The 288,358-nt window shown below is 44.8% G+C and overlaps 1 protein-coding gene across 1 annotated transcript; it reads left to right on the forward strand.

The window, feature by feature from the left end:
• Positions 1–8,448: 8,448 nt before the first annotated feature.
• NWD2 (NACHT and WD repeat domain containing 2) lies at positions 8,449–227,839 on the forward strand. Its single transcript, XM_088442013.1, has 8 exons — positions 8,449–8,475; positions 8,560–8,722; positions 121,698–121,786; positions 137,119–137,235; positions 198,862–199,065; positions 212,738–212,882; positions 216,170–216,759; positions 223,872–227,839. Exons 1-8 carry the CDS (start codon positions 8,449–8,451, stop codon positions 227,802–227,804), a joined length of 5,268 nt encoding a protein of 1,755 aa, XP_088298139.1. The 3' UTR covers positions 227,805–227,839.
• The last annotated feature ends 60,519 nt before the right edge of the window (positions 227,840–288,358 follow it).

A 288,358-nucleotide genomic window follows, 5' to 3' on the forward strand; every position in this document is an offset into this window, starting at 1 on the left:
GAATGTTCGGTTTTGAGTACTGACTTTCATGTTGTGTTTTGGGGCAATTTTATTTGATTGTTTGAAAATGACAAACATTTACAGTATAAACTAATGGAAAATGCAGCGTTTTCTGTATGAAGGCAAAACTGGAATTTATCACAAATGTGGAACAACAAGGTTACTGCATGTCTGACAAAAGAGAGAAGAACAATGTTAATTTATTTTAAATATTTTCTTTGATATAAACAGAGCAAAGATCCTTCCCAAGTATTGTCCATTTTGGCTTTAATAAATAACTATTTATTGTAGTTTATGAAAAGTTCTTATGCTAAACAATATGAAATCAACAATAATTTCAATATCCATCCTTCATCCTAATGCTATGTTACTGCCTATATCTGTAAAATAAGAAAATGTATTCTGTTAGTAATATATTGTACTAGCTATTGTGCCAGGATTTATTTGGTTGTTATGGTATGGTTCTGTTTCTCTCATCTCACTTGCCTCTAGTCCACACTAAGGGGTTAATTCAAATCGTGGGTCAAAAAATTGTGCATATTGCAAGTAATTTTTATGAAGCTCAGTTCTGCGATTTACGCAATTCATTTTCAAATAGCCACACACCATAGGCATTGCAGCAATGTCACATATTATTTCTAAAGTGTGCAACCTGCGTGAAGTGCATGAAGACATGGGGAAATCATCCTGAACCCCCAAAAAGTGTTATATAAGATAGCAGAACAGTATAGACGGCTGTTAGTGGTCATTAGCAAAGTATTGGAGTTTTTCTTAAAAAAGATGTCAAATTGATTTTTTACATTTTTTGTAATGATGGAAAAAGTATAGCCAGCATGTGTATTTCAGAAAATACAAGTCATTATAGCACATAAAATATATCTAATGGTAAGTTTTTAAAAAGTTTTAAAGAAACCCCTGCAACTCTCATATCGACATTCAAAAAACACTTCCCACCAACACCACACCTCTACATACATGTGCCATATCACTTAACCCAGGGGGGCTCAACATGCTGTCCTCCAGCTGACACCCCTGTCCTTTTTGGGAAAATCATCTGAAAAAATGACATGGCCAGATTTTGCTGTTGAAACGGCTACAGGTTCATTATCATTCCTTGGGAAGGGTGCACCAATTTACCTTAAAAGGACTTTTCCCATTTTTTCACCTACTCAGGGTCATGACCCAAAGTAGGGTGCTATTATCATGTAGAGTTAGGGACCTCCGACACAGAGACGCCTTACCGTGGCCCAGATGGTTTAACCATATCTTTGCAAACATATGCAACAAAGATCTCTGGATTTCTATTATCATGTGGGGCCAAATGTTATAGGGTGAGAGTTTAGAGTTTAGCAGTAAACTCTCACATGTTTTAAACTCAGCCAATGTAATAGAGTCTGAGAACATGCAAACTCAAAAAACTCTCACAATTTAAACTCTTATCCAGATGTCTTCCCATTTTGAAGATAAAATTAGACCTATGTGAGCGTTTACTGCTAAACTCTCACATTTTCTAAACTCTCACTCTATTACATGTGGCCCTACTAGTGAGGAACTCAGAAAAGTCAAGTACAAGTGTTATATATGTCACAAAATAGGCCATAGCCATTTAAATGTAAGCAAAAGAATGTTATTGCTAAGAAGAATAAGAAGGGCAACGGCAAAGGTGAGTCAGCTTTGAGTGTCACAGATAGCCGCAGTAAAGATTGTCGGTATATCAATTCAGGTGCTACCAGAAATTTCAGCTGCAATGAAGAGTGGTTCACAACAATAGCCATGTGTGATCCCATAAAAATCAAATAAATTGTCACTACCCAGCTGAAAATAGGGACTAAAACAAAAGTCACAGAAATCTAAGATGTGCTTTACTGTATGTACCAGAGATGGGAACAAGTTTCATAACCATCAGTGTCCTGGAGCAAAAAGGTCACAGAGTTAATTTCGCAAAAGGAAAGTGCATTGTTCGGAACAGAAAGAGCAATGCACGTCCAAAATAGGCAAAGAGACTGTATGAATCGAGTTTCACAAGTGTAGAAGACACCAACAGCATTGAGAGTACCAGCAGTCATGAGTTTGTAAAGAAAGAGAATGCTGACATGGTCCGCACAGTCTGTGAGAGAGGTCTTGCTGATATTCCTACAAAGAAATATGGACTAGAATCACTTGAACGATTATTTTCTTGCTTGATTAACCCCCAATTTTTGACAGGTGAAAGTAAATGTTTGTGTAACATGGAGATGCTTGCAGTGAGGGGGGTTCGTGTTGAAGATTGGAAAACACTGCGCAGTCTCCATATTGGTTCCTTTAGGGAGGCTTCAATACCTAACCAACTACCGCTAGTATTGTGCACTTCTACCAATATACAGTCTCCAGCTGGTGGTCTGTATGCTCTGTTCCATGCTGAGAGTCGGCTACATAGAAATCTGTGAGTACGGCTGTACATCCAGTTTACTGCTGAATAAACCACTTCCCTGGGCTGATCACTGACTCCAGTACTGGGCTGAGTACTGACTTCAGGGGATCTGCTGGTGTGTGCATTACTCTACCATACCACTGCCAATAGTGCACACAGATCCCAATAATCTACATACACTACTGTTCAAAAGTTTGGGGTCACTTAGAAATGTCCTTATTTTTTAAAGAAAAGCAGTTTTTTTCAATGAAGATAACATTAAATTAATCAGAGATACACACTATACATTGTTAATGTGGTAAATGACTATACTAGCTGCAAACGTCTGTTTTTTAAAGGAATATCTACATACAGTAGGTGTATAGAGGCCCATTTACAGCAACCATCACTCCAGTGTTCTAGTGGTACAATGTGTTTGCTAAGCGTGTTAGAAGACTAATGGATTATTAGAAAACCCTTGAAAACCCTTGTGCAATTATGTTAGCACAGCTGAAACGGGTTTGCTCATTAGAGAAGCTTTAAAACTGGCCTTCCTTTGAGCTAGTTGAGTATCTGGAGAATCACATTTGTGGGTTTGATTATACTCTCCAAATGCCCAGAAAAAGAGAACTTTCATGTGAATCTCGACAGTCTATTCTTGTTCTTAGAAATGAAGGCTATTCCATTTGAGAAATTGCCAAGAAACTGAACATTTCCTACAACGGTGTGTACTACTCCCTTCAGAGAACAGCACAAACAGGCTCTAACCAGAGTAGAAAGAGAAGTGGGAGCCCCGGTGCACAACTGTGCAAGAAGACAAGTACATTAGAGCCTCTAGTTTGAGAAATAGATACCTCACAAGTCCTCAACTGGCAGCTTCATTAAATGGTACCCGCAAAACGCCATTGTCAACGTCTACAGTGATGAGGCGACTCTAGAATGCTGGCCTTCTAGGCAGAGTGGCAAAGAAAAAGTCATATATGAGACTGGCCAATAAAAGGAAAAGATTAATATGGGCAAAAGAACACAGACATTGGACAGAGGAAGATTGGAAAAAAATGTCATGAACAGACGAATCAAAGTTTGAGGTGTTTGGATCACACAGAAGAACATTTGTGAGATGCAGAACAAGTGAAAAGATGCTGGAAGAGTGCCTGATGCCATCTGTCAAGCATGGTGGAGGTAATGTGATGGTCTGGGGCTGCTCTGCTGCTGCTGGTAAAGTGGGAGATTTGTACAAGGTAAAAGGGATTTCGAATAAGGAAGGCTATCACTTCATTTTACAATGCCATGCCATACTCTGTGGACAGCGCTTGATTGGAGCCAATTTCCTCCTCCAACAGGACAATGACCCAAAGCACACCTTTAAATTATGCAAGAACTATTTAGGGAAGAAGCAGGCAGCTGGTATTCTGTCTGTAATGTAGTGGCCAGCGCAGTCACCAGATCTCAACCCCATTGAGCTGTTGTGGGAGCAGCTTAACCGTATGGTACGCAATAAGTGCCCATCAAGCCAATCCAACTTGTGGGAGCTGCTTCAGGAAGCGTGGGGTGAAATTTCTTCAGATTACCTAAACAAATTAACAGCTAGAATGCCAAAGGCCTGCAATGCTGGAATTGCTGAAAAAGGAGCATTCTTTGACGAAAGCAAAGTTTGAAGGACAAAATTATTATTTCAAATAAAAATCATTATTTCTAACCTTGCCAATGTCTTGACTATATGTTCTATTCATTTTGCAACTCATTTGATAAATAAAAGTCAGTTTTCATGTAAAACACAAAATTGTCTGGGTGATCCCAAACTTTTGAACGGTAGTGTACTTGAAAAAAAAATAAATTAACAGTTGTTATGTACAATGTAAGAACTGTATTTCACAAATAATAGAAACATATTCTTTTTTTTCTCCTATGCTATGGGGATTTACCAAAAATGCAAATTCCACTCGTTCTGATTATTAGCACAGTCAGTTTTACCTTGTTAAGCGACAAAAGATATTGACATTCCTCTTCCTGCGCAATAAATACATCCGAGAAATGGCAAAATGAAGGCCTGTTTTATAACTAATGTCCCTGCCCCGAGGGATTAATTGGCATCAAACTGAGTCTTTGATTCATCTGCATTCACTTCAGCCAAGCCACTCCAATTCAATCAATTCTGCTCCATTTGATAATTAAACCTTAACTCAGAGACAGTCATTTGGAGAATAGTGCGTTGGCATTTACCCAGAAAAATCAAGTGACATCTTGTAATATGTCCAAGAGGGAAAAAACAATAATAATAATAATAATAATAATAATAATAATAATATGTGATTTCAATTAAAATCTTCCCTTCCTACCAGCAGTGTCGGATTCATGACATACTACTATGGTGTAACACTTCTCTGCATCTGTGGAACAGCAGTGTGATGTCACTTACTGACAGAATTCTGTTTTGGCTTGGAAAACTGTAATTAACGTGTAAAATTCTGCTTGCAGTCTGCTGAGAGAAATGTTACAATGAAAATATTGATCTGTGATAAAAAAAATGGTTTATGGCTGCATCATGGGAACGGCCTCACTTGTGTTATGATTACCGAGATAAGCAAGCGTCAGCAAGATTCTACTGAGGCAGGCAGTCTGCGGAGGCAATGGGGAAGATGCACAAATCCTTGGAGAGTGATAAAGTGGAGAGAGATACAGGACCCACCAATCAGCTCCTAACTGTCATTTTTCAAACACAGCCTGTAAACTGACAGTTAGGAGCTGATTGGTTGGTACTTTATCACTCTCCACTTTATCACTCTTCAAAGCTTATTGCATCTCCCCCAATATGGGCTATCTCCATTATTTAACTGCCAAAGTCACTCCTGTGGAGTTTAATAAATGATGGACTTTAAAAATTCTTATTGTTTTTTTTTGTCCTCTATTGTCTGGGGGTGTATAAGCATTGCCCTAAATCAGTAATTGAGACCATTCAAGCTGCTGTCGTGGCTGACTTGATTTACAGTATGACAGTGTGCTGCAGGGAGTCCAATGCTGAAGTCAGACTTGTAATCCAGCCAGCACAGCCTAACAGGAGGGAATGAGCAGCGTGCACTGGCTTCCCAACCCCAGCCATTTAAACTGAACACAGGGGCTGAGTTTATACCAGTATATACCAGTTTATAACAGTGTTCCAATCTGGATCGGACCCGGAATTTAGCCGGCGCCGACCCAGGACATTCACGAGTTGGCACCGTTCACACCGGAGTCGGGTCTGCATAGATCCGTCTTTTCCGGCATTGAAGTGGACGCTTGGAGATGATGTCATCTCCAAGCGCCACTGAAGACGGACCAATTGGCCGGCATGCGGCGCACTCTAGGTCATCGTGACCCAGAGTGCAGCATTCACACTGCAGGGTTTTACGGGTTACTCCCATGTTAAACCCTGCAAGTTACCAGGTTTGGATTGCCGGGTCACTCGACCCGGCGATCCAACCCTCTCCCCTTTTACACCAAGGAGATAGCCGGGTTAACCCTGCAATAACCCGGATTTTAGCTCCAGTGTAAAAGGGGTATTAGTGTTGGGAGCAAAGCAAAAAATAGGAGTAAATTTGTACCTTGGCAAAACCACGAAGCACTGCAGGTGGGGCAGATTTAATGTGCAGAGAGATTGGGAAGGGTGGGTCTTAGCTGGAATCTAAATTGCAGTGTAAAAATAAAGCTGTCTAGCATTTGTAGGCTACATGCAAAAGCAGTTGGTATTTACCCTGCATGCACAATAAAATAAATATATGTATTTGCACTCCTTGCGGTGCAGCATGATTTGTCCAGATGCATACTTTAGCTGGGTACACACCACAATGATGCAACCCAGTGAGGCAATAAAGCAGTGTAACAATACATTGCGAGTGCGGTGCACACTGCATAATCCAGCATATGATAGCACAATTTATCATTACATGGTGCATGTAACAGCAATGCATCATTCATTGATTGGTCCCATCTGCCGTGCAGAGCAGCAGATGTGAAGATGCGATGAATGACCGTCGTGATCGGCGGATTGGGAGTACACACTATGCGATGTGTGCGATTTATCGTTCTGATCAGCGTCGGAACGATATATCATACGATACGTCGTATAGTGTGTACCCAGCTTCAGAGCTGTAACTAGACTTTTTGGTGCCCTGTGCCAGAGAGAGAATTTCCCCCCTCACCCCCCCCAATTTTTAAACAGGGACATAGGATTCTGCACCTGAAAAAGGGCCATGGCCTCATGGGGAAGGGGCAGGGAATAGATAGGGGAGGCCAGAAGATGCTGGGGATAAAGGAAGAGGAAGCTACATGTGAGAATGATAATAAAAAGGAAAATTGACAGGCCCAAACAGTGCCCCCTGCCCTGCAGTGCCCTGTGCCATGGCACTGGTCGCACTACCCTAGTTACGGCCCTGCCCAGCTTGACTCCTAAATTTTTTGTTTGCTCCCAAATCTGAATCAGCCTTGTAAGCTTTAGAGATTTTCACTATCTTCCCAAATCCCCAGAATTAATAATAGCAACACCTCACATGTAGCTTGGGCTGTTGCTTTGAATTATCTTCTTACAGTCCATTTCCTGCCCATCCTAAGCAGCTCTCTCTGGGAGGTTTATATATAATGCACAGACTGTAAAGGTCCATAGCTCACATTAATGTCGCCTCTCGCTGAGACCACAGACACTCTCCCCCCCCCCCCCCCCCCTTGGCAGTAAAATAAAAAGAAAGTGTTTTGTCTACAGGGTGCAACCTTTTAACCTGATCTTTATACTAGCCTTATCCTTGAATCCTTTAAATGAAACAGAAAAGAGATTTACGGATTATAATTATAAAATAGCACTGCCAAGCACCCAGGCAGCTAATGAATTTTTTATTTGGGCCACTCTCACTAGGATGCCCCGACGCATACTGGGCAGAAGAACAGCATAGAGTAAGTACAATTATGTATTTATGCATTGAATCATTAGGAAGCAGAAGCATTATACACGATGGATAATGGATTGACCTTGCATATTTTAAGAGCACACTAGAAATTGCACTTGGCAATATTATGGCATTTACAGAAACACAGTACCAGTTTATGTTGTGCCAGGTCTGTACAATATGCTGGACCCATTAAACACACTGGGGCTGATGATGAGTTTGGAGTAAAGAAAAATAAAAAAAAAAGGATAACTTTGCCCCTGGACAAACCATGTTGCAATGCAAAGGGTGCAAATACAGTTTGTTTGTTTTTTTGGGGGGGGGTTTACATGTACTGTAGGGTAAACACTGGGCACATTTGCATTTGTAACCCCCAAATACTGGACAGATTTATTTGTACACTGCAATATAGATTGGAGCTAGGACACACCCCTCCCAAATCTCTGCACATCTTATATCTGCCCCACCTGCTATACAATATGGTTTTGCCCAAGTGCACAGTTACTAATTTTATTATAAATTATAATGATGCTGGCGATACAAATAGCAGCATTATATAGGAATAGCTTATTAATATGTCGCAGATATTTGGAATATAACGCCATCACCATGAAATTTGCGTGCAGCCTTATGTTACTGTGAACACATGCATGAAATATTGGATGAATAAATAAACTAGGCTTACATTAGAATACACTGTATCCATATCAGTAACAATTAGTGCAAGTATGTTCTTCTTGCTGATGCCGCATAGTGCGCTCTGTGCTGTCCCTCTCCAGCCCCCATGGGTTAAACTTTGCCCCACGTTCTGTGCCTTGCCCAGTTTGAATCGTCCCGCGGTGGCAGCAAGTGGTCCCCCCTCCCTGCCTTGTAGCTGGGCAGGGGGAGAGGAGGGAGGTCTGGCAGAGAGGAGGGCAGGGAGTGAGGAAGATTCTCCCCAGTCACATCCTCCCTAGCAGCAACATTAGCTGCCGATCCTGCCTGCCAGAGAACCAGACGAGCTCCTCTCTACTGCTGCTGCCGCTGCTGCTGCTGGCACATACTTGGGGCACCTACAGTTTGATGCTACCCTCACCCCTGCGCTCTCAGTGCCACCTCTGCTGGTGATACTGGACTTGTCACTGCATTAGTGCCATAGTTCCTATGGATGGTATCTGCATGCATTTAGAGGTGGGTGCCAGTGGGCAGGAAGTGGCAAAGCACTGAACTCCAGCCCTTCAACCCTTCCCCTTAGTATGCCTCTCTGATCCAGAGGGCACAGGTGACATGTGGCCGTCTGGAGCAAGCAGCAGACTACCATGCTCCCGGGACTCCGCTGTCAGGAGGGCAGCCTTCTCTGGGAACCTCTCTGCCCTGCCACCCCACTTTGTGCCAACTGGGAAGAGTGTCCGGGTCTTCATCAGCGCCAATCCTGAAGGTAAGGAGCATGGATTGTGCTTGCTAGGGGTTAAATGCACTGATAAATTATAGATGACACTTAAAAGTGAGACTTCAGCTACTGTTGAGCCTCTGGAAGTACAAACCATCCATCAATGTGCAGTGAAAACATCTTTTCTATGCAGTCACTCACAATGCTATACATACAGTCAGCTTATGCAAGCCTCATCCCCCAGCTCTGGTCCTCTGATGCATACAGTAAATAATGTACAGTTTGCTCTGCATCCTATCCAACAAGCATCCTTCACTGGCAAATCTGGGGCACCTACTTTATTTTTTGCTGTCTGCACTGAGTGTGCTGTGAACATATGTCAGTCATTTACTATGCAGGTGCAGTAACCTGTCTCCGGGATTCACACTTCCTCAGTGTTTGACATCTCAGCAACACAGCTCCCTGCACCCCTTGCACAAAAATACATTAGAGGATGTGTAGACTGGATGAGGCATGAAGCTGATATGTGATGGATCTTTGGGAACACATGCATTCATCACAGGCTCAATGAGGCGTATTCCCTTACTATAAATACACTTTATGATCAGGATATGCTCAGATTAACTCTATGCTGCTATCCCCTTGCTATTAACAAAACCATTATATTAGTATTACAGTTATTTTATGTCTTAGTATATTATAAAAGCTTCATTTTCTGTAGTACTGTACATTTAAATGGAATGGACTATGTTTATGGGCTTCTGATGTGCATTGGTCTGGTAGACATAAATGATGTGTTGCACTTTAATAAACTAGTTTTACTATGTTTAATTAAAGTGGTAGAAGAATCAAGTGTTTCATTTTTTATTTTTTTATTATTAAGTAATGACATTCTATCTGCCAGGGATGTGTCAGGCTATTGATTGTCACTGCATAGCAGTAAGTTTTTAGGTGCTTTCACCGGTGACATCATTGTCTACAAAAAGCCTTGACATCACTGTCATATGAACCACGAATGTATGCGCCTTTCACTGCCCTGATACTAGGTTGTCATCCAGGGTGCAAGAATTGTTTGCACTATTGAATAGTGACTGACAAGATCTCATATGCTCATTGTTTGGGGGCTTATCTTTGACCTTGCTTTTATAGGAAGTGCCTAGAATTTCTCCAAGGCTCCTGTATGAAATCTGCACTCTCCCCCCATGTAACAGGATCCCTACATTATGGCTCACACTATTGCACTGAGATCCTGCTTGTGTTTTGCAGCCTACACTTGTAAGCAAAAAAAAACTGGGAGCAGCTAAAAGTATCATCAGGATGTCATGTAATATTTGCTGAGAAATCATTTTCTGCAACCTGATGTAATAGGCTGTTCAGTATCAGGCTTTCATGGTTAAGCTTACGCATTATTAATGAACAGGTCTGGGCTTTATTGTGTACCCACAGCATTGTTACTGTTGGGTCATTGCAGGAAATACAATATTTATATAGAAAGTAGCAGATTCTACGGTAATGTAAAGAGGAACACTAGCCAAACACACTCTGATTTTTGTACACTCTCTTTTATTTCATTTTTTTCTTCTTCGCTTTTTGATGAGGTATAGACACCTAAATATTAAAGTTCACCGATAGCATAAAGATTTCCGACAATGCACTTGTATCCATTTTGATACTTGTAGTGCCTCAGGTTTGCGTTGTATACGTTGCCCCAGTCTAAGTGTTAAACCTGTCATAAATAAATTCTTATTCCCCCCTTTATAAATTAATTAATTGACACATTATTCATTAAATAATTAGTTCATTCATAACACAATATTGCCCTTTATTACTGAGTGTCTCACTGAAAAATAGAGATGAGCGGTTCGGTTTTGGCTCAGATTTTCCCGCCAAGTTCGGATCTCAGAATGAGGCAATATGCCATCTCTCATGGACATCTCGGCACAGAGCTCGGTGGGAAAAACTGGGCCAAAACCGAACCACTGTGCTCTACTAAAAAATAGTTATTATAATTGCTTGTTCCTGTTGTGTAGTCAGATAACACATACAGTATGCGGGTGAGATACATGTGTAAAAATTCTGCCTTTTTGTTCCTGACAGGAATGCATTTATAGCAAATTGTAGGCGCTTCAGGAGTTTTCAAACCACCACATATCACAAACAGTTTACGTTTTCAGACTCCCAACCGCATAGTAAATTCATGAGTTTGGTTCTGAAAACCGTATGGTTAATGTGCTCTGCGGGGTACCCAGCATTTATTTCCCTACAAAAGGATTTGATTTATTTAGCATTACTCAGGTGCATTACTTAAATTGAAGCACTAGAGATTGGCTTTTGTCCATCCATTCCATTTTTTTTGCTAGTAATGTTATGGTAAAAGCAAAGCATGCAGCCTCAAACAATTCGAATAGTATGTTGCAAGTATTGGCAGAACCTATGCATGTGGATATAGGTGTGTGATGGAGGTCAGTCCGCATGATGATTAACCAGGTTGTGGTTTGTTAAGCAGGTAGAACAGGTTGCTGAATAACACAATAATACCCCTTTCAGATATACAACCCGGGAAATTTCCTACTCAGACCCGGGAATTTCTCCTGTGCAAATTCCCGGGTATTTGGTCGAGAACCCCCCTTTCACACTACAGTGTCTACCCGGGAAATTCCCAGGTAGACCCCTTTCAGACAAGAGCAGGGTTTTTCTGCTTACCTGCCTCTTCCCTGCCGTCTGCTCCTCCTAGCCTATCCCCTCTCTGGCTGATGATGATGATGTCATCATTCAGCAGCCAAAAGCGGGCCAATCGTAATGCAGTTTTTTTTTTTTTATTATAATTTTTTTAACATTTATTTTAATTCCCTGGTGGTCCAGTGGGAGTGCGGGCGGGCCGCTGTGGCACAGCTGGCCGGTGCTGGGGGTGGTGAGCAGCAGCGCTGAGCGTCCTATAGGACACTCTGCGCTGTCAGCTCAAAGCAGCAGCGCTGAGCGTCCTATAGGACGCTCTGCGCTGTCAGCTCAAAGCAGCAGCGCTGAGCGTCCTATCGGGCGCTCTGCGCTGTCAGCTACATGCAAAAGCTGCTTGGTGCTGTCCGGGAGTAGTAAATTCCAGGGTAGCACCATTCAGACAGAAGCAGGGTAATTTCCCGGGACTTAAGTCCCGGGAAAAACCCTGGTCGATTGCAGGGGCGGCTGCTCGGGAAAGTGTTCCCGGGTAGGTACCTTTCACACAGACATGAGACCCGGGAATTTTGGCCGAGGCAGGCCAAAATCCCGGGAATCTCAGTATGTCTGAAAGGGGTATTAGTGGTAGTGGTACAGTGACACAGTAGCAGGGTTGGACTGTCCCACAGGGCAATTCCCCGGTGGGCCCCACTGCATGAGGGCCCCACCAAATCTTCTAGGGGTGGAGCAGGATCATAGATGAACTTGGGTGCTTGATTTGTTTCTATGGAAACCACACAAGAATTAGCCCTCCTGCCAATCAAAGTGGGTGGTTCTGACATACTCTTGTCCCCTCCTTTATAAAGGGGCCCTGTTCTTTGCATGTCCTCTCTATTGGTTGGTCAAGTCCCTCAGTTGTGTCTGGCCACACCCCTCAGCTGGCTGGCCACACACCTTAAGCTTGGACCCCTACCACTGCATTCCCTGGTGGGCCCTTCATGGCCCAGTCCTGCACAGTAGTACTTGCTAGTTCTCTAGGGTAATTCAACCTCTTCACACAAGAGGGGCACACAGGGGCACTTCCTTTCACAATGGAGAATGGAGCTGAAGACGCGCGGAGAAGTCGTGCTTGCGCAGTAGCACATCTAGCTGGCTGGGTCAGAGGTCGCAGTGATGCTGCTATGGCAGTACGATGTCCTGACGGTTCAGAGTGCTCTCCTTCAGCAGCATGCATATATTGGGTTTCAACCACAAGCCACCCTTTTAGAAATAAACTATCTTTTGTACAATAAGATCTTTTTATTTTATTAGCTCGAAAATGGAAACTCAAATAGGTGTGTCAAAGGTCCTCTGTAAAGCACTGCATATGTAGGTGCTATATACTGTAAATGAAGGTTTAGAAATAATACAAAGTCAAGTAGCCTAGTTATTTTATTATTATTTAAAGGAGGTAAAGTCATTTACAATCTGCAGGACATATACTGTAGTACCATCATATTCCGAGTATCCGCCTAGATACCTGACTGGAATGCAGAGGTTTTTGGAGCAGAATGGCTCCATTTTCAGAGGAACAGGAATGGGCTCAGGACACTGGGGAGAGGGGTGTTGAATAGAGGGAGAACAGAGCAGTCGCAGCAATGCGCCTCATTTTGCAGAGAAGTGCAGGAATGAGACCAGTTAGCAGAGTAAGATTATTGTAATGAGATAAAGGTATGTGGATGGTACATTTTTGATGGCATTCATTGCCACCCACAGCCAATTCCCCTCCATAAGTTGTGTACCAGCTAAGAGCTGGCGTAGCATGAGTCTTGTCCTATTCTTTATATGTCACACAAAAAAACTCCAAATTCACCATTTTATTAAAATAAAATAAAAAATATAAATGTCTTGGTTATTTGTAGCTAAGGAAAATGCCTATATTTCTTTCTTCGTTAGTGATCCATCATTGTACAGATTTACAAAAAAAATCCTAAAAACAAAAATGCTAAATAGTCAACTGTAGTATTCCCTGGGACTCCCCCTTCTGCTGCAGCCAATCTCAGGCATGCTTATATTCGTGTGGCGAAGGGGAATCCTGGGAAAAAGCGACAGAATCAAATTTGTGTTTATCATTCGTACAGTCCAGGTGGGTCTTTTATTAATGGGATTTTTCTCGGGTTTGGGGATTGTTTTAAAGCAAAACCAACCTAGTTTTGCCTTAAAACAAAGTGCTGCATTAAATTTGGCAGCTATATCACCAACATCACACCGATTTCAGGAAATAGTAACTTTTTTATGCACTCTGACCGTGAAATGCGTCACAAGAGCCCTTTAAGTGAGGATTGCATCCTTTTTTTTATTATTTCAATCATCCTTACCGACTTTTCTTTTCTGTTCCACGGGAGATGCCTGGAGAGCAGACACAGCTGGCCACTTTGGGAGGCCGGTTCCTATGTAATTAGGCCCCACCCCTGTCAGGGCACACTGCCGCGAATCGTGGGAGCACGAGGAGGGGGTTGGACTAAATGATGTGTTTTCACATCATTTAGCAAAGCCCCCTCCATACGGAGCCGCGATTCACACCATTTATGCCGCGATTCACGGCAATTATCTCCCCATCCTGTCGACTTCACTAGGAAGTCGGCGGGATGCAGGAGATCCAGATACTCTTTTGGGGGTGCCGGGGGCTCTCCGAAAATTCGGGAGCCTCCTGCCACTTCCAGGAGAGTAGGTAAGTATGATTTATTTTTATAAGTGTTATTTAAATTGTCTATGTCATTTATAGGTTGTTGCTATATATGTTTTATTGATTCAGAAATGTTTTTACTTTATAGTCATTATTATACATTTTTACTAGAAGGTTATTTATTGGCAAATATTATTCATATTTATAAGAATGCAGAGATTAATACTCTCTACCTGTTGTAACCTGTTTGCTTTGCAACTTACACTGAACACCCCAGTTGCTGTATAAAGTGATACTACATCATACTTACCTACTCTCCACAAATGGTCAGGAACCTCCTGAAAATTGAATGGCGCCTGTCATTAGACCTATGCCGGGAGCCCGACACCCGGCTTACAGATCGAAGATAAGCCGGGCTCGGACAGCCGCGCCGGGGGGGTTAGGTTAGTTGCTCCCGGGGGGGGAGTTAGATTAAGCACCACCCCGGGAGGTTAGGGTTAGGCTTGGGGAAAGGGGGTTTACAGTTAGGCACCCCAGGAAGGAGGTTAGGGTTAGGCACCCCTCAGGGTGACTTAGGTTTAGGCTGCGGGGAAGGGGGGCTTGGTTTAGGCACTTAGAGCGGGGTTAGAGTTAGGCACTTGGGGGGGAGGTTAGGGTTAGGCACCCCTAAAGGAGGGTTAGAGGGTAAAAAAAGTTTAGTTAATACTTACCTTTTCTAGCTTCGGGATTTTCACCCCTGTCGGGCTTCCGCTGTCGGGATTTGATCCATACGACCGGCGATAAATCATACTGATTCCTTCGGGTTGTCAGACGAATTGTCAGATTGAGATACATGTATGGCCGATCTGACGATGCGATCGATGACCAAACATTAGTGCGCCTGGTTGTTAGTAGTATGTACACATTGGCCGATCGGACGACATATCCGCCTGATCGGACTATATATCGTCTACATATCGGCGTCTAATGTGTACTCAGCTTTAAGAAGACTTGATACATCATCCCCACATGAGTGATAGTGCCTGATAGGATGCTGTTACTGATCAGCGGATAGATCAAAGCTCCATCCCCTTGTGCTCTTGTATCCGGTCACCAGGCCAGCCTGAGAGGAGAAGAGTCAGTTCATGTGTGCGCAGTGGAGCTTTCAGTTTCCCTTTAAAAAAAGAAAATGCTTAAACAGATGAGGAAAAAAACAAATATATATATTATTGAAATAACAAATTTTTCATTTATCTTTCTCTGTTATCACCAGCAGTGACCCTTAATGCATAATCCCACCTACATGGAAAGATAGGGATTTTCCCATCTAAAACATGAAGCCCATAGTGCAGTGGTTCGCAAACTGTGCGCTGCGGCACCCAAAGGTGCCGTGGCGCTGTCACCAGGATGCCGCGGGCCGGAGGTAAGCTGCTGCCAGTTTATTCTGTAATCTGCATCGTGTCTGGAGCCGGAGTGGAGGCGGGACGGCGGTTAGGCGCTGTCACGGGGGGGGGCGCAGTCGAAGTGAAGCTGTCATCACTACTGGAGCCGGAGGCATGAGGGGGCAGTGCGGGAGGCGGTGGTCAGATGTGATTGCACAGGAGCAGGCAGTGGGCTGGTCTGCCTGTTTTGACACTGCGGCTAAATGATCTGAGGAGGAAACAGCTATGAGTGTCACTGGTAGTATACTAAGTATAAAGAGGGGATGGGGAGAACAGATATGAGTGTCACTGGCACTGTATACTAACTAGGGGTGAGCGGGTTCGGATTTCTGAAATCCGAACCCCCCCGAGCCCCCCCGATCCGAGTCCGATCCGAGTCAGGCTCGACTTTTCCCGCCTGACTCGGATTCTGAAATCGAGGCAAAACGTCATCTTCCCGCCTTCCGAGTCTCGCGGGTTTTGGATCCTATATAAGGTACCCACGTCGGCGCCATTTTCTCACTCGGCTGTGGACAGTGAAGAGGGAGGGTGGGAGTTAGGGCTGTGTAGTGTAGTGTAGTGTAGTGCTGCTGTTGTCCACTACTTCAAAGTCCATAGGGGCTGGCTGTGTTGTGCTGTGCTGCTGTTGTTAATAGGGGCTGTGTCCACTACTTCAAAGTCCATAGGGGCTGGCTGGACTGTGTTGTGCAGTCAGTTCTCCATAGGGGCTGTGTCCACTCCAAAGTCCTGTGCAGTGTCCCAGTCCTAAAGAGGTGCTGTAGTGTTGTCCAGGGGGTGCTCTGTCCATCAGGGGTGCTCCCCCCAAGTGCTAAAAAAATAATATATTTTCTGTGTTTGTGAATTGTGTGCGCAGTAGCCGCACGTGCATCAACAAAGTAGTGCCAAGCGTGCGCCTGTGTCATAAGTAAAGGGCCGGCTGGCTTGACCGTTAAAGGGTGCTGTAACCCCCGAAAGTACACTCCAGTCCAAACCAAAAAAAAATTATTTTCTGTGTTTGTGAATTGTGTGCGCAGTAGCCGCACGTGCATCAACAAAGTAGTGCCAAGCGTGCGCCTGTGTCATAAGTAAAGGGCCGGCTGGCTTGACCGTTAAGGGTGCTGTAACCCCCGAAAGTACACTCCAGTCCAAACCAAAAAAAAAATTATTTTCTGTGTTTGTGAATTGTGTGCGCAGTAGCCGCACGTGCATCAACAAAGTAGTGCCAAGCGTGCGCCTGTGTCATAAGTAAAGGGCCGGCTGGCTTGACCGTTAAGGGTGCTGTAACCCCCGAAAGTACACTCCAGTCCAAACCAAAAAAAAAATTATTTTCTGTGTTTGTGAATTGTGTGCGCAGTAGCCGCACGTGCATCAACAAAGTAGTGCCAAGCGTGCGCCTGTATCATAAGTAAAGGGCCGGCTGGCTTGACCGTTAAGGGTGCTGTAACCCCCGAAAGTACACTCCAGTCCAAACCAAAAAAAAAATTATTTTCTGTGTTTGTGAATTGTGTGCGCAGTAGCCGCACGTGCATCAACAAAGTAGTGCCAAGCGTGCGCCTGTGTCATAAGTAAAGGGCCGGCTGGCTTGACCGTTAAAGGGTGCTGTAACCCCCGAAAGTACACTCCAGTCCAAACCAAAAAAAAAATTATTTTCTGTGTTTGTGAATTGTGTGCGCAGTAGCCGCACGTGCATCAACAAAGTAGTGCCAAGCGTGCGCCTGTGTCATAAGTAAAGGGCCGGCTGGCTTGACCGTTAAAGGGTGCTGTAACCCCCAAAGTACACTCCAGTCCAAACCGAAAAAAAATTATTTTCTGTGTTTGTGAATTGTGTGCGCAGTAGCCGCACGTGCATCAACAAAGTAGTGCCAAGTGTGCGCCTGTGTCATAAGTAAAGGGCCGGCTGGCTTGACCGTTAAAGGGTGCTGTAACCCCCGAAAGTACACTCCAGTCCAAACCAAAAAAAAAATTATTTTCTGTGTTTGTGAATTGTGTGCGCAGTAGCCGCACGTGCATCAACAAAGTAGTGCCAAGCGTGCGCCTGTGTCATAAGTAAAGGGCCGGCTGGCTTGACCGTTAAAGGGTTCTGTAACCCCCAAAGTACACTCCAAACCAAAAAAATATATATTTTCTGTGTTTGTGACTTGTGTGCACTGTGGCTGCACGTGCATCAACAAAGGAGCAGCGCCAAGCGTGCGCCTGTGTCCCATAAGTAAAGAGCCGGCTGGCTCATTTCTTAAAGGGTGGTGTAACCCACAAAGTGCACTACTCTCCAGCAAAAATAAAAAAATATTTTCTGTGTTTGTGTGCGCTTTAGCCGCACGTATATATATCAATATAACATAAATGGAGGACCAAACTTTCTCTGATAAAAATAAAATAGGGAAAGATCAAGAACCACTTCCTCCTAGTGCTGTTGCTGCTGCTGGGAGTTGTTCATCATCCCAGAGAGGAAGTAGGAACATCACTACTTTTACTAAAAAATTGACCCTCCAACAGTCCCTAGCGATGAGGATGAAGTACGACAGCAGTCATCCTGAAGCAAAACGTATAACTGAGGCCTTGACTGCTATGTTGGTGTTAGACGTGCGTCCGGTATCCGACATTAGTGCAGTGGGATTTAGACAATTGATGGAGGTAGTGTGTCCTCGGTTCCAAATCCCATCTAGATTCCACCTGCATCCTCAAAGCAGCAGCGACAAGCGTGCGTCTGTCTGTTAAAGGGTGGTGACACCCTCAAAGTGTGCTACACAAACAATCAAAATATTGTTCTTTTTTTTTCTGTCTTTGTGAATTGTGTGGGCTGTAGCCGCACCTGCATCCTTAAAGCAGCAGCGACAAGCGTGCGTCTGTCTGTTAAAGGGTGGTGACACCCTCAAAGTGTGCTACACAAACAATTAAAATATTGTTCTTTTTTCTGTCTTTGTGAATTGTGTGGGCTGTAGCCGCACTTGCATCCTCAAAGCAGCAGCGACAAGCGTGCGTCTGTCTGTTAAAGGGTGGTGTAACCCTCAAAGTGTGCTCCACAAACAATAAAAATATTCTTTTTTTTTTTCTGTCTTTGTGAATTGTGTGGGCTGTAGCCGCACTTGAATCCTCAAAGCAGCAGCGACAAGCGTGCGTCTGTCTGTTAAAGGATTACATCGGTGACAGCATCCAAGTAGGCATGTCAGACAGTCCGTACCTGTACTGGCAGGAAAAAGAAGCAATTTGGAGGTCCCTGTACAAACTGGCTCTATTTTACCTGAGTTGCCCCCCCTCCAGTGTGTACTCCGAAAGAGTGTTTAGTGCAGCCGGGAACCTTGTCAGCGAAAGGCGTAGGAGGTTGCTTCCACAAAATGTGGAGAAGATGATGTTCATAAAATGAATTATCAACTCTTCCAGGGAGACCAGCCTCCAGAACGTACAGAGGGACCTGTGGTTCCAGCAGGGACGAATTAATACTCTGTGAGGATGAGGATGTACACACTGAAGAGGGTGAGGAATCGGTGGATGAGGAGGATGAGGATGACATCTTGCCTCCGTAGAGCCAGTTTGTGCAGGGACAGATAAATTGCCAGCTTGTTTTGTGGGGGCCCAAACGAACCAATCATTTCAGCCACAGTTGTGTGGCAGACCCTGGCGCTGAAATGATTGGTTTGTTAAAGTGTGCATGTCCTGTTTATACAACATAAGGGTGGGTGGGAGGGCCCAAGGACAATTCCATCTTGCACCTCTTTTTTTTCTTTGCATTATGTACAGTTTGGGGCCTAGTTTTTCAATGCCATCCTGTCTGCCACTGCAGTTTCACGCCTAGATGGGTCACGTGTTTGTGCCGCCCACTTGTGTCGCTTAGCATAGTCATCCAGCTACCTCGGTGCAACCTTTTGGACATAAAAACACTATTGTGAGGTGTGAGGTATTCAGAATAGACTGGAAATGAGTGGAAATTAAGGTTATTGAGGTTAATAATAGCATAGGAGCAGAAAAACCTACAAATTCTGTGATTTTAGCTGTTTTTATGCTTTTTTTAAAAAAAATACAGATCCAAAACACAAAACCCAGAACACGCAAGGGTGGTTTTGGCAAAACCAATCCAGATCCAAAACACGAAGAAAGATCCAGATCCAAAACCAAAACACAAAACACGAAAAGTGGCCTGTGCACACCCCTAATACTAACTATAGGGAGGGGGGTTGGAAACAGCTATCAGTGGCACTGGCTGTATACTAACTACTTGGGTCAAAAAGGTACTGCTCGGTAAGTAATTTGGCTTAGGGGTGCCTTGAAAAAATGAAGGAGACCCTAAGGGTGCCTTGAACTGAAAAAGTTTGGGAACCGCTGTCATAGTGACTAGCTGAGTTGTATTGGCAGAGAGAACAGGGGATGTCTGTTATGTTATCTCACTGTCAGTGAATCAAAGAGAACCAGGGAAGGGGGGTTGTCTTTGTCAGTATAGATCTGTCAGTGTTTTCTTACTGTGTTTCCAATGTGCTGTGTAAACTGGCAAACAGTATTATTGTATGGGCTACACAAAAATGTATATTACATGTACTGTATATGTTCAGTCTCAAGATGTGTCCTGCACTAAAACAGTAACATTTGTGCCAGATGTAACAACTGTGTGTACTTACACCAGGGTTGCCTACCCTCCCGATTTGACGGGAGCCTCCCGATAATCGGGTGCAGCTCCCGCCCCCCCAGAAAGGCAGGCAAGCCTCCCGGCGGCCGCCGATCCCCCCGACATCCCCCGCAATTTACTCTTAACCCCCGCTGCGAGGGCAGCCAGTGACGCTATTCGCGTCATTTTGGCCCTGCCCCCTGCCTCACAATGCCTGTATTATCGGGGCCTAAATGATGCGATCGCATGACCCCGCCCCCGTGACACCTACAAACGTCAGGCACCTGTCCGGACACATCCCCTTTTTCGGCCACGCCACCCGCTGCCCTGCAGATCTGGCTGCTCCCTCCCGGAATGAGCAGCCAGAAAGTCGGCAACTATGATTTACTCCCCGACAGGGGCGTATTAAGAGATGAGGGGGCCTGCTTTTCAATCTCCGTTCAGGGCTTCCTCCTCTCTACCCTGCAGCGCAGCAGACTCTGAGCACTAGTAGACTCTAGCGCTTTGCTAGAGTCTACTGGGTGGCAGCCATTTTCTTGGTAATTTTCCTACTGTGCATGCGCAAAACACCGGGAAAATGGCCGCCATGAGGCAGGACTCCGGAAAGGTAAGATTTGAAGAAATTGGTGCAGGGTGTGCGGTGTGGACCCTCCTGGACCCAGGGGCCCATGTGCACCTGCAACTACACCCATTATAGTTATGCCAGTTCTCCCCGATAGTTTAGAGATATGGGTTCAATTTAATGAGCAGCGAGGCACCTCATCTGGCCCCCCTTGCAGACTAATCTCGCCCTGAACTTGTGGATTTTTGTACGCAGCTCTGTGGGACTGTGAACAAAAATCTGTGAGTTCAGAGGACTACACACTAGATGATATTTTCCTCGATTCACCCGATTTTGACGCATCGAAATGACAAATTGTGTAAAATATGTCCAAATCGTGAGTGTCCATTCACGATCACGATGCCAATGCGCATACCCGCTGGTCGTACATCGCATCTTCAGATCTTGCCTGCTGCAGGATATGCTGGCCATACACTAGCGCGATTTTGTGACAATTGCACGATTTTAGACGCCTCTTACGATGCATTGTGTGCAAATCGTGCAGTACTTAGGTAGGAATACGATCCAATGCGCACTTCCGCCATTCTCATATATCGTATCTTATGATCAGACGTGCAGCCCATATTATCCGTCGTAATCGTATGCAGATCGTGCCGTGTATTTACGCATGCTATGCATCGTGCATCCGACCGTCCGAGCGGCGTCATTTGAGTGACATTTTCCTGTATACACCAAAGCTCCATTTACAGCGGCATTGTAAGCAGATAGGAGCAGCAGACACGATTGTGTCTAAAATGGCTGCCGTTTTTTTATATCCCCCAGGAAGCCTAGCCCTCTATTTAAATTAAGGCCAAATCTATAAGATGATCGCATGTTTTTAGTGAGGCACACGATCGATCGTATCATGACCCGTCGTATAAGGGCGAATGATCGTACGTGAGATCGTATGTACATCGTGTGTCAAAAAAAAAACAAATCGTGCGGCCGGGACTACCAGGGAGCTGCTGGTGAGTTCAAGGGAAATCGTATGCTGAATCGTATCTTATGCTGGTCGTACTAGTGTATGGTCAGCTTAAGATTTGCCAACCTCATACACGATTTGGTGCAATAGATAGATTTTAGTCAGATTGGACACTTTTTAGCACCATATCGTGTCCTGGAGTGTCGGGGAGCTGCTGGGGAGAGTTCAAGGGAAATTATGATATCGCATTGTGAGCACATTGTCTAGTGTGTAAGCACCTTAGGTGCAGCATACAGACATGCTACACTGCAAGGGGACGGATGATTAATTGAATAGATTGATTCCATAGTGTAGGGAAAGCACAGAAATGTGGCGTGAGTATGTTAGCAGCAAATACTAATGTCTCATTACCCTATTTGTACAAAATATTGTAATCTAATAAATAATATTGTGATGAAGTGTCATATACACAAGAGGGAATAATGCCTTGAGCTCTTAATGAATGCAAAAGTAATTAAAGACAAATTAAAGACAAATTAAAAATGCAAGTTAAATCAAAATTTTATGTTGATAAATTAAGTCTTTTGTTTAACACTTTAAATCTTGGGACTTTGGGCCTGATTCAGAGCCGGGCGCTCTGAACGAGCGCCCGCTCTGAATCAGGGCATTTTTTGTTTTTTTTTGGAGTGTCCTCCTGGACGCTCGCATAGCTGTGGGTTACCACCCACAGCTTATGCGAGCGTCCATGATGATGGTCGCGATGGTCAAGACCATCGCGACCATCGGGCTTGCGACGAGACCCTGTGGTAGGGTCTCGGTCACCGCAAGCCCTGGAGTGATTTTGGTTCTATCAGAGCCAAAATCACTCCCACTGACATAACTAGTGATGTCAGTGGGGCCGGAGCCAGATGGTAGACGTTCCCATGGGAACGCCTCCATCTGGCAGCCACGCCCCTGGCACGCCCACCAAAGGGGGCGTGCTGTCACTCAACATCGACAACACGCCCCCTTTGGTGCGAGACCCGGAGCGACAGCTTGGCTGCCGCTATCTGGGTCTCGCGCATGCGCACGACGGAGCTCTCTCCGTTGTGCGCATGCGCACTAGTGCACCATCGACCCCCATGCGAGCGCTCGCGAGCAGGACTGAATCAGGCCCTTTATTCCTGCAGTAGTCTAAATTATTATTCCTTGCTGCACAGGGAATATTTCAGTCACTCACAGAAGTCCCTATAAATATATATTGTAGCTCTCCTCCCCATCCAATAATCCAGTTCATGCCAGGTGGTTCCCTAGGCATTAGATGTCTGTGCTTGGGATGTACTTGCTGTGAAGGCTGTGTGCAGTATCTGTCTGGAGATATTGGATACTCTGTGGTCTTGGCAGTTATGGACTTTTGGATCTGGTCGCATGCTAGATATCAGATAAGCCTTTGATCAAGTTTTTAAAATCCATGTGCAATACTATGAGCTTTATATTTGGTGCCTGACTGATATGGGGCACTATTAGCGCTCACTTGTGTATTTAGGTCAATATATATTTGGAGTGTTCTAAAACTTTTGACTGGTAGTGGGTACAGTATGCCATTAGCATGTCAACAATAGACAGTCATATTGTCGACACCAGAATGGCGAATTTTACCATGTTGACATCTTCACTATACCGACACACTCAAAATGTCAACATATGACATGTCTACATAGTCATAATTTTGACAATACAAATGTTACAGTAAGGGTTAAGGTTGTTAATAGGTGTTGATATTGTGAACATGTCGACTGTATGTAAAAATTGACATATCGCAAAAAAAATAGGGATGCCATGATTCAGAGCGAGTGCACAAAAATAGCGTGCGCCTCTGAATCAGGCCCACAGCTTGTTCAGTAACTTTTGACTATATCTAATCCTTGTGGGAACACTTTAAGGATATTTGACAAATGCATTCTCAATCAATCTGAGTGTGGATCTGCAGGTATTGTACATTACACATTCAAGTCACCATACTTCCCAACTTTCTTTAAGCAGAGATCATGGCCTTGTGGCAAGGGGCGTAATGACGGTTTTCAGACAAAACCGTGTGCTTCCTCAGACAGCGGACTTGCAAAAATATGCTAATAACTCAGCCGCCGTCTTGTGCACAGAGACACCCACCTCCGGCGTCTTATGTACAAAAGTGGAAACTTTGACAGTACATTGGGCCTGATTCAGAGATGGGTGCAATAGTGATATTAATGTAGATCGAGTGATTGTTTGCCATTGCGCTTGCGTGTAAAAGCTGCACTGTGCATGTGCAGCGACTGGGTTGAGATTAGTTATTGCAATCTCTTTAGTAGCATAAGAGCCCACTGAGTGTCAGAAGATCTGCAGAGTTTGTGGCTGGTCAGACTTGCCGTATATCAAGCAAGGCTGCCCGCTGTACATCGGTGGTACCAATGTTTACACGGTTGTATGTTGTTGTACGGATATGAGAAGGCAGCAGTGGGCATCCCTATGCCCAGTTGTGCTTTGGAAGTCATTAGCATATTTTAGCAACTGTGATCCGTGAGAGTATGCAGTTGCGTTTGCATTAACATCCTGTGAGCAAAACAGAAAAAGTTTTTCTGTTTTGTATACATTTATGGCATTAATATTGCCACGCTTGCGGTACCATGTATGATATGGGTAAAACTGAGTGCGGGCTTATTTCTTTTATGTTTTGTTTAAAAATTTTGCCTTGTGCTATCATGGCAGCTTTCAATGAATGTTGCAAAGACATCAACTGACAATGGTGCAATCTCTTCCTATGAACATTCCGGAATAGAAGGCTGCTACTTGATATAATTTTGAACACCCCCAATTTGATGGGATGTCAGTGAGTGGATCGTACCTGCTGGTGACTGTACCGCTAGTTGGATCAAGGCCACACCTCCTCTAGACTTCTCCTACCATGGCAGAGTGACAGAACCCAGCACAGAAACCAGACCAATATAAAGAATTGGGGAGTTCTGAATTAACATCAGAACATGCAATATTGTCGAAATGCAAAACGTACACATACAGGATATCACACTATTAAGCTTCGGTTCACTTTATACATACTGTGTATACATATAGTATGAATATCAACCTGCTCACTCTATCAGGTGGTTATAGTGAATATTACAAGTTAGTTATATAGTTGGCAGAATCTCTAACGGTTCAACTATGAAATCAGTAGAGAGCACAATGTCCCTGGGAGTACTCAGAATTCACTGTACAGCCTTTCGTTGGTGCACAAACTTTATATACTACTGGTATCCACAATGGCGTCACTGTCTCTGCCTGTGGGGTCACTGTACAGTTCTGTGTTATACACTACTGCTGTATAGCCTGCTGTAGGCTTCTCTCACTGTACAGCAGTATGCTGGCTGTCCTGAGATCGCAGACTTCTATGTGCTGGCTGATCTCAGTCTTTACTGAGGTGCTTCTCTCACTGTACAGCAGTATGCTTCTCACGTGACATGTGCTGTAATGCTTGGGGTAACTGTGCAGATGCCAGCAAATGTCTTTGCAGCATGTATACTCTTTCCTCTCTCTTGGGCTGCAGCAGCTTTAATAGATCTGTGTCCTGTCAGCTTCTCTTGTCCTACTGCCTTACATGGAAGGGGTCTCCTCCTCACCACTACCCCGATCAGCTGCTGATCTTTGCTCTCTGAGTCCTCAGTCACAGCATTCTCCAGCACACACCACGGCTCCGGGGTCCTAGAGTCCCTACTCACTCCAGAACATTCCCCAGCACAGGGCAGCACATAAAAGTCCACATAAATGAGATTCTTATGGGGTATCACAATATAGCCGTGATGCTAACTAAAACTGAGGGCAGAATATGCCAGATGTGGCTTAAACCACAAGGTTGGAGGCCAGGGCTGGTGCTAGTTGTCTTGGCACCTAGCGCCGTCCCATGCTCCCCCAGCTCCTTCCCTCACTGCTCCCTCCCCAGAGCATAAAATAATAACAGATGCAGGTGGGTGGTGGGCGGGGATCTTCTGCAGCCGGACCCCGGCACTCCTGTGCGGCCGCACGCCCTGCTGGAAGCTGGCCCTGGTGCCAATCACATGGTTTGCAATACTATGGTAGGGTTAAGGGTGTATTAGGTGATATTGGTTAGTGCAGTGTTACATAGGCCCAGATCTCTTTGGTTGGTGAAGAGCCAATACACAAACAGCCAATCAGAAGCAGCTATCTAGTGCTGGTTACATCATCATTGGGATGTATCTTTATACCAGACCTTCGGTACCATCAAAAGATAAAACATCTCTTTAAATACACCTAAATCTTCTTAGGTTACATTTCAATGGGATGTCCTACATTTGCTTTTCCCCATTCTTACTCTCCAGGAGCCAAGCCTAAAATACACTGAAATGTAAAGATGGATGATTGCAGACAAGTGAAGAGGTGGCTGTCCCTGGGTTTTATTGTAAGACCACCTTATAACAGCACTTGTTGTATCCCCGTAAAACAAATGCTGCAAGAGTTTTACATTAGAGAGCTAACTTGTTTCACTTCATTATGGATACTATGAAAGCATAAGGAAAACAAGTTTAGCATTGCAGTGGAAACATCTACTGCAAGCTGGCATTGTATATACAATTAATAAAAGACCTTCCATTTGCATCAGTTGGGATTTAAATTGAAATCTAACAGTGCAGTTGGATTAATGTATAGTAGGAGCAGATGTGAAAGATTTAATGTGAAGGTATAAAAAAGGCTGGGGCAATGAAATTCGGAACACACTATTAATAATGCATGAAGACTGAAAGAAAATAAACCTTTTGGCAGTTAAACACACATTTTCTTATTGAAAACGTGACTAGTAATGCTGGGTACATACTTGAGATACCCAGCAGCTGACCGACCGTTGTGTTGACTGAGCGGCTAATTTGGTAAGCTATACACTCTTACCAATCAGCTGCTTGATTTGTCTGACCAGATATCACAACTAAGCCCGCCGAGTTGTGATGTCAGCGTCAGTGGTGGGTTGCCCGTACGCTTAGGCAGATGTACAGACATATCTGCATAACATATCGGCATCGGCTGTGCTGTGAATGTCATGGTTTACAGACATATCGGGTATACAAAACAGCCAATGCACTAACGATTGATCATTTGTCGTCCAAATGAACGATATATCAGCAACTGTATGCCTAGCTTAACATGTACATCCGGAAAAGATATATGACTTTGGCTCTCCATCACTGAATTATACCTATTGTCCTGAATATATCTCCTTACTGGCACTATCAGTTCCCTGATGCAAGGAGAAGGGTGATTGTTTCAATCTGAAGTGGTGACCCCCTGACAGTTATAGCCTGATGGCAGGTAGGAAATGCTAGGGGCTGGGTAGATAGCGCCAGGCTTGTAGAACTTCCAGGTATTTGGCAGTAACATTGTATATTGGGCATATTGCACATAGTATAGACACAGTAGTCCATGCAACTTATTGAGCGCCCTGTAGCACTGGAATCCTTGTCACAGAGGAAAAAATATAGCTAAAGGTACAAGCTTGATGTGACTTCAGAAAAACGTTTCCAAGCATATTGTATGGTTCGACAAACAATAAACATAAAATGACTGTACATATAAATAAAAATAATGTGCCAGTTTTCCACTAATGCTATCAGTAGTCTGCCATATTGGATACCTATTGTATAATGACTTTTGAAGGAGCCGATACTGATACTGGTGACTTATGGTGGTGAGCAGACGGGCAAAATCAAATTTTTACTCTGGAGCCCAGACATATCTAGTTAACATCTAGGGGCCGAATTTATCAAATAATATTTGCAGGATATTCCCTAAAAACAGGGGATGCCCGCAAATTATAAATATCCCCCGAATGTACTATGGAGGGATCGCAGCAGACATCTCCGATATCTGCTGCTGTCTCTCTTTTTCTGACAGCAGCCGCAGCCCCCATAGGTTTCTTTGGAGGCTGCAAATCTGTCAGATTGACTTCGTATTCTGGAGGTTGACCCCGATAGAATAATGCCATCTCCAAATGGCGTTATCCTTTAGTAGCCTATGGGCTACTGATTCACCCTCCAGTGATGCATGCGGTGGCCAACAGGGCAAGAGAATTTTATTAAATTTGCGTGAAAAATATTTCCCTTTAATAAGCATTTTTCATGATCTTACTATATTACAGTTGCGCCTTACAGAATGGTGATACAGTGGTTAGCACTGTCACCTCACAGTGCTGGAATCATGGGTACATTTCAACCAGGGACCTATCCATACTTACTGAAGTAATAGTAGTAGTATATAGTGGTCACCAGTGTTATCTATAGTATATGGGGGTAACTAATGCTGCTTGTATTATATGGTGGTCACTAATGCTATCTGTATTATATGGCAGCCACTAATGCTGTCTGTAGTATATGGAAGTCACTAATGCTGTCTGTAGATTATGGCAGTTACTAATGCTGTCTGTAGTATATGGGGGTCACTAATGCTGTGTGTAGTATATGGCAGTCACTAATGCTGTGTGTAGTATATGGCGGTCACTAATGCTGGCTGTAGTATACGGCGATCACTAATGCTATGTGTAGTATATGACTACTATCCACTGGGACCCGGGGGGGGGCTCGTTATGAAATCGGTATGAAATACTGCTGGCCGGTTCGATTCCCGGCAGCGCCTGGCCGACAAAAGCAGAGTTCCCGGCAGTGGAAGCCCGACAGCGCTGGAAATCCCGATTGTCGCTAAGATAAGTATAAACTAACCTAACCCCCTAACCCTCCTTAGGGGTGCCTAACCCTAACCTCCCCCCCAAGTGCCTAACCCTAATCCCCCCTCAAGTGCCTAACCCTAATCCCCCCTCAAGTGCCTAACCCTAACCCCCCCTTCCCCGCTGTCTAAACCTAAGTCCCCCGGGGGGGTGCCTAACCCTAAGTCCCCCCCAGGGGTGCCTAACCCTAACCCTTCCTCCCCCTAGCCTAACCCTAACCCTCCCGGGGGGTACCTGACCCTAAGTCCCCCCCGGGTGCCCTAAACCTAACCCCCCCTGCGGCTGTCCGCTCGCAGCGCCCGGCATCCCTTCGATCGGGATGCCGGGCACCGGTCTCCGGGCGTCGGGGAAATGACAGGCGTCTAGATATAGACGCCGGTCATTTATCCCACGCCGGGATAAAGCAGTCGGCTTCCGATTGTATACCCTCGTTATGAATCCTGGCCCCAAACTTTACTCTGCACAACAAAGCATATATGTGCATGCTTGTATATATTTATATATATTTATATATAATATATGAAGATATTTATTTATTTTTCAGTAAATAAATCACACAACTAGACATCATTGTAGTTTCCTTTTCTGTATTTAAATATGTACTGTAAGCATGTGGAAAATGAATAAATGTCAGGCAGAAAACAAATTATGTATAGTGTGAAGGATTAGTCTATAAAACATCCAGCTTGTATCTTTGTCCCATTTAGTTAATACAGTACAGTATGTTGCAGATGATGAAAACCTGTCAATTCCTTGACATTTTTACAACCTTGTGTGTGCTGGAGTGAAAAGGGCAGCTGCATATACTGTATATTGAATGTCGTGCATTTCAATTTTACTTCTCTATTGAATTGTTTGTTTCCATCCTTAATTGTGTTTTCTTTAAAAGTAAATGATTTTCTTAAGGCTTTTCTAAATATAGTTGGACTTTGTAAATCAAAAGGTATCTGGCATTGATAGCAATGCATTCCAGAGCTTGGTCCATACGGGAAATGCAGCCATTTTAGCCTTAGTACATCCGCCTTTCAAGTTAACTTCTTTGATTGCACTGGACCCCGAACCCCAAAGTGATTCCGTACCGGGACTTTGGTCAACTTGGAACCCCAAAGTGATTCCGTACTCTGTTCAACTCGAAGCTGTGCTTGGAGAGCATGACCGATTGCGGCTGCTGACTGCTAAGCACGAGGAGTGCTGGGACCTTTTAGACGTCACGCCTCCGGCAGTCTGGGGTTCTTATGTCGAACAGAGAGACAGCACAGAGCACTGACCGCCAGAAGCCTGAAGGTAAGTAGTGGGGTTTGGGAGAGGGTTAAGGTTAGGCACTAAGGGAGGGTTAGGTTTAGGCTGCGGGGAGGGAGGGTTAGGTTTAGGCACTAGGAGGGGAGGATAGGTTTAGGCTGTGGGGAGGGAGGGTTAGGGGTAGGGTTAGGTTAGGCTTACTTACCTGGATGTGTCGGGATTGTCACCTGGTCGGGATGCTGGCGTCACGATTCTAACCGCCATGATCCCGAGCTCCAGCATCCCATACCCATCTCCTCCTAACACCACCCCCTTAGCCTTGCACCCTGAGCAGAGAATTGTCCCTTATAATGTGAGCATGCCCTCACTATATTCGGTCTACGATTGCCGCTCCCATCTCCCTCCCCGTCCAGATGTACAGAGACGCAAGTCAGCAATCCAAGTATACACTTTTGGTGGGCATATGCAGTACGGACATGTGCATCTTTCACATGAAAAACAAATATATATATATATACGTCCGTTTCTGAATGAGCCTTATTGTTCTCAATGCATTAAGCAGATAGTACGTAAGATGCACTGTGCAGCTGTGTAAATGGCCTGGTTCCCCTCCCTCCCCCACAGGTAAGCAAGACAGACAGATGGGCTTAGTGGAAGATGGCGAGACATATGTCAAGGGCAGTGGTCAAACCAGATGTGACCTTCATCTACTCTATGTATTTATAGCATTCACATCTCACAAACAAGTTATCTATGTGACTATATTTTCTTCTGTTTACTTTGGATGCTGTTGGGAAAGTTACATCCTATAAATATTTTTGCCAGCTTAACAGAGAATACATTTTAAGGTTATTTCATTGGGAGTGATCCATAGACAAAATGTTCATTTAACCAAACTATATGTAACTGTTTTATATCTTGAGCTGGAGTAATTACTTGTTACTCAACAATAAGTTGGGAATTACGGTTATCCCAAAGCTGTCCGACCTGCCAGATCTCTTCTGTGATTAGCCCTCAGACAAATTGGAAGATAATTAGCTGTCATCACATATCCTTCTGGAATGAGTAAGAGGCGTTCCTTATGTCTGGTAGAGGGATTTCTGCCGCAGATTCGTGCAATGCATAAATTAGGTTACAGTCTTGGTTCTTGTCCAGCCCCTACCTGTTGCTCATTTCTCATGAGCCCAAAAGTCAAACTAACAGTGCAGGCCGCACATATCACATTTCTTGGAAAACAAAGTCACATAGGAATAATGAATGTTGGTGACAGATAAAAGACCAATTGCAAGTGTTCATTCATTTGATCATACTCTATTAGCACCATCCATAGATGGCGATACCAGAACAAGCATTATGGCAATATATACGGTATGTACAGCCACAATACTTGTTATACTTGCATCCCCATCGGCGGTGACTCTTATAAGTCTGCAGGGGATGCCGCAGGCAATAGCAGTGCCCCCTTGATATATAAGGACTTAAGGAGGAGCCTTTTCACCTGCGAAAACTCCCAGTTTGACAGGCCATAAGGCGAACACCAGTGACTTTCATTTCCCCAGCGATTTCATTTTTCCTCTGTGCAGCCGCCCGGTACACACTTGGGGGGTTGAGGGGTGGTGAATTTACATTTCCCCATTGTCTGCTCCTCTCTTCGTAGGGTTCTACTCTTCTGACCAATCAGCAGTGATCAGCAGCACAGCAGACACTGGGGGAGGGTGCAGGGATGCTTATAGTAGCCTCTGTAAGATTATCTTCCGACAGCCGTCCACTATGCGTTATTGGCAGGTTGCATCATTTGCGACTGTCAGTTAACGGCAGGCAAGTGGCTAATGTACAGTATATCTATGCTCATTGCATTACGTAAGCTGCCTGTACATGCTTCCTGCATAAATTTAAATGTAATGTTTCTTGGCCCTGTAAGGACACCATGAGCAGTAGATGGAAACATGACAAAGAAAATGTAGGTTGCATGGTAATAGATGTTACAATGGTGGAATGGAAGAATGTTTGGGGAAGAGAAAATTACATTTATAGCAATGCTGTCTATTTTATGGTGGCTAATTTGCTGTATTGTTAATTTGCCCTAAAACCTGTTACAAATTAATTACTGTAATAACATATGTTTATGATGAGCAGAAGTGGATAATTTTAATTAGGATAACGATCACTTAGCTTCTTTTTCTCCATTTACGTGTGGCTATGACATATTTGGATCTAAAGACATAAAGCCCATTTCTCCAGAGAAAACACCCGTGTTCACCAGAGATATTCCTATCCACTAAAGCCTCCCATTTGGTGATAGATTTCCCCAGGTCTCTCGGTGGTAAAGGCAAGTCTATGTTAGAAGGATCATGGCGATACATGTACCATTGTAGTCCTATTATTGCTAACTCAGGATAATTAGAGGAAAAAATGCTGTATTATTTAAATAAAGCATGTTTTCCTCTTTTGAATATTTTATAATACTTCTTCTAGTATTTCTCCCTGTTATTTATTTTTATAGAAAGTGGAGCCAGAAGCCCAAGACCATGTTTCCTGTCCACTGCACGTGTGACTTTGGGTCTATTCATCATCATTTCATTTCTACAAAAGCAGGTGAAAAATTAACATTTTAACCTCTGAAATTGTAGAAATGAAGTTATCGGGCCATTCATCAAAAATGTAATGCAGGAGATATCACAGATTACCTTTCTCTCCCAGAATGGCCCACTGTCCCCATACACTAGTATCACAGATATCTCCTGCTTACTTTCCTTTCCCAGAATGGCCCGCTGTCCTCATACACTAGTATCACAGATATCTCCTGGTCACCATTCTCTCCCGGCATGGCCCGCTGTCCCCATACACTAGTATCACTGATATCTCCTGCTTACCTTTCTCTCCCAGAATGGCCCGCTGTCCCCATACACTAGTTTCACAGATATCTCCTGCTTACTATTCTCTCCCGGAATGGCCCGCTGTCCTCATACACTAGTATCACAGATATCTCCTGCTTACCTTTCTCTCCCGGACTGACCCGCTGTCCTCATACACTAGTATCACAGATATCTCCTGCTTATCTTTCTCTCCCGGAATGACCCGCTGTCCTCATACACTAGTATCACAGATATCTCCTACTTACCTTTCTCTCCCGGAATGACCCGCTGTCCTCATACACTAGTATCACAGATATCTCCTGCTTGCCTTTCTCTCCCGGAATGGACCGCTGTCCTCATACACTACTATCACAGATATCTCCTGCTTATCTTTCTCTCCCGGACTGACCCACTGTCCTCATACACTAGTATCACAGATATCTCCTACTTATCTTTCTCTCCCGAAATGACCCGCTGTCCTCATACACTAGTATCACAGATATCTCCTACTTACCTTTCTCTCCCGGAATGACCCGCTGTCCTCATACACTAGTATCACAGATATCTCCTGCTTACCTTTCTCTCCAGGAATGGCCTGCTGTCGGAGGCGTATCTATAATGGGTGCACCCATAATATTGCTTACCTCTCCAGAGTCCCACGTCGCTGCGGGCGTCCGGCTCTGTAAAACGACTGGAAAATGGCCGCGGTGGCACACTCACAATACTGCCATAGTATGCCCATAAAACGGACCATCTCCTTGTGTGCACTGCCACCTCCCTGTCACCACCCAGGAGCAACTGAATTGCGATCAAATGTGACTACAATTGTAGTGAGGATTTATTCACAAGTGATTGACAGACAGAGGTCGTTTTGTGGGAGGTACCGGAGTGGCAGCAAAAGCATGGGTGCGTCGTGGCTAGGGCCACCCGGCTGTGGCCGCACACTTCTCCAGTGAAATGGGTGGCACAGGCGGCTGATGAAACAATTCATCATTATGGCTCTCCACTCACTGCTCCTCAATGCCAGTAATCTCTGCATTGCATAGTGGGGGTGAGGGATCTACGAGGACATGTCCACTGCACGTGTGACTTTGGGTCTATTCATCATCATTTCATTTCTACAAAAGCAGGTGAAAAATTAACATTTTAACCTCTGAAATTGTAGAAATGAAGTTATCGGGCCATTCATCAAAAATGTAATGCAGGAGATATCACAGATTACCTTTCTCTCCCAGAATGGCCCACTGTCCCCATACACTAGTATCACAGATATCTCCTGCTTACCTTCCTCTCGCAGAATGGCCCACTGTCCCCATACACTAGTATCACAGATATCTCCTGCTTACCTTCCTTTCCCAGAATGGCCCGCTGTCCTCATACACTAGTATCACAGATATCTCCTGGTCACCATTCTCTCCCGGCATGGCCCGCTGTCCCCATACACTAGTATCACTGATATCTCCTGCTTACCTTTCTCTCCCAGAATGGCCCGCTGTCCCCATACACTAGTTTCACAGATATCTCCTGCTTACTATTCTCTCCCGGAATGGCCCGCTGTCCTCATACACTAGTATCACAGATATCTCCTGCTTATCTTTCTCTCCCGGACTGACCCGCTGTCCTCATACACTAGTATCACAGATATCTCCTGCTTATCTTTCTCTCCCGGAATGACCCGCTGTCCTCATACACTAGTATCACAGATATCTCCTACTTACCTTTCTCTCCCGGAATGACCCGCTGTCCTCATACACTAGTATCACAGATATCTCCTGCTTGCCTTTCTCTCCCGGAATGGACCGCTGTCCTCATACACTACTATCACAGATATCTCCTGCTTATCTTTCTCTCCCGGACTGACCCGCTGTCCTCATACACTAGTATCACAGATATCTCCTGCTTATCTTTCTCTCCCGAAATGACCCGCTGTCCTCATACACTAGTATCACAGATATCTCCTACTTACCTTTCTCTCCCGGAATGACCCGCTGTCCTCATACACTAGTATCACAGATATCTCCTGCTTACCTTTCTCTCCAGGAATGGCCCGCTGTCGGAGGCGTATCTATAATGGGTGCACCCATAATATTGCTTACCTCTCCAGAGTCCCACGTCGCTGCGGGCGTCCGGCTCTGTAAAACGACTGGAAAATGGCCGTGGTGGCACACTCACAATACTGCCATAGTATGCCCATAAAACGGACCATCTCCTTGTGTGCACTGCCACCTCCCTGTCACCACCCAGGAGCAACTGAATTGCGATCAAATGTGACTACAATTGTAGTGAGGATTTATTCACAAGTGATTGACAGACAGAGGTCGTTTTGTGGGAGGTACCGGAGTGGCAGCAAAAGCATGGGTGCGTCGTGGCTAGGGCCACCCGGCTGTGGCCGCCCACTTCTCCAGTGAAATGGGTGGCACAGGCGGCTGATGAAACAATTCATCATTATGGCTCTCCGCTCACTGCTCCTCAATGCCAGTAATCTCTGCATAGTGGGGGTGGGGGATCTACGAGGACATGTTCGCGTCATCAGGTCCCCAGATCCGCCCTCCTCAGCCGAGCCCTGCCCACCTTCACCCCAGACCCGCCCAGTTGCACTGAGCCCCGCCCCCGCAATGTCAGCCTGGCTGCCTCCTCCCGCCAAAAGGTCGGCAAGTATGTTTCTTGGTTCAATACATTTTCAGCTGCAGAAAATAAATATTCTAATAGGCACAGACAAATTTTATCAATGAAATTAGCCTTAATGGAATGAAGATATGGAGAGAGCACATCATCCCATTACTGAGTATATGGATCATAAAAAATCTCCAGAATCTTCAGTCTTTAAGAGAAGCTTATACCATCAGTAGCCCATTTTATTTTACTTACCACCCAGATTCCAAAAATGTGAGAGCTCAGAACCCTCTCATGATATTTCGACCCAATGGACCAAAAAAATAAAGAAACATACACAAGGAGCATCACGTTTCATTAATCCTTCCAACACTTTGGCCACTACTAAACTTTCTCCCAGAAAATAATTTGCAGGGACCTCTACCCTAGGCTCCTAAATTCAAATGTTCATGTCACCCTGGAATTAAGAAGAGGCTGCAAATGCTCACCACAACTTTTATGCTGCAGCCAATTAACCCCCCAATATGTTTTTTGAAGTTTGGGAGGAAACCGGAGGAATCATGGGGAGAACATATAAACTCCACAGCGATAAGACCCTGGTCAGGGATTGAATGCATGACCACGTCAGTGCTGAACACTTTACCACAGCACAGCTCGGTCTGTCCAGCTATCTACTCTTTCTGTCTATTTCTATGAGATAAGGGGGCTTTTATAATATAGCCTGCAAGTTGAAGACATACAGTAAGTGCAATTCCAGCAAGTTGTTTTTTTTTAAAGTGGTTTTGCCTGTTAGATCATTGCCAGTTTACAAATATTGGCTAACTTGTGGAATTACGCCCCTGCCTGCAACTCGCTGGTTATTATAGACGCACTACTGTATATCTAATTTTTTTTTTAGTCTATCTCGTACTTATCTATTTGTAGTATGAAAAAATATATAATTTGACATGGTAGTTTACAGTCCTATTAAATATTCAGCGGTCTCTAATTACAATAAAGCTCTATGAGGGATGGCACAGAAACTGGATACAACAGTAGTAATCAGCACTACAAACAAAAAAATACATTCCTAAAATGACCTTTAAATAACATTTCTTCTACAATATTATTGTTCTATATTTAGGTGAATATGAAAGAAACAAGCAGAGAAAAGTTGATTGCTGATTAGTCAGAATAGCACAGGATTTGACACGCTATATAATTTTCAGTGGTACTGAATCCGCAGGTGATGAATGTAACTGTTCCCAGAACTGTTTGACCTATATTTATACTTATCAAGCATTAAGAATAATTATGTTTAGCTTTAAATATAGCAATGTGATAAGGATATCCCTAGTTTTACCTTTGAGTGCCTAAATGTGCAAATTATTTGTTTAGCATGCCATAATGGAAAGCATTACACAAATGATGGAAGCGGGGTAAAGGGAGGAATGGTTGGTTGAGCACCTAGTTCATGGGGAGAGATAAAGGGCCTAATTCAGAGATGTGCGCTAATGCATACACAGCTGCTATGCTAAAATATGCTAATGCTGTAGCCATCTGGAAATGTATTGAGATGCCCACCGGTGGCTTCGCAGATCAACACAGCCGCCATCGTAGATCATTCGAAAGTCGGCCACCTGAGTAGCCCTATGGTCATGCAGAATGGCCTCCTGAACTTAGACATCAGAACCACTTTATCTGCATACCGGATCGCAGACGAAGGCTACCACACCGCCCAAAAACGTTTCTTTGCCGCCACTTCCCGTTACCGCAAATGGTCCCTGATTTTCAATCACTTTGTAAAGTAATCCTCACAGCGAGCAGCATTGCAAAGGTACTTTGGTGCATGCACAGTGCGACTGTGACACATTCACAGTCGAACGATCATGCATAAATATGGGAATAGCGTACATCTCTGAATCAGGCCTAGACTACATCAGATCTTGGTTGGGCAGGTGGTAAGTAGAATAGGGTAGATGGTAAGTAGGAACTTATCAGAAAAGAAACCTTACCTTAATGAAAATGTTAAATGTTAAATTTTTATAAGAATGTTACTAGTCACCAAAGAGCATTACCATAGCTAGAGGTCCCGGTGCCCCATGCAAACTTGAGTAACTAAAATTTCTATTCAGCTGCATGGAGACATCATAGCATCATGCAAACTACACTTCTCTGCCTCAACATTATGGCGGTTCTGAGCCTAGAGCCAGGAGTTTGGATCATAAGGCAAGGCTAGAATCATTTGTGAAGAGCCTTTCCCAGCTGGGTGGAAAACCCCCCTCTCCACCGGCACACCTGGCGAGTGCCATTCTAGTAGTTATGGCCCTGCCAAAGAGTTATGTGACCATGGTGAATCTTATAGTCAGAGCACTCTAGAGCTGGGTACACATTAGATGATGTGTACCCAGCTGATCTATTGTGCATGACAGACCCGGCAGGAGTGCCTGCATCGTCAAGTGCATTCACACTTGCCGATGCTGGCAGCGACAGAGCGACGGCAGCGGAGTAGCGGGGGCCATGCTGCATTCAGCAGCATGGCATTGCTAGCTATATCCTCAGATCTTTCTGCATGTACAAAAGAACTAACGATGCGACGGATGACCCAAGGGAGTACGTGTCGGCATCATGCGAACACTCTGGTCAATATGAACGATTTGTAATTCCGATGCTGTGGAATCGGCCAGGTCACTCAAGATATCATCTAGTGTGTAGGGGCCTTAACATATAAGAGCAGATTTAATTAAGAGAGAGCTGAAACAAGCGAGAAATTACCTGGCTGAAAATGCCGCAATGTATTAGTTTGCAAGGTTCTCCCCTATAATGAAATAACTGCTGATTGGAAAATCATGATAAAATTAACCACAAGACTGACAACACCTGTATCATCCATTTACTGTGAGAGCACACCCTTTTCCAGTAGGCCACTGTCCACATCCAGTTTTACTTGCAGGAATGGATAGGGTTGACCACTGATGGCTCTTCCATTGATGGTCGACCGTTGATGGTTTTAAACCATTAGTTAGAAATGTATTTATGGACAAATGAAAGGGCTGTATATGCAATAAATACATTTTAATGTCTAGACACCCTGATGAGCCTGTGAAGCCTCTGAAGCGCTTGTTGGTCTATAGCCCAAGTCATGCTCAGATATGTGGAAATGCCACAAAGAGCTGGACCTTAGTGTGCAGAGTTTCAGGAGAAGCCAGGTGCCTAGTAAAGGCAATTATATTTTTGTTTTACAAATCTATTTCTTTCATGTAGATTCTGCAGCAGAGCTTGGAGTCAGAGAGGGCCACACTGGGGTCTGCATAGTGGAAGGGCCCCCAGGAAAACCACTAGATTTTCCTAGCTACGTATTGATGTAACGCATCTTAAAAAGTCTGATTCATGGCGTGTGTAATTATCGGAGGCCTCGCTATGTGCTCTCCCTCGCAGCCTGGGTGGACTTGTTTGTTGTCAGTAACGCAGTGTACGCTTTGATCGACTGATGCTTTGCAGTAATGAACAAAGTTAAACATTTATATCTTAATGGAGGCTGCTCTTACTACCTGCTTCCATAAATAATACAGAGGCCGAGGCTGCTTTTAGAGCAGACAGGAACGCGACTGTGAGGGATGGCTGTGCTAATACCTGCTCTGATCTGTTGCTTTATACAGTATTTAGAAATAAAGAAGGCGACTTGTATATAATAAAAGTGGCTAAAGCAATATGCTATGACCCTGCTTCCTGGTGAAGTGAAAAACTGATGGCTCGCCTGCACCTAGCATGGGGTAGAAGTGTAAGTGCCGATGATAGTGATGACTACTGCTCTCGCAAATGGAGGAGTGGGACGTCTGATGGCATAGTTGCGTACAAATCACAATAAGGGCATCCCATTGGCATTCTGTTCACTGCAGGCGTCCGGAATTGCACTAGCATTACGTGTGACTCGGTATTAGACCCTAAAGGTGTACTAGGTGAGGAGAAAAAATCTGAGGACGTCCACTGTGCATCAAAGTGCAAACCCCTACCGCTTATTCTTCTATTTATGGTTACACCAAATAATGATAGAGTGGGGATATACAGCAGGGATTTCTGCACACACAATGCAAACACGTATACGCAAATAAATCATCATTACTTTTACTCTAAATTACATGTACCATAATTTATCTAGCATCATAACATCTAACATACATATCACACTTTCTAGATACTCCATACAGTACAGTTCTAATACCTATCTCACAAAACTAAATAACTTTATTACTGTTTTTTATACTGCAGTATAAATCATTTTTACACTTTACAAAGTGTCTCAAGGGGGATAAGTCCCAAATTATGAGCCCGGTGGTACACTGAGTTGGTTCCACCCTTTAGTTTGGCAGTATTCCAAGGATTATGTTTAGCTATGGCACTCAACAATAGCTGATGTAGACTTTCAATGAAGTTAAATGTGATGATGAAGCTCATCCAAAGGGATTATGCAGCTCCTTGTTTAATAGCTACACTGTTGCTAATCACTCCGGCCTGTATTTTATAACTCCCTTATTGATGCTGTTGCTCTCCCTGGCAGTTGCTTGGGACTGTGCTGTCAGTGTTATTTATGGGAGCAGAGCTGTGAGAAGTAGGGCTGGCAATATCAATGATGGTTGATGACAGTGTGTGCAGGGGTTTACTAAGCTCACCGCTCCTGCATGCCTGGAGTCTCTGCTTCGGATCTGTAGTGAAGGCTCAGTTGCTGACAGGCACCAAAGGTTCTCCCCTGATGGTTGATGGACATCTCTCCCTCATTCTTGTCACCGCCTTTCAACAAAAATGGTGGTAGGAGGAGTACGGTAGAAAGTTGCCCAGTCCCGACCTGCTCTCTTCCAATGTTGTGAGCTGTACTATATGCAAAATGAAACTCTTATCGATGTAACATATCTGTGTATCCTCTACCGAAAGACATTCCTTCCCTTAGCTGGGGTATCAACCCAAGTAAATCCATAAAATCACCTCAGCTGCTCTGCCCTCCCGTTATACTTCACCCCCCAACCCCCCCACCCCAGTCCCCAATGTTATTATATATAAAATATGAAACAATAGAGAGATACTCGGCTCAGGTAACATTAAAAAATAAAAAAATAGCGTAGTGCTGTCAATTAATGAAAAGTGCTTTGAAATGCTTAAATATGTGTGCGTACCCAAAAAAGTAAAACACTTGTGCTTACCAAGCACCACACATATGTACACATGTGATGCAATAGATGTAGTAAATTATTATAGGGCCTTCACAATTCCCTCAGAAACAGCATTCTACCACACTGTGTAAGGTTATATCAGCGTATATATATATACCAATTCTTCTAATTCTACATATCCCTGAATCAGCCAATCCCACTCCAACCAAAAGAGAAATGAAATAACCGAAGTACCAAACAGCAACATACAATGCACATACATTAAAACAGCAAAAGCAGAGATTATAAGGTCAAAACTGGTCCTGGTAGTATCCACATGCAGGGCTAAGGGGCCCATTTATTAAGGATCGCATTTTGCAATGCGATCAGGGCATGCAGTATCGCCCATGATCGCATTGCAAAATGCGATCATACCAGCCGAATGTATGACCCGGCACATGCACGGAGATGGGCTCCGAAAAGAGCACGTCCCTGTGATGTGGCCGGAGTGCATCCCGGGCTGCTGCGCATGCGCATTCCGGGCTGCTGCGCATGCGCAGTCCCGCGGACTGCACATGAGCGGCGCTCATTGCCGGCGGAGGGATCTGGAAGATCCCTCCGCCGGCTCAAATGCGGTAAGTGCCCAAAGGACACAGCGGCTAACGCTATCTGCAGATGGCGTTAGCTGCTGGGGTCATTATCGGGAATGCGAAGCATTCCCGATATTGATACATTTGGCAGCATCGCATCCCCCATAGAAACCTATAGAAACCTATGGGGGAGGCGGCTGCCGGCGGCAATGGAGGGATCTCCGATACCTGCTGCGGTCCCTCCTTCATACATTCGGGGGATACTAAGTATTTGAGGTGAACCCCCGAAAACAGGTGTTTTCGGGGAATTTACCTCAAATTATCTTTGATAAATGGGCCCCTGTATGTAATAGCTTGCGATCTTCAACCGCTGCGGAGTTATATGCAAGTCTTCCCGTATTTTTTTTAAAGTGGCAATCATTTTAAAAGCTAAACAAGCCTGGTTTTCGCCTTTAATATGATTGCCACTTTAAAAAATACGAGGAGACTTGCATAAATCCCTGCAGCAGCTGAAGATCACAAGCTATTACATTTACCCCGTATTAAACTAGAACAATGAGAGGGTCCACACTGGAGCAACCACGAATCGTCTCCAGACGCATCAGATCAGAGAAGCTGGCAGTGGGCATCTTATCACTTAAGACGTTGCCTGTGGCTTTTTGCATTTTGTAGCACAGCAGCTGCATACAAAAGCGCAGCAGCTATGCTACAGCGTCCATTTCTGAATCGTACCTATAACTGCTCTATTTTCCTCCCACCTGAGGTGCAGTTCAGTATGTGCTTGGTGCACAAGTCATGTACTTCCCTATTAAACGACATCAGCTAATATATGTTTTAAGTATAGGTTTAAATGAAAGTTTAAAATGAATGCTAATGATAATTTGGTGCCCGTTCTTGCAGCTACACTATTGCCTGCCCACCTCCAGGGCAGCTTGTGCGCTCACCCAAATGAACTAGATCCTTTGGAAGCATGCATCTGGATTCCACAAGCTGTTCTGTTGGCAAAGAAATGTGACATCTCTGAGTCGCCAGTCAGGAGGGATGGCGTAACGCAGTGCAGCTGCTCTCAGACTCTACTTTTAATAGCGAGAGAAAGTTGGAGAGGGATACAATGCAAGAGGGAGGGAAATGAGAGAGGAAAATAAAGAGTGAAAAAGGATACAAGAGGGCGAGAGACAGAGATAGAGGGGGAGATGTACTAAGCCTTGGAGGGAGATAAAGTGGAGAGAGATAATGGGGGTTGTCACGACACCGTGCCCAGTCTGCGCTCAGATACACCAACCTGACATAGCTGGGTGGTTGTGACGTGGGTTTTACCTAAGCTGCCACCACAAAGAGTATTGAAATAGCGCTCTTATGTTCGCCAGACACTTGAATTTCACTTAAACTCACAGTTATACACAAATATAGCATGGGCCTCTCCAGGCACGTGAATTCATTAGAGCACAGAGGTAACGCTGATAAAGTTTTAGTATTTATCGAGAAATATCTCCAGGGTTAAATTACAAGAAAAATAGTTAAATAAACAATACATACATACAATTGCACAGGGTAATTTAAAGTAAAAGAAAATGTATAAAGAATCAGAATCCTGCTGAGATCTTAGAGAATCTGGGTGGAGAGAGACCACCAGGAAACATGAGGATGATGCACCCTTAGCTGGCAGCTACTCCCTGAGAGTGAACAACTAGCAGTGTGGACTGCTGAGCATTATAGTTCTATGACCTGCTCATCCCCCAGCAGCCCCCACCCCTTTCAGGCTCAAAAATACTGGTCTTTGTTCTCCCCAGGGTCTGTGTAGATGCAAATTAGCACAACTACCAGACCTGGCACTCATAACTCCCTGGACCTTGAAGGTATTTTATGATAGGAAGACTGCTAGCATGAGGTGTTACAAATGACCCTTCTAGCAGCCAGTGTGACTGCGTACTGGACTTGCATCATTGCCCCTCCCCCCCTAGGGTGAGAGCAAACATTACAGTCAGGAAGCTTTGGCTCCAAAGGCCAGGTGTCACTTGGCCATTTGCTCTAATTAGTTTATGCAATCCAATTTTGACATACCGTATCCATTCATGGCAAGCAGCCATTCCTGAAATATATACTTTAGGGAATTATGATAATACATACACTTTATACAGAGCACACAGACTACGTAAAGTCATGACATGGGGCTTTGAAGAATTGCTGTAACCCCTGGCAATGGTCACAGAGGTAGATGTACTAAGCCTTGGAGAGTGATAAAGTGGTGATTGATAAAGTACCAACCAATCAGCTCCTGTCACCTTACAGGCTGCATTTGAAAAATGACAGAAGCTGATTGGTTGGTACTTTTTTCTCTCTCTCCACTTTATTTCTCTCCAAGGCCTTAGTACAACTCGCCCAAAGAAAGAGAGAGAGAAAGAGGAGAGAGAGGGGAAAGAAAATGTGGGTGAGAGTGTAAGAAAGAAAGAGGGAGAACCAACGAGAGAAAAAGAGAATCTCACTTTACACAATATATTGAGAATTTCTGAGACTTACGTAAAGTAATTAGGCCTATGCATTACATTCTCTAATTACTATTGATATGCATTAACCTGAGCTCATTAAAGTATATTACAAAAGTAATAATAATGTTTTAGCTCTTTCACTGTACTGTGTGATTCTTCTTACCTGAGATAAAACTTCTCGTCTTATAATAATCTAACTACAGAAGAAGATTAGGGAATTCAGAAGAGGCTGCAAGATAAGAAGAGAAACATGAAAAAAACACAGTCACAACTGAGATAAAGGAATCAACCTAGATTTAAAGAAAATAAAAAATTCCATCGGACAAGCTGGGCCGTGGGCTTGGTGACCTCACAGGACTGTGGCTTTAAGAAAGGTATTATTTTTAGGAAAGAGGGTGCTCCTCCATCAGAGTCATTTATTTCTGGGCCCGCAGTGTTCCCAAGTCCCTTCACCCGTACCTGGGAATTCAGGACCGCAGTCAGTATCTTAGATAGGGCATTTTCACGTCTTTATTGCTAGAGATGGCATCACCACACAGCATTCTGGATAAAGTATTTGTGGCCTATCTAGTACACTCACTTCGATCTTTGAGCCTGAATCAGAGCCGCTCGCAAGCGGCCGCTCGTTCGCTCCGAGCGATGTTCGCACATCTGCGCATGCGTATGGGTCGTAATGCGCATGCGCCAACCAGTCATTGCGGTTGGAAATCGAGCGCTCACAAAATAGCGAGTGCCTGCTAATTTGAGTGACAGGATGAGGCGTTTGTGGGTGGTAACAGGGGAAAGTGCTTGAAAACGGGGAGTGGAGATCCGAACGCAGGCGTGCCAAACAGTCAAAACAGGCGTTTTAAGGGTGTGCATAATTAACAAAGCAGCATCATCGGCCACGTCACTTGGTTGTTTCTTAGCCTGAACTGTTCGCATGATTGCGGTAGGAAAAATCCTACCACAAGCACTGCGAGCAGTTCAGATGCCTTTCGATGTTCTCGATTAATCAAATAAATAGCGGAGATGACGTAGGATGCGAGCGGCCAGGGGGCGTCTTTACAAAATAGCGAGTGCATGTTTCGTTCACTCGCTCAGACTTAGAGGGGTACTCAATATGAAAAGTTAACTTCCCTGGCGAAGTTAACGTTTCATATCGGAGTTTTTTTCTGCGTAAAGGTATGGTGCGCGCTCCCGCTTATCCCCGTATTCAAAATAAAATTAACGAAAACGGGAAACTCCGAAGTTGGATTTGCATAAAGTTACGAATTTTTCCTTAAAATAATTGTAAGACCCCCCTAAAGTTGTAAAAACATGGGGGATCACTATGGGTACCCCCGTTTTAGCCTTTAATTGAAAGTCGGGGATTTAAATAGCCGCAGCAGGTGATTTTTTCCCGACAATGAAGAAGTGATGCAGAAGAGCACTTAGGTTATTTTTTTCATTTTTTTAAGTGGTCCCATCAAATTTGGGGTACATGAAAATGGGTACTAGCATATTTTTAGTCAGTTTTTAAAAATTCTCCATTTGTGCACCTGCCACTATAATTCTATTCTAGAAAACACCTGCCGTATACTTGCAGAATAGCCCTGAACCTATTTCCCTATTGTTTAATATTTTTTTTCCATTTTTTTTTTGCACCCCAATTTTGAAATTAATTTCTTGGGGTGTCCCTATTTTTTTTTTAACCTTTTTTGACAGTTCTTTTTTAAATGTCAATCTCAGGGGTGCAGGCTATTTTTTTTAAGCCTGCACCCCTAAACCCCAATTCTACACTTTTTTTCGACACCTATTCAATGGTGAAAAGTTATCCCCGTTTTTTATCAAAGACTTTTCAAAACTGCGATAAGTCTTTGAAATTGAATACGGTGTAAAACTAAAACCAGTGATATTAACGCAAAAAAGTAAAAAAGTGCGATATTAACGCAAAAAACGATGTTATCGCACCCATATTGAATACCCCTAATAGAGGCGTCAACAGACCGCAAAGAGCGAGCGCTCAATTTAAATAGCCGGCCCCTTTTTCTGAACGAGCGATCGCAAATAGCGTCCGGCTCTGAATCAGGCCCTCTGTTCCTGCAGGCCAAAACACCAGGCAGACAGTGACCCCAGGGCAGATTGGTGAAATCAGGAATATAACATGCCAGTGCATTCTTCAAAGCAAACATTCAGGGGAAAGGAAGGCAGCCATCTTCCCAAGTCATGCAAGAGGAATCTCTAGCCCTGCCACAGCAATTTCCTGTGTCCCACTGGAGAGGGAGTGGCCACAGCAAGTTGGGGGCGTGGCTGTATTCTAGGAATGTACTGTATTAGGTGCTAACCTTTAACTTGGCTTCTGCAATCCACCGGCCAGAGAGGGAGCGGAGCCACATGACATGCACACAGACTTCAACCTCTGCTCCTTCTTGATTAATGGTTATAGGGAATGGTACATGCCCTCCCATGGTAGTGAAGCACATTTTGTAAAAGTTTTTTTCCTCTAGTGCCAAATGCAGATTTGTCTCATAGGTAACTAGAAATATGTATGAGACTGATGTTAAAAAAAGTGCCTGTTTTTTGTAAGGCATCATAAATGCCTGCTAGGCTGGGTACACACTACACAATGTATCCACCCAGTGACGGCACAATGCAGTGGACAATGGTGCTATGTGTCATTCCATGCTGCATTTAGCTGCATGGCCTTGGTCATCGCTTCATCCCATCTGCTGTGTAGCACAGCAGGTGGGGCGATGAGATGAACGACCAATGGGCCCTCGCGATCAGGCATACACACTATATGATCCACCCAATATATCGTCTGCATCAGAACGATATATCGTACGAGGGATCGAATACTGTGTACCCAGATTAAAACTATTGCAATCATTGCCAGGGATGGTCTGTGCCTGGTAATGTATGTGGGACAGTCCCATAAAGGCTGCATTTTTAGCTGGTGGTATGTAGATATTACTAAGGGGCATATTTATAAAAAAAAATATTTGTGGAATATCACCCAAAAACAGCTGAATGTACGTGCAGGAGACCGCATTAGAGTCATTTTTAATTGCAAAAGCAGTCACATAGGTTTCTACGGGGCCTGCTAGAGTGTCATATTTACCAAGCTCTCAAATGGCGTTAGCCAATGTAGCCTAAGCGCTACATTATGCAAATGTTTCCTATGGATCCCTCCCTGGTATTCTCTGCTTGCACACGCGTGGCTTGAAGACCGCGCATGCACAGTTGGGTCCCCAACCCAGAAGTATAGGAATCGCTGGAACGATCACTTTACTCTCCTGATGATAAATATGCCCCAATAAAACAAACAAGTGTACAATAGTAAACAATACCTTTCAATGCTGAATACTCAGATTATGATATACACTTTTTTAACAGGTGTGCAGACATGCCCCCAAGTGAAATAAAATAAAATAAATATGAATAAATATCAAAAAAGTATAAAAGCAAAAGAGATAGCAGAGAAATTAAGACAAGAAAGAGTCTTGTTTATTATGCTCTTTTGTAAAGATTTTGACTGCAATATTTTCCAAAGTAACAGGGTAAGAAAGTTATATCTATTCATGCTGACATGGGCTATTAATAAATTATAATAGGGAGACTGCTTATCATATAAAGCAGGTAGAGCCTTGTTGAAAAAGAATAAAAACTAGATACTTGCCCTGTCAGTAATACACAAGTAATTAGTACAACAGCTACTGTATCCTTTTTGCTAAATGGACATTTGGTGACAGTTCTCTAAGATGCTTCCTGCTGTACTTTATCTGTCTACCTAATTCTTTCTCTGGACAGCTGAAAATACTGCTAAGTGTATAAATGACCTGTTTTGCCTATACGCCAACACATATAAGTCTACAGTTACCAGTCTCAGCAATTTCTTCACAAAGTCTTTATCAAAGTATTTAAATAACTAGCATTATTAAAAAAATAAATGGCAGTTCATTAAATGAGTCTTGGCGTGGAGTTCCCCAAACAAGCTATACATAAATCCATGATCTGATGGATCGGGCCATATAGTTCCATTGGCAGCATCGGAAGCTAAGCTCAATAATCACAATATTTTTTTGTTTTTATTTCTAATAAAACTGTGCACTAAAGGGTCACTAAACATACACAACATTCAGAACATGCTTCCTGGCAGTTATCTAGAATTAACTCTGTAGAAAATCTCTCTTAAGGTGCCTATCCTCTAGATGATTAAAATGAGCGATTGAACGATAATGATATCGATATAGTATAATCATTCGATAATCAATTGCAGATTGTTTAAAAAATTGGTCTTTTAGACAGCTATCATCGTACAAACATGCTAGTTAACCTGCCGATAACGTCAGGTTCAGCATGTTTTCAGATGATTGATTGTGCCTACACTGAACGACTGCTCGTTCAGTGTAGGCACATCACAGATTGACAAACGACTGCACAATTACAATGTCGTAATCGTGCAGTCTTTTGCCTGTCTTCCAGTCGATAGGCACCTTTAGCCACATAATTAGCATTCCCGCTAGGCTGTTTTAGCAGGGCGCAGCGCCCTGCCCTCGGTTTGGAGGGCAAAAAGTGCCCTGCCCTTACAGCATGCGGGTGCTGTCTTCACCTGCGGGTCGCAGTGTCCTGCGGGTGGGGAAATGTGCGGTGACCTGGTCACCGCCGGAGAATAGACGCCGGGCGCATGCGCTTGGGGGCTGCCCGGCATGTCCGTAGGTGCCGGGCTCACCCCCAAGAGTGATGAAAAGGTGACGCGTCTTATAGACACGCCCCCTTTTCAATAGCCACGCCCCCTTTTCGGAGGTGCCCTCTCTAGCTCCGGCGACCTGCCTGCCACCGGAGCTAGAGTGAACACTACATAATTGCACCAGTTTGAACTCAGCTACAATGTAAATGTAAAAAGGTAAGGTATGTTATGCTAACATATGCAATGTCGACATTCATTATGTCGAAATCATAATATCAACATGGTCAGAATGTCAATATTTAACATGTAAAATGGTGAAAACCCAATCGCGCTAGTGACCAAAGGATAACAAAAGTATACAAATGGAGAAAACGTAGAAAACAATGCAGAGATATTTTACCTTCCCTTAGTTCTTGCAAAGCTGGATGGTGGGTCTTACACTCTTTTCTTAGTGGAACATCATTCAAACCATGTAAAATATAAAGTATATACAGACCATAGTGTAATATGTAAACACTGAATTTATTCTTATAAAACACCTCTAAAAAAATAGTAGATTCTCGATGTATAACAATAACAGTTAAATTCAGGGTACAACTGGTTATGAATAAGAAAATTACCGGAAGTCCCTAGAACAAAGGCCCGTTGATAAATAGGATGGAGGTCTCTGGAGACCTCTTACAGGCAGCTTCAACAAGGGACTAATCGCTGGACAATATCTCCAAAAGTCTCAACGCGTTTTGAGAGGTAACACTCTCTTCTTCAAGGTAGTAGTCTGACCCTAATTGCAGTCTAACCCTAATTGCAGCATAACGCTAAGCCTAATTGCTGTGTATCCCTAACTCTAATTGCAGCCTAACCCTAACTGCAGCGTAACGCTAATCCTAATTGCTGCGTACCCTAACCCTAATCGCAGCCTAACCTTAATTACAGCATAACGTGAAGCCTAATTGCTGCGTATCCCTAACCCTAATTGCAGCCTAACCCGAATTGCAGCCTAAACCTAACCCTGATTTCACGTGTTGACATTCTGACTGTCAGCATTCATAATGTCGATATTTTGAACATGTCAACATTTTCAATGGTGACATACCGACCATGGGCCGCATTTAATTAGTTTTGCACCCGCTATACTTTTTCGCCTGCCGGACTGCTCTCCTGCATCGCTTGTTTTAGGTGCGGAAACTTATTGTGTGTGTCCCCGTGATTCGCCCTTGTCAATTAAAAAAGCGTGAAAACGCAACCTGGAGATACTTAAACAGGGGGAAAGTGCTCACAAAAATGGGAAGATCAGCCTGACGCCCCCCAAAAGATGCACCAACATTGGAGATCAATATAGATGTCCCAGATTAGCCCTACTGAAGCTATTTGGGGTTACTTAAGTGCTGTCAATTGCTTCAAATTAGCGTCTTTGCACAAGTGGTGAAGAATAGCATTTTGCATATTTTTTTGTGTGAAAATAAGTAGTCCTGTCAAATTTGGGGTGCTTGAAAATGGGTACAAGCATACTGAAAAGTTGCTAAATTGTTGTTTTAAAATATGTAACCTTCAGCAAGCACCTACAATCCAAAAAATAACTTCCCATACTTGCAGATCCCCAAAAAGTCTATTTCGCTGGTTTTTATGTTTGTACCCCAACTTTGAACTTTTTCACTCCCATTTTCTAATTCATTTTTTGGGGTGTTCCTCACTTTTTTTTAGGGATTTTTTGACGCAGTTATGGTTTGGGGGAATGTCCCAAGGGTGCACAGTGGTTTTCCGCACCTTTGCACCCCAAATCCGCAATTCGGCACTTTTTTCCGCTCAGGCAAAACTTTTCTGCCTATTACATTGCATTGACTTTCCGCGTACTAGAAAAGTCTTTGCAATTGAATACAGCGATATGTTTCCGCCTGGCGAAATGACATCATCCACGATACTTTTTTGCGGATTCCGACTTTTTGCTTCTAATTGAATACGGCCCCATGTCGACATAATGTTGTCGATATTTTGAATGTTAACATTATTATAAAGGGCGATGTGCTAACTACATCACAATGTACTGTAAATACTTTCCAAAATATCTGTCAGCATATTGGAGATTTTAGATATGTATATGTTATTGATAATTGTAGTGTTTTTTGTTATTTTATTGTTTTCTAAAACATGATATAGACAAATACATGCTGAAGAAAGCAGATGTCTGGCTCGCTTATCTTGTTCAGAAGGATTGATAAGCTGATCTCATGGGCAATGCAATGTACACCTATTATGTAAGCATATACTGTAAATATTGTTCTGCGTCACCGATGTCTCTACGTTATAACTATACCACACTACCAGCAGCTACAATGAAATGCCAGCCGCCAATGTCTGCTTTAATATTGGAGGCAGATAATGCTGTTACAGTTGTGTCCTCACTTACTGGTTGTCCGTACGCCATAAGGCGCGAGATTCCCGGTGTGACTGAGACGCTCAAAGGTATACTGTATTTTTATTACTGTATTTTGCATCTTAATTGCATCACAGACATAGCAAAAAGCTTCTCACAGGGTACTAGAGAGACTGGGCTGCGATCTTCACAACATGAAGCACCACCGAACTTGGCGTTAGGAAAAGCAGCGTGCGCTCACATCACAGCCTTTGCAAACTCAGTCGCACACAGATGTACCAAATTGATCAGTGTATGCTAGCAATGTGGTTTTTGGAGCTCTTATGCATTTTAATTATGCAAATAAAATGTATAATTCAGCAAAAAAGGACGCTCGGCGCAACCGAGTTGCATGGGACCTGCCATGTCCAGCAGGGCTATTTGATGCAACTGAGGCAACATATAAGAAAGGACACATCTGTACCAAGTGGCATCAGTAGGGGGTTGCGCACTGCACCGGGTATCACCTTCCGAGGGTATGACACCGAAATGCCAGGTGCTGCTCTGTTGTGTTATTGTGCAGTGCCCGGCACCCTGTCACTGAGGAGGAGCAGGCAGTGTGGGGAGAGTGACTGGGGGCAGCCCTGCATCTCCATGAGGGGTGGGCACAAAAACAGAGTGATGAAACAGAGGGGGGTACCGAGGCCATGCCCCCTTGTCCATGAGTCTGTGCCTCCTTTTGAATGCACATTGGGGAGGTGTGCGCAGGGGTCTATTGGCCTCACTGGGTGTCACCGACCCCAGTGACACCACCAGTGTCAGAATGGAGTATAAACGGCCCACCAGGGAATGCAGTGGTAGGAGCCCAAGCTTAAGGGGTATGGCTGTTAATCAGAGGGGATGTGGCCAACCACAAAAGAGGGACTTAACCAACAATTAGACATGATAAACAAAGAACAGGACCCCTTCTAAAGGAGGGAGAAGGATTGTGTCAGGACCACTCACTTTGATTTTCAGGAGCTAATCTTGATGTTGATTCCAACAAACAAACTGTAACCCTGGTTAAGGGTTAAGAGAAATATAGTATTTATAAACATACATATTCTGAGGAAAAACATGCTTAATTTATTCATTCTTTAAGAAATAGCTTTTAGTAAATGATATGTATGTACAATTTATGAGAAAAAAAGCATATATGTTTATGTATTCATATGACAGTTTATGTGGTACTATTTTCTCTGTGGTAGGAATGTGCCCAAGTGTGTGGGATGCACATGCACGCGAGAAGAAGGGGCGGAGTGATATGGCTGGGAGTGATTGGGTTCCTGCCAGGGAAAAAAGGGCAGGCACAGAGACAGGTATAAAAAGGTGCTGCCAGCAGACTGACGGTGTGGAGATTACCTTCAATGATCACCCCCCTGTGTCCTGAGCAGCAGCCAGGCTGTCAGGCACAGGGAGGAGGAGTTGGAAAGAGAACAGGGAAGCTGTCACAACAGGAGCTGTGAAGCTGGAGAACCTGAACAGCAGCACTCACTCTGCCAGAGAGTTGGTTACCTGCAGCAACAGCAGTGTTCAGTGGTGGTGGTGGAAGTGCCTGGAAGGGGCAGTCTGTCTCAGTGTGGAGCAGGCTGCCAGTGGAGGTCCCCGCTAAACAGACAGGGAAGCGGACAGGAGGCATCCCTCTGGCTAAGGAGGCCGAGGCTGGACGTTACCACTAAGGAGGTGTTGTACAAGTGGGCTTGACTGCTTAAGTAGTGGGTGCAATCAGCGGTAGCGCCGCCTGTTAGCAGCTGTCTCCCCCCCCTCTTGGGATCTAGAAGGCCTACAGTGCTGTCAGAGGTGGTGAGGTGGTGATTGGCAGAAATCACAGTAGAGACGGGGGAGCACACTTATCTGTGCAACCGCAGTTAGAGCAGGAGTTTGGTGATCGGCAGTGAGTTTTGCTATTCAGCCCTCACACCTTCACAGAGGCGCTAAAGAAGCTGAAAATACTGGCAGCAATACTATAGAGACTATGAAATAGTCAGGCTACAGTATACAATATGACCCTTGCATATCAGGATTCTTCTCTGCATTGGCCAGTAATGGGGTAGTATTTGACCTGCAGCCCACACTGATAGTTAGGCAATAGACAACCAATAATTGGAGTACAGGGATTCCCCGCAGAGGTATGAGCTGCAAGAGATACAGTAACTTAGGAGGACTTATTTTTTTAAAGAGTATAGGTCCGAAAATGGTTTTCAGTAACTTATCTGTATATATCTATGTATACATATATATCTCTGTTAGAGAACACATCTGGGGGAGATTATATTTATACCAGAGACTAAAAACAACAATTTATAAGTGCAAGAAGATTGCTTACGTGACTCTTTTGTCTTACTCAATTTTAACTACACAGCTACTACTGAGAACTGACACTGAATAGTCACAGAAGTGGAAACATATGTATATAAAATTCAGTGATGCTTCTTAATGGATTAGATATTAAGTAATTGTTTGTAGCAGTCGTCAGGAATCATCAAAATTGGACTGATGTTTTCTGCATTGCTTTCACAGTTTTTATAACATTGATATGCTCAGTTAACGTAATGGGCAGCACAGACGGTGTAATGGTTAGCATTACTGTCTGAGGTCGTGGGTTCGATTTCTACCACGGCCCTAACTGTGCGGAGTTTGTATATTCTCCCTGTGCTTGCGTGGGTTTCCTCCAGGTGCTCCGGTTTCCTCCCACACTCCAAAAATATACTGGTATGTTAATTGGCTCCCGACAAAAAATTAACCCTCGTGTGTATGTGTGTGTGAGCATGTGATAGGGAATATAGATTGTAAGCTCCACTGGGGCAGGGACTGATGTAAATGGCCAAATATTCTCTGTAAAGCGCTGTGGAATATGTATGCGCTATATAAATAACTGGTAATAAATAAATATAAATAAACATATGCAATTGTATGTACACCACTGTATACTGAAAAGTTTTGTAGGTAGTAAAATGCTTACTGTTATTTGTCAAGAATATATTCATATATAAAGAAAAAGAACAAAACTATATTATAATCTAAGTGTGTTACTTAATCTAGAGGAATGGTAAGAGTTATTGGTGAACACCTCACCTAAGTGGGACAGGATTCGAACAGGACTACTATTATACTTTATATACTGGGTTGTCGACATCATATTACTTAATCTCTATTATTATTTTGGGTTTTCCCAATTACGCTCAGATTGACCACTAATACTTGGATGGAGGCACTGATCTAAACAGGTACATTGCTAAACATGATGTTAAGGGTGGGTACATATATACACCAAGTTAATTCGTAACCTAGGGTCCCTTTAAAGAGGTTAAAGGTGGATTTAGCACCAAAGTTCATCCATGATCCTGCTCCACCAAGTTACTTACCCGAGAGGAGGGGGTGGGGACCTCAGGCTTTGGGGCCCACCGGGAATTTCCCCTGTACACCTGTGGGCCAGTCCAAACTTGGACGCCGCTGTCTGTACCTTACAATAGCCACACACACACTTTCCCCACCAACACCTAACACTGTTATTCCTCTACCTGATGCATTACGTGTTCTTCACAACTCCTAAATTGTAAACTCACATTAGCAGGGGCACATTTACTGTTTGTGTCATGTCATTGTATGTGTTTTGTTTATACCATGTCATGATGTCAGTGTTCAGTGCTGTACAATATGTCAGCACTTTATAAATAAAATAAAATACTATATTAAATGATAATTATCTTAAATATATAACATTCTTTACAAAATATTGTATTAGCAGCTACATATGTAACCTATAACTTCCCTGTGATTAATAACATCCCATTTGCCCAGACAAAAAAAACAGGGAGATTCTTATGCAAATAGAGTCAAAACAAAATTGATCTAAAATGTGTACATGCTGTGCTGCTTTTTTTAGCTGGCCTACTTTTAGTATAGTAACCCCCATGGCAGTATTACTGTCCACATCAGATGCAGCATAGCGGCTAATTAGTGCACTGCTCACAAAACATTGTCAGTAAAACAATCCTCTTATTCTCCTGACGTCTCTCTGTGCATTGTGCCTTCGATCACAGGGCAAACCCCCTAAAGTTCACTAGGTAGAAATCACCTGGCTGATCTAAACAGAATAAATCACTTTTAGAATGTGTTTAAGGATATCCTTCTAGCTCAATAAAGTGTTCAATTATACAGGATACAATTCAATTAAATACAACATGGATTTAGGGTCTCACTTATCAATTAGTTTTATCATTTGCAGTAATGGGGCACATCCACTAGACGATCTACTCCCTGTCCAATCTCTAAACGATTTTCCCTTGATTTTTTCCCTTTTATCTTTCAGTCTGAACGATTTACAAACGATTTGCAAACGATTTGCAAACTATCTTTAATCGATCAAGTGAAATTGACCTGCATGTTCAGTGGACTGACGAGACGATCAAACGACCAGCGGGAGCGTGCATCGTTGATCGTTAACGACTAAACACTGCACGATTTATAAACGATTTTTAAACGATTGAACGATAACAACATCGTTATCGTTCAATCGCCTGCTAAAATCGGGTAGTGGATGCCCCCCTTAAGTTTTTAAACTGGTTGCTTATGATAAATGGTGCTGCAGCTCCTAACTGTCATCTGTTTGAAAAATGACAGTTGGGAGCTGATTGGCTGGAGCACCATTTATCATACTTATACTTTATTAAACTCATTGTGTATGGTAAAACCTGTTGATAAATGAGGCCCTTAATCTTTAGCATAAATACTGTACAGTTGGCCTGATTCAGAGAGTACACTGATGATATTCAGATGTTATTTAAAAAACCAATAAGCGCACTTTTGTGCTTTACCAGTAAAATATTGCCATGGCAGCCAAAGACAGCCAGTCTTGCTAACTTCTGCACATGCCTGTCCTGGCTTTACCCATTTACACGTGGTGGGAGCCCTGCCTTTCACTTCCAGTTGCAGATTCAATTAAAAAGGGGCGTAACTAGGCTGTGGCAAGAGGATTAACTGCAGGGGCATTTTAAGAGAGGAGGGGGCCCGTGTGCACTCCTCGTGCGGGGCCCCCTCCTCTCTCCCTGGTGGCTGGCAGCCAACTGACGCGGCTGGCCAGCCACCGGAGCATTAGTAGACTTTGGGCACTAGAGTGTGCCCTGAGTCTACTGCGCATGCGCAGAACGCTGGAAAAAATGGTTGCGGCGGCCATTTTCCGGCGTTCTGTGTATGCGCAGTCTAGTGCTTGGAGTCTACTGCGCATGCGCAGAACACCGGAGAATGGCTGTGGCGACCATTTTTCCGGTGTTCTGAGCAGCTCTAACACCCGAGGCGGGACCTAGGAGAGGGAAGTTTGAAAAAAATATGGGTGCAGTGTGTGGGGCCCCCCTGGACTTGGGGGCCCGTGTGCCCCGCGCACACTGCACCCATTATAGATACGCCACTGATTAACTGTGCCCCCCCTCTCCCCTCCCCCCTATCAGTGGCCTAATTACCCCACAGGCCTATTGCTCGACAACCTTGTGGTCTAGGGAGGGATTAACGGTAGCCTACCTGTCCAGACATCAGCCGCATTCTTCTGCTGCTGGCCCCTCCTGGGCAGCGGCACCGCTGCCGGAACTCTTCTGTCTTGATCACGGTGTCTTTTAGTCTCTTCCAAGGCCGCCGGAGCTCTTCCCACGACCGCTGGCTTCTCTGGCCAGTGGTGTTTGACATCAGACGCCGCGGGCAGAGCCAGCCATGATGCGGCGAGTCACTATTGGCTGGCTACAGCCGCTTTCTATTGGCTGCTGGTCCACAAGCCGTAATTGGCTCACGGCCGACACAAAAATTCAAATGGCCGCTGGTCTGTGAGCTCCACACAGCTCGCAGCCAGCGCCAAATGTCACCTGTTGCTGGGAACAGTTCGTTGAGATGTGTCCCGCCAGGGACACATCACACCGGACTGCAGGAATTCAGGCACTGGAATCAACACTTGATCCCAGCGCTGGACATAGCAGCGCGCCATGACTCATCAGATCACACCACATCTTGCCAGTCCTCCAGGGTACAATTAGCCATGTCACAAGCACAGGTGAGGCGCTGTATCTGGTGTCATAGTGTTAACAGGGGTACTTTGGTGGGTCTTCTGCTCCCATATTCCATGGAAGCTAAAGAACACTGCACTGACCTGCTGGATATGTGTCGATTTGAGCTAGTGTTGCTTGTCTGTTACCACAGACAATTCTGGCCAAACACCACTGGTCACAATCATTAAGCACCCGTGCGGTAAAATCCCCAAAAATCTGATGCATTCCGGTGTTTCATCCTGGTGGGTAACGCCATCTTCAGATGGCGTTACCCAATAGGAGCCTATGGGCTTCTTATCGGGATACCTCCCTTGAGAGGGATCCAGTCGGGTCCCTCCCATCTCCCTACGTGGCGTGCTTCCTTCTGCGAATGTGCAGAATGACGCCAGGGGGACTTCTGAGTGATAAACCCGGAAGTCCCTCTATCCAGGGGCATCACACAGGACAGCTCTTATCGGAAGATATGTCCTTTGCAATGTACATCGCATTTCTAAGTACATACCGTGGTAATCGACTGTTGTATGTCCCAGATGACAGGTGGGAATCTTAGTACATCCTGCCCAGAATCTTTTAATGTACTATGTGGTGCCCTCTCTTTTCATTTTACTTTATAGAATTTGTGTGGCCCAGTTTGAATACTGGTAATTACCAGGGAGGCTGCGGTACAGAGTATATCTAGTGCATGAAAAGCAACAGCAACTTTATTTCTACGACAGACGCTACAGTTACTGTGTGTTTGGGCCTGCATAGACATGTTCTATATACTGAAGTTGGTTGATGGCTGCATTGCGCTGTAAGTGAAATCATTGTGCCTTCATGTGACATACTGCATAAATGCAAAGGACAGTTTTGATTGAATTCTTCAATGACAAAAGATGTCTAACCTCTGGCAACCATTCTCACAGTGCCCAGAACTCTGATTGTTGTCTCTAATTGAGTGCATTTAGCATGTTAGCAGTTCTAAACGCGGACCCTATGTCGCTATATATTGTGTTTTATTTCAGGCAGCTGGCTTTTAGAAGACATGATCAATCCAGTTTACTGCCATTGCAATGCGTTTCTATGTCTCAGAGCTTCTTACAGCACATATGTAAAACATGTAGCGTGTTTGTAACAGCTCAGGCTCATTGGATGACGGGCAATTAAAGTGAAGTTATGCATGATTACATTTTATGTACACTTCACAATCATTGTGAATAATGATGTGACTCTTATGTGTGATGAGCATCTGGTAAGTGCTGTTGTGAGGTATATCCAGCTGCGGAACCGGAGTTTCGTGTCTGGATACTTGACTTTCTCTCTGGAAATCAAGAATACAGTATGATGTAGATAGTGTCACAGAAAGGTGACTACACTTATATAATTGCCGAAACTTCTGATTGTGAGTGCTGTGTAATATCTATACATACATATCTGATTGAGCTCTTTTGATGAAAGATCGTGAAAAAATACTTATTTTAGGATACTTTGCAGTAGATGTAGATAGAGGCTCATTGGGGCCTATTTACCAATGGTGGCAGAGGGGGCTGTGAAAAAGAGCATTCCTTGTCGCCGTTTATTGCAATAAAAACTTTTACTTTGATTTGCCCTGCTTCCTGCTATAACCATCCTGAGATTTAGAGTATCGAACGGAGGAGGTTTTGCATGGGGAAACTCCCATTAGAGGAAGCTGGTGGGTGGTCCCCACCAATGGCGCATTTTACCGGGGAGCTGCCGGCCCATCAGTAAAAAGCTCCTGCTACAGTGACAATACCTTAAACCCCTCCCCTCCTTCCCCACGGTTCAGTCCCGACTCCCCACGTGAGCATGATCGCTATTCAGTCCTCAATAATGCTGGGCAAACACAGCAGAGAGCAGGAGACAGTCCTAGACCAGTGTTGGCTAACCTTGACACTCCAGCTGTTGTGGAACTATATATCCCAGCATGCCCTGCCACAGTTTTAGCATGCCCTAATAGCAAAACTGTAGCAGTGCATGCTGGTTTATGTAGTTCCATAACAGCTGGAGTGTCAAGGTTAGCCAACACTGTCCTAGACCCTGTGTAGACCGGCTCTGCATGAGGAGAAGTTTGGTTGTAGTTGCTTTCAATTGGAAGCTCTGTCTGCTAATCTCACAAAGGGCTCCTCCCTCTGGGCCTGTTAAAGTGGCCACACACCTAAAGATAATCTGTCCAACCAGCCAACTAGTTGATTGGTTGGAATGAAAATCTGGCAACGTATGGGAGTAAATGATGATCAGCAATTTGTTCCTAAATGCCAGAAAACAGATGAAAACGGACGTTCAAACAAGTTTGTTAAATGTTTGATCTAAATAATTTGTTCAAACAACAGTTTTTGTCCATTTTCCAGCATTTGGGAGCAGATTGCTGATTGTCATTTGCTTTCATACGTTACCAGATTTTCATTCCAACCAATCAACAAGTTGGCTGGTTGGATGTAAGTTGGTCTAGTGTGTGGCCAGCTTTAGCAGTAAGAGCTTCCAGCAGCCCATGCTGTGCTAAGTCACCGGCCACTATGTGCTTCTAGGGGCCGCAGACCAGGCCTGCAGCTAGGTGTGTGCAAACGGTGCCACCGCACGGACAGCAGGACTATGTGGTCGGCACTGTCGCTGCCCCGCTGCCATTGCAGGATTTGGATGCAGAATGACTGACTGTCAGTGAGCGTTTCTGGGAAGTAATGGGGGTGGTGAGTTAAACGCAGGTGTGTTGCCTCACAGTTACAATAGTGCTGGCAAGTGACTTCTGACGGACATTCTGAGCAACCATAGGGTTGCTCAGGGGATCGATGCTGCGACCCACGTGCGACAGTTGGCAGTGGCGGTCTGGGCCGGGGGGCAGGATGCCATCTGCCCCCCGGGCCGCTACTATGTCAGTCCTTGGGGGCCGCCATCTGCCTGCAGCCGAACGCTAATAGAATGGCTGGAGACAGGCAGAGGATGCTGCTGGGCCACCCGCTCTATTTGTGTTACTCACATAATGGAGCCAGAGCCGGATTAAGGAGGGGGCACAGGGGTAGGTGATAAGTGCCCCCGTGCCCTCCCTTTCGCAGAAGCCTCCCCCCCCAGCCCCTGATTGCAGATAAACTAAAGCCAAGCGCAGCGATCATCTGATTCTGAGGTAAACTGAAGAAAGGAATGCTGGAGGCGGAGTCCTAGTAGGGGTCGGAGCTACACAGCACTGGAGCAGGGCCAGGAGCAGCATGATGGGAGAGAGCATGGAGGAGCTGCAGCCAGTAACGTCTGTTTAATGTAAGTGGGAGGGAGAACACTAATGTCTATATGTACATATATGACAAGTGTGTGATTGTATGTATTTGTGACTACGTGATGCCTGTATGTATGTGTATGTGACTGTATGTATGTGTATGTGACTATGTGATGACTGTATGTATGTGTGTATGTATGTATACAACTATGCATGAGTATGTGACTATGTGATGACTGTATGTATGTGTGTATGTATTTATGCATGAATATGTGACTATGGGCTCTATTTACTACAATCCGCATATTGAATGCGGATTGTAGTGTGATATTACCGAGTGAATTCGCATTGCGAATTCAGGTAATATCACAGGGATTTACTATAAATCCCTTGCAGGGACAGAGCTTGCGATAAAGCTCTGTCCCTGCGGATCCCATCCGCACTCTAGTCGCGGTATTTTCGGAAAAAATACCGCGACTAAGAGCCCGCGCATGCGCCGACCGACCACCGCTACTACCCCCCCACCGATGCGAAGCCCCGCCCCCGGCGCTAAGCCCCGCCCCCTGCGATCGCGGACCCCCGCGACCCCCCCTCCCTTCATTACACTTACCTGCATCCTCCTGGCCTCCGGTGGTCTTCTCCGGGCTTCCCGATCAGGTGATCTCCCATACTGCACTGGGGCCCGATCACCTGATGAACGGGCCCCAGTGCACTGTGGGAGACCAGCTGACCGGAGAGGAGCCATCACCGGAGGCCCAATCACCGGTCCCTGGATTCAGGTAAGTAAAAAAAAAATGTTTAATTTTTTTTTTCTTTTTTTTACAGCAATAAGCTTGCGGTCTATTTAGACCACATAGCTGATTACTGGTACCGGCTCCCGCCTCTGCTCTCCCCGTTAGAGCAGAGTGGGAGCCCGGTAACCGGGGGAGACCCTGGATAACGCCACCTCCAGGTGGCGTTATTATCACAGGGCTTCCCCCGGTATTTTTTTACAATTTATTTTTAGTAACTTGCACACAGATCACATTTCCCATTACAATTATGGGAAATGCGATCTGCTTTACTAAAAATAAGTGATACTGGGGGTTGGAGTAGAATTTTACTAATTCTACTCCAATTGCCCTGTAATAAATACAGGTGAAACTAAAATAATGTGAAAAGGGTGTGAAAACACCCTTTTTCACTTTATTTTAGTAAAAATAATGTTAATAAATAGAGCCCCATGTGATGACTGTATGTATGTATACAACTATGCATGAATATGTGACTGTGATGACTGTATGTATGTGTGTATGTATTTATGCATGAATATGTGACTATGTGATGACTGTATGTATGTATACAACTATGCATGAATATGTGACTATGTGATGACTGTATGTATGTATGTATACAACTATGCATGAATATGTGACTATGTGATGACTGTATGTATGTATACAACTATGCATAAATATGTGACTATGTGATGACTGTGTGTATGTATGTATACAACTATGCATGAATATGTGACTATGTGATGCCTGTATGTATGTGTGTATGTATACAACTATGCATGAATATGTGACTATGTGATGACTGTAATGACTGTATGTATGTGATGACTGTATGTATACAACTGTGCATGAATATGTGACTATGTGATGACTGTATGTATGTGTGTATTTATGTATACAACTATGCATGAATATGTGACTATGTGATGACTGTATGTATGTGTGTATGTATGTATACAACTATGCATGAATATGTGACTATGTGATGACTGTATGTATGTGTGTATGTATGTATACAACTATGCATGTATATGTGACTATGTGATGACTGTGTGTGTGTATGTATGTATACAACTATGCATATATATGTGACTATGTGATGCCTGTATGTATGTAAGTGTATGTGACTATGTATGTGTGACTATGTGATGCCTGTATGTATGCATATATGTGTATGTGACTGTATGTATGTGTGACTATGTGATGACTGTATGTATGCGTGTATGCATGTATGTGTATGTGACTATGGATGTAGCTACGTGTGACTATGTGATGTCTGCTTGTTTGTATGTATGTATGTATGCATGTATGTATATGTGACTGTATGTGTGTGTGACTATGTGATGCCTGTTTGTATGTGTGTGTGACGGTGATGACAGTATGTATGTGTGACTGTGTGATGACTATGCATGTGTGTGACTATGTGTTTGTATGTGTATATGTGTGTGATAATTTTGTATGAATAAATGTGACTGTATACATATATGTGTGTGACAGTATGCATGTGTATAAGTGTGTTACTGCTTATGTGTGTGATAGTATGGGCGGAATTCAATTGATTCCAGCCCCCTTCGCGCCCGACGGAGCTATTCAATTGTTGCTCCTGTCAGGTGCGATCAGCTGCCAATGCGCCATTTCAGCTCGCAGCCCCAGGGGTGTGCCAGCTGAAATGGGTGAAAAGTGTCCTGTTTGGGTGCCCAAACTGCACTTTTCGGGATCACACCCAGCACTTTGATCGGGGGAAGCCGATTTACGCGACTAAACCTGACCACTTTGGGCGCGATCAGCACGAAAAGTAGTAACAATTGATTAGCGCCCCGTGATCACCCGGCACTTTAGACGGGAGATCCGGACCGCTAAAACAATTGAATACTGCCCTATGTATTCATACTTGTCTACCTTCCCGATTTGGCCAGGAGCCTCCCGAAAATCTGGTGCCGCTCCCAGCCCCCTGGGAAGGCGGGCAAGCCTCCTGGCCCCCGGTGACGTGTCCGCGCCCCCCCCCCCCTCCGCAGCTGAAAGTATAAACTCCAGCAGCAGGGAAGCGGTGAATCACGTCATCGTGGCTCCATCCCCTGCAGCACAATGCCATTAATGTCTGCATTGTGAAGAGGGGGCGGAGCCGTGATGACACGATCACTCTGTCACACCCCCATGCTCTGCCCCAATGATGCGTCAGTGGTGGGAGCCGCCCCCTTTGACAGCGTCATGCCTCCCTCTGTGTAAGCCCGAAATCACCCTCCCTGAAGGAGGGAGCTAAATGTCGGCAAGCCTGATGTATGTGTGGCTATGTGTACAAAAGTACGTATGTAAATGTATGTGACTATATGTGTATATGTATATGTGTGGCTGTGTGTACTACAGTACGTATGTAAATGTATGTGACTATATATTTGTGTGGATATGTGTACTACAGTACATATGTAAATGTATATGTACGTGCCTGCGTATGTGTAAAACAGTACATATACAGTGCATGTGTGCATAACCCCAACCATCATGACTGAGGTGCGACAGTCCTGTTTTTTGGCTGCTGTCACACCTGTAGGCTGGAGGAAAGGTAGAGAGTGCAGCCTAGCCTATAGGGAAGTGATGTGCATGCCCCAAGCATGAAATGGGGATGTGCTTTGTGGCCATGTAACTTTTTAATTAATGTGCCCAAAGCTGACACACAAGGACTTGATCCCCGTGTCCCATATGTTGCCATCTAGGGCCCCCCCAGCTTAAGTGCCCTGGAACCCCCCAAAACATAAAACAGCTCTGATTGGAGCAACTGATCACCATCTTCTGGCTGTCTCTTTTGGCCACAGCATGTACATGATGATTCCGTCCGGCCGTGCTGATAGGCTGCTGATTGGTGGAAGGCTCTTTTCATCCACCAGTCACAGTGGCGGGGATTTCCACCAATTAGAATGCATGAGGCTGCAGAGACAAACTAGGGACGGAGAAGGCTGCTGGTAGAGTGAGTACCTCGTGTGGGTAACCTCGCAGGTTAGAAATCAGCAATGTAAATTATATTGTACTGTGTATATGTATGTATATATATTTTATATATATATATATATATATATATATATATATACATACAGTCAGGTGCATAAATATTGTAATAGAAACCGTTGTAATTCCTACACCGTTCACCTGATTTGGATGTAATTACCCTCAAATTAAATCTGAAAGTCTGCAGTTAAAGCACATCTTATTTGTTTCATTTCAAAGCCATTGTGGTGGTGAATAGAGGCCAAAATATGAAAATTCTGTCAATGTCCCAATATATATATATAATAGCCCTTGCCAGGTGTTGTTCGTAAATAAGTTATGGCTGCTCCACTATAATTTTCTGTCACTTTTTCTTTTTGAGAGAAAACCTGGGGCCACTCAATTGGGTTTGCCCCCCAGCCTGAAAGTTGCCAGCCAGCCAGCCCCTGACCGTTGGTGCATCTTTGTACGCAAGCGGTAGATCAGAAACACAGCAGATAGGCGTCTGTACAAATGCCGGCTATTGCCTTATTTGCATATTGTCACAAAACGTATGCATACAGAATCGCAGTCTCAACGGGATTTGCGCGCACTTCTGACTCAAACGCAATGCTGATATTTCTTGAAATAGTTGATGTTTTTCAACAGCGCATGTGTCTAAATCGCTGAAAAAAAATGTTGCACTGCACAGGTGCCCCCAGTGTGTACATTTAGGACACTTGGAGTATACTGGAAATGTTAAGAGAGTGTTCTGTTAATTATAACTCTTTGCTATAGCTTAAGGTGATTTAAAGTAGATTACCTGTATGTGGGGTAACCTGTGCAACTAGCTTTAGCTACTGGTCTTGGCACGATAATAGCCTGTGTTAGCCACGGATAAGCCAAAGGCGTATTTATAATGAGTGCAGGGTGAATAAATAGGTCCAAGGGAGCCCACACCACACACCCTGCACCCATTTATTCAATGCTTTCCTCACCAGAGTCCCACCTCGGCGGTAGCGGTGCTGTACAAATCAAATGGTGCAGCGTGCAGCGGCCATTTTCCCGGCAGTTTGCCTATGCGCAGTAGGGAAATCGCCACGGAGACGGCTGCCGCGCCATTTCCACGGTGACCTGCACATATGCAGTAGACTCTGGCAGAGCGCTAAAGTCTACTAGTGCCCAGAGTCTACTGTACTGTACTGCTGCGCTCAGTGCGCTGCCGGCCGCCGGGTAGCCCGCTCCTCTCTTAATACGCCCCTGGGAGAAGCCCTATCTCTGGAGAAAACAACCACACAATCAGTCATTTGTACCAACTTCAGAGACAGCTATAAATCATATCCCCCGCCATCTTTCTCTGCAGTGCAGCAGCACATGTTAAACACTTGTAATGCATACTTGCCGACATTCAGCTCCCTCCTTCCGGGAGGGAGCTGAATGCCTGCATTCTGTGGGGGGCGTGGCCGGGCTATGATGCCGTTTTGGGGGCGGGGCTGGGGGGCGTGACTGCACAATCGCATCATCGTGGCCCCGCCCCCTCTTCACAATGCCGGAAAAGAGGCATTGTGAAGCAGGGGGCGGAGCCACGATGACGCGATTCAGCGCGAATCGCGTCATCGGGCCCCCCCGCAGTGGGGTTTTTTACTAGTAGTCTGGGGGGGTAGGCGGCACCCGGGAGGCTTGCCTGCCTTTCCGGGGGGTCGGGAGCGGCACCCGATATTCGGGAGGTTCCCGACCAAATCGGGAGGGTAGGCAAGCCTGTTGTAATACCCACACTGGACTACAACCCTTCATAGTAACACATACTATATCTGATGGTGTTACATGCATAGGAGTACCACTTATTTTTATTTACACATTAAACACTGTTAAAATAAGACAACACAAAAAAACCCTGGTGTTAAAATGGTCAGTAATACTAATGATGTTCTTCAAATATCATTAAAAGGGATGTAGTGAGGATCCCGAAAGTCAGAATGCAGCCAGTCACAATAAGGACAGATTCCGGAGGTGAGTATTAGGGTTAGGCTTAGGGTTAGGCACTACTAGGGCATACTTGCTAACCCTCCCTGAATAGTAGCAATCTCCCTGTCTCCCTGAAGAGTCTAGCAATCTCCCTGATTGCACCTTACCCCCATTATGTAGCTGTTATATACCTGGAAAAAAATGAAATCAGATGTATATACATTCAAATGGGATCATTAGTATAATTTTGCTGCACAGGTTGTAAGGTACAATGGCCCTCATTCAGACCCACTCGCAAGCGGGCGCACGTACGTTAGGCGTACGTACAAAAATATTTAAATTCAATGGCTCGCTCGTATTTTCGTTCGCATCTAAAATTCCTCCCTAAACTCTGACGACCCCTCCTCTAACTAACGAGCGTACGAAATAGCGAGCATACATCCCCGAAATGGCTTGAAAGGAACGCACGCACAAGTATAAACAGGAAGTGGCCTTGTCAGATGTCGATTACCTCCTTTATTCTGCCTACCTCCATCAATCGTATCATGCCAATCAATGTATCAATTAGCTTAATTGTTTGGTTTTTTTCAACACAATGCAAGAAACTTTACTCTTGTCCGTGTTTGTGTTTACCCGCAGAATACGTACGGATGAAACATTCGCTTTTATTGTTCAAAAAACATGTGAACCACAATTAAACAATTGTTCTATTGCTGTGGATCCCCGCATATTTCCCTGGGTTCATTTCTTTATTTAAATTTGCTTACGCATGTCACTGCATCAAGCCTATCATAACTCTCCAGAGATTTCTGGCCCTGTCGAACACATGACTCATACACTAACCAATAAAATTGCTCCTGTTAATTTCCAAAATACATTAGCCAATCAGAAAATTTTTACACACTTTATCAAAAATGATTTTTAAGAAAAACACCATTGCCATCATGAGAGCCTCCGCATTCACCAGGCGCGAGCTGCTGGTGCTTACGGAGGTCATGGATCGCCGGATCACCAGCCAACCTCAACCCATCACCAACCGGCAGAAGCGCTCCGCGTATGCGGAGGCACGGTCCCGCCTGCGGTCCTTCGGCTCACGCCGCAACATCGGGCAGCTGGAGCGCAGGTGGTCCGACCTGCAACGGCGAACGCCCCGCTTGCTGGCATGCTTTCGCATGCAGATCCTGGAAAGTAAGTGTTATGTATTGTGGTTTTAATGTTTGTGTTTGTGGGGCAAACTGCGTGTGCATGTTTTCCTGTCTGTCCTATTTATTATTTGTACTCATATCTGCGTGTGCATGTTTTCCTGTCTGTCCTATTTATTATTTGTACTCATATCTGCGTGTGCATGTTTTCCTGTCTGTCCTATTTATTATTTGTACTCATATCTGCGTGTGCATGTTTTCCTGTCTGTCCTATTTATTATTTGTACTCATATCTGCGTGTGCATGTTTTCCTGTCTGTCCTATTTATTATTTGTACTCATATCTGCGTGTGCATGTTTTCCTGTCTGTCCTATTTATTATTTGTACTCATATCTGCGTGTGCATGTTTTCCCTCTATTTCTGATTTATTCATTCTACTCCTATTTGGCTTATTTTTTGGGTTGTTTTTTTTTTTTAGTTTTGGTCCCCGGATTTGTCCATAAACTAACCGCAATTTCTTTGACATATTTTAGGGGGACAGCCAAGACTCCGCCGTCACCGTCCGTCCAGACGGCGTTCCCGGCCACTATCCCCAACCCCCAGCCAACACTCCACCCCAAATCTTTCCCCTATTCCCCACTCCTCCCCATCCTTCCCAGACCCTCTCCCGGAAATGTCGGGCCTCCTTCCCCTCCGTCCCACTTCCCCCTCTCCTCCACCCACCCCTCTTCCAATTACCCCCTCCCCGGAGTCCATCATAACTCCTCCCCATTCTTTGGGGAATGACGGATCCTCCGAGGAGGATCATGGAGGCATTTCCGGAGCTCCCGTTTTGGCTCCCGGTATGTTTTTATTTTGTTTTTTTTTAAAGCACAAACTGTTTGTATGTAATCATGTGTCGTGCCTTTCTTCGTGTTTTTGTGGCTTGACTTTTGGTGATTTTGCAGTTTGCCTTTACCTCTTCCTGGTGATTTCAACATACACATATCACACCTGTGGGAATTTGTACATAGGCCTTGTATTTTTGGCAGCACCCCCTTTTTTTTTTTTTTTTTAGGTTTAGGAGTGATTTCGTTGTGTTTTTGTTTTTTTAATGTGGATTCCCTATTGTTGTATTAACCCACACACTTTTTCTCACCCACAGAGGAACAGAGGCGTCGGCAAGAGGTGGCGGATTGTGTTGGCCAGATGCGCCAACATGTAATTGGCATTCTGGTGGCCCTCGACCGGCTGTCTGGCCTCCTTCGCCAGTAGTTTTTTTATTTTTGTTAACTTTTCAAAATAAATTTATTCAGACAAATATACGTTCTGGCTCATTTTTTAAATCCAAAACCAAGATAGTTTAGCATGACATAAGTAGACTGTTCCTGCAAGGATTTCCCTTTTTTAAAAGTTAGATTGTGTTTTGTCTTTGTATGTCAAACAGACACAAGAAACACATAACAGTAACAATGTCATTTCCCTTTTTGGGTGTAGTGTCAATTACATATTTCTACATTTTACAGGTTCCTAGTTGGTGCGCAAGCTGCTTAGGCCAATCCCAAGGTTGGGCCAGGCTTCCTTTTGGTGTGGGTTGGGAAGCTGAAAACATATTTCAGTTTAGCTCAACTGGCGTCAGTACTGGATTACCCCTTAGTCAAATGTAACTTGTGTTAACCTGGTTACACTTGCTGTTAACGTCCCAAAAAAGGAAGACCATTTCACTCTCCAAACATTTATTCACAACATAACAGAAAAAACAAAGTGGTCACTCCCAAAAAAAGAACACAGTGATAAATTCAAATACAACACATACCAAGAAATAATTAAATAAAAACAAAAAATCAAGAACTGGTTGACGAAGGACCATGCCAACATGATTCCACAAACATGGCGTTGCGATATGGGTTCCAGAATATATGCCCAAAAGGACCAGATCCAGGTTTGGTAAGGGTAGCAGGAAGTAGTGAGCGTTGGAGTGCCAAAGATTATGTGAACAAACAGAAGATGGTGAGAAAAAAAACACAAAATTAGATGTTCGCAAACAAACACAAACACATTAGGTATAAACACTGTAGTTTTGTTACAACTTACCTAAAAAATCTGGCCACCACATCATCGCGTATGGCCCCCCCACATACTGACCTCCGACCAACCTCGGGGGGGCCATCCTCAGGTAAGGCATCCTCTGGCTGCATTGGGACACCACTCCTTATGGCAATGTTGTGAAATATCCCACACAGGACCACAATTTTAGACACCATATCCGGCACATACATGAGCTCGCCACCAGAGCGGTGGAGGCATCTGAATCGGCCTTTTAAAAGGCCGATACAGCGCTCCACCACTTGCCTGGTGGCTGTAAGTGCGGAATTATACGCACTTTGTGGCCCTGGTGTGGGAGCCAAATAAGGAGTGAGCAGCCAGGACATGCAAGGGTATCCACTGTCTCCTGTGAAAAAAAATAGACAACATCAGGAACACTGTGTATCAAGCTTAACATTGTTATGTACTAAAGGTCTCCACTTACTCAGAAGCCACGCATCACCAGCTTGTAGGTTGGTTAATTTCTGCCATATCCCTGATTGCCGGATGACGAAGGAGTCATGAGCACTTCCTGGTAATTTAGCATTCAGGGACAGGATCTGGAGGGAGGCATCACATACCACCATTACATTCAGGGAGTGATAGTGTTTACGGTTTCTAAATATTGCCTCCAGCCGTGCTGGAGGCTGAAGTGGTATGTGAGTACCATCCACAACCCCTATGATGTGTGGGAAGCCAGCTATTTGGTAAAAATTGGCCTTGGCCACACTAAGGGCACCCATATCCAAAGGCATTTTAATAAAATGATGGAGGTGCTTGAAAAGTGCCTCCATCACTGCCCTCAGGATCCGGGAAAAGGAGGATTGGGAGATGCCCGCCACTATTCCCACCGTTGTTTGAAACGATCCTGAGGCACAGAAATGTAACACCGCCATAAATTGCGTCAGTGGTGGTATTGCTGTTGGACTGTCAATTTGCCGCTCAAGATCACTTTCTATTAATGAGAGAGTGTCTATGATGATTTTGGGAGGTAGACGGTAGCGTCTTAAAACCTCATCATCGGGCATTCCAAAAAGGGTGACACGTGTTCGAAATATCTGGGGCCTTGCATGCCTACGATGCCTACGCCTGGGACGAGTTTGAGGTTGGTCGTCTTCCGGGAGCAGGGCCAGAACAATTCGCCCCAGATCTACCTGAAATTCAAAGTTTACAATGTAAGGCTTTTGAGCCACCCCAAAAGTAACATAAAACAACTTAGCTTTATGATACCATCCATAGCTGCTTACATGCCGGGGTATTGTCATGATACGTATAAACTGTAAAAAAAGCCAAAAATGAGACATCAAAAATTTAGAGGGTGATTTTATGTTTGTCAAATTGGTGCAAGCCAACACATAAAATAGGCGAAACACACATTTGGCCATCGATCAAAACGACATTGCACACCGTACGTCAAATAGGGGTCAAATGGACCCCAAAAATGGAAAAGGGAAAAGCAAAACTGGTTTACATGATGAATAAGCCTCGAAAAATGCGTTAATTATTTCGCAAATGCAAGTCACTACACCAACAGTCAAAAATGCGTTAATTATTTCGCAAATGCAAGTCACTACACCAACAGTCAAAAATGCGTTAATTAGTTCGCAAATGCAAGTCACTACACCAACAGTCAAAAATGCGTTAATTAGTTCGCAAATGCAAGTCACTACACCAACAGTCAAAAATGCGTTAATTAGTTCGCAAATGCAAGTCACTACACCAACAGTCAAAAATGCGTTAAATAGTTCGCAAATGCAAGTCACTACACCAACAGTCAAAAATGCGTTAATTAGTTCGCAAATGCAAGAAAAATAATGGACTTACCAAAATCGAATATATAAGATTTCCCTCAAAAAGGTCTTTGGGTCCGAAAGCCAAAACAAACTAAAATAGATGAAATTAGTGTTAAAAAAAATATATAAAACAAAAAACCAGAAGTAGACACCAATTGGCCACAAATTAGACTGCACAAAACTTACCAAATCAGGAAACGATGGCAAAAAAACCCCCCAAAAAATGCGAATGGAAAACCAAAACAACTGTAGCAAACCAAAAAAAATACAAACACCGCCAAATCCTCCAACCGCAAACAACCAAATCCAACCAACTTAACCGCCAACAATCCAACAACGCAACCTCGACTCCACACACACCAAGCCATAAATAGTGTTTATTTTCCCGCACAAATTAAGGATGAATCATAGGGACGCACAATCAATGATGCGGCCGCAAACTAAGGACGCATGTATAAATACGTCACGAAATCACATTTAATTTCTGGTTGATTTCATTCTGGAAGCAGAGACATGGCTTCAGACCAGGGAAACAATGGCCAAAATTCCGGCGGTAAGGCCTTCATGCATTTTGTCTCAATGATTCTTTTAAAACATAATATTGTGCAAGTTGTGAAGTGGCTAAATCTGCATATTTACCCAAATAGGTGAGGAGGATGACATGGAAGAGACTGCTGGCCCCAGTCAACCCGCCAAAGCTGCCAAAAAAAAAAGGCAGCCACATTTCACAAGCAAGGAGATGGAGGTTTTGATCCAGAAGTGCGTTGACATCCTGCCCCAGGCAGCCAGGAATATGAGCCAAAGCCAGAAGTGGAGAATGTGGGAGGAGGTCGCCGTTGCTGTCAATAGGGTGGGTGATTATGTCCGTCTAGCCCGGGATGTCAAACGGCGGTAAGTAAACACTTTCCCATCCTATAAACAAACACCATTGTAAAAAAAAGGATAATGGTTCCAATTTCATTCCACAGATGGGCAGACTTCAAATATCGTCTCAAGCAAAAACTTGCCGACAGGGCTAGGCATGCAAGGGGGACAGGTGGGGGTCCCACCCCTGTGTCATTGGAGTTGACAGACTTAGAAGAGCTGGCACAGGGGTGTGTGCAGGCTGTGGAGGTGTTTGGCGTGTCCAACATGGATACGGACATGCCAGACTTTGCGGCTCCTCATGTTGGCCAAGGTAAGTCTTGTGATGTCACCAACTCTGAAATGCTATTGTGCCAATATGTAGATTCTAATGTGAGTCTTTTTGCATTTTTCCTAACAGAGACAGAGGCGGATGAGTCTGCTCCAGAGGGGAGCCTTGGCCGCAGAATTTCTGCTGGCTCTGCAGGGGAGGAACCAGTACATCCGGCTGAGGACCCTGCAGAAGCCAGTCCAGGGCGTGCCCCCTCGCAGGCAGTGGGCCTCCTCACAGAACTCAATTTTAAATCGGATTTCCATACGGAGATTCTGCAGAGGATTGACGCCAGTCTGATACGGGTGGCTGAGGCCCTGGAGCAAAATGCTGCGGCCAACGTGACCATTGCTCAGGCCCTGGCGGAAAATACCAGGGCCAACATCCGCATCGCCGATGCCCTGGAGCAGCTCGTTCGCCAGCACATGGTGGAGCCGACCTCCCTTCCTGCCGGAACATCCGGATCCTCCACCTCTGGCACAACATCAGCCAATCCTCCAAATGTGCCTAGCCCTGTGCCTAGTCCAGAGGCCACAACATCTGCCTCTGGACAGGCCAGCCCGATGGCATCCCGGACCCGGTCTGGCGCCCACCCTCACCCAGCTAAACGGGCGAGAAAACGGTGACAGCAATGGCGACTTTTCCCACACTCCTTCTGTGCTTGGCTCATATTCCTTTCTGGTCAAAACTTCCCTCTCCTTTCTTGTGAAATGTTTTTAATTTTGGTATTTACGTTTATATTACCAGTTATGGCTTTTTTTTTTTTTTTTACAAATATCTTTGCCACAAAAAAAAGGCAACAAAATATTAGGCCAATTTGTTTGTGTTTAAACAATAAATTTAAAACAAAAAACTGACATTGTATTGTGACATTATTGTACAAATGGGTTACATTTAATCCTGGCCCTAAAGGCAAAAACTGACCCTCTTAAAAAAAAAAAAGGCCTCTTTAAGGAACGTTTAAAAAATCACATAGCGATGCAAATTCCACAGTAAACCAAAAAAAAGGGGAGCTAATTAAAACATGATGACATTATTGTTACAATAGGCCATAACCAACAAATTGTGGCCAAAATAAAACACCAAAAATGTACGCTAATTGATTGTGTAATCATGACATTAGCAGCTCTGATTTCCACCTGCGTACGCTTTTGTGCTATCCCAATAAACTGCTTTCCAAACACATACCAAGCCGGTTTTCAATCCAACACTAATTACTTTACTGACCAGCCGCGATTAATCGCAGCACCATCGTTGAGTCCCGGGACGGAGGAGAAGGCCATCGCCAATGTGGTCGAGTAATCCTGACCCTAAGCTGTGCGAGCATTTTGAAGGGAAAGCGGATGTTCCAGTGACGTATGAGACGGTCCGAACACATTTGACGTTCGCATCTGCTAATGTATGTACGCCCCAAAAACGCCTCGCCACGCCTGCGTTTTTTCATCTCCACCCCCGTCAACACCCAAAAACGCCCTGTTCTGTCAATCACATTTGACATGTCACTTCCTGTACGCTATTTTAGGAACGAGAGAAAAAAAGCTCGCAATCTGCCGTACGCACATGCGCAGTGTAACACCGACGCATGCGCGGTTAGTCAACATCGGAACGCAACGAGCGTACTGTTGTTAACGTGCGGCTCTGAATGAGGGCCAATGATCCCTATGGCTACATGCATTTTCTGAAAAGTATCAGTCTGCTTTAATCAACAAGTAGATCTTAATAAATGCTTTGGGGCTCATTCACATTTGGATGTAATCAATTTTATATCCAACGCCCCTCCAATGTTGTGCTCACACGGGAGATTTTTATTTTATTTTATTGTATACCTGTAATAATAATAATACATTCTAAAGCGAATGGTGTAAAGGTACAATGCAATGGGAAAGGCAGTTTGACAGGGACTATTGGGAGGGGAAATCAGAACCTTGCCTAGAGCCACACGGCTTAATGTAGCTCTGGGTCTTCCTATGAAACAATGTGATATTACAGCTGTTATTGTGTCGCACTGAGTGCCCAAGAGGTGGAGAATTCCACTGTGTAATCTGGGGGAAGTTGTACAAATGAGGATGATCGCTATAAAGCTATATTTGGAATTATCTTTGCACCGATGTGCCTGTGAGGCGGACTGAGGCAGATTTTGGTGAAGAAGCACAATAGGGAATAAATTAAAAAATGCACATTTTTTATTTTTTTTTGCTGCAAATGTCTAAAGCACCAGTTCCATCTATATATATATATATATATATATATATATATATATATTCTGTGTTTAAAGACCAGTGCAAAAAATTGAGTCACTGTAGCCTCCAACTAACTATTTAACATTTATGGGTCTATACATCACCTTATACAAAGCAGGTGAAAAATAAAAAAATTGTTCACCTACTTTTGTAGAAATTAAGTATCGGGGCTATTCATTATAAAAATAATGCAGAAGATATCACACATATCTCCTGTTCACCTTTCAATCCCGATCTGTCCCGTTGTCCCCAAACACTAGTATTCGAACCAAATTCATCCATCTCCGACAATATTTTCAGAGTTTCAGTGCGGGAACATTTGCGATCTTCAAGCTCCTACAATATTTTCGGAGTTTGATTGCGGGAACATTCACCATCTTCAGATGGCATTTGCTCTTACGCCCCCGCTCCTTCCCTATGGGGCATACCCGGGACTCCTATGGGAAGGAGTCCCGGGTTGCGAAGAGAGGTCCTTTCAGATCCCTCTGCCCCTGTTCAGCTAATTCCGCTGGACACCGGGTCTATGTGCGCCTGAGTGATGTCCAGGTTACAAAGGCGCACTACAAATGCGCCCAGGTACATTGTGGCTGATTGCACCACAAACGTTTGCACACATCACGTCATGCGATTCCCTGTGCCTACATATGCTACGATAGGGCGTGCACTGCGGCCGCACAGTACATTTCTATGGGGGCGCGGTTGCTCCTAGCGGCAACAACATAGCTGGGCATAGCTGTATGTTGAGTTTCACTGCTTCGCTGCAGTGAAGAACATCACAGAGATAGCTGGTTTTCAGATCCGCTATCTCCGCACCGGAGCAATGTTGAATTGCTCCGGTGATTTTTTATAAAGTTGGATACTTAATAATCGAAGGTCACTCAGCCCCTGATAACATAAGGGATAGGCCACTAATGCAATAATCACCAGAAAAAAGTTACATAGAATTTTGCCACTTTTCACACCTCGTAAAAATATCATTCAGAGACAATAAATGTGATAACCCTCTTTCGCCATTTGGTGCGCTCCACTTTTGTGAAAGTTAGAAATTAACTATTAAATAGTTTAGGAAAACTGAAAGTGGAGGGAAAATGTCCAGGTAGTTGTGTAAATTAGAGGGAAATATTGTTATATATTATTATCTAGAATAAACGATGATAATTGCTGGTTGAGGTTTTATCTTCTTTACCAGCTTATACAAAACAAATTATATATTATGAAAAGAAATGAGAAGTGGCCACGACCTAATATTAATGGGGCCATGCCTCTAGTCCTACTTCTTTGGTTTGAAATGTTGGAAGGTGTGTACAGTATATGGGTAATTTGTAACAAACATTAAGCGTCATGGTGCCCATGTAGAATGTAGCCGTTTGTACGGGCCCCTATGTACCATCCAATGGTGAAAAATGTATATAACACATGTAACTTTGGCAAGGAAGATGGCCCCCCTAAGCTCTGTGCCCCATAGCAGCAGCACGCCTTGCACCTATGGTAGTTATCCAGGTGCTTGGAGATATATGTGCATTAGGGAGGTTAAAAATGGTCACTCCTTTTCAGCAGGGATGGGAGGGGCATAATGCATACTTGCCGCCAATCAGCTCCCTCCTTCCGGGAGGGAGCTGAATGTCTGCATACAGCGGGGGGGCATGACTCAGTATGGGGGCGGGGTCAGGGGTGTGACCACATGATCGTATCATCGTGGCCCCACCCCCTCTTCACAATGCTGAAAATAAAGGCATTGTGAAGCAGGGGGTGGAGCCACAATGAAGAGATTCAGCGCGAATCGCGTCATCGGGCCCCACCGCTGCGGGGGTTTCTAGTAGTAGTCCGGGGGGGTAGGCGGCAGCCGGGAGGTTTGTCTGCCTTTCCGGGGGGTCGGGAGTGACACCCGATATTCGGGAGGCTCCCGACCAAATCGGGAGGGTAGGCAAGCCTGGCATAATGTAAACTTGGGGCAATACACTATGACATACAGCAATGTGAACTGGGGGCACGATCTTAATACTCATTTTCTTAGTGATGAAAAAATCTTCCTTATGAACAAATTTTTTTGTGCCTCCTTTCATAATAATTTTTAGATTGCACTCCAAGGAAAACGTTTAGCTGTCTCTGCTATATAGTGTGGACTTTGCGACAGGGGAAAAATTAAATCACTTTACAATATTTTTTTTCCTGTTCATTTAATTGTTCAGCCTGGCTTTTTATCTAGTGGCAGAAGAGTCTAAAAGCAGAAGATCCTTGGAATATTGCAGTAGGATCCAGTCTATTGTTCCTTTAGTTAGTATATTGGATTAATTATAGATACTAATACTGATTTTATATTTGTAGAGTATAAAGATAATGGGTGTAGCTTATGTGAATGCTCATTAAGCAAAGTCTGTTTAAACAGGGATGAACATAATCAGTGCTGTAGCCGTTGACATGACCGGTAATGGAATAAAATCTCCCATCTTATACATAAACAAGTAGATATTATTATAGGCAGTGTTACTGAATATGATCGCTATGGAGAACAAGAAAATCTTTATTAATGGTAATAAATAGAAAGAAAGAAAGAAATGTTACACAGCAATATAATGTGAAACAGAATTTCACTTCGCGTTTATAAATTACTATTATGCTGTATCTTTGATTGTTAAGATTTTATCTCTCCTTATACTGTACAATTAGAGCCAGTGATACTAATGAATATGTTACCGGTATCCAGCATTACTGTCCCCTCCAGCTCGGTCTGGTGAGGTCCAGCAACGATCTCCTTCCACAGCGTCATCTTCTTCTCCATTGCTGGCAGCCTGGCGCTGGTAGCGACGCGTTTCTGTGTCATCTACATGACACTTTCACCCTGCGGGGACCCGCCAGTGCCGGTAATGGGAATCGCATTGCTGTCGCCATCGGAAGATGGCGAGAGCAATGCAGTGACAAACAGAGGTAATCTTAGATTACCACTGTTGTTAGATATTGAAATGATGACATCAGCGCAGGGGCGTATTTATAGTGGGTGCAAGGTGTGCGGTCCAGGGGGGCCCACACACTGCACACCCTGCACCCATTTAAAATATACTTACCTCTCTGTCGGCCTGACGCTGTCTGCTGAGCTGCAGATTCACGTATGCGCAGTAGAAATGTCCCAGGAACGCGGCACGGGCACCATGTTACCGGTGACCTGCGGGTGGCCATTGCCAGAGTCTACTGCACCACCGGAGAAGAGGGGGCCCGATCAGAGCCTGCACACGGGCCCCCTCCTCTCTTAAAGCGCCTCTGCATCAGCGAGTGCTAAAGGCGTTATGTATCATTGATAACTGGAGCCCCAAGGACCTGATTCCAAGTCGCAAACAAGACTGAACCTGGCCACGTCTAATGATTTTTAGCAAATGGCAAATGCCTTCCAGGCCACATTCACATCTTTGAGGACTTGGCTCTTTCTCTGTGCCTGCTAAATGAGCATTTCTGGGTGACAGTAATGCACATTTACGCAAAAGAACCAGTTTGTGGGTATGTCGGGGTGTGCCTTTGGCAAATTCAGATGAACTCCTGCACCTAGCATGGGGTATATGTAAGTGCCAATGATAATGATTACTCTCGCGGACAGAAGACCGAGTTGGGCAATCACATAGATGCTTATAGTCACATTAGCATTGCGCTCACTTTCCATTTGCAGCGGACGCCCAGAGTTGCGTTTGCATTAATTGCAACTCAGAATCAGGACCTAAATACTCTATGTATATACAATATTTGTAAACACAGGTAAACACCATGGTTAGGTTTTCAGTATTCTCACTAGGCTGTTTCACAGGGAATCGATATGGGATGCCGGCATACGGGATCCCGGCTGTCAGAATTCCGACACCGGCACCCTGACATGGCTAGCATACCGACACTTGTCGGTTGGTCGCACACCTTGCACCCATTATAAAGATGCCAATGCCCCTAGTGCCTGAACTTAACCTCCCCACACCTTAAACGTAACCCTCCCCCTTCATGCCTAACCCTGACCCTCCACCTAGTGCCTAACCCTGCACCATAACCCTACCACCCCTACCCCGCTACTTACCTTCGGTCGGGATGTCGGCACCGGGATTGTGATAGGCATCAGGATTTCAACATCAGTAATATCAATGCCGGCATCGCGGCTGCTAGGATACTGACTGTATCCCATTTCACAGTGGCACCCCGTCTCCCACTGTGTCTCTTCCTGTTGGGGTAGTAGAGGGTGAAGAGATGTAGTCTTCTTGCCTGATTACTGGCCCTCTCCTGTCTGTCTGTGAGTGTGTGTGTGTGTGCTTTGTCCTTCCCCTGCCCACAGTGGCTCTGATGGGGGCTCCAGCTGGCAATCTGCCACTGCAAAGTGGCACCTGGCTGCCAAGAAACCATCCTCTCTGCTGTTCCCACTGACCCCCAATGTACCACCTGTAGTAAGAGTGGCGGGGGGTCTGCATCAATTTTATTGGTGGGGGTCCTCACAACAAATGAAATGCTATTTTTCAATAACAATGAGCGCATAGAAATATCATGAAAAATCCATATTTAATATAAAGAATGCATACATATACATATAAATAAAAAGTAGTATTGCACAATATACACTTCTAAACAGTCTAATACATGTTATAAATGTTATAATTTTTTATACTAATTAGTAAAAAATGTGCTGATAAGAAAGTCCAATTTGGGGGCAGCCATTTTGTGTCCTTATTTAATAATCAAACTTCAATAGCCATTAATAGAATGTTTCATCTTTGTCTCCAGAAAATAGTACCAGCTAACGTACTGTATAACCAATCAGCTCCTAACTACCATGTCACAGGCTGGGCTTGAAAAATGACAGTTAGGAGCTGATTGGTTAGTACTTTATTTCCGTTCACTTTATCTCCATCCAAGGCTTAGTAAATAGACCCCATGTGGAGTTGCATCTCTATTCTCGCACCCTCTCTCCGGTATCAAATTTGTAATACCTTCCATGTTCCATCACACCACCTGGTACTTCCTCCAACTCCTTGATAATAATCCTCCACTTTCTGTTCCCTCAACAAGATTTGGTGTTCCTTTTTTTCCCCTCATTTTTTGACATGGGAGAGATCTTGGGTTTTATACTTTAATTTTAATAAATTTATCTTTTTTTCTCCTTGCATTATGTCAAGTAAAGAATCCTGTTGTGATTCATGGCATCTTAGTGACCCATTTTTACTACTGTGTATCTAATATTTTTATATGTCTAGTTTCTTTCTCTAACCATATTACTCACTAGCTGGGTTACCCAGCGTTGCCCAGGTTGAAGACTGGACCCTGAAGTACACGCGCAGCCTATAGATTGCCTTCACCTATAACCCCATTCCATTGATCCTGAAAAGGACCCCACTGTTTGCTAACATACATGCAAACAGTGGCGTAAGTACTGTAGGTGCAAGGGGTGCAGTTGATACGGTGCCCAAGCTGCCTCTGTGGCCCGCCACCCCCCTGCTACTAGTCAAACACACACAAGGTGGGCTAGGTGTCAGCGGTGTTGATTTGGTGTCAGTCTGCAGGCTGATTACAGCTGGCTCACTGGCAGACAGACACGGAAAGATAGCGCCGCCGGTCGTGTGGCAATCAGAGCTTGTGGACTGGCAGCCAATCAGCAGTGGCGGCTTCTGATTGGCAGCTGGTCCGCAAGCTCTAAATGGCCCGTGACTGGCGCCAGATTCTAATTGCGTCGGCACTGTCTGTTCACATGTCTGCAACTGCCTGCCTGTAATTAGCTGGCGGCTTGGCACCAAATCCACACCTGCTGGCTGCTGATGGCACACAGGGGGAAGCGAGAGGCTGCTGAAGGGACACGGGGAGGTGTGTAAGGGGCATTACTGTGTGGCTTAATGTAATAAGGGGCATTAATGTGTGGCATAATGTGTAAGGGGCACTACTATTGTGTGGAATAATGTGTTATACGGGACACTACTACTATTGCATATTCTGTAAAGGGCATTACTGTGTGGTATAATGTGTAAGGGGCATTCCTGTGTAGTGTAAGGGGCATTCCTGTGTAGTGTAAGGGGCATTACTGTGTGGCATAATGTATAAGGGGAACTACTACTACATGGCGTAATATATATAAATGGGGGGGCATTTTAAGATCTTGCTATGTGACCTCCAAAGTTCTAGTTACGCCCTTGCATGCAAACACAGGGCCTGATTCAGCAAGGATCGCTATTTTGCTAATATGCACGCAACACAGTTGCTAATATCAGCGGTGATATGCAAATAATTGCATTCACATTGCGATCGCAGCCTGACATAAGGTTGCCCACATCTTACACACATCCGTATACTGTGTAGGGGTGAGCGGGTTCGGATTTCTGAAATCCGAACCCCCCCGAGCCCCCCCGATCCGAGTCCGATCCGAGTCAGGCTCGACTTTTCCCGCCTGACTCGGATCTGAAATCGAGGCAAAACGTCATCATCCCGCCTTCCGAGTCTCGCGGGTTTTGGATCCTATATAAGGTACCCGCGTCGGCGCCATTTTCTCACTCGGCTGTGGACAGTGAAGAGGGAGGGTGGGAGTTAGGGCTGTGTAGTGTAGTGTAGTGTAGTGTAGTGTAGTGTAGTGCTGCTGTTGTCCACTACTTCAAAGTCCATAGGGGCTGGCTGTGTTGTGCTGTGCTGCTGTTGTTAATAGGGGCTGTGTCCACTACTTCAAAGTCCATAGGGGCTGGCTGGACTGTGTTGTGCAGTCAGTTCTCCATAGGGGCTGTGTCCACTCCAAAGTCCTGTGCAGTGTCCCAGTCCTAAAGGAGTGCTGTAGTGTTGTCCAGGGGGTGCTCTGTCCATCAGGGGTGCTCCCCCCAAGTGCTAAAAAAATAATATATTTTCTGTGTTTGTGAATTGTGTGCGCAGTAGCCGCACGTGCATCAACAAAGTAGTGCCAAGCGTGCGCCTGTGTCATAAGTAAAGGGCCGGCTGGCTTGACCGTTAAAGGGTGCTGTAACCCCCGAAAGTACACTCCAGTCCAAACCAAAAAAAAATTATTTTCTGTGTTTGTGAATTGTGTGCGCAGTAGCCGCACGTGCATCAACAAAGTAGTGCCAAGCGTGCGCCTGTGTCATAAGTAAAGGGCCAGCTGGCTTGACCGTTAAAGGGTGCTGTAACCCCCGAAAGTACACTCCAGTCCAAACCAAAAAAAAATTATTTTCTGTGTTTGTGAATTGTGTGCGCAGTAGCCGCACGTGCATCAACAAAGTAGTGCCAAGCGTGCGCCTGTGTCATAAGTAAAGGGCCGGCTGGCTTGACCGTTAAAGGGTGCTGTAACCCCCGAAAGTACACTCCAGTCCAAACCAAAAAAAAATTATTTTCTGTGTTTGTGAATTGTGTGCGCAGTAGCCGCACGTGCATCAACAAAGTAGTGCCAAGCGTGCGCCTGTGTCATAAGTAAAGGGCCGGCTGGCTTGACCGTTAAAGGGTGCTGTAACCCCCGAAAGTACACTCCAGTCCAAACCAAAAAAAAATTATTTTCTGTGTTTGTGAATTGTGTGCGCAGTAGCCGCACGTGCATCAACAAAGTAGTGCCAAGCGTGCGCCTGTGTCATAAGTAAAGGGCCGGCTGGCTTGACCGTTAAAGGGTGCTGTAACCCCCGAAAGTACACTCCAGTCCAAACCAAAAAAAAAATTATTTTCTGTGTTTGTGAATTGTGTGCGCAGTAGCCGCACGTGCATCAACAAAGTAGTGCCAAGCGTGCACCTGTGTCATAAGTAAAGGGCCGGCTGGCTTGACCGTTAAGGGTGCTGTAACCCCCGAAAGTACACTCCAGTCCAAACCAAAAAAAAAAATTATTTTCTGTGTTTGTGAATTGTGTGCGCAGTAGCCGCACGTGCATCAACAAAGTAGTGCCAAGCGTGCGCCTGTGTCATAAGTAAAGGGCCGGCTGGCTTGACCGTTAAAGGGTGCTGTAACCCCCGAAAGTACACTCCAGTCCAAACCAAAAAAAAATAATTTTCTGTGTTTGTGAATTGTGTGCGCAGTAGCCGCACGTGCATCAACAAAGTAGTGCCAAGCGTGCGCCTGTGTCATAAGTAAAGGGCCGGCTGGCTTGACCATTAAAGGGTGCTGTAACCCCCGAAAGTACACTCCAGTCCAAACCAAAAAAAAATTATTTTCTGTGTTTGTGAATTGTGTGCGCAGTAGCCGCACGTGCATCAACAAAGTAGTGCCAAGCGTGCGCCTGTGTCATAAGTAAAGGGCCGGCTGGCTTGACCGTTAAGGGTGCTGTAACCCCCGAAAGTACACTCCAGTCCAACCAAAAAAAAAATTATTTTCTGTGTTTGTGAATTGTGTGCGCAGTAGCCGCACGTGCATCAACAAAGTAGTGCCAAGCGTGCGCCTGTGTCATAAGTAAAGGGCCGGCTGGCTTGACCGTTAAAGGGTGCTGTAACCCCCGAAAGTACACTCCAGTCCAAACCAAAAAAAAATTATTTTCTGTGTTTGTGAATTGTGTGCGCAGTAGCCGCACGTGCATCAACAAAGTAGTGCCAAGCGTGCGCCTGTGTCATAAGTAAAGGGCTGGCTGGCTTGACCATTAAAGGGTGCTGTAACCCCCGAAAGTACACTCCAGTCCAAACCAAAAAAAAATTATTTTCTGTGTTTGTGAATTGTGTGCGCAGTAGCCGCACGTGCATCAACAAAGTAGTGCCAAGCGTGCGCCTGTGTCATAAGTAAAGGGCCGGCTGGCTTGACCGTTAAAGGGTGCTGTAACCCACAAAGTACACTCCAGTCCAAACCAAAAAAAAAATTATTTTCTGTGTTTAGCCGCACGTATATATCAAATCGATATAACATAAATGGAGGACCAAACTTTCTCCGATAAAAATAAAATAGAGAAAGATCAAGAACCACTTCCTCCTAGTGCTGAAGCTGCTGCCACTAGTCATGACATAGACGATAACATGCCATCAACGTCGTCTGCCAAGGCCGATGCCCAATGTCATAGTAGAGGGCACATACAATCCCAAATGGCAAAGTTCAGGAAAATGACCTTGAAAAAGACATTTAAATCAGCTGAAGAGAAACGTAAACTTGCCAATATGCCATTTACGACACGGAGTGGCAAGGAACGGCTAAGGTCGATCCCTAGTATGTTCATGACTAGTGGTTCAGCTTCACATGACGATGGAAGCCCTCCTCCCACTAAAAAAATCAAAAGAGTTAAGCTGGCAAAAGCACAGCGAAGAACTGTGCTTTCTAAGAAGATATCACAAATCCCCAAGGAGAGTCCAAGTGTGGTGGTGGTTGCGATGCCTGACCTTCCCAGCACTGGACGGGAAGAGGTGGCTCTTTCCACCATTTGCACGCCCCCTGCAAGTGCTGAAAGGAGCACCCACAGTCCACTTGCTGATATGCAAATTGAAGATGTCACTGTTGAAGTACAACAGGATGAGGATACTGGTGTAGCTGGCGCTGAGGAGGAAGTTGGCGAGGAGGATTCTGATGGTGATGTGGTTTGTTTAAATCAGGCTCCGGGGGAGACAGTTGTTGTCCGTGGGATGAAAAAGCCCATCACGGTCATGCCTGGGCAGAAGACCAAACATTCCACCTCTTTGGTCTGGCAATATTTCTATCCAAATCCGGACAACAACTGTCTTGCCATATGTACCATATGTAAAGGTGAAATAAGTAGGGGTAGGGACGTCAACCACCTAGGAACATCCTCCCTTATACGGCACCTGCAGCGCGTTCATAAAAAGTTACTGTCAAGTTCAGAAACTTTGGCTAAGACCGTAAGCAGTCCAGGGACACCTAAATCCCGTTGTCCTGTTGTATCCAAGCGCCTGCAAACCACACCGTCAACTCCCTCCTCGTCAATTTCCTCCTTAGTCAGGATCGGAAGTAGTCCTGCAGGCCATGTCACTGGCATGACTGACTCTCCTATCCGGGATTCCTCTGGAGGATCCTGCATTGCTACGCCTACTGCTGCCGCTGCTGCTGTTGCTGCTGCTGGGAGTCGTTCATCATCCCAGAGAGGAAGTAGGAACACCACTACTTTTACTAAACAATTGACCCTCCAACAGTCCTTAGCGAGGAGGATGAAGTACGACAGCAGTCATCCTGAAGCAAAACGTATAACTGAGGCCTTGACTGCTATGTTGGTGTTAGACGTGCGTCCGGTATCCGCCATTAGTGCAGTGGGATTTAGACAATTGATGGAGGTAGTGTGTCCCCGGTTCCAAATCCCGTCTAGATTCCACTTCACTAGGCAGGCGATACCGAGACTGTACAGAAACGTCAGAAAAAGTGTCCTCAGTGTCCTGAAAAATGCCGTTGTACACAATGTCCACTTAACCACGGACATGTGGACAAGTGGAACAGGGCAGACTAAGGACTATATGACTGTGACAGCCCACTGGGTAGATGTATCACCTTACGCAGCAACAGCAGCAGCGTCACCAGTAGCAGCATCTCAGAAATGCCAGCTCGTTACAAGGCAGGCTACGCTGTGTATCACCGGTTTCAGTAAGAGGCACACCGCCGACAACCTCTTAGAGAAACTGAGGGAAATCATCGCCCAGTGGCTTACCCCACTTAGACTCTCCTGGGGATTTGTGATATCTGACAACGCCACCAATATTGTGCGGGCATTACATCTGGGCAAATTCCAGCACGTCCCATGTTTTGCTCACACAATAAACTTGGTGGTGCAGAATTTTCTGAAAAGCGACAGGGGCGTGCAGGAGACGCTTTGGGTGGCCCGAAAAATTTCTGGCCACTTTCGCCATTCAGCGACTGCGTGCCGAAGACTGGAGCGCCAGCAAACACTCTTGAACCTGCCCCGCCATCACCTGAAGCAAGAGGTTGTGACGCGGTGGAACTCAACCCTCTATATGCTTCAGAGGATGGAGGAGCAGCAAAAGGCCATACAAGCCTATACATCCACCTATGACATAGGCAAAGGAGGGGGTATGCACCTGACTCAAGCGCAGTGGAGAATGATTTCCGTGTTGTGCAAGGTTCTCCAGCCCTTCGAACTTGCCACACGTGAAGTCAGTTCAGACACTGCCAGCTTGAGTCAGGTCATTCCCCTCATCAGGCTTTTGCAGAAGCAGCTGGAGAAAGTGAAGGAGGAGCTAAGACGGAGCGATTCCGCTCGGCATGTGGGACTTGTGGATGAAGCCCTTCATTCGCTTTGCCAGGATTCCAGGGTGGTCAATCTGTTGAAATCAGACCACTACGTTTTGGCCACCGTGCTCGATCCTAGGTTTAAAGCCTATGTGGTGTCTCTCTTTCCGGCCGACACAAGCCTGCAGAGGTGCAAAGACCTGCTGGTGAACACACTGTCAGCTGAAGCGGAACGTGACACGTCAACGGCTCCTTCTTCATTTTCTCCTGCAACTGGGGCTGCCAGGAAAAAACTTAGGTATCCTAAGCAACCCGCTGGCGGTGATGCAGGGCAGGCAGGACCAAGTTTGGACATCTGGTCCGGACTGAAGGACCTGGCAACAATTTCTGACATGTCTACTGTCACTGCATATGATACTGTCACCATTGACAGAATGGTGGAGGATTACATCGGTGACAGCATCCAAGTAGGCATGGCAGACAGTCCATACCTGTACTGGCAGGAAAAAGAGGCAATTTGGAGGCCCCTGTACAAACTGGCTCTATTTTACCTGAGTTGCCCCCCCTCCAGTGTGTACTCCAAAAGAGTGTTTAGTGCAGCCGGGAACCTTGTCAGCGAAAGGCGTAGGAGGTTGCTTCCACAGAATGTGGAGAAGATGATGTTCATCAAAATGAATTATCAGCTCTTCCAGGGAGACCAGCCTCCAGAAGGTACAGAGGGACCTGTGGTGGTGGATTCAAGTGGGGACGAGTTAATACTTTGTGAGGATGAGGATGTACACACTGAAGAGGGTGAGGAATCGGTGGATGAGGAGGATGAGGATGACATCTTGCCTCCATAGAGCCAGTTTGTGCAGGGACACATTAATTGCCAGCTTGTTTTGTGGGGGCCCAAACGAACCAATCATTTCAGCCACAGTTGTGTGGCAGACCCTGGCGCTGAAATGATTGGTTTGTTAAAGTGTGCATGTCCTGTTTATACAACATAAGGGTGGGTGGGAGGGCCCAAGGACAATTCCATCTTGCACCTCTTTTTTTTCTTTGCATTATGTACAGTTTGGGGCCTAGTTTTTCAAACTGCCATCCTGTCTGCCACTGCAGTTTCACGCCTAGATGGGTCACGTGTTTGTGCCGCCCACTCGTGTCGCTTAGCATAGTCATCCAGCTACCTCGGTGCAACGTTTTGGACATAAAAACACTATTGTGAGGTGTGAGGTGTTCAGAATAGACTGGAAATGAGTGGAAATTAAGGTTATTGAGGTTAATAATAGCATAGGAGCAGAAAAACCTACAAATTCTGTGATTTTAGCTGTTTTTATGCTTTTTTAAAAAAAAATACAGATCCAAAACACAAAACCCAGAACCCAAAACACGGAAGGGTGGTTTTGGCAAAACCAATCCAGATCCAAAACACGAAGAAAGATCCAGATCCAAAACCAAAACACAAAACACGAAAAGTGGCCGGTGCACACCCCTAATACTGTGGCAACATAGCGAAATAATTGGTAACATTGAGTAACATCGGACCCATACCCACAGTTAAGGCAGATCAGACCTCACTCAGGAACTGCTAACTTCAGCGCACACTATGAGGCCTCAGGTTGCGAATCACAGTGGCTAATTTATGCACGCCCATGCAGCACCGTTGAAACACACTGGCACGCCTGCGTTCACCCGACCACCTCCTCATCACCACCCCCAAACGGCACTACCTGTCAATCATTCTATGATCTGTCTGTATTGCCACTGTGATTGCAGCGACTGGTTCACGCACGCACACTGCGATGCATGTGCAGTGCAAAACAATCGGCCGATTGCGTGTGTATTAGCAACTGCGATTCTTGCTGAATCAGGCCCACAGGCGGCTGACTAATACAATATATATGGTCACTTTAAAAAGGATTAACTCTGGATTTAATATGAACTTGCAGGAGTCAGACTGAGGTTGTTGCTTTCACACAGGCTATTAGCAGACTGCCAATTAGGGATGACCAACCGTGTGGTTACCATCGATGGATATATATATGCTTGCATTGTGAGTTTGTATACTGTTTTGGCGTCAATAAACACAAAACAAAAAATGGAGCTAGGCGGCCACCAACACCCCTGGGAAGAGCGGTGGAGACATAACTGCCAACTTCTTGAAAGTTGGGACAAAGGCACTGCTATAACTGAGGAAAAGCTATTTCAAATGGCACAATTCTCTTAGCTACACGGCACCCATAAAATGACAAAGGGATTGCTTTATTGCCAGGCAAGAATAGGAAATATGTCCCAATTATTCTCCACAGCACATTGGAGGATAATGAGGCACTGCATGCATTGCAGTAACACCAAAACCCTAAGTATCACAGTGTGCAGGCCTGGCTGTAGGTGTCTCGGCACCCAGCGCCATACCGTGCTCCCCCTCCGCCCTTTCCCTAACTGTGCCCTCCCCCTGCGCATAAAATAATAACAGCAGCAGGTGGGTGGAGAACGGGGATCTTCTGCAGTTGGACCCCGGCGCCCCTGTGCAGAGCATGCCTGGAGCCGGCCCTGACAGTGTGAGCTTAGTGCTCAGGGTCAAATAGAGTAAGGAAATGCAGTGTCAATTGCTGGATAACTAACTTTACAGAGAATTTAAACAAGATTGTGATAATATGCAAATGAACATATCCACTATGGAATCTCTCACCCTATGTGGCAGCTCTTTATAACAACGTTTTATCTGCTATCTTTTACCCACAGAGAGAATATTTTATACCCTCTAAGGATTACAAGTGTAGGGTAAGGGTGTTCTCTTCTAAAACCTACCTGAGACATTGAAATAGGGGCCCATGAAGAAATCGTGGCTACTCAGGGGCCCATTTATTAATCATAGCATTTGCAATGCGATCAGGTTGCAAAATGAGTGCCAATGATCGCATTGCAGGAAGACATCGAAAGCGTCAGCGGTCTCTTAACTCCTGTGCCAGTACTCCAGCACATGCACAGTCTACTGACCATGCATGTGCCACAGCCATTGCCAGGGGAGGGATCCTATGGAGCCCTCTCCCGGCTGGTTATGCGATGTGTAGCCCACAGGCTACTGCCATCTTCAGATGGCGGTAGCTGCTGGGGACAATCTCCGGAATGCATTGCACTACGGAAGTTGGTAAATATGGCAGCATCGCATCCCCATAGAAAGCCATAGGGGCTGCGGCTGCCAGAGGGGAATGGAAGGATCGCAGGCAGGTGTCGGAGATATCTGCTGCAGTCCCTCTGTCATACATTCGGTGGATACTAAATATTTGCTGTTACCCCTCGAAAATGGGTGTTTTGGGGGAATAAGCAGCAAATATTTATTGATAAATGAAGCCCAAAATCAGCCACCAGATTGGAGTGAGGCTAGCTACTAAAGGAGGTGTGGTCAAACCACAGTGGACATGTCTAACATCATAGCTTATTATATAAATAAACCGTAAACCTTGAAAATAAGGCGATCCTATGATATAATTATAAACATGCATTCCTTCCTCATTGGCTGGTAACAATAAGGCTTTTCATGCATTGATAAATCTGCATGTAGTGTTTGGAATATTTTAATGAAGATTCCCCGATCAGCTGTGCCTCAAAGCCCCATTAGTGCATGTACAATGGGGTATTGAGCATGACGAATAGTCTTTCAAAAGTTAAACATTCAGTTGCTGCATACAAGCTATTAAATTGGAAGATAGTTTTTACCTGCCATCCCCAGGTTCAGCTATGGGGACTTAGATTTAGTTGTGTCTCCGTTTACCTACCACTTCTGCTCAAGGGCCACCAGGGGTCTATTGACGTAGGCATACGAGGAAGGTAATGGGTGAAGGGGGCAGAAGAGGAAGAAGTAGGGGAGTAGGAGAATGTGCAGTGTGAGGGGCAGAAGGGATAAGCATGTGATGGGGCAAATTGTAGAAGATGGTGGCTGATAGATATGAAAGGACGACACAGACTGTGCAGGTATACACCAATATACTGTAAGTGTAGGTGTAAGGGGGGGCAAAGAGACACAGATAGGTAGACAGAGGCAGACATGCAAAATTAGAAACAGAGACAAGAGCAGAAGTGAAAGGGTGGAGGATATATCCCCTTCAGCATTTGAATCCTGACGTCATCAGTTACTGTCCAACGTCATTACTATCCACGTGGACATACATATAAACCTGTGGCGAGTGAAGCGTGGCGAACGGACAAATTTGTTCTTTTGTTGGCCTTTATGGGCAAGGAACTTCACTTCCCCCTTCACCCACATCACTTCCAGGTGCAGATACTGAAGGGGATCTATACACTACCGAAGTGAAAGGGACAGAAACAAGCACAGACAGAGGTGCATACAGAAACTCACAAATGGGGTTGATGATTCCTTTCACATCCAGCTACATAGTATCTTTAACTTCAGACGCATTCTCACACTTGAAGCCACTAAAACCTTTATTCACATCCTCTTCATCTTTCATCTCTTTTATTATAATCTAGATCTCTCTATCCTTCAGAACTCCCATGGTGCCATGCTTTAGGCTGTCCTGTATTCTGCCCGTCTCATTGGACCGATTCTACAGGGGACATAAATTACAATCACTGAAATTCTGTTCAGTTGTTTAACTCATCTCTACGCTTTACAGACTTTCGCTTCTCTGTGTCTCGCAACTCAGCAAGTCAGGGACTTCAGTAACGATAAGAATAGGGACAGATATTCCCTTCTCACCGGCCTGACAATATTGCCTGTTTCCCCAGAGAACACGATGATGTGCCACTTATATTGTCCCTGCTATGTCAGCAGCTCTGTAATCAGTTTCATGGCAAACAGGCAGAAGCTGTGACCTCCTCCTGTTGATTTACCTGCTTCATTCAGTTACTGTAGCTGCCCTGAAGGCTCGAAACACTTCAAAAGGACATAATTGGCAAATGTATGTATTTAGTCAAAGGATAGGTGAGAAAACAGCAGGTAGAAGCAACTATTGGGCAATTTTCAGAAGTGTTAATATACAAAAAAAAAATACTGGTGATTACAAAACATATTTGATTGTCTATCATCTTTTATTAATGGAAAACATGTTTAATACTGTACATTCTGGACAGTAGGGCGGTATGACTATTTTCAACAGTTTCCAGAACTAATAGATATAGTAATTCTTATTTAAATATTAATTATTAACATTTATCCTAGACAAAGTTTAACAGCTATACTGTTGTGTCTGAACACGCGTGTGAACAAATCTTTTAAAAAAGATAAAAAAAATGTATGTAAATTAAATTTGTCTAGTGTTATAGAGATAACCCCACAAAGGGCCGACGTTACCATTAGGCAGTTGCCTTGGGTGCCAGTGGTAAAGGTGTGCCTTAAAAATCGATGGAGGTAATTAGGTTTAGAACTCGCATGGAGTTCTACCTAATTACCGGAGGTATTCATCATTCCTCCTCCCCATAACTTTCTATTCCCGAAAAGCTGTCATTTTTGCGATGACAGCTTTTCGGGAAATAGATACTTTTCCCCTCTCTACTCTATCTTGCCGCAGCAGGAAACAGTGCTGCGCATGCGCTGTTACATTCGTAAACCCAGCGCATGCGCAGCACTGCCTACAGCGGCGGTAAGTTTGTGTGCCCCCCCCTCCGCTCACTTCCCCCCCGTCCCGCACTTACCTTCCCGCGCAGCAGCCTCTGGCTCCGTTCTGCTGGTCTGACACGTGGTCTCCCTGCAGACCACAGTACTGTTTAGAAAAAAAAGAAAAACGTTTTTCTTATCTAAACTTTATTATGTTCTGCTGGGAGAACACAGTGTGCGAGCAACCACTGGAGCCAGAAGAGGGACCAGAGCGCCGGAGGGAGCTGCGGGGGACCTGTCCAGCTGACCGCAGGTAAGTCTCACCTGCTATTCGCCACCTCACAGTGGCGGATAGTACCTCCATCAAATTCCGAAAATACATAATTTTCGGAATTTGATGAATACCATAATTTCCACATCCCCATACTAATGTACTAATGTATGGAGAGTGTGGAAATTAACGCAGGGGGACCTAGCAAGAGATATCAGTGTTATCTCCTGTGCTAAGTGTCATCATGAATACTAAAATAACGTTATTTAAGGAATATGTCCTTAAAAACGTTATTTTAGTGTTGAAGAATAGGCCCCTAAATCACTGAATAAGAGATATAATGTCACTAATCTGGTGTTCTCCATGACCTTGCAGAGCATATGGGGAGAAGAGAACAAGTGAATATATAAAATATATACAGGTGAATATATAAAACTATGGAATGGGAATAACGTTACTGTACTTGCAAAGCCTAAGGGGCTGATTCAAAGATGGACACTAAAGGCACAGCCTCTGTTTCTTGGTATCCAGCAGCTAAGTGAAATTATGCAATTGCCGTAGAAGGTGTCTTTAGTAAAAGCACCAAAATGGTTTGTAACAAACCGAGTTAGGAAAATATAAAACAATATGTACCTGAAGCACTAGGGAGTGAGACTGGGGAAGATCCCTCACATTCCCAACAGTAACAGCAATTGGGACTAATGTCCTGTCTATCAGAGAAGTTGAACAGGACCCTTCAAATAGGACTGTCACATCTTATTCTGGACAGTTAGAAGGTAACCTCTCACGCTCACCTACATAGCCATAAACTACTCTGCCCCTCCCTCATCTCATTAGACACTATCTCCCGCCCTCTCCACTCCTCCCCTGACCAATGGCTCTCCTCCTTGGCCGCTTGCCTCCAAGACTTCGCCAGAGGTGCTCCCATCCTCTGGAACTCACTTCTCCACCTAGTCATACTCTCTACTATCCTTCCCAATTTTAAAGGTGCCCTTAAAATGTAACTTTTTATTAAAGCGTAGCAGCCCTACTCTTAGGGCCATATTCAATTTGGAGCGAAAAGACCGAATCGCCGATATTTTAACGCCGATGACATCATTTTCGTCTATTATAATTATCCCCGTAATTCAATTTCAAAGACTTTTCACAGGTTCGAAAAGGCTTTGAAAAAAATACGGGGATAACTTTTCACCACTGAAATAGGTGTCGATAAAAAGTGTAGAATTGGGGTTTAGGGGTGCAGGCTTAAAAATAAATAGCCTGCACCCCTGGGAATGGTCCTTAAAAATTATCTGTGTCAAAAAAAGTAAAAAAAAAAAAATAGGGACGCCCCACAAAAAAATAAGTTACATTTTAGGTTAAAAAAAAAAATATGGGGAACAAGTTTTAAACTAATGAAATAAATTCTGGAGGGGTTCCCAAGTATGCAGATGTTTTAAAGAATGCGGGTGGTAGTGGCAGGTGCAATTTTGAAGAATTTTAAAAATGCACCTTAGGGACTTAAAAATATGCTTGCACCTATTTTCATGTACCCCAAATTTGATGCACCTAGTTTTTTTTTTGTAAAAAAAAAAGCTAAGTGCTCTTCTTCACCCCTTCTTCCCAGGCGGAAAAAAACACCTGCCGCAGCTATTTAAAACTTAATACTTACCTTCCGCAGGCCAAAATGGGGGTACTCAGTGATCCCCCATGTCAGGACATCATTAGGGGGGCCCCTGGATGATTTCCCGAAAATTCCCAAATTTTTTCCGATACTTACCTTTCCTCCGGCTCCCGTGTTCGCTGCTTTCTAATTGAATGCGGGGATAAAGCCGGCGCACGCCCAATACTTTATCTCTGCAAAACCTCCGCTGTGGAGTGAAAAGTCCAGCACAGACTTTTCGCTCCTTATTGAATACTCCCTTTAGTATGTTACTACTCCAACCCTCTACCATTTATCATTCTCACTTCACCCTCAAATTGTTCTTCCCGAGTCCTTAGTATGTAAGCTTTCACAGGCAGGGCACTCCTCCCACTTGTTCTTTCCTAGTACACTGCATGTTACCAGAGATCTGCACCCATGTCACTTCCCCCCTTCAGTGATTCTGATCTGTCTTCTCGCATATGCATTGGATACAGGATCAATCAATTCAGAAGTGACTAACACCTGTGAGTCCAGCTATCTTTAATGAGTTGCCCATCCCATGCCCCAGTTATCTGCCCTACCCAATTTGGTGTGATATACTGTAAATGTTTAGTATTCATGCTATGGCATCCTGCTGCGTATTGTATTTAAGATCCAATACCCTGTAATTGTGAAATATTTTTGTATGCTTATGTGATACCCCACAGTTGCCATTTTAGAAGAGGGTTGAAGCTAGTGTCATTTTTAAATAAAGTTCATTTAAAAAAAAGATCAGTTGCAGGAGTGACAGCCTATGGATAGAGGAGAGCGAAGGGTGCGCCGTTGCTCTGTGGTAAGCAGCTGATGTAATAAGCAGCAGTGGCAGAGAAAAAAATAGATGAGTGGCTGGGACTTATAGTGCCTCATAGTAAGCCAAACTGAGAGCCCTGTCCAGCTTTTTTCATGTATGTCAAAATTATTGTAGGGTGCACCTCCCACTTTAAATTAGAGATGAGCGGTTCGGATTCTGTGGAATCCGAACCGCTCCGAACATTGGGGATCTGAGTCCACCCGTACGCTGTTCGAGTGTTCCCTGCCTGACTCGGATCACCGTTCGAGGCCGACGTTAGGGCTCCTCTAGTGTAGGGCAGATAGCGGTCTGCCCTACACAGATCAACCACAGCGGCAGCTGTGTGTTTGTAATAGCAGCCAATGAGAGTCAGGCAGACTCTCATTGGCTGCTGTACGGAGGGAGCCGGTTGAAGCTCACTCATGAGCTCTGTCTTCCGGCTCCCTCCGCACGTTATACAGCAGTGCGGACGACGGCGGGAGCGGGGATTCAGGTAAGTTTTTATTTTTTTTATGTGTGTGTGTAAGGGGGCATTACTGGGGGGCATACTACTAGTGGGGGCCTGCTAATGGGGGGCATACTACTACTGGGGACCTGCTAGTGTGGGGCATACTACTACTGGGGGCCTGCTAGTGTGGGGCATACTACTACTTGGGGCCTGCTAAGGGGGGGCATACTACTACTGGGGGCCTGCTAAGGGGGGGCATACTACTACTGGGGGCCTGCTAAGGGAGGGCATACTACTACTGGGGGCCTACTAAGGGGGGGCATACTACTACTGGGGGCCTGCTAATGGGAATACCACTACTGGGGGCATGTTAATGGGGGCACTACTACTGGGGGCATGTTAATGGGGGCACTACTACTGGGGGCCTGCTAATGGGGGCACTACTACTACTGGGGCCTGCTAAGGGGGGGCATACTACTACTGGGGGCCTGCTAATCGGCATACCACTACTGGGGGCATGTTAATGGGGGCACTACTACTGGGGGCGTGTTAATGGGGGCACTACTACTGGGGGCATGTTAACGGGGGCACTACTACTGGGGCACTACTACTGGGGGGCATACTGCTAGTGGGGGGCATACTACTACTGGGGGCCTGCTAAAGGGGGGCATACTACTACTGAGGCCTGCTAAGGGGGGGCATACTACTACTGGGGGCCTGCTAATGGGGGGGCATACCACTACTGGGGGCATGTTAATGGGGGCACTACTACTAGGGGCATGTTAATGGGGGCACTACTACCGGGGGCATGTTAAAGGGGGCACTACTACTGGGGGGCATACTACTTGGGGCATGCTAATGGGGGCACTACTACTGGGGGCCTGCTAATGGGGGCACTACTACTGGGGGCCTGCTAATGGGGGCACTGCTACTGGGGGGCATACTACTGGGGGGCATACTACTGGGGGCATGCTAATGGGGCATACTACTGGGGCACTGCATAGGGGGCCCTACTACTAAGGGGACTGCATAGGGGGCACCACTACTGGAGACATTGTGTAAGGGACACCACTGCTGGGGGCATTGTATAAGTGGCATTACTACTGTGTGCATTGTATAAGGGGCATTACTACTGTGGGCTTTGTGTATAAGGGTCACTACTGTGGCCATTGTGTAAAAGGGGCTCTACTGTGGGCATTGTATAAAAGGGGCACTACTGTGTGTCGTAACATAAATAAGAGACACTACTTTATGGTGTAATGTGAATCAGGGACACTATGTGATGGACTGTGAATAAGATTGTGCACTGTGACTCCGTAGGCCGTAGCCCACTATGTAAACAAGTACTGTGATTCTGCTGGCCGTACCCCACTGGGTGCACTACTTTTCATTTCTGCCACTGCTCTGTGGCAATGTGTCATAGATGTGCAGGGCCGTAGCTAGGGTAGTGCGGCCGGTGCCATTGCACAGGGCACCACAGGTCAGGGGGCGCTGTTTGGGCCTGTCAAATTTATGTTTATTATCATTCTCACTTATAACTTCCTCTTATTTCATCCCCAGCATCTCCTGCCCTCTCCTATTTCTTCCCTGGCCCTTCCCCATGAGGCAATTCCCCTATTTGGGTGCATCATGTCCCTTTGAAAAATGAGGGGGGAGCCAATGCTCTTTCATGCACAGGGCACCAAAAAGTCTAGCTATGGCTCTGTAGATGTGCTTTAAATTGTGGTGTCTGTGCTGCTGCTTTGTCGCTTAGTAACCAGTCAGCTTACTGCAACCTTTGGCCAATAATGTTGAAAACAATATTATAAGCTGTGAGGTGGTCTAAATTGACTATAAATGACTGGGAATTAATGTTATTGAGGTTAATGATACTCTAAGAAAAAAAAAGGACCAATTTATGTGATTTTAGCTTTTTTTGTCAATTTTTGTAAAAAAAATCCAAATCCAAATCCAAAGTCAGTCACCGCAGTTTGGCAAATCCAAATCCAAAACCGGACGACGAATTAGAACTAAATCCAAATCCGGCAAAAATGGTCCGGCGCACATCCCTACTTTAAACTAAATCAGGACCGGTGCTAGGCTTCCCTGCATAGTCACAGCATCAGCTGACAGAGGTCCCCGCTTCCTCAACGCGTTTCGTCTCTTACACAACTTTGGTAGAACAGCTGATGCTGTGACTATTTCAGATAAACCTATATTGAACTTTTTTAATGTAATTACGCATTTTTTTGTGTTTGTCCACTATATGTTCCATTTAATTGTCTCAGATAATACACTATGAGAGTGTTTTTTCCTCCTTTATACACACTGACTGTGGAGTAAGAGGGAGATACAGAGATTCTGAGGATTAGATTACGTGCTTGCATTCTAGCATATCACGGTACGCATATTAAGTGTTAATGGTGCATGCATTAATTGATAAACATATTACACTATTAGTGTTCACTCTAGCTCCGGCGTGAGGCAGGGCGCCGGAGCTAGAGAGGGCACAGTCGTGCGCGTGCCGAAGGCGCGCGCGCGACCGAGAAGGGGGCTTGGTCATCGAAAAGGGGGCGTGTCTATAAGACGCGTCCCCTTTTCGTCACTCTTGGGGGCGTGCCCGGCACTTACGGACACGCCGGGCAGCCCCCAAGCCCTGCAGACAGGGAGAATAGATGCCGGGCGCATTTCTTCACCTGCGGGACACTGCGACCCGCGGGTGAAGATGGCTCCCTCAGGCTGTTAGGGCAGGGCGCTTTCTGCCCTCCTTCTGGAGGGCAGGGCGCTTTTTGCCCTCCTTCTGGAGGGCAGGGCGCTTTTTGCCTTCCAGAAGGAGGGCAGGGCGCCGCGCCCCGCTAAAACAGCCTAGCGGGAACGCTAACTATGAGGCGCTTGTTTTTCACTTTTTGTTTTGCATGATTACTGGGAACCGTACCACAAAAGTCCATTTGGAAAAACGCGAGCTGCCACTGTCGATATTAGGACCATAGTTGATGATTATATTGAACTTGATTCTTCTAAATTATTGAACAGAACGTTTGATTGGTTTAGCGCTGTGACTAGTACCTCTTCATTTTTAATATATATATATTTATATACACATACACACATATATAGAGATAGATAGATAGATAGATAGATAGATAGATAGATAGATAGATAGATAGATAGATAGATAGATAGATAGATAGATAGATAGATAGATAGATAGACTGTACACAGGTTTCTACTGGGACTGAAGAATAGGTGGATAGATTTTTTGTTACTAGTATTTAAAAAACTCAGTGTCTGCAATTTTACACTTCTGCACTTCCTTATCAGTTAACATTAGGAGATATTATTTTGTTCCTTTAATTAGTACATTAAATTATAACACAGAATGTACAAAGAAACTAACAGTTTATTTTTACTTTTTGTATTCATACATCATTAAGATAATGAGCACAGTTGATGTGAAAGCTTATTAAGCAAAATCTTTTTAAAACAGGAGAGAACATCATCATTACGTAGTTGTTATATTGACCAGTAATGAGCTAAGGGCCCGATTCAGACCTGTACGCTAAGCTGCAATTGCTCGCATCCTAAAGGGGCCGGGTATGCAAATTCCATGATCGCACTGTCTGGCTTAAGGACTCCCTCTATGTCTTAGCGTGCGGTGAGTGATCGCAAGCTAGTGTAATACCGCCCCTTTTACTTTCACAGCAGACGTCATCTCCAGGAAGTGTATAAGACCATCAAGAACCATCGGAAGCGCTTGCAGTGCTTGAGGTAGACCCTACCCTACCGCAAGCACTGTGCCAGCTGACGTGTACAATGACGCTCCACTTTAATTATGGACGTCCATTAAACACCATTTTGACGCCCAGACACGCCTACGTTCGCAGCACCACTCCCCCGTTCACAAGCATCTTCCCCTGTTACTACCCTCAAACTGCACTTTTTGTCACTCAAAGTAGCGTCCAGTCTGTGTACTACGAGCGCACGATTCCCAATCACAGTGACTGGTTCGCACACGTGCACTGCGACTTATACGCATGCGCAGTTTGCAACAATCGCTCGACTGCGAGCGATCGCAGCCTAGCGAACGGGTCTGAATCGGGCCCTAATATCTCCCATCTGATATACTGTATATGAGGGTCAATCTTATAAACAGATTACTAAATATGCTCATAGTTGTAGTGTACAAGTGAATTCACTTTAACAGCAATATAGAGAAACAGCTACAAATCATAGTCACTGTAATATAAAGCAGTGCGCAATGTCACATATTATTTTAACAGACCGATTTATCAATATGCAGCAATAATAATGATTTTCTATTGGCACTTATTGCAGCTCTGGAAACTCTGTTATATGCCCAATTTACAATTAAAATCTTGCCGAGACAGCTGAGACAACACTGGCCTGGAGCGGCAAGGTTTAATTATCCGCTCCGCCGGACCATCCTCAGAGAAAGCGTGCATGTGTTATGCGTCCAAATACCTTGGTTTAGATTTATTTATTTTTATTTTAGCCAAGATGTAACATTTTAATATCACATCTGATGGCGCTACGACACAGACTCGTGCCTAAAAATGACAGAGGGGAGATGGGTTTTTACCCTTGTACTACCCTACATCCCCCGTCATTGGCTATCCTGGACATTAGTTTTGTGCAATCACTCACCAGAGCCAGTATGACATAGGTAACAAAGGCTTAACCATAACAAAATCAATCAGTTTGTCTAAAAATGTAAAAAATTGTGTGTTTATATACTTTGCACACCCTATTATTCTTCCAAATACTGCCAAAAAAGTCTAGTTACGGCTCTGCTGCCACCTCCAAGAATTGTTTCAAGAGCTGACTATGACATGAAGGCGTATGCGGGCGATACATCTATGACGTCTCCCATATGTCATGACGTCTCTACCATCACCCACTGCAGGAGCCGGAAGGCGGAGCTCATGAGTGAGCTCCAGCCCGGCTCTGGCAGTGTGCGCAGCAGCCAATGAGAGTCTGTCTGACTCTCATTGGCTGCTGAAATACACATCGCCGCCGGGTAGTACGAGTGTACTACCCAGCTCCGGCGGCGATGCGTATGTAACAGTGTAGTGCGGACCGCACTCACTGCGGTCCGCACTACACTAGCTGACTAGGGCGGGCCTGCGGTGGGGGGCCCCCCATGCCACCAGTCCCACGGCACCCAGGGCACAATTTCCTGTGGCCCTGCCCTAGTTACGCCACTGGCTACTGCTTATTAACCCCTTTGTAAGGGTTCACTCACTCCTGTGTTGAGCCCATGTTTTGAAATCTGTGCACATTCCAACATCAAAATCACAAACATTTTTCTGCCGTACCCAAACAAATTATACGTATTGTTGTTTTTTCTACAGAAGACATTGCACTACAGAAAAAGCCATTCGTCTTTTTGCTACTTCTAACCTGTTGACCATAATTGAACGGAAATGGGCCAAATGAAGGGAAATAACAGCAAATGTAATGAATTACAAAACATAATTTCACCATGATCTCCAGACAATTGCTCCAAGGGGCCACATCATTTGATAGATGTGGGCGCCCACATATGTGTAGATGGCATTATGTGGGTGATAGGGCACATAAGGTAACTTGTAATCTACAGTAAAGGGACTACTTTTTGTATTTGCATCTTGTTTGATTTTTACTTTGCATGCTCCCGGGAACTATGTTACTATATACTGTAATGCGTATCACTGTGAAGCCATACCTCCTTGCATGTGCCAGTTACATGGCGGCTGTGGTGCTCGAGCCCCCCCAATAATTGCATATTGCCTGTATTTAAAAATACTATCTTACTGGTGCTGAACAGCAGAGGAGTTAGGATCCAGAGAAAGTTGTTCTACCTGGCACACATCAGAGCTGCAGCACATGTGCTCTTTTTGTCTGCAGGAGTAATGCAGAAACTCTTACTATGCATGCTGAACTGGATGCAGAATGCATCTATACCTTGGATTTGGTTGCAAGTATTATTATTATTATCATTTACTTATATGGCACCACAAGGGTTCCGCAGCGCCGTACAAAGTACTTCAACAAATGAGCACGCAAGAAAAGAACGACATACAGTAGAAAACAATGCAGGGCAACACTCAAATACATTAAGAAGCAGGGAATTAGCATCTAAGTGTTAGGTGCCATTGTGGGGAGTTAGTAGACAATAGTATGAGTAAGGATAGGAGAAGCACATGAGGGAAGAGGGCCCTGCTCGTGAGAGCTTACATTCTTAAGGGGAAGGTCAGATAGACAGGGGTGACACAGATGCAGTATACAGTGAGGAAGGAGCATGGAGCAGCGTGTTAGGATGCTTTGATGAAGTAGTGAGTCTTGAGAGCCCGTTTGAAGGTTAGTAGAGAAGTGGAGAGTCTGATAGGGAGAGGGAGAGAGTTCCAGAGATAGGGAGCAGCACAAGCAAAATCTTGGAGGCGGGAATGGGAGGAAGTAATCAGTTGGCAGGAGAAACTGCGCACATTTGTTGAACGAAGTGGGTGGCCAGGAGTGTGAAGGGAGATGAGGTCTTAGATGTAAATGGGAGAGGATTGAGTGAGGGATTTGTAAATGAGTGTGAATTTGGCACTGAATGGGAAGGAGAGCCAGTGTAGGGCTTGTGGGAGAGGGGAGGCAGATGTAGAACGTTATCTTAAGGATATGTGAAACTCATATACAACTCCTCAAACATGCAGTAAGTGCATTGGTACATTTTTGCATGTTTACATTTACCTGTAACCAATTCCCATTGTGCTGTTCTCCAGTAATGCATGTCTTCACAGAGCTCTCCAAAACTTCAGCAAGTTCTCCACTGGAGACATAAGAAACACCAATGCACAGGTCCAGCTATATTGTAAGAGGTTCTCATTTGTGTTTGCAAAAGACTTTACAATATTTGCAAAATATAATGAAAAAAAATTGTAGTATGTATTATTATTATTTATTATTTTACAGATACATTCTGTAACTTTTCTAAAGAAGTGAATAATTTAAAATGTTGCAAAATATGTGCCATTTGCACTGTCAGATACAATTCTCTGCAAATTGGGTACGGGATCCAGGCGGTCGGGATGCTGGCAGTCAGAATACTGACAGCGGCATCACAACAGTCAGATTCCCGACACAAGTAGGTAAATGTCCTAACCCCTAACCCCTGGTATTTGACAATAAACTCTTATTTTGTCAGCCTTAAGTCAGAACTGTACTTTGGGCCTGATTAACTACCGTATGCAACTGCGAATGCAATAGCCATTACGCACACAGTTCAACTACAATAGTATGCTAATTCATTGCAATTGCAATGCCCTTACAGCATAACATAAGGATGCCCACTTTACTTACCACACATCCGTAATGTTTAGCAAGACTGCGAAACCATTGGTACAAACGAGTTCCATCGCAGCCTCACACACACTTGCACAAGCCCTGACCTTACTCAGAAATTGCTAACAACCTATCAGGCCTCAGGCTGCTTAGGCCATCACAGTGGATAATTTATGCAGGCCCCTGCAAGGGCGTTGAAACGCACTAGTACACCTGCATTCGCCTGACGACCACCCTGTTACCACTCACAAACGGCACTTCTTGTCAATCACTCTGCATAGTCACTGCAATCACAATCCCGGTTGCAATGGCTAGTTTGCGCACGTGCGCTGCAATGCATACGCATGTGCAGTATGCAACAATCAGCCGATTGCGTGCGTAATCGCTGTTGCGTACGGTAGTGAATCAGGCCCTTTGTTTCCCATATCCAACGGACATTGCAATATAATCCCAAATAATGTGGCACCAAGAGGTCTTATTAGCAATTTTAATGATGCCCGTGTAATGCCCATGTCTATTTTCAACGCGTTTTGCAGATCACATTTGCTTTCTCAGGAAAATACTGCTTTTGCAAAAGAGAAATACACTTGTATGTTCCCCATTATTTGAAAAAAAAAATGTATCTAAATACTAATAAATAATAAAGCCCTCATTAGTCACAATACTCTCACCCCTGGCACTGACAGAAGAGAAGGCAAAGGAGAACACAAATGCTTTGAATGTTGACATCTTAAACGGCAACATAGTGACTACATACTGGTGTAAAGAACAGTTAGCCCTGTGCACAGCAGAATAACCTAAATGATGGCTGAACAAGATTCCACAGGTTCAACATATCAATGGATCCATTGGGGTGTCTATAATGGGTCCAGAGTGGACCAAAACTGCACATCATGCACCCAATGAATATACTTACTGTCATGGTCTGCTCAGGAGGATCTCCTTCTGAGGAGCTAAAAGCTGAGGTCCCGGGTTGAGGAAGGAACCAGAGGTGAGGGGCCTGGATGTATGTCCTCCTCATCCACAAGTACCGGATGTTGACAAGACCTGACAAAAGGCGCGGAGTCTAACTTGCTGAGAGGTGTTCACCAGTGACCCCTCCAAGTGGGATATGGGTATCTAAGCTGCACCCATGAAGCAGGTCGTGACCCTTTGGTCAGGTATCCGATACAAGTGAGAAATGGAGGAACGTAACACGGAGGAGGCCCAGGAGAATATACTTCAGTGTGAAGCACTAGTGAGAACCCTGTACCCTGCTGGTACTGTATTGGCATGGTGGAGTAACGTCCCGGAATAGTATACTGGAGGGGAATGGATAAGGCCCACTGCGGACCTAGATACTGTACACCACTGGCACAGGAGAGTGACACTTGAGCAGTACTCAGATGTTGTACTGAGTACACGGGCTGGGAACCCAGACGCACCGCTGGCACAGGAGAGTGACACTTGTGTGGTACTCGGGTGGTGTACTGAGTACACGGGCTGGGAACCCAGACGCACCGCTGGCACAGGAGAGTGACACTTGTGTGGTACTCGGGTGGTGTACTGAGTACACGGGCTGAGAACCCAGACGCACCACTGGCACAGGAGAATCACTTTGAAGAGTAGAGACAGAACACCAGAGCTGACACGTGAGAGGAAAGGAGCAAGGAACCTGGAACGAAGTAACGGCAAGCATACACCAGTAGTAATAACGTTGTACAGGGAACTTCCTGCTGTCCAGAGCCCAGTTATATACCCTAATGTAGTAGTCCATTGGAGGACAGCGTCAGCTGACAGCAACCACGCTACCATTGGGTAAAGGATCAGTCAGGTGATAACAACGGTCATGGCTGCGCCCACGACGACAACCACAGTAACCAAGTCACTGGGCAGCACATGGAAGTCCAACTGATCCTAAGGTATAATCCTCAGCGTGTCACTCACGTCACACCAGACGTGCGACCGCTTGAGAAGTCAGGAGAAGTCGGCGCTGGGTGAGTAATGGTCGATCCTAGGCCGTAACCTGACACTTACCTTGGAACCATCTTTGAAGAAAAGGTGTCAATGCAATTATCCCGGATATATGCGCATGTGCAATAGAAAAAACACTGGGAAAATGGCGCCTACACCGCATGCGCCAGCCCTCTCAGCGACTGCACTCCTCTCATAAGATGCCCAGATTGTTAAATGCATGCTACCAATAAATTTGTAAGAGATAAAGTACTAACAAATCAGCTTCTAACTTACATTTTACAGGCTGTGTTTGAAAAAATGACAGCAGCTGATTGGTTGGTACTTTATCGCTCTCAATTTTATCTCCAATCTTTAATAAATACCCCCTTTAGGAAAATATGGGAAATGCTATAAACATATTCTCCCAATAGATACAGAAACCTTTGTGGGAAAAAAACCACTGCATTACAGAATATACAACGCTGCAGTAAGACATGTACAAAACAATATATTAAAGTAGTGTGTGACATACCTCCCTTCTGAAAGGAAGTGCCTTTTAAATGCTTGGATTGTAAGGTGAAAGTTAGCATTATTTAAGGAGCAGCCAAATAAATAACATTTCAGTAATGTGAAGTGAGTTACTGAGGAAATGGAATTGCAGGCTTGCTGTTCAATTTTATTTCATCAGCCAAACTATCTATCATGGATCCTAATTACTTCAATCCACCCCAATTACAGTGTCTGTATTCCTCTAATGGCAAGTGCTATAAATTACCACAAATATAAACTGAGTCACATACTAGGCCCTGCAGCAATAATTTCCCCAGAGACTGTCACATAATGATGCCACTTTAAAGGAACTTAATCTTACAAGATTTTCTAATTTTTTGTGACACACAATTTTTGTTTTATTTCTCTACCATTTCTAACCACATGCTGTTTTTATCAGCCGAAGTAAATCCACTGATGAATACATACGGTATTTACACACACACCAAAACAGTTTAACAGATACCTGAAAGAAATGACTGTTAATCTATATTAATGCGAGGTAAATTATTTCATTTCGCTCCTGTAGAATAATAAAACACGCACAGCCTGTAGCAGACTTCAATGCAAGTCATCCATAATTGCTCCCACATTGCATTGACGGAAATAAGTGCGTATATATGCGTATCTCTGCGGCTGGATCACCCCCCTATGCATACGATTGGTTTCCTAGCTGTTATCACTATCTCTGAAATTTAGCACCAGACCTCTTATTCCATGTCACAGCAGTCTGTAATCTTGGTATCAGTTGTTTTCACACAAGGGTATCTAGACTTTGGCAGCCAGAATCGTGCACGGTAGGAGCTTGAGTTAAGGGCCAGTTTGCGTGCTGACTGTGGCTGGGACAATAAGCTATTAGCAGAGTTAGCTGGGACAGCACTCTGGGCCATAAACCTTTACCAGAGTTTAGTAGAGTGTGACTGGTGGCACAGAGGATTGGGGCACACTGCAGGGGCCTTACTGCACTAATGTCGAAGAGAGTCTCAGGGGCATGTGCGCTATGGACGCAGAGGAGAAAGATGCATTGTCAGAAGTTTGACTGAGCTTCTGTGGGTCCCAGAGACTGTTGACTCATCTAAATGGATGGAGGAAGCGTAAAGCGCTACTCATGCAACAGTAACCTCCTCACACTCTCACATCCAATACTTCTCCCTTGCTGCTCCCCAACTGTGGGACTTTCTACCCGGTCTCACCCGATTTTCACTCCATCAAGAGTTCTCTCAGAACACTCCCCTTCGCCAGTGCCTATCTGTCCTCCCCTTGATCCAAATCCTTCCACTCATCCCATCTACTCTATGCCACTAACACTAACAAAAGTTTATTTACTAAGTCTCAGGTTTTAAAACCCAGCGCTTCCGTTCATGTTTATGTCCGAAATTTAAAAGGCAATGCTTTCTCTAGCCGTGTTTTGCTAGTAAAATCATTGCCCTTTTGAACTTTGGGCACAAAAGCATTTGGAAGTGCCGGGTTTCAGATCCCAACGCTTTATAGATAAAGCCCCTACTTTCTCTCTGCCCCCACCCGTTAGACTGTAAGCTTTCACAAGCAGGGCCCTCTAAACCGTATGTCTCACATCTGTCACCCTTTGTCTACTCGTTCATACACTGTTCACCCTTTGTACTATCTCTGACTGTATGATCGGTACATGTGTTATGTAGTTTGCACATGCTCTGATTTGTACACATCTTGTCTTGACGCCAAACTGTTCTCACATGACTTGTACTGTACATTCATGTCTCAGTTGTTTCACTTTTTGAACTTAAATGATGATGACTGGCTGCAATCTCCAGGATGCGTATTCTATTGCTTTTTTACAGAGAGTGGAAATACTGTATTTTTAATAAACTGCAGGTTCAACGCAGAGTAAGATAGAGGCCTGCATTCTGCATCCATTCTTGATATATGAACATTCATTTTTGAATTTAGTTTGCTATTATGTAGTATGTCTAAGTTATTAATCATAGTTACTGTTTGCCACGCATTCATCTCGGAGCTGAGTTATAGTGTTACTGTTTTTAGAAGCACTGCAATTAAAACACTCCCAAACTCACACAGAGTCAGATACAGAAGCAATGTCTGTCTGGCTATTAATGATCAGAACATTTTCCTGGCAAACCGTTCAGTTGTTTTGGGAATAGATGTCTCTTACTGTCACATTTATCATTGATATTATTCTGGAGAGTGAGAGATAGGGGAAATTAATTTTACACAATAAACCCATCAACATAAGAAATGTTCTAAGTTAATGTTGTGTTCATGTAATTATACAGTTGGAGAGGTTACATGTAATTCATCTATTATATTTATTCAAGGTAATATATACATGTATACAGTATATATTTAAATAGAAATAAAAAAAAGTGCCTAATAGTGTACAAAATAGTGTATATAGTGATAAGTTAACACCTAATAAAATGCACCAATTAGATGAGTAGATCCACAACTTGTCTTAATTGGATTTTTCTTCAGTCACGTGACCACCAATACAGTTTAATGTATATGTAAATATAAAAAAGGAATATCACAGTGTGTACTGCACATACAATTAAAGTGGAACATAAAGTATGAGATGAATATTAGGAACTAGTCAGTCCCAAAGTAACATCATCAGAATTCCACTAACGCTAGTACTCCATAGAAGGGTTTTATTTTATCCAACAAAAGCAACTAATAGGTAGCACACGTACAGGGAATAAATAGAAAATGGGTTTATCTGTCTATAGGAGAAGTCTCTTGCATGAGACGAAATGCATTGGGACTGCTACTACTTCCCCTATGGACAGATAAGCTCATTTTCTATTTATTTCCTGTACGTGTGCTACCTATTATTTGCTTTCTATGGAGTACCAGTTGTAGTGGAATTCTAATTACTAGAACGCCAATCTCCGGAACCTCAGCAATACTGATTCCTCCTGGCTTCTTGGTATTTCCTGGATCCTATTAGACTTGATACCTTCTAGTCAACCCCGATGCATTTCGTTTTACAACTTCGGCAGATTCTCCTGACTATTTTTTAGTTTCCCACTTGGGCTGTGAAAACTGAATAAAGATTTTTTATATAACTGTAATAAAATGTAATAAAGTTATAGTTAGGGTTGGATGTCCTATGTACTGGAACCACTGAAGTGAGGAAGCAGCAACTACAGGAGACACATTTTTATAAATGACTCCAGTCCGCTTAGCCTTATTAACTGTTTCTTAAAGATCCCTGTAGAGGAAATAGCCCTATAATGGCCAGCCTGGAGTGTCACTGTTATAATGGAGACCAGTACAGAATGTTTAGCACGGGGTCTGGTTTAGGATTTTGTGCACTTCACCTTTTTTATTATTTATTTATTGTATTTATTACGCTGTAAATGCAAAACGATGAAGCATAATCGCAACTTAGAGGTACAGTAGCTTTGCCAGATCTTTGCACCTCTCCTAAGTGGCCTGTTCTTCCGCAAGGCATAATTCACACAATATGTTTCTAATCTCTTAAACCGGTACTAATGTCTCCAAGCCCCAGTCAGTGGCGTAACTAGGGTTTTTGGAGCTCAGGGAAAGTTGAAGAACGGCGCCACCCCCACACACACACACACTCATAGCAAAATATATTTGAACGCTGTAGGCGCGGCAAAAAAGTGGGCGTGGTCACATAATGAAGGGGCAACATGACATGCCACCAATTTCTCATTCCTTTCCATTCTATATGCATATTACCTATACGGTGATTTCTCACAATGTGGAACTTCTGAAGAAATGTATCCTCCCTGGGAAGACAGTGTCTCTAGTCTGTATTCACTATTCATGTAGGCTACATCATCTGAAAGATGCCTGTTTGTGTAGGAATATTAATAAGGTCATCTTCATACAACAGTGGTTCAAACAGACTCGTTCCCCCTATGTAGCTTCCTTCCCCTGCATTTCTCGGCCACACAATCTCCCACTGCGTCATCTCTCAGCCACACTATCGCCTCCCCCAAGTGTCGTCTCTCAGCACACCATCACAGATACACACACACACTGACACAGATACACACACACACTGACACAGATACACACACACACTGACACAGATACACAAACACACACTGACACAGACACACACACCTCTTTCACACAAATGCAGCCAGCCAAATAAGTACATTGCTGGCATCTACTGTTTTTAAAGTCACCCCCTCCCCCCGTGGCTGTCCCCCCCACCCTTCCCCCTGCAAAAAAACACATCTGACTGAAGAGCAGAGAGAGCGCTGGGGAAGGGAGAGTCACTCTGTCACCCAGCAGCTCTCAGGATGGGAATGACTGCCTGGGAGGGGCTGCGCGCGGGATGTAGTCGGCATCCCAGTGTGCAGAATGCAGACGGTCTAAATACCGGGGCTGAAATCCCGACAATTCGGGATCCCAGCACCAGTATCCCGACCGTCGGCATCCCAAATGGTAAGTATCGGGGTGCCTGGGGAGGGTAGCATTAGGTAGTGGGGTTAGGGTTAGGCATTAGGGGGAGGGTTAGGGTTAGGCATCGGGAGGGAGGGTAAGTATTAGGGTGTGGGGAGGGGGAGGTTAGGTTTAGGTACTAGTGGGGGAGATTAGGTTTAGGCACTAGGAAGAGGAGGTTAGATTTAGGCACCGGGGAGGGAAGGTTAGGGTAGGGGTAGGGAAAATACTTACCTTGCTTTTCAATGGGTGTCGGTATTCCGGCTGTCGGGATGCCACTGTCAGTATTCTGAACAGCGGCATCCCGACAGCCGGGATATCATACCCAACCCACTGCGTGCTTCTGCTGCAACTCCCCCTACAGTCAGCACCAGCAGGCACAGTTGCTTTCTCATTACATTATTACAAGTCTTCGGTCCGGACACAATGGTGGCGGGGGTCGGGCGGTGCGGGTGCAATGTCCTGATCCACAGTGCCCCCCTCTGCTGGGCCTGCAACGGCACCTAGGGCATGTGCCCCATTCGACCCCCCCATAGTTACGCCGCTGGCCCCAGTGACTCTTTGCCTTTAACACTTTAGAATTCCTGCACCAAGAGGCCAGAGATGGGGGGGATGGAGGGGATATAGTAGACATGGCCAACGTAAAGTAAGAGACTGCCAATGAGAAGTGTGTCCCAAGATGGACGCAAAACAGTTGCAAATGTTCCTGTTTGGAGGGAAATGACTTGTGGGTACTCGACACCTGGTGCAAATTGTGAGCTGCTTGAATTTGATAAGCCATACTATAACAGCTGTAGCTGTGATCTAATGCATTGCACAGTGCACCAAATACTAAAAAAAGTTTGGGAAGGGGAACGCTGCTGATATGTTTATTAATGTGGACCTTAAAAGAGTAAAAAAAAAATAATATTTGTATCTTGTGCAACTTGCTTTTAGCTGTAGATGAGCGATTCGGTTTTGGTTTGGATCTTTCTGCTAAGTTCAGATCTGAGAAAGAGGCCATACGGCATCATTCTGGAAATCTTGGCTCTTTCGTGGTTTGGATCACCTTTATAATGCTTCATTCTCAAGGCCTGATTCAGCAAGGATCACTATTGCGATCGAAGTAGCGATTACGCACGCAGTTCATCTGCAATAGTATGTTAATACATTGCGATCGCTATGCCGTCGCAGCACTACACAAGGATGCCCACTTTACCTTACACACATCCGTAATGTTTAGCAAGACTGCAAATCATCGGTACAATCGAGTACCATCGCAGCCTCACATACACTTGCACAAGGTCAGACCTTACTCAGAAATTGCTAACTTCCTCTCATGATATGAGTCCTCGCACTGCGTACGCATCGCAGTGGATAATTTATGCACTTCAAAATATAAAGAAGCGCTTGTATTCTTGAAATGATGATGTAATGATACCTGTAATGCACTGTGGCACTGACAATAAAATAAGAATAAATAAAAACATTGGGCCTGATTCAGACCCACTCGCGAGCGGCTGTCCGCTCGCAAGTGGGTCGATGTTATGGACTGAGCATGCGCACGACGGAGGGAGCTCCGTCGTGCGCATGCGCCAGACGCGACGAGCGAAGGAAAGTCCTTCGCTCGTTGTGTCCGATCAAAGGGGGCGTGCTGTCAATGTTGATTGACAGCACGCCCCCTTTGGTGGGCGTGCCGGGGCGTGCCTCCCTGACGGGGGCGTTCCCACGGGAACGCCTCCCATCAGAAGCCGGCCCACTGACATCACTAGTGATGTCAGTGGGAGTGATTTTGGCTCTGATAGAGCCAAAATCACTCCGGAGCTTGCGGTTGAAAACCTCAACCGCAGGCTCCGGCTCGCAAATTCGATGGTCGCGATGGTCTCGACCATCGCGACCATCACAATGCACGCTCGTATAGCCTGTGGGTGGTGACCCACAGCTATACGAGCGTCCAGGAGGACGCTCCATGAAAATGGAGCCCGGCCCTCATTCAGAGCGTGCGCTCTGCTCAGAGCGTACGGCTCTGAATGAGGGCCTTTGTTCCCTGTAAATGAAAGTGCAGAGTTGTAACTATTTGTATTCTAGTATAATAGACCAGTAATGTTTGCATACACAAAACCATTCAATACATACAGTAAATTAAAGCAACATGTTTATAGCTCTTTCCAGGGCCGGATTAAGGTCTGTGGGGGCCCCTGGGCAATAAACTGGTGGGGGCCCTCATCAATGACATTATCAAATATAAAAATGTTACAAGTGATTTCCCAATATTTGTAAACCTGACTAAAAACAATTAAAAAAATCACACAGTACCCCAAAATAATCTTTAGTTAGGTGGAACCTTTAGTTAGGTGGAAATCCACATTATGTATATATATATATATATATATATATATATATATATATATATATTTATATAGAATTTTCATATTTTGTCCTCTATTCACCACCACAATGGCTTTGAAATGAAACAAACAAGATATGCTTTAACTGCAGACTTTCAGATTTAATTTGAGGGTAATTACATCCAAATCAGGTGAACGGTGTAGGAATTACAACGGTTTCTATATGTGCTTCCCACTTTTTAAGGGGCCAAAAGTAATGGGACAAACTAAACAATCCTAAATCTAACTTTCACTTTTTAATACTTTGTTGCAAATCCTTTTCAGGCAATTACAGTCTGAAGTCTGGAACGCATAGACATCACCAGACGCTGGGTTTCATCCCTGGTGATGCTCTGCCAGGCCTCTACTGCAAATGTCTTCAGTTACTGCTTGTTCTTGGGGCATTTTCCCTTCAGTTTTGTCTTCATCAAGTGAAATGCATGCTCAACCGGATTCAGGTCAGGGGATTGACTTGGCTATTGCATAACATTCCAGTTTTTAGCCTTAAAAAACGCTTTGGTTGCTTTTGCAGTATGCTTCGGGTCATTGTCCATCTGCACTGTGAAGCACTGTCCAATGAGTTCTGAAGCATTTGACTGAATATGAGCATATAATATTGCCCGAAACACTTCAGAATTCATTCTGCTGCTTTTGTCAGCAGTCACATCATCAATAAATACAAGGGAACCAGTTCCATTGGCAGCCATACATGCCCACGCCATGACACTACCACCACCATGCTTCACTGATGAGGTGGTATGTTTTGGATCATGAGCAGTTCCTTTCCTTCTCTTCTCTTCCCATCACTCTGGTACAAGTTGATCTTTGTCTCATCTGTCCATAGGATGTTGTTCCAGAACTGTAATGGCTTTTTTAGATGTTGTTTGGCAAACTCTAATCTGGTCTTCCTGTTTTTGTGGCTCACCAATGGTTTGCATCTTGTGGTGAACCCTCTATATTCACTCTTGTGAAGTCTTCTCTTGATTGTTGACTTTGACACATATACATCTACCTCCTGGAGAGTGTTCTTGATTTGGCCAACTGTTGTGAAGGGGTTTTTCTTCACCAGGGAAATAATTCTTTTGTCATCCACCACAGTTGTTTTCCGTGGTCTTCCAGGTCTTTTGGTGTTGCTGAGCTCTCCGGTGTGTTCTTTCTTTTTAAGAATGTTCCAAACAGTTGATTTGGCCACACCTAATGTTTTTGATATCTCTCTGATGGGTTTGTTTTGATTTTTCAGCCTAATGATAGCTTGCTTCACTGATAGTGACAGCTCTTTGGATCTCATATTGAGAGTCGACAGCAACTGATTCCAAATGTAAATGTCACACCTAGAATCAACTCCAGACCTTTTACCTGCTTAATTGATAATGAAATAACGAGGGAATAGCTAAATGTTGTGCTCCATTTTTTGCACTAGTTGTGGGGGCCCTCTGTGTGTGGGGGCCCCAGGACGATCGCCCCTGCCGCCCTGCTTATAATCCGCCCATGGCTCTTTCTGTGATAAAGAGTGTGTATTTACTTGTTCCCCGGAACTGACGTATGCGGCTGGTTCAGGAACCGCATTTAACTTTGATGATGAATGCACGCCCACAAAACGGTGTTCAATCGCTCTGGCACGCCTGCGTTTCGCCAACCACCCCGTCACCACCCACAAAGTGCACTTCCTGTCAATCACTCTGCGATGGGTCTGCGTAGTCACTGCGATCGCAGTCCTGATCACAGTGGCTAGTTTGCGCATGCGCATTGCGATGCATACGCATGTGCAGATCGCAACAATCGGCCGATTGCGTGCGTATTAGCAACAGCGATCCTTGCTGAATCAGGCCCACAGATCTAGGGGTCCATTTACTAAGCAGTGTTAGGAGACAGAGTGAAAAGTGATAAGAAACTGATAAGGTGCCACCAATCAGCTCCCAACTGCCATCTCAGAGGCTGTGTTTGAAAAATGACAGTTGGGAGCTGATTGGCTGGCACCTTATCACTTTTCACTCTGTCTCCTAACACTGCTTAGTAAATAGACCCCTTAAACTTGACGGGAGGGCCGAAGCAAAACTGAACCGGTTATCTCTACTTTTAACAGGCTCTGTGCAACTAGGGCACTTACTATCTACACATGTGTAATGTGTACGAATTGTGTACTGCATTTATGACCTTCTTTAGTGCTCAGTGTTGAGCCACGCTTCCTGTTGTATAAGCCGCTTAAGTATGATGGCTTCCGTGTGTTTGCATAATTTGTTAGCCACCTATAGATTCCTTCATCATTACCTCTTAAAACCCAATAAAATAAAGACACTACACACCATAGCTGGCAGGAAGAAGGTCCAAATTTTATTTATCACTTCCATAAAGTTGGTGGCCTAGGATAAGCAATTGCAAACCGTACTACTCAAATTTTGGTCAACCAAGTGGGTAATCCTACCCACGGATTGGGTTCTTCCAATCCCACTGATCGTGAAGTCAGCCAAAACTCCTCCCTCGCTACGCAGTGTAAAGTCCGTATCTAGACTCATGCACCGCTTCATTTTGGGAGGAGCCTTCACGATCTTCAATATCAATGGGGGCCGTGACAATCACCGCAGCACTGCTGCATACACCGGCATAGGTGTCACACATCGACGTAGGTGCCCGCTGCCCGTTGCTAGGCAGATGAGCCAAATCACTTTCAAAATCACTACACGGCCCCCGGAGGATATATCATCCTCGCACCACATGATTATCATTGTAACTTTATTATGATTTAGTTTGCAATTGCGTTTCCCACCACAGCTAGAGCCTCTTTAGGAACTAGCCTGCCACCAACTTACCGCCTACTCCCCGCCCTCTGCTAGTAGATCCTCTATCAACCAGGCCATTCCGTAGTCTGACAGATGTACTCCATCTGCCCTGTATAGTGATTCCAGCGAAGCCACTATTTAAGGGTGCCTAATGACCCTACCTCCTAAGTTGGTTATGAATTTGCCTATTATCCTATTTACCTTCCGCCCTGTCCTAAGCATAGCTGGCCCTGCTGCTGCCTGCCACTGCCTTCTAGGAACTATGTTTGACCAAACTAGAAGAGTGTCTGGCCAACATGAGTGTACCTTGCTTATGTCTATTTTGATTGCCCTAACTAGGCTCCAGAAACTTGTCTTGCCTAAGTCGTTTCCCCCCAAGTGTAATATTATCTTCCTTGGATATCCGTATTGCCTAGCCGCCCTAGCAATTTCTGTGTCTAGTTGTTCCCACTTAATTCCTCTCCTTCCCAACCATCTGATCCGACCCCACTGTCTCTCTGCAGTTTGCACTAAACCATTCCCCGTTACATATCTCTCCGCCCATAAGATAAAAGAATTCCCCACGATCCAGGTTTCTCCGCCACTGTGCGACTCTGAAATTTAGAAAAAACATGTCAGTAACATTGTAATGCACAAAACTTTCAACCCCTCTTCCTTTGTTCTAACTACTACTAATGCGTGCTCACTTGAGGTTCAAGACCCTTGAAGGGGGTGAAAACAAAAACCTCATGTCTAGAGCCAATTGAAATGCTGGATCCGTGCATCAGCCTTTTGTCCTTCCAAGTCGCCTCCCCTTCCATGCCCCTTGGACCTCCCTTGTCTTGAAATTCCACCTTTAACCCTGCGTTTTCCTGCAGTCACTGTCCCCTGACACACTAATCGTTACTTCCTTTTATGTGTACTACAGATAGCCGAACAACTCTTACACACTATCCCCACAATACTACAGCGCTTATCTGCATCGGAATCATTTGCAGATCCCTGCTTACGTATTCTTGCACATCTGCTCCTGATATTTGTAAATGGAGGGAGGCGCATTTGCTACCTATGCAGAACTCGTTCCATCTCAGATTTTTGTCCAAATCTGCCTAGCTAGCAAAATGAATTTATCTCCACAGCAACATTTTACGTCTGCGCTTAGAAGCATATCATGTCCCGCTCTTATAAGAATATGAGGACACTATAGATAGCACACTACCGGCTTAAGGAAAAACTTTCATTTTTTTTGTCCTCATCTCTATTTTATTTTGTTTGTGTTTGTCCATTGAGTGAAATAAGTGGATAAGAGGGGCCAGTGGAGAAGTTGCCCATAGTAACCAATTATCCTATCATTTTATAGAATGTACTTAATAAATGCTACCTCAAAGCTGATTGGTTTTTATGGGCAACTTCTCCGCTGGTCCAGTTCTCCACTCTTTTTACTGCTTGATACATCTCCCCCTCAGTTTGTTTGACACAGACCCCTCCCCCACCACCAGCACACGCACACATATACAGCCAAATAAAAGTTTTCATCTAGGTTGTGAGTTAAGCCACAATCTGGTCATCTATAATGGGTGCAGGGTGGGCAGGTCAGCTCAAAATCTAGTGGGGCCCACACCGCACTCCTTGCACCCATGTTATTTAATACTTACCTTTTACGAGAGTCCCACGTTAGCAGCAGCAGTGCTGCACAAATCGCTGGGACCTGGACATGCGTAGTGGTAAAGCCTACTCCATGCGCCACCAACTAAAGGGGAGAGGGCTCAGACGGAGACTGCACACGGGCCCCCTTGTCTCTTAATACGCCCCTGACTGGGTGGCTATAAGAAGAGACATATTCAGTAAAGTAAAAAACAAAACTAAAGCAGACCTTCAAAAGTAACAGTAACAAACACCGTCCCTTGGTGACAACCTTGTAAGGTCATTCACTCTTGTGGGTCTCTTATACCCCTTTTACACCAGAGCAAAAACCTGGGTTTTTGCTGGGTCTACCCGGGTCGCAGCTCAGTGTAAAAGGGTCCCTGAAAAATAACCTGGGTCAAGTGACCCTGCAATCCAACCCATGTAGCTACCAGGGTTGGACCCAGGATGGACCCAGGTAATGGTGCAGTGTAAACGGTGCAACCCGGGTTATCTGACCTGGATCATGCCTAAAATGAGCGGATTGGTGGTTGTGGAGCATTCACCTCCCACTTTTTATGACCTCACAGGTTTAGCAGGGCAGACCTGAGTTCAGTGTGAACAGGGTTGACCTGGGAGTAGCCCAGATCAAAGGTGCAGTGTAAATGGGTCTGACCAGGGTTGGAACCATGTCCAAAAACCCAGGTCGGACCTGGGTTTTTGGTGGAAAAGAGGTATTAGTAATGGCATCAAAACCTCTCCTACATAATAATTTAATTGGTGTGAGTGTCTTGGTTTATAATGATTCACTTTGGAGGTTTGTTAAAATGTTAGTCAGTTTTCTCTTCTCTCCTGGAATATACAGAAACTTAAATTACATAGTTGCCAATTTATCTAACTTATATAAATTACATAGTTGCCAATTATATATTTTTGATTTTAAATAGTATTCTTAGATTTTTCTTTCTGCTGCATTTATGGGGATATGATTAATGCAATTATCTCAACTTACCAATTTCACCTTAACAACCATAACAGCAGCCTGGCTATAATGTATTTTGGCCTCTGTTCCAAATAAGCAGTATAACTAAACAGCACTTTACTGTATGTATGATATCAGCACATAATCTCCTTGAAAATTCTGTTATTTGTGTGAACTTTTGCTTAATCGGTTACAGCAGGGGTGGGAACCTTTTTTCTGCCATTTTGATATATATAACATGAAGGCCACACCTCCTCCTTGTGATGTCACATGGGGCGGGGACGCAATCGCCAGTAGTCACAGCAATGCCCGGAGCATCCTGAGGATGCTCCAGGGAGCTGTAAGGGCAGCGGTGTGACCATCTGAAGTGCCCTAAGGACGCTCCAGGCTGCACTGCTGCATAGATTCTGGCTGGAGGGTGCCATTCTAGACACCCTGCTAGCCAGATGAGGCTAGCAGAAAAATCTCAGAGGGCCAGACCAAATGACTCCGAGGGTCTTACACAGCCCCCGGGCCTGAGGTTCCCCATCCCTGGGTTACAGCATCCCCACCATCATCATGGGTGACTTCAACATCCTTATTGATAGTCCACATACGTTTTGTACCTCCAAACTTCTCCTTCTAACCTCCCCTCTCAGTCTCTCCCAGAGAACTGACTCCTCAGGTTGGCCACTGCCTTGATCTTCTATTCACTGGACTATGCTCAGTTTCTGAGTGTTAATGAACGCTTCTTACCTTCTCTCATACCACAACTTAAACACCTACATGGCCTCCTTTATTACTTCAAGCTCTCGGTTATTGAACTCTACTAAGCGTCCTCCAACCCTGCAGAAATATTAACTATTTATTTTCAACAATGTTGCAACAATTCACTTCTCAAAAGATTACTAGCCCTCGATAAAGTGGCTCCAGCTATCCGTCACACTCCATGTAGACTTAGAGGTCCACCACAGCATTCTAAACATCTCCAAAATTTTTCTCATATAAGGTAGAACGTCAGTGGCATAAATCTCACCACTTTCAGACATACGACCCAGGAATTTTTTACCCACATAAACCCGGGTTTTTGCTTCAGACCCCCTTTCACACTACACCTGAGACTTGGGAAATTCCATGGTCGGATACGTTCACACTAAACCTGGGTCTGCCCTGGAAGTTGGTGTGGATTTAAAGGGGATATGTTTTTTTTTTTTGTACACAGTAATGACATAATATAAAAATTTGTATTTTTAGAGTAAATACCACAAGGTTTGTTTATTTCCAATGTTTTTTTTATTGAAAACCAATAAATGTTTATATTACAATATAAGTATATTATGAATATGGCCTCTAGAAAGTTGCAGTCTATACAAAGACAAAATTTTCACATAAAAAAAGTTAAGCGAAAAATAATACACACTTAAATTTGTTTGTACCCAGTCATGTGGTCTGGGTGACTGCAGTTGATGTCATCAGCAGGTGCATGGAACAGCCAATGAGAAGGTTTTCTAAAAACCCAGGTCTAAAAACCTGGGTTGGATGCATTCACACTAGAGGCTACCTGGGTTGCACCCGGGAAAAACCCTGGTATAAAGCAGGGTCATGGACCCGGGTTGTTTCTGTTCACACATAGCAAAAGCCTGGGTTGATGCACTTTCACGACCAAAAACCCAGGTTTTTGCAGTATGTCTGAAAGGGGTACCCTTTCAGATATACAACCCGGGAAATTTCTCCTGTGCAAATTCCCGGGTAATTGGTCGAGACCCCCCTTTCACACTACAGTGTCTACCCGGGAAAATCCCAGGTAGATCCCTTTCAGACAAGAGCAGGGTTTTTCTGCTTACCTGCCTCTTCTCTGCCGTCTGCTCCTCCTAGCCTATACCCTCTCTGGCTGATGATGATGATGTCATCATTCAGCAGCCGGAAGTTGGCCAATCATAATGCAGATTTTTTTTTTATTATAATTTTTTTTAAATTTGTTTCAATTCCCTGGTGGTCCAGCGGGAGTGCGGGCGGCCTGCTGTGGCATAGCCAGCCGGCGCTGGGGGTGGTGAGCAGCAGCGCTGAGCATCCTATAGGACACTCTGCGCTGTCAGCACAAAGCAGCAGCGCTGAGCGTCCTATAGGACGCTCTGCACTGTCAACTACATGTAAAAGCTGCTTGGTGCTGCCCAGGAGTAGTAAATTCCCGGGTAGCACCATTCAGACAGAAGCAGGGTAATTTCCCGGGACTTAAGTCCTGGGAAAAACCCTGGTCATTTGCAGGGGCGGTACCTTTCGAACAGACACGGCTACCCGGGAAATTGGCTGAGGCAGGCCAAATTCCCGGGAATCTTGAGATGTCTGAAAGGGGTTAATGACTTCCTCACACTTAAGATTTTCTATCACTCCTATCGAAAGGTAAACTGCCAATAAACATTTCTAATATTTAATCTCTCTGACATGAAATGGTATATTGGAGCTATAACATTTTTCAAACTCTTCACTCACTGAGGTGGGCCCAAGATCATCACAATTTAGGAGGAAGGGGGGGAGGGCTAAATTCTTATGGGTGGATCTGTACTTACTAATGATATAAGCCAGGGGTCAGGGAACTTTTTTACCTTTTACACCAAAATATATTAAGATATGCCAACATTACCCCCTTGATTTGAAAAGAAGGACATCATATAGTAGTTCCCCCATATAATGCCCCTGTAGTAGTGCCCCCATAGTTATGCCCCTGTAGTAGTGCCCCCATATAATGCCCCTGTAGTAGTGCCACCATATAATGCCCCTGTAGTAGTGCCACCATATAATGCCTCTGTAGTAGTGCCCCATATAGTGCCCCTGTAGTAGTGCCCCCATATAATGCCCCTGTAGTAGTGCCCCCATATAGTGCCCCTGTAGTAGTGCCCCCATATAATGCCCCTGTAGTAGTGCCCCCATATAATGTCCCTGTAGTGCCGGTTGTAAAAAAAAATACACCTTAATCCCGCTCCTGCATCCGCCGTAGTCCCGTCCGCCCAGCTGCTCCTCGGAACTATGGGAGAGACGTCATGACATCTCTCCCATAATGCTCATGGAGAGAGCCGGAAACTGGAGTTTAGAAGAGAACTCCAGCCTCCGGCTAACGCGGCGCTGCAGAGAAGGAGCCGGGCGCCCGCTGGTAATAACAGCTCAGCGGGCGTCCGGCTTAGAGCCTCCATGTGGCACAGCCGGGCATGCATATGAATGCATATATTATAGAATGATTCATATGCATGCCCGGCTGTCCGTCCATTACCCCCAGAAATTTCATTTTTACCCCATGTGGGGTAATTTGCCCCTGTTCCCTGACCACTGATATAAGCAAACAAGTCGGTAAACTTTTGGAACATTTTTTTGTTAACTGAAAAAACTGTACTTATTCTAGTCATTACCTGTAGGCAGCAAATGTTCCAGTTTACAATGTAACACTCATGCCTTAGGTAAAGGAGATAGCGCTCTCACAAAGTGCACTGACTGTAGCATAGATACAAAACTCTCTTATGTAAGCCAAAGGTAAATTTGTAAAATATGCCTAAAGGATATCGGGCCTGATTCACTACTGATCGCAACTGCGATTATGCACGTAATCGGCCGATTGTTGCCTTCTGCGCATGCGTATGTATTGTGCGTGTGCGAACCGGCTACTGCGATCAAGACTGTGATCGCAGTGACTATGCAGACCCATCGCAGAGTGATTGACAGGAAGTGCCATTTTGGGGAGGTGATGGGGGGTGGTCGGTGAAACGCACGCAGTCTCACTGCAATGATATGCTAATCTACTGCGATCGCTATGCCATCGCAGCACTACATAAGTACGCCCACTTTACCTTGCACAAATCCGTAATCCTTAGCAAGACTGCAAAACCATCTGTAACATCGAGTACCATCGCAGCCTCACGCACACTTGCACTTGCGTATGCCATTGCAGTGGATAATTTATACACTCCCCTGCAACGGGGCACGCCTGTGTTTCACCTCCCACAAATGACACTTTCTGTCAATCACTCTGCAATGGGTCTGCGTAGTCACTCCCGATCGCAGGGGCCGGTTTGCGCACGTGCACCCTGCAGAAGGCAACAATCTGCCGATTGCGTGTGTAATCGCAGTTGCAATCAGTAGTGAATCAGGCCCAGAATCCGCAGAACTACAATTTTGTATAAAATAGTCATTTAAATGTGGATCCAGGTGAACCAAAAGCCGTAACAACAATTTATGTCTCTTACTATCCCTCCAATAATTCTAGTGACAACCTATAGCATTCTTTTGTGATGTCTCGGACTTGACTTTAGCGCAAAGAAACCCCATTTACAGAAAAGCACAGGGATTGTGGGCCAATCATTTAAAGCAGTGGTTCTCAACCTCGGTCCTCAGGACCCCGCACAGTTCACTTTTTGCAGCTCACCCTGCAGGTGCACAGGTGTATTAATTACTCACTGACACATTTGCAGCTAACTGTTTCACTAGTAATTATGTGAGGAGACCTGCAAAACATGCACTGTTTGGGGTCCTGAGGACCGAGTTTGAGAACCTGTGATTTAGAGAGACGAATTAAGCACTAGCTATACTCCTGGGGAGGAGTGGATTTCTCTGGTTCTTTTGTGCAATTTGCATTATATTGTTAAGGCTAAAACCTATAAAAACATATGTAAAATGGACCACTGTCTTTCCCCGTACATTATCCTATCACCTCCAATGTCAGGAGGCGATCACTGTTCATGTGTGATAAGCACTGCAGAGTATGCATCTATACATGCTACAGTAATTACAATAAATAATAGTATGACATTCCCAATCTCATTGCATTGCTTAAAGTGCTAGATACCAGATAAAAAATAATCTATGGCTGTACATTATTCTTTTAGTCCACAGGTTCTCAAACTCGGTCCTCAGGATTCCACACAGTTCACGTTTTCCAGGTCAACGGTAGGGGCACAGGGGTATTCATTACTCACTGATACAATTTAGAAGATCCACAGGTGGAGCTAATTGTGCTTCTGTGAGGAGACCTAGAAACGTGCACTGTCTGGGGTACTAAGGACCGAGTTTGAGAACCTATGTTTTAGTCAAACAGATTAGAATCCTTTTTTTTGTTTGTTTTTAATTAAACAATGTACTGTTTTACAAAATCATTTCTTATTGTCAGCTGTAGAATCCACCATTTTGTTCATGTTTCACTTAGTAATTTATTAATGTGTAAATTTACAATTGTCACAATGTAAAAAAGTTGGCCAACTCTCAGTTCCAGAGACCATCATTGGCTGCTCTCTCTCCACTTCTCCTCCCTCCATTTCCCATGCTGCTATAAGGTCTTTTAACATCTCAGAACTGTAATAACCTTGCAGAGAGCACGCCCAAAGCCTGTCTATGACGAGGGATGTCTTTAGGTTGATATTTATACATGAATATTCAGTTCCAGCTTTTGTCATTGTAAATATGCAGTGATTCACAGAAACTCCATGTCGATCCAGAAAAATTCTATTAAAATAATATTTTACAATTAGGGGTCAATCCAATTAGGTGCGAATTGCAAGGTGCAAGTTGCTATTTTCTCTTCGAATTCACATAGCAAATTAATTTTGCAATCCAATTAGCGACTTGCACTGAATCAGTCAGATTGAATTTGCAACTTTCCATTTGCACCTCCCTGAGGGTGAGAGATGGAAAAGAAAATCTTTATTTTAAGGTTAAAATGTCGGGACACTGTGCTGAACCCCTTGGACACCCCCACTAATGACTAATTAAGCAATTGGAAGTTTCCAATTAGCTTAATTAGTCCAATAAGTACATGTCATTTTGGGGGTAAAAAAAATTGTCCTCAAATTGCCCCAAAATCATTTTTTTTTGTTAGTTTAGGCACCCTAAATTTAATTACAATATTTTTTAATTGAAAAACAATTGTTTTTTTTATAATTTTTTTTTATTTTTCAAGGTGCCCTCAAAGTACCCCAAAATCACTTTTTCTTACTTTTTTTTGCATTTTTCATTTAATTAGTTTGAGATTAAACGAAAAAAGTTAGTTTTTTTATCATTTTCTTGCATTTTACATAAAAAACACAAATCAGCCATTTGACAGCAATTAAAAACCTACAGTACCTTCCTAATGCCCACAAACAGCCTTCTATACGGCAATGCTAATGAAATTATAAATTTTGTGGGGCCCAGGATGGTCTCCCCACTTTTTCATGCACTTCTCTCAATCTCATTTGGCAGTCAATTCGCACCCCTTCACTGTGAGTAGTGCGACTAGGGATTTTTAATTGGATTGGAGAATTCTCGGGAGCGCACTTCGATGCAAAGTCTGCAAGTTTCAAGAAACAAACTCGCTACTCGCAATTGGATTGACCCCTTAGTGTTTATTTAAACATTTCCTAATGTATTTTTTATATTTGTCTTTTTAACTTTTTTTAACACAAATTTAATTGGACAATCTTCTTGCTGTATTGTGTGCAGATACAGAGGCAGAGAGAAATGCGTTACGAGAGCAGGTGTACCCAAAGCTGAGAGAATTCTGCAGAGAAAATTATGGCATGGAGTTCCAGGTATTGTGTGTCTTTATTTATGTCTACCAAATGTATACAGAAATGAATGTTCCCTTGTTTCCTACACACCCTCTGTCATTTTGTGGTACTGTATATCAAATACTTTGCAATGATGAGATCTGAACGGTGTATGAATAGCAGGGCCAGAATAACAATGGGGCAGATGGGACCTGGCCTTCACATAAAAATAGGCCCATCATCATGACTATATGATGATGATCAGCCACCCAGTTGGCCACACCGTCAGCCATAAATCATAGTATTAAAGTTGTAGGTCTATTATTCTCCTAAAAACTATAAAATTTTTCCACTTTTATGTATTTAGGAAGACATTGGGACTGATAGTGTAGGGGTTGTGCACACTTACATGGCATTGGCCACACCCACACATAACTGGTCACACCTCCTCTGCTTCTCGCAATCGGCTCTTGATCATTTTCAGCCCCAGGCCTATGTTGCCCTTAATCTGCCCCTGTTGAAGAGGGATGTCCAGGTGGGCATGGTGGGAGTATGGAGTTACAAAATGTGTCATCGCTGTCCTTTCCCATTAGAGTTTCACACAGTTACCAGCATTATGTTCTTTGGGGATGGGCCACATCATCAGGCCCCTTCATTTCACCCACTTCCTTGGAGAAGAGATGGGTTGTGGGAGGGGAACTTGGAGTTCTCATATCAAATTTCGGAGTCTCCCGGAGAATTCATGAGAGTGGTCAAGAATTACTTTACATATCAGTTCTTAACTTCTTCCATTAAATTAAGTTTAACTAATAGTGGGCATGATTCTAAATAGCATAACAAACAGTGCATGCCCTGTAGATAACCTGAAAAAGTACACTGTATATTACTAAAAAAAAGTGTTAAAAATGTCAATGTGCAAATGTAGTACATCAAAAACATATAATAGGAAAATGTTTAAAAAATACAGATATACACAATGCACAAAACAACATAAACTTACAACATATAGAAAGAAGGGTGGTGTTCCAACTTCTATTAATATCCAAAGTGGTGTGAAAGGCTAGAGAAAGAGAGACATGCAATTAGCGATTTACTCACCCTTTCAGATGGTTAGAAATGGAATAATCTTAAAATGTCTTAAGGTGCATACACACGTAAAGATTTTCTATCCAACCATCCAACTAGTTGATTGGTTGGAATGAAAATCTGGTAAGGTATGAAAGCAAATGACAATCAGCAATTTGCTCCCAAATGCCAGAAAATGGTCAAAAACTGTTGTTTGAACAAATTGTTTAGATCAAACATTTAACAAACTTGTCTGATGACCATTTTCATCTGTTTTCTGGCATTTAGGAGCAAATTGCTCATCATCAGTTACTCCCATACGTTACCAGATTTTCATTCCAACCAATCAACTAGTTGGATGGTTGGACAGAACATCTTTACATGTGTATGCAGCATTAGGTAATGAAAGTTGTGGAGCCGCGTTTTGGAGTAATATCAATGGACGGCATGGGATTCCACTTGCACGGCATAAGCCCCTGCATCAGCAGAACGGACAATCTCATCAGCGTAAGGTAGTAAATCTAGGTTCCGCGACTGCCCGCAACTACATCCACTTTGCATGCGGCAATTGTACATTGTAACTTAAAATATTGGCTGAAAATATGTCACAGTTTCTATGTATGTCATGTTAAAATATTTTAATTTATTCTAAAATATTTCACTTTATGTTAATAACTTTACAGTGTATACAGAAGCGCTTCTTATGACCTAGAAATGTCGTGGGGAATAACATTCTACAGGTCATATTTATCAAAATGTCCAAATGTGTTTCCTATTATCAACTCTTCTTGTATGTGATGTTACAAATGCATAAAAGCCCTATTTACATGATCCACAGAGACTCCATCTGACTGTGCTGAAGAAAGAGTTGAATAACACAACACAATACAATAGGACTTATTTAACAATGCGGTCAAAAGAGGACTTTAGTGAAAATAGGGTTAGACAAATATTTGCTTCTTAGAACACACTTTATTGGTTTATATGTATTGGTTTATTGGTGAATAATTAAGTATGCAGAGGATATTGCAGTAGCTATTTAGGTTTAGGGTAAAAATCCTGTAACCTTGCTGTATGTACATTCATTGTGAAAAATGTAGTTCAAGTTGTCATACAAAAATAATCAGATATATACAGTTATGGAGCCCATACATCAGGCAGCTATCGGGGCAATTCCCTGTTCTGTCGATGCCCGGGTCGGGGGATCGGGAAAATCCAACAAGTTGGATAATCTCGATTTAAAAATTATCGTAATCCTCGAGTCAGGTACAGTACCTGTATTGTTAACATGTTGTATTTTGCTGATCCCTGACAAATCGCTAATCATCGGAGTCCACCAATCAGTGGAACGGAATGCTGATCGGCCTCAGCAGAATAGGAAATCGGCCCATAGCTGTATGTCTTGCATAACTTTATTTGTCTATTGATTTGTTTATCTATTGTTCTATCGTATTTCATTTTTTATCAGATATCTAGTTTGAGTACACTAAATAGTCTACCAAGCAGTATACAGTATTTAACTCACGTTAAAGAAGCAATTATCTATTTAGGATGTTTATTATTCTATTATGTAAATACGTGTTTGCTGCATGGGTATCTAGAATTTGTTTGTATGTTGATTATTGTTTATGTGTAGATTAAATAGAGATGTTGTGTTTCTTTATGGTGTAATAGTCTATGATATTACTATATAAAATGAGCAACATACCTTACAGTCTGGCTTTATTCTGAACAGCATAGACAATATCAAAACCGTAAAGACTGTGAACATGTGAAGTCCCTTGAAAGGTGTGGGGCTCCCTGTCGATAGCTTCTAATATTGATGATTGATTCTTATTCTTAATAGATGTATCCTTATTCACCCATCACTTTTGCACCATATGGAGCAAGATGCATGAAGCGACTTAGATGCTCCTCCATGGGTAGCGACACCCAGATCTATTTCTTAATTTAGCATCTGTGGCGCATTTTAGCTGCATCCAAAGTCAGTTATATTGTCCTTGTAATACTCTATAAAGGTGAGAATACAGATGTTGTGGTGCAGGTGCAAGCTGGAGTTACCTCTGTGGTGGATCAATCTTCTCACTTCGTCCTTTGGTACAACACTCAACTCAGACCACATCCCACCAGAGAAGCAAGGAACCCAGACACAAACATCTCAGACCACATCCCATCAGAAGGGCAAGGAACCCAGACAAAAATATCTAAGACCACATCCCATCAGAGATGCAAGGAACCCAGACACAAACATCTCAGACCACATCTCATCAGAGAGGCAAGGAACCCAGACACAAATATCTAAGACCACATCCCATCAGAGATGCAAGGAACCCAGACACAAACATTTCAGACCACATCCCATCAGAGCTGCAAAGAACCCAGACACAAACATCTGAGACCACATCCCATCAGAGATGCAAGGAACCCAGACATAAACATCTCAGACCACATCCCATCAGAGAGGCAAGGAATCCAGACACAAATATCTAAGGGGGTCATTCAGACCCGTTCGCGAGCAAAGGACGCTCGCAAACGGGTTGATGTTGCCCCACTGTGCATGCGCACGACGGAGGGAGCTTCGTCGTGCGCATGCGCGAGACCCGGAGAGCAACGTGCTCTCCGTCGCTCCAGGTCTCGCACCAAAGGGGGCATGCTGTCGATGTTGATTGACAGCACGCCCCCTTTGGTGGGCGTGCCGGGGGCATGGCGGCCAGACGGAGTCGCTCCCATGGGAACGCCTACCATCTGAAGCCGGCCCCACTGACATCAGTATTGATGTCAGTGGGAGTGATTTTGGCTCTGATAGAGCCAAAATCACTCCTGGGCTTGCGGCAGCGAGACCCTACCGCAGGGTCTCGTCACAAGCCCGATGGTCGCGATGGTCTTTGACCATCGTGACCATCATCATGGACGCTCGCTATAGCTGTGGGTGGTCACCCACAGCTGTACGAGCGTCCAGGAGGACGCTCCATTTTCATGGAGGAGGGCCCTGATTCAGAGCGAGTGCTCTGGTCAGAGCGTCAGGCTCTGAATCAGGCCCTAAGACTACATCCCATCAGAGATGTAAGGAACCCAGGCACAAACATCTCAGACCACATCCCATCAGAGATGCAAGAAACCCAGACACAAATATCTAAGACCACATCCCATCAGAGAGGTAAGGAACCCAGACACTAACATCTCAGACCACATCCCATCAGAGCTGCAAGGAACCCAGACACAAACATCTGAGACCACATCCCATCATAGAGTCAAGGAACCCAGACACAAATATCTAAGACCACATCCCATCAGAAGGGCAAGGAACCCAGACAAAAATATCTAAGACCACATCCCATCAGAGATGCAAGGAACCCAGACACAAACATCTCAGACCACATCTCATCAGAGAGGCAAGGAACCCAGACACAAATATCTAAGACCACATCCCATCAGAGATGCAAGGAACCCAGACACAAACATTTCAGACCACATCCCATCAGAGCTGCAAAGAACCCAGACACAAACATCTGAGACCACATCCCATCAGAGATGCAAGGAACCCAGACATAAACATCTCAGACCACATCCCATCAGAGAGGCAAGGAATCCAGACACAAATATCTAAGGGGGTCATTCAGACCCGTTCGCGAGCAAAGGACGCTCGCAAACGGGTTGATGATGCCCCACTGTGCATGCGCACGACGGAGGGAGCTTCGTCGTGCGCATGCGCGAGACCCGGAGAGCAACGTGCTCTCCGTCGCTCCAGGTCTCGCACCAAAGGGGGCATGCTGTCGATGTTGATTGACAGCACGCCCCCTTTGGTGGGCGTGCCGGGGGAATGGCGGCCAGACGGAGTCGTTCCCATGGGAACGCCTACCATCTGTAGCCGGCCCCACTGACATCAGTATTGATGTCAGTGGGAGTGATTTTGGCTCTGATAGAGCCAAAATCACTCCTGGGCTTGCGGCAGCGAGACCCTACCGCAGGGTCTCGTCACAAGCCCGATGGTCGCGATGGTCTTTGACCATCGTGACCATCATCATGGACGCTCGCTATAGCTGTGGGTGGTCACCCACAGCTGTACGAGCGTCCAGGAGGACGCTCCATTTTCATGGAGGAGGGCCCTGATTCAGAGCGAGTGCTCTGGTCAGAGTGTCAGGCTCTGAATCAGGCCCTAAGACTACATCCCATCAGAGATGTAAGGAACCCAGGCACAAACATCTCAGACCACATCCCATCAGAGATGCAAGAAACCCAGACACAAATATCTAAGACCACATCCCATCAGAGAGGTAAGGAACCCAGACACTAACATCTCAGACCACATCCCATCAGAGCTGCAAGGAACCCAGACACAAACATCTGAGACCACATCCCATCATAGAGTCAAGGAACCCAGACACAAATATCTAAGACCACATCCCATCAGAGATGCAAGGAACCCAGACACAAACATCTCAGACCACATCCCATCAGAGAGGCAAGGAATCCAGACACAGAGATCATGGCACACAAAATGTATGGAAATGATTTATATTTACTATGGCTGATTGAAAAGTAGCGTCCTTCACATGCAATACATTTTTATTCAGTGTTTCAACAACGATTCAAAGGCGTGCTGTAGACTGTTTTGTGACATCTTTACTTACATACAGTAGTATTGTTGTAGCACTGCTGTTGAAATAATAGCAGCTATGTCTATAATAAATGGTTCTCTCTCACCAAGGGGCCTATTCATCATCCCTTAATTTCTACAAAAGTAGGTGAAAATATTAAGTTTCACCTACTTTTGTAGAGATCAAGTTTCAGGGCTGTTCATTAATTATGTAACGCAGAAGATATCACTGATATCTCCTACTTACAATTCTCCTACGATAATTTCCACAGTCTCTTTAGTACAGGGACGTGAAAATCATGTAATTCATTAAGTTCCGAAAAAGCATTTTTTTGAAAACTTGGTAGTGCTACTGCACGCTATCCTGAGATGGCGTACAGCCCCCAAATGCCATCACAAGCTGCCGCTTGAGCAGGAGGGGAATTTTTTCAGATCCCTCCTTACTGTGTCACCATCGGCTCAAGCTCAATGCACAGCATGCTGCCCCCTCTCCCCCCCTTTGTGAACCTCCTGCCCACAGTATCTATCCCCTAGTGCTCAGCTCCTGGAGCTGAGTACACACCAAGCAGAAACAGCAGTAAGGTGCCCTAACCAACTCCACACAGAAGCAGCCGGGCAGGCAGCCAAGCGCTCCGCGGTGTACTGTGTGCTCAAAGTCTGCTGTCCCTCATGCCTGGCTCAACACAGCAATCGGGAAGATGCGGACGGGAAGGCAGCCAAGAGCAGCAGAACAGATCCCTCCCCGCTGTCTTCCTAATGCCTCCAGCTCAGTAGTCAGAGTCTGCTGCCCTTTGTGCCCACCTCCTGCCCACAGCCTCCATCCCCGCGTCCCAGTGAGCAGCTCCTGTCCGCATCCTACATTTTCCGGTGCCAAGCTCTTGCCCGTTATATAAAGAATGTTACTCACTGCCAGCTGCACTGTATCCTATGAGGGGTCCCTGTGCCCGTTGGAAGTCCCACTGAGAAGTGAGCAGGGACCCCGGGTGTCAGACCACCATCCACTGGACATAGGGGACTGTGAGCTTTTCAATGTCTGTCTTTGCTCTTAATTCCAATATATTCATATTAATGTATGTGCATTATTTATCATGAGTTCAGAGATGTGTGGTATACAGTATGTGCAGAAAAACATTTATATGTTGAATTCTTCTGATGTTTTCCATATTTGCAGTTTTCTGTTTAAGGCTTATTGACAAAATTCAAACAGACATTTATCTATGCAAATTATTATTTAGTGTCTCTCTTAAACCATTTCATATGATTAGGTGCTATTACATTTGGGACCATGTGTCTAGGAGAGCATTACAGGTTGTCCATCTCTCACATTCAATCCTAGCCACCAGAATTGTTGTCAGCATTGCATAGTGGGGATAGTACCCATCCCAAATGGGGTCCGCATTGCACAATAGTCACCAGACTGGGTTTCTTGCTGCCAAAATGGGGGCTAAGTAGGAGCTAGATGTCATAGTGATGTGTGAGGGTGAAGCGCACTTATGAGGAGCAAGGCAAGACCAATGCTGATTGTGTACCACACAGCGAATGTTTTGGGCTTCCTAAATGACCTCATTTCAAGGTGCTCATCCTCTTCCTGGTCCTTGGAAATCAATGTGAGCCTGACTCATAGTCGCCACCTGTTGAAATAATTATTTCAAAGATCCTCGAACTCACTCTCTAACCCCTCTTTCTTGCCCCCTTTATCTTTTTTCTCTCCCTTGATTTGGAAAATATCAAGCATGATCCACACTTACAGTAATTATTTCTTATATAAAAATAGAGATATGTGCAGAAAATAATTGTCGTGTTTTCGATTTTTGGTAAAACCACCCTCAAGTGTTTTGGTTCGTTTTGGATTTCTATAAAAATTGATAAAAACAGCTAAAATCATGTGACTTGAAACGGGTTTTGTTCCTATAGTACTATTAACATCAATAACATTAATTTCCAGTCATTCCCAGGCAATTTTGACCACATCACGGTACGTAAAACCACGAGGGAAGGACTTAAATGCAATCCAAAGTACACAAGATCCGGTTTCAGATCCGAGTTCCGAACTTTGTGAGAAGACCCGAGTCGGGACTCAGTTCTACTCGGAACCCCAAACTTGTGTGTTTAGTTTTCATAAAAACGGAACAGCTCATCTCTATATGAAAGTATACCAATAAATTACACAGGGTGGCAGCAGCCATTGACAATTAATTGTAAGATCTACTACAGCTGGAGGACTACATGTCACTTAAAGCCAGTCTTAGGAGGATAAGTTATACACAAAGAGCTGGTGTGGAGTGAGTACTCATATACGCAAATGGGGAAGCAGTGAAAGTCCTAACGTAGGCCGTGTACAGTTTGCTCAAATGCGACTCATGTAGACCTGAAGAAACACTCATGTATGCCTGTTATGATGTATATGTTGAGTATGTGCTATAAGGCATGTACAAATACATGATAAATTGATAAATGACTTGTCGGAGATCAGGCGTACATGCTGTCGATGCACAGGCGTGTGCTATATTTCGGTGCCTTTACAGTAATTAATGGCCATTTTGCCAACAACTCTGAATCACCAGACTCGAATAAACGTAATTAGATTTGCGCCACATCTAATAAAGTAGAGATATCTGTACATACAGTCAGGTGCATAAATATTGGGACATTGACAGAATTTTCATATTTCGGCCTCTATTCACCACCACAATGGCTTTGAAATGAAACAAACAAGATGTGCTTTAACTGCAGACTTTCAGATTTAATTTGAGGGTAATTACATCCAAATCAGGTGAACGGTATAGGAATTACAACGGTTTCTATATGTGACTCCCACTTTTTAAGGTGCCAAAAGTAATGGGACAAACTAAACAATCCTAAATCTAACTTTCACTTTTTAATACTTTGTTGCAAATCCTTTGCAGGTAATTACAGCCTGAAGTGTGGAACGCATAGACATCACCAGACGCTGGGTTTCATCCCTGGTGATGCTCTGCCAGGACTCTACTGCAAATGTCTTCAGTCCCTGCTTGTTCTTGGGGCATTTTCCCTTCAGTTTTGTCTTCATCAAGTGAAATGCATGCTCAATCGGATTCAGGTCAGGGGATTGACTTGACCATTGCATAACATTACACTTTTTAGCCTTAAAAAACTCTTTGGTTGCTTTTGCAGTATGCTTCGGGTCATTGTCCATCTGCACTGTGAAGCACCGTCCAATGAGTTCTGAAGCATTTGACTGAATATGAGCAAATAATATTGCCCAAAACACTTCAGAATTCATTCTGCTGCTTTTGTCAGCAGTCACATCATCAATAAATACAAGGGAACCAGTTCCATTGGCAGCCATACATGCCCACGCCATGACACTACCACCACCATGCTTCACTGATGAGGTGGTATGTTTTGGATAATGAGCAGTTCCTTTCCTTCTCCATACTCTTCTCTTCCCATCACTCTGGTACAAGTTGATCTTTGTCTCATCTGTCCATAGGATGTTGTTCCAGAACTGTAATGGCTTTTTTAGATGATGTTTGGCAAACTCTAGTCTGGTCTTCCTGTTTTTGTGGCTCACCAATGGTTTACATCTTGTGGTGAACCCTCTATATCCACTCTTGTGAAGTCTTCTCTTGATTGTTGACTTTGACACATATACACCTACCTCCTGGAGAGTGTTCTTGATTTGGCCAACTGTTGTGAAGGGGTTTTTCTTCACCAGGGAAATAATTCTCCTGTCATCCACCACAGTTGTTTTCCGTGGTCTTCCAGGTCTTTTGGTGTTGCTGAGCTCTCTGGTGCGTTTTTTCTTTTTAAGAATGTTCCAAACAGTTGATTTGGCCACACCTAATGTTTTTGCTATCTCTCTGATGGGTTTGTTTTGATTTTTCAGCCTAATGATGGCTTGCTTCACTGATAGTGACAGCTCTTTGGATCTCATATGGAGAGTCGACAGCAACTGATTCCAAATGCAAATGTCACACCTAGAATCAACTCCAGACCTTTTACCTGCTTAATTGATAATGAAATAACGAGGGAATAGCCCACACCTGTCCATGAAATAGCTTTTGAGTTGATAGTCCCATTACTTTTGGCCCCTTAAAAAGTGGGAGGCACATAGAAAAACTGTTGTAATTCCTACACCGTTCACCTGATTTGGATGTAATTACCCTCAAATTAAATCTGAAAGTCTGCAGTTAAAGTACATCTTGTTTGTTTCATTTCAAAGCCATTGTGGTGGTGAATAGAGGCCAAAATAAGAAAATTCTGTCAATGTCCCAATATTTATGTACCTGACTGTATCTCTCCTTTTATATAAGAAATAATTTACGTGTGGATCATTCTTGATATTGGTTTTAGAAACATATACTCTGTTAAATTACTTTTCTATTTTGAATCTGTCTCCTGCTGGCATTTCTTTATTAGTTCTACTGGCTGTAGTATGGAAAAAAGAGGAGGAGGCAGATTAAGCAGAAATCTAAAATATTGATCATTAGGGAAAATATGAGGAATGGAGAAAACTCATTGCAGCAGTTTCTTTCTGTTTTTTCCATTTAGGGCTGTATTCAGTTAGGTGCAATAATATTGCGAAAATGTCAGGAAATGTAGGGAAATGCGTCTGTACCCCAAAAAATGGCTAACGTACACCGGAAATCAATATAGCAGTGTATTATTTACCTTAAAAGAATTATTTAGGGTACTTAAATTGCGGGGTACGTTAAAATGGGTGCAAGTATATTTTCGTGTCACAAAAGCGCAATTTTAAAACCATTAAAAAAACAGCTGCTGCGGCCACGTGTAATGTTTAGAACACCTGTCGCATCCATATAGCCCCCCCCCCAACCCTCCCCTGAAATACTAGGCCAAATACGTCAAACCCACTTTCAATGTGTTTTTTTGTTTTTTCACCCAAAACTTGACCGGTCGTTTTTGGCAAAATCATGCAAATTTTGAAAAACTTTAGGGTAATTTATCATTACGGGGGGTTGCCCAAAGGGTTATGAAAGAAATCCCCAAATTTTTATGCAAAAATAGTGATTTTTCATTTTTTTTACCTGATCTGAGATGGTGAAAACTTTTCGCCTCTTTTACACTATCCGAGTATCGCGGGTGCAGTCATTTACTGAAAAATCAGAACTTATTGCACCTAATTGAGGACCTCATTCAGAGTCGGTCGTTGCGGCCTCACGGTCGTACGCCACCGATGTTCGCTAAACTGCACATGCGTAAAATTCGCAATGCGCGTGCGCAAACTAGCTGTTACAATCGGAAATATCTCTCTCCTTGAACTTGGCCAGGTCGTTAGTTTGAGTGACAGGATGAGGCATTTGTGGGTGGTAACAGGGGAAGGTGCTTGTGAATGGGGGAGTGGAGATCCGAACGTAGGCGTTCCTGACTATGCAAACGGCGTTTTATGGGAGTGCATAATTAATAAAGTAGTGTCATGGCACACATGACATGGGAGGTTTTTACACTGACTTGATCGTAGAGCTTAAGAGAGGGTATGGTAAACCTTAAGCTCTACGACCAGCTCCGATGGTCTCGATTAATCCTTATATGCCCGGAGATGACGTGTAATGCGAACGAGAAGGGGGCGTATTTTTAGTCTTACGGCCGCATCCTCCCCTTGGTCGTCCGGCTAACGATCCCATCTTAACAATGCAACTTGCGAGTGCATCATTTGCATATCCGGCCCCTTTTCCCTTACGACTGTGCGGCTGCAACGACCAACTCTGAATGAGGTCCTGAATCCGGCCCCTAAGAGGAGATGAATTAAACCTACCAGAGAGATAAACTGAAGTAATTTCCTATAGCAACCAATCAGCTTCTAACTGCCATTTTATAGACTGTGCTAGATAAATGATTACTAGGAGCTGATTGGTTGGAAGGTTTGATACATAGCAGAGCAGTGGGTGAATAGATGCTTTGCGTACAGGAAGGGGGAGAGCCTGAAGCAGCTTGGCATTTTCGGGAGTGCCGGGCAGAGTTATGAAAAACATGGGCATCCCATGAGGTCATGCCCTGGGCTCACGACTTCTGTATGCGCAAGGAGTCCCTATTTTAGAATTCCAAGGTATGATGCCAGTTCTTATTCAGTGCAGGACATACTTGCCTACTTTTGAAAAAGCATTTCAGGGAGATTGTGAAAGCAACACCTATGAGCGCGGCGGTAACGTTGACGTGTACTGCTACATCTGAGAGGCGTGTCATAAACCTGACTTACGTCCAAATGTAAATGAGCCCCAAAGCAGTTAGTAAGATCTACTTCTTGATAAAAACACTGATACTTCTCAGGGCTTGCTAATGTATTGTGTTCTACAGGGGGTTCCATATAAGTATCCAAGAGAAACCTTATATGAAAATGCATGGTTACCAAAACTTTATTTTACAGCTGCTATCGCACTCGCTGAGGGTATGCTCAGGTGTTCAGATGGAAGCACCACACTAAGGGGGAGATGTATCAAACCTTCAAGAGAGATAAAGTAGAGAAGTTGCCCATAGCAACCAATCAGCTTCTGACTGACAATTCATAGACTGTGAAAGATAAATGATAGCAACAGTCTGATACATCACCCCCTGAGTATCAGTTGTACTGCAGAGTCACATAACTCATTCACAGGGTTCTAGCACAGCACCAGTAGTAACCGTTCTGCTGTGCACTTGTTTTCCATCTGAACCCCTGAGCAAACCCACAAGGACTCTGTGATAGCATCTGTAACATTGTATGTACTTTGGGTTTCATTCAGAGCCGCTCGTAAGCAGCCGCTCGTTCGTTCCGAGCGATGTTCGCACATCTGCGCATGTGTACGGATTGTAATACGCATGCGCGAACCAGTCAGTGCGGCCGAAAATCGTGTGCTCGCTAAATAGCGAATGCCTGCTATTTTGAGTGACAGAATGAGGCGTATGTGGGTGGTAACAGGGGAAGGTGCTTGAAAACGGGGAGTGGAGATCAGAACGCAGGCGTGCTTAAAGGTCAAAATGGGCGTTTTATGGGTGTGCATAATTAACAAAGCAGCGTCAGCGACCACGTCACTTGGTTGTTTTATAGTCAGAACTGCTCGCATGATTGCGGTAGGAAAAACCAACCACAAGAATAGCGAGCAGTTCATACACTGTTCGATGTACTCGATTAATCTATTAAATAGCGGACATGACGTATGATGCGAGCGGCCAGGGGGCGTCTTTTTCCAAAATACGACCGCATGTTTTGTTCGCTCGTTCAGACATAGAGGCATCAACAGACCGCAAAGAGCGAACGGTTCATTTAAATAGCCACCCCCTTTTTCTGAACGAGCGAGCGCAAATAGCATCCGGCTCTGAATCAGGCCCTTTGTTTTATCTTGATTCTGTCAATAAATGTGTTTCGATTTGTAACTACTGAAAGAACCTTATCTTTATTGCATATGCTGTGAGTGTTGTTTCACAAATTAACTACTGTACAACAACTTTTGTAACTCTTCACATGATAATCTCTTCCATTAAATGACTACTTGCCCCTCCCAGAAAACAGCAGCAACACTCCCACGTTTCCAGGAATGGTGACCAGCCACACCCACGCTCCTCCCCCCAAAAGCACATGTCAGTAATGCTGCGGCTTTGGGGGTGGTCTGCGAGTGTAATCGCATGGTCCATTCTGTACATGCGCAGAACTGGGCGTGCGCAGACGCAGACCCCCTAACCATTGGAGATGTACATTAATCATCGGATGAACGTACATCTCTGAATCAAACCCTATATATCACCAATTTATCTTCAACCTCTATGTTCTATTAAGCCGCCAATCAATCCCAATTACGCTCACAATTTACATTTTCATCTGCTTACAGATCTGGATATTATATAGATGAGGGGTTTGACAAGCATAAATTAAAATACCTCATTCTGGGGTCTATTCCTCATCACTTAATTTATACAAAAGTAGGTGAAAATTAAGATTTTCACCTATGTTTGTAGAAATTAGGTACCAGGGTAAATTATCATCCTTGTAACGCAGGAGGACTAGCGCAGTGGGGCTGCACGGTCTCAGCGGGAGTCACAAACTCCCGCGGTGGCTGCAGCTCTGCAGTGGCGAGGGGGTGAGGTGGTCAGGAGACACCATCAGCAGGATTGGCTTGTCTTCAAGCTTTTCGGAAGGCATTATGAATGCCTCCATTACAAGGATTGAACTCGCACAGAGGACCTCATTCAGAACCGCTCGCTAGATGCGACCGCTTGCATCCAGCGTATGCAAATTTGTCAAAGTGATGGCATTGGAAGCAATCGCTCGCCAAGGCATAAGGACGCCCACTTTGGCTGTGCGAGCAATCGCTCTGTGTATGCAGACACCCATTAGCGTATGTTGAGCTGCCCACTAGCGCATGTCATCTCCAGGAAGTGTATTAAAACATTGGTACATCGAGGACCATCGGTAGCGATCGCAGCGCTTGTGGTTGCCTTACCATACCACAAGCACTGCGAGGACTTCAGTGTAAAAAACAGGCATGTGACGTGTTATATGACGCTGCCTGTTAATTATGCACGCCTTAGAAACGGCGTTGAAACACCCAGGCATACCTGCGTTCGCACCTCCACTCCCCCATTTTTAGTGTCCTGCCCCTGTTACCACCCACAAACGGCCTCCCCTGTCGCACATAATCGGTCGCACATAATCGGTCAATTGTTGCGTTCTGCGCATGTGTGTGCATTGCAGTGCGTGAACTAGCAATTGCAAACAGAATTGCGATTGCAGAGGCTACACAGACCCAGAGCAGAGTGACTGACAGAAAGTGCCATTTGTGAGTGGTGACGGGGGGGTGGTCGGGTGAACGCAGGCGTGCCAGTGCGTTTCAATGCCGTTGCAGGGGAGTGCATAAATTAGCCATTGCGTGGCCATAAGCAGCCATAGCACTGATAGTGTGCATGGATGTTAGCAATTTCCGAGTAAGGTCACGGCTTGAGCAAGTGTGCCTAAGGGTCCGATGTTACTCAATGTCACCGATGGTTTCGCTATGTTGCCCTAGTATACGGATGTGAGTGAGGGGAAGTGGGCGTCCTTATATCTGGCTGCATTCGCAGCATAAATGCACACATTTAAACAGCACCGCTGATATTAACAACTTCGGTGCGGGTGTATAAGCAGAATTGCGTTCCGTAGTGAATCAGGCCCTCTATGTCCACAGTGTGCAGCATAGAGGGGACACTAAACCGCATTTCTACGATCACCTTCCATTCATGCTTCATGTGAACGTTGATAGCGATGCAACAGAACAAAACCTGTCTTACACAGTGCCCTCACTGGCATTGCAAATCAAGAAACACATTGCCAGGCAGTTGGGGGAGTCAGTAAAGATTTATATCACAGAGAAAACAGTAGCAGGAAAAGGTGTCTACAATTTTCACCTTCACATCACAACATATCACCCCTGATGTCACTGGAACACTGCTAACCTTTACATCTAAATCTAACAATAGATAAACTAGTACTTAAAATTCTAATGTGAAATGTGCGTGAGTTCCAAATCGTGTCTGCTTGATAATGCATATTTGCATATAATGATATTTTTTATGCATCAGAAGTAATTAGTCATGTATTCAGCTATATAAATTATAGGCTATAGCACCACATCAAACCGTGTTTAGACTAAATGCATCTAGTACACTTGGAATACTGAATTTGCATATGTTTGTGCTGCAAAGGACAGTGAAATTACTGCTGGTTTTTATTTCACATTTCTATATGTTCATCCATCCCCAGGCTATAGACCTGTACTGGGGCATACCGGCTGAGGAATGGGATAGCCCGGAGTTGCAAAGGACTCGTATGAGGTTGCTGGAGGAGTGTCTGAAAACATCTGCTGGGCCATGTTTTGTGGTGAGTACACAATACCTGTATGTGCTTCATATACCCTACAGAATATTATAATGCTTTATTACAGGGTATGAGGCATGTGGACTGTGCAGTACCTACAGTAACAATTTTTGCATTAGACGCTTCTGTATCAGTAACTCAGACGATAGAAGAGGAGGAACGGCCATGAGCAACAGATGCTACAAAATTTCCAACCAGTTTAAAATTTGATCTAACTTTCCCAGTTCATGGTTCAATTGGCAACTGGTCGAATTTGAATTTGTGGTTCAAAATTTGCAGTTCATGTTCATTGTTAGCAAACACCACTGTAGTTCGCCGATCACTTTTAAATTTTACAGTTAAAAAACATTTACGTCTTCCAAATATTACACACATCATCGACCAGCTTCAGACTGTTCAAGTTGTTTAAATTTAATCCAAATTTTCTAAATTCTCGTGAATTTTCGCATTTTTGTACAGGTCAGACTAAACAGTTAGAGAAAGGATATGAAGCCAGCTCAGGCATATCTAATCATGATCATTCCCACTAGATGCTAGGATTCAACTTTACGTGCACAGAAATTAGTATAACACATGTACAAAGTCACAGAGCTTGGCAGGAGAAAAAGCCGCGGACCCCAGTATCGGAACCCTTTTTACACAAATTCAGCCTCAGTTACAAACAGATGTACAAGTACTACAAGTCCCAGTGGTCAGTATGCTATCAATATAGTTTTGTCGCTTCTGGTTGTTTTATTTATGCTAATAAGATGCACATTTTGAGCGGAAAAGACGCTCGGCGCGGCGGAGTCACACCTGGTGCTTTGAGAGGGGCTATTTGGTGCAATGAGAGTAACAGTGTATGAGGACACATCTATAAGTGTATTTGTTAATGGATCTCCAAACTTCATCATTATTACAGTTATGATACATCGCACTATGCAATAAGTCAAAATGTTCAGACAATGAATTTAGTAATGTTTTTTATTAAACCAAAATAAAGGAATTACAGAGAGTTATTTAATTGCCTGCTAATAACAAATGTCTGGTTTCTGTTGCATTTTAGAGAATTTTGTATATTTTATTTTCATTCCCGTAGTCTGATCCAGACAGGGACATGCAAAGCACACAAGCCCACACATCTCTGTTGTGATGCATTGAGATCCAATGCATCTCTGAAGCAAAAAAAAAAAAAAAAACCTTACTAAGTCTATTGTCAGTATTATGCTCACATCTATTATTATGTGTCAGTATTTTGTCCGCATTTGTTATGTGTCAGTATTATTCCCACATTTGTAACTATGTGGTTGTACTTGTGTAAATTTGTATTTATTTTGTTTCTGTATTGTGCTCACATTTGCTACTATTTGCTACTATGTATATTTGTTTACTCTGCTTTGTAGGTTTGCTGTATATGGTGCTGGAAAATTTTGAGGCACCTTATAAATAAAAGATCAAAATAATAACTGTCACAGAATCACTGCCATAGGATTGCATCTGTATGATGGGGGTGTAATATAAAAGAATGGCAGTTAAAAAGTCGACAATGTTTAGATAGACACCAGATGTTAGACAGGCAATAGGTCGACAGGGACAACTGTCGACACACTAAAGGTCGAAGTGGAAGGTTGACATGTACAAATGGTCAACCGAATCAAAAGGTTGTCCTGAAAATGGTCGACACATTTTTGTTTGAATGTTTTCTAACCATAGTCTTTACCCTTACCCTCCCTTTGGTGCCTAACCCTAACCCTTCCTCCTGGTACCTAACCCTAACCATCCCTTCTAGTGCCTAAACCTCCAGTAAGTGTCTAACCCTAACCCTCCCTCCTGGTGCCTAACCCTAACCGTCCCTTCTAGTGCCTAAGCCTCCAGTAAATGTCTAACCCTAACCCTCCCACCTGGTGCCTAACCCTAACTGTCCCTTCTAGTGCCTAAGCCTCCAGTAAGTGTCTAACCCTAACCCTCCCTCCTGGTGCCTAACCCTAACCGTCCCTTCTAGTGCCTAAGCCTCCAGTAAGTGTCTAACCCTAACCCTCCCACCTGGTGCCTAACCCTAACTGTCCCTTCTAGTGCCTAAGCCTCCAGTAAGTGTCTAACCCTCCGTCCTGGTGCCTAATCCTAACCATTGGAGTAAGTGCCTAACCCTAAACATAACCCTAAAAAAAAAGGTGTCGACAATTTGTGTATCAACCATTTTTTGTATCAACCAGTCGACCCTGACGACCATTTGTACCAGTCGACATTGAGTCCATCTCTGAATCAGGCCCTGTGTTGCTATGGTGGAGTGACTTTGTTCCTGCAAAGGTGAGGAAATGTGTTGCTACAAGGGAAAGGGGTATGTGTTACTACAAGGGAAAGGGGAATGTGTTACTACAAGGAAAAGGGGAATGTGTTACTACAAGGGAAAGGGAAATGCGTTGCTACAAGGGAAAGGGGAATGTGTTACTACAAGGGAAAGGGGAATTATGTTACTACAAGGGAAAGGGGAATGTGTTACTACAAGGGAAAGGGGAATGTGTTACTACAAGGGAAAGGGGAATGCGTTACTACAAGGGAAAGGGAAATGTGTTGCTACAAGGGAAAGGGGCATGTGTTACTACAAGGAAAAGGCGAATGTGTTGCTACAAGGAAAAGGGGAATGTGTTACTACAAGGGAAAGGGGAATATGTTGCTACAAGGAAAATGAGAATGTGTTGCTACAAGGGAAAGGGGAATGTGTTGCTACAAGGAAAAGGGGAATGTGTTGCTACAAGGGAAAGGGGAATGTGTTGCTACAAGGAAAAGGGGAATGTGTTACTACAAGGGAAAGGGGAATGTGTTACTACAAGGGAAAGGGGAATATGTTACTAAGGGAAACGGGAATGTGTTGCTACAAGGAAAAGGGGAATGTGTTTCTACAAGGAAAAGGGGAATGTGTTGCTTCAAGGGAAAGGGGAGTGTGTTGCTACAAGGGAAAGGGGAATATGTTACTACAAGGGAAAGGGAATGTATTACTACAAGGGAAAGGGGAATGTGTTACTACAAGGGAAAGGGGAATGTGTTGGTCCATTAAGCTTTAACTGTAAGGCATTGCTACATATTATCTTAAAAGATATGCACAAGACAAACTGGCACAGAAGAATTCCTCTGTGGGTGTAAGCAGCTGTGTTATAGCTTTGCCTTAAATACTAGATACTATAATAAGAAAACGGCAGAAGAATCATTTCTGAGAATGTTATGTAAACTTCACTACAGAAAAAAAAAAACTTACTGGAAGCAACGTCCCTTCATTAAAATGGTACTTTGATCTAGTGAATACTTGTTACAGGCATATATAGACAGCAGGTGGGCCTTATCCAGGCCATTAAGTCTTTGATACAGTCAGAAAACAGGTACCTGTATTTTTATTTATTTATTATTAAACTTTAAAGGTGTCTTGTAGGATTTTGTTACCACGCAAACAGTATAGCATGGCATTAGATTATACCGTCAGACTTCAATAACAGAACGCACACACGGGGCCTGATTCTGAGCCGCAGGCAATGACGACGCTGAGCGAGTCTTTGCAACTGCACATGCACGAAAATTCCTGAAACCCCCACAGCACCAGCATTACACCGAGTGTACGCTATTACCATCAGGGCAGGCGGCATTAGAGATGTTGTGGCAGCGTGATGGTCGTTCCTTGGCGGTGACTGGGAGGTAGCTAGTAGTGCATGCAAAAGTAGTCTGATCAGTGGGCGTATTATGGGAATGTCGTGCAAGCAACTGCATTCTCAGACACACAGCTGCCGGCAAAGGAGACCGTGGTCAGATGGAGAAACTGCACCTGTCATAGGACAGGTGCAAGGTTCCATGCTGCGACCGATGGTGGCATATAAGGAAGCATCAATCGGTATTCCAGCATGCACAGACGCTAAAAGTGAGCGTCTCAGTCCTTACACCAGGGAAGGAGTCTGTAGCGCAGGCTTGCCTACCCTCCCGATTTGGTCGGGAGCCTCTAGAATGTCGGGTGCCACTACCGACCCCGCGGAAAGGCAGGCAAGCCTCCTGGCTGCCATCTGTTCCCCCCACTACCTACTAGAAAACTCCACAGCGGGGGGGGGGCTGATGACGTGATTTGCGCTGAATTGCGTCATCATGGCTCCGCCCCCTGCTTCACAATGCCTTTATTTTCGACATTGTGAAGAGTGGGAGGGGCCAGGGGCGGAGCGACATGATTGCGCCATCGCGGTCCCTTCCCCTCTTCACAACGCCTCCAACACTGACCCATTTCCCAGCCACGCCCCCCAATGTTTGCAGGCATTCAGCTCCCTCCCGGAAGGAGGGAGCTGAATGTCGGCAAGTATGCTGTAGCGGCATTTTCAAACAGAACCAGCAGAGATAGAAATGAAAACCGGCAACAAGGAATTTACATACATACATACACACTGTACATACATACACACACACTAAATCAGGGCAACATAAACTTCTCCTCAATGTGTCCAAACTCCACCCCAATTCTCCCCGTAACACCTATTTTGGACCGACCTCCAGGGACAGCAGGGATCCCGCCCTCTACCATAGTCACTACATAACCTGCCATTTGCACGTCCCCACTGGATCTCCAGGAGATAAGGTCCCAGGATTAACCAACTGTGGTTACAATACTTTTTCTACATATGAGAATATTTTGTCATGCACAGTTCCAACTAATTCACAGTCTGCTAATTAATATTTTTCTATTAGAGAAATTAGCTAAATTTACATATCAGGGGGCATATGCATCAAAGCTTGATGTGAGATAAAATTGTGAAATATATATCACCAACCAATCAGCTCCAAACTATCATTTCTTAAACACAGCCTGCAAAATGTAAGTTAGAAGCTGATTGGTTGGTGATATATATCTCACAATTTTATCTGACATCAAGCTTTGATACATATGCCCCCGGAGGCCACATGTTGCATTTCACACTGAATAGGTTTTCACAGGATACATTTTGCTTTCTATTCAAGCAATTTTACAAACAAGTTTTATAGTTGCCCTTTATTTTCAGGGTAAATTCAGTTTCCTTTCTGAACAATAGGTCATTTTACATTGTTTAAGAGCCATTAATTGATGATCTTTGGAGAGGGGGGTTGGCACTTAAACAAAATGAAGATTGGCACAGCATGTATTACTTTGCAAGACTATAAGCTTCTATTAGCATGCAAGCACATGCCTTAGTACTATAGGCACTGTAGAAGAAGGATCTGGGTCTGGATCTGGTTACTTTGCAAGCACACATAAATCAGTCCTGACACAATGTGGCTGGAAATTACCGTGCTGCAGTCACAAACCCTACAGCTTGTGACAATGGCTTTGAGATTGTGATATAACAATGTGAGGTTAGATCCATTGAACAACCTTGAATCACGGCAGTAGATAAGTTCAAATATTCACCCCATTCATAATTAACTTTTTTTATTCACACACTGCTCACTGTAAGCTCCATCGTGAATAAAGGATGGCGCTGGAACACATTACAATGGTATATGATGCAGATCTGATCTAGCCCAAACCTAGCTTACAATTATCGCTGTTTAACTAAACATGAGCAGGAGACAATGCACAGTTCTATAAGAGCTGTCAGTGTTATCACAGGCAGAGCATTCCGATGGACGAGCATTTTGTGAGATGGAAATATTGTATTGGCAAAGGAAAACCATCAGAAACTATGTTACTGCCCTATTATCAGAGGACGGGTGGCTGGGAAAGGAGCAGGATACACATTGGGGGAAGTTTACTAATACTTGGAGAGTGATAAAGTGGAGAGTGGTAAAGTACCAACCAATCAGCTCCTAACTGTCATTTTTCAAACAAAGCCTGCAACATGACAATTAGGAGCTGATTGGTTGGTACTCTCCAGACACTTTATCACTCTCCAAGGCTTAGTACATTTCCTCCCAATGTCTCCCACTCCACATTTATATTCATAAATAAGAGCTAGCAGTGAGAGATGACCGTATACAGCTTTGTATATGATTATTAGAGCTACTGTATTCCATAGATCCACATTTCATAAGAAAGAAGACTTTTAGTTGTGATTCTCCTTAGGGAGGACATATTGGATGTGTTATCGCAGATTACTGCATGTACGTATCTGCAATCTTTCCTGAGAACAGAACATTCTCGTCCTGCTACATCTGCGGTGCCTAGAGGTCCCAGGAATGCTGAGGGTGACAACCTATAGCCAGCCAGGCTGGTACCATGGACTTAAAGCAAAACCCTTAAGCTGGCCACACATCTAAAGATTATCTGTCCAACCAGCCAACTAGTAGATTGGTTGGAATGAAAATCTGGTAAGGAATACAATCAGCAACTTGCTCCCAGACGCTGAAAAATGGACCAAAACTGTTGTATAAACAAACAGTTTAAATCAAACATTTAACAAACTTGTCTGACGGCCATTTTCATCTGTTTTCTGGCATTTAGGAGTAAATTTCTGATCATCATTTACTCCCATTCCTTACCAGATTTTCATTCCAACCAATCAACAAGTTGGCTGGTTGGATGTAAGTTGTTCTAGTGTGTGGCCAGCTTTAGGCTCCCTCATAGAAACAGATCTTCCTAACTTACATAGTAAGAAAGTGCTTTATACTGCAGATGCTAATGCCATTTGCCAGCTATACGTTATGGGGGTGTAGTGTATGGTACAGTCCCACATACTTCTGCTGTACAGACTTATCTTTACATCTGTCCCTATGACACATTTCCCTCTTACCTCATAATGTGACATGCACTAATATTGAACACACAGGAAAGCATTCCCTGTAACTGCCATATTTTTGCCTCTGGTTTCAGTGTTATTTGATCCATATGAACATATCAGGGTCATATACACATCCAGCACAAATATGTGTTTGGAGTCTCCGTAGCATTGGCGGCATTGCAAGGTAGCTCATGTCACGTCAGGCAACAATTATTATTATTATCCTTTATTTATATGGCGCCACAAGGGTTCCGCAGCGCCTTACAAAGTACAGAAACAAATGAGCACACAAGACAACAGTTATTAACAGTACAGACAATGCAAAGTACATGTTTTATAAACAATGCTGCATAACACCTAAATAAGCAGCATGGGTGTCAGTAACCAAGTTTTAGGTGCCATTGTAAATGAAAGTAAAAGTAAGGCAAGAAGAAGCACGTGAGGGAAGAGGGCCCTGCTCGCGAGAGCTTACATTCTAAGGGGAGGGTCAGACAAACAGGGGTGACACAGATGGGCTAGATAGTGAGGAAGGAGCATAGAGTAGTGGGTTAAGATGATCGCTGGAAAGCATTGAGGAAGAAATGGGTCTTGAGAGCCAATTTGAAGATTAAGAGCCAGGAAGCCAAGTGATGGAGGAATTTTGAACGAAGGCCAGGAAGACAAAAAAAGGCAGCTACTCGAAGAAGTTGGAAGAGGCTAATGTCATTAGTGTTGAATGGAAGAATGAGATGGAGGGTTCAGAAGGTAAGACTTGGTAGGAGCGACCCAAGGATAGCAGGACCCCAAGACCACCACCTTGGAAACCTCCAGGCTAGGGTGTGTGAGAGAATGTGAGGCCCCCAAAGGAAATAGCTGCAGGAGCAGTGGTGTCAGATGAGTAAATTCAGGGTTTGGTGATGGCAAGGAGAATCAAGGTGTTGCAGATGAAGTGCTCATCAACGGTCACTGGGAGCACATAGAAAGATGAGATATGTGGATCTCGGGAGAAGGTGGTGGCTCCCTGTTCTGCCACTGGTCACGGGGGAGATCAGGGTCTAATAAGACTGGTTTCCTCTCTCATGAGAGAAGGAATGGGCCATATTGCTGGGAAACTGCAATGGGACAAGGGAGATCTCAAGTTGGCTACATGGCAGCTGCCAAGAGCCGCAAACATTTTATTAATAGAGAGGGGAAAGAAAATGTCCTCCCATGTTAATAGTGATGTGACAGAGAAAGGGGAAGTCACCATTATAATTGTGCTGCTCATGAACAGTGAAGCTCCAGTAGTCCATGGTTTTGATGTGATAAGACTGTGCTGGTGGAATGAGGAGACCATATATGCAACTAAAGAGCAAAGTAACATGGACGTAACTCTCAGATGTGTAATTCGTCCATTTCTGAATCAGGCCCTATGTCAGCAGGTATAATAGCATTAACTTCAGGGTGTGGACGTAGAGGAGACTGCTGATAGCTGTTCTAGTTTCAACTGTACAGCAAAGTACATTACCCCAATGGCCAATTTCCTACACGTTACTGAGAACAGTAAAATATGCAGTGCTTTTCATTTACTGTATAGGCATCTCATTTTAAACCTTATGAAAAGACAAGGTGACATTCATGATTTCAGTACTGACCCCATAAACACGCTTTGCATGATAATCTGCAGGCAGGGCATTGCCAGAACTTTGGTGGCCTCATAGCAACATTTTCAAGGGGACCTCCCCAATGCTTCTAGAGAGACACCTCTCTCCCTCCACAGTGGTTGTTCATTTTATGATCCATAATATTACTCTACTGTAGTTTGTTTTATGCTACATATAGTAATGGTGACCTAGTTAATTTTATGCCCCATAGTAGTGCCCTAGTACCTTTTATTAATTTTATGCCCCATAGAAGTGCCCTAGTTCACATCATACCACACAGTGTCACCAGTTCATATGCCACATTGTAACCCCCCAGTACACATTATGCCACATTCTAGTGCTGCCAGTACACATTATGCCACACAGTGCCTCCAGCTCACATTATGCCACACAGGGGACGGGGTCCAACCAGCTCCTACCTTAGGCGAATGCTTCCTAAACCAGGACATTCCATTTTGACTGGAGATCTTCTTAATTTAGACACACTGACACATTCTGGGACTGTCCTAACCTCTGAGCTCAATTTCCACCCCCCAGCTTCGCAAAGGCTGTAAACAAGGAGAAGCTACTCTCTCACAATGCTGGGCTTACTGGTTAGCTCAGCTGTGCCTGTGAGTGTGACACAGGAGTGTGGGAGATGGATCAGAACAGTGTGTAGCATAACGAAGAGGAAGATATACAGAGATCGCCACTGACGAGTCCCCCTTTTCAGGCCTGGACAATGGGCCGGACCCAATTTCTTAGCAGACAATTTTCAGAACTTGGAAGACAACTATATGAGCTGGGTCTGGGCCCCACTAAACCTCTGGGCCTTATAGCAATGGAATCCCTTGCAACTACAATAGCTACGGTGGGTATGCCCATATTTTTAGGTCTAGTGTCTCTCTAGGGACTTAAAGAATCATCCCCATTTTAATTTAAAATGTTTAGGTTTTTCACCTAAAACTATACTTTAATATCTTTTGGTCATCATGTAAAATCCTAGAGGATTATGGGGGATTGTTCTCAACGTGCAGCATTCACATTACCAGGCCCTGACGATGGATCCTCCCACAGCGGAGATGGGCCCAATGACGTGAATGCTGGCTTCACAAAAGAGTGTCAGGATCCAGGAGTCTCCCGAACATGGACATATAATCCCTAAATATTGCTCAGTTTAGCCATTTTTAAGCCTTAAATTAATGAAGAACATGAGGTGACATCATAGATGTTTGTGTGTTTGAATGTCTTCTATAACATTGAAGTTCACCTAGAAATACATTTCTCATATAAAGCATCATCTCCTTGGTTGTGTTAAAAATACTTTTGTGTGGATAAAGAGACTCTGCAGCCCCACTAAATGTGCCCTCTCCATCCTTTGGGCCTTATTTAAATAATCGCTTCCTTCCTGAAAAACAATTCCTTTTTTTGCATCTGCATACATAACAGCGCAATCAGGCGCCCTTAGCCTGCTCTCTCACCGATCCCACCAGCTCATCCTGTTATAGGATGCAAAAGTTTGGTGCTAGTAGAAAAGTTTGTTTGTTTGTTTTCAAAGCAGACAGCTGCAACAGAGCAACTAAAAGGAAATAAAACTGTAAAATGCAATACAGCCAATGATGCAGTGTGGCTATGCATCTGTAGCAGGTCCGTGTCCCGGTACTTTGTACCTGACCAGACCACAGAGAACCGGGACGGTATGGGCTACTGGAGGGGGCATGACCAAATAGTGGAGGTGTGGCCATGCCCCGTACAACAAATAAATAAAAAGCAGCCTCCTCCTTGGACCCTCCACAGCCTGACACACAGCAGCGTGTGCTGGGGTGGGCAGAGAGACTGCTGCCACTGACAGTTGAGAAGTGTTACAGGGAGGGTGGGAACCCAGGCCCCTCCAACAAGTCTGGGCCTGGGTAATTGGTACCCATACTGTTCCTTCCCCCAGCTCCCAATCTCGGTGTCACTGAGGATCATCATATAAACACTTTATACAATGCATTTTAATACTAAATGAATTATACTAGTGGGTTTTGAATGACACTAATGGAAATAGGAACTGTAGAAATATGTCTGCTGGCATTGTATCATCCTGGGTATTATTACTGATTTTGTTTGCTCTTATCTAGTTTCATGAATGACATTTTGTCCCTCTGTTATTATGAGATATATTTGCAGACATACTGTAAATTGTATTGTAAGCTCTAAATCTGAAAAGAGCATTGCAAAATTACAGCGTATTACAGATAGTCTTTTATGGCTTAACGTAATCTGTTTATCCTTCAAGACTGACTTTCTGATTGCCAAATACAAGCCAATATAATGAAGACAGCTGTTTTTTTTATAGTTTTCTCCTATATACTGTTCACCTATATAGCCTCTAAGAATCTATAAAATGTGTTTATCACCATAGACACTCTGTCACAAGAAACTATGGGCCTGATTCAGAGCCGCTCGTAAGCGGCCGCTCGTTCGCTCTGAGCAATGTTCGCACAACTGCGCATGAATATGGGTCGTAATGCGCGTGCGCAAAACAGTCATTGCGGTCGGAAATTGTGCGCTCGTAAAACAGCGAGGGGCTGCAAATTTGATTGACAGAATGTACCGTTTGTGGGTGGTAACGGGAAGGTGCTTGAAAACGGGGGAGTGGAGATCCGAACGCAGGCGTGCCTAACGGTCAAAAGGGCGTTTAATGGGAGTGCATAATTAGTAAAGGAGCGTCATCAACCACGTCACTTGGTTGTCTTTTAGCCTGGACTGCTCGCAGTGATAGCGGGAAGAAAATCCTACCACAAGCACTGCGAGCGGTTCTGATGCCTTTCAATGTTCCCGATTAATCTAATAAATACCGGAGATGACGTGTGATGCGAACGGCAAAGGGGCGTCTTTACAAAATAGCGAGTGCATTTTTCGGACGCTCGCTCAGACATAGGGGCGTCAACACACCGCAAAGAGCGAGCGCTCAATTTAAATATCCCGCCCCTTTTTTAATAACAAGCGTCCGCAAATAGCGTCCGGGTCTGAATCAGGCCCCATGTCTGCATGGTTTTCGATGCAATAAAAAAAAATGGATATCATTTCCGCTATTTAGCTTAAACTAAACTAACAACACACACAACAAGTTTTTCTTAAACTAAGGTGAGTTCATACAGTTACCAATGTGGGAGGAACATGAACAAGCTAAAGCCTAACCCAGATTGCTCAGAAAGGAATAAATACAATTTATTTAAAAAAAATTATATTTAGGAAATACGTAGAATCCATTTACATAATATGGGCAGGGGAAGCAAGAGAGAAACATAGACAGGTAATGATTTAGGGAAGCAGTGAAAGGGATTAGGAGGGATTACAAGTGCACATCATAAATAACAGTCAGTAAAAAAATCTTTAGTTTAAATAGATTGTTTTAGGCAGTAATTTTCTGTAAAGGTGGCGCTGGAATAGCACTAAGTAATACTTTAATTGCAGTAGCTCCAAGCATCTAGTCTGGCTCCACAGGAAACTCAAGAGAAACCACAAGAACACCCAAAATCAGCAATGAGTTATCGTCTCAATGGGCCAAGGAAGAGTTTGTGTCCGAGGTTGTGGGTGATTTTGTATTTCTATACCATGATGCCCAGTACAGGTCAAGTTTAGGTTGCTAATCATGGGGATAATTTGATATTTGTCCCATGCGCAAAATACATTTCTGAAAGCTGACATGTTTGCAGAGTTTTTTAGTAGTCAAATGTACATGAGACTAATTTTTTTTTTAAATCTATTTGTAAGGGTAGATGACAGATAAGCAAAAATACACGTAGCAAAAAGAATGTTTTAACATAAAACAGTACAGAGCCATATACTGTATAGACAAAGTACATAACAGTACGTGTAACAAAGTCACGATATGTGATATAATACCAAAACATTACTAAGGAAAACGCAATGCACAAAAAAAAAAATAAGAAAGAACATCAATATACCACATTTTCAGAGACTAATTTTTTTGTTTGGTTGATTATTTGTAGTTCACGCGGTGGGCAGGAAAGTAAACCACGGGTCTCTAGATACTGGTTGTTCTATCACTGCATTTAGAAGCGATCATGCCTTTTTGATCACCAGGTATTTGAAAACAATTGTATTAGTCAGTTAAGGTAATTTAGCTAAAAATAGGCAGGTACACAGAAAAATAATTTTATGGAGCTTTGTACATACATAGTTATGTGCCCACTTTAGGACGTGTCCCTGCCAAATGCTTTGCATGAACACTTGTGGGAGAGCGGGCATGGATGGGTGGGTGTAGTACAGTCATAATACAGACACCATAATGTCAATGGGTACATTATGCAAATAACCAAAATGTCGAGATGGGCTGAATGTCGACAGTCACTATGTAGACAGTCAAAAAGTCAACAGGGACATAATGTAGACGATTAACATATAGACAGGTTAAAATTTCAACATGGTCAAAATGTTGACAAAATATAGACATGGTCAGAATGTAGACATGGTCAAAATGTCAACATACAAACTATAGACATGGTCATTATGTCAACATTTAAAATATAAACAATCATAAGTATAGACATGCTTATATTATGTCAATATTTTGACCACGTCTAGAAATTAATATGGTCAAACTGTCGACATGCCTATATCTTGACTGCAGGCTAAACTAATGTATGTAAGGTATTCTATATTTTGAATGCTTCCTGTGCTTAAGCACCCTGTCATAGATCAATTCTACATAGGTTGGAGCTATCGTCTCTCACCGATTGTTCACAAATTACATCTTTGTATCTTAATTTTCTCCAAGATTTTTCCAGCTGAAAGAAACTACATCACTGGTGATACGTTGCCATAAAATAGGACATGGGCGTAACCTGGGGTAGGCCAGGATAGCACTTGCTAGGGGCGCTGGTTGAGGGGGGTACCACCTGGCTCATCCTGGCAAGCCCTAGGGGGCCAGTCTGCTACCCAAATTTGAGCGATTTCTGGATTCTGGACGGAACAGAGCAGCCCGTGTCTAGTGCGGGGCTGCAGCCACTGTAGATTAGTGGGCAGGACCAGCGGCTGTACTCAGACAGCACATTACAGGGGGGTTGAGGTCAAAGATGATGGAAGTGACAATTTGCATGCGATGCACCCTGCCACTCATCGCATGCATCCCGGCGTTAATTAGATGGATACGCATGAAGTAAAATGCAAAGGACAGCTCTATCGATAAGAGCCGTCCTTTACGACAAAGGGATTTCCAGGCTTATGACCCAGAAGTCCCTCTGGCATTCTTCTGCACTGCTTGGAGGAATCCAATTGGATCTCAAGGGGCATCTCGAAAAGAAGCTCGTAGGCTTCTATTGGGTAATGCCATCTAAAGATGGAGTTTCACACCGTATCCAAGACCCGGAATGTATTGCATTTCGGGACTTGGTGCATATGAGAAATGTGGTAAAACCTCCAAAAACAGCATTTACTGAAGTTTTAGAAGTGAGGAGCCCGCAGCTTGCGATCTGGTGCTTATCACTGCTAGGACTGAACAGTGGACACCAGGAGTGGCACCCTGTCACCACAGTGGGGTTGAGCTTTCTTGCTGACCTTTTTGCACTAGTAATGTTAGTATAGAAAATGCTTATATCATTCTGACTATACCCTGCAGAACCTGGTTCAGGGGGGAGTATAAAATGGCATCTTGGAGGGATATGATTAGTATTTTAAAAGATCTCCCTCATCTCCCTCCAAAGCAATACTTTGGTAATTATTGATGCAGCACTGCCTTCATGTTGCTGATGGCCTCCACAAGGTAATGCCTCCTCTTTATTGATTCTACTTCAAGTTATGCCCCCCCCCCCATCTACACTCTCTCAGGTCATGCCCTACTTGTATTCTCTATATTTTGCCCCATGTTTACATATATCCTACAAGGCCTTCCTACTACACCTCTCCAGTCCCCCCTCTTTCACATCCTTCCTGCCCAATACCCCTACACTCCTGCCACTGATACTGCACAGTTGCATCCTCCTCAGTTTCCCTAAGGACCACTAAGTGCATTGTCCCACCTCCCCTAATAATAATATGCCCTTTACACAGATGGCCAAGTTATAAGCAAAAATTATTGTATAGATCAGGGGTGGCCAAACTCGGTCCTCGAGATCTACCAACAGTTCACGTTTTCCAGGTCACCCAGCAGGTGCACAGGTGTAGTCATTACTCACTGACACATTTTGAAAGATACACAGGTGGAGCTAATTATTTCACTTATGATTCTGTGAGGAGACCTGGAAAACGTGAACTGTTGTTAGATCTCGAGGACCGAGTTTGGCCACCACTGGTATAGATGATGGGAAGGGATGTCAAGCCCTTCACTTTGCAAGGGGCACCTAGCAAAGTACTGCTCTGCTAGAGGGGTCTTCTTGTTTGCTTCCATTTTCTGCATCAGTTACACTCATAAATCTATCCCCTTTTTGGTCTGAGGCCATAGGGAGAAGTGAGACCAGTAGACCACAGGGGAGGAAGAAAAAGGGCTTCTCCGCTGATTTTCCTCTTGGGCAACATGTAAGATTGCAGATGATGTGTTTTTCAGACAAATAGACCTTTTAGTCACTTGATAAATTTTATGCATGCATCAATCATACTTACCTACTTTTAAAATGTCCTCTCGGGGAGACGCCTGGAGAGGAGATACAAGTGGGCAGTGATGGGGGCGGGGGAGGACTATTCGTTTCATTATGATGAAATGTTGTGAATCCTGCACATTTGAATAGGGGATGGGGCCAAATGATCTGATTATTATAGAATTGTGCCATTAAGCCCCGCCCCCTCCCAGCAGACCGCTGGTTCCCAGTAAGTTTCTCCCCATTCTGCCCTATTCACTAGGAAGTGGGCAGGATGCAGGAGAAGTGCCTACATTGCCAGGGAGGGAGGGGGGTATTTATTTCAGCTGAAAAGCGCTTGTCAAACCTCCTTATGTTTCCCATAACAACCAATCAGATTCTAGCTATAGTATCCTTTATCAAGTACATTTTATAAAATGAGAGCTAGGAGCTGATTGGTTGTTATGAGCAACTGCTCCAGCTGTCCATTTTAGAAGGTTTGATACAACTCCCCCTAAGATTCCTAAGCTCCATCCCCTCCGATATTAGTTACCTCTTCACTGCAACAGAATTTAGCAAGTTCCCACAACTGTTATTTTATTTTTTGTTGATGGAACAATGTTTCTGGACGTTGGAATGTTCTTAACCATTAGTGCTGCCAAGGTTCTGACTTTTGTCTTGTAAATGTAGCTTTTCACCCAGAGAGCTGCCTAATAATTAATATCTATGACTTACAGTAGAAAGATAGTAAATGAGTTCCTTGTGGTTCGCTGATTCCTCCTTTATTTTTACCTAGAATAACTGCTAGGAGCGGCTGCAGGTGGAGGGTTTCCATGTAATGGCCCGTCATACAGTCAGGTGCATAAATATTGGGACATTGACAGAATTTTCATATTTTGGCCTGTATTCACCACCACAATGGCTTTGAAATGAACCAAGCAAGATGTGCTTTAACTGCAGACTTTCAGATTTAATTTGAGGGTAATTACATCCAAATCAGGTGAACGGTGTAGGAATTACAATGGTTTCTATATGTGCCTCCCACTTTTTAAGGGGCCAAAAGTAATGGGACTATCAACTCAAAAGCTATTTCATGGACAGGTGTGGGCTATTCCCTCGTTATTTCATTATCAATTAAGCAGGTAAAAGGTCTGGAGTTGATTCTAGGTGTGACATTTGCATTTGGAATCAGTTGCTGTCGACTCTCAATATGAGATCCAAAAAGCTGTCACTATCAGTGAAGCAAGCCATCATAAGGCTGAAAAATCAAAACAAACCCATCAGAGAGATAGCAAAAACATTAGGTGTGGCCAAATCAACTGTTTGGAACATTCTTAAAAAGAAAGAACGCACCGGAAAGCTCAGCAACACCAAACGACCCGGAAGACCACGGAAAACAACTGTGGTGGATGACAGAAGAATTATTTCCCTGGTGAAGAAAAACCCCTTCACAACAGTTGGCCAAATCAAGAACACTCTCCAGGAGGTAGGTGTATATGTGTCAAAGTCAACAATCAAGAGAAGACTTCACAAGAGTGGATATAGAGGGTTCACCACAAGATGTAAACCATTGGTGAGCCACAAAAACAGGAAGACCAGATTAGAGTTTGCCAAACAACATCTAAAAAAGCCATTACATTTCTGGAACAACATCCTATGGACAGATGAGACAAAGATCAACTTGTACCAGAGTGATGGGAAGAGAAGAGTATGGAGAAGGAAAGGAACTGCTCATGATCCAAAGCATACCACCTCATCAGTGAAGCATGGTGGTGGTAGTGTCATGGCGTGGGCATATATGGCTGCCAATGGAACTGTTTCCCTTGTATTTATTGATGATGTGACTGCTGACAAAAGCAGCAGAATGAATTCTGAAGTGTTTCAGGCAATATTATATGCTCCTATTCAGTCAATGCTTCAGAACTCATTGGACGGCGCTTCACAGTGCAGATGGACAATGGCCCGAAGCATACTGCAAAAGCAACCAAGAGTTTTTTAAGGCTAAAAAGTGTAATGTTATGCAATGGCCAAGTCAATCCCCTGACCTGAATCCGATTGAGCATGCATTTCACTTGATGAAGACAAAACTGAAGGGAAAATGCCCCAAGAACAAGCAGGAACTGAAGACATTTGCAGTAGAGGCCTGGCAGAGCATCACTAGGGATGAAACCCAGCATCTGGTGATGTCTATGCGTTCCAGACTTCAGGCTTTAATTGTCTGCAAAGGATTTGCAACAAAGTATTAAAAAGTGAAAGTTAGATTTAGGATTGTTTAGTTTGTCCCATTACTTTTGGCCCCTTAAAAAGTGGGAGGCACATATAGAAACCATTGTAATTCCTACACCGTTCACCTGATTTGGATGTAATTATCCTCAAATTAAATCTGAAAGTCTGCAGTTAAAGCACATCTTGTTTGTTTCATTTCATAGCCATTGTGGTGGTGATTAGAGGCCAAAATATGAAAATTCTGTCAATGTCCCAATAGTTATGCACCTGACTATGTGCAGGCTTCAGATGCCTGGATTGCTTTTTCTTGAAATGATCAGAAAATAGACGCGGTATGGAATAGAGCAAATCATTTACCCTAATTCTCCGTCATCTTCCATCAGGCTCCTGCCAACTGGACTGCTGGCTGCACAATGGGCTTTGTCTGCACTGATATGATTAGCTGGGATAAATATGTAGTAAGCATTTAAGGATGTATTCGAAACAAAGAAAAGGAAATACACAGTGCGTGGTAAAAAGAGAAGTCATACATGAATAATTATTAGACTTTATTTCTATTGCAGTACTGCAAAGAAAATCATGCCCAAAGCATGCTGCATTATGTGCATGGGCCTTGGTAACGCTGGCATGCATGACGAACACCGCAAAGGACTGCTCTGTCAGTAAGAGTTGCCCTTTGCAATGGAGGGACTGCCGGATCTATGACCCAGAAGCCCCTCTGGCGTCCTTCTGCGCATGCGCAGAAAGCCGCACGCGTCGAGGGGGGTGCTAGGAGGGTTCTTATTGGACCCCTCTCTCTGCACTCTCCTAATAGAAGCCCATAGGCTTCTATGGGTAACGCCATCAGGAAGATTGCGTCACCCACCGCAGCTAAGACCCGGAGTGCATCACATTCCTAGGCTTGGTGCATAGGACAAATGTGGTCAAGCCCATATTTTAAGGGTTTGATCGTATTTCTCAGTTTGCTGCATCCCGCCCCGGGGGAGGCCCGGAGAGGACATTCAAGTGGGCAGTGAGTATTTGTAGAATTAAGCCCCGCCCCCTCATGGGGAATCTTTCGATTCATGCATATTTAATGAGGGGGCGGTCCAGATGATGCAATTATCATAGAATTACATCATTAGGCCCCACCTCCTATGCGCGAACCTCGGATTACCGGTAAAATTCTCCCTACTTCACTAGGAAGCGGGCGGAATGCAGGAAAAGTGCCTACTCTTCCAGGGGGGGGGGGGGGACTACCCAAAAAATTGGGAGCCTGCCGCAGGTTCCAGAGGAGTAGGCAAGTATGAATATATCTCAGGGGCTTTGAAAGAAGCCCGTACCTGTGATGTGCTAGGAGTGAAGTGACTGAATGGTCTCTTCAATACTCTTATCGGGACTCCGCCCATGTGCCGCGGCCATTGCCAGGGAGGGTTCAGAGAAAGTCTCTTTTTGTAAATTTTGCTACAGTAGCTTACGCCATCTGCAGGTGGCGTTAGCTGTGTGGGGGCCAAACTCCTTGGTAAATCTGACAGCATCGCAACCCCCATAGAAACCTATGGAGGCTGTGGCTGCTATTGGAAATGGATGGACCACAGCAGATATCGGTCATGGTAAAGTACATTCAGGGGATTCTTAATATCTGCAGGTATCCCCCAACCAGTTTTTAGGGGTATGTAGTTTAAATCCTGGCGTGTTGGATGCCAGCAATCAGAATGCCGGTGCCGGAATCCTGACACCAGTCAGAATCCCGGCATCCGTCAGTAAGTAGTGGGGTTAGGGGGAGGGTTAGGGTTAGACTCTAGGGGGGGAAGAGTTAGTTTTAGGCTGTAGGGGTGGTGGTGTTAGGTTTAGGATGCGGGGAGGGAGGGTTAGGGGTAGAGTTAGGATACCTACCATCTGAAGTTGGTATCCTAACCCTTTCGGGATGCCAACATTGGGATTCTTACCGTCGAGATCCAGGGTGCTGACATCCCAAACCCAACCTGTTTTCAGAGAATATGCACAGGTATTTAATGATAAATAGGCTCCTTTATGTTCATTATCCAAACACCCATTTGCAGAATTTTCGGTTTTTGGAATCAGGTTCATATTAAGAGGGGGTAACAGGGGTAGTTGCCCTGGGGCCCGCACAGATAGAGGGACTCCCACACAGGGTCGGTGTGACCCTGCCGAGAACAGGTGTCCAGTGATACCTGTTCCCTAATGAGGGCTCAGCTGCTGCGGCTGTGTGCTCTACTGCATGTTCAGCCAGTGCTGCTGCATACAGTGCAGAGCAGCTCCCAAGTCCCCTCATCAGCGTCACATGACACATCACGTCCCTGACGCTGATTCGGGGATTAGAGAGCATCTAATGCTCACGTCAGGAGAGTAATCAGCGGTTGGGATGGAGCAGTAGGCTCCATGTGGCTTAGGGGAAGGGGGGGTGTCTCCATGTGGTTGCCCTGAGGGCCCCCACAAGCCTTAATCCGGCCCTCTTCGCAATTAACTGTCTTAGTAGTAAGGTGAAAAATATAATTGATTACAATACAATAAGTTTATCAAATGTCTCATCGGTTATTGAAATAATAAACACACCTGAGCAGAAGAGGAAGCAAAACACAGGTACTGCATTGTCAGATTTTCATTTAAATAGTATCTCCTTTGTGTCTTTGTAGTGAGCAATTATCACCTTCAAAAATAAAAAGTGTTTGATGGTGGGAAGTGTGAATTCTTTTATAATTGCTGTGATCATTTATTTTGGTGTTATCGTTGCCGTAAGGACATACGAAAAAAAAAACACAACAACATTAATATGAACAAAATGTCACATCGCCATCTAGTGGTCGTTTTGATGCGTTATTCAGGAATATATTGGAGCTTCAAATAGTAAAAAATACTGTAACATGCGGGCAACTACATAAGTTGAGGCTATAGTCCTACATTAAAGAATTCTGTTATGTCGACTCTTATCTGCAAGACTGTGTGGGATAAGAGCATATAAAGAGAGGTAATCTAAAATCTAAGAAATATTATCTCTGTAGCCATGCATACTTTAGACTGCAATCATATTAAAAGCCACCGAGGAGTAATGTAACTATATAAAAGCACAACGCTGTATGGCCAAGAAATCCCAGATGACTTCTATTATCCATAATAATACATTATAATACAATAGTTTTCCTAATGAAACTGACATGAAAACATCAGAATACATACATTTATAAGCAATCAGATCAGAAATTAATGTTTATACAGATATTAACACTTCTGTATTATACTAAAAGATATTTTTTTGCACTGTATTATACAAATGCATTAGTTTTATAGTTATGTATTATATATTGATACTCAGTTGAGAAAGCAACCTGGTGATTCCCATTCATCTTAATCCAGAGCCATAGGACACGGTGGTCCTAGGGGGCCCGTCTGCGGCCACCAGGCTTGGTGAAAGGGCGGTACTAGTCTAGCGTTTGCCTAGGTGCTCCGTGTTTGCGCTACTGGAGTAATCAGCAGACACAGGCATGAAGAGGCTGGGTCATCACCCAGCGCACTAAAGTTGTTTTTTTACGGCGCAGAATGCGTGGTATCATGATGTTGGTGAGCTGCGACTGAAGAATAGAGGAGGAGCCGCAGCTGCAGCCATGAGAAGCTCAGCAGAGCAAGCAGAGGATACAGGGACTAAAGATAGAGTTTTTTGGCTGTGTATCTCTGTTACTATATGAAATAATAAATAAAAATGCACACAGGGCCTGATTCATTACCGATTGCAACTGCGATTACACACGCAAATGGACAACTGTAGAATTCTGCGCATGTGTATGCATTGGAGTGCGGAAAGACTTCACTTCAATCGGCCTGCGACTCCGTGACTAAGCAGACCGATCGCAGAGTGATTGACAGGAAGTGAGCATTTGGGGGTGGTGATGGGGGAGAGTCGGCAAAATGCAGGAGTGTCAGTGCATTTAAAAATGCTGTTACAGGGGCGTGCATAAATTATCCATTGCGATGCCATATACAGCTTGGGCTGTCACTGTGTCTGATGAGGTTAGCAATTTCTGAGTTAGGTCAGACCTTATGCAAGTGTGCGTGAGGCTCCGATGGTACTCGATGTTACTGATGGTTTCCCAGACTTGTAAAGTATTACGGATATGTGTAAGGTAAAGTGGGCATCCTTATGTTAGGCTGTGATGGAATTGCGATTGCAATCACTAGCATATTCTCGCAGTGAGAATGCGTGCGTAATCGCAGCAGCGATCGCAATAGCGATCCTTAATGAATCAGGCCCACAATCTTCACTTTGTTTTCTATGTTTATTGAAACTTTTAGATGTTTAAAAAAACAGATTTGTGCTACAGACATTGACTAAGTTAACAATATAATTATCAAGCACATCATAAACATCAGACATCTTATAATTTATTTATTACAAGAGTATTACTTATATTTCTGGGGTTTTTTATGTTTGTCTACTTTCAAAATCATAATATTAGTATTACATTTTAATATACAATTTTCACAAGTATTCACCACAAAGAGTCTTCTGTCTGTTTCTTAAACTTATCCTTCTTAAGCTTCCCTGACTCTAGAGGGCACTACCAACCCGACAAATATGTTCCTGAGGGACACCATCATATACACTGTTGGTTTTTTATTAATACTATATATTTTGAATCTTAACCCAGTGCAGAGTCATTTGTTTTTGCTGCTGGAGAGACACAGGGGAAAGCTGAGGCTGCTGGAGAGACACATGGGGTAAGGGACAGGGGATTTTCCACAACTTTTAAGATTAGCAGGAAACAACTGGAGCACAACAATCAATACACCAATTCTATTTAAATAGTGTTCATTCTAGCACCCTGCACTTGTCACAACCCTTGCAGTTCCTTTCCTGCCTGGGGTGTTGTGATCTGCTCTGGTGTTTCTAGCACACTCAGCTGATACAACAAACTGTTCAGAAACAGACCAGAGTGTGCTAGAAGCACCAGAGCATATAGTGACACCTCAGGCAGGAAAGAGGAACTGCACGTAAATAGATGTCTTCTAGACCATGTGATTGCCTAAATGATTGAAGTTACCATCTTCTCAGGGAGGATGAACTTATTCAGAGGTTCCCCGTATCAAGTCAACTGCCCGTACCTATAAAGGGGGGGGGTGTACTGGGTCCCAATATTGGTGTTGCTGGCCCTGGCTGCTGCTACAATGATAACTGAGGAGGGGCACTCTGGACCAGTATTTTGCTTATGTAATCCTGTGTATAAATTATAGTCTTTGTGGATAGAAAAAATAAGTTTAAAAGAAGTCCTACTAGACAGTTCACTCACATATGCTGCTTTCAAGTTATTCCCAGTATACTTGTACAATAAAAAAGCGAGAATAGATGAAGATGGCTTGTTTGCAATTACCAGATATACAGGTTGAGTCTCCCATATTCAAATATTCCAAAATACGGAATATTCCAAAATACGGAATATTTTTAGCATGACTGAGATAGTGAACTCTTTGCTTTTTGATGTTACAATGTACACAAACTTTGTTTAAGGCACAAAATTATTACAAATAAAGTATAAAATGACTTTCAGGCTCTGTGTATAAGGTGTATATGAAACATAAATGAATTTCATGTATGTACACAAACTTTGTTTGAGCCACAAAATTATTGAAAATATTGTATAAAATTACCATCAGGCTGTGTGTATAAGATGTATATGATTCATAAATGCATTCTGTGTTTAGATTTGGGCCCTATTCCTAAGACATTTCAATATTCCGATATCCAAAATACCCCTGGTCCCAAGCATTTTGGATATGGGAGACTCGACCGTAATACTTTATGTGATGCTCCCAATTATTATTTTGCTTTAAATCTAGAGAACTTTAATACGGGACATTCTTGCTATTCTTGTTACCAATTGTGGCAGAACTAAAAAAATAAATAAATATTTTGTTTTCACAACAAAACCTTCCATATCTGTAACATATTAGATTGTTTTCTGAAACCCATCTGCATGACCTCCCAATGCACGTTGTATCTTCCAGGGCGCTGGTTTCATTATGTTTGGCTGTATAGAGATGCTTGGATGCACATCATAATTCCCCCAAGGGGGAGAATAGGCATTTGTCATAGTATGGTAAACTTGACAGCGTTGTTGTTTTGTGATGGAACTTAAGAATTACTTCTGAAAAATCAATTCACTTCACAGCTACTGTAAATGCTTTGACCTTTGTGCGGATGGCAACATAACCACCTGCAAAACAGCAATCTGTGTTTACACCAGCAAGTGAGACCACACTTGTCGTTTACCATGTGCTACACATAATAATAGACATAGGACATTCTGGGCAAGAGTGGCAGAGAAATGTATTTTATTATTATTATTATTATTATTATTATATAAACTATGGAGAAAGAGAATATTCAAAGCAATTCAACTGAATATTTGCCTTGATCCACATTTGGACACAAAATTTTGCACATTTCACTGCCGAAATTTGTAGTTAAGTCTTAAGTGCCCCTCGTCCCATCCAAACCAGATAGCAAATTAATTAATACTCATCATCCCAGCTCTATTCACATGCTACAAAGTCAATCAAATGTGAATTTACACAAACAGTATGCAATAGCCTACAGCGCAATGCGTAACTGAGAGATTGTATCATTGTAACATTACACCTCTGCGGGACACAACTGTGCTCCTGAGTCCATACTGTGGATCTAGCCTTCCCTATGAACCTATACAGCCGTCATTGCAGCATGATCTAGCCTAATACTGTGCCCTGACAACATATATGTGGTCGGGAAGCAATCGGGAAGCCGACTGCCTATATACCGGCAGCCGGCCTCCCGACTGTCTTATCCCGGCAAGGGTGAAATGCCAGGCGTCTAGATGTAGACGCCCGCATTTCCCCGACGCAGGGAGACCGGCGCCCGGCATCACGATCGTAGTGATGCCGGGCGCCACGAGCGGACAGCCGCGGGGGGGGGGTTAGGTTTAGGGCTCCCGGGGGGGACTTAGGGTTAGGCACCCCCCCGGGAGGGTTAGGCTAGGGGTAGGGAGGGTTAGGGTTAGGCACCCCCGGGGGGGGCTTAGGGTTAGGCACCTCCCCGGGGGACTTAGGTTTAGGCAGCGGGGAAGGGGGTGGTTAGGGTTAGGCACTTAGAGGGGGGATTAGGGTTAGGCACTTGGGGGGAAGTTAGGGTTAGGCACCCCTAAGGAGGGTTAAGGTTAGGGGGGTTAGGTTAGGTTAGTGGATACTTACCTATCCACGATCGGGATTTCCAGCGCTGTCGGGCTTCCGCTGCATCGCACTCTGCTCCTGACGGGAATCGAACCACCGGACCCATTCCATGTGGTCTATCCCTTGAAATAAACAAGACAGACCTAATTAATAAAATGTAACTATGCTGACACCACTACAAGGAGTTGGTGGATATTGGGTGCAGATAGCTACATAGTAAGAACGAGCACTAGAAGACAAGCAGACAGCACATATGATACTTATAAGAGATAAAACATGTGATGTGGGGCAGTTGGTGGTATGTTAGGGAAATATGTACCTGATGTGTATATAGGACTTAGGGTCTCATTCAGACCTGGTCGCAAGCGCTGAGCGCTCGCAACCGGGTCGATGTAAGGGCCCTGTGCATGCACAGCGGCCGCACTGCGCGTGCGCAAGCCCCGTAGCGAGAGAGAAATTCTCTCGCTCCGGAGCTCACTACAAAAGGGACGGCTGTCGATGTTGATCGACAGCTCGGCCCATTTTTTAGGCGGGGCGGGGGGGTGGCTACATAAACGGAGGAGTTCCTGACGGAATGCCTGCCGTTTTGTGGGCGGCCGCACTGATATCAGCAGCAGTGGCGTAACTAGGGCAGGGCGAGCGGGGTTCGTGCCCTGGGCGCCGTTGGACCGGCGGCGCGGGGGTGCGGCGCCAGCCACGGTACTGGCCCGCCCGCCCTAGTTAGCCGGTGTAGCGCCGACCGCAATAAGTGCGGTCAGCGCTACACATTTGCACAGGACCAGCGCTAGGCTTCCAGCGCCGGTCCTGTGCTGCACGCCTGAGCCTGTTCCCTCCCCCTGAGCGCTTGCCCAATAGCGCTAGGAGGCGGCCTCAGGCTGTGCATAACACACGCTGGCGGCGATGCATGTATTAAACAGCAGCCAATGAGAGTCAGATAGACTCTCATTGACAGCTGCAGCACCCACTGCAAGAGCCGGACGGAAGTGGGTAATGGGACTGACGTCATGACGTCTGTCCCATAATGCTGAGCGCGCCAGCCCGGGCGGACTGGCGGGCAGGAGCGGCATAGCGGACAGGAGCAGGAGTAGCGTGGAATCAGGTAAGTATATTTTTATATATATATATAATTTTTTTTAACCTATCTGCACAACGGGGGAGGGGGGTGGCTACTACTGGGGGGACCTTTACTGGGGGAGGTGTGGCTACTACTGGGGGCGCCATTGGGAGGACCTATACTGGGGGGGCTACTCTACTGGGGACTTCTACTTGGGGGGGGGGAACTACCACTGGGGGCCCACTACTGGGGGCAATAATAGGAAGGACCACTACAGGGACCACTGGATAGGGGGGGTCACTACTCGGAGCCTGCATCAGGGGGACCACTACTGGGAGCACTGCATGGGAGGGGGGGGGCTACTGCTGGGGGCACTATATAAGGGGCTTACTGCTAGGGGCACTGCGGGGACCACTACAGGGGGCATTAGATAGGGGAGATCACTACAGGGTGCCTGCATAAGGGGACCAATACTGGGAAAACTGCATGGGGGGGACTACTGCTGGGGGCACTATATAAAAGGGCACTGCATAGGGGGGAGACTACTACTGGGGGCACCATATAAAGGGCACTGCATAAGGGGATACCGCTACTGGGCGCACTGCTTTGTGGGGACTGCTACTGGGGGCACTGCATAAGGGGGAACACTACGTGGGGCACTGCATTTGGGGGGGCCACTACTGGGGGTACTGAGTAAGGGGAACTAATTGGGGGCTGTATAAGAGGGACCACTACTGGGGATACTGTATAAGGGGCACTACTATGGGCCTGCATGAGAGGGACCACAACTGCGTACTAGGGGTTCTGTATAAGGGGTACTACTGGGGTTAAGGTGCATATGGATAGGAATGTTCAGTTTGAAAATAAAGGGGTGTGTTATGTTGACACGCCCCATTTTTAAGTGACCACGCCCATTTTTGCGCGCACATCGGGGGGGGGGCCTCCCTTTTCAAATTTGCCCTGGGCTCCAAATACCCTAGTTACACCACTGATCGGCAGTGATGTCAGTGGGGAGCTTCCTGCTCGATCAGACCGCCTCTGAATGAGGGCCTTATTGCTATTTCCTTTTGTCATTAATGAGTTTTTTTAAAAGAATGCTTTATTTCTCTATATGTTTGCAGTGTAAGGTCCTGTTAGCAACAACATTATTTATGTAGGACTCATAGGGTGTGATTCCATGATTTACGCAGTGCCAATATTTACGCAGTTTGATGGATTGTTTGTCCATTGCATATATGGGCCACTACTACTGGGGGCATTGCATAAGGGGTAACCACTACTGCAGGCATTATGTGAATAAGGGACACTAATGTGGGCATTGTGTATAAGAGGCACTACTGTGTGTCGTTCCGTGAATAAGGGACACTACTATGTGGTGTAATGTGAATCAGGGGCACGATGGAGCTCATTGAAACCCTCTCGCTAGATGCATTCGCTCGCTTCCAGCATACTCAAATCCAGTGCATGCACAGCAAGGCAGGCGATCGCACGACAATGCATTAGCACGCACACTATGTCTTGGCGTGCGATCACTATGTGTATGCAGACGCCCACCAGGCATTTATAAGATGCCCACTTGCACACATCATCTAATGGAAGTGCTTGTAACCATTGGTACATCGAGATGCGATTGCAGCGCTTAAGGTAGACTATACCCTGCAGCTAGCACTGCGATCACTTCAGTGTTTATTTCAACCAGGTGACTTGTACAATGACGCTGCCTATGCACGCCTCTGTAACGGCGTTGGAGCACTCAGGCACGTCTGCGTTCGCACCTCCACTCCCCCGTTTTTAGTGGCCTGCCCCTGTCACTACCCACAAACGGGTTGACCTGTCACTCATTCAGCTGGGCTGTCTATGCTGGGCGTGCGTACGCTTCCCGATCTCTCGCTGTGTTTCTCGCACACGCATTGCGATGCATACGCATGCGCAGAAAGCAAACTATCGGTCATCTACGAGCGTTCGCATCATAGCGAGAGGGTCTGAATGAGCTCCTATGTGCGGTGTAATGTGAATAAGATTGTGCTACTTTGTGGTGTAATTTCAATTGGGGGCACTATATGCATTCTTGCCTACCCTCCCGATTTGGTCGGGGGCATCCCGAAAATCAGGTGCCGCTCCCGACCTCCCGGGAAGGCAGGCAATTCTCCCGGGTGCCGCTCACCCTTCCTATCCCCGCGCTATAACCCCTGCAGCCCCCGCAGCGGGGGGCCGGTGACGCGATTTGCGTCATTTTGGCCCCGCCCTCTGCTTCACAATGCCTATTTTATCGGCACTGTGTAGCGGGGGCGGGGCCAAACTGACGATATTGTGTGACTCCGCCCCCACCATGCCCACAAGTGATGTCACCGGCTGGCCACTCCCCCTTGTCTCGGTCACGCCCCCCTGTCCTGCCGGTCTGGCTGCTCCCTCCCGGAAGGAGCAAGCAGAAAGTCGGCAGGTATGACTATATGTGATTTCGGCAAGACAGATCCCACTCATCTTGCTGCAAGGTCATACCCCCTTTTTGCATGCCACGCCCCCTTTTTTGGGCTCGGTAGATCACAAAAGGTTTTTTGCTTTAGCAGTAGACACAGAGGCCCTGCTTCAGAGCCGGTCGCTCTGACAGAGCGCTCGCTCTGAATCAGGGCCGTCCTTTTTCATTTTTAGAGCGGCCTCCTGGCCACTTGTATAGCTGTGGGTGACCACCCACAGCTATAGCGAGTGGCCAGGAAGATGGTCGCAACCATCGCGACCATCGGGCTTGCGACGAGACCCTTGTGGTAGAGTCTCATTGCTACAAGCCCTGGAGTGCTTTCGGCTCAAACAGAGCCGAGAGCTCTCCCACTGACATCACTTGTGATGTCAGTGGGGCCGGCCCCAGATGGTAGGCGTTCCCATGGGAGCGCCTACGTCTGGGCAGGCACGCCCCCAGCACGCCCACCCTTTGGTGCGAAACGCAGAGCGACGGTTTGCCCGTCGCTATCCGGGTCTAGCGCATGCGCACGACGGAGCCGCCTCCGTCGTGCGCATGTACACTGGGCCAACATCGACCCGCTTGCGAATGCTCAGCGCTCGCGAGCGGGTCTGAATTAGGCCCAGAGTCCAAAAGTCTGGCTACCTCTGGTTTACAATGTTGTACGTCGTCAGATGAATATGAGAAGGCAGCAATGGACATCCCTATGCTCAGGTAAGCTTTTGGAGACTTTAGCAGATTTTAGCCACTGCGATCCATAAGAGGTTGCAGTTGCGATTTCATTAGCGTAAATCATTGAATCAGTCCCATTGTTTTTAATTCATTTCAGTATTACTATTTGTGAAATGTAACAGTTAAGACATACTGTGTAATGCAAAGCAATGGGAGTTGGAGACAATGGGCCTGATTCAGAGCCGTTCGCTATTTGTGGTCGTTCGTTCAAAAACAAGGGGTGGCTATTCAAATGATCCGTTCGCAAATTGCAGTCTGTTCCCACCTCTAAGTCTGAACGAGCGAGCAAAACATACGCTCGTTTATTTGATAAAAACGCCCCCTGGCCGCACGCACCATACGTCATGTCCGCTATTTATTAGATTAATCGAGTACATCGTACAGCGTATGAACTGCTCGCTATTCTTGTGGTTGGTGTTTTCAACCGCTATTTTGCGAGCAGTTCTGAGTTAAAAAAAAACAAGTGACGTGGTCAGTGACGCTGCTGTATTAATTATGCACTCCCTTAAAACGCCCGTTTTGACCTTTAAGCACGCCTGCGTTCGGATCTCCACTCCCCGTTTTCAAGCAGCTTCCCCTGTTACCACCCACATACGCCTCATTCTGTCACTCAAAATAGCAGGCCCTCGCTATATTGCGTACCAACGATTTTCGGCCGCACTGACTGGTTCGCGCATGCGTACTAAAAACCGTACGCATGCGCAGATGTGCGAACATCGCTCGGAACGAGCGTACTGCCGCTAGCGAGTGGCTCTGAATGAGGACCAATATGTAGACTGTCATGATCATGACAAGGCCCTTATTCAGCATGGATCTCACAGCTGCGTTCGCACATACCCCGCTAGCTGCGAAAATATGCTAATGAATGCAATCGCATGGCAACTGCAGCTCTATACCAAGATGCCCACCACTGTATAAAGCCGCCCACTTCCCATGACATACATCCGCAAGTCAGCGAAAACATCGGTAACACCGAGTAAAATCTGAACCATTCGCACAGTTGTGGTTGACCTGACCCTACCGCACAAACTGCTAAGCTTCCTGTCACCATCTAGACCTCTGCCAACGTATATACAATCGCAGGGGATTAATTATGCACGCCCCTGTAACAGCGTTTAAAAGCACAGACATGCCTGCGTTTCTCTGACCATCCCCCGTCATCTCCCTCAAACGGTCACTTCCTGTCAATCACTGTGTGAAGACTCTGCGTGCTCACTGTGATCGCTTCCCGATCGTATCTATGCTTTGGCCAGGATGGCACTTGCCAGGGGCGCTATTTCGGTTTGCTGGGTGCCTGCTGCTATCTATATCTTTTGAGTTGATAGTCCCATTACTTTTGGCCCATTAAAAAGTGGGAGGCACATATAGAAACCGTTGTAATTCCTACACCGTTCACCTGATTTGGATGTAATTACCCTCAAATTAAATCTGAAAGTCTGCAGATAAAGCACATCTTGTTTGTTTCATTTCAAAGCCATTGTGGTGGTGAATAGAGGTCAAAATATGAAAATTCTGTCTATGTCCCAATAGTTATGCACCTGACTGTACTTCCAGCACAGCATCCATCTCAAGTGCCTCCTGGTTCCTGTACCACTGGTGCCATTCCAGTGAAATCCACAGCATCAAATTGTGTATCGTTGGTGCAATCCCAGTGTCTGCACAACTGCCAGATCCTGTATTAGCTGGTTCCATCCAAATGTGTCAGCCCAATTGCCACTTCCTGTATTAGCTGGTTCCATCACAGTGTCTGCACAACTGCCGGATCTTGTATTAGCTTGTGCCATCCCAGTGTCTGCTCAACTGCCACATCCTGTATTAGCTGGTTCCATCACAGTGTCTGCACAACTGCCACTTGCTGTATTAGCTGGTTCCATCACAGTGTCTGCACAACTGCCACATCCTGTATTAGCTGGTTCCATCACAGTGTCTGCACAACTGCCACTTCCTGTATTGGCTGGTTCCATCACAGTGTCTGCACAACTGCCACATCCTGTATTAGCTGGTTCCATCACAGTGTCTGCACAACTGCCACTTCCTGTATTAGCTGGTTCCATCACAGTGTCTGCACAACTGCCACATCCTGTATTAGCTGGTTCCATCACAGTGTCTGCACAACTGCCACTTCCTGTATTAGCTGGTTCCATCACAGTGACTGCACAACTGCCACATCCTGTATTAGCTGGTTCCATCACAGTGTCTGCACAACTGCCACTTCCTGTATTAGCTGGTTCCATCACAGTGTCTGCACAACTGCCACATCCTGTATTAGCTGGTTCCATCACAGTGTCTGCACAACTGCCACTTCCTGTATTAGCTGGTTCCATCCCAGTGTCTGCACAACTGCCACATCCTGTATTAACTGGTTCCATAACAGTGTCTGCACAACTGCCACTTCCTGTATTAGCTGGTTCCATCCCAGTGTCTGCACAACTCCACAACTCCATCCCCACGTGGCACGCCTCCAAATAACGTCAGGCTGGGGGTAAAGCCCAGCACTCCATCACTGGCTGGGCTTCCCCCAGCACTCTGCAATCAGTGAATGGTTGCCACGCGCATACGCGAGCCATCCATTCACACTCCGGGGACACTCCGGGGGTCCGGCGCCCGCCGCATAGCTGCGGCAGTGGGGTCCCCAACCTCCCGATTTGACCACCACTTCGGCCCGCGGGTGGAACAGCGGGACAGTACTGTCTCGCTGAAATCGGGATTCTGGGGAGGGGTGCCGCCCCTCTATGGGTGGCGCCCCTGTGCGACCACACTGGTCGAACACCCCTAGAGCCGGCCCTCCTCTTATCAAATCTCTGTCTCCCTCCTCCTTTCTTTTTGACCTTTCATCTCTCCCCCCATTCTCTCTCTCACCCCCTCTTCCCCTAATATTTTTCCCATTCTCTCTATCCCCCCTCTGTACCCCATCTCTTTCCCTCCTCCTCTTCCAACCCCTCATTCTCTCTCCCCTTTTCTCTCCCTTTTATTTCTATCTCCTCTATTCTCTGCACCTCTTTTCTCTCCCCCCTTTTTTCTCTCTCCCTTTCCCTATTCCACCTATCTACTATACTGATACAGGACCTCATTCAGAGTCGGTCGAAGCGGCCGCACGGTCGTACGTCACCGATGTTCGCTATACTGCGCATGCGTAAAGGTCGCAATGCGCGTGCGCAAACCAGCCGCTACGATCAGAAATTTCTCTCTCCTTGAACACAGCCAGGTCGGTAGTTTGAGTGACAGATTGAGGCGTTTGTGGGTGGTAACAGGGGAAGGTGCTTGAAAACGGGGGAGTGGAGATCCGAACGCAGGCGTGCCTTATTATGCGAATGGCATTTTATGGTGCATACGGTTTATGGGAGTGCATAATTAACAAATTAGCGTCATGGCACATGTGACATGGGAGGTTTTTACACTGACATGATCGTAGAGCTTAAGAGAGGGTATGGTCAACCTTAAGCTTTACGACCAGTTCCGATGGTCTCGATTAATCTTTATATGCCCGGAGATGACGTGTAATGCGTACGAGAAGGGGGCGTATTTTTTTGTCTTCCGGCCGCTTCCTCCCCTTGGTCGGCCAGCTACCGAACCGAACTTTGGGACGCAACTTGCGAGGGAATCATTTGCATATCCGGCCCCTTTTCCCGTACGACCGTGCGGCCGCTTCGACCGACTCTGAATGAGGTCCACAGTCTTTTTCTTTTATTTAGGTGGTCAGTTATTTGTTAAGGGGCGACGCTAGCATGCATAACTTCAGTTGGCATGGGTAACTATACATTCAGCAGCGGTGGGTAAATGATTTGGTAAGTGCGGGAGGTAGGTTAGTGCCCTGGCAAAGCTGAGATAATGTCAGTCGTTGATAATTATTGGCATTCTTAGTAGTCTTGGGGAATTGTAAGAAAGGGCGTACACCTCATGCGCCACTGTCCTAGTGTAACTGCCTGTGTCAGAGATAGACAGATCAGTAACATTATATAGTAAGATTCCATGAAGTGTGGGAGGTACACATACAACACAGGATATCACCAGAACTTCCCACCACTGTAAAACAGTTCGTTCCACCGCAAAATTTGATTTCTGCGAAATTCTGTCACCACTTTACTTACCTCTAATCCAGAGTCTACAGCCAGTGCTATTGGAGAGGCAGTGGGGGGAAATTGTGTAAAGCATACATCATACTTACCTACTCTCCCGATTTGGTCAGGAGCCTCCTGAAAATCGTGTGCCGCTTCTGGCCCCCCGGAAAAGAAGGTGAGCCTCCCGAGCCAGCCGCCGATCCCCCAGACCCCCCCCCCGCGCGAATCCCCCCGCAGCGGGGGGGGGCAATGACGCAATTCGTGTTGATTGCGTCATACTGACCCTGCCCCCTGCTTTACAAAGCCGAAAACTTCTGCATTGTGAAGCGGGGGCAGGGCCAAAATGACGCTATTTCATGGCCACGCCCCCTTCTCCGTCCCCATTGCCAGGTAGTATCCCCGGCCATGCTTCCTCTATCGTGTCACACCTCCCTGCTTGTCCGACCTGGCTGCCCCCTTCCGGAGGGGGCTGACAGAATGTCGGTAAGCCTGACATACATAAAGGTGGACTTCTCCTTTAAGTTATCCAATTGTATAACACCCAGGCGGGTACCACACACTGACAGCCTCTTTAGACTAATCTGTACCGCGGCAATTTTCCAGGCGTTTTTTGTAGTACCTCTCCAGCCGACGTGGGACTTTGGAGAGGTGAGTATTAAAAAGTATTTGTGCAGGGTGTGCGGTGTGGGCCCTCCCTGGACCCTTCTTCCATTATAGATACGCCCCTGGGCCCGGGGAAATTCAAATTAAGAGGCCCCCACCCCCTCTTTTTTTAAAAAACCCAAAACATTAAAAATGTATATAAAATGTATTTTAAATTCATTTTAATTCCTAACTTTATTAAAATTTACAAATCAAATATTGTATAGATCTGATGACCTGAATTATTAGAGATTTCAAATTAGAAGTGCTTTTCTAGCTTTTTTTTCCCAGATTCCCAAATCATTACCCTAATTTATCCCAGCACCTTAATTGCCCCTCCATCCCACACACACTTACCCTAATTTTACCCCAGCAATTACACACACACACGCACAAACACATACACTTACGCTAATTCTACGCCAGCAATCACACACTTACCCTAATTCTACCCCAGCAGTCACACACACACGCACACACTTACCCTAATTCTACCCCAGCAATCACACACACTTACCCTAAGTCTACCCCAGCAGTCACACACACACTTACCCTAATTGTACCCCAGCAATCACACACACACTTACCCTAATTCTACCCCAGCAGTCACACACACACTTACCCTAATTCTTCCCCAGCAATCACACACACACACTTACCCTAAGTCTACACCAACAGTCACACACACACACTTACCCTAATTCTACCCCAGCAATCACACACTTACCTGAATTCTACCCCAGTAATCACACACACACTTACCCTAATTCTACCCCAGCAATCACACACTTACCTGAATTCTACCCCAGCAATCACACACACTTACCTGAATTCTACCCCAGCAATCACACACACACACACACTTACCCTAATTCTACCCCAGCAATCACACACACTTAACTGAATTCTACCCCAGCAATTACACACACTTACCCTAATTCTACCCCAGCAGTCACACACACACACTTACCCTAATTCTACCCCAGCAATCACACACTTACCTGAATTCTACCGCAGCAATCACAGACACACACTTACCCTAATTCTACCGCAGCAATCACACACACTTACCTGAAATCTACCCCAGCAATCACACACACTTACCTGAATTCTACCCCAGCAATCACACACACACACACACTTACCCTAATTCTACCCCAGCAATCACACACACTTAACTGAATTCTACCCCAGCAATTACACACACTTACCTGAATACTATCCCAGTAATCACACACACACTTACCCTAATTCTACCCCAGCAATCACACACTTACCTGAATTCTACCGCAGCAATCACAGACACACACTTACCCTAATTCTACCCCAGCAATCACACACACTTACCTGAATTCTACCCCAGCAATCACACACACTTACCTGAATTCTACCCCAGCAATCACACACACTTACCTGAATTCTACCGCAGCAATTACACACACACACTTACCCTAATTCTACCCCAGTAATCATGCACACACACTTACTTTACAAAATAGTGAGTCTTTCTGGCTGTATCTCTTCCCTGTGAGTCTGACAGCTGCTGCTCAGTCCGTGTAGCCCCTCCCGGATGCTCAGACGTCACTCTCCCTCCCTCTCCTCAAGCTCTGACAGCCCTGCGGGAGCCGGAAGGAGACTGCAGAGAATGAGCCGGGCACACCGCATATAATAAACATTGCAACGGGGCCCGGAAAATGGCCATTGCGATGAACCGCCCTAGTTACAGCCCTGTTACCTAATTTAAGATATTTACCTTTTATAGCATTCAGTTGTTCACGTAACAAAAGTGCTATTTTAAAATGTATTAATAAAGACTAGGGATGTGCAGGCTCGGATTAGTTCAGATTTTCCCGCCAAAAAATCGGGTCTCAGAAAGAGGCAAAACGTCATCTTTCATGGACAAACGTCATCATTCTTGGGCAAAAGTCCATGAAAGATGATATTTGTCCATGAAAGATGATGTTTGTCCATGAAAGATGACATTTTGCCTCTTTCTGAGACCCGATTTTTGGCGGGATATATCCAGATTTGGCAGGAAAATCCAAACTGCACATCCCTAATAAAACCCGTTGAATGTATAAAAGCATGAGCATTGTAATATTAAAAAATTGATGAAATTAATTTACCTAACGTGACACTTCTGCAATTCCTCCAACGTTGAACATTGAACAGTCCAGTTTCCTAATTATAAACAAACTATGCCCTTACCCTTGCGAAGCTGCGTGTCACTCGCCCCAGCAAATCTCAAGAACAAGTGACGTTCTCATGTGTCTGTGGATAGATGCATCATGCACAGAGAGAGCAAAAAGCGTGTGCGCCGCTGTGCGGTACGCCAATAACCAATTTACATGTTTAGGCGCTAGGTTTCAACTTTTATTAATTGAAAATTGCTAAATTAGCAAATTAATAAATATATATGTTTTTAAAATAGCACAAAAACAATAAGTCGGAAAATTTGAAGTCCCCTGCCAGTCGGAGGCCCAGGGAAATTTCCCCCCTAGCCCCCCCCCCATCCTCCTCTGGTAAGGCCGGATAACGTTATTAAAATCTTACAACTATATTTCAAACCGGATTCATAATTAATAGCTCAATGGTTGTATTACAGATGAGTAGATCAATACAAAGCACTCACTGGGACTACACAATCATATATCTAATGTTACAGAGATCTCAGCTTTAGTTGTTACACACCCAACCCAGAAGGTTTATTGACTGAATGATGAATACAATTAAGTATTTGTTTCCTAAAATTAACCACATACGATATGTTGTTCCACAATGTAGAAAATTGCTGTTTACTTTGTGATATATAAATAAACAGAAATGTTTTTTCTTCAGTGGTACTCAGGCCTGTAATTCCCAGCATTTGTACAGAAGAGTCAATTGTAGCCCAGCAATTACTGGTAATTGTGATGTTGTTAAGACATACTGCACTACACCTAAGAAAAACTATGTACAACGCAGTAGTTTTATTGGCACCAAATCGCAGTATCTAGTAATTATAGGAAGCCCTAATAGAGACGATTGTGTGCTGACAATGTCTCTGCTAATAAATGTTTAATTGTTTATAAGTCTTTGTTTCTGGCTCCTAATGAAGGATAATGAACAAGCGTGTGGCAAGTGTCTACATACACTGGTATAACAGGCTCTCCCAGTACAATGTGTGATCTTTATTTGGATGAAAGAATATTTCTCTGTTATAGAAAAATTTGTTGTTTTTTTTTTTTTTCGTTTTAATATTGTAGAAGTTGTAAGCCAAGACTCTGCTATCTGGATCAATCGCAGGTCATTAGCTTGTTTTTGAGGTGTAACTGTTATGATACACTTGAATAATTGCATAAAACCTGTAGAACCACGCTACAGAGGTCTCCTGCCTATAATAACCAACCTTTTCCCATAGAGAGAGACGCTATCACCGGTGCTCAGATGCCGCCAGGTCTTAAACACAGGATAGTAGAGGTTTATACAATAATCAGGTGATCACAGGGTTAATGCTGGTTTAGTAGACTACAATATGCGAGTACAATGAGACTGTATAATTAAACTCATGTTTTTTGACAATAACAGCAGCAGCTGTATAACAACAGGGAGCTTGATAATTGAAACTGCAAACAAATGACACTTTCCAATACTAAGGTGATACTTAACAATCGGTGATGCAGGGAGAAGGAGACCATAGATCAAACTGGATTAGCAGACAAGTATTCAGGATACCAGCAGTACAGAGTACTCACCAGATATGCATATCAGCTAGTTTACACCAAGGCATGTAGCTATAACTGACAAAGAGGTAAAGGCCTGGCTGCCTTTTAACTAGGGGTGTGCACCGGACACTTTTCGTGTTTTGTGTTTTGGTTTTGGATCTGGATCTTTCTTCGTGTTTTGGATCTGGATTGGTTTTGCCAAAACCACCCTTCCGTGTTTTGGGTTCTGGGTTTTGTGTTTTGGATCTGGATTTTTTCTTAAAAAATAAAAAAAAACCGCTAAAATCACATAAATGGGCCTTTTTTTGTTCCTACGCTATTAATAACCCCAATAACATTAATTTCCACTCATTTCCACTCTATTCTGAACACCTCACACCTCACAATATTGTTTTTAGGCCAAAAGGTTGTACCGAGGAAGCTGGATGACTATGCTAAGCGACACAAGGGGGCGGCACAAACACGTGGCCCATCTAGGAGTGGCACTGCAGTGGCAGACAGGAAGCCAATCAGCGTTATGGTGCCCATTTGCATGTAGCACGAACCCGGGAGATCCGTGCTACATGCATCTGTGTGATTGGCACAGAGCAATGACAGGTCCGTGAGACCCGTCTGTGCTGCTGTGGTAAAAAAAAAAAAAAAAAACCTGTGTAAAAAAAGAAAAAAATGGCGTGCACCCCCCAAAAAAAGAGCAACCAGCCCCGGGCATTAGTAACCCAGTGCTGGGTGTGCTTAAATACAGGGGACAAACGACGTAGGGGTCCCCTGTACTTAAGCACAACCAGCACCGGGCTAGTCAGAACCAGCGCTGGTTGCCAAAATACGGGGGACAAACGACGTAGGGGTCCCCTGTATTCTGCGCAACCAGCTCTGGGCTCTGATCCGGTCCTGGTTCTGGAAATATAGGGGACAAAAAATGAGTAGGGTTCCCCTGTATGTTCCAGAACCAGCACTGGACTTTTTCTAGCGGGGGGCTGATGCCACAGCCAGGGGAGCCCTTTCACCGGGCCCCCCAGCCGCAGCATCAACCCTGACCGCTAGTCAGCCCAGGCCGGGGATCCCTGGAGAGCTGGGGACCCCCCCAATAAAGGGGTCACCCTCTCCAGGGCACCCCAGGCCCAGGCTGATAGCCCGGGGCTATCCCCGCCACCCCTGGTGGCGGTGGGTGGCGGGTTGATTGTGTGGTGTGGTGTAAATAAAGAATATCAAACATTGTCTTTACAAGTAGAACTGCAAGTCCCAGCTAGCCTGCCCCGCATGCTGGTACTTGGAGAACCACAAGTACCAGCATGCAGGGCATTAAGGGCCCACTAGTACCTGTAGTTCACCTGTAAAAAAAATGTTTAAAAAAACACAGGACACACACACCGTGACAGTATAAGTTTATTAAACATACATACACACACACACATGTACACATACTCACCTATGTAACCTGTAGCATCGGTCCACTTGTCCGGTAAAGTATCCCTAGGGGACCTGTGAAAAAAAACATACTCACCATCTCCTATGCGAGGTTCTGTCCTCTTCGTTCCAAAGTAGGCATCCTCGGACTTGGCAAAAAAAAAAAACGAAAACGCGATCCACGAACTTAGTACCGTTCTATAGAACGGTACTTCCCGAATGAGAGCTTAGCGGCGGGGTATCACCATGGAAACCCCGCTGCTAAGCGTTCATTGGCTGAGAGAGGTCATCTCCCGTCTCTCAGCCAATGAACGGCTCCCTCCATTGTAGTCAATGGTGGGAACCGCAGGGTAAACTTTAATAACCTTGCGGCTCCCAGCATTGACTACAATGGAGGGAGCCGTTCATTGGCTGAGAGAGACGGGAGATGGCCTCTCTCAGCCAATGAACGCTTAGCAGCGGGGTTTCCATGGTGATACCCCGCCGCTAAGCTCTCATTCGGGAAGTACCGTTCTATAGAACGGTACTAAGTTCGTGGATCGCGTTTTCGTTTTTTTTTTTTTGCCAAGTCCGGGGATGCCTACTTTGGAACGAAGAGGACAGAACCTCGCATAGGAGATGGTGAGTATGTTTTTTTTCACAGGTCCCCTATGGATACTTTACCGGACAAGTGGACCGATGCTACAGGGTTACATAGGTGAGTATGTGTACATGTGTGTGTGTGTGTGTGTGTATGTATGTTTAATAAACTTATACTGTCACGGTGTGTGTGTCCTGTGTTTTTTTTAAACATTTTTTTACAGGTGAACTACAGGTACTAGTGGGCCCTTAATGCCCTGCATGCTGGTACTTGTGGTTCTCCAAGTACCAGCATGCGGGGCAGGCTTGCTGGGACTTGCAGTTCTACTTGTAAAGACAATGTTTGATATTCTTTATTTACACCACACCACACAATCAACCCGCCACCCACCGCCACCAGGGGTGGCGGGGATAGCCCCGGGCTATCAGCATGGGCCTGGGGAGCCCTGGAGAGGGTGACCCCTTTATTGGGGGGGTCCCCAGCTCTCCAGGGATCCCCGGCCTGGGCTGACTAGCGGTCAGGGCTGATGCTGCGGCTGGGGGGCCCGGTGAAAGGGCTCCCCTGGCTGTGGCATCAGCCCCCCGCTAGAAAAAGTCCAGTGCTGGTTCTGGAACATACAGGGGAACCCTACTCATTTTTTTCCCCTGTATTTCCAGAACCAGGACCGGATCAGAGCCCAGAGCTGGTTGCGCAGAATACGGGGGACCCCTACGTCGTTTGTCCCCCGTATTTTGGCAACCAGCTCTGGTTCTGACTAGCCCGGTGCTGGTTGTGTTTAAGTACAGGGGACCCCTATGTCGTTTGTCCCCTGTATTTAAGCACACCCAGCACTGGGTCACTAATGCCCGGGGCTGGTTGCTCTTTTTTGGGGGGGGGGCACGCCATTTTTTTCTCTTTTTACACAGGTTTTTTTTTTTTTTTTTACCACAGCAGCACAGACGGGTCTCACGGACCCGTTAGTGCTCTGTGTCAATGACACAGATGCAAGTAGCACGGATCTCCTGGTCCGTGCGTGCATCTGTGTCATTGAAATACACAGCAGCACAGACGGGTCTCACTGACCCATCTGTGCTCTGTGTCACTGTCAATCACACAGATGCATGTAGCACGGATCTCACGAGTCCGTGCTACATGCAAATGAGCACCATAATGCTGATTGGCTGAGAGCCGTGACAGACGGCTCTGTCAGCCAATCAGCACTTTGCCCATTAAAGGCAAAGGCATTTTTTTTTAAATGGCCGCTCGAGGCAAAACCTCGAGATCCGACAGCAGATCTCGAGGTTTTGCCTCGGGAGAGGGATCCTGGGCAGACAGGGAGATCCGAGCTTGGGCTCGGATCGCCCCGGATCCCCGAAGTTCGGGTGGGTTCGGTTCTCAGGGAACCGAACCCGCTCATCCCTACTTTTAACACACACACAGACCAATCACCAAATATCAATTCAGATCAACTCCCTGCAAGTGAAATAAGTTACAGGTGTGATGCTGCACATCGGAGAGCAACTAATGAGTATCCCAGCAATTAAACACCAGCTGCAGACATTCCTGTGCAGCATCTGATCACATACACTGCATCCTGGTCTACTAGCAAAGCGGCTACTAATGCTGGCGTTCAGACCTCCTAGCCACCAGCAGGAAGTGAGGATGTAGTGAAATACTGCACTGGCCACCGCAGCTCCTAACAGTAAGTAGACATTTTGGCCCCATACAAATAGTTTGAAAGTGCCCCCATGTACCACAAAAGGACATTACTACATTTTCTCCTTGCCTCTTTCAGGTGTATAGTGCCGGGGGGAATTAGGGCACAATTACATAATTTACTGAACCTCACAGAAGGTTGGGGCCTCAATGACGCAATTCGTTGAGAACCACATCATCATGACTAATCCCGCCTATTTCATTAGGAAGTGGAAGAGATGTGGGAGGGAAGCCTGCTTTCCTGGAAGTCCATGGGGGTTCCCCAAAATTTAAGAGTCTTCCGGACATATATCTATTTGCAGATGCAACAACACCTTGGTAATTTACTATATACTACGGCAGTGGTTCTCAAACTCTGGGTCTGATTCAGAGGCCACCCACAGCTATTGCGAGCGGCCAGGATGATGGTTGCGATGGTCAAGACCATTGCGACCATCGGGCTTGCGAGGAGACCCTTGTGGTAGGGTCTCGTGGCTGCAAGCCCCAGAGAACTTCTGGCTCTAATAGAGCTGGAAGCTCTCTCACTGACATCAATGGTGATGTCAGTGGGGCCGCCCACAAATGGCAGGCATTCGCTTGGGAACGCCTCCGTATGTGAAGCTGCCCCCCGGCCACGCCTACAAAATGGGGCGAGCTGTCAATCAACATCGACAGCCGCCCCTTTTGTAGTGAGCCACGGAGTGAGTGCTTTTTGCGCTCGCTCCGGGGCGAGCGCACGCACAGTGCACACGCCATGCGTGCGCACTGGGCCACCATCAACCCGCTTGCGAGCGCTGTGCACTCACAAGCGGGTCTGAATCAGGCCCTCTGTCCTCAGAACCCCACACAGTTCACAATTTCCAGGTCACCTAGCAGATGCACAGGTGTATTCATTACTCACTGACACATTTTAAAAGATCCACAGGTGGAGCTAATTATTTCACTTCTGATTTTGTGAGGAGACCTGGAAAACATGCACTGTTTGTGGTCCTGAGTACCGAGTTTGAGAACCTGTGTACTACGGTACTTACTGGGTTTAGGGTACATGACAGACACTGCATAGGATGTTCTTTAACTTAGTATTTTACTCAATTGAAGATTATCTACTTGAATATGCTACTGGACTGCCTGGGGGCTCATGTGCTATGCACCCTACCCCCTTTGGGCAGCACCGCCACCCTTCTGCCGCCAGTGCCATCATCTGTGTAATATTATCAAAGGATGGCACATGTGCAGTATAGGGCAAATACTCAGTGCCACAATCTTTGCTAACTCTGCACCAGCTCCATCTTTCAGAATATATTACTTGGGAGATGGCACAATCAGAAGATTTTGATGTGAGGGACCCACTGCAACACACAGCGAGTGTTCGGGGTGCAGGGCGTGCAGAGCCACTAGACCCAGGGGCCCACGTGCACCGCACACCATGCACCCATTATAAATATGTCTCTGCTGAACTGTGTTTTAAATGCTTAATGTCTCATTATCAGTGATGTGCAATCTGACGCATATGCACCCATCCAACTTTAAAAAGAAGGTGTGTGCTTAATCTTTGTAATGAAACAAGCCCACAAATTTACCCAAATGCCCCTGCGGATTTTCCATTTGCCACTCAGATCACTCTACTTGCACCAAAACACTGCTACATGCACAGAAAAGTTGACTCAAAATGTCACTCAGATATCCTAATTGCACACTTACCACGCCCTCAGTGGAGCGTCTCTCTGTGCCACAGAAGTGATGACATTTTCCTCTACAGAAATAAAAAGTAACTTTTTTTAGTGCAGCCCTAAAAATGGCCACCAAAGGGGAAAAAACATTTTATGAAATGTTTTATTGTATTAAAGCATACTTGCCTACTCTACCAATATGTCTGAGAAGCTCCTGAAAATCCCAAATGAAGAAGATAGTCTGGGTAGCCAATGACCTGATTTGTGCTGAATCGCATAATCATTGTTTAGCACCATGATTCACAATCTCGATTATCGTAGGATTGTTTAGAGGGAGGGACCACAATGATGCCATTGTGCCATCAATGTCACCTACTCTGACCATTTTGTTGCACCAATTCCCCCGCAGAGCCAACCTGGGGGCTGCCAGTAAGTCGATTTAACCAATGCGATTAAATCCTCTATAAGAAGCAATAACAGCAGTGATGAAAGTTGGCTTTAACCCCTTTAGTGCTAAGGACGAGTAGGTCTCATCCTCAGCATATACCGTGAAAGTGCTAAGAATAACTCCCACTCATACAAAATACAAATACATTATAGGTAATTGAATTACTGCCTGTATGCAACATTTCTTTTTGTGCAAATATAAAATGTATTTGTAGCAGATCATCACTGCTTTAAAGTAGGGGTGTGCACCGGCCACTTTTCGTGTTTTGGTTTTGGATCTGGATCTTTCTTCGTGTTTTGGATCTGGATTGGTTTTGCCAAAACCACCCTTCCGTGTTTTGGGTTCTGGGTTTTGTGTTTTGGATCTGTATTTTTTTGAAAAAAAGCATAAAAAAAGCTAAAATCACAGAATTTGTAGGTTTTTCTGCTCCTATGCTATTATTAACCTCAATAACCTTAATTTCCACTCATTTCCAGTCTATTCTGAACACCTCACACCTCACAATAGTGTTTTTATGTCCAAAAGGTTGCACCGAGGTAGCTGGATGACTATGCTAAGCGACACGAGTGGGCGGCACAAACACGTGATCCATCTAGGCGTGAAACTGCAGTGGCAGACAGGATGGCAGTTTGAAAAACTAGGCACCAAACTGTACCGAAAAAAAAAGAACAATATTTTTATTGTTTGTGTAGCACACTTTGAGGGTGTCACCACCCTTTAACAGACAGACGCACGCTTGTCGCTGCTGCTTTGAGGACAGTATCATATGCAGTGACAGTAGACTTGTCAGAAATTGTTGGCACGTCCTTCAGTCCGGACCAGATGTCCAAACCAGCCCTTGACTTATGACACAGGCGAACGCTTGGCGCTGCTACTATGTTGATGCACGTGCGGCTACATCGCACACAAGTTACAAACACATTAAAAAAATAGTATTTTATTTTTTGGAGCACTTTGAGGGTTACACCACCCTTTAACAGACAGACGCACGCTTGTCGCTGCTGCTTTGAGGATGCAAGTGCGGCTACAGCCCACACAATTCACAAAGACAGAAAAAAAAAGAACAATATTTTTATTGTTTGTGTAGCACACTTTGAGGGTGTCACCACCCTTTAACAGACAGACGCACGCTTGTCGCTGCTGCTTTAAGGATGCAGGTGCGGCTACAGCCCACACAATACACAAAGACAGAAAAAAAAAGAACAATATTTTAATTGTTTGTGTAGCACACTTTGAGGGTGTCGCCACCCTTTAACAGACAGACGCACGCTTGTCGCTGCTGCTTTAAGGATGCAGGTGCGGCTACAGCCCACACATTTCACCAAGACCGGAAAAAAAAGAACAATATTTTTATTGTTTGTGTAGCGCACTTTGAGGGTGTCACCACCCTTTAACAGACAGATGCACGCTTGTCGCTGCTGCTTTGAGGATGCAGGTGGAATCTAGACGGGATTTGGAACCGCGGACACACTACCTCCATCAATTGTCTAAATCCCACTGCACTAATGGCGGATACCGGACGCACGTCTAGCACCAACATAGCAGTCAAGGCCTCAGTTATACATTTTGCTTCAGGATGACTGCTGTCGTACTTCATCCTCATCGCTAGGGACTGTTGGAGGGTCAATTGTTTAGTAAAAGTAGTGATGTTCCTACTTCCTCTCTGGGATGATGAACAACTCCCAGCAGCAGCAATAGCACTAGGAGGAAGTGGTTCTTGATCTTTCCCTATTTTATTTTTATCGGAGAAAGTTTGGTCCTCCATTTATGTTATATTGATATATACGTGCGGCTAAAGCGCACACAAACACAGAAAATATTTTTTTATTTTTGCTGGAGAGTAGTGCACTTTGTGGGTTACACCACCCTTTAAGAAATGAGCCAGCCGGCTCTTTACTTATGGGACACAGGCGCACGCTTGGCGCTGCTCCTTTGTTGATGCACGTGCAGCCACAGTGCACACAAGTCACAAACACAGAAAATATATATTTTTTTGGTTTGGAGTGTACTTTGGGGGTTACAGCACCCTTTAACGGTCAAGCCAGCCGGCCCTTTACTTATGACACAGGCGCACGCTTGGCACTACTTTGTTGATGCACGTGCGGCTACTGCACACACAATTCACAAACACAGAAAAAAAAAAATTTTTTGGTTTGTACTGGAGTGTACTTTGGGGGTTACAGCGCCCTTTAATGGTCAAGCCAGCCGGCCCTTTACTTATGACACAGGCGCACGCTTGGCACTACTTTGTTGATGCACGTGCGGCTACTGCGCACACAATTCACAAACACAGAAAATATATATTTTTTTGGTTTGGACTGGAGTGTACTTTGGGGGTTACAGCACCCTTTAACGGTCAAGCCAGCCGGCCCTTTACTTATGACACAGGCGCACGCTTGGCACTACTTTGTTGATGCACGTGCGGCTACTGCGCACACAATTCACAAACACAGAAAATATATATTTTTTTGGTTTGGACTGGAGTGTACTTTGGGGGTTACAGCACCCTTTAACGGTCAAGCCAGCCGGCCCTTTACTTATGACACAGGCGCACGCTTGGTACTACTTTGTTGATGCACGTGCGGCTACTGCGCACACAATTCACGAACACAGAAAATAATTTTTTTTTGGGTTTGGACTGTAGTGTACTTTGGGGGTTACAGCACCCTTTAACTGTCAAGCCAGCCGGCCCTTTACTTATGACACAGGCGCACGCTTGGCACTACTTTGTTGATGCACGTGCGGCTACTGCGCACACAATTCACAAACACAGAAAATATTTTTTTTTTTGGTTTGGACTGGAGTGTACTTTGGGGGTTACAGCACCCTTTAATGGTCAAGCCAGCCGGCCCTTTACTTATGACACAGGCGCACGCTTGGCACTACTTTGTTGATGCACGTGCGGCTACTGCGCACACAATTCACAAACACAGAAAATATATATTTTTTTGGTTTGGACTGGAGTGTACTTTGGGGGTTACAGCACCCTTTAACGGTCAAGCCAGCCGGCCCTTTACTTAAGACACAGGCGCACGCTTGGCACTACTTTGTTGATGCACGTGCGGCTACTGCGCACACAATTCACAAACACAGAAAATATATATTTTTTTGGTTTGGACTGGAGTGTACTTTGGGGGTTACAGCACCCTTTAACGGTCAAGCCAGCCGGCCCTTTACTTATGACACAGGCGCACGCTTGGCACTACTTTGTTGATGCACGTGCGGCTACTGCGTACACAATTCACAAACACAGAAAATAATTTTTTTTTTGGTTTGGACTGGAGTGTACTTTGGGGGTTACAGCACCCTTTAACGGTCAAGCCAGCCGGCCCTTTACTTATGACACAGGCGCACGCTTGGCACTACTTTGTTGATGCACGTGCGGCTACTGCACACACAATTCACAAACACAGAAAATATATTATTTTTTTAGCACTTGGGGGGAGCACCCCTGATGGACAGAGCACCCCCTGGACAACACTACAGCACCCCTTTAGGACTGGGACACTGCATAGGACTTTGGAGTGGACACAGCCCCTATGGAGAACTGACTGCACAACACAGTCCAGCCAGCCCCTATGGACTTTGAAGTAGTGGACACAGCCCCTATTAACAACAGCAGCACAGCACAACACAGTCAGCCCCTATGGACTTTGAAGTAGTGGACAACAGCAGCACTACACTACACTACACTACACAACCCAGCCAGCCCTAACTCCCACCCTCCCTCTTCACTGTCCACAGCCGAGTGAGAAAATGGCGCCGACGCGGGTACCTTATATAGGATCCAAAACCCGCGAGACTCGGAAGGCGGGATGATGACGTTTTGCCTCGATTTCAGATCCGAGTCAGGCAGGAAAAGTCGAGCCTGACTCGGATCGGACTCGGATCGTGGGGGCTCGGGGGGGTTCGGATTTCAGAAATCCGAACCCGCTCACCCCTACTTTAAAGGCGTATTAGGCTACCTGTGTCTTTCTTGATGTTTGTCTAATCGGCAGAGAATGCTTGAACTTGTAGTTCCATAGAAGCTGTAGAGCCACTGGTTTAGAACAATACCGGCTCTCTATCCCCACTTCAGGCTTATTCAGCTACTTGCTTAGAGAATCTCACTATCATCTCTTATGTTCTGGGTCAATTGTATGCTAAATCTCAGCTTAACTGTTCCCCATACAACATAAATGATTAATTTCTAAATGCTCCCTGGAGAACTCCCAACACTTCAGAATTCTACCTTTTCTCTGTGATTTATTGTTACACTTCTCTTATGGGGGCCTATTCATCAACATAAGGCCGTATGGCCTCCGATGATGAAGCTTTGAACTTGCTGGAAGGGATATTTCAGTATCCAACTTGCAGTGGGGGAAATGTGACAGCGGAGCAATTCATCAGTGAGGGGACAGCTGCTTCGAAAAGCAGTTATCCCCGTGGTTAGTATCGCAGCTACAGAAGCAGCCGCGTTACTTACCTGCTCCCCGTTGTCCCAGCTACGCATGCATGACCTCTGGTCACGCATGCGCAAAGCCGCCGGGGAGGTAGTGAGAAGGTGGCGGAGGGATCCCTCTTCGCATCCCCGGAACTTCTTCCCATAGGAAGGAGCGGGGATTCGAGAACAAGTGCCATCTGAAGATGGCGCTTGTTCTCGGCAGCAAACACCGAAAACTTTCAGTTTTCAGAGTTTGCTGAAAACCAGGTGGGTCCTATCGGACCCCTGATGATGGTAAATCAGCAGGGTAAATTATATATGTGCCTGGTAAACTAAATATGTGAAAACTAGGGTTACCGCATGGTTACCGGGCCATTTATCGTTTGATGAATAGGCCCCATAATCACTTACCTGAACTTTGTATCCCCATGCACATGAGCTGCCCTAGTTATTCCCCTTTACACTCCAAGCAATAACCCTGGTTATTGCACGTGAAGTCGCAGCAACCCGGGTTATTGTGCAGTGTGAAAAGGCCAGGTTGAAATAAGCTGGGTCGAGCGTCCTGGCCTTTTAGCTCCGGTCACGAGACGGGTTGAACGCATCTCCACTTCTAAAAACTCGCACTTTAGTAAATATACCCCTAAGACTGCTATAATTAGACATGCATCAATTGTCACTAAGGGCCTGATTATGCTATCTGCATCTTTTGCCGCAGCGCGTCTGCATCTTTACGCTAATGTGGCAGCCAATGAGATTCATACAGAATGTGCAGTACGACATGGGCGCATGCGTGAACTGAAAACATTGGCTACTAGTCTGCGAGTATGACACTGCGTCCACCTCTGCATCAGGCCCTAAGAAACTTACTAGCCGCACTGCACAGACGCAGATCTGTTCCTTCGACATCGCTCACAGTGCCCCAACGCCACTGCATGATTACACGCTGCTGGTGTTTGGGGGTGGTGACAGGGAACATTCCGAAAAACGGGGTCATGTTGGCCCCATTTTCTGGCCATTCCGAAGCCAGTGGCTGCATCCTAGTTTTTACTGGACAACCTGAGTAACCTGAGGGTTACGCAGATGCCCGATGGTCACACAGTTACCGGCAATGGGCGTCTTTTTACTGTAGACGCCTCCTGCAGCTTTTTTATATATGTGTGCAAAGGCGCAGCGGCTGTCTTCCTTGGTACAGCTCTGAATCAGGCCCTCTATTTCTGCTGAACACTTTTCTGTAAATGTTTTTATTTCACTGGTTTTATTATGTCATGATACAGTAACCAAAAAACTTTTTTTGTGCTGTACACACGTCCGTTTCCGAAGTGTACCTAGTATATATTCGCACTGCAGGTAAACAAAAAATGGTCTGGACTCGTCTGTCTGATGTCCTAATGTCACATGCACGGGTGGCGGTGGGAGCCATCCCAGGGTGCATTGATGCCTTGCTACGACACTGGCTTTTTAAGAATTCAAACTTTGTATCTGAAATTGTAGAATATTAACATTAGGAATTGAGATATCCATATGGAGCTATTTTGTGGGGTGACTGCAAGGTAGAAAGCAATGATAGTTGCAATTGTCAGTACAAAAAGACGATATAGAAATATTTTAGTCCATCAGCCTTTCTATTTCATCCTATGCTCATTTCCGTGTCACATTTAGTAGAAAAACATAGAAATCCCTTACATTTTTTAAGGTTTTATTTATCAAGAGGGAAGCGCTTTGTAAATAGAAATAGAAAAAATATATAAGCGTGTTTAAACTGTGAAGGATGACTGAAATATGCTATAATATTTATGAAGAAATAATAATATGTGCAGGTGTGTGTGAACAAACCTGAGACCACTTGGATTGGAAAATAAAAGAAAATAAAGTAAAAGAACAAAATAAAAGAGAGAATGACAATGTTCCCAATGAGTGTGCTGTTAAAGCCTAGCAAATAATAATCAAAATATAAAACTATAACTAAGAATAATGAAAATGCATGAAAAAATCTACAGAAAATAATTAAAATTAAAATAAAATCAATCAGCAGTACATGGTGGAATGTTTAATACTCTTTTGACTGTGATTTGGGGGTACACGCTGCCAGTGTGCAATGCTGCGGGTAACTATCCCTGTCTTACCCTAATCCTTGTCAGATATACAGTGTTTAAGATAGTCTGCCTCGACTTCCCTCTGGCTCCAGTGACTTGGATAATCGCTTGTTGGCTCTGCAGTAACGGACAGTGGTGCTGTGTTCCGTCTCCTGTATGGTGGTGGTGACGTGCTGCTGGTGTGTTAGAAGATACCACCGGCGGCTTCTTTGGCATGCTGTTCTATTGAAAGCCGTCGATGGGTACGTATAAGGCTCCCAATTTATTTATCAATGATTCTGAGCCTATTTTATGTATTCAACAGGGGTTAAAGTGGGCCGGAAAGGGGCGGAACTGGGTTCTGTCACTTCTATTTGGAGACAGAACCAGTTCCGCCTCCACCGACCCACCTTAGCCCGGCGCCACAGGGAGGCACCATTTGTCAGACGCCTGCTGAGATTTTGTTACCAGTGGGCGCCCGGCTCCCTCCCCGCAGCACCAGCCAGAGGCTGGAGCTCACACCTGAGCTCCGGCTTCTGGCTCCCGCAGTGCACAATGGGAGAGACGTCAAATAGTTCCGATGAGCGGCCAGCTGGACAGACGTGGGAGTGGGGCTCAAGGTAAGTATTGGGGGGGTTTTTTGTGTGTGTAAACGGCTTCATATTGGGGGTATAACTACCGGGGGCACTACTACTGGCGGCATTTACTGGAGGGTATTACTATTGGTGGCACTACTACTGGGGGGCATGTACTCGGGGGGCATTACTATTGGGACACTACTACTGGGGGCTTTTACTCGGGGGCATTACTATTGTCACTACTAAAGGGGGCACTACTACAGGGGGCATTACTACTGGGAGCATTACTTCTACAGGGGGCATTACTACAGGGGGAACCACTCCTGAGGGCACTGCATTAGGGGCACCACTACTGGGGGCACTGAATAAGGGTCACCACTACTGGGGTCACTGAATAAGGAACACTACCACTGTGGGCACTGCATAAGTGGCATTACCACTGTGGGCACTGCATAATGGGCACTACCACTACTTGGGAAAAAGCATAAGGGGCATCACTACTGGGGTCACTGCATAAGGGGCACTATCACTACTGTGGGCACTGCATAAGGGGCACTACCACTACTGGGGGCACTGCATAAGGGGCATTACCACTGTGGGCACTGCATTAGGAGCACTACCACTACTGGGGTAACTGCATAAGGGGCACCACTACTGGGGGCACTGCATAAGGTTCACCACTAGTGGGTTCACTGAATAAGGGGCACTACCACTACTGTGGGCACTGAATAAGGGGCACTACCACTACTGGGGGAACTGCATAAGGGACACCACTACTGGGGTCACTGCATAAGGGGCACTACCACTACTGGGCACTGAATAAGGGGCACTACCACTACTGTTGGCACTGCATAAGGGGCACCACTACAATGGGCATTGCATATTTATTTATTTTATTTATTAACAGTTTCTTATATAGCGCAGGATATTCCGCTTTACAATTGCAAACATTAATAGAACAATCTATATGGGGCACTACTGCTGTGGGCATTATGTGTAAGGGGCAATATTGCTGTGGAAATTGTATATGGTGCACTGCTACTGTGGGCATTATGTGTATGAGGGGTACTACTACTGTGGGTAGGGATGTGCGCCGATCCATTTTTGCTGGATTTGGATTTGGTTCTAATTCGTCGTCCGGCTTTGGATTTGAATTTGGATTTTTTTACAAAAATTGACAAAAAAAGCTAAAACCACATAAATTGGTCTTTCTTTTCTTCCTAGAGTATTATTAACCTCAATAACATTAATTTCCAGTCAATTTAGAACACCTCACAGCTTATATTATTGTTTTCAACATTATTGGCCAAAGGTTGCAGTGAGCTGACTGGTTACTAAGCGACAAAGCAGCGGCACAACGACACAGACACCACAGTATAAAGCACATCTATGACACATTGCCACACAGCAGTGGCAGAAATGAAAAGTAGTGCACCCACCCAGTGGGGTACGGCCAGCAGAATCACAGTACTTGTTTACAAAGGGGGCTACGGCCCAAGGAGTCACAGTGCACAATCTTATTCACATTACACCGCATATAGTGCCCCTGATTCACATTACACCATAAAGTAGTGTCTTATTTATGTTACGACACACAGTAGTGCCCCTTTTACACAATGCCCACAGTAGTGCCCCTTTTACACAATGCCCACAGTAGTATGCCCCCCCAGTAGCAGGCCCCCCCAGTAGTAAGCCCCCCCTAGTAGTATGGCCCCCCCAGTAGAGGACCCCCAGTAGCAGGCCCCCCCAGTAGCAGGCCCCCAGTATTATGCCCCCCAGTAGCAGGCCCCCAGTATAAAGCCCCCCAGTAGCAGGCCCCCGCAGTAGTATGCCCCCCCAAGTAGCAGACCCCCCCAGTAGCAGGCCCCCCCAGTAGTATGGCCCCCCCAGTAGTATGGCCCCCAGTAGAATGCCCCCCCCAGTAGCAGGCCCCCAGTAGCATGGCACCCCAGTAGTATTCCCCCCCAGCAGCAGGCCCCCCAGTAGTAAGCCCCCCCAAGTAGCAGACCCCCCCAGTAGTTGTGCCGCCCAGTAGCTGTGCCCCCCAGTAGCTGTGCCCCCAAGTAGCTGTGCCCCCAAGTAGCACCCCCGGCCCTTACACACATAAAAAAAATATAAAACTTACCTGAATCTCCGCTCCCGCGCCGTCCGCTCTGCATCCACGCGCCGAGGAGGGAGCCGGAAGACGGAGCTCGTGAGTGAGCTCCAGCCGGCTCCCTCTGTGCAGCAGCCAATGAGAGTCTGTGTGACTCTCATTGGCTGCTGTAACAAACACACAGCTGCCGCTGGCGGCTGTGTGTTTGTTCTGTGAAGGGCAGACCGCTATCACAGCGGTCTGCCCTACACAATATGAGCGCGAATCCGACATCAGGCGGGCCCGAACGGGGATCCGAGTCAGGTGGGGAACACCCGAACAGCGTTCGGGTGGACTCCGATCCCCTATGTTCGGAGCGGTTCGGATTCCACAGAAACCGAACCGCTCTTCTCTAACTGTGGGCATTGTGTATAATGGCTCAAATGTGGGCATTGTGTAAAAGGGGCACTGTTGCGTGTCATACTTGAATAAGGGACACTACTCTATGTTGTAACGTGATTCAGGGGTGAATCAGGATCGTGCTACTGTGGCGTAATTTGAATTGGGAATACTATTTTGTGACCACGTTACTTTTTTAAGACCATGCCCTTTTTAAAAATAAAACACCGGGGGGCATTACTATTGTCATGCGCACTGGGCCACCATTGACCCGCTTGCGTGCGCATAGCGCTCGCGAGCGGGTCTGAATCAGGCCCCGAGTCTCATCTACTATATTTATGAAAGGGTTAACACCAGAATCTATGCATCTTACCATAAAATCTGGAATGATCATGGATGACTGGGACAGAGTTGGACAATGAACATGTTCAATTGGGTTAATATGTAATACGTACTATTCTGAACGGGTTGGGTATGGAATCCCAGCAGTCAGAATACCTACAGCGGCATCCCGACAGTCAGAATCCCCATTGCATGGAGGTAAGTACCCGCCCCTTAACCCTAACCCACCATTCCTGCAGCCTAACCCTCCTCCATCCTAACACTAACCCTCCCCCCCCACAGCCTAATCCTAACGCTCCCCCCCTGATGGCAACCCTGCTCAATGTTACCAATTGTTGCATGCACTTCCTGGAGATGACGTGTATAAGTGGGCATCTTAGGACAGGCTGGTGGGTGTCTAAATACACACTGCGATCACACGCCAAGACATAGTGGGCGTGCTAATGTCTTGCCGTGCGATCGCTGGATTTGCATATTTTGGCAGCTGACTGCTGCGTGCGAATGTATTTAGCGAGCTGGTCTGAATCAGGCCCTGTGTTCAATGGATTTATACAATAGTGTTCTCCATTTTCCTCTGGAAGAATGCCCTGTGAAAGCATTTGGCTGGGCTCTGTGGTATATGGCAACTACAGGAATGCAATCTGTATTGTGTAGTGGTTACAAAGATGCACCCTGCATTATGTGGTGGTCTCTATGATGCTCTCTGTATTGTATGGCGGTCACCAGAATGTTCTCTTTATTGTATAACTGTCAGTAAAATGTTCTATGTTTTGTATGGCAGTCACTGGAATGTTCTCTGTATTGTGTAGTGGTTACTAGACTGTTTCCTGTATTGTATAGTTGTCAGTAAGATGCTCTATGCATTTATAGTGGGCAATAAGATGCTCGATCAGTAAGATGGTCTCTGTATTGATATTTACAAGGATGCTTTAAGTGTTAGGCACAGTTAAGCAGAGGCAATGTGATTTATGTTTTTTATGGAAAATGTATTTTAACATCTTTTTTAAGATTGCCTTCTGATGGTTGGGAGCTTCAGTGGAAAAGAGGTTGGAGATGTAAGAAGTAGTCAGTGTATTGTAGTTGAGCGAGTGGAGTTTAAAATGCATTCTGGGGTATAGGAAGCCAGTGGTGTGATTGGCACAGATGGGCAGCTGAGGCAGAGATGTAAGGAAAGAAAATGAGGGACTAGCACAACTAAGGATAGACTGAAGCGTGAGTAAGAGGAAGCATTGGGAGAGGGATTGAATGTGGAAAGAGAGCAGAGTTGAGGATGACACCCAGGCAGCAAACTCAAGAACAGAGAAGAAGAGGAAGATGTTTTGAGTGGAGAGGGAGATGGGGCTGGAGAGGGGTCCTTGGTGGGGGAAAGATAATGGGCGGGATGCATGACACATCGCACTCGCGTTGTGATGCATTCCGCCGGTCATCGCATGCATGCCGGCGTTGATAACGCTGGCATGCTTGACGTTTCCCGCAAAGGACCGCTCTGTCGGTAAAGAAGTCCCTCTGGCATCCTTCTGCGCATGTGCAAAAGGACGCACGCACCGCGGGGGGTGCTGGGAGGGATCCGATTGGATCCCTCTCTCAGCACTCTGCGGAGAGAAGCCCATAGGCTACTATAGGGTAATGCCGACAGGAAGATGGTGTTACCCACCGCAACCAAGTCCCGGAGTGCATCACACTTCGGGGCATGGTGCATATGAGAAATGCGGTCAAACCCGCATTTTCGGGGTTTAACCACATTTTCCCCTTCCAGCATCCCGCCTAATAACTTCTGTTTTAGCGATTCTATATCTTTGTCTTTGGAATGTAACATCACAACTGTTAATGTGTAAGGATTAGACATAGGGCCTGATTCAGAGATGTACGCTAATATGAGAGTTAGCGCACATCTCCGATGGTAAGTGGTCTGCGCTTGCGCAGGACCCATTCTGCGCATGTGCAGAACAGATCCTGCGATACCGGACGGAGTTCCCCCAAGCCTCTGCCTGATTGACAGGCAGAAGCGTTTGGGGGGCGTTGCGGGAACGACCTGCGTTCCTGGAAACGGGGCGCGCCGCCCCCATTTTCTGGGAGTGCTAATGGGAGTGCCGATGGTCGAGATTGTTCTGATGGTGATCCCAGGCTGCAACCTCGGTCTCAGAACTGGGATCACGCAAATGCAGCAAGGAGGTGTCTGTTTCCTAAAGACACCTCCTTCTGCACTTGAGATGGACAGAATTGCCCGGTCGCTTGTGTGTCAGGCTCTGCAATTCCATCCATCTCTGAATCAGGCCCCTAATTGTGATGTAGTAGAATCTTTAAAAGATCATTTTATAAAAAAATATTGGTCTATTTTCCACCATTAAAAACGTCCTAAAGTATAAAAGAAATGGTGCATTTTATGTGTCTATAGCCTTAGGATAAAGCAACTGAGTCAATATAGTACTGATTATATTACACAGATGAATGAATTGTATATTTTCTAGATGTGATAAATCCCATTGCCAAGAGCAACTATTAAAGTTATCAGACTGCATCCTAAATGTCCTCTGCTTTTACAGTGTAATCTCTCTCTGAACTCTGTTGAGCTGGTGTCTGCTGCATATATATCACGCAGAGCTGACCGCTCAGTGGCGTTTTATATCAGCTATTCAGTGATGTATGCGGCCTGGCTGCGCATGTAAGAGAATACATAAACTACTGTAGGTTATTTCACTTCCTCACAATTAGCATTACTACATGAAGAGAAGCATTGTTAGCTGTAATAATGCCCTACAGCTACAAGTACTATAGTGCTAATGATTTACTTTTCATCATATGTTTGGTTTAGGCACGTACAGCAGTGATGCAACCAGTAATACATATGTGAAACAGAATATATAAGAAACTGCATGCAACTAATTTGTAAATGCACCCAGCAAAATGACCACAGTGGATTACAAAAAAGAATGGTTTAAAATAGGGGTGAGCGGGTTCGGATTTCTGAAATCCGAACCCCACCGATCCGAGGCCTATCCGAGTCAGGCTCGACTTTTCCCGCCGACTCGGATCTGAAATCGAGGCAAAACGTCATCATCCCACCTGCCGGGTCTCTAGTTTTGGATTCTATATAAGGTACCCGCGTCGGCGCCATTTTCTCACTCGGCTGTGGACAGTGAAGAGGGAGGGTGGAAGTTAGGGCTGGCTGGGCTGTGTAGTGTTGTGCTGTGCTGCTGTTGTCCATAGGGGCTGTGTCCACTCCTCCAAAGTTTATTGGGGCTGGCTGTGTTGTGCTGTGCTGCTGTTGTCCATAGGGGCTGTGTCCACTCCTCCAAAGTCCATAGGGGCTGGCTGTGTTGTGCTGTGCTGCTGTTGTCCATAGGGGCTGTGTCCACTCCTCCAAAGTCCATAGGGGCTGGCTGGACTGTGTTGTGCAGTCAGTTGTCCAAAGGGGCTGTGTCCACTCCAAAGTCCTGTGCAGTGTCCCAGTCCTAAAGGGGTGCTGTAGTGTTGTCCATCAGGGGTGCTCCCCCCAAGTGCAAAAAAAATAAATATTTTTTCTGTGTTTGTGAATTGTATGCGCAGTAGCCGCACGTGCATCAACAAAGTAGTGCCAAGCGTGCGCCTGTGTCATAAGTAAAGGGCCGGCTGGCTTGACCGTTAAAGGGTGCTGTAACCCCCAAAGTGCACTCCAAACAAAATAAAAAAAATATTTTCTGTGTTTGTGAATTGTGTGCACTGTGGCTGCACATGTATCAACAAAGGACCAGCGCCAAGCGTGCGCCTGTGTCCCATAAGTAAAGGGCTGGCTGGCTTGTCCATTAAAGGGTGCTGTAACCCCCAAAGGGCACTCCAAACAAAATAAAAATATATATTTTTTTGTGTTTGTAAATTGTGTGCACAGTAGCCGCACGTGCATCAACAAAGTAGCGCCAAGCGTGCGCCTGTGTCATAGCTAAAGGGCCGGCTGGCTTGACCGTTAAAGGGTGGTGTAACCCCCAAAGTGCACTCCAAAAAAAATAAAAAAATATATTTTTTTGTGTTTGTGAATTGTGTGCGCAGTAGCCGCATGTTCATCAACAAAGTAGCGCCAAGCGTGCACCTGTGTCATAGGTAAAGGGCCGGCTGGCTTGACCATTAAAGGGTGCTGTAACCCCCAAAGTGCACTCCAAAAAAAATAAAACAATATATTTTTTTGTGTTTGTGAATTGTGTGCGCAGTAGCAGCATGTGCATCAACAAAGTAGCGCCAAGCGTGCGCCTGTGTCATAAGTAAAGGGCCGGCTGGCTTGACCGTTAAAGGGTGCTGTAACCCCCAAAGTGCACTCCAAACAAAAAAAATATATTTTCTGTGTTTGTGAATTGTGTGCACTGTAGCAGCACGTGCATCAACAAAGTAGCGCCAAGCGTGCGCCTGTGTCATAAGTAAAGGGCCGGCTGGCTTGACCATTAAAGGGTGCTGTAACCCCCAAAGTGCACTCCAAACAAAATAAAAAAAATATTTTCTGTGTTTGTGAATTGTGTGCACTGTGGCTGCATGTGCATCAACAAAGGACCAGCGCCAAGCGTGCGCCTGTGTCCCATAAGTAAAGGGCCGGCTGGCTCATTTCTTAAAGGGTGGTGTCACCCACAAACTGCACTAGTGTCCAACAAAAATAAAAAATTATTTTCTGTGTTTGTGTGCGCCTTAGCCGCACGTATATATCAATATAACATAAATGGAGGACCAAACTTTCTCAGATAAAAATAAAATAGGGAAAGATCAATAACCACTTCCTCCTAGTGCTGTTGCTGCTGCTGGGAGTTGTTCATCATCCCAGAGAGGAAGTAGGAACACCACTACTTTTACTAAACAATTGACCCTCCAACAGTCCCTAGCAAGGAGGATGAAGTACGACAGCAGTCATCCTGAAGCAAAACGTATAACTGAGGCCTTGACTGCTATGTTGGTGTTAGACGTGCGTCCGGTATCCGCCATTAGTGCAGTGGGATTTAGACAATTGATGGAGGTAGTGTGTCCCCGGTTCCAAATCCCGTCTAGATTCCACCTGCATCCTCAAAGCAGCAGCGACAAGCATGCGTCTGTCTGTCAAAGGGTGGTGTAACCCCCAAAGTGCGCTCCACAAAAAACAAAAAATTCTTCTTTTTTTTCTGTCTTTGTGAAATGTGTGGGCTGTAGGCGCACCTGCATCCTCAAAGCAGCAGCGACACGCGTGCGTCTGTCTGTTAAAGGGTGGTGTAACCCCCAAAGTGCGCTCCAACCAAAATAAAATAATCTTCTTTTTTTCTGGTTGTGTGTGAAATGTATGCACAGTAGCCACACCTGCATCCTCAAAGCAGCAGCAACAAGCATGCGTCTGTCTGTTAAAGGGTGGTGTATCCCTCAAAGTGCGCTCCACAAAAAATAAAAAATTCTTTTTTTTCTGTCTTTGTGAATTGTGTGGGCTGTAGCCGCGCCTGCATCCTCAAAGCAGCAGCGACAAGCGTGCGTCTGTCTGTTAAAGGATTACATCGGTGACAGCATCCAAGTAGGCATGTCAGACAGTCCGTACATGTACTGGCAGGAAAAAGAAGCAATTTGGAGGTCCCTGTACAAACTGGCTCTATTTTACCTGAGTTGCCCCCCCTCCAGTGTGTACTCCGAAATAGTGTTTAGTGCAGCCGGGAACCTTGTCAGCGAAAGGTGTAGGAGGTTGCTTCCACAAAATGTGGAGAAGATGATGTTCATAAAAATTAATTATCAACTCTTCCAGGGAGACTAGCCTCCAGAACGTACAGAGGGACCTGTGGTGGTGGATTCCAGCGGGGACGAATTAATACTGTGTGAGGATGAGGATGTACACAACACTGAAGAGGGTGAGGAAACGGTGAATGAGGAGGATGAGGACGACATCTTGCCTCCGTAGAGCCAGTTTGTGCAGGGACAGATTAATTGACAGCATGTTTTGTGGGGGCCCAAACGAACCAATCATTTCAGCCACAGTCGTGTGGCAGACCCTGGCTCTGAAATGATTGGTTTGTTAAAGTGTGCATGTCCTGTTTATACAACATAAGGGTGGGTGGGAGGGCCCAAGGACAATTCCATCTTGCACCTCTTTTTTTTCTTTGCATTATGTTCTGTTTGCGGCCTAGTTTTCAAACTGCCATCCTGTCTGCCACTGCAGTGTCACTCCTAGATGGGCCACGTGTTTGTGCCGCCCACTCGTGTCGCTTAGCATAGTCATCCATCTACCTCGGTGCAACCTTTTGGACATAAAAACACTATTGTGAGGTGTGAGGTGTTCAGAATAGACTGGAAATGAGTGGAAATTAAGGTTTTTGAGGTTAATAATAGCATAGGAGCAGAAAAATCAACACATTCTGTGATTTTAGCTGTTTTTATGCTTTTTTTAAAAAAAATACAGATCCAAAACACAAAACCCAGAACCCAAAACACGGAAGGGTGGTTTTGGCAAAACCAATCCAGATCCAAAACACGAAGAAAGATCCAGATCCAAAACCAAAACACAAAACACGAAAATTGGCCGGTGCACACCCCTAGTTTAAAACCTAAAGGTATATTTATCATTATTCTAAGAATTTTACACACAAGTATAATTTCTTATCGCCTGTATATGAAAAGAATTACTGGTGCTATCTACCAAATAAGTCTAGCAGGGACAGCGATGCTGACAACTGGCCTAGCCCAGATCCTTTCTCAGGGCCTGATTCAGCAGAGGATAATTATGCGATCACAGCTGCGATTTTGTACGGAACGCAACTTGTGAAAATATGTTAATTGTTGAAAAGCTTACCCGGGCATAGGGACGCCCACTGCTGCCTTCTCACCTGCGCCCGGCGTTTAAACAGTCAGAGATGCCTGCGTTCACCTAACCACCCCCCGTGACCGTTACCTCCCCCAAAGGCTGACCGCATAACATTCCCTTTTGAATGATTTCTATGTGCATACGACTAGTTTTCCTCCAGTGAAAACGGACATTTTCTGTTAACACTGTTTATTAAATAGACCCTTAAATTTCACAAGGGTATGCAGAAAAGCAACCCTGCAGGATAAGTTACATTTTGTGTGATCATGAGCTTATTTTCCTGCAAGTGCCTATTTGTATACAGGTGAAAGCATATGGCTGAGTGAGCTGAGAAGTCCAACTGTGGAATGCAAAATGCTCTTCCTATTAGCAACATTTTGCATTCCATAGTGCTTCGGTGAGTGCAGGCTAGACCTCTTGGTGCAGGTCCTACCAATTGAAGAGTCAATACCACGTAAATTAAGTCGGCCTCATGTTTATTGAAAATTCATCACAAACGAAGATGCATAAATCCAATATCACAATCAATGGATCGGAAAATATGAATTTAAATATGGCACGTGGAAGAAAAATTAGCATAAACTTGTAGCACGTTTCGCTGGTATGCTGCCCTCTCGCTCACACTTGCTTATTCTAGTATTTTTTAGAGAGTTATTGAATCCTGATGCTGCTGCACTTTACAATCAGAGTGCCGGCATTGTGTCCTTCTACTTTGCAGATCATAGGCGCATCTAATGGACAATGTGCAAATAAGTTTTACTGTTCCTTCAAGGCCTGTGGGAAGCACATTAACCGTGCAGGAAAAATATGTCTGTGTATAAAAAGAGAAAATCCTTGTAATTGCGGAGAACATTGATTCTACAGTAGTGAAATGTATTTCAGAGCACTTGTCTAGTAAGTTCGGGTGATGGGGGGTGGTGTTGACCATTTCCTAATCTTTCCCCAAATCTACCTCCCCAAAAACATGCTGGACAGGATCTACTGCTGTTTACTTAATAGCATTTCTCTCTGAGGCCAATTCAAAGCTGGACGCAAGTTGGCCGCAATTGCACTGCTGATCGCAACTGCGATTACACACGCCATCAGCCGTCTGTTGCGCTCTGCACATGCGTAAGCACCACATTGTGCGAACCGGCCACTGTGATCAGAACTGCGATCGCAGTGACTATGCAGACCCATTGGAGAGTGATTGACAGGAAGTACCATTTTTGGGTGGTGACGGGGGGTTGGTTGGCAAAACGCAGGCGTGCCAGTGCGTTCGAACGCCGTTGCAGAGGCGTGCATTGCGTGAGGCTCTGATTGTTACCGATGATTCACAGTCTTGCTAAACATTACGGATGTGTGTAAGGTAAAGTGGGCGTCCTTATGTAGTGCTGCGACGGTATAGCGATCGCAATGGCATACTATCGTAGTTGAACTGTCTGCATAATCGCTATTGCAATCGCAGTTGCGATCCGTAGTGAATCAGGTCTTAAATGTGTATATTCACCCGTGCGCAGGGTTGTACACTGATCCAATCCGTGGGCTTGGTTTCATAATTGTCATCATTATCCATGTGCGCTTGCAACAACTACCAAGCACGTGCAGTGCGGAAATACGCAAAAAATGCTTCCGAAATTCTTACTTGCTTTCAATTCTACATATGCTAGGTGCAGGGAGCATTGCTAGGGAGATGATAGACTGAAAATCAGAGTTGGTAAGGCTGCAGTTGCAGTGGAGGTACAGCTATAGAAATAAATGAATTGCATACAGTTATTAGTTTACAGATCATAAATAACTCACAACTCCTCCGGGAGAGCTGTAACGATCAATAAACACTTTAACGATTGCTAAAAGGTGCAAAATGCATCTTTATTATTGACTGAAAAATGGATAGAATAGAATGATGGCACAGTGCAGAAAATGAATTTACCTGAGTGTTCCAATGCTTGGGCTACGCTGGGTTTTATGAGTCCAATATACAACGCTAGGAAAACATGTGCACCTGCTCATCTATTCCTGAGCAATCCCCGAGACACGAGTAACCTTCATCTCCAGAGAAAGATGGCCCCCAGTAGCCAAATGTTGTTTTTTTATGTCTCAGTTCACAGCATTAAAAACAAATACACAGGTTGTTCTGTTGATTTATCCTCTGTAAGCTTTAGTCACACTGCTTCCCGTTTTATTCTACAGCACTGAACTGTTTAATCTGCACTGCTGAGCCTAATTAACCAAATTCCATAGGGATCTTGACATGTCAGATGTAAACTGTGTTAATTCTGTTGCGCAGGGTCTGTTAGGAGAAAAATATGGAACCATCAGAATCCCCGGGGAAGTTGAATCATCTGAATTTGAAATGATTTTGGATGCTGCAATTGAGGCCAAGCTGGAAACGAGAACTCTGGAAGAATGGTATTGCAGGGATGAGAATGCCGTGCCGCCAGCCTATTACCTCAAACCAAAATCGGAAATGCTGAAGAATCACCACAACCCTGTGAGTATAAACCACGACCTTAGGACGTATTCACCTGGAAACATTTGCCTCGTGTTACGCTTTTGTTGCCGTGCTTTATGCACGGGAAATCAAATATGGTTTTAAGAGAGAGAACAAAAATAGAATGATATAAATATTGAGATGTGTTGAGATAGCGATTGGGGTCATCTGGGGTAGAGAGTGGAACATTTCCAACAAAGGGGATAGAAAAGAGAGAAAGGCCAGCAGTTAAGGTGCAGCTGCCCCCACATCTAATTTTACTGCGCAGGATACAAATAAGAAAGAAAAAGAAAAATCGATTTAATTAATGAATTAGCTAATACTATCGTTTTACTTCTGGGTTCGGACCCGGCCACTCAGCTGCACATGCACATACATCCGACTGCACATGTGCATTGTGAAGTAGTTGCTATGGACATCAACTGCAGCCCACCAGGGAGTGATTGCAAAATCCCTCTCCATCCGGGCTCATCCATAGGGTGGGATGCATCCAATCCATACTTACTGACATTCCTGGGCAGCTTTCTGGGAGCAGCAGGAGGGGACCTGCTGCTCTCCTCTTCGGGGGGGCGGGGCCAGACGATAGACGTCATTAGGACCCGTCCTCTTTACAGAAAACACCCGCGATTCACGGGTCCGTGAGGAGGGGGTGGGGCTAAATGACACAATTTGCACCATTTAGCCCCACCCCTTCCCTACGGACCCGAAAATACCAGGTAAAATCTCCCCACCCTGCCCACTTCACTAGGAAGTGGGCGGGATGTGGGAGAAATGCCTACTCTTCCGGGGGTGCGGGGGGCTACCCGAAAAATCGTGAGCCTCCCGTGATTCCCAGGTGAGTAGGCATGTATGATCCAATCGTATCTCTCCCAGAATCCCCTGCGGCGCGTGTATCATTCTAAACATGCGCAGAAGGGCTCCAGGGTCCTAAACCCAGAAGTCCTTCTATCGGAAAGGACAGCTTTTATTGGGAGAGCATTGGGAGAGCTGTCCTTTGTGACTTTTTTCAAGCATATGGACTTACTAAACGCCGTGATGCTTGCGATGAGCAGGGGGATTGCATTGCACTCAAAATGCGATGCATCATGCATCCAGCCCATAGAGATAAACATACTTGGCCACTCTCCTGGTACCGTGGGAGTCTTCCGTTTTTTCAGGTAACCCCCCCCCCTGCACCCTCGGAAGAGTAGGCACTTCTCCCGCATCCCGTCCACTTCCTAGGGAAGTGGGCAGAATGGGGGAGAATTTTCCCAGGATTTGTTGGGTCTGTGAGTATGGGCGGGGCCTAATGAAGTGATTCTATGAGTAGGGGTGGGGCTTAATGATGCTGATAGTCTGGCTCCGCCCCCATCACCACCCACCTGCATCTCCTCCCGTAGAGGAAAATATAAAAGTCGGTAAGTATGGAGGTAAATGGGTAACGCAATCTTTACCTTACGCAGGCAAGCTCTGAATACTTGTAGTTATCGGAGATTGTTTATGTGCACTACTGCAATGTCCCCACTGCAAGGGCAATGGTATGCTGTGACTTGTGTGTAAAAGGCAGGAGATATCTGCAATATTGCTTTCATTTGATATTGGTAAATAGCCGCTTCACTTAAACAACTGCTGTCTGTGTTATTTATGGGGCCAAAGAGTTTGATAGATAGACCCCATAGAAATGTAGGCAGATCCCTGGCTCAGTTTAGTGTATTTCCATAAAGATAAAAAAAAGTGTTATTTTTACAGCAAACAAAAGTTCATTGTCTTCGTCTTTTAGGGTAGATAGGTCCAGTCCATACCGTCCTTAGATTACAATTCACACTCTTGCGTTGTTTTTTAATGTCAGAGTTTCAGCGCTCTTCATTTGTAAATCTGTTTGTTATTCAGTAAAAAGCAGCCAACCCAGCCCTACATTACCAGTCACCTTTCTCCCAGAGCTAATAAAACAAATCTTACACTTTCATTTAGCGGCTTAGGACATGAGTAAACACACCAGACACAAGGCATAGCTTTATCAGGGAGTTTGCATTCTACTTCTTCATTTTGCCTTTTAACCTCATAACATTGCAATATTTACACATTAATGAATTCAAAAGCAACGGGATCTAGTCATACTTGCCTACTTTTAAAAAAGCATTTCAGGGAGATTGTGAAAGCAGCACCTATGAGCGCGTGTTACAGTGGGCGTGTCCTGCTACATCTGAGAGGCGTGTCATACATGTGATGGGCGTGTACTGATAAATCTGAGAGGCATGTCCTAAACCTGACTTACATTGAAATGTAAACCAGCCCAAAAGCAGTTAGTAAGATCTGTTTGTTGATGAAAACACACTGATACTTTGCAGAAATTCATAGGGATCATTGTGCCTTATAATAACCAATGCAAGGAAATTACACTAATGATCCCATTTGAATGTACATATCTCTGTTTTTTAATATAACAGCTTCATAATGGGGGTAAGGATGAAATGAGGGAGATTGCCAGACTCTTCAGGGAGACAGGGAGATTGCTACTATTTCAGGAAGTCTCCCTGACAATGAGGGAGAGTTGGCAAGTATGGATCTAGTGACTCAGAAAAGAAAAACATTACTTCTACCATTGTCCTGGAACATATCACTAAGCAGGTATACAGTATCTACTAATATGCACACTAGGGGTGAGCGGGTTCGGATTTCTGAAATCCGAACCCCCCCGAGCCCCCCCGATCCGAGTCCGATCCGAATCAGGCTCGACTTTTCCCGCCTGACTCGGATCTGAAATCGAGGCAAAACGTCATCATCCCGCCTTCCGAGTCTCGCGGGTTTTAGATCCTATATAAGGTACCCACGTCGGCGCCATTTTCTCACTCGGCTGTGGACAGTGAAGAGGGAGGGTGGGAGTTAGGGCTGTGTAGTGTAGTGCTGCTGTTGTCCACTACTTCAAAGTCCATAGGGGCTGGCTGTGTTGTGCTGTGCTGCTGTTGTTAATAGGGGCTGTGTCCACTACTTCAAAGTCCATAGGGGCTGGCTGGACTGTGTTGTGCAGTCAGTTCTCCATAGGGGCTGTGTCCACTCCAAAGTCCTGTGCAGTGTCCCAGTCCTAAAGGAGTGCTGCAGTGTTGTCCAGGGGGTGCTCTGTCCATCAGGGGTGCTCCCCCCAAGTGCTAAAAAAATAATATATTTTCTGTGTTTGTGAATTGTGTGCGCAGTAGCCGCACGTGCATCAACAAAGTAGTGCCAAGCGTGCGCCTGTGTCATAAGTAAAGGGCCGGCTGGCTTGACCGTTAAGGGTGCTGTAACCCCCGAAAGTACACTCCAGTCCAAACCAAAAAAAAAATTATTTTCTGTGTTTGTGAATTGTGTGCGCAGTAGCCGCACGTGCATCAACAAAGTAGTGCCAAGCATGCGCCTGTGTCATAAGTAAAGGGCCGGCTGGCTTGGCCGTTAAGGGTGCTGTAACCCCCGAAAGTACACTCCAGTCCAAACCAAAAAAAAAATTATTTTCTGTGTTTGTGAATTGTGTGCGCAGTAGCCGCACGTGCATCAACAAAGTAGTGCCAAGCGTGCGCCTGTGTCATAAGTAAAGGGCCGGCTGGCTTGACCGTTAAGGGTGCTGTAACCCCCGAAAGTACACTCCAGTCCAAACCAAAAAAAAAATTATTTTCTGTGTTTGTGAATTGTGTGCGCAGTAGCCGCACGTGCATCAACAAAGTAGTGCCAAGCGTGCGCCTGTGTCATAAGTAAAGGGCCGGCTGGCTTGACCGTTAAGGGTGCTGTAACCCCCGAAAGTACACTCCAGTCCAAATCAAAAAAAAAATTATTTTCTGTGTTTGTGAATTGTGTGCGCAGTAGCCGCACGTGCATCAACAAAGTAGTGCCAAGCGTGCGCCTGTGTCATAAGTAAAGGGCCGGCTGGCTTGACCGTTAAGGGTGCTGTAACCCCCGAAAGTACACTCCAGTCCAAACCAAAAAAAAAATTATTTTCTGTGTTTGTGAATTGTGTGCGCAGTAGCCGCACGTGCATCAACAAAGTAGTGCCAAGCGTGCGCCTGTGTCATAAGTAAAGGGCCGGCTGGCTTGACCGTTAAGGGTGCTGTAACCCCCGAAAGTACACTCCAGTCCAAACCAAAAAAAAAATTATTTTCTGTGTTTGTGAATTGTGTGCGCAGTAGCCGCACGTGCATCAACAAAGTAGTGCCAAGCGTGCGCCTGTGTCATAAGTAAAGGGCCGGCTGGCTTGACCGTTAAGGGTGCTGTAACCCCCGAAAGTACACTCCAGTCCAAACCCAAAAAAAAAATTATTTTCTGTGTTTGTGAATTGTGTGCGCAGTAGCCGCACGTGCATCAACAAAGTAGTGCCAAGCGTGCGCCTGTGTCATAAGTAAAGGGCCGGCTGGCTTGACCGTTAAGGGTGCTGTAACCCCCGAAAGTACACTCCAGTCCAAACCAAAAAAAAAATTATTTTCTGTGTTTGTGAATTGTGTGCGCAGTAGCCGCACGTGCATCAACAAAGTAGTGCCAAGCGTGCGCCTGTGTCATAAGTAAAGGGCCGGCTGGCTTGACCGTTAAGGGTGCTGTAACCCCCGAAAGTACACTCCAGTCCAAACCAAAAAAAAAATAATTTTCTGTGTTTGTGAATTGTGTGCGCAGTAGCCGCACGTGCATCAACAAAGTAGTGCCAAGCGTGCGCCTGTGTCATAAGTAAAGGGCCGGCTGGCTTGACCGTTAAGGGTGCTGTAACCCCCGAAAGTACACTCCAGTCCAAACCAAAAAAAAAATTATTTTCTGTGTTTGTGAATTGTGTGCGCAGTAGCCGCACGTGCATCAACAAAGTAGTGCCAAGCGTGCGCCTGTGTCATAAGTAAAGGGCCGGCTGGCTTGACCCTTAAGGGTGCTGTAACCCCCGAAAGTACACTCCAGTCCAAACCAAAAAAAAAATTATTTTCTGTGTTTGTGAATTGTGTGCACTGTGGCTGCACGTGCATCAACAAAGGAGCAGCGCCAAGCGTGCGCCTGTGTCCCATAAGTAAAGAGCCGGCTGGCTCATTTCTTAAAGGGTGGTGTAACCCACAAAGTGCACTACTCTCCAGCAAAAATAAAATAATATTTTCTGTGTTTGTGTGCGCTTTAGCCGCACGTATATATATCAATATAACATAAATGGAGGACCAAACTTTCTCCGATAAAAATAAAATAGGGAAAGATCAAGAACCACTTCCTCCTAGTGCTGTTGCTGCTGCTGGGAGTTGTTCATCATCCCAGAGAGGAAGTAGGAACATCACTACTTTTACTAAACAATTGACCCTCCAACAGTCCCTAGCGATGAGGATGAAGTACGACAGCAGTCATCCTGAAGCAAAACGTATAACTGAGGCCTTGACTGCTATGTTGGTGTTAGACGTGCGTCCGGTATCCGACATTAGTGCAGTGGGATTTAGACAATTGATGGAGGTAGTGTGTCCTCGGTTCCAAATCCCGTCTAGATTCCACCTGCATCCTCAAAGCAGCAGCGACAAGCGTGCGTCTGTCTGTTAAAGGGTGGTGACACCCTCAAAGTGTGCTACACAAACAATTAAAATATTGTTCTTTTTTTTTGGTCTTTGTGAAATGTGTGGGCTGTAGCCGCACCTGCATCCTTAAAGCAGCAGCGACAAGCGTGCGTCTGTCTGTTAAAGGGTGGTGACACCCTCAAAGTGTGCTACACAAACAATTAAAATATTGTTCTTTTTTTTTCTGTCTTTGTGAATTGTGTGGGCTGTAGCCGCACCTGCATCCTTAAAGCAGCAGCGACAAGCGTGCGTCTGTCTGTTAAAGGGTGGTGACACCCTCAAAGTGTGCTACACAAACAATTAAAATATTGTTCTTTTTTTTTTGGTCTTTGTGAAATGTGTGGGCTGTAGCCGCACCTGCATCCTTAAAGCAGCAGCGACAAGCATGCGTCTGTCTGTTAAAGGGTGGTGACACCCTCAAAGTGTGCTACACAAACAATTAAAATATTGTTCTTTTTTTTTTGGTCTTTGTGAAATGTGTGGGCTGTAGCCGCACCTGCATCCTTAAAGCAGCAGCGACAAGCGTGCGTCTGTCTGTTAAAGGGTGGTGACACCCTCAAAGTGTTCTACACAAACAATTAAAATATTGTTCTTTTTTTTTCGGTCTTTGTGAAATGTGTGGGCTGTAGCCGCACCTGCATCCTTAAAGCAGCAGCGACAAGCGTGCGTCTGTCTGTTAAAGGGTGGTGACACCCTCAAAGTGTTCTACACAAACAATTAAAATATTGTTCTTTTTTTTTCGGTCTTTGTGAAATGTGTGGGCTGTAGCCGCACCTGCATCCTTAAAGCAGCAGCGACAAGCGTGCGTCTGTCTGTTAAAGGGTGGTGTAACTCTCAAAGTGCTCCAAAAAATAAAAAACTATTTTTTTAATGTGTTTGTGACTTGTGTGCGATGTAGCCGCACCTGCATCCTTAAAGCAGCAGCGACAAGCGTGCGTCTGTCTGTTAAAGGGTGGTGACACCCTCAAAGTGTGCTACACAAACAATAAAAATATTCTTCTTTTTTCTGTCTATGTGAATTGTGTGGGGTGTAGCCGCACCTGCATCCTTAAAGCAGCAGCGACAAGCGTGCGTCTGTCTGTTAAAGGGTGGTGACACCCTCAAAGTGTTCTACACAAACAATTAAAATATTGTTCTTTTTTTTTCGGTCTTTGTGAATTGTGTGGGCTGTAGCCGCACCTGCATCCTTAAAGCAGCAGCAACAAGCGTGCGTCTGTCTGTTAAAGGGTGGTGTAACTCTCAAAGTGTTCCAAAAAATAAAAAACTATTTTTTTAATGTGTTTGTGACTTGTGTGCGATGTAGCCACACTTGCATCCTCAAAGCAGCAGCGACAAGCGTGCGTCTGTCTGTTAAAGGGTGGTGACACCCTCAAAGTGTGCTACACAAACAATTAAAATATTGTTCTTTTTTTTTCTGTCTATGTGAATTGTGTGGGCTGTAGCCGCACCTGCATCCTTAAAGCAGCAGCGACAAGCGTGCGTCTGTCTGTTAAACGGTGGTGACACCTCAAAGTGTTCTACACAAACAATTAAAATATTGTTCTTTTTTTTTTGGTCTTTGTGAAATGTGTGGGCTGTAGCCGCACCTGCATCCTTAAAGCAGCAGCGACAAGCGTGCGTCTGTCTGTTAAAGGGTGGTGACACCTCAAAGTGTTCTACACAAACAATTAAAATATTCTTCTTTTTTCTGTCTTTGTGAATTGTGTGGGCTGTAGCCGCACTTGCATCCTCAAAGCAGCAGCGACAAGCGTGCGTCTGTCTGTTAAAGGGTGGTGTAACCCTCAAAGTGTGCTCCACAAACAATAAAAATATTCTTTTTTTTTTCTGTCTTTGTGAATTGTGTGGGCTGTAGCCGCACTTGAATCCTCAAAGCAGCAGCGACAAGCGTGCGTCTGTCTGTTAAAGGATTACATCGGTGACAGCATCCAAGTAGGCATGTCAGACAGTCCGTACCTGTACTGGCAGGAAAAAGAAGCAATTTGGAGGTCCCTGTACAAACTGGCTCTATTTTACCTGAGTTGCCCCCCCTCCAGTGTGTACTCCGAAAGAGTGTTTAGTGCAGCCGGGAACCTTGTCAGCGAAAGGCGTAGGAGGTTGCTTCCACAAAATGTGGAGAAGATGATGTTCATAAAATGAATTATCAACTCTTCCAGGGAGACCAGCCTCCAGAACGTACAGAGGGACCTGTGGTTCCAGCAGGGACGAATTAATACTCTGTGAGGATGAGGATGTACACACTGAAGAGGGTGAGGAATCGGTGGATGAGGAGGATGAGGATGACATCTTGCCTCCGTAGAGCCAGTTTGTGCAGGGACAGATAAATTGCCAGCTTGTTTTGTGGGGGCCCAAACGAACCAATCATTTCAGCCACAGTTGTGTGGCAGACCCTGGCGCTGAAATGATTGGTTTGTTAAAGTGTGCATGTCCTGTTTATACAACATAAGGGTGGGTGGGAGGGCCCAAGGACAATTCCATCTTGCACCTCTTTTTTTTCTTTGCATTATGTACAGTTTGGGGCCTAGTTTTTCAATGCCATCCTGTCTGCCACTGCAGTTTCACGCCTAGATGGGTCACGTGTTTGTGCCGCCCACTTGTGTCGCTTAGCATAGTCATCCAGCTACCTCGGTGCAACCTTTTGGACATAAAAACACTATTGTGAGGTGTGAGGTATTCAGAATAGACTGGAAATGAGTGGAAATTAAGGTTATTGAGGTTAATAATAGCATAGGAGCAGAAAAACCTACTAATTCTGTGATTTTAGCTGTTTTTATGCTTTTTTTCAAAAAAATACAGATCCAAAACACAAAACCCAGAACCCAAAACACGCAAGGGTGGTTTTGGCAAAACCAATCCAGATCCAAAACACGAAGAAAGATCCAGATCCAAAACCAAAACACAAAACACGAAAAGTGGCCGGTGCACACCCCTAATGCACACATCATGCCGTCTCATAAAGACTTGTGCGTCCCTTTAAAAGTGTGACTACATTCTAATGGTGCATTAAATGAATTTATGGTCACATTAATGTAGATAATTTCCCTGTTGTTATTCTATGACAATAATGCTCAACTGAAACTTGTGTGCTGTGTATAACTTTGCAGGGGAGTGCCTGTTTAATAAATAACCAGCATTTAATGAGTTCCCAGTGGAGGGTGTTTGGTTTGTGTGATGTTGAACTTGAAACACTGTAATTAGGGGATGTGAATCTGAACATACAATAAAAAGGAAAGAAAAATGGCAATGAGGACCTGACAGCAGCCTTTCTGGCTTCAACGAAGCCGTCCAGGCACTACCGGGTCCCCGCTGTGTTAATCAGTCATATATATGCACAGACTGACCATCGCACATGCACCTGACAGCTGGTGAGCGGAGGACCGCGCAGACCAAGAGGACGTTGCTGGACCTCGCCGGCGAGGTAAGTAATGACGAATACCAGTGGCATATTTATTTGTATCACTGCGATACTAAACTAAATATGCCGCGGGTCTTTACGATCGTTGTTACATGGGGCCCAGATTTTCAGTCTTTTTCACCAATTCTCTATTTTTTCTTTAAATATTTCGCTTTATATAGATTCTTCACACTTTGAATATTTTTATCTAGGAAGTAATAAAAGTTATATATTAATTGTATTGAATTTTTTGGATCCCTTCTTCTCTCTCTTTTTTTGTATTTTGGCTGATGCATGAGTTGAAGCCGCAGCACATTCATACCAAACGATAACAGGAGAGGAATATATTTATACAAACACATTTCAATTAATAGAGAACATATGTATGTATATTATATATCTATTTGTTGGATAAAAGGATTAATTTAATAATCTCTTAAAATTCTAGTGCGGGATATTTTGCTTCTGACTTGCGTCAGTTTCTTCAAGGTGATGCAGTTTTTTTCCCGCAGGCCATAAACACAATGCTGAGAAGCGCTATGTACAGGGATTTTCTCTGCCTTTAGCATTTGTAACCCCTTTTCTCCCCTTAGTAAATAGACCCCTAAGTGATAGAGAATATAGACTATCCAATGGGAAAAAGACTGATGTGAATGGTTACATATCCTCAGTACTGCATAAAAAGGTAGTGCTGCCGATGTGTCCTCATGCACCTACATACCTCCCAACTGTCCCGTTTCCAGCGGGACAGTCCCGTTTTTCTGGAACTGTCCCGCTGTCCCACCCGCGGGCCGCAGTGTCCCGCGGTGGGGGGGAAGTTGGGAGAGCACAAACCGCTGCATGAGGTGTGCAGGAGGAGAACAGATGCCGTGCACATATGCACGGCATCTGTTCTCTTGTGTAGGGAGAACCTGGGGGCTGCCCAGCATCTTGGAGAGTGCTGGGCATGCCCCCAAAGTGACGAAAACGAAGGGAAGTCGCGATGCTCCGGCCCGGTTTCCCTAAGCTCCGCCCTTTTCCTTAAGCCACACACCCTTTTCGCCAGCACCTGTCTTAGGCGCGCGACCTGTCCCTCCTTCGCAACTTTAAATGTTGGGAGATATGCACCTAACCTCAATACGCCATAAGGCGCAAGATGCGTGGCGTGAGTGAGCCTCCAATTCCCATGTGAATCTGCATGTTTTTGCCCGAAAAGTGCATTTACTAAAGTGAAATTTTTTAAGTGAGTTTTAAAAGTGATGTTGCCCATAGCAGCCAATCAGATTCTACTTAACATTTAACTAGCACCTTCTAGAAGATAATAGCTAGAATCTGATTGGTTCCTATGGGCAACATCACTTTTAAAACTCACTTCTAAAAACTCTCACTTTAGTAAATGTACCCGTTATAGTTACCGGCTTGTGACACACCACTTATTTTCATGCTAGTACAAATATCTAAGAATGCTTATTTTTAAAGGAACATTAAAGGCATCCTGACCCCCAAAAGCCAGACTAGGCAGTATTTATTCTACCAAGTCCTCAGTGTTGTCATGACACAACCACCCCCAATGCATCAGATTTAGGGGCCTATTCATCATCACTTCTTTTTTTTTTTTTACAAAAGCAGGTGAAAATGCACAAGCTATCGGGCCATTCATCAAGAAGGTAAAGCAGGAGATATCACTGATATCTCCTGCTTACCTTCCTTTTGCGGAATGGCCCGCTGTCCCCATACACTAGTATGGGGACAGAATTCATCAAGCTCCGAAAATATTATATTTTCAGAGCTTGACTGCGGGAGCATTCGCCATCTTCAGATGGCTCCTGCTCCGGGCTCGCAACCCGCTCCTTCCCTAAGGGAAGGAGGTTCGGTGTTGTGAAGAGGGATTCTTTCAGATCCCTCCGCCCCTGTCCGACTCCTTCCGCTGGACGTCTCAGCTCTTGTACGCATGCGTGACCTGTAGATCGCGCATGCGCACTCCTGTCACTGCTCCGAAAGGAGCAGTGAATCCGCTCGCAGGGACAGCTGATTTCGCATCAGCTGTCACCGCGCTGGAGCAATGATGAATTGCTCCGGCAGCCGCAGTGAGTTAGAATGTTAATTATAGGGGTCCTTTCGGAACCCGATAATTAACATCATGAATAGGCCCCTAAAACCCTACCATTAAAATACACCCCCCTAACACACCATCAATATTCAGTTGTACATCCAGCTCTAAAGTGCCTATTACCCTCCCTCCTCTTATATATGACCTGATTATGCAGGATTGTTCATATACTTTTAGCAATAATTGAATTAAAGTGCACCTGTATGCAGTGGTAGATTTTATACCTAGGGGTTGCAGGGCTGCAGCCCACCCAGTAAAAATCTGCAACCACCAGTGAGCCCCCAGTGATTTCAGTGGCTTCCCTTTGGAAGCACTATCTGTTAATCACATGCTGGACGGCATTCTAGACTGCAATCTGCAGATAATGCTTCCAATGGGAAGCCACTCCCCTACCTTTCTGCCAGCCAATGCAGTCCTTAGTTGCCATTTAGGGAGTAGGGGGTGTGGCTGCACATGCGCAAGTTACCCTGCCAACTGTTATGCACCTCTAGGGGCTGCAGCCGATACAATGACCAGTAACTGCAGGTTTTCGGGCATGCGCGAGTCTCACTTTTTGTTTTTTTCATTTCTTCTCCTACACTTCACTCGTGTTGCGGCTTGTGTGCTTGTGCAAGCCTTGTTTTGTTTTTTTCCACTACATCATGGTGCTGCTCAGGAAGGCAGCACAATTAGGAGCCGGCACAGCCCGCAAGCCTTACACAGTGGAAGCAGGCAGCTTGTGGGCTAAGGTTGCATTATTGCAGCCCATCAATTCACTTGTAACCAGTGTCATCCCTGTAGTGTACACCAACATCAGATATTTTCATCCACCAGAAAAGGCTGCATATGGAAAAGTAATCATGATCCAAATCTACTGTATGAGACGGGAAGTGGAATTCCAACAAGGGACTTAAGATAGCTGTCGAAATACCGACGCCTATCTTGATCCTGATGCCGGAATCCAGGAGGACGTGTGCCCGAACGAAGGTAAGCCGGGGCGCCCTTAGTGTTAGCCGCAGGGGGGGGGGAGGCTTAGGTTTAGGTAAATTAGCGGGGTTAGCGTTAGGTTTTGGGGGGAGGTGGTTAGGGTTAGGCACCCCTAGGGGGGAGGGTTCGGGTTAGGGACCACTAGGGAGGGTTAGGGTTGGCACTAAGGGGGGAGGGTTAGGTTTAGGCACAAAGGGGGGGAAACAGGTTTAGGCACAAATGGGAAGTGTTAGGGTGGGGGTCAGGGAGGGTTAGACTACAAGAAGGGATGGTTAGGGGGAGAAGGGAGGAGGGTAAGTATACATACCCGAACCCTGTCGGGATACCAACCATCGGGATGTCAGATGGACTCACAAAGGGATAGACGTGTATACAGTATGTAGTCATAAGTGTTTTGTGTTTTTGTTTTTTTTAATGAGTTTGAATCAAAAACAAATCCGAAGTGCAAAAACCGATAATGTACGATAGATAGAGGTTAATGAGCCTATTAATCCAATTGTCCGGAAACACAGAATTTCTATAACTGCAATGTGAGCAAATCCTTTTCAGGCCAGTTTATAAAAAAATAAAGTCTAAGTGACCCCCAGCTACACTGGCAGGCACTGGTAAGGTTAGTCTTACTGCCAGTTTGGTGTCAAAGATCGCATGCATGAGCCAACTTACCCACCCCCAACAGCCTAGACTCTGGCACATAAAAAAATCAACTTTTGTTGCCACATACACTGGAGGCTCTTGCCTAGAGAGGAGGGGGCCACACAGACACTGCACACGGGTCCCACCCTCTTTTAATACACCCCTGTATGAAAAGTGTAATATAATAGCAAAATTGTGCACAAACGATAAGTATATATTTCGATTTTATGACTCTCAACTGTTTTTGGCTATATATATATATATATATATATATATATATATATATGTATTTGTGTAAGTTTGTTTTATGTAAAAAAAAATGTAGAAACTGCAGTTTTGGAATAATTTTATGAATTGTACTAATAGCCTAATGCAGGAGATTTCACAGAAATCTCCTGCAGAAGGCGACTTAGCTCTGCAGATCTCAATCCCCATTATTATCAATGGGGGCTACGATCTGACCCTTATTTACCAATCACCGAGAAGCAAGCAAAGCTTTTCAGAGTTAGGTCACATTAGTTTATACCATCTTCAGATGGTGTAAACCGTTTTAAGCCTATGATCTTCTGATCCCCCTCCCTCCAATTCTAGCAACTGACACAATGTGCAGTGGCAGATTCCTCCAAGGTAGCCTTTTACAAATATGAAAGACTGCTCCAAAATGCCAGGGAAGTAACTCACTCACAGGGACAGTGGTTTTGATAATTTTAGTACATAGCAGGGTAATTTTCATAAAAAAATGCAGGGTTGCGATTACTAATACATGGGCCCCTAAGTGTGTCTTATATGTTTTTTTTAAGCACCTGTATTATTCATTTCTCTTACCTACAGTATACAGTGGCAGCCATTTTGTAAGTCAAACCGCAATTCAGCCTGTAAATTCAGTAATAAATAGAACCATCCCTGAGGCATGAGTGAAGTCTCAGTGAATTAATAGGCCGGTGCATTCTCATAAATAATTGTACATTACGCAGTGTGGCTCCACTGTGTGCTGCAAATAAGCTCATGTGAATGGATTGAAGGTGTGTATTTATTGCAATACCTTTCCAACAAACTGAAAGCACCACCATTGCTGTGTTTTAGGGGGATTCTCCAACAAGTTCTTCCAATGAAAGAAGGTGGCGTGCAGTAGTAGAAGAGATCAAGAACATCTTTAACACTGCGGTTAAGTTGCTTGATGAGAAAGGGAAGCTGAAGCCAAGCCAAGCGAAGAGATACTTATCATCTGGTGACTATACATTTATTTTCTTTAGTGTTTTTCAGTAGTGACAGGGAGCTCTCTAGCTGCAAGTCTTGGGGTGGAAAGAAATGAGGGGAATACATTTAAAAATGAAACGCACTCATATATAAAAGTATGTGGTATTTTATGTAAGGGATAAGAATGTACCCAATTGCAGATGCTGTCTCAGGCGGCAGAATTGCTACAGACAACCCTATAGTTAAATAGTCTACATATATTTTTAAGTGATTAAGTGGAAGTGGAGCTGTCACCTATGCAAAAAACATACAAATGACAATAAAACATATAAACCACAATCTAAATCACAACATGGCGATTGCATGACAATAGCTATCACTGGTTGAGAATCAAATATAACAACAGGGTGCATCTGAGGAGCTCAAAGTGGCATCAACTTATTTACAAATATAATCTATATAATAAGCAAGAACGCGTGACTGTCTGTCTGTTTGTCCTTTATGCACGGCCAGAGTTTTGGACCACCAAATTTGGCATGGTGGTGTAGTGTGACCAGAATTAGATTTTTGCTTAGGTTTGAACTTCATCAGGGCCAAACACTGTCACACAATCCCTAAAAATGGGGACACTCTTACATTACACAGGTTTCTGGGTCTGGCTCAAGTGGAAATTGGCAGTCTACCAAAAACCTGTTTGAAAGCTACAAAAGTATCCTTTTAACCTCACAGTCTGAGCAAGTATCAAACTTTATGACTCATGCAAGTTCATATTAAATCCAGAGTCAGTGCTGTCTAAAGTGACTATTAGTCAGCTCTCTGTGTTTGCATGCAAGGGCATAACTAGAATTTTGGGGGCCATATAACAAGATCTTAAACGTGCCCCCCCAGGTAAAAAAAATGCATACATTTGCCCCCACACAGAGTCCATTCATGTTATGCCACACAGAGCCCAATTCAGGATATGCCACACAGTAGTACCCCTTATACACATTATGGCACACAGTAATGCCCCTTACACTACACAGTAATGCCCCTTACACATTATACCACACAGTAATGCCCTTTACAGATTATGCCACATAGTAGTAGTGCCTCATATAATACAGTATTCTACACAATAGTAATGTCCCTTGCACATTATACCACACAGTAATGCCCCTTATAACATTATGCCACACAGTAATGCCCCTTACACATTACGTCCTTCCCCAGCAACTCACCTCCCCGTGTCCCTCCAGGAGCCTCTTGCCTCCCCCTTTGTGCCATCAGCCACCAGCAGGTGTGGATTTTGGGCTGGGCCATCAGCTAATTGAAAATAGCCATGCACAGAATGAGCCTACTGATATAACTTCTCCATCCCTATATCTCAGTTCATTAATCTTGCTCAGAATAAAAAATCCTTCCTTGTTTTTTTTTACGGCTCCACAAAACCAGCCTCCCCTCGGTGTGCCTACTCTGTACTTTGCAGACAATGCCTTTTCTCCACCAAAATCCTCTTATATGTCCATCCAAAGTTTTAAAGTATATATATATATATATATATATATATATAGTGGAATTATATTTAGTTCATTACTTAGGTGTTTAAGGTGTTCATCATTACTTAGGTCAGCCTACTGCGTGTATATGTAGCATAGGGAAGTTTTCATAGGAGATCTCTAGCAATACCTATCTGTTTTCACCAGAAGTACAGCTCTTCTCCCTGAAATAAATAGACCCCTTATTTGGGCATTTGTTCCATTTCATGTTCAAAAATGTTAGCATGGTATACTTTTTCCAAAAAGTACTAAAAAAATATACTTAAATAATTTTTAAGGGGTTATCAGTTAAATTAATTTCAAATAAATAAAGTACCCCACTTATAGTTTAGCATAAAATAAAAACTGTTATTGTAAATAGTGTAAAAAAATATTAATGAGTAAGACAGAATAGGTAGCCTACAGTTCTGCAATGACAACTTTTCAGTCTTCAGTGGTAAGTGTTTTACACCTATATGAGCTTTGGGCCTGATTCCGAAAATTACACAATGCAGATATTTATGCATTGTTTGCCATTGCGCATACGTGAATGCTGAAATTGTATTGCTATCACGCTCACATGGAGGATTCACTTGCAATGTGAGTGACAGGAAGTCAGCGTTTGGGTGAGCTAACAGGGGGGGGCTAGGCAAATGCAGGCATGTCAGGGCCGTTTAAACCCTGTTTCATGGGCGTGCTTAAATTAGCCATTACGATCTCAGTCACAGCATGAGAGCTCTCAGCGGGGGCGATTCAGTTGTTTTTTGGACAAGTATTTTGTTAGGGCGTCTGATGGCGCAATTCTATTGTTGCTCCGTTCGGGCACAATAGCTGCTGGCGCCGGCATTTCTGCTTGCACCCTCAGGAGGGTCCAAGCAAAAATAAGCGATAAACCAGGGCACCCAAACCAGGACTTTCGGCAGGTTTAGCCATTTTACACAGCTAAACCCAGTCTAATAGGGCGTGAAGACCGCAATAATTAATAGGCGCCCAGAACAATTGAATTGCAACACCGTGCGCCCATTAATTATCGCTGCCCACACAACAATTGAATCTCCCCCAGCATGTCAGGAGAGCCGCAGTGTTTGAGGCACGTCAGACTTACAAGCAGCGTGGCTGCCCAATCTGCGTCGATGTTACCGATGTTTCTGCTGTACATCGTCGGACAGATATGAGAAGGCAGCAGTGGGTGTCCCTATGCTCGGATAAGATTAAGAAGACATTAGCATATTGTCTCTATTGTGATCCATAAGAGATCGCAGTTGCAATTGCATTGATGTAAATCTTGGAATCAGGCCCTTTGTCAAAATGCACATTCACACAAAGCTTAGCTTTGGTTCAAGGTTTTAGAAAAGACCTATTTGTTTTTCCTGAACTTCAGTTGTCACTTTATCTCAGTTACTGTTACCTGCATCTGTTATTTAAACAGTAAATCATCAGTATATAATTATATATATATATATATATATATATATATATATATATATATATATATTATAAAATATTTTAAAAAGTGACACACTATTGGAGCTGATTCTGAGCAAGGAGCAAAGCAAAAAAAAATATATAAGAATCCAATATTTACAAAAGCAATAAATGTATTTGTACCCCTTGCATTGCAACATGGTTTTCTCCAGGTGCACAGTTACTCCTTTTTTATTGCTTTGCTCCCAAATCTGATTAGCCCCATTATTTTCATTCATTGGCAAAACCTGCTGCACATCTAAAATTATCATACTGTACACCAAACATCTTATTGCTGTTTTGCAATATATAATTGCTGTGCTATGTTTTCCTTTAGCTTTGGAAGATGAGTTTGATTTTGCTTTAGGAAAGCAAACGGCGGCGTTTCTAAAGAAGTGTGTTTGCTATATTCGAAAAATCTCCAACATCGAAAAACATGTGAAAATCCCAGAGATGTCAAAGTACACAGATGTGATTAAAGTGGAAGGCAAGAACGCTCGAGACCATGAAGCTATGGAGAAGTTGATCAAACTCAGGGATGAATTTATTCCAACTATTGTGGCGTCATCCAACCTGCGGGTCTACACCTCGGTGACACATTGTGACATGAAGTTGGGCTACTCTCAAGAAGTGGAAAACCATTACGTAGAAGGACTCGGAAAGCAGTTTTATGAAGATATGATTGATATAATCCAGGCAACAGTGCAGCAGAACTTGGAAACCGAGACCGACTCGCTCTATGATGAAATCTTACAGCACGTGTCTCTATGTAGAACTTATTCAACCTTCTATGAATACAGATGTGAAGCACTGAGCCTAGTTAACAAATACGTCCAGCCTTGTAAATCAGGGCACATTAACCCTCTAATCATATATGGGGGACCCTGCACTGGAAAAACGCTTCTCTTAGCAGAAGTAGCTAAAAAGGTAATTAATCGTCAGTTATTTTACATTGCCCATTTTTTCTTCTGCTTCTGTGGTTTGTTTCTCTAAAGTTACAATAAAAAACCCTCAGGAAAAATCCCCCTTTACCCATTTTCATGCTTCAGTTTGTCTTGGCTGCACCGTCTTTGTTTTGCAGGTTTTATTGAGAGGTCTTGAGATATAGGACCTGATTCAGACCTGCTCGTTAGATGCGTATGCTCGCACCCAGCGTATGCAAAGCCGGCCAACACACAGCAAGGCAGGCGATCGAACGGCAAGGCATTAGTACGCCCACTATGTCTTGGCGTGCGATCGCTTTGTGTATGCAGACGCAAATCAGCCTGTCTAAAGACGCCCACTTGCGCACGTCCTCTCCAGGAAGTGTATGCAACCATCGGTACATCGAGGACCATCGGAAGCGAACGCAGCGCTTGTGGTTGACTATACCCTACCGCAAGCACTGCGATCACTTCAGAGTGAAATACAACCAGGTGACGTGTACTATGACGCTGCCTGTTAATTATGCACGCCTCTGAAATGGCATTAAGACGCTCAGGCATTCTGGTGTTCACACCTTCACTCCCCCGTTGTTAACGGCCAGCCCCTGCCACCACCCGCAAAACGGCTTCTCCTGTCACTCACTCTGCTGGGCTGTCTATGCGCAGTGAGCGAACACTTCCCAATCTCTCGCACTGGTTCGCACACGCGCACTGCGATGCGTACGCAGGCGCAGAATGCAAAAAATCAACCAGCTACGAGCGATCGCATTCTAGCGAGCGGGTCTGAATCAGGTCCACAGATTGATCTGTCATTTTTAGTAAATGTAACAAAGATTCCCCATGGCAACATTCAGCACGATTGTCTCAACTATACTAAAGAAGACTCCTCAATCTGTAGATCAAAGACTAGTCGGGCCGCTGAATAAAGATTTTATGAATCACAGCTAATCACTGTCCCTGATGTATCTCTACAGACATCTCACAGACAGTCATCACTGCAGCACCTGCCAAATCACACTTAAGAATGAGGAATCTAATTCTTCTTTTTGAAGAGTTCCCATATACACCAACATAGTCCACGCAAGCACTGCAGATGAATATTTAGTCATCACTTTGCCCACCAATATCTCCAAAAAGTAAATACATATCAGATCGGTCATTCTCATTATGCCTTAAAATGTAAATATAAGCCAATCGATTAACATATATGTAAAAGCAACAATGAGCTGTACCGCATACATTATAAAATGTTATTTTCAGCACACATACCGAATAAACATGATCTTGGTGTATTAGATATGCAAAATAAAAAGAAACAAACTTGCAAAGGAGGTCACACAAACTACAATTCATGGTATGAAATTACAAAAATATGTATACAAATATTTTATACAATACAGGCAAGCATTAGCACAAGACAACAGGGAAAACTGATTACTATGACCTATTTTTAAAAGCCTCCCTAATGCAAATAGAAAGTACATTGTATTTACCTTTATTTCATTAGGGATTACATCGATCATCTTCCAATCTCAGCGACTCACACACATAAAGATCTATGAATTGTATTGAACTACACGCTAAACAGGAGAGAAAAATTCAATTATTTCTGATTGCAGCTATGGGCAATCTGATCTTATATATACAGTGAACTTGGAGATTTCTGTACAGTGAAATAAAAATCCAGCAAACAGTCTGATTGGATTTTAAAGTGTGTTACTTCTAAACTCTGTGTATATAGAGCTCAGCCTGCAAGGAGCTCAGGAAGAGCAGAAAAAGATACTGTAAGTTGAATTTATAATTTTGGTTTAATAAAAATGCGCTTTGTAAACAAGCTACAGATGTGTCCTGGCTTGTCTAGTGTCCATATGACATTTAGTGTGACTAGCTAGTTGCATCTCATACACATGCATCAAGGCACATTGGGGCTGATTCAGCAGTGCACTGCTGAATGCAGATTCACGATTATCGGAATCTGCGCGTGCGCAGGACCCATTTTGCATGTGTGCAGAACGGGTCCTGCTAAGATGCATGCAAGCCCTTATTTGCCTATGCATGATTGACAGACAAAGGCTTTTAAGGCGCCGTTCGGGGGCGGGGGTAGCCAGCCTTCCCGGAAATGGGGCGTGTCCACCCCATTTTCTGGAAGTGGCCAGCCTAGGGACTGCGTGGATGTACTCAGTCTGCTGGGCTTGCAGGCCAGCCAGCCAGGGTAAACTGAGGCTTACTCAGCTGGCCAGCCACCCGACGCTGTCCAACATCGCGACCCTCGACCACCTTTTACCCTGCGTAAAAGCCGCAAGATAGAAAGAGAAAATGTTGCACCCACAGACTTAATAAAATGAGATGTTCTCATGATGAGACTTATACACTAGTTCGAAGCTGTCATATCATGTACAGTACCTTTTTGCTTGCAATAATGTTGCAGACAGCAGTCTTATTCAAAGCATGAACTTCTCACACTGCACTAGCCCCTATGCAATCACAGTGAGATTAATCAGGGCCATTAGAAAGAGATGCGAGCAGCATCTGAATACTGTGGTTGGCTTCTGTGGCAAACTTGTATGTTGATTGCTTAGCCTAGCCTTATCCTAAGGTTCCATTCCTGTTGAGGACAGGGCTATTAAACATTAATTTTTTATTTGATTTTGTTATCAATATTATATTACTGTATATACAGTCTGCAGTATTTTTAAAATGTTAATTTTAGATTGCTCTGCAAGTGACATTTATTTTATTATTTATTATTATTTATTTATTGACATTCAATAAAAAATGAATACAAAGTATCTGCAAAATAAATATTACAGTAAGTACAGTAAATGAGTATAGAACATGGCTGGAGTTACTTAAAAAAAACACCAGTATGCAAATTTCCCAGCCACATACAAGTGCTTGAGATGGCAACGGTCGTATACTATATCACAGTATAGTTTCACTGAGTTGACTGCTAATATGTAACAAAGACAGTAAGCAAGAATAATTATGGCCATCAGGTGTTAAATGTTTTTTCAAAAACCCTATCCCTAGTTCTGAACCCTAAACCTAACCCCTAACCCTAAAAGCATAACCAGACCTGGACCTCTGAGCCCAGTCTGGTAGAGAAAAATCGAGGGAAAAACCAACATTGGGTTCCCCTATTTTCCTTTAACCAGCACTGGGCTTAACCAGCCAGTGGGGACTTACACTATAGCAGGGAGACACACAGTGTAGGGTCCCCCTGCCCTAATATAAGCCAACCCCAAACTGGTCAGCCCAGGGCTGGCAATCCTCACAAAAAGTGGGGACCCCTCAAAAATGGTGTCCCCTCCCGAATATTAATCAGGGCTCTTCCCTGCATCGCTGGTGGCGGTGGCTGCAGGGGTAATGGTTTAAATAAATGGTTAATATTGTTTTTCAAAGTTGGACTACAGGCACCAGCATGCCTGGCCTGCAGCACTTGTAGAACTACAAGTGCTAGCAGGCTGCTTGCACCGGTACACTCACTGTGGAAAAAATATAATAAAATGACAAGATATGAACACCGTATGTTTTATTATTCTATTACACATTCACTCACTAGCTTCACTCACACTCACCCCCACTTACACTACTTACCTACTCCCTGGTGCAGGTGGGTCCTCACAACAGTGTATCACAAGTGCATTATTATTTACAGCCAAGCATAACACTTGTTAAAGAATGCAAAGCCCTGGCATAAAGGTGCATACTGATAATCAGTAGCAGCACATATTTTTACTAGTTAAAAAAAAAAATTCATAAAACAAAATGGTTATTTACCCCTCTAAAAGTAGACAGTAGCAGCAGTGCCATATCTTTGGCAATTACTGCTAAAACACTTGGGGTAATCCTTGCATTCTTCTACTGTGGGTAGCAGGTTAATTGTTTAAATACAGAAAATCTTTAAGAGGCTGACAGAGAGTTTAAATTTCGCCTGTTGGCGGAGCGAGTACATCTGGGCGAGGGAGCTATTCCAATGGATTGCCATACCTCAAGCAAACCTTTCTAGGCAAGCATGAGAGCAAATGACAAAAGTGGAGGAGAGGTGTTGGCCAGGTTTGGGTACAGGTTCCCGGTGGTCAGAATCCTGGCAGTCACAATGCCTGCTCGGGAATCCTGATGGTCAAAATCCAGATGTATGTTAGAGAGTATTCTAAACCTTACCCTAACCTACCCCTCCTGCAGCCTAACCGTAACATCCTCTTTGGCTGCCTAACCCTAACCTTCCCCTCCCACAGCCTAGCCTTAACCCTCCAGCAGCCTATCCCTAACCCTCCCCCTAGTGCCTAACCCTTAACCTAACCCCAACCCTAATACTCACCATTGGGATTGTGACTGTCGGGATTCTGGACCTGGTATTCTGATGACCATCGGGATTCCGTAGCCAGTATTCTGACCCTGACAACGTCCCATTGGCCACAGGATGAGCAGAGAGGGTGGGAGGGGGTGAGGAGAGAGATGAGGTTTAAGGTTTTGTAAGATAGAGCCGTATTCAATTAGAGCGGATCCGCAATACTTTTTAGCCTCCCAGACTTTTCGCCTACATCGCGTATTTTGTAAGCAGAAAAGTATCGCCGCCGTCCCCGCTTTACCCCGTATTCAATATGGAAGTATGCGGAAACGGGACCCTGGCGAAACTTGAACAGACGGAAAGTACTGTCAGATTTGGGGAAATCAGCCTGACACCCCCCAAAAGACGCTCTGACATGGGGGTTTACTATGGTACCCCCTCCCCCACCCCGATTTGGCTTGCTGAAGGTATTTGGTGTTTTTAAACGGGCTCAATAGCTGCTAAATAGCGTTTTTCTATATGTGGTGAAGAATAGTATTTTTTCCAGAAAATAAGTCATCCCAGCACATTTTGGGTACTTGAAAATGGGGGCCAGCATATTTAAAAGTTGCTAAAGTTAAGTTGAAAAAATCTTAAAAAATCCACCTGTCGCAAGCACCTGCAATCAAAAAAGCACTTGGGGCATCCTTGGGGACCCCCCCCAGAGTCAAGTTCACTAGTTTTTAACTTTGTCCCCCAACATTTTTTTTTTCACCCTCAAATTCAAAGTCATTTTTTGGGGTATCCTTAAGTGTTTTTTTTAAAAAAATTGACACAGTTTACCTTTGGGGGACTGTCTGAAGGCTGCACGGGGGTTCCCGCAATGTTGCACCCCAAAACCCCAATTCTGCACTTTTTCCGCCTGCTATTCATAGGCAAAACTTTTTCGCCTATTGCATTGCATTGACTTTCCGCCTAGGCGAAAAGTCTCCAAATTTGAATTCAGAGTAAAACCCAAACAGGCGAAAATGACGTCATTGGCGAAAAGTTTTCGCCAAAAACACGCGAAAACAGCTTTTTGCTTCAAATTGAATACGGCCCTAAGGTTGAGGAGTTTGAACTGGATTTTGAGTAGGATAGGGAGATAGTGAAGCAGGGAGCAGAGGGGGGAAGCATATACTGTATGTTGGAGAGAAAAATTAAATGAGCAGCAACATTAAGAATGGATTGAAGTGGGGAGACCAGAAAGGAGGAGTTTTCAGTAGTCTAATCAGGAATGATGAGAATGTGAATGAGAGTTTTTGTTTCATTGGGGGTAAGCAAGGGCTATATTCTGGCAATGTTCATGAACTGGAATAGGCAAGATTGAGAGATGACCTGAATGTGGAGAGTGAAGGAGAGATTAGAGTCCAGGATGATACTGAGGCAGCAGACTTGGGGATAGAAGAAAGTGTAAGGTCTTCAACATGGAGAAAGATGGGGGGGGCTCTGGAAGGCAGAGCAATAATAAGTTTGGTCTTGGCCATGTTAAGCTTCAGGAAGTGCAAAGACATCCGGCTGGAGATGGCAGACAGGCAGTTGGAGAGGATAAAGAGAGAGAGGTCCAGGTCAGAGAGTGTCATCACTTTAAAAAATGTTATTGACGGCTGAAGGACCTAATGAGGGAAGAGGTATAGAGGGAGAAGAGAAGCAGCCAGGTACAAATTCTTGGGGTATGTGTACAGGTAGAAGAAGTGAGGGGGAGATGGAGACAGCAGTAGAGACAGCAAAGGAATGGTTGGTGAGGTAGGAATAGAGAGTGTAGAGTGTGGAGGAGAGGCTGGTCAATATTGTTGAAGGTGGTAAACAGATTGAGGAGGATGAGGAGAGTGAAGTGACCCTTGGATTTGGCCATGAGAAGGTCATTGGTGACCTTGATGAGGGCAGTTTTTAATTGAGTGGAGGGGATGGAAGCCAGATTGATTTAGGTTTAAAGTGAGTGGTGGAAAGGAAAAAAGTGAGGTGAAAATAGACAATCCCCTCAAGGAATTTTGAGGCATAGGAGAGGAGAGAGATAGAGCGGTAGTTAGAGAGAAAGTCTGGGTCAAGTGAAAACATCTTATGAATGTCTGAGACTAGGGCATGTATTAAGGTAGAGGGTACATAACAGAAATAGAGGGACAGGTTAAAGAATTGGATGATTTAGGAGCAGACATCAGGAGAGATAGAGAGAGAGAAACAGGTATGAGGGTAAAGGGTAAAGGGTGCAAGTGGAGGAGGAAATGAGAGGAGGATGCAGCCTTCATCCACAGTGGTGGAGGAGAAAGGGTATGAAGGCAAGTGGGGGAGAGTAGCAGTGGGCTGGGGATGCTGGTGAGAGGATATAGCACTGTGGATACTTTTGTAGTAAGTGGGTGGTGAACTCAAAGGCAGAGAGACAGGAGGAAAATTGAAGAGTGGGGAGTCAGAGGAGTGCGTTTAATATAGTAAAGAGGAGGCATGGGTTGGAGGATTGGGCATTAATAAGATATTTGAATTAAGATTGCCTAGTGTGTGACAGAGCGGATCTGTAGGAAGCGAGAATGAATTTGAAATGGAGGTAGTCAGCGTGAATACATGATTTCCTCAAATACCTTTCAGCATAGCTGGAGTCAAGAGCAGAGATGTGGGTAGAGTTGTAAAGTGATAATGCTTGATCAGGGCAGGAGAGCGTACAGATGGGAGAGAGGAGGCTGTCTAGAGAGGAAGAAAAGAGGAGTTAAGAGCAGCAAGGTTGTGCTGGTAACTTTCAGAGATCATTATTCTAACCCAAGATATGTAAATATATAAAACTAAATTAAACTGTACTTCAATTTATTTTTCTGCAGGCCTGTTCGTGGCTTCAGGAAGAAATGGGACCAGATTCTGACCCTGTAGTCATTGTAAGATTTCTAGGATCCACTGAAATGAGCTCTGACCTAAACAGCCTTCTGCAAAGTCTATGTGAGCAACTGGCAGTGAATTACAAATGTTTACTACAGAGTATACCTAAGAAAATCCTGGACCTGCGGGAACTGTTTTTAAACTTGCTGAATGAGTCTTCTTTTCATAAACCCCTAGTCCTTGTATTAGACAGCCTTGAGCAATTGTCAGATAACGATGATGCTAGAAAACTATGGTGGCTGCCTATTCATCTTCCACGCACAGTTCGTATTATTCTTTCAACACTGCCAAACAAGCATGGAATCCTCCAAAAATTAAGGTGCCTTATACACAATGAGGATAACTATATAGAACTTATTCCACGGGACAGAAAAATGTGCAGCCAAATACTAAAACATCAGCTATTGAGAGTTAAAAGGAAAATAACATCAGGTCAACAAATTTATGTGAATGAAGCATTTTCCAGGTGTACTTTGCCAATGTTTGTGAACCTAACATTTAGAGAGGTCAGAAACTGGAGATCTCATAAAGATGTTGATGAATCAACTCTTTCCATGACTGTCCACGAGAACATAGAGCAATTGTTCTGCTCTTTGGAAAACAAGTGTGGGCTAAGGTTGGTATCAAGAGCACTTGGTTACATTACAATGGCCAAAACAGGACTTAGCGAGGTGGAACTAGAAGACATCCTAGCTCTTGATAATTGTGCCATGAATGAGTTATTAGCCAATGGAAAACCACTGAATCCATTAAGGATACCATATACGATCATTGCACAAATTAAAGAGGATCTTGCTGGATATTTAGTAGAAAGGCATGTAAGGAATGTTACCCTTATGGTTTGGGCTAACAGACATCTTCAACTCATTGCGCAGAAGTTGTATCTCAACAACAATGATGACATACAAGAAATGCATGTCAACATGGCAGAGTACTTCTTGGGAGTGTGGTCAGGAGGAAGGAAAAAACCCTTTTACAGTGAGCATCAGTATTTTGAAAACTGCATCCAGAATGAACACAGAAGCATCAGTGAAGTGGAAAAATATTATAACGATGAAACAGAATTTGACAGGCAGGCTCCCGAGCAACCATGGGCATTTCAATGCAATCCTCTGCAACCTGATATATTTTTTGTTAATCACAGGAAAATGACAGAATTGTTGCACCATTTGACAAGATGTGGAATGACAGATGAAACGATGTCTGGGATTACAATGAACTTTAGTTGGCTCTACACTATGATTAAAATTGGACAGTTTGATAGGGCACTAGGTGACATTGAAGTAGCATATAATTATTCTCAAGAAAAAGAACTTAAGTTTCTGGCAAGTACCCTTCAAAGCATAAAAAACAAAGTTCTGAAAAATCCAGGGTCACTTTCTGCTGAGCTACAGCAAATACTTCTTCCAGTTGTGAGTTCTTTGCCTAAATTCCGAAACCTCCTTTTAGAATGTGACAAAGATGGTCCTAAATACTGTTCTATTGTCCCACTGCATTCTTCCATGGATGTGACTTACACACCTGAAAGGCTTTCTCTATCATCTAGCTCATTACATGTTACAGATGTCCTTCCTACATACAGCCCAAATATGATAATTGCTGCACTTGAGGATGGCACCATCAGTACATGGGATGTTGAGTCAAGACAACTTCTAAGACAGATCACAACTACAGAGTTTGTAATAATGGGGATGAAGCTTACAGCAGATGAAAAATATCTTGTTGTGTCCACAGCCAAGAATACCCTATTAATTTATGACAACCTTAACTCTTGCCTTTTATCAGAAGTTGAAGTTAAAGGCTCCAAAGGTGTTGGAGGTGGGCCTAATCTCATTAATGGTTTTACATTGTCGCATACACATGCACTGGCATGGTTGGAAGCAAGCAAAAATGTTAATGTTATCGATTTACTTTATGGGTGGCCACTATATAATTTCAATTGTTGGTATGAAGTAACATGCATCCAATGTTCTTCAGATGGGCTATATGCATTTTGTGGACAATACCTCAATACCACCACTATATTTCACCTAGGCACTGGTGAGAAGTTATCAACTGTAACGTCTGAATTTTCTGGGGGTTTTGTGAAATATATTCTTGCTCTTGATACAAGTCAAGAAGTGGTCATGCTTGACAATGAAGGGAGCCTCTCTGTTTGGAACATAGAGGAAATAACCAATCCCCAGCTGACCGAAGAGTTTGATTGTACCAAAGGTGACAGTGAAGTCATCAGCACTGAGCTGTCTGAAGACCAAAGTGCAATTCTCATCTGTAAAGCATTGAGCATTGAACTTCTTGATACACGCATGTGGAAGGTTTCCGAAAAGTTTAGGGCGAAACGTAACGAACGATTTATATCAGCTGTTCTTTCCAGGAATTGTGACTGTATAATTGCTTCCATGGAAAATACCTCATCTATTTTTGTTTGGAGAAGAGATACCGGTCAGTGCATGGCAAGTTTACAAGAAATCTCAGGGAACATAGTGAAATTAGTCAAGTCCAGCCACCATAACTTACTCCTGTCGCTATCCATCAGTGGTGTGCTTTCTATTTGGGACATTGATATCTTAACAGCAATGTCCAATATTGACAAGACTGGAAGAGCTGTCCAAACGGTATTGCTGTCAGGGAGAGGTGATTACCTTTACTCACTTGATGGATCTGAATATGTTCATAAGTGGAACTTCAACACAGGTTTCATTGAATCTGCCTTTAAGCATGAAGGTATCGTAGAAAATAGTGTACTCACGACCACTGGAGAACTGATGGTCACCTCCGATGACAAATGTAACCAGTATGTTTGGCATACTGTCACGGGTGAAAATCTCCTTCGGATTAGTGGTCAAAAGATATCTCAGCTGTTGATTACACATAATGATCAATTTATAGTGTCTTTGTGTGAGCAAAATGCATCCAGAGTATGGAGGCTCGCAACAGGCCATAAAGTATGTAACATCCTAGCTGCCTTAAAGAATGCACTTATAACCACTGCAAATACTTTCGTGATCGGCATGACCAAGAACAAACTTTTAGCTGTAAGTCTATGGACAGGAAGCATAACAAAAAAATTCTGTTGCGAAGATGGTTCAACAATTGTCAACTTTAGACTGATTCCAGACTGTCCAGAGTTTGTTGTTTTCATGACATCCACTGAAACCGTGAGTATTTGGAGCCTTGCCGAGGAAGCCATTTGTAGGCGGGTTCAGCTACCATGTAACTTTTTAAAAAACCTTAATGATTTTGAAATCTCTCCCAATGGCAAGCTTGGGATCATAACTCATGGAGATGAAAAGTTCAATGTTCTAGATCTGCACAGCGGAAAACTTCGAGTGGTACATGCCGCAGGCATTATATGGAAGCAAAACTTGTCTTGTGATGGACGTTATCTGGTCTACATCTGTTCCCGCAATGGAGAAGATGATGAAGACAACTCTGTCTCAAGTTTAATTGTGATGAGACTTGCAGACGGGAAAAGTATTGGTGCTTGTTCGTTATATAAGACTCCCAGTTTTCTTGCACTCTCACAAAGGCACCTCAATATTGTAGTAGGATTTGATGATGGGAGCATCGGCACTTACACCGTAGTGGACCGAGTTGATGCCACACTGAAAATAAAAATTGCCACTTCCAACAGCCGCCATATTTTCAATAACAAGACGCACATTTTCAGGCCCAAGTGCAATAATTACATTTATAAATTGGCCCCTGACTGTTTGTGGAGGGAATCCACTGAAGTGTTTGCTAGAGATAGTCCCATCACGGTTTCAGATTCTGGTGAGGGAACAGAGACAACACCAACCAAAAAGCAAAACTTTTGTTACGAGAAAATGTGTTCTGCCATTGACTGCAGGGGGCAGAGCTTTTCTGCCAACAACTGAGAACCCTCCAAAGAAAAGCTAGTTTAAAAAAAATGTTTACACATCTTTGTTATCTTAAAACAGTGTTATTTGGTGGATAAAACAATCTTTTACTGTTCCATGTTATTGCAAGTATCAGCAAAACTGTTCAAAACATTCTGCAAATATATAGAAAAGCTCTGTTATCTAGTACATGCTGTATAAAGCTAAGGTCAAAATATTCATCGGCATGTATCTTGTAAAGTCTGAGACATAAAGGGATGGAAAATACACATATATCAACAATGTTTTCGATTGCTCATGTATAGTTGAAGCTGCCATGAGAAAATACATGAAAGTAAATCTGCATTTTGAGAGCAAAACCATTCTGGTTAGGCATGCATTCATTTAACATCTGTAAAATAAGGATATTTGTATATTTATAGTTCACCCTTGTCAGCTGTACTATGTATTGTGATGCCATAGTATTGAAATTGACTCCAAACTGTAATAGTATGAACAGAGGTACCCAGTAACAAGCTATCAGTACTGTATAGAGTACAGTAAAGTTTTCTAGCAAAGTACAGTACATACAACGTTTGTGTAATAAAATGCTATAATGCTGGAAAACAGAGCTTTTACTTTATATATATTTGTTATACCCTATGAGTTACATGGAGGGCTATGTTTTAACCTGATTAGCAATATTTTAGTAGATACCATTTTAAATGTTTTCAGTGACCTTTGGTGTTAGCTTAACATTCTATGGTAAGCTAACCCGCTCTGTGTGGTTCAGACAGTATCAAAAATGGCAATTCTGAGGTACTACAAATAGATGTAGATATTACCACTAGAAAAAGGCAATATCATACATCCCTAAATTCCTACATTTAAATTTGGGACTGCATGAGGATGCCTATGCTCAAGCAATATTGTGTATGTGCCCAAAAAGGGGCATGATCTCACCCCCCTCAGGCCACAACCCTGGGGGGGCGTGACTGCATGTCACACCCCCATTTCATGTCCAGCCCAGCACTCCGGCATCCATTCACCTTTACCGGCATTGCTGCGACTGCCCTCTGGACACTGCGGCCTACGGGTGGGACAGTGCCCGAAAATTGGGATTGTCCTGCTGAAATCGGGAGGGTTGGGAGGTACAGTATGCAATATATGTGTAATGTTATCCTTAAAGCCAAACTGTTATCAAACTGTCTTGTTCTAATACAGCAAAGGAGAAACAAGTAGATAAATGTAAACTCAAATGTCAACATACCTAATTCATACTACACAGTAATAAATGTTTACAAGTAAGGAGTATAAAGTAATAATATTAGCTGCTTCTCTAGGAGAAAACATTTTGGCGCACGCATTCAGTATACCATGTGACCGTGTTGCATGATAGCTTCCATGACTTGACTGAGCCGACTATGTTTAAATGTCAACTATTTTTGTAAATAACTTATTTTTCATTTTCAAAACGCTTTCCTAATAACATGCAAGGACGAGGTGTGCAAATAAAAACTGACCACACAGCAGAGTTTTTCAGCCAGTGTTACATGTAGTCCTTTGGGTACATTGTGCAGATTCAGCTGTAAAATGTTACTCAAGAAAAGAAGTTATTGTATTAGTAAACCATAGAAACTATACAAAGAAAATACAGTAGGAGAGGATACAAATGTTTAAAGAAGGAGTACTTGGTGAAAGTGCACAGACTTGACTAGGTACTTTGTAAATAGTTATCAAACTAATGGGCTGCCATGTAAATATTTAAAAATACAAGTACCGGCTTAAACGATTGTCCTCACGCTCTCTTTACAATTCATAGCAAAAGATTGTATGCCTGTATTTTGCCATCTCTCCTTCCCCTAACTGACAATGGGGTCTAAGTACTAAGGGCCTGATTCAGAGCCGGTCGCTATTTGTGCTCGCTCGTCCAGAAAATAGGGGTGGCTATTCAAATGAACCGTTCGCTGTTTTCGGTCTGTTCACGCCTCTAGGTCTGAACGAGCGAACAAAACTTGCAGTCGTTTTTTGGGAAACTACGCCCCCTGTCCGCTCGCATCCTACGTCATGTCCGCTATTTATTAGATTAATCGAGTACATCGAACAGGGTATGAGCTGCTCTCTATTCTTGTGGTTGGTTTTTGCTACCACAATCTTGCGAGCAGTTCTGAGTTTAAAAAAACCAAGTGACGTGGTCAATGACGCTGCTGTATTAATTATGCACACCCATAAAACGCCCGTTTTGACCTTTAAGCACGCCTGCGATCGGATCTCCACTCCCCGTTTTCAAGCACCTTCCCCTGATACCACCCACATACGCCTCATTCTGTCACTCAAATTAGCAGGCATTCACTATTTTGCGAGCACATGAATTTCGGCCGCACTGACTGGTTCGCGCATGCGTATAACGATCCGTACGCATGCGCAGTTGGGCAAACATCGCTCGGAGCGAACGAGCTGCCACTTACGAGTGGCTCTGAATCAGGCCCTAAGTCTTTGAGAGAGATAAAGTAGATGGAGTTAAAGTACAAACCAATCAGCTCCTGACTGTCATTTTTAAAACACAGTCTGGAAGGTGACAGTTAGGAGCTGATTGGTTGGTACTTTATCTCCGTCCACTTTATCTCTCTCCAAGGGGTAAATTTACTAAAGTGAGAATTTTTAGAAGTGGAGATGCTGCCCATAGAAACAACCAATCAGCTTCTAGCTATTATTTTCTAGAAGGGGCTAGATAAATGTTTAGTAGAATCTGATTGGTTCCTCTATATTTGAGTAGAGTGCGTCTTGAGTAGGTGAGTGAAAGTGGATTGCAGGAAAATAAAAAAAAAAACGGTTAGCGAATCTAATCCGATTACTGCTTGTTTTATCTTTGCTTATTTATAACCTCATAAAATCTTAGGAAAGCCTAGAAAAATTTACATTATTTTTTTTTTTCATCTTAATTACACAAACCATAGTACAAATATAAGAGGTCACTGGGCCTTTGGGGTATATTTACTAAACAGTGGGATTCCAAAGTTGCTTTGGCAGTTGATTTTAAAACAGCAATAAATGCTAAATCCGACTTGTTTTGGATTATTAGCTATTGCCGTTTAACTCCAGAGGTTGTAAACCCGCTCTTTAGTAAATGTACCCCTTTTGGGTCACATAAACTTACACAGTGTATTTGTAAGTCTCTAAAATGTTAGCGGTCATTTGCATGCCAATTTGTATCTTATAAACTAAATATCTGAAAATGGACATTTCTCCCCAGTGACCCAAACACATACTACTATTATACTGACTACTCACGTGAGTATAAGTAAAGTATTAACTTCCAAGTTTGATGTATTGATTGCATGTTCAGACAGAAAGGGCATTTCAACACAGCACCGAGACACAACATCAGTTTCCTATCTTAAAATGTCAAACTAAAAAACCTAAAATAGTAACTTTCTGGACCCGTCAAGGTTTGATAATGACATTTGCCTTAAAATGTATGTTATGTTCTGTGTCAAGCACAGAATAAATGACCAATGGAATACTCTGGGATTGACATAATGCCTACATACTGTCAAAAATAGTATATCATATCAATGTATCCAAAGGTTCTATAATATTTTGAATATGTAGTGAGTTTCTTACGTACCTTTGATGTATTAAATGAGATATTTAATGTGTGTACAGCTAACAACTGCTCTAAACTTTTCTACATTTAGTTTTGATCCAGTATGTAATCAACTGTTCCGAAGAAATTGACCTTAATTGAATATTGTACAATGAAGCAGCATGTCCTTTGCCAGCTTCTAAAAGGACTGATATAAAATAAGCTTGTTGGGCATTAGATATCTGCTTGAATAGTTTACTAGATTGAGAATGCCCAGCTAACATACAAAGTGATACATCTGTGTTCTGTGTAAAGCCAACATAGTATATTCAGTGACTTGAATGATTTTTCCTATCTTGTTTGCAATTGATAGATGAATGTTTTTATGTAAACTTTGTATTGTTGGGTGCGTTTGCCCAAGGAGAGATTTATATTTTCATAAATGTTTAACTTAGTTACCTTTTGTTACAGAGTTACTGAATTAAAACTCTATTGCGGTCTTCAAACAATATACAGTCTTGTGTATGCATTGTTTGTAAAAATAAAGCAATTATATTGAAAAATAAATGTGTCTTTTTAATATTGAAAGAAAACTAGCATTAAATGTACATGATGCAAAAGAAAATGTGATTCATCAGCCCACCTTCTTCCATTGCTTCAAGGTCCAATTCTCAAGCTCACGTGCCCATTGTAGGCACTTTTGTTGGTGGACAGGGGTCAACAAGGCCACTCTGACCGGTCTGCTGCTACGCAACTACATACATAGCAACCAGTGCAATGCGAGACACCTTTCTATCATTGCAGAGGACAAAGAACTCATGTGCACACTCTGAGTACTAAGAGCAATGATAGTCAAAATAATCATGATGAACTCTACAATTAAAATGGAGTATAAGTGAGGTTCTTAGTACAAGTTTGGCAAAAAATGTTTTTCGATCCACCACGTCAAGGTGAACCCCATAAGATGGGTCCCTGACATCCCTAATACTAACACATTAAGTCAATTTATCCAGGACTTACCTATAATAGTGTCCATTCTAATATGTATAATGTGTTTATATTAGGGATGTTAGGCACCCATCTTATGGGGTTCACTTTGAAGTTTTGGAGATGTTCTGACCCAGTCATTTAGCCTTCACAATTTGGCCCTTGTTAAAGTCACTCAGATCTTTTATGCTTGCCCATTTTCCAACACATCAACTTCCAGATCTTACTGTTCACTTGCTACCTAATATATCCCACCCCTTGACAGGTGCCATTATAACAAGATACTCTATGTTATTCACTTCAACTGTCAGTGGTTTAGTTGTATGATTGATTGGTGTATATGAGCAAATTTGCAGGCATGTATAAACCAAAATAATATATAAAGTTGTCTGAAGGTAAAGCAGCCCTTACCTGCCATCTATCTCAGTATGGCAGGCTGTCACGATTTGCAGGGCTCAATGATGCAAAGTTGTGTCCAAAATTTGTGAAGATCGGGGGCAGGGCTTATTATGTCCCGATTGTGCATGTGAGAATGCTGGGAGGTGTGCCTTAGCGGACTACATACACTACCATCTGGTCAACCAGATCTGTGGAAGATTTTGCTAACACAATGGACATTCAGATTTGGTTATTTGGTGATTGGCCAAGGTGAATAGACTGAAAGGGCCAGTATCAACACGTACACACTAATATGACTATTATCTTAACCAGATATTTCAGTATGCCCAATCGAAATTGAATTTGATTTTGGGGGTTCCAGTCCAGATGTCAAACACTTTTTAGTTTGCATTGTTTGTCACGGGTTGGGTACAGGATGTCGGCGCTTGGGATCCCGGCAGTCCCCTCTCCTTACCCCTAACCCTCCCTCGCTACTGCCTAAACTTAACCCTCTCTCCCTAGTGCCTAAACCTAACCTCCCCCTAGTGCCTAACCCTCCCCCTAGTGCCTAAACCTAACCCTCTCTTCCTAGGGCCTAAACCTAACCTCCCCCTAGTGCCTAACCCTCCCCCTAGTGCCTAAACCTAACCCTCTATCCCTAGTGCCTAAACCTAACCTCCCCCTTGTGCCTAACCATAACCCTCCCCCTAGTGCCTAAACCTAGCCCTCTCTTCCTAGTGCCTAAACCTAGCCTCCCCCTAGTGCCTAAACCTAACCCTCCCCCTAGTGCCTAAACCTAACCCTCTCTTCCTAGTGCCTAAATCTAACCTCCCCCTTAGTGCCTAACCATAACCCTCCCCCTAGTGCCTAAACCTAACCCTCTCTTCCTAGTGCCTAAATCTAACCTCCCCCTTGTGCCAAACTCTATCCCATGACCCTAACCCCAGTACTTACCATTGGGATGCCAGCTGTCGAGATACTGGCACCAGGATTTTGACAGATGTCGGGATTACAGCGTCGGCATTCTAAGCGCCGGCATCCCGATTGCCGGGAATACAACTACATCCCATTTGTCACCACCATAAGCCTGGTAATTTAAACGGTCCAATTCCAGCCCCATAGCACACAATGAGTGCCACCATATTGTATATACCTGTATTGTCAGTGTTCAGGGACTGCTATAGTGCATAATTTATACAGCAAATTCACATCTTGAAAAGCTATGTTAAAAGTGACATGTTTTATAGCTACTGTATTAGACGACAGTTTAGATAACCACATATAATTTTACATCCAATCATGTAATACTTACAGTGCATCCGGAAAGTATTCACAACGCGTCACTGTTTCCACATTTTGTTATGTTACAGCCTTATTCCAAAATGGAATAAATTCATTTTTCGTCCTCAAAATTCTACACACAATACCCCATAATGACAACGTGTAAAATTTGCAAATTTAATAAAAAAAACACTAAAAAATCACATGTACATAAGTATTCACGGCCTTTGCCATGAAGCTTAAAATTGAGCTCAGGTGCATCCTGTTTCCACTGATCATCCTTGAGATGTTCCTACAGCTTAATTGGAGTCCACCTGTGGTAAATTCAGTTGATTGGACATGATTTTGAAAGGCATACACCTGTCTATATAAGGACGCATACTTTACAGTGCATGTCAGAGCACAAACCAAGCATGAAGTCCAAGGAATTGTCTGTAGACCTCCGAGACAGGATTGTCTCGAGGCACAAATCTGGGGAAGGGTACAGAAAAATATCTGCTGCTTTGAAGGTCCCAATGAGCACAGTGGCCTCCATCATCCGTAAATCGAAGAAGTTCGGAACCACCAGGACTCTGCCTAGAGTTGGCCGGCCATCTAAACTGAGCGGTCGGGGGAGAAGGGCCAGGGAGGTGACCAAGAACCCGATGGTCACTTTGTCAGAGTTCCTCTGTGGAGAGAGGAGAACCTTCCAGAAGGACAACCATCTCTGCAGCAATCCACCAATCAGGCCTGTATGGTAGAGTGGCCAGACGGAAGCCACTCCTTAAAAAAAAAAGCACATGGCAGCCCACCTGTAGTTTGACAAAATGCACCTGAAGAACTCTCAGACCATGAGAGACAAAGATTGAACTCTTTGGCGTGAATGCTAGGTGTTATGTTTGGAGGAAACCAGGCATCGCTCATCACCAGGCCAATACCATCCTTACAGTGAAGCATGGTGGTGGCAGCATCATGCTGTGGGGATGTTTTTCAGCGACAGGAACAGGGAGAGTAGTCAGGATAGAGGGAAAGATGAATGCAGCAATGTAAAGAGATATCCTGGATGAAAACCTGCTCCAAAGCGCTCTTGACCTCAGACTGGGGCGACGGTTCATCTTTCAGCAGGACTACGACCCTAAGCACCAGGGCCGGATTAAGGGCAGGGCGACAGGGGCGGTCATCCAGGGGCCCCCACACATAGGGGGCCCCCACACATAGGGGGCCCCCACACACTGTCCCCGACCCCTGGCCACATGCCCGGCGAAAAGGTTGATCGCTATCTACTGGAAGCTCGCGGAGCTCCCGCCCGTAGATCGCGATCAACTAAGGTAAGTGGGAACGTTGGCCTCTGAATACTGATCGCTTCAGAGGCCATCGTTCCCAGTGATGCATTGTGCGGGTGACGTCATGACGTCACCCGCGCACTGCAGAGAAGAGGAGCCTGCGCGCCTCTACTGGATCCAGTTAGATCCAGCAGACAGCGGCAGTAGCAGTGATGGCGGGACTCGGGAGCTGTGACAGCGTGGAGCGAAGACAGGTAAGTTTTTTTAACGGGTGTGGGAGGGGAGGGAGAGCTACTGGGGGCACTACTTTACGGGGCACATCTACAGGGGACATTTAAGAAGAGGCACAACTCCTGGGGGCATTGCAAGGGGCACAACTACTGGAGGCATTTAAGAAGAGGCACAACTACTGGGGGCATTGCAAGGGGCACAACTACTGGGGGCATTTAAGAAGAGGCACAACTACTAGGGGCATTGCAAGGGGCACAACTACTGGGGGTATTTAAGAAGAGGCACAACTACTGGGGCATTGCAAGGGGCACAACTACTGGGGGTATTTAAGAAGAGGCACAACTACTGGGGGCATTGGAAGGGGCACGACTACTGGGGATATTTAAGAAGAGACACAACTACTGGGGGCATTGCAGGGGGCACAACTACTGGAAGCATTGGAGTAGGTGCTCAACTACAAAGGGCATAAAAGAAGGGGCACAAATACTGGGGGCATTGGAGGAAAGGCACAAATACTTGGGGCATTGCAAAAGGGGCACAATTACTGGGGGCATTAAAGAAGGGGCACAACTACAGGGGGCATTGAAGGGACACAACTACAGGGGGCATTGCAGAAGGGGCACAACTGCTGGGGGCATTGCAGAAGGGGCACAACTACAGGGGGCAGGGGCACAACTACAGGGGGCATTGGACATCAGGCAGATAGACCGGTGTGTGTATGTGTATAAACTGTATATATATATATATATATATATATATAATATATTTATTTATATATATAACTTATTGATGGGGGTCGCCACACGTTTGTTGCCCAGGGGCCCCCACAGACCTTAATACGGCCCTGCTAAGCACACAGCCAAGATATCAAAGGAGTGGCTTCAGGACAACTCTGTGAATTTCCTTGAGTGGCCCAGCCAGAGCCCAGACTTGAATCCAATTGAACATCTCTGGAGAGATCTGAAAATGGCTGTGCACCGACGCTTCTCATTCAACCTGATGGAGCTTGAGAGGTGCTGCAAAGAGGAATGGGCAAAACTGCACAAAGATAGGTGTGCCAAGCTTGTGGCATATTCAAAAAGACTTGAGGCTGTAATTGCTGCCAACTGTACATCAACAAAGTATTGAGCAAAGGTTGTGAATACTTATGCACATGTGATTTTTTTTTTATTAAATTTGCAAAAATTGCAAAAAAAACTTTTTCCACGTTGTCATTATGGGGTATTGTGTGTAGAATTTTGAGGACAAAAATGAATTTATTCAATTTTGGAATAAGACTGTAACATAACAAAATGTGTAAAAACTGAAGCGTTGTGAATACTTTCCGGATGCACTGTACATGAAGTGTCTTTAGATCCAAGTGCCCTTGTAAGATATATTCATCTCAATATGTATACAGCAGCAATTAACTGTTTATGGAACATGAAATTCAAAAAAGTAAACCAGAATAGAACAGAAGATAGTAACCATTATAGGCATCAGGGGAGAACAGTTGACTTGAGATGTCTGGTTTTATTTGAAGTGAAGCGTTGTGAATACTTTCTGGATGCACTGTACATGCAGTGTCTTTAGATCCAAGTGCTCTTGTAGAATATATTCATCTCAATATGTATACAGCAGCAATTAACTGTTTATGGAACATGAAATTCAAAAAAGTAAACCAGAATAGAACAGAAGATAGTAACCATTATAGGCATCAGTGGAGAACAGTTGACTTGAGATGTCTGGTTTTATTTGGAGATGAGTGTTTTGGTTTTGGCTCAGATCTGCCCGCCAAGTTCGGATCTGAGAACGAGGCAAAATGTAATCTTTCCTGGACAAGATGATGTTTTGTCCGTGAAAGATGACATTTTGCCTAGTTCTGAGATCCATACTTGGTGGGAAGATCCTAGCCAAAACCAGAGGGCTCATCTCTAGTATTATTTATCTCATCATGGAAGAGATGTGCTGTACCAAATCTTCTAACGAGTAAAGACGTGGAAACCATTGCAACCAATAGCTCCTAACTTTTATTTTGTAAATTGTACTTCATAAGTGTTAACTAGAAGCTGTTTGGTTGCTATAGGCAACTTCTCAACTCCACGTTTTAGAAGGTTTAATACATTCCTTCCCTAATTCGATCCAAAACAAGACTTCTACTTTTTTAAGGAATTAGACATTTCGTCTCTTAGAACGTATCAAACAACTGATGTGTTAAATAGAAAACTCACACTACACGATATGTAGAAGATGAAACAACAGTTAAATATGGAAATGCTACAAAAACATACAAAAGAGAGGTGACGAAAGGGTGAAAAGAAAAGTAGACGAATGAATGTCAATACAGATCTTTTTTAAGCAGAAGTTGACCAGACCCACAAGGCTGGGACCTTAAATATTCGATTCAAACTTTCATAAAACATTTGTCATTTAGCTGGAGATTAATAAATCCGTAACTTCAATAAATTAGCAATAATAGTGGCTATTACTTACATGAAAATCAAGAGTTATTCCTGTCCTGTGGGTCTGGTCAACTTCTGCTTCAAAAAGATCTGCATTGATCTTCAGTCTTCTACTTTTTTTCACCCTTTCTTCACTTCTCTTTTATATATTTTCTCCTTGGCTCTGCTTAGGAAGCCCTTTCTTCAAACAGATAATGTTATTAATGCCCCTTCTACCATTAAATTCCCATTTCTGTGAAAAATTAAGCAGGTAAGGACATTTTCAGGTACCCAGCAGACGTGAAAATGATGGACATTCCGGGAAGTATTTCTACTCCACTATAGTAGACGTGAGCCTTAATTACTGAGGTAGTCAGTAGTCCTCAGTAATTCCAATGAGTCCAATTCCATGTAATAGTCCAGTTATTTTGTTGTTGTAGCACAGGCATTGTATACAATAATGATTAACCTTTGCAAACAGATTTTACTCTGCTTTGTGCAGATACTTACTGCATGTCTTGTTTAATGAGGCAGAATGAAAAATAGGTAAATCTACTGTATTCTTTCCGCAACAAGTCATTATTGGTCTATACATAAAGATGGGATTGTAAATATTAATTTAACAAAAAGACAAAGCGAAGGAGAAAAGAAAAAGTGTTATGAATAAAAGCAAAGTATTTGGATGGGGGGAGGAGTCTGTGGTACAGTGACAAAATACTACAAAACCACCACATATAGAACACTAGTAAATACTCTAAATATAAATAAAATAAAAACCTTAAATTGTAATACAATACTGTACACAAATCAATGAGAAGCGTAATGGACACTTGCCACAATAAAAGTAAGATGCTACATTGAGTCAGTGGGTTAGTTAGAATCATTTATGTATAACTATGATGAGTAGATTTCAAATCATCATAGCAAAATCCCTTTCTGTGGAAAAAACCAAAACAATAGAAGCAAAGAAAAACACCCGAACTTAAGGGTTCCGAGTCGAACTGAGCCACGGCTCATGTCTTTATGCCGGGTTTGGATCCCAAAACTAGGCAAAACATCTTCCCAGCACAGGATCTCACGTGTTTTGGATTACATATAAAAGTCTCTCCTTCGTGATTGGGCACCATTTCACACTGGAAACCAAAGGGATATGGTGTGGTTATGGGGGCACTTTGTATGCAAAAACACAAAAACTATTAAGAGCACTGTTGTGTTAAGGCAGGGGCACTGTGTACTGTGGACTTGCTGCAGCACTCTGTGAGGCACAAAAAAACACCATAGGACTGGACTGCAGCACTGTGTTGTTTGTTACCAAAAAAAGCCTACTGGGGCACTTTGTTTCTAAAAAACAAACACTGTGTTAAAGGGACACTGTAGAGGCCCTGTGTGCTGCTGCAGCACTCCGAGGCACAAAAGTTACCATAGGAATGGAATCCCTGTGGAGAGGAGAGTCTAAATGTGTCAACGAGTGCTATGTGTGAGTCTGACATTTCTGAAACTGTACACTTAGAGAATCATTCCTTCCATAATTTCTACACACTCTGCAAATGTGGGGATGAACAGCTAAGTAAAGTTGGTGACATAGAAATTGAGGATGCTACTGTGGAAGTGTAACAGGATAAGGGGGATATTTGTGTATCTGAAACTAATTAGGATGTTGATGATGAGGATGTTGCTTGTGTCAAAGTAAGTCACCCACCAGTGATAGCAGCAGTTCTTGGCCTTGATAAATGAATGCCAAATTGTCATGCCTAGGTAAAAGACCAAAAAAGCCACCTCTTTTGTGTGGAAATATTTTTACCCAAATCCTGACAACATTTGTCAAGCCATCTATACCATTTGTGAAGCCAAAGTAAGTAGAAATAGAGACGTCAACAATCTAGGAACCTCAACCTTGTTACGTCATTTGCAGCGAGTTCATGCAAAGTTTTTGGAAAAATCTGAGAAATCAGGCAAAATAATGGCAAGCAGTCCAGCATCAGCTAGCTCCCAATTCTCAGCTAGATCCCAGCTCATGCTATCTCCACCACCAACACCTTCATCATCAAACTCCTCATTAATGATCAGAGGTAGTCCTCCTGCATCCAATTTGTAAAGGCTAGGGGGTGAATCTTCATCCAAGAAGGGGACCAAGAAGACTAGTTTCAAATAACAATTGACTGTGAAACAATCCTTTGCAAGAAAAAGCAAATATGAAAGCTGCCATCCAGTTGCACAGCGGATCACTAAAGCCAAATGGCAATGCTAGCATTAGAGTGGCTAGCATTAGCTCCAATCCAATATCTACCATCAATGTATGATGTTTTAGACAATTAATTGGGGTCCTGTGTCCTGTTAATGATCGGAGGTAGTGCTCCTGCATCCAATCTGTAAAAGCTAACTGGCTCCTCCACTATCCAGGATTCCCCAGAAGAATCCTTGCACACTAGTACTGCTGCTGCTATTGCTGCTGGGGGTGAATCTTCATCCCAAAAGGAGACCAAGAAGACTAGTGTCAAAAAACAATTGACTGTGAAAGAATCCTTTGCAAGAGGAAGTAAGTATGAAAGCAGCCATCCAGTAGCACAGCAGGTCACTATGATGGCTATGCTAGCATTAGATCTGCATCCAATATCTGCCATCAATGCACATGTTTTTAGACAGTTAATTGAGGTCCTGTGTCCCCGCTACCAAATTCCATCTTGATTCCATTTTACCAGAACAGCAATTCCTCAGCTGTACTGGGACATTAAAAAAAAAATACTAGTTCTTGGTGTAGAAAATGCCATTGTACCCATTATTCACTTACCTACAGATATGTGGACAAGCCGTACTGGTGAAACAAAAGATTAAATGACTATGACAGCCCACTGTGTAGGTGTATCACCTTCAGCAGCAGCATCTAACACAAAACACCAGCTAATTCACAGGCATGCTACTCTCTGTATCACCAGCTTCCCTAAGAGGCATACCAGTGTCAACCTGTTAGAAAAACTCAGAGATGTCATAGCCTAAATGGCCTACCCTGCTAGGACTCTCCTCAGGATTTGTCATTTCCGATAGCACATGTAACATTGCGAGAGCATTACAACTGGGTGAATTTGAACACATCCCATATTTTGCCCACACAATAAATTTGGGGACATGCTTTGTCCAGAAAAATTTCAGGACATTTTCGGCATTCAGCAACTGCAGGTAGAAGATTGCATATTGCAGTGGCTGCAAGAACAGTTCAATTTACCATGCCACCAACTAAAGCAAAAAGTGATCAGGTGAATTCCACCCTTTATATGCTTCAGTGAATGGAGAAACTGCAACAAGCCATCCAAATCTACTCAACAAGTCTTAACATAGGGAGAGAAGGGGGAATGTACCTTAGTCTACCACACTGGAGCATACTCTATGATTTATGTAAGCTACTAAAACCATTTGAAGTAGTAACTAATTAAGTGAGTGACACTGCCAGCTTAAGTCAAGTGATTCCCTTAATAAAAGTATTGGAAAAGCAGCTAGAGAAACTGATGGAGGAGCTGAAATTAAGTGATTCCATTAAGTATATATGACTTGTAAATCAACTTCTTTATTCGCTTCTCCAGAACCAAAGGGTTGTCAAGATCTTGCAATTGGATCACTACATATTAGCAACCATGCTTGACCGAAGATTTAAATCATATGTAGGGCGGGATGTAATAGAGATCGAGTCTGCCGGAGGTGCGGGATGCAGACTGATCTCGATCATTTTTTGAAAGTTGCAGTCATTTACAAGGCAAAGCAGAACTGGCTAGATGATTAGCTGCCTTAACTCCATTAGTAGCTTGTTTTGTGGGGGCCCAAACAAACCAAACACTTCAGCCACAAAAGTGTCAGTCCCTGTCACAGAAGTGCTTGGTTTGTTAAACTTGGCATGTTCTTTTTAATATACAAAATAAGGGTGGATGGGAAGGCCTAAGGACAATTCTATCTTGCACCACTTTTCATTATGGGCTGTATTTTTGGGAGTCATTGGTGATAGTCTTTTTTGCAAATATTTGAATTGGTTATTGCTCTAATATAGGCATGTCAAACATGCGGCCCGAATAAACAATTTCTGCGGCCTCAGAGTGTGGGTTCACATATATATAATATGTGGCCCACACCCCTGCCATGATCGGAGCACAGCAGTGTTTACTTACCAGGCTGGCAATGCTGGATTGCTTCAGATGCCGGAGTTCGGAGAGATGCAGCACACGGGTAGCATCGAGTGGAGCCTGCGCCTGCCGCTCTGGATCTAATGAGACCCAGTCAGCGGCAGCGTCTACGCGGGATGGTGAGGACTGGAAATGGAAATGGTAATTACTGCACAGACAGGTGAGTGGGGCCTTTATATAATGGGAGGGGGCACAGCATCAGGGGCATTACTGGGGGCACAAAATAAGGGCCATTATTGGGGGAACAACATAAGGGGCATTACTGGGGGCTCTGCATAAAGGAACATTATGGTGGGCACTACTAATGGCATTACTTTGGCCTCTGTATAAAGTGGCATTACTGGAGGCACAACTTAAGGGGCATTACTGGGGGCTCTGCATAAGAGGCATTACTGGGGACACTACTAAGGGTATTACTGGGGTTCTGCATAAAGGGGCATTATTGGGGGCACTACTAAAGGCATTACTGGGGGCTCTTCATAAAGGGGCATTACTGGGGGCACAACTTAATGGGCATTACTGGGTGCTCTGCATAAGAGGCATTAATGGGGGCACTACTAAGGGCATTACTGGGGGCTCTGGAAAAAGGGGCATTACTGGGGGCTCTGCATAAAGGCCATTAATGGGGGTACCACTAAGGGCATTACTGGGGGCTCTGCATAAAGGGGCATTACTGGGGGCTCTGCATAAGGGGCACTACTAAGGTCATTACTGGGGGCTCTGCATAAAGGGGCATTACTGGGGCTCTGCATAAAGGGGAATTACTGGGGGCTCTGCATAAAGGGGTATTAATGTGGGCACTACTAAGGGCATTACTATGGGCTCTGCATAAAGGGGCATTACTGGGGGCTCTGCATAAAGGGGCATTACTGGAGGCACTAATAAGGTCATTACTGTGGGCTCTGCATAAGGGGCATTATTGGGGGCTCTGCATAAGGGGCACTACTAAGGCATTACTGGGGGCTTTGCATAAAGGAACATTACTGGGGCCTCTGCATAAGGGGCACTACTAAGGGCATTACTGGGGGCTCTGCGTAAAGGGGCATTCATGGTGGCTCTGCATAAGGGGCATTAATGGGGGCATGACTAAGGGCATTACTGGGGGCTCCGCATAAAGGGGCATAATTGAGGGCACTACTAATGGTATTACTGGGGGCTCTGCATAAAGGGGCATTACTGGGGGCACAACTTAAGGGGCATTACTGGGGGTTTTGCATAAGAGGTATTACTGGGGGTACTACTAAGGCCATTACTGGGGGCTCTGCATAAAGGGGCATTACTGGGGGCTCTGCATAAGGGGCATTAATGGGAGCACTACTAAGGGCATTACTGGGGGCTCTGCATAAAGGGACATTACTGGGGGCTCTGCACAAGGGGCACTTCTATAGTCATTACTGGGGGCTCTGCATTAAGGGGCATTACTGGGGACTCTGCATAAGGGGCATTAATGGGGGCATTACTAAGGGCATTACTGGGGGCTCTGTATAAAGGGGCATTACTGGGGGCTCTGCATAAGGGGTACTACTAAGGTCATTACTAGGGGCTCTGCATAAGGGGCATTACTGGGGGCTCTGCATAAAGGGGCACTACTAAGGCCATTACTGGGGGCTCTGCATAAAGGGGCATTACTGGGGCCTCTGCATAAGGGGCACTACTAAGGACATTACTGGGGGCTCTGCATAAGGGGCATTACTGGGGGCTCTGCATAAAGGAGCATTACTGGGGCTCTGCATAAAGGGGCATTACAGGGGGCTCTGCATAAGGGGCACTACTAAGGACATTACTGGGGGCACAACATAAGGGCCATTACTGGGGTACTGCATACTGGGCACTACTAGGGCACTGCATAAGGGGCACAAATTCAGGGGGCATTGCAAAAGGGGCTGTAATTCAGGGTGGAATTGCATTAAGGCCCTATTAAAGGGGGCATTGTATTGGTTTTTATTAATAATAAACCTTTCAAAATTGAATATAAAAAAAAAATTTTGTTGCAGCCCACACACTTGTAGGCCTTGAATATTCGGCCTGGTTGGTATTTTGAGTTTGACATGCCTGCTCTAATACATTACTAATTTGCAAAACATTTTTTACCAGAAATAATGTAGTGCCTCATAATAAAAAAGTAAAAACAATTTATAAAATTATGGAGCATATTTTCAGTAATATGAATGAACAAGATAAATTGTATCCTTTTATGGCCTTTTCTCAGTTGCTGCAAAACAAGGCCAAACCTCAAATTAAATTTTCTTAATCATTTAATCAATCGATCGATCGATGTTTACCTCGTTTGCACTACATATATTTCCATGTACTGCCCTTGGGCCTCTGATTTAGTTATTGATTAATTAAAACATTCTTTTTATAGGGCTGTATAGTTTATTAAACTGCCATTTTGTCTGCACTGCTGTGTGGCAATGTTTCATAGATGTGATATATTCTTTTAAACTGCCATGTGTTTGTGCCCCTGCTCTGTTGCTCAGTTTATCCAGCCAGTCTTTGGCCAATATTAATAAACAAATTTGGCTGGAACAATACTGTAGGAACTAAAACAGGCCCAAATTACATTATTCAGGGGGTTCAGGTAATTGAGAAAGTTACATTTTCAAACTATTACCTCACAACTGCACCATTTTGGAGATAGGAAGATTCAATTCCTTGTGCAGCCTAAGTAGGGGCCTCCAGCAGTTGTACTGTGGCCTCACTTGGGTGCACCAAGATAGCTGTCTTCTGCGGGTGGTAGTGGGGGCCGGGACCCAGGGAAAGGAAGCTGGCGTTATCTATGGCCGGGACCCGGGGGGAGGTAGCGGATGTTAGCAGCGGCTGAGACCCGGGGAAGAAAGCAGGCGGTGCTGGCGGCGGTGCGGCCGGCAGCGGCCTAGGCAGAGTGAGCAGTGTGCAGTAGGACCCGGGGGAGGTAGCCGGCATCACCAGCAGATGCAGGCTCGTGAGGCCTGCATCTGTATGTAAAAAAAAAATTGACATGTGTAAAACACAGCAACAGTGACCCAGTGCTGGTTGTGCAAAATACGGAGGACAAACAATGTAGATTCCCCCGTATTAAGCACAACCAGCACCAGGCTAATCAGAACCGGTCCTGGTTGCCCAAATACAGGGGACAAACAACGTAGGGGTCCCCGTATTTAGCGCAACCAGCACTGGGTTCTGAGCCCGTCATGGTTCTGGAAATACAAGGTAAAAAAAATGCGTAGGGTCCCTCTGTATTTTCCAGAACCAGCACCGGACTTTTTCTAGCGGGGGGCTGATGCCACAGCCAGGGGAGCCCTTTCACCAGGCCCCCCCAGCCAAAGCATCATCCCTGATCGCTACTCAGCCCAGGCTGGGGATCCCTAGGGAGCTGGGGACCCCCCCAATAAAGGGGTCCCCCTCTCCAGGGAACCCCTGGCCTAGGCTGATAGCCCGTGGCTATCCTCGGCACCCCTGGGGCGGTGGGTGCCTGGTTGATAGTGTAAATGTGGTGTAAAAAAATATAATTTTTAATATTGTCTTTAGCCAGAGTTGCCTACCTTTTCAGATCTCTTCCCGGGAGAAGCCCGGGTAAGAGAAGCAGGAGGGGGGTGAGGGGGGTGGGGCCTGATGATTTGCGTCATTAAGCCCCGCCCCCTCATGGTAAAATTGCAGCGATAGGCTAGAATTTGCATAGGGGGCGGGCCAAATGACATGATTCATGTAGAATCATGTTTTAAGCCCCGCTCCCTACACGGAGACCCGCGATCGCCGCGGGTATTCTCCTCATTCTGCCCACTTCACTAGGAAGTGGGCAGAATGCGGGAGAAATGCCTACCCTTCCGAGGGTGCGGGGGGTTACCCGAAAAATCGGGAGCCTCCTGCGAAAACCAGGAGGGTAGGCATGTATGTCTTTAGCTGTGGTACTACACATCCCAGCAACCCTCCCCCGCATGCTGTTACTTGGAGAACCACAAGTACCAGCATGCGGGGCATTAAGGGCCCGCTGGTACCTGCAGTTTTACAGCAAAAGAAATATTAAAATAAACACAGGACACTACGGCTGGGTGGCAGTAGTGAAGAGCTGCCGAAGAGAGAAAACACTGGGGAAGTCCTGGATGGCCAGCGCCCTCCAGGTGAAGTCGCCTTCGAAGTCCTAGGGCAGGCGGCAGCCATGAAAATGAGCTTAAAGGCTGCCGCCCCCCGGAAGAAGGTTCAGTACAATAAAATAATAAAACAAACGGTGTCTGTTTTTTTATATTTCTCTTACAGGGGTACTATAGGTACCAGTGGGCCATTAATACCCCGCTTGCTGGTACTTGTGGTTCTCCAAGTACCAGCATGTGTGGTATGCTTGCTGGGACCTGTAGTTCTACTGCAAAAGACAATTTACATTTTTTATTTTACACAAATTCAAATTTTAACACAGATGCATAGATAGATCTCGCTGATTCATCCATGCATCTGTGTCTTATTTTCTCAGATGCATGCCCAGCACCAGTGAGCACCTCTGTCACCCGCCACCCGCTGATGCCCCTATGCACTGCTCCACTGCTGCTACTGGTCTGCACCCTGCTGCTGCCGCTGTCCCACACTCCTGCAGCCCACCCCCGGCGCCGTCTCTCCCTGTACATCCCCAAAACACCTCCAGTGTGCCGGCCTTCCTCCACCTGCACTAATGTACCATTTTCTTGCCCTTCTCCCCTGCAGATGGCCCGGCTTGCACCTCCAAACGCTGATAGTTAATAAATTTTAAAAAGCAATGAAATTCCATAGAAAAAAACCTTACGGTTTCACATGCCCCATTAAGGCTTCTTAGACATGATCTGAAATTAAATAAAACCTATTGAATTTTTGCCACTCCAACTTCAAAAAGCAATGAAATTATGATCATTAAGGCTGACGCCTTAATGGACATGTTCCTTGTGTAATATAGATATGGTATGCCATGACACCATGTGGTTAACTGCAGATTCAGCACTCTCACAGAGTGAGATTGCTGTCACTCACAAAATGGTGGAGCTGCTAATTCACAGAATTGTGTGCTCATTGGAATACACACATGCAGTCTATGCAACTGAGGTCTGAGCAGAACATAGAGCTGCACAGGTGGGATAAGAGTATGGTGAATGGGGGGAGAAGACAGAGCGGTGTGGATGGGGCAGACAGAAAGGCATGGAGAGGGGAAGACTAAGCAGTACAGATGGGGACAAGCCAAAGTGATGCAGATTGGTGGAAAACAGTGGTGCACATGGGGGAGACAGTGGCATGGTTTGTGGGGACAGAGCAACATGAATGGGGGGTACAAAGTGGCATGGATGCTGGTAGACAAAGCAGCACAGATGGGTAAAGACAGATTGGTTTGGATAAGGAACACAGACTAGCACAGTGTGAGAACACACAACAGTAGGGATTGGGGAAGACAGATTGGTGCGGATGGGTGGGAAGACAGAGTGGTGCGGGTGGGAGGGGTAAGACAGAGTGGCATGGTTGGGGGGAACAGAATGGTGCAGATAGAGGAAGAAAGAGTGACAGAGATGAGGGGAAGACAGAGTGACGTGGCTGGGGGCAAGGCAGTGGTGCAGATGGAAGGAAACACAGTGGTATGGATGCAGAAAGACGGCGGTGTACATGGGGAAAGACATATTGGTGTGGATAAGGGCATGCAGACTAGCACAGTTAGGAGAACACACAGCTGTAGGGATTGGGGAAGTTATAGCAGCATGGAAGTGAAGATAGTGTACATGTATAGACAGAGTATGACAGTTTTAGAAATTAGGGAGCCGAATGTGTATAATCAATGAGATGGATGTACTGAGTGAGAAGGATGTTGGAACCCAGTGGGATTATTGTAATGACTGAATGGGAAGATTGTGGGCACTGAATGAGATGTGTGTGTCACAATACTGCTCAGACCTCAGGAGCTCATTCAGACCCTCTCGCTAGATGCTCTCACTCACACCCTGTGTATGCAAATCCAGCGCATGCCCAGCAAGGCAGGTGATCGCACAGCAAAACATTAGCACGCCCACTATGTCTTGGCGTATGCAGGCGCCCACTAGCTTTTCATAAGATGCCCACTTGGCACGTCATCTCTTGGAAGTGTTTAAAAACACTGGTACATCGAGCACCATCGGCTGCAATTGCATCGCTTGAGGTTGACTATATCCTGCCGCAAGCACTGCGATCACTTCAGTGTGAAATACAACCCAGTGACGTGTACTATGATGCTGCCTTTTAATTATTCACGCCTCTGAAACAGCGTAGAAACACTCAGGCACGCCTGCGTTTGCACCTCCACTCCCCCGTTTCTAGTAGACTGCCCCTGTCACCACCCCCAAATGGCTTCTCCTGTCACTCACTCTGCTGGACTGTCTATGCGCAGCGAGCGATTGCTTCCTGAGCATTCGCAATGGTTCGCGCATGTGCACTGCGATGCATACGCATGCACAGATTGCGACTATTAGCCAGGTACGAGCAATCACATACTAGTGAGAGGGTCTGAATGAGCTCCTCAGTTGCATAGACTGCATGCGTGTATTCCACTGAGCACACAATTCTGTGAATTAGCAGCTCCACCATTTTGTGAGTGACAGCAATCTCACTCTGTCAAAGTGCTGAATCTGCAGTTAACCACAGGGTGTCATGGCATACCATAACTGTATTACGCAAGGAACACGTCCATAAGGCGTCAGCCTTAGTGATCGCAATTTCATTGCTTTTTGAAGTTTGAGTGGCAGAAATTCAATAGGTTTTGTGAAATTTCAGATCACGTATAAGAAGGTTTCGGATTAAAAGATCTACGGTGTCTAGATAGACAATGTTTATATCGACACCATTTGTCCGACAAGATTAAATGATCCACAGAATTTAGTTAGATAGTAATACAAGGACTACAGTTTTATTGTCGGCAGTAACAATGCATCGAACATTGAAATATAGAATATATTAGTTAGACAATAAATAAGGTCTACTCTAAATAGTTAGACAATACAAATTGTCTACAGAATATGATATAGACAGTAATAAGATCGACAATACAAAGTCCGACAATTCTAATTACCGACATTTCAGTGTCCGACATTTCCAAACTAGAAATATAAAAGATCGAGTATTATGACCGAAAGGTATTTTATCGACAGTAAAAACATAAATATATAAAAAGATAGACAGATAATAGATCGACAATTATTGTATAGACAATTAACAGATCTAGTAAATATATATAAATTAGGGACCTTCGCTTCAGAAAGATGTCGCTAATATCAGTGTCAAAGGGTAAACCCTATAAATACCCCCCCAATAAAAGCATATAGAATAAGACAAATGACACTAAGCGCAAATAGAAGTAAGACAATGCAATCTAAAGTAGGAAATATAAATATAAAGTATATGGACCTAATACAAAATAATTTCCGACACCACTTAATGGTATAGTTCTATTACAAATGTTTGGAATCAATATACAGTACTTCCAAATCCTTGAAAATCTTTATGTAGCATTCATTTGAGGAAGAAGAGCTTCTTATAGTCCCACAATGTGATGAAAGTGATAGTAAATGCTTTAGGCTCCCATATTAAGAAACCACATGCAAAAGAAGAAAAATGGGACCACCATAGTGTATTACCACCATCTAATTATACATCAGCACATAAACACATAAATGAATACAAATATGTTAAAAAATAAATGAAATCCACCAAAGTATAAGGATTCAAAGCATACCAGATACGGTGGGTATAACAAATTTACACCATGTCGCAAGTTAGAAATCCAGCACTTCCTGGGAACAGGAACATGTAGTTATACAGCAGCATAAAGCAGGAATGTCAAACTCAAAATACCAACCGGGCCGAATATTCAAGGTCTACGAGTGTGTGGGCCGCAACAAAAAAAGTCTTATATGCAATTTTGAAAGGTTTATTATTAGTAAAAACTAAGTGTGTGCATCGGCCACTTTTCGTGTTTTGTGTTTTGGTTTTGGATCTGGATCTTGCTTTGTGTTTTGGATCTGGATTGGTTTTGCCAAAACCACCCTTCTGTGTTTTGGGTTCTGGGTTTTGTGTTTTGGATCTGGATTGTTTTGAAAAAAAGCATAAAAACAACTAAAATCACAGAATTTGTGGGTTTTTCTGCTCCTATGCTATTATTAACCTCAATAACCTTAATTTCCACTAATTCCAGTCTATTCTGAACACCTCACAATAGTGTTTTTATGTCCAAAAGGTTGCACCGAGGTAGCTGGATGACTATGCTAAGCGACACGAGTGGGCGGCACAAACACGTGGCCCATCTAGGATTGACACTGCAGTGGCAGACAGGATGGCAGTTTGAAAAACTAAGGCCCCAAACAGTGCATAATGCAAAGAAAAAAAAGAGGTGCAAGATGGAATTGTCTTTGGGCCCTCCCACCCACCCTAATGTTATATAAACACTTTAACAAACCAATCATTTCAGCACCAGGGTCTGCCACACGACTGTGGCTGAAATGATTGGTTCGTTTGGGCCCCCACAAAACAAGCTGGCAATTAATCTGTCCCTGCACAAACTGGCTTTACGGATGCAAGATGTCGTCCTCATCCTCCTCATCCACCGATTCCTCACCCTCTTCAGTGTTGTGTACATCCTCATCATTACAGAGTATTAATTCATCCCCGCTGGAATCCACCAAAACAGGTCCCTCTGTACGTTCTGGAGGCTGGTCTCCCTGGAAGAGTTGATAATTAATTTTTATGAACATCTTCTCCACATTTTGTGGAAGCAATCTCCTATGCCTTTTGCTGACAAGGTTCCCGGCTGCACTAAACACTCTTTCGGAGTACACACTGGAGGGGGGGCAACTCAGGTAAAATAGAGCCAGTTTGTACAGGGGCCTCCAAATTGCCTCTTTTTCCTGCCAGTACAGGTACGGACTGTCTAACATGCCTACTTGGATGCTGTCACCGTTGTAATCCTCCACCATTCTGTCAATGGTGACAGTATCATATGCAGTGACAGCAGACATGTCAGAAATATGTTACCAGGTCCTTCAGTCTGGACCAGATGTCCAAACTTGGTCCTGCCTGCCCTGTATCATCACCAGCGGGTTGCTTAGGATACCTAAATTTTTCTGGCAGCCCCAGTTGCGGGAGAAAATGAAGAAGGATCTGTTGACATGTCACGTTCCGCTTCAGCTGACAGTGTTTTCACCTGCAGGTCTTTGCACCTCTGCAGGCTTGTGTCGGCCGGAAAGAGAGACACCACATAGGCTTTAAACCTAGGATCGAGCATTGTGGCCAAAATGTGGTGGTCTGATTTCAATAGATTGACCACCTTGGAATCCTGGCAAAGCGAATGAAGGGCTTCATCCACAAGTCCCACATGCCGAGCGGAATCGCTCCGTCTTAGCTCCTCCTTCACTTTCTCTAGCTGCTTCTGCAAAAGCCTGATGAGGGGAATGACCTGACTCAAGCTGGCAGTGTCTGAACTGACTTCACGTGTGGCAAGTTCGAAGGGCTGGAGAACCTTGCACAATACGGAAATCATTCTCCACTGCGCTTGAGTCAGGTGCATACCCCCTCCTTTGCCTATGTCATAGGTGGATGTATAGGCTTGAATGGCCTTTTGCTGCTCCTCCATCCTCTGAAGCATATAGAGGGTTGAGTTCCACCGCATCACAACCTATTGCTTCAGGTGATGGCGGGGCAGGTTCAAGAGTGTCGCTGAATGGCGAAAGTGGACAGAAATTTTCGGGCCACCCAAAGTGTCTCCTGCACGCCCCTGTCGCTTTTCAGAAAATTCTGCACCACCAAATTTATTGTGTGAGCAAAACATGGGACGTGCTGGAATTTGCCCAGATGTAATGCCCGCACAATATTGGTGGCGTTATCAGATATCACAAATCAACAGGAGAGTCTAAGTGGGGTAAGCCACTGGGCGATGATTTCCCTCAGTTTCTCTAAGAGGTTGTCGGCGCTGTGCCTCTTACTTAAACCGGTGATACTCAGCGTAGCCTGCCTTGGAACGAGCTGGCGTTTCTGAGATGCTGCTACTGGTGACGCTGCTGTTGTTGCTGCGTAAAGTGATACATCTACCCAGTGGGCTGTCACAGTCATATAGTCCTTAGTCTGCCCTGTTCCACTTGTCCACATGTCCGTGGTTAAGTGGACATTGGGTACAACCGCATTTTTGTGGGGATTTGTGATATCTTCTTAGAACGCACAATTCTTCACTGTGCTTTTGCCAGCTTAACTCGTTTGATTTTTTTAGCGGGATGAGGGCTTCCATCGTCATGTGAAGCTGAACCACTAATCATGAACATAGGGAAAGACCTTAGCCGTTCCTTGCCACTCCGTGTCGTAAATGGCATATTGGCAAGTTTACGTTTCTCCTCAGATGATTTAAATGTTTTTTTTAAGGTCATTTTCCTGAACATTGTCAATTGGGATTGTATATGACCTCTACTATGACATTCGGCATCGGCCTTGGCAGCTTCAGCACTAGGAGGAAGTCACAAATGTATAGAATACAACACCTCGGCGCATCAAGGTAAAGCTGCCCACAGTGGAATTACTAGGGTACCTTAAACCCCTGTAGAAAAATGAGTGAGAATATATAGTAACGTGTATGACCACCGTGTGGCGCTGGTCAGGAGGAAGTGGTTCTTGATCTTTCCCTATTTTATTTTTATTGGAGAAAGTTTGGTCCTCCATTTATGTTATATTGATATATACGTGCGGTTAAGGCGCACACAAACACAGAAAATAATTTTTTATTTTTGTTAGAGACTAGTGCACTTTGTGGGTTACACCACCCTTCAAGAAATGAGCCAGCCGGCTCTTTACTTATGGGACACAGGCGCACGCTTGGCGCTGCTCCTTTGTTGATGCACATGCAGCTACAGTGCACACAATTCACAAGGGGCCTGATTCAGAGCCGAACGCTCTGACCAGAGTGCTCGCTCTGAATCAGGGCCCTCCTCCATGAAAATGGAGCGGCCTCCTGGCCGCTCTTATAGCTGTGGGTGACCACCACTTGCGACGGAGACCCTGCGGTAGGGTCTCCCTGCCACAAGCCCTGGAGTGATTTTGGCTCTATCAGGGCCAAAATCACTCCCACTGACATCACTTGTGATGTCAGTGGGGCCAGCTTCAGATGGTAGGCGTTCCCATGGGAACGCCTCCGTCTGCCAGGCATGCCCCCGGCATGCCCACCAAAGGGGGCGTGCTGTCAATCAACATCGACAGCACGCCCTCTTTGGTGCGAGACCCGGAGCGATGGAAAGCCCATCGCTCCCCGGGTCTCGCGCATGCGCGTGACGGAGCTCCCTCCGTTGTGTGCATGCGCAGTGGGGAACATCGACCCACTTGCGAACGTACTGCCGCTCGCGAGTGGGTCTGAATGACCCCCAAAGACAGAAAAAAAAGATTTTTTTATTTTTTGTGGAGCGCATTTTGAGGGTTAAACCACCTTTAGCAGACAGACGCACGCTTGGCACTGCTGCTTTGGGAATGCACGTACAGTGCACACTGGGCCTGATTCAGACCCAATCACGAGTGCTATGCGCTCGCATGCGGGTCGATGGTGGCCCAGTGCGCATGCACACTATGGAGCCAGCTCCGTCGTGCGCATGCGTGAGACCCGGATATCGACGGGCAAATCGTCGCTCCGGGTCTCATACCAAAGGGGGCGTGCTGTCAATGTTGTGACAGCACGCCCCCTTTGGTGGGTGTGCTGGGGGCATGGCTGCCCAGAAGGAGGCGTTCCCATCTGGGGCCAGCGTTCCCGTCTGGGGCCAGCCCCACTGACATCATAAGTGATGTCAGTGGGAGTGCTTTCGGCTCTTATAGAGCCAAAAGCACTCTTGGGCTTGCGGCAATGAGACCCTACCACAAGGGTCTCGTCGGAAGCCCGATGGTCGCGATGGTCTTGACCATCGCAACCATCATCATGGCCGCTCGCTATAGCTGTGGGTAGTCACCCACAGCTATGCGAGCGGCCAGGAGGCCGTTCTGAAAAACCAGAGGGCCGGCCCTGATTCAGAGTCAGCGCTCTGTCAGAGCGTCCTGCTCTGAATCAGGCCCACAATTCACAAACACAGAAGAAAATGTTTTATTTTTGTTGCAGTGCACTTTGAGGGTTACACCACCCTTTAACGGACAGATGCACGCTTGGCGCTGCTGCTTTGAGGATGCACGTACAGTGCACACAATTCACAAACACAGAAGGAAATGTGTTATTTTTGTTGCAGTGCACTTTGGGGGATACACCACCCTTTAATGGACAGATGCACGCTTGGCGCTGCTGCTTTGAGGATGCATGTACAGTGCACACAATTCACAAACACAGAAGAAAATGTTTTATTTTTGTTGGAGTGCACTTTGGGGGTTACACTACCCTTTAACAGACAGACGCACACTTGGCGCTGCTGCTTTGAGGATGCACGTACAGTGCACACAATTCACAAACACAGAAGAAAATGAGTTTTTTTGTTGTCGTGCACTTTGGGGGCTTACACCACCCTTTAAGAGATGAGCCAGCTGGCCCTTTAATTATGGGACACAGGCGCACGCTTGGCGCTGCTCCTTTGTTGATGCACGTGCAGCCACAGTGCACACAATTCACAAACACAGAAAATATTTTTTTATTTTGTTTGGAGTGCACTTTGGGGGTTACACCACCCTTTAACAGACAAGCCAGCCGGCCTTTTACTTATGACACAGGCGCATGCTTGGCGCTACTTTGTTGATGCACGTCCGGCTACTGCGCACACAATTCACAAACACAAAAAAATATTTTATTTTTTTTGGAGTGCACTTTGGGGGTTACAGCACCCTTTAACGGACAAGCCAGTCAGCCCTTTACTTGGCGCTGCTCCTTTGTTGATGCACGTGCAGCCACAGTGCACACAATTCACAAACACAGAAAATATTTTTTATTTTGTTTGGAGTGCACTTTGGGGGTTACAGCACCCTTTAACGGTCAAGCCAGCCGACCCTTTACTTATGACACAGGTGCACGCTTGGCGTTACTTTGTTGATACACGTGCGGCTACTGTGCACACAATTCACAAACACAAAAAAAAAATTATTTTTTTTTGGAGTGCTCTTTGGGGGTTACAGCACCCTTTAACGGACAAGCCAGCCGGCCCTTGATTTGTGACACAGGCGCACGCTTGGCGCTACTTTGTTGATGCACGTGCGGCTACTGCGCACACAATTCACAAACACAGAAAAAAATATTTTTTTTGGAGTGCACTTTGGGGGAGCACCCCTGATGCACAGATCACCCCCTGGACAACACTACAGCACCCCTCTAGGACTACAGCCTTTATGGGACACTGCACAACACAGTCCAGCCAGCCCCTATATACTTTGGAGTGGACACAGCCCCTATGAACAACAGCAGCACAACACAGCCCAGCCAGCCTTAGCTCCCACCCTCCCTCTTCACTGTAGACAGCCGGAGTGAGAAATGGCGCCGAAGCGGGGACCTTTTATAGAATCCAAAACCAGCGAGATCCGGAAGGCGGGATGATGACGTTTTGCCTCGATTTCAGATCTGAGTCAGGCGGGAAAAGTGGAGCCTCACTCGGATACGACTCGGATCGTGGGGGCTCGGGGGGGTTCGGATTTCAGAAATCCGAACCCGCTCATCTCTAATAAAAACCAATGCAGTGTCCCCTTATGCAATTCTACCCTGTATTACAGCCCCTTTTGCAATGCCCCCTGAATTTGTGCCCATTATGCAGTGCCCTAGTAGTGCCCAGTATGCAGTGCCCCAGTAATGCCCCTTATGTTGTGCCCCCAGTAATGACCTTAGTAGTGCCCCTTTTGCAGAGCCCCCAGTAATGCCCCTTTATGCAGAGCCCCCAGTAATGCTCCTTATGCAGAGCCCCCAGTAATGCCCCTTATGCAGAGCCCCATTAATGTCCTTAGTAGTGCCCCCATTAATACCCCTTATGCAGAGTCCCCAGTAATGCACCTTATGCAGAGACCCCAGTAATGCCCTTAGTAGTGCCCCCATTAATACCCCTTATGCAGAGCCCCCAGTAATGCCCCTTTATGCAGAGCCCCCAGCAATGCCCTTAGTAGTGCCCCTTATGCAGAGCCCCCAGTAATGCCCCTTTATGCAAAGCCCCCAGTAATGCCTTTAGTAGTGCCCCCATTAATAACCATTATGCAGAGCCCCCAGTAATGCCTTTATGCAGAGCCCCCAGTAATGCCCTTAGTATTGCCCCCATTAATGCCCCTTATGCAGAGCCCCCAGTAATGCCCCTTTATGCAGAGCCCCTGTAATGCCCCTTTATGCAGAGCCCCCAGTAATGCCCTTAGTAGTGCCCCATTAATGCCCCTTATGCAGAGTCCCCAGTAATGCCCCTTTATGCAGAGCCCCTGTAATGCCCCTTTATGCAGAGTCCCTGTAATGCCATTAGTATTGCCCCCATTAATGCCCTTATGCAGAGCCCCCAGTAATGCCCCTTTATGCAGAGCCCCTGTAATGCCCTTAGTAGTGCCCCCAGTAATGCCTCTTATGCAAAGCCCCCAGTAATGCCCTTAGTATTGCCCCCATTAATGCCCCTTATGCAGAGCCCCCAGTAATGCCCCTTTATGCAGAGCCCCTGTAATGCCTCTTTATGCAGAGCCCCTGTAATGCCCTTAGTAGTGCCCCCAGTAATGCCTCTTATGCAGAGCCCCCAATAATACCCCTTAAGTAGTGCCCCCATTAATGCCCCTTATGCAGAGCCCCCAGTAATGCCCTTAGTAGTAACCCCAGTAACGCCTCTTATGCAAAGCCCCCAGTAATGCCCCTTAAGTTGTGCCCTCAATAATGCCCCTTTATGCAGAGCCCCTAGTAATGCCCTTAGTATGCCCCCATTATTGCCCCTATTTGCAGAGCCCCCAGTAATGCCCCTTATGCAGAGCCCCCAGTAATGACCTTAGTAGTGCCCCCATTAATGCCCCTTATGCAGAGCCCCCAGTAATGCCCTTAGTAGTAACCCCAGTAACGCCTCTTAAGCAAAGCCCCCAGTAATGCCCCTTAAGTTGTGCCCTCAATAATGCCCCTTTATGCACAGCCCCTAGTAATGCCCTTAGTAGTGCCCCCATTATTGCCCCTTTATGCAGAGCCCCCAGTAATCCCCTTAGTAATGCACCCATTAATGGCCCTTATGCAGAGCCCCCAGTGATGCCCCTTTATGCAGAGCCCCCATTAATTTCCTTAGTAGTGCCCCCAGTAATGCCTCTTATGCAGAGCCCCCAGTAATGCCCCTTTATGCAGAGCCCCCAGTAATTCCCTTAGTAATGCCCCCATTAATGCCCCTTATGCAGAGTCCCCTGTAATGCCCCTTTATGCAGAGCCCCAGTAATGCCCTTAGTGGTGCCCCCAATAATGCCTCTTATGCAGAGCCCCCAGTAATGCCCCTTAAGTTGTGCCCCCAGTAATGCCCCTTTATGCAGAGCCCCAAGTAATGCCGTTAGTAGTGCCCCCCATAATGTTCCTTTATGCAGAGCCCCCAGTAATGCTCCTTATGTTGTGCCCCCAATAATGCCCCTTATTTTGTGCCCCCAGTAATGCCCCTGATGCTGTGCGTCCCCCAGTATAGAAAAGGCCCCACTCACCTGTCTGTGCAGTACTTACCATTTCCAGTCCTCGCCGTCCCGAGTAGATGCTGCTGCTGACTAGATCTAATTAGATCCAGACCGGCAGGCGCAGACTCCGTCTCGACGCTACCCGCGCGCTGCATCACTGGGAACGCTGGCCTCTGTAGCGATCCAGCATTGCCAGCCTGGTGAGTAAACACTGTCCGATCAGAGCTGTTCTCCAATCATGGCAGGGGTGTGAGCCGCATATTATATATACTGTATGTGAGCGCACACTCTGGGGATGCAGAAATTGTTTATTCGGGCCGAATGCGGCCCGCGGGCCGCTTGTTTGACATGCCTGGCATAAAGTTTCCCCACCTCCTGGATTGTAGCCTCAAAATCCTCAGGCACCTGGATTTTGAGGCTACAAGCCAGGAGGTGGGGACACTTTATGCTGCTGTATAACTACATGTTCCTGTTCCCAGGAAGTGCTGGATTTCTATCTTGCGATATTAGGTGTAAATTTGTTACACCCACCGTATCTGGTATGCTTTGAATCCTTATACTTTGATGGATTTCATTTATTTTTTAACATATTTTTATTCATTAATGTTTTTATGTGCTGATGTATAATTAGATGGTAATACACTATGGTGGACCCATTTTTCTTCTTTTGCATGTGGATTCTTAATATGGGAGCCTAAAGCATTTACCATCACTTTCATCACATTGTGGGACTATAAGAAGCTCTTCTTCCTCAAATGAATGCTACATAAAGATTTTCAAGGATTTGGACTTACAATGCATCCGGAAAGTATTCACAACGCTTCGCTTTTTCCACATTTTGTTATGTTTCAGCCTTATACCAATATGAAATAAATTAATTTTTTTACCTTAAAATTCTACACATAATACCCCATAATGACACCATGTAAAAAGTTTTTTTGCAATTTTTGCAAATTTAATAAAAAAAAAAAAAACTAAGAAATCACATGTACATAAGTATTCACAACCTTTACTCAATACTTTGTTAATGCACCTTTGGCAGCAATTACAGCCTCAAGTATTTTTGAATATGATGCCACAAGCTTGGCACACCTATCTTTGGGCGGTTTTGCCCATTCCTCTTTGCAGCACCTCTCAAGCTCCACCAGGTTGGATGGGAAGCGTCGGTGCACAGCAATTTTCAGATCTCACCAGAAATGTTCATTTGGATTCAAGTCTGGGCTCTGACTGGGCCACTCAAGGACATTCACAGAGTTGTCCTAAAGCCTCTACTTTGATATCTTGGCTGTGTGCTTAGGGTCGTTGTCCTGCTGAAAGATGAACCGTCGTCCCAGTCTGAGGTCAAGAGCGCTCTGGAGCATGTTTTCATCCAGGATGTGTCTGTACATTGCTGCATTCATCTTTCCCTCTATCCTGACTGGTCTCCCAGTTCCTGTCGCTACAAAACATCCCTCCAGCATGATGCTGCCACCACCATGCTTCACTGTAGAAATGGTATTGGCCTGGTGATGAGCGGTGCCTGGTTTCCTCCAAACATAACACCTGGCATTCACGCCAAAGAGTTCAATCTTTGTCTCATCATGGTCTGAGAGTCCTTCAGGTGCATTTTGGCAAACTCCAGGTGGGCTGCCATGTGCTTTTTACAAAGGAGTGGCTTCCCTCTGGCTACTCTACCATACAGGTCTGATGGGTGGATTGCTGCAGAGATGGTTATCCTTCTGGAAGGTTCTCCTCTCTCCACAGAATAATTCTGTGGCTCTGACAGAGTGACTATCGGGCTCTTGGTCACCTCCCTGACTAGGGCCCTTCTAACCCGATCGCTCAGTTTAGATGGCCGGCCAACTCTAGGAAGAGTCCTGGTGGTCCTGAACTTCTTCCACTTACGGATGATGGAGGCCACTCTGCTCATTGGGACCTTCAAAGCAGCAGATATTTTTCTGTACCCTTCCCCAGATTTGTGCCTCGAGACAATCCTGTCTCGGAAGTCTACAGACAATTCCTTTGACTTCATGCTTGGTTTGTGCTCTGACATGCACTGTCAAGTGTGGGACCTTATATAGACGTCCAATCAACTGAATTTACCACAGGTGGACTCATGTAGGAACATCTCAAGGATGATCTGTGGAAACAGAATGCACCGTAGCTCAATTTTGAGCTTCATGGCAAAGGCCGTGAATACTTATGTACATGTGATTTCTTTTATTGTGTTTTATTTATTTTTTTATATAAAATTTGAAAAAAAAAACTTTTACACGTTGTCATTATGGGGTATTGTGTGTAGAATTTTGAGGACAAAAATTAATTTATTCCATTTTGGAATAAGGCTGTAACATAACAAAATGTGGAAAAAGTGAACCGTTGTGAATACTTTCCGGATGCACTGTATATTGATTCCAAACAATTGGAATAGAACTATACCATTAAGTGGTGTCAGAAATTATTTTGTATTAGGTCCATACACTTTAGATTGAAATGTCCTACTTTAGATTGCATTGTTTTACTTCTTTTTGCTCTTAGTGTAATTTGTCTTATTCAATTAGCAGATCGACAATTGCAATATCGATACTCAAAACATAGACACTGATAATGTAGACAGATGAATTATCAACACTTAATACATAGACAAATAACAGATCGACAATTACATTACCGAAAGTTAAAACATAGACATTGATAATATAGACAGATGAATGATCGACATTAAAATTGGAAAAATAATAACAACTAAACTAAACGTATGTATGTATGTATGTAGCTCACACTCTTTCTTTTACCCAAATGATGCCTACGCTTCCATCTATCATTAACTCTGTGGTGCCCCAGCCCTGTACAGTGGCCATGGTGCCCTTTGATGTGTCCTCCTGGACCCCATGTTAGCTGGGTGGGGGACTGACAAATGTAATGAAAAGAGCACATTTATTTTATTTAAAAAATCTGTCTGGTTTATATAGCGGTGGAGCTGGACTACATTGTTGACAGTGGGCACAGCAGTAGCAGAGTCAGCACGGAACCCAGCAGGAAGTGGCTCATGCTACCTGAGAACCGTTGAGGGTTGGCAGTTGGTGGCCATCCTAGGACAGAAGGAGCCACTGTGCCGCTGTCTTCCCTACTGGCAGAGGAGCAGACTGTTGAGCGTTGTCATCGCGGCCAGATCAGGAACATCTCCCGTCAGCTGTGTGTGTGCAGGAGGTGGACTTGGGGTCTTGACGTAGCTCCTCCCCTAGAGACGAGCAGTAGACAGCACCCAAAAAAACAGGCTTTCCCCGCATGTGAACCGCAGGTGCAGCAGTCAAGACCTCAGGACTATTTACGGAGAGAGGTCTGTACAGCGTTATCTATCTCATCCCTGCATTACAATCCCCATTCCAACTGCAGCATCAGATTGCCCTGTACTCACAGGTATACTGCTTATGAACACAGAAATAGTGACTTACAGAAGCATTGCCTAAAATTGGGAGACTGCTGACAGCTACAGCTTATAGACTAGTACAGAGGTTCCCAAACTTTTTTGAATCTTGGCGCCCTAGAGTATCAGCATTGTTTTCATGGTACCCTCAAGCCAAACATTTGCTAATGGGAAATTCAGAAAAAAATGTAGTAAAGTAGTAAAGTGAAGTAAACTGCTTACCTGTCATCCTTAGGCTCAGTGTTGGACAGGTTTGAGCTTCTGTTTGTCTACATATTTACATTACATTGACCTTACATAATATGATTCAGTGCTGGACTACCAACCTAAGGCACCCCTGCCAGTGTCCTGAGGCACCCCAGGGTGCCATGGCGCACGGTTTGGAAACCACTGGACTAGTAAAAAGCATAGTCAGATTCAGCGCTTCAATTACAAACGTCCTTACCTAGGAAAGCTCACGATGTCAGCGACAGCATAACTTAGAAAGGAACAGAGCATTGAAGCAAACAGCATACCTACTGCTAGTAATTATATAAAATTGAGACTTATCAGGGAACAATTGACATTAAAATTCCCAAGGATTACTGTGGTCACACCCACGCGGAAGGATTGTTACTTTGTAGACGTACTGCTTACAGACCGGAAAAGTCCGCGACAATAGCTGTTTGTAAAGACAGAGCCTGCTATATTTGCATTTCATTAATCTTTCCGTATTTCTGTTCAGACTTCACACAGTTCATAGGAAACAGACCGAAAAACAAGTGCACTTAAAAACCGTATACATAGCTATCTATACAAACCTCACAGAGAACGCAGGACCCTGTGTACCAGGATTTTGATGTGATTGGTCTATATACCTTGTAATTTTATATGATAAGATTGTTACAGGTTATTTGATTTTCCTACCCTGTGTGACTCATACTTGTATTTAGATGATTAATTCTTTGTGTGATAATCCTAAATTCATTGCAGTGAAGAAAGATTCAAGGAAGTGTTCTAGCCTAATAAAATGCATTTTAAGATGAAGATTGTTCAATTTATGACTGTTCATAACAAATCTTAAATTGTATCATTAATTTCTGTGCGTGAAGTAAGCTAAAGATATTACCTTATGTGATAGGTTGATATTGATACTAAACCCTGCAAGGTTCACTGATACTTACCTCGGTGGGTATCACAACTCCACCACCATCTAACCTGCCCTTGCAGACCTTCATCTACACTGCACCCTGTTATCACTCAGTACCCCCGGTAATAGCGGCTACGCCCGTCTCTATTTTTACACATGGTACTACAGGTCCCAGAATGACCTTGCAGGCCTGCTTTCCCTTCATTATATCCACCACCATCTAACCTGACCATGCAGACCTTCATCTACACTACACCCCGTTATCACTCAGTACCCCCGGTAATAGCGGCTACGCCCGTCTCTATTTTTACACATGGTACTACAGGTACTAGAAGAATGCACTTCCATGTCAAATTAATTGCACACACTAGTATCTATAAAATGAAATTTTTATGGATAGCCCCTTTGACATGTCAGCTGCTCCGCCCCTATCAACACCCCCTTACAAATATAATCAGCCTAATATGTTTACAATGTTCATTGGTTCCATTGACAACAAAGCTATTGATGATGGAGGATCCATTTTCCCGGGCTTTTGCATCGATTATAAAAGCTCAGTCCCGGCCTAGCTTAGGTGCCATTTTCCTATGACTGCTAACTGCAATTACTCGGTGTGACATTGGAATTAGCATCTGACAATCTCATAGACTGTGCAAAGGACTGAGCTGCAGGCGAGGATACGACGCCCACTCCAATTTTATTCCTTTTAAAAGGTAAGCACTGTATACCTATATTCTCTCTCTTCTATTTAAGCACTGATTTCCCGTATACCTATTCTCTTTCTGTATTAATATATTCTTTATTGTTAATTTCTTAACCAATAATTTTAATATCTGAAACTACTGTACAGTAAATCTAACTTTAATATCATTATTATATAATGAAGAAATACTTTATAATACAGTGTATATATTAAAAAAATTTAGTAATACCACTCTACCCTGCATAGATTAATGTTAATAAATATATTATTATTAAAATATTTATTCCAAAAATTGTACATTCTGTTTTCTGTCTTATGATATTGAGGAAGTCATACTATGTCCTCCGAAACCATCCTGTATCTCATTGTTTTAATAGTAGTGTCAAATCCTGATGGCATGGCCAGTGTTTATTTCTTTTAAATGTGCAATGTACATTTATGTGCATGGTTTCACAATTTTACACCTGGCGTGTGTTCACTGGCCTGTTGTTTTGACACTGATTTTAAATTTGCAACCTGTAATTACCATTTTTTCAGCATAGCCAGGTTTGAGCATTTTGCACCCAATGACTGTCTTTATAGAACCTGGGTTGTCACAGGGTGCTCTAGCCTGGGTATCCTGACACATGCCTTTCACCTCCTCCTTTTTACCTCCAGCTGTATGTGTTAAATCAGCAACTCATTGCTGGAGTTATAGGCCCAAATCCTGGTGGCATTGCCAGTGTTTATTTTTTTTAAATGTGCAACATCTATGTGCATGGTTTCACGATTTTACACCTGGCGTGTGTTCACTGGCCTGTTGTTTTGACACTGATTTTAAATTTGCCCCTCTACCTACCATGTTTTCAACATAGCCAGGTTTGAGCAAAGTGCACCCAATGGCTGTCTTTACAGAACCTGGGTTGTCACAGGGTGCTTTAGCTTGGGTATCCTGACATGCCTTTTCACCTCCCCCTTTTTGCCTCCAGCTGTATGTGTTGAACCAGCATATCATTGCTTGAGTTATAGGCCAAATCCTAATGGCATTGCCAGTGTTTATTTTTTTTAAATGTGCAATATACATTTATGTGCATGGTTTCACGGTTTTACACCTGGCGTGTGTTCACTGGCCTGTTGTTTTGACACTGATTTAAATTTGCAACCTGTACTTACCATGTTTTCAGCATAGCCAGGTTTGAGCAAAGAGATTACACAAAATGTATTATACCATACATTTGTTATTTTATTTGATATCAATATTAATAGGTTTACACCTCCTTGTGTGATGGTGGAGGAAGAGAGAGAGCAATGTTCATCTGTGGAGGAAGACCAGCAGGCAATGACATAATTACAGCCTGGGAGTGGGCACGAGCCACCTTCTGAAAATCAACGTTAATTTAGTGGAATGAGGGAACAAGCAGCAGAGCGCCTAACTCCACTGAGGAAGTAACAGAGGCGCTAATTGATGCAGTAAGTATGCACAGTTCTCGTCTGTTTGGTCAACAGGCAAAGAATCCTCAGATGAAGATATCTACGTGGCAAGAGATCGCAAAAACTGTGATGGACACTGGAGCCATAGAGAGGAGCATTGACAGCTGCAAGAAAAACTTCGGGATTGTAGGATGATGATTGAAGATCAACTCCAGACCAAAGAAGCTAAAGGAGTGGGAGAGGAAGACTAAGGAGTACTTCCAGCTTGTCGAGGAAGAAGAAACTCCTGGCAAGAATGAGTAAAGCACAAAGAAAACGACACCGCGCAAGAAAACAACACCTCAGAAGAAATGCGGGGCCAGAGAAACAGAAGAAAGAACACCAAAGAAGAGGATAATACCTTTCTCTACTGGCAAGAGAGATTATACGACAAGTGACCAAGCCAAAATCAGTGTCAAAGAGGTGATTGACACGCCTGTGGAAGAGTTAATTGACACGCCAGTGGAAGAGGTGATTGACACGCCTGTCGAAGAGGTGATTGACACGCCTGTGGAAGAGGGGATTGACATGCCTGTCGAAGTGGGGATTGACATGCCTGTCGAAGAGTGGATCAGCACAGTGGAACAAGAAACCAGAAATGTGGACCGTGACATACCACTGAGCCTAGAAGAAACTAGAGAAACCCAAGAAGAAAATGTTCAACTCGTTGTCCCTGCGAATGCAGATTCGCTCTCAACTTGAGCGCCAGGTAACAGATTGGGAATGGATGGAACAACAATTCTCAAGACTGTCACAGGAAGTTTCCACAGTGTCGCAGAGGATGGAAGAACATTATTTGACACTGTCGCAAAGGATGGACCGCATTCAAGAAACACAGAGTTTACATTGCCAGTTGATGATCACAATAAGAAGAAGTTTTGATTGTCTTTCAGCATCACAGGCTCAGTGGAATCATATGTTGGAGCAGACAAATTTTGGGATATAGCACATTCTAAGCTGGCAACAACAGGCGAATGTCAACACCATACTGATCGCCACCAACACCCATCAGATGGCAGAAGATATCAGAAGATCATCCCAACAGTTCACAACCACCACACCTCAAGACATGCCAAGAACTTCAACGCGGGATATGGTCAAAACTTTGACACAGGACATGGGCGAAAATATAGCACAGAATGTTGAAGTGGAACCTTACCAAACTCCGCCATTACACCATGACTTGGGACATCGTCTTCAAATTGAATATGAACATTGGAAAAATTGGATGCCTCCTCTACCTGATCCAGAACCAAAAGAAGATTGAAGCTATTTCAAATGTATGATGTTACAACATCTCTAACCATCCAAATAAGATAGGTAATCCCAAAACCAAATAACTTTGAAACCAAAAAATAAAAAATTATTTAAATCATTTTTACCAGAAAGATTAATTTTACCACAGACATCAGCATCTTGGATCCTGTACAATGTAGTTTGGGATGGAATGGGCACACAGTGGTCATGTAGCATTGTGGTTGGTAACAGGGCCGAAGCAACCCACTCAGCAGATCCTGCACTGCAGGGAGACGCTCTCCCTGCAGAGCTGCTGGGTCCTTTGTTGCAGCTGCGGCTGCGCCTGTCACACTGTATGACAGACAGCGGCAGCCTACTGCAGAGAATGGCAGCTGAGTCTGAGCGGCTCTTCACGCACACACAGTGCGTGAAGAGGCAAGTGCGCTCACACGCACTTGCCTGTTCGGAACATTCCCCCTCCTCCTGGCTGGGCATCCCCTTCTTCCGCTCCCCGCTCCTCTCTGCTGTGCTGACTCTGAGCCTTACCTGCTGTCACTCATCAGCAGCTGAGTTTCTTACCAACATCGGCGGCACCGCAGCTCGTTTCCCCTATCCGGGTCTCCCCCTTTCACCCCTCTGCAGCTGTGAGACCTGCTGTTTAATGATAGCCAGGCAGTGGGATGAGCCTGCCTAGCTGAGCGGCTCCTCCACCGGTGGTGACACCGCCGGTACTATGGCCGCCCCCCCTCCTTGCTCTCCTCTGCGCTGCTGAGCCTGCTGTGCTGTCAAACTGACTGACAGCCAAGCAACAGGCTGAGCCTCTTCACCAGCGGCACTGCCCCCGGGCCCCGGCCACATCCATCTGATGAACCAATTTTTTTTCTTGTACCGGAGCTTGCTGCTGCTGCCCACAGTTAAGCCCCGCCCTCCCGACATTTGGCCCCACTATCTCTTTCAAAGAGCCGCGAATCGGGCCAGTGACCTGGTCCAACTAGTCCTCCCCCTGAGTCCCCTCCTTTCTCCGCTCCTCCCCACCTGACCTGGCTGTCCTTCCCTCCCCACTTGACCGGGCTCTCTTCCCCTCCCCACCTCGACCTAGCTCCCCTGCCCCTGACCTGGCTCTCCTCCTCTCCCCACCTGACTTGGCTCTCTTCCCCTCCCCACCTGACCTGGCTCTCTTCCCCTCCCCACCTGACCTGGCTCTCCTCCTCTCCCCACCTGACTTGGCTCTCTTCCCCTCCCCACCTCGACCTAGCTCCCCTGCCCCTGACCTGGCTCTCCTCCTCTCCCCACCTGACTTGGCTCTCTTCCCCTCCCCACCTGACCTGGCTCTCTTCCCCTCCCCACCTGACCTGGCTCTCCTCCTCTCCCCACCTGACTTGGCTCTCTTCCCCTCCCCACCTCGACCTAGCTCCCCTGCCCCTGACCTGGCTCTCCTCCTCTCCCCACCTGACTTGGCTCTCTTCCCCTCCCCACCTGACCTGGCTCTCTTCCCCTCCCCACCTGACCTGGCTCTCCTCCTCTCCCCACCTGACTTGGCTCTCTTCCCCTCCCCACCTCGACCTAGCTCCCCTGCCCCTGACCTGGCTCTCCTCCTCTCCCCACCTGACTTGGCTCTCTTCCCCTCCCCACCTCGACCTAGCTCCCCTGCCCCTGACCTGGCTCTCCTCCTCTCCCCACCCGATCTGGCTCTCTTCCCCTCCCCACCTGACTTGGCTCTCCTCCCCTCCCCACCTCGACCTGGCTCTCCCCCCCACCTGACCTGGCTCTACTCCCAACCTGACCTGGCTCTCTTCCCCACCTGACCTGGCTCTCCTCCCCTCCCCACCTGACCTGGCTCTCCTTCACTCCCCACCTCAACCTAGCTATCTGAATAAAGGCAGTCAGTGCTGATGGTGTCCAGCCGAAGAGGAGAAATTGAAAAAGAGTGGAGAAAACAGAAGAAGCAAATAGTTGCAGAAAAAAGGGTAAGTGGTTTATTTTAAATGTTTATAATATATCTATTTAATAAGGTAATATGTATATGTGTATTTATTTAATAAATAATATATTACATATTTAATGAAATATACACAGTGTATATTTAATTAAAAATATTAATAATAGTATTTATTATTATTTATTATTGATGCGGTTAAATTCCGACAGTGGTGATTCTGGCGGACAGAATGCCGTCGCTGGAATCCCGACACTTATAAGAATACCGGAGGTAAGTACTGGGGTTAGGGGGAAAGTTAGCATTAGGCACTAAGGGGAGGGTTAGGTTGAGGCTGCGAGGGGGGGTGATAGATTACGTGTAGGCACTAGGGGGGTTTGGTGTAGGCTAATGGAGGGTTAGGGGCATGGTCAGCGCAATGTTATCAGCCGGCTCTGCGCTGCAGGGAAGGGGTGGCCTGGAGAGGCACGCCGCTGCCTACTCCATTTCCCGGGTGCCTGCTGAGATTTCGTTACCAGCCGGCGCCCAGCAACTCTTTTCCCCTGAAACGGCAGGCAGAGACTGGAGCTCACTCCTGAGTTCCGCCTTCTGGTTCCCGCAGTGGGGGAAGGAAGAGACATCATGACATCTCTCCCATATTGCCCAGCGTGAGGACCGAGGACGGAGTAGTTAGACAGTGGCAGATGCAGGAGCAGGGCTTCAGGTAAGTATAGTATTGTGTTGTGTCTATGACTTTTGTGTAAGTGGCACTACTACTGTGGACACTGCGTAAGGGGTACTACTACTGTGAGCACTGTATAAGGGGCACTACTACGGGGGGTATTGCGTAAGAGGCACTGATACTGGGGGCACTGAGTAAGGGGCACATATACTGTCGGTACTACGTAAGGGGCACTAATACTGGGTGCACTGAATAAGGGGTACTACTACAGGGGGCATTGCATAGGAGGCACGATTACTATAGGGAGCATTGCAAAAGGGACACTGTTACTACAGGGTGCATTGCAAAAGGGGCACTATTACTACAGGGGGGCATTACAAAAGGGGCACCACTACTACTGTGGGCATTGCAAAAGGGACACCACTACTACTGTGGGCATTGCAAAAGGGGCAATGTGGGCATTGCATAGGGGGCACAACTATGGGCATGGAAAGGGAATAGGGGATACTATTGTGTGACCACGCTCCCTTTTGTAAGACCACGCCCCTTTGTGCACCGTGTGCCTGCGACGCGCACTGTCCCTTTATATAAAACTGGAAGGAAGGGCACAAATTGAATAGTTTGCAGGAGGGTGCCAAACACCTTAGCACCGGCCCTGGATGGTAAGTACCTTATTTTTATGTGGGGGGTTTATTAGGGTGGAAGGGGTATATTTCGGATCAATGTGTAGGCTGTATTACAGCCTTATGATAGTTTTGATACTGTCTGTCATTATTACATAATCTTAATGTTTTTCTTCTCTCTTTTCATTTATAAATCCACATCTTGGAAACCGGACGATGGAGTTCTGAATGGACCAGACAGCGTGGTGGGAACAGAGTCTGGAATATAGCTATCAGGCCGTACAGGGGCCGGTAAGTACATTATTATTTATCTAATCTTTTGGGTTTTTAGGGGCGGAAGGGGTGTATTTCGGATCAATGTGCAGGCTGTATTACAGCCTTATGATTGTTTTGATACTGACTGTCATTATTACATAATCCTAATGTTTTTCTTTTTCTCTTTTAAATTACAAATCCACATCTTGGAAACCGGACGATGGAGTTCTGAACAGACCAGACAGCGTGGTGGGAACAGTGTCTGGATCACAGCATTCAGGCAGCACAATGGCCGGTAAGTACATTATTATTTATCTAATCTGTTGGGTTTTTAGGGGCGGAAGAGGTGTATTTCAGATCAATGTGTAGTCTGTATTACAGCCTTATGATTGTTTTGATACTGACTGTCATTATTAGGGATGTGCGCCGGACCATTTTTGCTGGATTTGGATTTGGTTCTAATTCATCATCCGGCTTTGGATTTGGATTTGCCAAACTGCGGTGACTGGCTTTGAATTTGGATTTGGATTTTTTACAAAAATTGGCAAAAAAAGCTAAAATCACATAAATTGGGCTTTTTTTTTCTTCCTAGAGTGTTATTAACCTCAATAACATTAATTTCCAGTCATTTACAGTCAATTTAGACCACCTCACAGCTTTAATTATAGTTTTCACCATTATTGGCCAAAGGTTGCAGTGAGCTGACTGGTTACCAAGCGTCAGAGCAGCGGCGCAGTGGCACAGACACCACAGTTTAAATCACATCTATGAAACTATGCCACACAGCAGTGGCAGAAGTGAAAGGTGGTGCTAGATGGAATTGTCCTTGGGCCCTCCCACCCACCCTTATGTTGGATATTAAAAAGGACATGCAGAGTCACAGTGCTTTTATACATAGAGGGCTAGTGCCCAAAGGAGTCACAGTGCTTTTGATTTATACACAGAGGGCTACTGCCCAAGGACTCATGGTGCTTGTATACACAGAGGACTAAGGCCCAAAGAGTCACAGAGATTTTATACAGTGGGCTAAGGCCCAAGCAGTCACAGAGCTTGTATACACAGAGAGCTTATGCCCAAGAAGTCACAGTGCTTGTATACAGAGGGCTAAGGCCCATGGAGTCACAGAGCTTTGTATACAGTGGGCTAAGGCCCAAGCAGTCACGAAGCTTGTATACACACAGTGGGCTTATGTCCAGTAAAGTCACGGAGCTTGTATACACACAGTGGGTTTATGCCCTTTCATGGAGCTTGTATAATAGACACAGTGGGCTTATGCCCTGTCACAGAGCTTGTCTAATACACTCAGTGGGCTTATGCCCTGTCACGGAGCTTGTATAATACACTCAGTGGGCTTATGCCCTGTCACGGAGCTTGTATAATACACTCAGTGGGCTTATGCCCTGTCACGGAGCTTGTATAATACACTCACTGGGCTTATGCCCTGTCACGGAGGAGCTTGTATAATACACTCAGTGGGCTTATGCCCTGTCACGGAGCTTGTATAATACACTCAGTGGGCTTATGCCCTTTCATGGAGCTTGTATAATAGACACAGTGGGCTATGCCCTTTCACGGAGCGTGTATGCACTCACTGGGCTTATGCCCTGTCACGGAGCTTGTATTATACACACAGTGGGCTAAGCCCAGTCACGGAGCTTGTATAATATAAATAATACACTCAGTGGGCTAAGTCCAGTCACGGAGCTTGTATAATACACAGTGCACACAGTTGGCTAAGTCCAGTCACGGAGCTTGTATAATACACACAGTGGGCTAAGCCCAGTCACGGAGCACACAGTGGCAAGAAGTAGAACTACTCCCTCTAACTAATCTAACTCTAGTCTCGCTTTTCCCCTCTCTATCACTACATAACTAAGCGTGATACTGTCTGGATACAGTCAGGCGAAATGGCGCCGACAGCCGGGCGCCGCACCTTTTATAGAGGCCGAACGTCACCAGGCTCTCGCGAGAATCCGATGCCGGACGGGTGACGTTCGACCTCGAGGTGGAATCCGAGTCAGGCGGGAACACCCGAACTTGCGTTCCGGAGGACTCGGATTCCACCTGTTTGGAGCGGTTCGGATTCCTCAGAACCCGAAACGCTCATCACTAGTCATTAATACATAACCCTAATGTTTTTCATTTTCTCTTTTAAATTACAAATCCACATCTTGGAAACCGGACGATGGAGTTCTGAATGGACCGGACAGTGTGGTGGGAACAGAGTCTAGAACACAGCATTTAGTCCACACAGCGACCGGTAAGTACATTATTATTTATCTAATCTTTTGGGTTTTTAGGGGCGGAAGGGGTGTATTTCGGATCAATGTGTAGGCTGTATTACAGCTTTATGATAATTTTTGATACTGACTGTCATGATTACATAATCCTAATGTTTTTCTTTTTCTCTTTTCATTTACAAATCCACATCTTGGAAACCGGACGATGGAGTTCTGAAAGGACCAGTCAGCATGGTGGGAACGACGTCTGAAACACAGCGTTCAGGCTTCACAGCGGCCGGTAAGTACATTAATATTTATCTAATCCTTTGGGTTTTTAGGGGCGGAAGGGGTGTGTTTCGGATCAATGTGTAGGCTGTATTACAGCCTTATGATAGTTTTGATACTGGCTGTCATTATTACACAATCCTAATGTTTTTCTTTTTCTCTTTTAATTTACAAATCCACATCTTGGAAACCGGACGATGGAGTTCTGAATGGACCAGACAGCGTGGTGGGAACAGAGGGCCTGATTCAGAGCCGCTCGTAAGCTGCCGCTCGTTCGCTCCGAGCGACGTTCGCACATCTGCGCATGCGTATGGATCGTAATGCGCATGCGCCAACCAGTCAGTGCGGTCGGAAAACGTGTGTTCGCAAAATTGTGAGTGCCTGCTAATTTCAGTGACAGGATGAGGCGTTTGTGCGTGGTAACAGGGGAAGGTGCTTGAAAACGGGGAGTGGAGATCCGAACGCAGGTGTGCCAAACGGTCAAAACGGGCGTTTTAAGGGTGTGCATAATTAACAAAGCAGCATCGTCGACCACGCCACTTGGTTGTCTCTTAGCCTGAACTGTTCGCATGATTGCGGTAGGAAAATCCAACCACAAGCACTGCGAGCAGTTCAGACGCCTTTCGATGTACTCGATTAATCTAATAAATAGCGGAGATGACGTAGGATGCGAGCGGCCATGGGGCGTCTTTACAAAATAGCGAGCGCATATTTCGTTCGCTCACTCAGACATAGAGGCGTCAACAGACCGCAAGGAGCGAGCGCTCAATTTAAATAGCCGCCCCTTTTTCTGAACGAGCGAGCGCAAATAGCGTCCGGCTCTGAATCAGGCCCAGAGTCTGGAATATAGCAATCAGGCTGCACAGCGGCCGGTAAGTACATTAATATTTATCTAGTTTTTTGGATTTTAGGGGAGGAAGGGGTGTATTTCGGATCAATGTGTAGGCTGTATTACAGCCTTATGATTGTTTTGATACTGACTGTCATTATTACATAATCCTAATGTTTTTCTTTTTCTCTTTTAAATTACAAATCCACATCTTGGAAACCGGATGTTGGAGATCTGAACGGGCCGGACAGAGTGGTGGGAACAGTGTCTGGATCATAGCATTCAGGCCGCACAACGGCCGGTAAGTACATTATTATTTATCTAATCTTTTGGGTTTTTAGGGGTGGAAGGGGTGTATTTCAGATTAATGTGTAGGCTGTATTACAGCCTTATGATTGTTTTGATACTGACTGTCATGATTACATAATCCTAATGTTTTTCTTTTTGTCTTTTAAATTACAAATCCACATCTTGGAAACCGGACGATGGAGTTGTGAATGGACCAGACAGCCTGGTGGGAACAGAGGGCCTGATTCAGAGCCGGACGCTATTTGCGCTCGCTCGTTCAGAAAAAGGGGCCGGCTATTTAAATTGAGCGCTCGCTCTTTGCGGTCTGTTGACGCCTCTATGTCTGAGCGAGCCAACGAAACATGCGCTCGCTATTTTGTAAAGACGCCCCCTGGCCACTCGCATCCTACGTCATCTCCGCTATTTATTAGATTAATCGAGTACATCGAAAGGCGTCTGAACTGCTGGCAGTGCTTGTGGTTGGACTTTCCTACCGCAATCATGCGAACAGTTCAGGCTAAGAGACAACCAAGTGACGTGGCCGATGACGCTGCTTTGATAATTATGCACACCCTTAAAACGCCCGTTTTGACCGTTTGGAACGCCTCCGTTCGGATCTCCACTCCCCGTTTTCAAGCACCTTCCCCTGTTTCCACCCACAAACGCCTCATCCTGTCACTCAAATTAGCAGGCACTCGCTATTTTGCGAACCAACGATTTCCGACCGCACTGACTGGTTGGCGCATGCGCATTATGATCCATACATATGCACAGATGTGTGAACATCGCTCCGAGCGAACGAGCGGCTCCTTACGAGGGGCTCTGAATCAGGCCCAGAGTCTGGAATATAGCTATCAGGCCGCACAGCGGCCGTAAGTACATTATTATTTATCTAGTTTTTTGGGTTTTAGGGGCGGAAGGGGTGTATTTCAGATTAATGTGTAGGCTGTGTTACAGCCTTATGATAGTTTTTGATACTGACTGTCATGATTACATAATCCTAATGTTTTTCTTTTTCTCTTTTCATTTACAAATCCACATCTTGGAAACCGGACGATGGAGTTCGGACCGGACCGGACAGCATGGTGGGAACAGTGTCTGGATCACAGGATTCGGGCCGCACAACGGCCGGTAAGTACATTATTATTTATGTAATCTTTTGGGTATTTAGGGGTGGAAGGGGTGTGTTTCAGATTAATGTGTAGGCTGTATTACAGCCTTATGATAGTTTTTGATACTGACTGTCATGATTACATAATCCTAATGTTTTTCTTTTTCTCTTTTCATTTACAAATCCACATCTTGGAAACCGGACGATGGAGTTCGGACCGGACCGGACAGCATGGTGGGAACAGTGTCTGGATCACAGGATTCGGGCCGCACAACGGCCGGTAAGTACATTATTATTTATCTAATCTTTTGGGTTTTTAGGGGTGGAAGGGGTGTATTTCAGATTAATATGTAGTCTGTATTACAGCTTTATGATAGTTTTTGATACTGGCTGTCATGATTACATAATCCTAATGTTTTTCTTTTTCTCTTTTAAATTACAAATCCACATCTTGGAAACCTGACGATCTAGTTCTGAACGGACTGGACAGCGTGGTGGGAACAGTGCCTGGAACATAGCTTTCAGGCCGCACAACGGCCGGTAAGTACATTATTATTTATCTAATCTTTTGGGTATTTAGGGGTGGAAGGGGTGTGTTTCAGATTAATGTGTAGGCTGTATTACAGCCTTATGATAGTTTTTGATACTGACTGTCATGATTACATAATCTTAATGGTTTTCTTTTTGTCTTTTAAATTACAAATCCACATCTTGGAAACCGGACGATGGAGTTCTGAACGGACCGGACAACGTGGTGGGAACAGTGGAACTCATTCAGAGTCCGTCGTTGCGGCCGCATGGTCGTAAGGGAAAAGGGGCCGGATATGCAAATGATGCACTCGCAAGTTGCGTCCTTAAGATCGGATAGTTAGCTGGCCGACCAAGGGGAGGATGCGGCCGTAAGACAAAAAATACGCCCCCTTCTCGTACGCATTACACGTCATCTCCGGCCATATAAGGATTAATAGAGACCATCGGGAACCATCGGAACTGGTCGTAAGGCTTAAGAGCTTAAGGTTGACCATACCCTCTCTTAAGCACTACGATCAGGTCAGTGTAAAAACCACCCATGTCACGTGTGTCATGACACTACTTTGTTAATTATGCACTCCCCTAAAACGCCGTTCGCATAATTAGGCACGCCTGCGTTCGGATCTCCACTCCCCCGTTTTCAAGCACCTTCACCTGTTACCACCCACAAACGCCTCATTCTGTCACTCAAACTGCCGACCTGGCTGTGTTCAAGGAGAGAGAAATTTCTGATCGTAGCAGCTATTTTGAACTTTACGCATGCGCAGTTTAGCGAACATCGGTGGCGTACGACCGTGCGGCCGCAACGACCGACTCTGTATGAGGTCCAGTGTCTGGAACATAGCTATCAGGCCGTACAGCGGCCGGTAAGTGCATTATTATTTATCTAATCTTTTGGGTTTTTAGGGGCGGAAGGGGTGTATTTCGGATCAATGTGTATTCTGTAGTACAGCCTTATGATAGTTTTTGATACTGACTGTCATGATTACATAATCCTAATGTCTTTCTTTATCTCTTTTCAATTACAAATCCACATCTTGGAAACCGGACGATGGAGTTCTGACCGGACCGGACAGCATGGTGGGAACAGTGTCTGGATCATACCACCCACAGCTATAGCGAGCGTCCATGATGATGGTCGCGATGGTCTTGACCATCGCGACCATCGGGCTTGCGACGGAGACCCTGCGGTAGGGTCTCGCTGCTGCAAGCCCTGGAGTGATTTTGGCTCTATCAGAGCCAAAATCACTCCCACTGACATCACTTGTGGTTTCAGTGGGGCCGGCTTGAAACGGTAGGCGCTCCGTCTGGCAGGCACGTCCCCGGCACGCCCACCAAAGGGGGCGTGCTGTTAATCAACATCGACAGCACGCCCCCTTTGGTGCGAGACCCGGAGCGATGGTGAGCCCGTCGCTCACCGGGTCTCGCGCATGCGCACGACGGAGCTCCCTCCGTCGTGCGCATGCGCAGTGGGGAACATCGACCCGCTTGCGAGCGTCCTGCCGCTCGCGAGCGGGTCTGAATGACCCCCTGTGTCTGGAACATAGCTATCAGGCCATACAGCGGCCGGTAAGTGCATTATTATTTATCTAATCTTTTGGGTTTTTAGGGGCGGAAGGGGTGTATTTCGGATCAATGTGTAGGCTGTATTACAGCTTTATGATAGTTTTTATACTGACTGTCATGATTACATAATCCTAATGTTTTTCTTTTTCTCTTTTAAATTACAAATCCACATCTTGGAAACCAGACGATGGAGTTTTTTTTGTTTTTTTTTTAAATTGAGTAAATTTTTATTGGTTTATAGAAATACATTAACAAATAACCAAACAAAATATATATACACATACACATAAAACATATATATGTATAAAAAAAATAAATAAATACCACACTATACAAATATTGGAATATTGTCAAAAATAACACCTGAAAAATTGGCAAAATCAACTAGATCCCAACAAATTCTCAACTTATCACACAGCACATTACTTCCAACAAAGTAATAATCTACCTAATTATCCTAACAATAATATACCGGTCAATCTTTAGGCAATGCACGGGCATAACAGGATTTAAGCCAACTGCTCCAGATACGTTCATACTTCTTCTCAGCTTTGCGACAAATAAACACATGCTTTTCATGTTCAACAGTGGTACGGACCAAGGACAGCCAAGCATTATAATCTGGTCCTGTAGGAGCCATCCACGACCGAGCCACACATACCTTAGCTAGTGTACACATATTGACAATGTATTGTTTAAGATATCTGTCCACTACCTCATCGTCCATAGAGCCTAAACAGCACGTCAATGGCGTAGCTAAAGTGGGAGCAATACCTGTATTGGACAAAACTCTCAGAACCTTATTCCAAAAAGTGCTAACCACCGGACAATCCCATGGAAGGTGCCAGAAAGTACCGCTACTAATTTTACACTTAGGGCATATGTCAGATGCTCTCCCCCCAAATCTCAGCAAACGAACAGGAGTTAAATAGGTACGGTGTAAAATAAACAGTTGAATCTGTTGAAATCTTATAGAAGTTGTGGAAATACGAGGAGCTTCTAGAGCATTATCCCATTCCGCATCACTTATAAGGCCAATATCTCTCTCCCACTTTGATCTAAGATGTGGTAAACTATCCTTATGATAAGAAGACAATATATAGGAGTATAGGTAAGAAAGCGTCTTCCGGGGACCTAAAGATAAAAGGAATAACTTCAATGGGGATATTTGAATTAGAGGAGGGCCATCTGAAAATTGAGCCGAGAGAGCATGCCGTAATTGTAAATATCTATAGAAATATGATTGAGGGAGATGATGAGGTTCTTGGAGTTGTGCAAATGATTTAAGAATTGAAGTGTCATATAAATGACCCAATGTAGTTACACCATTAGAACCCCATGTCACCTCAAGCTGTAAAGAGGCCAGTTCAGGTAATATACGATAACTACATAAAGAAGTGTCTGGATCTAATCCCGTAAACTGTAGAATACTAGATACCAATTTCCATATCTTAATAGCTTGCATCAACAGGGGAGGGCCTTTCTGTATAATTCTACCCACAAGCAAGGCCTGCAATGGTGTAAAGTTAGGGAAAATCTGAGAAACCAACAAAACGTGCAGGGCATTAGGGGAGTCATCTTGAAGCCATAACCGTATATGTGCCATCTGCGCCGCATAATAATAAAATTTGGAAGAGCCAAACCTCCCCCAGACCTAGATCGGGTCAGAGCTGCCAATTGAATACGTGGTCGACGATTCACCCAGACCAATGAAGAAAGAAGACTATTCAAACGCCTAAACAATGTATCTGTAATAAAAATAGGAGAATGCTGCAAAACGTACACAAATTTTGGCTGCACCACCATCTTTATTAAGTTAATTCTACCAGTAACGGTAAGAGGGAGCCGGCGCCAGGACTGAAGTTTGCCCTTTAAGTAGACAAACAGGGGCTCAACATTCAATACTATATAGTCCTTTGGGGAATTAGTTATCCAGATACCTAAATATTTAAATTTATTTACCCAACAGAGAGGGAGAGTGACAATGGGAACAGTCGGATACAACCCCCTAAGAGGAAGGATAGATGATTTGTCCCAGTTTATCTTAAGACCAGAAAAAATACCAAATTGTTCTATGACTTGAAGAACCACAGGCATAGCTGTTACATAGTCAGACAAAAAAAGTAATAAATCATCTGCATATAAGGAAACTTTGTCCATTCTATTACCCAATTGTAGACCTATAATATCATGGTGAGAACGTATAATACAGGCTAACGGCTCAATAGTCAATGCAAACAGGGTTGGGGACAAGGGGCAACCCTGTCTTGTGCCCCGAGACAGGGGGAAGGATGGGGAGATAAACCCATTCACTGACACCCTGGCAGTAGGGTTCGCATACATAAGCTTTACCCATTTCAAGAACACCGGCCCAAACCCAAAACATAACATGACCTCCCACAGAAAGGGCCACTCCACAGAGTCAAATGCTTTTGCAGCATCTAATGATACAATAACAGAGGACGATTCTTCGCCATGGGAGGCCTGTAAGTGAGTGTGCAGCCTTCTAATGTTCTCCGACGTCGACTTGCCTGGCATAAATCCTGATTGGTCTGGGTGAACAATCAAAGTAATAACAGTGTTTAGGCGAATAGAAAGGATCTTAGCCAAAATTTTGGCATCTGTGGGAATTAGAGAAATTGGCCTATAGGAATCAGGGTATCTAGGGTCCTTCCCGGGTTTAGGGAGCACAACAATTATGGCTTCAGACATAGATGGAGAGAACAAATTATCTTCATAGAGCCCATTAAACAGATCTAAAAGAACAAAGATACGAGCATGTTTTTTATATATCTCTATGGGAATCCCATCAGATCCAGGTGCCTTGTTACCGGGAAAGGAACTAATCGCAGCATCTACCTCCTCCAGGGTCAACGGGGCATCTAAATACGCCCGAGCCTCGGATGACAATTTTGGAAGCCTAGCAGAAGCAACATATAATGACAAAGCATTCACGTCCTCAGTCAGCTGTGTTTGATATAAGTTTTTATAATATAAACTAAAAACCTCTGCAATATCTTGTGTAGATGTGACCATAGAACCCTCAGGCCCAATTAGTTCCGAGACAACAGCAGAAGGACGATCAGCTTGAACCAAGTGTGCCAAAAAACTACCAGTTCTGTCAGCCTGCATATAATATAAATGAGAACGGAATAACAGTCTACGGTTCATTCTATCTGTCAAATGATCAGTCCACTCTGTGCAGTCAACCATTTTAAACGTGAAGATTCCAACCTGTCCCCCAAGTAATCCAACTCAAGATTTCTACAGGCCATCTCCAAAACACGTTCTTTTTCCCTATAAAATGTTTTTAATTCTGCTACCCTTTTGATCAGAGACCCACGTAAATAGGCCTTGAAGGCGTCCCAAACATTAGCTACAGAGGCAGATCCCACATTGTCAGTGAAATAGCCATCCCACATAACTTCCAGCTCTGAACCTGCACCCATTTGAAGAAGCCAAGAGGGGTGTAGTTTCCATAAACGGAGACCTCTAGGACTACACATATTCAATTCTACTAGAAGTGGGGAGTGATCTGAGATTCCTCTGGCTTTATATTCAATGTTAGTTATATTAGGTACAATAGATGGGGACACCAGGGCCAAATCCAATCTAGAGAAAGAGTGATGCGCGGAGGAAAAACAGGAGAATTGTTGTACTCCAGGGTGTTTAACTCGCCACGCATCAACCCATCCCAAGTCAGTTACAAACTTAGCAAAGCCCTCACCACCTTTAGAAAGAGAACTTGAAGACTCACGCCACTTATCCATAGACTGGTCCATTATATTATTGAAGTCTCCCAAACAGAGCACTGGCGTATCTGGAGAACGGGCCACAAATTCAGCAGCTTTTTTTAAAACGTCATATGAAAAAGGAGGGGGGATGTACACTGCTAACAATAAAATGGGCTTAGAATACAGTACACAATCCAGAAACATATCTGCCATAAGGGTCAGTTTGGACCGCAGTAAAAGAAAAAGGGACAGATTTATTAATAAGAATGGAGACACCCCTGGATGATGAAGTATGCGAGGAGTGATAAGCCCATCCCACCCATGGTCTTTTTAGAGCTAGTACCTTACTCCCGACCAAATGCGTCTCCATTAGACAAGAAATATCAGGCCCATATTGCTTAATCATTTTAAAGACCAAAGAGCGCTTTAAACGATCATTAACCCCCCGGACATTCCATGTTAAAAGTTTCACCATTGTAAAGCATAATTGAAGTTACCTTAAAAATAGTGTGGTACAGAAAAAATAAAAAAAAACATTTGTAAGAAAAAGACTGGACAACCCATCCAAAACCACCCCCCACCCTGTATACCCACCCGAACTTAGGCATACTTAAACCCAAAACTAAACTACACTAAAACCCACAGGATACAACTACTCGATCCTTATAGGCGTAAAAAGGCACTGGAATAAAAATAACCACCAATGCAACGGAACTCTCCGGCCATATTTTGACCAAAATATCAACATAAACAACAAAAGAAAAAGAAAAACCCTACCAGGAAAAAAAAAAAAAAAATACCCAGTAAGGGGAGCGGGACATAGAACAATATCTAACCAATATCACAACATAAATATTATTATAGAAATATAAATATTGGAATATCAGAAAAAGGCCTATTTAATGTCGTAATGACACTAGCAATTTCTGGCCATAAACAAATATAATCAGCAAATGCAATCAGTACAGTCATTCCGGTGCCATTTGCCTGTTCACAGGAGATCTCTGGTCCAGCCACGCCGCAGCCTCCCGTGGTGTAGAGAAAAATTTTGACTCTCCATCCGCAACCACTCGCAGCTTAGATGGAAAAATCATAGCGTACTGAAGATTTAAATCCCGGAGACGAAGCTTTATTGGAAGGAATTTAGCTCTGTCTTTTTGGACATCCATTGCGAAATCAGGAAACATAGAAATTTTTACACCGTTGCGTTCCAGTGGCCCTTTAACTCGAGCCAATCGAAGCACAGTATCACGATCCTGGTAATGAAGAAATTTGGCTATAAATGTGCGCGGTGGAGCGCCAGGCGGCAGGGGACGGGTAGGGATCCGATGCGCTCTCTCCACAGCAAATTGGTTAGTAAATGAGTCTCTGCCATATGTATCCCCCAACCACTTCTCAAGGAATGTTTCAGGTGAAGACCCCTCCTCTCTTTCCGGGAGACCAACGAACCGCACGTTATTGCGGCGCAGTCTGCCCTCCATATCGGAAATTTTATGCTGCATTGCGGACATTTGGGATGTCAGGGAGGCCACTTGAGCCCGTAGTGGGGTCTGGGAATCTTCCAGATTAGATAGACGTGTTTCTGCCTCACCGACTCTTTCGCGGACCTGCTGGAGACCTTGATGAAGAGAAGATATATCGGATTGAACTTTCTCAATCTTATCTGCCAATTTAGTCTCGCAGGAGGTAACTGCTTCCAGCACTTGTTGCAGCGTAACTTCTGGTTATGAATCTGACCCAGATGCAGCAGGGGGAGGTGGGGTCACAGACTTGGATGTACCCTGGGGATCACAACACACTGGGGGCACAGGAGTAGAGGAACGGGCAAAGCGTTCCAGTTTTGCAGCAGCAGCAGCATGACCGGTTTTCCCCATAGTATTAATATAATGTAGGAGAATAATGTAGGATACTAGTTATAATATATAAATGCACAGGTAGTGACACAGCAGCAGCAACAGGCAGAAATCCCTCCAAACTTAGAAATCACTTACAAGGAAGGAAGTGTTGCTGAGTCCCACAGTTGCAGAGCTGACAGTTCTCCACACAGAGCAGGGAGAAATAGTGATGTCTGGCAGAACTCCAGCAGTATCAGACTCAGAGATAACCTCCCTGACTCTAAACACAAGCCAGGCAGGAGAAGCAGACCAGAAGCTCCCAGCAAAGCCCTATCGTCAGGCATAGACAGGCTGCATAATACAGAAGCCAACAGGAGAGGAGAGGCCTGGGTGCAGCTCTGGAATCACAGATAGGCAGGCCCAGGGAATGCAATGGAGGCCCTCAAGAGCCACTCTCCTCACTCCACACAGCTCCAACCAAGTCAGCAGGTTCCTGGCAAGGTATGTGAGAGACAGCAGGGTAGTAACGTTGATATAGGGGTCTCAGGAGGGTTAAGCAGGATTATCAGCCGGAGAGCTCAGAGTCCCTGTGTCCTACACTATTGCTGCCGTGGCCACGCCCCCTCCAGACGATGGAGTTTTGAACGGACCTGACAGCGTGGTGGGAACAGAGACTGGAATATAGCTATCAGGCCGTACAGCGGCCGGTAAGTACATTATTATTTATCTAAACTTTTGGGTTTTTAGGGGCGGAACGGGTGTATTTCGGATCAATGTATTACAGCTAGGGGTGAGCGGGTTCGGATTTCTGAAATCCGAACCCCCCGAGCGCCCCCGATCCAAGGCCAATCCGAGTCAGGCTCGACTTTTCCCGCCTGACTCGGATCTGAAATCAAGGCCAAACGTCATCATCCCGCCTTCCGGGTCTCGCGGGTTTTGGATCCTATATAAGGTACCCGCGTCGGCGCCATTTTCTCACTCGGCTGTGGACAGTGAAGAGGGAGGGTGGGAGTTAGGGCTGGCTGGGCTGTGTAGTGTAGTGTTGTGCTGTGCTGCTGTTGTCCATAGGGGCTGTGTCCACTCCTCCAAAGTCCATAGGGGCTGGCTGGACTGTGTTGTGCAGTGAGTTGTCCATACGGGCTGTGTCCACTCCTCCAAAGTCCTGTGCAGTGTCCCAATCCTAAAGGGGTGCTGTAGTGTTGTCCAGGGGGTGCTCTGTCCATCAGGGGTGCTCCCCCAAGTGCAAAAAAAAATTTTTTTTATGTGTTTGTGAATTGTGTGCACAGTAGCCGCACGTGCATCAACAAAGTAGTGCCAAGCGTGCGCCTGTGTCATAAGTAAAGGGCCGGCTGGCTTGACCGTTAAAGGGTGCTGTAACCCCCAAAGTGCACTCCAAACAAAATAAAAAATATTTTCTGTCTTTGTGAATTGTGTGCACTGTGGCTGCACGTGCATCAACAAAGGAGCAGCGCCAAGCGTGCGCCTGTGTCCCATAAGTAAAGGGCCGGCTGGCTTGTCCGTTAAAGTGTGCTGTAACCCCCAAAGTACACTCCAAATAAAAAAAAATATATATTTTCTGTGTTTGTGAATTGTGTGCACTGTAGCCGCACGTGCATCAACAAAGTAGTGCCAAGCGTGCGCCTGTGTCATAAGTAAAGGGCCGGCTGGCTTGACCGCTAAAGGGTGCTGTAACCCCCAAAGGGCATTCCAAACAAAATAAAAAAATATTTTCTGTGTTTGTGAATTGTGTGCACTGTGGCTGCACGTGCATCAACAAAGGAGCAGCGCCAAGCGTGCGCCTGTGTCCCATAAGTAAAGGGCCGGCTGGCTCATTTCTTAAAGGGTGGTGTAACCCACAAAGTGCACTAGTGTCCAACAAAAATAAAAAAATATTTTCTGTGTTTCTGTGCGCCTTAGGCGCACATATATATCAATATAACATAAATGGAGGACCAAACTTTCTCCGATAAAAATAAAATAGGGAAAGATCAAGAACCACTTCCTCCTAGTGCTGTTGCTGCTGCTGGGAGTTGTTCATCATCCCAGAGAGGAAGTAGGAACACCACTACTTTTACTAAACAATTGACCCTCCAACAGTCCCTAGCAATGAGGATGAAGTACGACAGCAGTCATCCTGAAGCAAAACGTATAACTGAGGCCTTGACTGCTATCTTGGTGTTAGACGTGCGTCCGGTATCCGCCATTAGTGCAGTGGGATTTAGACAATTGATGGCGGTAGTGTGTTCCCGGTTCCAAATCCAGTCTAGATTCCACCTGCATCCTCAAAGCAGCAGCGACAAGCATGCGTCTGTCTGTTAAAGGATTACATCGGTGACAGCATCCAAGTAGGCATGTCAGACAGTCCGTACATGTACTGGCAGGAAAAAGAGGCAATTTTAAGGCCCCTGTACAAACTGGCTATATTTTACCTGAGTTGCCCCCCCTCCAGTGTGTACTCCGAAAGAGTGTTTAGTGCAGCCGGGAACCTTGTCAGCAAAAGGCGTAGGAGGTTGCTTGCACAAAATGTGGAGAAGATGATGTTCATAAAAATGAATTATCAAATCTTCCAGGGAGACCAGCCTCCAGAACGTACAGAGGGACCTGTGGTGGTGGATTCCAGTGGGGACGAATTAATACTCTGTGAGGATGTACACAACACTGAAGAGGGTGAGGAATCGGTGAATGAGGAGGATGAGGACGACATCTTGCCTCCGTAGAGCCAGTTTGTGCAGGGCAAGATTAATTGCCAGCATGTTTTGTGTGTAACCCACAGCTATGCGAGCGTCCATGAGGACGCTCCAAAAAATGGTAGGAGGGCCCTGATTCAGAGCGAGCGCTCTGGTCAGAGCGTTCAGCTCTGAATCAGGCCCAGTGTCTGGATCACAGCATTCAGGCCGCACAACGGACGGTAAGTACATTATTATTTATCTAATCTTTGGGGTTTTTAGGGGTGGAAGGGGTGTATTTCAGATTAATATGTAGGCTGTATTACAGCTTTATGATAGTTTTTGATACTGACTGTCATGATTACATAATCCTAATGTTTTTCTTTTTCTCTTTTCATTTACAAATCCACATCTTGGAAACCGGACGATGGAGTTCTGAACAGACTGAATAGCGTGGTGGGAACAGAGGGCCTGATTCAAAGCCGGATGCTATTTGCGCTCGCTCATTCAAAAAAAGGGGCCGGCTATTTAAATTGAGCGCTCGCTCTTTGCGGTCTGTTGACACCTCTATGTCTGAGCGAGCGAACGAAACATGCGCTCGCTATTTTGTAAAGACGCCCCCTGGCCGCTCGCATTCTACGTCATCTACGCTATTTATTAGATTAATCGAGTACATCAAAGGCGTCTGAACTGCTCGCAGTGCTTGTGGTAGGATTTTCCTACCGCAATCATGCGAACAGTTCAGGCTAAGAGACAACCAAGTGACGTGGTCGATTACGCTGCTTTGTTAATTATGCACACCCTTAAAACACCTGTTTTGACCGTTTGGCACGCCTGCGTTCGGATCACCACTCCCCGTTTTCAAGCACCTTCACCTGTTACCACCCACAAATGTTTCATCCTATCACTCAAATTACCAGGCACTCGCTATTTTGCGAGCGCTCGATATCCGACCGCACTGACTGGTTGGCGCATGCGCATTACGACCCATACACATGCGCAGTTGTGCGAACATCGCTCGGAGCCAACGAGCGGCCGCTTACGAGCGGCTCTGAATCAGGCCCAGTGACCGGTAAGTACATTATTATTTATCTAAACTTTCGGGTTTTTAGGGTGGGAAAGGGTGTATTTCGGATCAATGTGTAGGCTGTATTACAGCATTATGATTGTTTTGATACTGCCTGTCATGATTATATAATCCTAATGTTTTTCTTTTTCTATTTTAAATTACAAATCCACATCTTGGAAACCGGACGATGGAGTTCTGAACGGACCAGAGAGCGTGGTGGAAACAGAGGGCCTGATTCAGAGCCGCTCGTAAGCGGCCGCTCGTTCGCTCCGAGCGATGTTTGCACATCAGCACATGCGTATGGGTCGTAATGCGCATGCGCCAATCAGTCATTGCGGTCGGAAATCGAGCGCTCGCAAAATAGCGAGTGCCTGCTAATTTGAGTGACAGGATGAGGCGTTTGTGGGTGGTAACAGGGGAAGGTGCTTGAACACGGGGAGTGGTATTCCGAACGCAGGCGTGCCAAACGGTCAAAACGGGCGTTTTAAGGGTGTGCATAATTAACAAAGCAGCGCCATCGACCACGTCACTTGGTTGTTTCTTAGCCTGAACTGTTCGCATGATTGCGGTAGGAAAATCCTACCACAAGCACTGCAAGCAGTTCAGATGCCTTTCGATGTACTCGATTAATCAAATAAATAGCAGAGATGACATAGGATGCGAGCGGCCAGGGCGCGTCTTTACAAAATAGCGAGCGCTTGGTTCGTTCGCTCACTCACACATAGAGGCATCAACAGACCGCAAAGAGCGAGCGCTCAATTTAAATAGCCGGCCCCTTTTTCTGAATGAGCGAGCGCAAATAGCGTCCGGCTCTGAATCAGGCCCAGATGGCCTGATTCAGAGCTGGACGCAATCAGCCGTTCGCTCGTACACATTCGATTGTTTTAAACCACGCATGTGTCCGGTTATCATTGCGCATGTGCGGCCGGATCATTTCGGTCATTTTTCATTTGCTCGTATACACAGCGAACAGGAAGTGATCTATGTAATTTAATTGACAGAATGTTCTGTTTATGGGTGTTAACGGGGGTGGAGATGAGAAAACGCAGGCGTGTCAAGCCGTTTTTTGGGCGTACATGTATTATCTTGTGAGAACGTCCAATTTGGACGGTCTTTTGGATACATCACTGTGTGATAAAGTTTCCATTATGACTGCTCGTTCAGCTTGTGGTAGGTATCGAAGCTGGATTATTGGCTGAGACAAGATCAGTTTAAAATTGAATCGCAGCGACACCATCTTGCGACTGGCCGCAAGACGCCATTTTGCGAATGGCCGCCTAAGCGCCATTTTAGATAAACTCACACTTTAGTACATGTGGCGATAATACTATTAGCATCATGCGATTGCATCTGTGACCATCGCCATAAGTTACGGCGATTCACCAAAAGCCCATTTCATGATTTTACGTAGTTTGGGTGCTCTGGATAAAGTGTATATTATTATAATTCCCCTACAGGATATATTGCATTAGCTAAACAGAGCAAATGGCCACGTGACAACTAGCCTGTGTAGACAAGCTTCCTGAATATAACGTCTGCTCTCACTCCAGGTGGCCCTGCTCGAATACACACCTTACATTAGCAGGCTACCTGCAATAAAATACCTACAAAGCCAAGAGTGTTATCTTAGGTTTGGGTCTTGTAGCTGGGCTAATTAGCATCTACACAAGAGTCTGGGAGAACAAAGAACTTTACTTTTGAGCCTGGGAAGGGTGGGGGCTGCTGAGAGAGGGGGGCGAGTGGAACAGGGAATTTCTCTCGCACACAGGACACAAGGTGGCTAAGGGCAAACTATAGCCATGCCAATCCAGAGTAAAATATTTGGGACACTGCCTAACCCAGGGGTTACGACATCTTACGAATGATCGAATCCAGGCCATACAAAACATGACACTACCGCAGAATCAACAACAAATTTGTACCTTCTTGGGAATGTGTGGATACTGTAGAATGTGGATCCCAGGTTTTTCTATTTTGGCCTTGCCTTTACAGGAATTAGTCTCTTCCTCAAAGCCCGATCGTGTCATACACACAGAGGAATCAGAGCAGGCTTTCCTTAATCTTAAGGATATTCTGACAAAAGCTTCTGCATTGGGAATACCTGACTATGAAAAACCTTTTGATTTGTATTGTACGAAAGCCGATGGTTGTGCTGCAGGTGTCCTTACACAAAAACATGGTGATGCCAGTAGGCCCAGAGCGTACTACAGTGCCCAATTGGACACTGTAGCAAGGTCACTCCCCACTTGTTTGAGAAGTGTAGCAGCTACCGCTCTATTGGTGAGTAAAAGTGAGGATGTAGTACTGGGTCATGATATGATTGTCTACACTCCTCATGCTGTATCTGCTCTGTTGAACTCAGCTCAAACCAGACACGTCTCTTCGGCTAGATTTACCAAATGGGAACTAGCTCTAATTGCACCACCAAACATCACTGTTAAACGTTGCAGCACGCTGAACCAAGCAACGTATTTACCATATGTACAACATGATGTACAAAGGGTCGAAGGAGACGAGTTGCTGGCGTGAGGTTAGTTCAGCGGACATAATGATACGCACGATTGTATGAAATATCTGAATCAGACCTTTACTGCTAGACCTGACATACATGACACACCTTTAGAGAATGTAGATGTGCTTTTTACATGGATGGGAGTTGTCATAGACAAACAGACACAGGTGAGTTATGTACAGGTTATGCTGTTGTAAATGACACAGACATCATAGAAGCAAAACCTCTTGGTCCTCCTCACTCAGCCCAAGTGGCAGAGTTAGTAGCACTAACTAGAGTGTGTGAACTGGCAGCAGGCAAATCTGCTAACATTTACACTGACTCGAGGTACGCGTTCGGGGTGGTGCATGATTTTGGGGCTCTATGGCGTCTGAGAAATTTTATGACAGCAGCAGGCACACCAGTTGCACATTCCAGACACATAAAACATCTTTTAGAAGCAATCCAACTGCCCAAAGTGGTGGCAGTAATTAAATGTAAAGCCCATACATGTGAGGATGATCCGGTGTCACTGGCCAACAACAGAGCCGATGAAGCTGCAAAATGGGCAGCAGGGTTAAAAATGTTTTCTCCAACTGAAAAAAATATGTCTTTCCAAACAATTGATATGCTGAAATTAAATGAGATGCAAAATTTGTGTTCAATTCAGGAAAAATCCATTTGGAAGTCCAAGGGATGTGGGCAAGAGTCCTGCGGGCTCTG

The sequence above is a fragment of the Taudactylus pleione genome, unplaced genomic scaffold (genome assembly GCF_031769625.1).
Source record: "Taudactylus pleione unplaced genomic scaffold, aTauple2 ptg000302l, whole genome shotgun sequence".
In the NCBI taxonomy this organism is placed as follows: Eukaryota; Metazoa; Chordata; class Amphibia; order Anura; family Myobatrachidae; genus Taudactylus; species Taudactylus pleione.

Excerpts from the sequence above, each read along its gene's own strand:
- NWD2 (XM_088442013.1), top strand. The coding sequence starts at position 8,449 with ATGGATGGTATCTGCATGCATTTAGAG. Across the intron at positions 8,723-121,697 it reads CATCAGCGCCAATCCTGAAG|ATACAGAGGCAGAGAGAAAT; the intron begins GTAAGGAGCATG and ends TATTGTGTGCAG. Across the intron at positions 212,883-216,169 it reads GAAGAGATACTTATCATCTG|CTTTGGAAGATGAGTTTGAT; the intron begins GTGACTATACAT and ends GTTTTCCTTTAG.